This window comes from Anomaloglossus baeobatrachus, chromosome 2 (assembly GCF_048569485.1).
Source record: "Anomaloglossus baeobatrachus isolate aAnoBae1 chromosome 2, aAnoBae1.hap1, whole genome shotgun sequence".
In the NCBI taxonomy this organism is placed as follows: Eukaryota; Metazoa; Chordata; class Amphibia; order Anura; family Aromobatidae; genus Anomaloglossus; species Anomaloglossus baeobatrachus.
In genome coordinates this window covers 136,632,893-136,869,178 of record NC_134354.1, presented here as the reverse complement: position 1 = coordinate 136,869,178, position 236,286 = coordinate 136,632,893, and the positions used below count along the sequence as shown (strand labels likewise).

The 236,286-nt window shown below is 46.4% G+C and overlaps 1 protein-coding gene across 3 annotated transcripts; it reads left to right on the top strand.

The window, feature by feature from the left end:
• The first annotated feature begins 32,424 nt into the window (after positions 1-32,424).
• LIMK1 (LIM domain kinase 1) lies at positions 32,425-215,848 on the top strand. Of its 3 annotated transcripts, XM_075335371.1 has the most exons (17): positions 32,425-32,926; positions 72,744-72,840; positions 115,276-115,362; positions 162,373-162,511; positions 163,733-163,842; positions 165,887-166,057; positions 175,750-175,855; positions 175,942-176,066; positions 176,559-176,742; positions 180,380-180,466; positions 183,382-183,513; positions 189,866-189,925; positions 190,110-190,175; positions 192,425-192,560; positions 202,536-202,591; positions 202,722-202,879; positions 208,545-215,848. In XM_075335371.1, exons 1-17 carry the CDS (start codon positions 32,869-32,871, stop codon positions 208,705-208,707), a joined length of 1,935 nt encoding a protein of 644 aa, XP_075191486.1. In that variant the 5' UTR covers positions 32,425-32,868; the 3' UTR covers positions 208,708-215,848. The 3 variants fall into 3 exon arrangements, with proteins under 3 accessions (XP_075191486.1, XP_075191487.1, XP_075191488.1); XM_075335372.1 differs by lacking the exon at positions 115,276-115,362; XM_075335373.1 differs by lacking the exons at positions 32,425-32,926; positions 72,744-72,840; positions 115,276-115,362 and adding an exon at positions 94,391-94,425.
• The last annotated feature ends 20,438 nt before the right edge of the window (positions 215,849-236,286 follow it).

Genomic DNA, 236,286 nt, shown 5'->3' with positions numbered 1-236,286 from the left:
TGAGGTTGCGCCGGGTTGCCGCTGCAAGGTGGCGTCCAAGGCCAAGTCACCGCGGGTCCTGCCGCCCAGATCAACAGTAGTGGGCAGTGTCCGAGAGGTCTCGCGGGGCCCGACCCGTGCGCCGGAGCTCGCAGCAGCACCGTACTGGGACAGGGAGCCGGTACCACTGGGCCTGGAAATCGAGGAGAGAGAAAGAAGGAAGGCGGAGATGGTGGCCCGTACGATACGGGAGAAGGAGAGCCTGAGACAAGCGACCTTCCGTGTCCGGGGACCGCTGTATGAGGGGCAGGTGAGGCGGTTTGATGTCCGCCGGGGCTATGGATTCATTTATGAACCGGGCCTGGAGGCCAAGTGTTTATAGCCCGGCGGGATGTGAATGCTCACCTGCCAGAAGAGCACCCAGGCCGCAACCTGATGCCAGGGGACCTTGTACAGTACACCCGGCACTGCGGGGAGAGGGGGTGGTTTGCGCTGGATGCAAAGTTAAGGGGCAGCCAGGAGGCCCGTGTGAGCGCCACACCCCCTCCCTCAGGTGATGTCGAGGAATCAGAGTGATGGCAGCGGAGCATCGTTGCACCGTCCCCGTTGGGACCACCTGTGTGTGTTTTAAAGTTCTGAAAGTTATGAGAAAGATGAAAATGATCACCGAAGTCTCATCTGATTGTCTGCAACCGTGATTTGAACCGGCCGTTGCCGGCACCGTTGTCCCCGTGGGGACCGCTTGAAAAGTTGCGGAAGGGACTCCTTACGGACAAGCCCATGAACTTGCAGGGCAACCACAAACGTTAGTGGCTTGTAAATAAAAATGTTGTTGTTGCAGCTTACCGTTACCGCCTGCGGAGAGGCAGGTTGGAGGAAGGGCCCGCAGTGGAGCAGGCTGGGGCCCAGCCACCACAGGAACCAGTGGCTACCCTCTGGAGGGGAAGGACAGATCCCGCTCGGGTGACTTGGTTCAGGACTGGGGTCAAGGGGTGCTGCCTGTTTCTTAGGGGCAGCATCAGGGCCAGGTTACTTGGGTGGGAGAGAGCGGCAGCCGCAACCGTTACCGTAACGTTTAAGAAAAGTGCCTCCCATTGTGGGATGATGTTATTTTATTTGTATTATGTTTTTATCTTTTTTCAGAAAAATAAAACCGGTGTTGGACGGGCAGCCCGCGGACGGTCTGCATTTTGCTAAGGGGGAATGTGACGCCCTGGGCAAGCCAGGGGTCACAGGTAATGACACCACCACACCCTACACCCCGGATAGGTACACCAAAGCTACACCAGAAATCCTTGTTGCCTTCCTCCAGGGGCTGATGTCCACACCAGGGGGTGGGCCAGGCGGTTGGCTCCGCCCACCGAGGAGTTCACAGTCCTGGAGGCGGGAAAACCAGGCAGATGAGTTTAAGAGTTGAGTGGTAGAGGAGCTAGAGAGAGGAGTTAAGATGGAAGAGAAAGGGACAGTTGAAAGCCTGAAGTTGGTCCGGGTATGTGCCCCGGACTGAGACAGCAAGGTTAGCAGACGGTGGTGACCATCTGCAGGAGAGGCTGATCGGAGGTTGCCGAAAGGACCGTGGACGGGTGGTGGCCCGGCGGTACCAGACTGGTATACGAAGAGAAGCCAGCACCATTGGCAGGGGCCTTTCGGATCCCGGCAAGGCTAGGAGTCGCCGTGAATTTGCCAAATCCGTCAGTGAAGGGGACCTCCGGGTCTCCCAACAGCTAAGTCCCGATTGAAGGCAACAGTCCAACCGTAGGAGAGAGACACCGCCACCGCCAAGGCACCAGTTTCTCTGCCTGCCATCCACCTGGCCTGCCATCCACCCCTACCCCATCACCGGGCCCCGGGACAACCAACCCCCTACCCACGGAGGGGAGAAATAACAACAAAGCTGCTCCCTGTCACCGCTCCCGGGATCCCCATACAGAGCAGCGGTGGTGTCCACACAATCACCACAACCGTGGGTGGCGTCACGGACAATACATCCCCAAAACCAAACCCCTTTTCACTCACGGGCGAGGAGCGCAGCTCGAGTCCCCGGGTTCCGGCCCATCGCTCGAGCCACCGAGCAGCGGAGGCCGCAGCAGCAGCGGCAGCCGGACCCGAGCAGTGGGAGAGCGCAGCGTCCCCTCCTCCACCCGCGACACACTACATAGGGACAGGAACTCTAACGTATATTATATACACTATATATAATATAAAAAAGCAATTAGGCGTCACCTAATAGGCTGCGGGTTTGTGACTATGTGTCTGGTAGTGTGAACAGTGCTCTATGCAAGCCATCAGTGTATAGTTTTATCATCCAGCAATCTCCTCCTCCATGTTTGGAAGTGTGTGTGTGATTTTCTCCTCCTGCAGCTGCAATTCCATCTTTGCTGTAAGTAATGATATTTATTCCTCTTTTTTGCTTTTTTTATATTATATATAGTGTAGGGACCTACAAACATGAGGTTCCCGTGACAAGGGTTGTAGGTGTGACGCCCTGGCAAAACTAGGTTGTCACAGAGACTGCACACATCTACCAGGTGCAGGACTCCATCCTCCTTGGCATACCAACACAAACCTACACCCAGGTACACAACACAAGCCAGCAAAGCCTAGTCACCCCCATGGCAATAGGGACACACCAGTGGGCGGGACCAGGCAGATGGGAGCACCCACCTAGGGGTCCTGAGGTGTTCTGGGAGGGAAGAAGACAGAGGAGTATAGAGAGACAGCGGAGTCAGGGGTTGGGGCCCCTGGACTACCGGACTATGGACTAGGTGGCAGACGGCAAACAAGACCACAGGCAACAGAGATCCGGTCTCGGGAGAGCTTAAGTGGACCAGGGCAGGGTTGTAGCCCGCCGGTGCCGACAGCGGGAATCCAGTCAGGAGGCCGTGCACAGTCGGGGTGCCTGGACCCTAGGGCGAGGAAGGTTTCAAGCCCCTTGTCAATTAGCCAGCCAGGGACAAGACTCCATGTCTTGTCCCACCAGCAAGCCCAGAGAGCGAAACGGAAGCCCAACGCGGGGGATAGGGTGTCCGCCAGAACCCACAGAGATCCCAAGGGTCAGATTTCGCGGGCCACAGCTCCCAACATACAAAGTACCCGGGAGTGGACTTCTACCGTTTCAAGCGGAGTTGTCCCGTTGAAGACACAAACACTGAGTGCAGGAGGAAGGGACCCCTGTTTGCTGTACCAGGGTGTGGGACCCGAATACACATCCGCCGGAGGTTACCGGTCACTGGCAATTTGGTTTACTACTGGAATCTGTGTGAATGTCCTTGGAACTGTGAGTACACCATCCTTGCCCGGACCAGCCCTGCATGACACTCTCCGCAGCATATTATTCCTAGTTTCATAGTTTTTAAGGTTGAAGGGAGACTAAGTCCATCTAGTTCAACCCGTAGCCTAACATGTTGATCCAGAGGAAGGCAAAAAAAACCCAATGTGTCAAATAAGCTCCAATGGGGAAAAAAATTCCTTCCTGACTCCACATACGGCAATCAGACTAGTTCCCTGGATCAACACCCTGTCATAAAATCTAATATACATAACTGGTAATATATTTTTCAAGAAAGGCATCCAGGCTCTGCTTAAATGTTAGTAGTGAATCACTCATTACAACATCATGCGGCAGAGAGTTCCATAGTCTCACTGCTCGTACAGTAAAGAATCGTCGTCTGTGATTATGATTAAACCTTCTTTCCTCAAGACGTAGCGGATGCTCCCGTGTTCCAGTCGCAGGCCTAGGTGTAAAGAGATCTTTGGAAAGGTCTCTGTACTGTCCCCTCATATGTTTATACATTGTGATTATATCCCCACTAAGCCTTTGTTTTTCCAAACTAAATAACCCCAAGCTTAATAACCTGTCTTGGTGTTGCAGCCCACCCATTCCTCTAATAATCTTGGTCGCTCTTCTATCTACCTGTAAGATTATGCTATTTATAACCTTCTATAATTTTGCTATCAAGAAAAGCATCCATTCCTCTCTTAAATTCATTCAGTGAGTTGGCCATCACCACTTCCTCAGGAAGAGAGTTCCAGAGCCTCACTGCTCTTACCGTGAAGAACCCTCTTCTATGCTGATGTAGGAATTTTCTTTCCTCCAATCGAAGAGAATGCCCCCTTGTTCTTGTCATAGTCCTTGGTACAAACAGATCATGGGAGATATCTCTATATGGCCCTCTGATATATTTGTACATGTTTATTAGGTCTCCCCTAAGTCTTCTCTTTTCTAGAGTAAATAGACCTAATTTTGATAACCTTTTGATTTTGATTACTGTTCACCTGGGCCCCGGGACAACGCCTCCCCTACCTGTGGAGGGGATACCATCCTGCTGCCCCCACTCTATTAGCCCCGGGCGTCCCATATCCAGGCAGCGGCGGTGCTACCAACTCTCACCGCAACCCACGGGTGGCGTCACTGACAAACTTTCCCCCTGTAAATACACCCTTCCTACGGTTGTGAGGATGGACGGCTGCACGAGCCCGGGTCAGGCTGCCACTCGAGCCACAGTAACGAACCCGTATCCGAGCACCCCCTTGCAGTGGTCTGGCCCCCATCCGCAACATAGGCTTCCATCTTATGGACATAACGCTAACAAAAAACCTCATACATTTTGTACAGGATACAGCCAGGCCCCTTTAGAGTTCCATGTAGTGCGCAGTTGGGGTACGGCTTGGCAGCCCCCCTGATCTAATAGTATGGGCCTAGCCTAATAGGCTGCAGGTTTGAGACTGTGCGTCTGCAAGTGTAAACAGTGCTCTATGCAAGCCATCAGTGTGCAGTTTTATCATCTAGCAATTGCCTCCTCCAATGTTTGGAAGTGAGTGTGATTGGCTCCTCCTGCACCTGTGATGGCTCCACCTAGTGGGGGCTAGCTGTATCTGTGGCGCCCTGGACAAGCCAGGGGCCACAGAGAACAACACCTACACACCCCACAATCCCGGTCAGGCACACCAAAGTCAGATGAAAACCCTTGTTGCCTCCCTCCAGGAGCTGATGTTCACACCAGGGGGTGGGCCAGGCGGTTGGTCCCGTCCACCGAGGAGTACACAGTCCTGGAGGTGGGAAACGTTTAGAGTTCAGTTTGGAAGTGGAAGTGAGAGGAAGGAAAGTGGTAGAGGAGCAGACTGAAGTTGGTCCGGGTGTGTGGCCCGGACAGATCAGCAAGGTTGGCAGACGGTGGTGACCGTCTGCAGGAGTGGCCTATCGGAGTTTATCGTAAAGACCGTGGACGGGCGGTGGCCCAGCGGTACCGGACCGGTATGCAAAGAGAAGCCAGCACCATCCGGCAGGGGCTTACGGACCCCGGCAAGGCTAGGAGTCGCGTGAATTTGCCAAATTCGTTAGTGAAGGGAACCTCCTGGGTTTCCCAGCAGCCAAGTCCCGACAGAAGGCAACAGTCCAACCGAGAGAGGGAAACACAGCCACCGCCAAGGCTACCGTTCCCAGGGCCAGAGCCTGCGGGCAAAAGGGGCTCCTCCGGCCCACATCCAAGCCGGGGAGCGGGTTACCGCTGGGAACCCATTGGAACCGTTACACTACATAGGTGCAGGGAAAGGCAGTCACCATCAACCTGCCGGGAGAAACAACACCGCAGCCGTCTGTGGGACCCGTCCATCCAGCCGTGTGTTTTACAGAGAACTGTGTTCTCATCATTGGCTGAGTGAGTACCACCGTGCCATGCGGCACAGCGCTGCCCCCGCGACCCTGCACCTCGCGAGGCCCCGTAACCCGCCTGCCATCCATCCCTACCCCATCAGCGGGCCCCGGGACAACCAACCCCCTACCCACGGAGGGGAGAACTAACATCCAGGCTGCTCCCAGTCATCGCTCCCGGGATCCCCGTCCACAGCAGCGGTGGTGTCACCAATATCACCACGACTGTGGGTGGCGTCACGGACAATAACCAAATCCCAACAATCCAATCCCCACCCTTTTCACTCACGGGCGAGGAGCGCCGCTCGAGTCCCCAGGATCCGGCCCACCGCTCGAGCCACCACCGAGCTGCAGCGTCACGAACAGGATCTTACCGCTCTGCCGTCTGGTAGAGGTGCGCCTTGTAACCGCCGGAGGTGTCCGGCCGGAAAATTTGAGAAGCCGCCATCTTGGCCGCGAAAAGTTCCCGCTCGAGCGTCTCCTCGAGTAGTGGAGGCGCGAAGGCCAAAACCCCGCCCCTGTAGAGGAGGAGCCGGAAAGAGACTAAGGGGGACGGAAACAAGATGTCTGCGCCCGACGGAGCCGCTGGAGGAGCGGCGGACGCAGTCGTGGGAGCACCCGTAGATGGGAATGGGCCTGCCCAGGTCCCGGCCGCGCTGGCGGGGGGCGCCGCGGCCCCAGCTCTCGCTCAGTTGATGCCGTTCTCTTTGCCCTATGTGCCCGGAGCTGCCTGGCTAACGCAGTACGATGGGAAACCTGATGCCTTGCAGGTTTTCCGGAAAAAACTTAGTCCGCTACTAGAACTGTACCCCCTGACTGATAAGCAACATGCAGCGCTAGTGTTGGGGCAGCTAACCGGCGCGGCTGAGCAAGAGGCGGAGACCTGGGCCGAGGGGGATCGGTCCTCTGTAGCCACCATCTTTGAGAAGCTGCAGACTGCCTTTGAGACCCGTACCGAGGCGGAGTTGCGGATGCAGTTCTATCAATGCCGGCAACGGCCCGCAGATAGCATTCGGGACTATACCTTGCGCCTGCAAACCGCACTCCGCACACTGAAGCGGGTGGACACCATCAACAGTGCGGACAGTAACAAAATGTTAAGTGAGCAGTTTGTGCAGGGGATGAGGTCCTCAGAGGACGGCAAACAACTCCGGCTGTGGGCCCTAGAACACCCTGATGTGGACTTTGCCATATTAAAGGAACGGGCCATCAAAGCTCTGCAACCCCCCCTCATCTGAAGCCCCTGAGCCAGCACCGTGGCCAGTTGAGACTGCTCCCGTTGTGGTGGCCGCTACCCCATCAGCACCTCCAGTGCCTGCAGCCCCAAGCGGAACGATGGAAGAACTTGCTGCTCAAGTTCGCCGCATGGATGGGGACCTCACTAAGATCCTCGCCACACTCCAGCCTCCGACCAGATCCCAGGCCCCGGTGAAGATGCAGCTCGCCGACAGCCCTGAGGACATCCCCTGGATGCAGCGGAGAAGGGCCAATGACTCACGGTATGGACCCCCAATCTGTTACAGGTGCAGCAAACCCGGCCACTACTCCCGACGGTGTCCGTTAAACGAGCAACCCCTGGGGCCACGGGCCAATCCTCAGGAGTAGAACCCCATGGCCCCCCAGACTGGCGGGACCGGTACATCGGGGCCCGGCCCATCATCCCCGTGGCTGTGGACGGCATACCGGTGATGGCTCTCCTGGACACTGGATCACAGGTAACCACTATACCATACACACTGTATCAACAGTATTGGGGAAAAGACGAACTGGCTCCCCCAGATGCCAGTATGACACTGATTGCTGCTGATGGACTCCCATTGACCCAAGTGGGGTACAAGCAAGTGGCCATGACTGTGGGACGAGCTGAACTACAACACCAGGGTATAATTGTGATAATGAATTAACCCAGTGATCATAACCCGAAGGTAGTGCTAGGGACTAACGTGATGGAGCACTGTATGAGTGATGTGCTGACCCTACTGTAGGAGCTGGCCGCTACGGCGGCGGGGAGCCGACAGAGAGCTGTGCAGCGTGAGATCCGAGCCCTGATGTACCGCCAGCATGTGAACTCGACAGGAGGAGAGATTGGTGGGGTGAGAGTGATGGATGTTGCCCCTTTGATTGTGCCTCTCAGGAGCGAGATGATGATTTGGTGTAGGGCAGCGGTAGGGCCCCAGGGGCGTGACTACCCCGCCATGATAGAGCCCATTCCCTCTGAACACTGGCCCACAGTAATGGCCGCCCGAGGGGTGGTAGATGTAAGGAAGGGGAGAGTGTCCGTAAGGGTGCTGAACTGCGGGGAGGAAGAAGTCAGGCTTCCCCGGTACGCTACTCTTGCCAAGTTGTTCACTCTGGATCCCCACACCATCCGCGAGGCCGTTCCCCCAACCTCACCACCTACTGCCAGCACTCACCCATCCCCAGGGGAGTTAGACGAGTGGTGCCGACAGCTACATGTAGGCACTGACGATACCCCCACACATCACAAAGAAGGGGTATACTGGGTGGTACGGGAGTATGAGCGAGTTTTTAGCAAACATCCCCTAGACTTTGGGCAGATTAGAGGGGTCCAACACCATATCCCCACCGGTGAACACCCCCCTATCAAAGAGAGGTACAGGCCTATTCCCCCTGCACACTACCAATGTGCCAAGGACATGTTGAGGAACATGAAGGAGGCAGGGGTTATTAGGGACAGCTGTAGTCCCTGGGCCGCCCCGTTGGTACTGGTTAAGAAGAAGGATGGCACCATGCGAATGTGTGTGGACTACCGGAAAATTAACCAGATAACGCATAAGGACGCTTGCCCTCTGCCCCGCATTGAAGAATCTCTGGCTGCGCCGAGAACCGCTAACTATTTTTCCACCCTTGACCTCACCAACGGGTACTGGCAGGTGGCTGTGGCGCCACAAGATCGAGAGAAGACTGCATTTGTCACCCCTATGGGACTCTGCGAATTTAATAGCATGCCGTTCGGGCTGTGCAATGCCCCTGGAACCTTCCAACGGCTGATGGAATGCTGTCTGGGGCATCTAAATTTTGAGACTGTCCTGCTGTACCTGGATGACGTGATTGTGTACTCCCAGACATATGAAGCCCACCTGGAGCACCTAGCCGAGGTGTTCGCGTCCCTTGCCAAATATGGGATGAAGTTGAAGCCCTCAAAGTGTCATCTGCTGAAACCCAGAGTGCAGTACCTAGGGCATGTGGTCAGTGCAGAGGGTGTCGCCCCTGACCCTGAGAAAATCTCCGCCATCCAGGACTGGCCGAGGCCGACCACGGTGAGAGAGGTGAGGCAGTTCCTAGGCCTAGTGGGGTATTACCGTCGCTTCATCAAGGGGTACACGAAGATGGCTGCCCCCATGCAAGACCTCCTCGTGGGACAGACCAAAGGTGGTAGACCCCTAGGAGCCCCATTGGTGTGGGAAGAGAGGCATGAGGAATCCTTCCGTCAGCTGAGAGCGGCCCTGACCGGAGAAGAAATCCTAGCATACCCTGATTACAACCACCCCTTCATCCTCTACACCGATGCCAGTAATTATACACAACGAAAAAATTGTGGTATGATTCCTTTTGATAAAATTATAATCTTTATTATGAATACATTAAAAATTATACAGCAATTGAGTCCTCAAGGGGTTAACAGAACTGCAAGCAAAAGGTCAATAGCAGTGATTGTGAACAGTTGGCATTGTATGGTACACACAATAGGATCACAGTATTAATCATAAAAAATTAAGGATGTAATACAATGGCATATAAGTCAACTCACACTGTAATTTCCCATTTACATTATTTGATGGTAGTGTGCCCAAACTCACTACTACCTATTGTGATCGCCTAATTGTGTGTCATATTCATATTCCTGTTGTGGTATAAACGAAGCCTTGTACACACAGTTATAGATAATCAATTAATTATTATTGGCATAACCACAACCAATAATTTACCCACAATTATAGTTATAGTACAGTACTGACCACTTTGCAGCAAGTCCAGGTAACCGCCAGTCCCCGATGCCAGTAATGTAGGCTTGGGGGCAGTCCTATCCCAGGTCCAAGACGGAAAAGAAAAAGTGATTGCTTATGCTAGCCGAAGGCTTCGACCGACTGAGAGGAACCCTGAGAACAACAGCTCTTTCAAGCTTGAACTCCTGGCACTAGTGTGGGCTATCACCGAGCGGTTCCGCCATTACCTAGCAGCGGCTAAGTTTACCGCTTTCACGGATAATAACCCGCTGACCCACCTGGACACAGCCAAGCTGGGCGCGTTGGAACAGCGGTGGGTGGCTAGGCTAGCCAACTACGATTTCACCATCAAGTACAGGGCCGGCCGTGCCAACGTTAATGCCGATGCACTCTCTCGGATGCCCCACCTGTTGGAAGAAGGGCCCGAGGATGACGACCTCGAAGAGATTGAGTTGCCCGCATTTCATCAGCCACCGACTGAGAAGGTGCATGTCCATCAACAACGGGTAAACCTGGACCCGCTGCCCAGCCAGGAGTGGCAAGAAGCCCAAGACCAGGCACCCGCTGTCCGCCTAGTCAATATCTTGGTGGAACAAGGCGCTGCTGGGATAGACCCTGTCGCCCCAGCTGAAGCCCAACGCCTGTGGCGAGAACGGACCCGGCTGTATCTGCACCAGGGGAAGTTGTACCGTGAGCTGATTAACCCGAAGACCCATGAGAAGATCCGCCAGTTGGTAATTTCCCAAGCTAACGTGCCCACCGTCCTGCAAGCATACCATGATGGTGCTGGACACTTCAGATGGAAGAAACTAGAGATGCTGTTGAGAGAGCGGTTCTATTGGAGTGGAATGCGGGAATCTGTAGAGGCCTGGTGCCGAGAGTGTGGCCCTTGCACGCTGAGAAGGAAAGATGAGGCCAGCCAGAAGGCGCCCCTACACCCGATCATTACACATCAACCGCTGGAGCTGGTTACCCTAGACCATGTAAAGCTCACCTCCAGCCGAAGTGGGTACACCTGCGCTCTAACCATCGTAGACCACTATTCGAGGTTCATGGTGGTTGTCCCAGTCAAAGACCTAACTGGCCGTACCGCCGCTAGAGCGTTCCAGGCTTATTTCTGCCGACCACATGGATACCCTGAGAAGGTGCTTACTGACCAAGGCCCGGCCTTTGAAGCGGAGGTATTCCATGAATTCTGTCAGTTATACGGCTGCAAGAAAAACCGGACCACGCCTTACCATGCCCAAACCAACGGCATGTGTGAAAAGATGAACCACCTGGTCCTGGGCCTCCTCAAGACGTTGCCGCTAGAAGAGCGGAACCTGTGGCCGGAGAAGCTACCTGACTTGGTCGATATGTACAACAATATCCCTTCCAGCTCAACGAAATGCACCCCAGCATACCTGATGAGGGCTCGCCCCGGCCGGCTACCGGTGGATCTGGACATGGGATTGGAAGCCCAAGAAGCACTCCCTTCAACAGCCGAATGGGACACTCGGCGGAGGGTGCAGTATCGACAAATTCAGGAGTATGTTGAGAAAAACTTGAGTCGGAGTCGGGAACAACAGGAGCAGTGCTTCAACCAAAAGGCGTCTGCTTGCCCTTTCCAGCCTGGAGATGTAGTGCTGAAGCAAAAGAGGAGGACCCACAAGCTGGATGATCAATGGGAGCAAACCCCATATGTCATACAGCCCACAGGATGGGAAGATGGGAAGGCCTACCAGATCAGTCATGACCAAGGGGGCACTTTGGCCACTGTTTCCCGGGACCATCTAAAGAGGTGCCCACCAGCATTGAGGGCAGTGGCTGAAACTCCGGTTCCTAGACCGGCAGAGAAGGCAAAAGAGGTAATCCACACCGTGATGGATGACTTTCCAGCAGACTGGCCTACACAGAATGGCGCGGTGATTCTTCCAGTGATACTGTTCCCACAACCCGTCGATGAAGAAGTGATGGAAGTGGTCAACCATGAGCCAGTGCCCAGGGATGAACCTGTACCCAGCTCCCCTATGCCTCCGCCTGCCCCACACGATAGCAGGGAAGAGGAACTGATTGTTCCCTCTGTCCCACTGCCTGTCCCCACTGACACCGGACCCCGGAGGTCCACTCATCCTAACCTAGGTAGACCCCCACTTAGGTACAGGTAAACTACTCTTTAAGGGGGGGGGGGGAAATGTGTCTGTATGTGTTGTTTAAAGTTTCCTCGAATGATAAGAAAAAAAAAATGATAACCGAAGATTCACCTGATTGTCAGCGTGATTGAAACCGGTCGTTGCCGGCACCGTTGTCCCCGTGGGGACTGTTTACAAGTGTTGCATAATGAACTCCTTATGGACAAGCCTGAGAACTTGCAAGGCAACCACGAACTTGTGGCTTGTAAATAAAAATGTTGTTTTATGGCTTTCACCGTTGCCGCCTCCGGAGAGGCTGATTTGGAGGATGGGCCTGGAGGGAAGTGATGGCCCAGGCCCGCCACTACCGTGGGTCCCCTGAACAGGACAGAACCCGCTCGGGTAACTTGTGCTGGACTGGGGTCAAGGGGTGGGCCCTGTTTGCTTAGGGGCAGCATCAGGGCCAAGTTACTTGGGTGGCAGAGAGCGGAAGCCGTAACCGTTTTGCAACGTTAAAGTAAGAGTACCTCCCAATGTGGGAAGATGTTATTTTAATTGTAATCTCTGTTTTACCGTTTATCTTTCAGTTTGTGAAAATAAAACCGGTGATGGACAAGCAGCCCGCGGACGGTCTGCATTTTACTAAGGGGGAATGTGGCGCCCTGGACAAGGCAGGGGCCACAGAGAACAACACCTACACACCTCACACTCCCGGTCAGGCACACCAAAGTCAGACGAAAACCCTTGTTGCCTCCCTCCAGGGGCTGATGTTCACACCAGGGGGGTGGGCCAGGCGGTTGGTCCCGCCCACCGAGGAGTACACAGTCCTGGAGGCGGGAAAAGTTTAGAGTTCAGTTTGGAAGTGGAAGTGAGAGGAAGGAAAGTGGTAGAGGAGCAGACTGAAGTTGGTCCGGGTGTGTGGCCCGGACAGATCAGCAAGGTTGGCAGACGGTGGTGACCGTCTGCAGGAGTGGCCTATCGGAGTTTACCGTAAAGACTGTGGACGGGCGGTGGACCGGTACGCAAAGAGAAGCCAGCACCATCCAGCAGGGGCTTACGGACCCCGGCAAGGCTAGGAGTTGCCGTGAATTTGACAAATTCGTTAGCGAAGGGAACCTCCTGGGTTTCCCAGCAGCCAAGTCCCGACAGAAGGCAACAGTCCAACCGAGAGAGGGAAACACAGCCACTGCCAAGGCTACCGTTCCCAGGGCCAGAGCCTGCGGGCAAAAGGGGCTCCTCCGGCCCACATCCAAGCCGGGGAGCGGGTTACCGCTGGGAACCCATTGGAACCGTTACACTACATAGGTGCAGGGAAAGGCAGTCACCATCAACCTGCCGGGAGAAACAACACCGCAGCCGTCTGTGGGACCCATCCATCCAGCCGTGTGTTTTACCGAGAACTGTGTCCTTATCATTGGCTGAGTGAGTACCACCGTGCCGTGCGGCACAGCGCTGCCCCCGCGACCCTGCACCTCGCCAGGCCCCGTAACCCGCCTGCCATCCATCCCTACCCCATCAGCGGGCCCCGGGACAACCAACCCCCTACCCACGGAGGGGAGAACTAACATCCAGGCTGCTCCCAGTCATCGCTCCCGGGATCCCCGTCCAGAGCAGCGGTGGTGTCACCAATATCACCACGACTGTGGGTGGCGTCACGGACAATAACCAAATCCCCACAATCCAATCCCCACCCTTTTCACTCACGGGCGAGGAGCGCCGCTCGAGTCCCCAGGATCCGGCCCACCGCTCGAGCCACCACCGAGCAGCAGCAGCTGCAGCAGCTGCAGCAGCCGCGGCCGGACCCGAGCAGTGGGAGAGCGCAGCGTCCCCTCCTCCGCCCGCGACAACTTGGCGTCACGAACATGATCTTACCGCTCTGCCGTCTGGTAGAGGTGCGCCTTGTAACCGCCGGAGGTGTCCGGCCGGAAAATTTGAGAAGCCGCCATCTTGGCCGCGAAAAGTTCCCACTCGAGCGTCTCCTCGAGTAGTGGAGGCGCGAAGGCCAAAACCCCGCCCCTGTAGAGGAGGAGCTGGAAAGAGACTAAGGGGGACGGAAACAAGATGTCTGCGCCCGACGGAGCCGCTGGAGGAGCGGCGGACGCAGTCGTGGGAGCACCCGTAGATGGGAATGGGCCTGCCCAGGTCCCGGCCGCGCTGGCGGGGGGCGCCGCGGCCCCAGCTCTCGCTCAGGTGATGCCGTTCTCTTTGCCCTATGTGCCCGGAGCTGCCTGGCTACCGCAGTACGATGGGAAACCTGATGCCTTGCAGGTTTTCCGGAAAAAACTTAGTCCGCTACTAGAACTGTACCCCCTGACTGATAAGCAACGTGCAGCGCTAGTGCTGGGGCAGCTAAACGGCGCGGCTGATCCGGCCCACCGCTCAAGCCACTACTGAGCAGCAGCAGCCGCAGCGGCCGGACCCGAGCAGTGGGAGAGCGCAGCGTCCCCTCCTCCGCCCGCGACATATCCTGCTGGAGTAGTAGTCTTTTGGCCTGGGCAATATACACCTGCAGTTCCATCTTTGCTGTAAGTAATGAGATCCATAAATGATAACAATAAGAGGCTAAAGGTGGTGTGACACACAGCGACAACGACAACGACGTCGCTGCTACGTCACCATTTTCTGTGACGTTGCAGCGACGTCCCGTCGCTGTCGCAGTGTGTGACATCCAGCAACGAGCTGGCCCCTGCTGTGAGGTCGCCGCTCGTTGCTGAATGTCCAGCTTCATTTTTTGGTCGTCACTCTCCCGCTGTGACGCACAGATCGCTGTGTGTGACAGCGAGAGAGCGACGAAATAAAGCGAGCAGGGAGCAGGAGCCGGCATCTGGCAGCTGCGGTAAGCTGTAACCAAGGTAAACATCGGGTAACCAAGGTGGTTACCCGATATTTACCTTCGTTACCAGCCTCCGCCGCTCTCACGCTGCCAGCGCCGGCTCCTGCTCTCTGCACATGTAGCTGCAGTACACATCGTGTAATTAACCCGATGTGTACTGTAGCTAGGAGAGCAGGGAGCCAGCGCTAAGCAGTGTGCGCGGCTCCCTGCTCTCTGCACATGTAGCTGCAGTACACATCGTGTAATTAACCCGATGTGTACTGTAGCTAGGAGAGCAAGGAGCCAGCGCTAAGCAGTGTGCGCGGCTCCCTGCTCTCTGCACATGTAGCTGCAGTACACATCGTGTAATTAACCCGATGTGTACTGTAGCTAAGAGAGCAGGGAGCCAGCGCTCACTGTGCGCGGCTCCCTGCTCTCTGCACATGTTGCAGCACAGCGACGCGTGTCGTTATGATCGCTGCTTCGGCTGCTGTGTTTGACAGCTAAGCAGCGATTATAACAGCGACTTACAAGGTTGCTGCTACGTCACAGAAAATGGTGAAGTAACAGCTACGACGTTGTCGCTGTCGTTTAGTGTGACCCCAGCTTTACAGACACAGGGCTGAAATCTTTGTTTTAGCACTTCCAGCATGCTGTCTTCAGATTACATTGCTGAAACCAGCTGACAGTCCCTTTAAATCTATTGACACTTTAGTATTGGGACTTTGGTGTTTATTACAGAATTTCCTGGAGAAATCAGAAGCTGACATTCAGATTTTACCACAAATGTGCATTTCGATCATCTTCACATCAAAAATTCACACCCGTGGCTAAATTCTGAAGGCTCATTCAATGGGGCTAAACGATAGGACTAATGCAACACTTTCAAATATGGAATGAATAGCACGCTATTTATTCATGTGGATTGTTTTGCTGTACTGTGGACAAAAAATGTGCACAGATTTATTTATGATGGGGTTACAAAAACCCTATTCATATTGGGATTGGATGTGAGGCCAAAAATCTGTCTCAATTCTTCAACATGTAAACATGTAAAGCCTGAGGCAAAGCTTTATGTCAATCACAGATTGACGTGAAAATTCCTTATCCTTTTCAAAACATAGTCCTGCTGAATCTGAGGTTTACATTACAACAGCTGGGGCGCAGGAACGTTTACTGTAAACTGCAGTAGCTACAAAAGCTGTTTTATGAAAAATAGAAAAAGTTTTGTAAGGCTGTGTTCACATTGCATCTTTTTCCAATGGCTAAAACCATCAGTTTTTCAAACAGAAAATGCTTTGGGAATATTTCTTTTTCTAGGAAGCTTTGTAAGGCTGAGTTCACACATCCGTGTCTCCGTTACTTGTGAGGTCCGTTTCCTCACGTGCCGGAGACACGGGTACACGTAGACCCATTAAAATCAATGGGTCTGCGCTCATCTGCGTGTTTTGCCATGGACCGTGTGACCATGTGGACATACATGTGCCCGTGTGATCCACACATAGACATGTCCGTTTTTCTCCGGCATCACGGGTGTCATACGGACCGTACACGAACCGCATGGATGTGATCCCTGTGACACGCTCCAGAGAAAACACACGTGTCTGTGAATTAAAAGGAATTTCTATACTAACCTTCTCCAGTGCTGCTGTCTCTGCCGCTGCTGGCACTTGCTTCCAACCCACGCTCGCTCATTATGCTCATCGCATATTCACTCCACTGTGGGCCGGAAGCAGCAGCAGCGGGGCGTCAGCAGGACCGGAGACCGAAGATCAGCACCATGGACAGCAACGCCAGGGACAGGTGAGCAGAAAGTCCCCGTTCTCCCTGTTCTCTGTGTGTTATCATGGATAGCACACAGAGAACACGTGTGCCATAAACACGGCATACGGAGGGCAATACGCACCTTTGATACGTCCGTGAAAAACGTGCGTGATTTTCACGGACGTGTGAAAGAGGCCTAAGGCCTCTTCTCCACTAGCGTTTTTTTTCTCCAAATTCCCTTGCATTGAGAAACGGTTTGCAATCTTGCAAATGATTCTAATGATGCTGTCTCCATTTTCCCTTTTTTTCCAGACGATACACGGGCTCTCCTTGAAATCGCAGCATGCTGCGATTTGATGCGATTCTCAGCTCTCTCACCCCCATGCAAGTCAGAATCCGGGTGGCATGCGCATGTCACACGGATCCTGACACTTGCATACCGCGTCAGACTGGCTACCGGAGGAATCTCCTGTAAAACCAGTCCTGGCTGCGGTTACCTGCACTGAACCCCGGAGCTGTCCCCTGGGCTCCAGACTGCAGCCTGAACAGCGAGCGCCGAGTGATAGATTCCCCGGCGATTGCTGTTCAGGTCAGCACAGCTGCAAACAGACCAGGCAGACGCTGGAGCTCAGGTTACAGCTCTGGAGATCAGTGGAGGTAACCCCAGCCAGGACTGGTTTTACAGGAGATTTCTCCTGTAGCCAGTCTGACGCTGCTTACCTAAAAACTCACATAGCACCCGCATGACGCTCACATGTCATACGGATGCTATGTGAGGAAAAAAACACACATTGTACGCATATCACACGCAGATCACACGCAGGATACTCGACTCACATTTTGAGCCGAGTATCGCTGTGATTTAAAAAACGCTAGTGGAGAAGAGGCCTTAGGCCCCTTCTCCACTAGCGTGTAAAAAAATCGCAGCGATACTCGGCTCAAAATGTGAGTCGAGTATCCTGCGTGTGATCTGCGTGTGGTGTGTGTTTTTTTCCTCACATAGCATCCGTATGACATGTGAGCGTCATGCGGGTGTTATGTGAGTTTTTAGGAAAGCAGCGTCAGACTGGCTACAGGAGAAATCTCCTGTAAAACCAGTCCTGGCCGCAGTTACCTGCACAGAGCTCCAGAGCTGTAATCTGAGCTCCAGCGTCTGCCTGATCTGTCTGCAGCTGTGCTGACCTGACCAGCAATCGCCGGGGAATCAGTCACTCGGCGCTCGCTGTTCAGGCTGCAGTCTGGAGCTCAGGGGACAGCTCCAGGGTTCAGTGCAGGTAACAGCGGCCAGGCCTGGTTTTACAGGAGATTCCTCCGGTAGCCAGTCTGACCCTGTATGCAAGTGTCAGGATCCGTGTGACATGCGCATGCCACCCGGATTCTGACTTGCATGAGGGTGACAGAGCTGAGAATCGCATCAAATCGCAGCATGCTGCGATTTCATGGAGAGCCTGTGTAGAGTCCTTAAAAAACGGGGAAATGGAGACAGCCTCATAGGAAACCATTTGCAAGATTGCAATCCGTTTCTCAAGGCGAGGAAATATGCAGGACAAAAACGCTAGTGGAGAAGGGGCCTTAGGCTGAGTTCACATGTCCTGTAATCATCCATTAGAAGATCCTGCAGAGAACTGTTGGCAAAATTATTTCTGCTGGATCAGTTTTTTTAATATTGGAGTCTATGGAGAACGGATTTGCTAACAGATTGCTATTTATTCTACATTTGAAATTGATCCTGCAAGAAAAAACAGATTTGTTAATGCAAGAATAACGGATGACTAAATAGCAATCCGTTAACGGATCCATTTTCCATAGACTCCAGTGTTCAGAAAATGATCCAGCGGAAATCAGTTAACAACGGTCACAAAAAGTTGAGTTTGCAGACTTTTTTCCCAACGGCGCTCTGCAGGATCTGTTTTGACGGATGATTAACACTAGAAGTCCCAGGAATTTCGAGCTCCATAGGGTTTCAATGGTAGAAATGTCAAATCACCCCTCTCTGGGACTTCTAGTGTTAAAGGACAAGTGAACTGATCCTTAACTTAAAGCATCATTTTTAACTGCTTTTATATATTTTTGTTTACTAAGCACTTTTACATTGTTTTTTTAGCATTTTTCGGGTGTCTTTGAAATGTGAATGTATGGACATATGTTACTAATCCATCATTTTCTCACGTATTGGAAGTTCTTACAGCTATTTTCTAATTTGGCCGGCTGGTGATGGGTCGATAGTGGTGATTTTTCCTTAGATTTGCTTCTTAGAATCTGAAGAAAACACTCTTTTAAAATGTAACTTTTCTTTATACTATAAAAACATTCAGGAGCTGAACACTCTAAAACAGTCTGGTATCAGAAATTGTAAATACGGTCAAAAGGGGCTAGCTGCCTCTAATATGGACCTAAATTGATATTATCTTACCTCACGCGTTGGGTCAACTTGGTCCAACCACTCAACGGAGGCTGACCCTCAAAGACCCTGTAGATACCCTAGAAATAAACACACATGTATAAATATATTCTGTCCCACACATTCAAAGGAATCTGTGTATATAATAGACAAAGAGGCTATATACTGCTCTCATAGACTTGATATAGCAGGATATATATAGTGGTCTAACAACATGAGCTGTAATAGCCGAACAGTCACATATATTTTTTGTGGAACAGGTAATAAAACACTGTTATTTATTTCAAATAGATTAAAAACAGATTTTAGTCCCCCATCATCCAGAAGGAGATAGTGTGGCACATGGGAACAGTGACCACCATGTAGTATTGCTCATGCTACATGGAGGGGATTGTTACCGGATGCCACACTATCTCCTTCTGGGTAACTGTCCTCTATTCCTATGAATCCCCCTGGTGAACCCCAAGAATCTGGGTGAAAATGCGTCTAGACTAGTACTGAACATGATGGAGGACTAAAGTCTCTTTGAATCTATTTGTGGTAAGTAACAGCGCTTTATTTTACCTGTTCCACACTAAATACAGTATACGTGAATGCATAGCTATAGCCAACTCTGAAAATCCTTGAGAGACTGTACAAATAGCGCACTTTGTTCCAGTGCCCATCAATGAAATGGATGTGTCCATGATATTCTTTGTAGGGGAGGGATCTTGTACAGATTATGGCTCAGGTCACAAGAGCATATTAAAAATCTATGTGATTTTCATCCAGTAAAGTCGGACTATTTTTCTCACTCCATGTACTGTCGCTGTGCAATTCGTTTTTTTACCTCAGCAGCTATTAACAATGTATTTCTAAAAATCACATGCTATAATGCGTCATCTGTTTTTTTTTTCAAACCCATAGACGTGAATAGGTGAGTCTCTTCTGATTTTTGGAGTAAAATAGATCATGCCAAAAATATGGTTGTGTGAACCTGGCTTTAACGCCTACATATCAATATTCTGGGCAGTGGAGATATCTCACTAAGGGCAGGTACAGACGACTGTAGATTCATCAGAGAGAATCTGGTCAGTTATGCAAATGTCATTCTAATCAGAGTTTGATCAGAGTATGAGCATAGTTTGATCTGATTCTCTCTGATGAGAAGATGGAGAAAAAAAAGTCTCCATCTTTTCCATTGTGTCAGTCCCCAGAGATTGGACTGCACTCAGATGCCATCAGTCCGATGGTTTCCCGCACTCGTTCACTTGCCTGGTGGAGTGCGAAGTGAATATCCGACCAAACTCGGACATGCTTGCATGCTTGCGATGCCGAGAGCGATAGTCCCCGCCCCCGTCGCAGCAGCGATATCTTGTGGTAGCTGCCGAAGCGAACATTATCACTACGGCAGCTTCAAATTGACTTACCTGCCCTGCGACGTCGCTCTGGCCGGCGACCCGCCTCCTTCCTAAGGGGGCGGGTCGTGCAGCGTCACAGCGACGTCACACGGCAGGCGGCCAATAGAAGCGGAGGGGCGGGGATGAGCGGAACGTAAACATCCTGCCCACCTCCGTCCTTCCGCATAGCCGGCGTGAGCCGCAGTGACGCAGGTAAGCTGATGTTCCTTGCTCCTGCGGCTTCTCACACAGCGATGTGTGCTGCCGCAGGAACGAGGAACAACATCGTACCGTCGCTGCAGCGAAACTATGAAAATGTCGGACACTACACCAATGATACGATTACGAAGCTTTTGCGCTCGTTAATCGTATGAAAAAGGATTTACACACTACGATATCGACAGCGAGGCCAGATGTGCGTCACTTTCAATTTGACCCCACCGACATCGCAGCTGCGATGTCGTAGTGTGCAAAGTACCCCTAAGGCTAGCATCCCATTGGCGTATGATTCGGATGAGTGCAATGTGAAACAATCTGTCATAGCACTTATTCCAATGTTAGTCAATGAGGGAGAGCAGATGCTCAGTTTTTTTCTCATCCAGATTGTGGATGAGAAAAAAGTTGCAGCATGCTATTGTACTGCCCCTGCGTCAGGGGCCAAGCCGCTCGGATCCGGAGCCGTGGTGGCTCGAGGGGTCTCTGGACCCGAGAGGGGGGTCGCGCGCACACTCAAAGTGAAAAGGGGGATATATACAGGGGATTTTAAAGTTCGTGACGCCACCCACGGTGCGTGGTAAGATGGAGTACCACCGCTGCTGTTGGAGCGCCTGGTGGCGGTGATATGGCAGCAAGGTGTTTAACCCCTCCGTGGGTAGGGCGTTGTGCCCCGGGGCCCGGTGACTGTAGCAAAGGGATGCCATTGGGAAGGAAAGGGTTTCTGCGTACTCACTCAGTCCAAGAATACTGACACCGACAGCTTGTAAACCAGAATTCTGAGCACTACTGCAACAAGAAGGGAGCACGCTTGGATCCATGCCCTTTGTGTTGCTTGTTAGCCTGTGACCTTTTCCGTGGCACCTTCTTCACTGTTTGGACCCTGTAGTGTGGAACTATGGCTAATGGCATGAGCTTTCTCTCAGGGTTCACGCTTGGGATTTGATGGACTGTGTTTTGGGAAAAGTCCTATACCATCGGTGCGCTAGTACCCCGATTTTGGAGCGGGTGAGGGATGAATCTTGAAGACTTCACCCCCATCGGGTAAATTACCAGGACGCTTGAAGCTACTTCCCGGCCTAGGGTCCGCATACCCCGTTGTGCCCTGGCCCCTGCCCGGAGATGGCTCAAGGCCGCCGGCTGCCCTCCTTGGCAGATCCGTGTCCCTTGACACGATCCCCTGCGACCGGGGTTCCAGGTGAAAAGGAATAATCTGTACAGGGTGTACACATGTGTTTTCAGCAATGATTCCTCTAGACTAAACTGAGGAAGAAGGGAGGAGCATCCTATACAGAAGCCAGCTAAGGGAGGAACATAGGGACAATCTTCATACAGTCTAAACTAGTACAGTCTATACAGTCTATACAGTCTACCTAGTAACAATAAAGGAATTTCCTGACAGGAGGAAAAATATGCAATGCAATAAATACTGTATATACAACAGGTTGTTCCCATTCATGGGACACAACACTCCCCATCTGAAATCATCTGATTTCACAAGTCCTTGTACAACGTAAGGAGTCGATCCTGTCCCACGATGTCATGAAACCAGTAACGAGAAAAGAGAGAAACACGAAAAAATGCAACGGTAATGCAATGAATTCAAGTCCATGCTTGGTCGATGACGCATAGTACTTGCATAAAAAAAATGTAAAGGTAGAAAAAATGGAAAATGAATTCAAGTTCAACAAACCAATCTTCCGATTGGGGAAGCCGAAAACATGCCAACTCTTCCTCCAACCCAATAATCCAACGGTAAAGTTTTAGTCCAAAGGAAAAGTTCAAGGTTCAATTGGACACAGACAGTTGTGTCTCAGTACAGTAGGGGTAAGGAAAGGTGCACTCCCCGCCGTGGCAGTGTCCAATGACAAAATTAGTTTATGTAACGTCCTCCTTCGGTAAAAGTAGCACGAGTTTGGTGACTGGACGAAAGAAGATTCGGGTTGAACCACCCTTCGTCACCTTCACTTCTACCTTCCGGGTCTTTCCATTGTCGCTGAGTACAGCCTTGGTGATGAGTCCCATTGGCCCCTCGTTGCGATGAGCCTCTCTGTCTTTCAGCAAGACAATGTCTCCTACTTGCAGGTTACGAGATGACTTCTGCCATTTGTGACGGCTTTGAAGCAGATGCAAATACTCGGTTTTCCACCGATGTCAGAACACGTTGGACAGATGTTGTATTTGCTTCCTTTGACGTATGAAAATGTCCTTTTGATTGAAGTCCCCAGGAGGGACTGAAGAAGCTCCAATTTTCTGTGTGAGGAGTGTGGCTGGAGTGAGAATAATTGGAGCGTCGGGGTCGGATGATAAAGGAACCAGAGGTCTTTCGTTTATTATAGCGGATACCTCTGCGAGGAAGGTCACCAGCACTTTGTGGGTGAGAGGAAGTTTGTGATTTAGTAGCATGGAGTCAAGGATTCTTCGTGCGATTCCGATCATACGTTCCCAAGATCCACCCATGTGTGACGAGTGTGGGGGATTGAACACCCAGGTACAGCCGTTGTCAGCCAAGTAGTTGTTTAGCTGCAGTTCCTTACAAGCCCCTGTGAAATTAGTTCCACAGTCAGACCGGAATTGTTTGGCACGTTCTTTGTCGATGACACCAGGATGATTCACGCACATGTGCCAGCCGTGGCACGTTGAAGACTTGTAGAAACAGTGAGCGATGTGCATAAGACGAGCTACGGCTCGTTCCGCAGATGACCCACTCGAAAAGCGCTCGAAACGGTGAGGTCTTAACTTCTGTTTTGATGTGATGTGAAGTGTAGCGAGCGGAGACGATTGGTCTAATTTCCTTGTCGGATTCTGCTTCCACCAGCTCGTACATGATGCCGATGTAGTTATCGCAGGTCTCCTCATATAAGATACTTGGAGGTGTCAGCCACATGTTGTCGCCGAGTTTGGACGCAGCAGTGAGTCTCATTTCTCGGTCAGCTGGTTTTTGTTCGGTGGGAATGTGGTGCCACTGTTGGGGATCATCTCTGTTGAGGATATTTTGCATGAAGTCGACAAAGTGTTTCTCCAACTCTGGTTTTCTTTTCAAGGTGCATTTTAGAGAAGAGAACCTTGCAGATGCCTGCTGGAAGTTGTTTGGCAACCTTGGCCTTGGAGCGCCCCCGTCGCACATGTGATATCTTGTGATAACTGCCGTAGCAAACATTATTGCTACGGCAGCTTCACACGCACTTACTTGCCCTGCGATGTCGCTCTGGCCGGCGACCCACCTCCTTCCTAAGGGGGCGGGTCGTGCGGCGTCACAGCGACGTCACACGGTAGGCGGCCAATAGAAGCGGAGGGGCGGTGATGAGCGAATGTAAACATCCCGCCCACCTTCTCCCTTCCGCATTGCCGGTGGATGGCGGGCGCAGGTAAGGTGATGTTTGTCGGTCCAGCGGCTTCACACACAGCGATGTGTGGAGCTGCAGGAACGACAAACAACATCGTACCTGCGGACACACCGACATTATGAAAATGAACGACGTGACACAGATCACCGATTTTTGACTGTTTCACGCTCGTTCATCTTCTCTCCAAGGCTTTACATGTTGTGACGTCGTTACCGGCGCCGGATGTGCGTCACTTTCGATTTGACCCCGACGATATCGCAGTAGCGATGTCGCAACGTGCAAAGTACCCCTTAGAGTTGTTTTGAGAGAACTCTTTATCCACAATCTTTATGAATTCCTTGTCTTCTCTCGTCAGTGCAAACTTGTCTTCGTTTGTAGACTCAAACACTGTTGACCCGAAGTTGTCATCCCAGAGATGGTGTGCGTCCACGGAGTCGGGCAGCTGCTGTCACCACATGGTGTCACTCAGCCTCTCTTTCACCCAGTAGTGATGCGGACATGGTTGAAAGTGAGTGCCGGGACCGTTTGGGAGGATGTTCGTCTTGTAGGAGGAGATCACGTCGGGACTCTTCATTTTGCCTAATTAGACATTTCCTATGATCACCCAGCCTTAAGGCTGCTTTACACGAGTCAATCCATCGTGCGATTTATTTGGCAAAGTCTTTTTTTTTTTTTTTGGTAGTTGTCCATGTGTCACACGTTGAGTGTTGTCAAACGACAACAAAACGCTCATCGATATATTGATTGGCCATGGCGGACGTCCAAAAGGCTTCACACATGTTTTCCTTTGTTCAATCTGTCTTTTGTATGGGGGTAATTAGGCAAACTATACAGCCCTCCGTGACGTTGTCTGGATTGTTGCACGCCCTGAATTCTTCTGACCTGCTCAATCCAGTTCTGCTAATGTGGTTGATTGCTTACATCCCATATATATAGTTTGGCTTCTGCGCCTGTCTTTGTTGCCTCGTGTGTCCTTAGCATCAATCTTGTTTGTGGTCTGATTTCTGACGCATTCAGAGTATCTATCCTCCAAAGGTTGGTTAAATTTGTTTTTGTATGGTTTATTTATTGTCATTTAGCCGTTCACATTTTTTTTTATCTTTTTAATGTTTATTTTTTATTATTTGTGTATGTTTTATCGTGTATTATGTTTTTTGCAACATAATAATGTTTTTATGGTTTATTTTTTGGTTCAATTTTTTTTTTTGATAAAAAAAAATACATGTTTATTATAACAGTGTAAAATAAAATGTTCTCATATATTCATTCACAGATGACGGCTCATCAAAACGAATTATTTTTGCGTGATTTCATTGAAAAATATCGCACTTTAACCTGTCTTTGGAAAATTAAATCGCCTGAATATAGTAACAAACGCATCAAACAAGCCGCTTATGCGGATCTGATTACTATCTATAAAAACCATTTCCCTAATGAGCCTGTGGATGTAAATCTTATCAAGAAAAAAATACAAGGAATACGCACTGTATATAAAAAGGAACTAAATAAACGCTTTCCAAAATCAGTTTGTTCTAAAACGCCACCATCGGAAACACGGCCATTTATTCCTACATCCACTGTTAAATATTCATAATTTGCATTAACAACTGCAAATAAAATTATACTAAAGAAACCTTTATAGTTATAAAAAAAAGAACCACTATTTGGGGGTTTAATTATTCTTATGTGCTTGCCATCAATCGCACCACCACAGCAGGGAAATTGCCACCTCGTCGCAAAATTATGAGCTATATCAGACCATTCTGAAGTTGTCTTGGGGAAAGGCATGAAATCTGCTAACGCATGTATTATTGCCTGACAAGTCTCCGGAATTAAGGAACTTAATAGGGATCTCGAAATACCGGCAGAATATTGTAAATCAGTGAGGCTACGGCCTGTGGCAAGATAGCGCAAAGTCACCAGCAACCTTTCTTCCGCAGGAACAGCCTTACGCATTAAAGTATCTCTGCGCTTTATGTATGGGCTGATACGCGTCAGGACTAATGAGAAAGATTCTTCCGACATACGTAGATAGTTGCGATAATCATGCGGATTGCGTTCCTGTAAATCATGCACTAGACGCACGTGGGATATCTCATCCCTTCGAAGCAGCCATTGACGTGACCATAATCTTTTGGGGCGAGGATTCATACGTGTATTTTGGTCCATTTCCTCCTCCTCCTGCAATATCTCGGTCATAAGGAGACCCACAGATAAAATGTCAGTTTCGACATTGCTGAACATCCTGATACCTTAAAATATATAAAGCACAAACATTATAATGATGCCAAATGTCGATGTAGATCCAAAAAGGAAAGATTGGCATATAACAACTTACCACAAAAAAGGTATACAAGGAGTGAGGTCGGAAAATCCAGCTAACAAACTAACGTAAGAAAAATTAGGAGAAACGCACTATAAAACACTGTGCATGACGCCAAGGATGAATGTTCACACATGACTACAGCGCCGTCTTTTATAACAGTAATAACCAATCAAAACGCATCTGCTACAACCAATCAGATTAGATTAGGCGTGAATAATTAAAACCACAAATACGCCCTGAACATTTAATGACGTCCCAAACAACTACGAGGATGGCCGATTACACGGTGTCACACTTTGCGATGTGTCGTTCATTAAGACTAAACTGACCGATTTTATGGAATTAAACGATGAGTACACGATGGCCGAATTTCAAACGATTAGGCATCGGTTGAACTCGCAAGGAGCTGTCACATGAGGAGATGTCGTTACGAATGACGGAAGTGCGTCACAAAATCCGTGACCCCAACGATGCATCGCACAATAGATCGACTCGTGTAAAGCAGCCTTTAGTCGTAGCGCTGAGCAAATGGCGCGTCGTGTAACCCGTTGATTTGTTGGTGCACTTTATGTAGCCGTAGGATGTCCCTTCCAAGCAGAATCAAAATTTTTGCACTATGATCGAGAGCTGGGATCTTGCTGGCGATAGTTTTCAGGTGAGGGTGGTGAAGAGCTGCCTCCGGTGTCGGAATCTCTTCCCGGTTAGCCGATATCTGGTTGCACTCGACGAGTGTTGGTAAAGGTATCTCTACAGTATTTTCAAGAGATGAGACCACTGGCTCTTCTTCCGCAAGCTTCTGAGATGCCGCTGCAAGTACCTAGTGTGTAAGGGTAGCCATTTCCTTTTAAGCTGAACAAGTCGAAGAGTTCAGACCTGGCCAGTGACCTGTTCCGCTGGTCGTCCAGGATGCTGTACACCTTCACGGCCCTTTCTGGGTGACCTTTGGGATATACCATTGCTAGGCATATTTTCGCACAAAACTTGTCACAGAGATTTTCTCCGCAGACTTCAGTGCACGAGAAGGATAGTGTGAGGTGGTTTGCAGCTTGGCCTGTACTCTCCCCGCCATGACTTGTGGTAGGAGAAGGCGTAGGTGTAGGATCAGGCTGAGATGGGTGGAGCGCTTGTACGTGATCCGCGCTGTCACACTCCATGCACTTAATTGTAACCTTACAGTCCTTGGCAAGGTGTTCTGTAGAGGCACAACACCTGAAACATACCCCAAACCTTTTCAAAAGTTCCTTTCATTATTGAAGGGGTGTCTTCCTGAAGCCAATGCACTTCTTCAGAGGATGTGGCACTTTGTAAATAGGACACTGGCGGTTCAGATTTTTTGCCTTCCCGCCTTCATTGCCCTTGTCTGGTGCTGACATTGGTGTAGGTGGTAGAACATCAGTCTTTTTGACTGATACGGGGCCCCTATGTTTTCTGGCATTTTGATAAGGGCTCTCATATCTGGGAGCTGGTGAAGTGGAGCCGGTGGGTTCTGCACAGGTGAAGCTGGGGTCTGCCTTACGTTCTGTGATGCCGTTGATTACCTTGCAGAAGTAGGAGAATGGAGGGAAGGAGACTTGGTGCTCCTTTTTATAGTTTGCTCCTACCATGGTCCACCTTTCCTGCACATTGTAAGGTAACTTGGTGACTATGGGTTTCACCCCACGAGCGGTGTCCAGGTAGCTGAGGCCAGGTAGGTGTGTGTCTGTTTTGGCCAGCTGAAGCTCGGACAGCAGGTCGCTGAGTTCCTGGTACCTTGAAGCATCCTTGCCAGATATTTTGGGAAGGTCATATAGCTGTTTGAGTAATGCATCCTCAATTGCTTCAGGACTGCCGAAGCCTTTCTCTAGTCTGTCCCATGCGGTTGCAAGACAAGTTGTTGGGTCGCTGATGTGGACGGATCTGAGTCTCTTGATTCTCTCTGTAGACCGTGGCCCTAGCCACCTTATTAGCAGGTCCAGCTCTTCAGCAGCCGTAATGCCGAGGTCACGCGTTGCGGTTTTGAAGGCACACTTCCACCCTCTGTAGTTTTCGGGCTGGTCATCAAACTTTGTGAGACCGGTGTTGGTAAGTTCTCGGCGGATCATGTACCTCGCAAAGTCGGACATGTCTGTTCTTTCCGTCCTTGGGGTCACATTTGCTGACTGCGTGGTGTTGGTTGCATGGTTCGTAGCTTCTTGGTTCGGGAACGTGGGACAATACGGAGTAGTGTAGGCATTTAGACCAGTGATCGATTTGGTGTTTACAGTCTCTGTTGTATGCGGGGCCAGAACTACACAGTTGTTGGGAGTGTAGCGCCTTGTCGGCGTTAGGTTGCATGTAGACATGGGCATACAGAGGTTGCTGATGCGCAGGGTGTGGCTGTGCATTGGAATATGAAACAGGTTCAGGCTTGAAAGTCTGAGGTGCATTGGACTGACTTGGATGGCTGGAAGCTGTAGGTGGATCAGTGTCTTGAAGCTCTGGAGAAGTGTTGGCGCTGACAGGAATGTTGATGGTAGTTCGCGGTTCGTCGGCTTGGCTCAGTACTTAATCTCTTGTACGCTTAAGTGAGTCTTCTGTGTCGAGATCACACAAACTGGCGCTGCCTTCTTGGCTCCCACCCAGAGCTTGCTCAAAGACCTTTAGCCTTGCCATGGCCGCCACATATTCACATACCTTCTGTAGGGCTTCAATTTCTGCCTTTTTGCATGCAGATTCTGCAATTGTCTCTGCTTCCTTGCGTGCGGATTCTGCTTTCATCTCTGCTTCTCTCTGGGCAAAGATGGCTTGTACATTTGTTGTTTTTGCTTCAGCGCGCGCCTTTATGAGCTGCTCGTTGAGGGTTGAGTACCTTGATGAGCCTGATTTGAGTGAGTACCTTGATGAGCCTGATTTGAGTGAGTGCCTTGAGCTCTTAACGGACCTGGATTTGTAAGATGCCGCTCCTGACATTTGCGCCATTTTTGCTTCAGTCTCTTTCACAATGTCGCGCACGGTGCGGTCTCGTTCAGCATTAAGCTGTTGGAAGTCCTGTAGTTCTTTTTGAGACTCAGACGTATTTCATCTCAGCAGGGTAGAGGAATATTTTTTACAAATGTCTTTGTAGGACAGGTATATTGAGTACAGTTGTTCAAGGGCTCCCTCTGGTCTTAGCTCATGAGCACCAGGCGCAGATAAAACAGTCACTTGTTTTTGCACTCTTTGCCACAATAATGTTGTGTGGGCAATCAGTTCACTTCTGGTTGTTTCTAGGTTCTCCTTCCATGTTGGTTTGGTCAACCGCTTAGATCTTTCACTGTAATTTAAGTGTGCGTCCATGTCTTTCTCTTGTTGCACTAGACCAGGCAGTGAGAGGGTTCTTTTTACCTCCATCAGGAAGGGTGAATGTTGCTCTGCACTAATTGTCAGGGAGACCAATACAATGTTGCCATCTTAGCTGGGGAGCAGCCTGTGTTTGCAGAATATATTTGCAGAGTCTCTGGCTGCAACTTACAATTAGCTTATGGGTGATTCTAGGTTTATAGCTGCACACAGTTCTGATAACAGGTTAATACTTTACAGGGCACTTTCTGTCTGCAAGCTGCTATAAAGTTTTATGCTGTGGCTTGTTATCAGCTCCTTGGGGTAATCCTTTCTCTGGATTGTATGCAGTATAGCACTCCTGGAAACAGGTTTTTTACTGATATATGTATACTAATCCCGGTCACAGCTAGTCCTTTTCACTATTCTGTCTCTTCCTGGTAGCTATGAATCCCAAGCGCTCTAATTATCAGTCCCTTAGATAACTGTATGTTTGTACTCACACTACCAGCATCCACAGATAATTTTAAACTCAGCCAGAAACGATGACTTGTAGGAAGACCAGGAGAAACGCTGTTGTTTTCTTCTAGAATCTTGTATTAAGTACAAAGTAAAGGCAGGTGAAAAGAAATAATCTGTACAGAGTGTACACATGTGTCTTCAGCAATGGTTCCTCTAGACTAAACTGAGGAAGAAGGGAGGAGCATCCTATACAGAAGCCAGCTAAGGGAGGAACATAGGGACAATCTTCATATAGTCTAAATCTACCTAGTAACAATAAAGGAATTTCCTGATAGGAGGAAAAATATGCAATGCAAGAAATACTGTATATACAACAGGTTGTTCCTATTCATGGGAGACAACAATGGGTGCAAGAAAAAAACTGACACCACACGTACCATCCTAGTGACGTCAGTTTTTTTGTGGATACATTACAATTCTATAGCATAGAACACTGTAAATAAGGGGTCCCAAACATGTGGCCTGCACAGACTCCGTGATTATAGCGCCCTTAGCACTTTACTTCAGTTGAATGATTTGCGGTGCCGCACAGAGAAGCTCTCTGTACAGCTGTGTCAATGGCAGCTGCCGGCCGGTGTATGTCAGCTGCTCGCCTTTTATTGGCCGGCGGCTGCCATTGGAATAGCTGCAGAGACCTTCTGTGTGCGGCACCGCAAACCATTCAACTGAAGTAAAGCGCTGAGGGTAGTGGCCCCCGGGCTGCAATAGTCACGGGGTTTGCGGACCACAAAAATCAGGTAAGAGGGCACAGATGGAACGGAGGACAGGTGAGAAGAATCTATTTTTTCGTGTATGTGAACAATGACATAATAAGGGACTTTACTACAGGATGGAACATTGCTAAAAGAAAGGAACCAGCATGGGCACAAGGATAGGCACAGTACAACTGGGGTCATGATGGGCACAAGGATGGGCACACTATTACAGGGGACAAGATTGGCACATTGCTACAGGGGACAAGGAAGGGCACTAGGGATGATTGAATACCTCAAATATTCGGCTTCGCGAATATTTGCCAAATAGGTTGCCACTATTTGCGAATATTCGATGCGCAATGTAAGTCTACGGTAAACTCGAATAGCAACTATTTGGAACTATTCGGGCTTCCGATAGACTTACATTGCGCATCGAATATTCACATAACGGCGACCAATTCGTCGGATATTCGCGAAGCCGAATATTTGAGGTTTTCGATCATCCCTAATGGACACAGTACTCAATGGGACAAGATGGGCACATTACTACAGGGGACAAGGATGGGCACATTACTACAGGAGACAAGATGGATACATTACTACAGGGGACAAGATGGGCACATTACTACAGGAGACAAGGATGAGCACATTACTACAGGAGACAAGGATGGGCACATTACTACAGGAGACAAGATGGATACATTACTACAGGGGACAAGATGGGCACATTACTACAGGAGACAAGGATGAGCACATTACTACAGGAGACAAGGATGGGCACATTACTACAGGGGACAAGATAGGCACATTACTACAGGGGACAGGATGAGCATATTACTACATGGGACAAGATGAGCATATTACTACATGGGACAGGATGGGCACATTACTACATGGGACATGATGGGCACAAGGATGGCCACATTACTATAGGTGACAAGATGTGTACATTACTAGAGGGGACAAGATGGGCACATTACTACAGGGGACAAGATGGGCACATTACTACAGGATGTTGGCCAAAAATACTATATGATGCTAATTGAAAAATTATATTACTCAAATAAAAGGGATAAAATGTAAAGAAAAAATGTTTAAAAAATTCAAAATAAAGCATGACTTTTTTTACCATTTAAAAATGTTTTTTTATACATAAACTGAAGTAAACAAGATGCACATTTGTTATAATAAATGAGCGAAAAATGTTCAGAAAACGTGATCCAAAGATTTATAAAAAAAAAAATATGGTATCACTAAAAATGTCACTTTGTCCTGTAAAGAATGCAGCCCCCCAAATTATATGTTTTTCTATGGGCGGCACTTATACTCAGCTGAGTCTGAGACCCCTGCTGTAAATGGAAATGAATAATGGCTGTTGACAAAAAAACAGACAGCACTCGGACAGCACATGGATAGCACATGGATAGCACTCGGACAACACATGGACAGCACACGGACAGTGTACAGTGTACGGACAGCACACAGACAGCGTACAGACAGTGTACGGACAGCACACGGACAACGTACAGACAGTGTACGGAGAGCACACGGACAGCACACGGACAGCGTACAGTGTATGGACAGCACACGGACAGCCTACAGACAGTGTACGGACAGCACTCGGACAGCACACGACAGCACACGGACAGCGCACGGATGACAAGCACGGATGACAAAATCGTCCTACTTTTCTGGATTTTTTAATACGTGACTCGTCTGAGGAAAAAACTTGGTTATGGGCACATCCTCATAGACTAACATCGGTCCGAGAGCGGGTCACTGTTTGGTTGGATTGCACAGAGACTGAATATTCGCTTCTCTGCACTTGCCCTTATAAGATTATATATATAAAGAAATATTGTCTTTTTTTGGGGTTGTCTGAAGAAAAAAATCCGCTTGCCAGCCCCGTACTGTATACAGTATGTAATAACACTATCCACCAGGGAGGGCGCAGTGCGGTGAGGTAATCCTGTACGTGTAATGGCTCAGCACTGACGCAGCATTGTGCCGCTCTCAGGATCCTGCCGGTGACATAATGCTGCTCCAGCCTCACACACAGGAGCATCTTTCCCAGGGATTCTGCATGGTTGTCCACCCTCCTCCCATTCTGCTCTGTAGCATCTGTGTGTAGCAGCGCTTCCCATACGAGGGACCAGCCAGGAGGACCCGCTGTCTGCACGGGGAGCGCACACTGGACCCCGGCCGGCCTCACACACTAGACCCCGGGCCGGCCTCACACACTGGACCCTGGACCGGCCTCACACACTGGACCCCGGACCGGCCTCACACACTGGACCCTGGACCGGCCTCACACACTGGACCCCGGACCGGCCTCACACACTGGACCCTGGACCGGCCTCACACACTGGACCCTGGACCGGCCTCACACACTGGACCCCGGGCCGGCCTCACACACGTGGGGTGAATGAGGTTGATGTTACTGTGCTGCTCCTGGAGTGAGGAACACATGGGAGAAGAGGAAGGTGAGCCCTGACTGTCCTGCCATGCAGCATGCAGCACTGTCCTGCCTGGGGCACCATGAAGGGGTCTGCAGCCCAAGGTGCAGAGGTGCAATGGCTGCAGCTGTTCTGCACATTGCCAGGCTTTCTCTTATCTGGGGCTAAGCTTTCATTGTGTATCCTATCCCTGTATCTGAATACCCTGGCCACGGTGGAGAAGCCCCCTACAGCCCCTCATGCCCTAGCTGCCCATGCCCTAGCTGCCAGGCTATGCCCTCACTATAGTGGTATTCCCCCTGTGCAGGTGCATTACTGGTATTGTCAGCAGTAACCTCTAATGTAGCAGAATATTGGGGTGCGATCTGCTGAACCCCTGGAGACTGGTTTGGGATTTGTTATCAGCACCGTGCAGTCATCACATGTGCTGGGAAATCTGACAATTCGCTGTCACCTACATCTTACATCCGGATGATGGATCTCCGGGAATTCTGACTGTTTTCAGTTTATTTACGCTCTTTCTATATCAGCACTCCTATATGTCATATTGCTATATTATTATATTGTTGTTATTATTGTTATTATTATATTATTACGTCTGTGGTTATAGTGATGATGTCCAATTACTGAGACGTCTTCTAAGATATGGACCGCTGGTCGCTCCTGTGATTGAGGCACTGCTGTGTATACAGAATATGTATATACTATCCTGTATACAGTAGTGGGATTCTCATAGATTCCCTGATATTTGGTATATATGTGGTGACTCTCACCTGGTAGTGCAGAGAAGGTAGCTCAGTCCTATATGATCACTCTCCTCTTTCTCATAGACACTTTATTAGTTAATAACATGCTTACATTCCAGTCTATTTTGCATGCAATGCCTGATGGCTGGTGATCAGTGCAGCCGTTCTGGTTGTGATTGGTGGCAGTGGTACCGCTTACTCTACGGCAGCAGAAGCTTTATTATTGTTATGAATGTCATTCCCATTCATTAGGTATTATGTATCCACATCAATCTAATGCTGTGGTTGTGGATGCGGATGTAAGATTAGGAGCCGGGCCCTCACTACTCCTGTATCTGATAACTTGTATCTGATGTTGTCTGTATATGTCTTTTATGAAATGTAAAGCGCTGCGGAACATGTTGGAGCTATAGCAATAAAAAATGTTATTATTATGATCTTCTGTTTATACAGTTAGATTGATAAATGCCCTGGGTGTTGGCAGGTTGAGGTGTTTTGCAGACGTGCCGGCGTCTATGGTGCGATCCACTGGGCGCTGTTGTTACTATTACAGTAGATTGATAAACTCTTGACAAGTCGCCATAACACAGTGTGCGGTCACATAACATGGGATTAGTATAATGAATGGAGGTAACCGGTGCAGTGAGTTAAAGGGGATCTCCTGGACCTCCGGCCTGTTGTGCTCAGCGTCATCTTCTGCCGGCACAGACAGTACAGACCTCTGGACAGTCTCTTTAACACTTAGAAAAATTCTATTTCCTTGCAGGTTAATAGCATTCTGAATCTGCCCGGGACCTGCATATTAGACCCCGCTGCCGGAAGAACAAGAGCTTTAATCTTCCCAGCAGTGTCAGTCACGGCTGTGTATGGAGATCGGTGGCTGTAACCATGCCCCCTCCCACTGACTGAAAGCTTCCTCTAATGTTGAGCAGCTGTCAGTCAGTGCAAGGGCATGGTTATAGCGGCCGCTTTCCATACACACAGCGGTGACTGAACCTGCACTGGTGCCGCCTCCATGACTGAAACCAGGACACTGCTGGGAGGATTAAAGCTCTTTTCCTACCAGCAGCAGGGTCTAATGTGCAGGTGCCAGGCAGGTTCAGAATGCTATTAACCTGCAGATTAACCTCATATCTCCAAGTTAATAGCATCTCTCCATATGACAGGTTCCCTTTATGTTACACTTACACCGGCCGATACTGGGGAATGAGTGTTCCTAGGAGAGCTTGTTTTCCGATTATCAGATAAACAGACCGCCGGGTCACCCAATCATCCAGCAGATCGCTCCCGTGGTCAATATGTCCTGCCAAGAACAATGATTCTCTATGCGCACATGTAGCGTTCATTAACACGTGGCAGTTGGGAGCGTTTCTTGCCGCTGCTCCGCAGGTGCCACAGGTGAAGCTCAGATCATTGAAAAGCTTAATTAAAAAGCTGCGTGCATTAATGTAATAATATATACTTACCCTTTACTCTCCATTACAGAGCTGTGTCCCTGATCATAAGGAGTAAAAAGGTAATGACCCCATTAGAAGGGTCGATCCCAGCTAATGAACATTGTATGGGCACATAGCGATTTTTTTTTATGTTAACAATTTGGACTTGGACTGTAAGCGATGGTTTACAGCTTTCTCTTGTAAGCAGCTCATCACCTGTTCACACCTATTTTTTAAGTAGGCCTAAAAAACATCTCAGTTGAGGAACGAATGTTTTGCTCGTACGTCAGGCGGTTGCCCTCCTGTTTAGTTATGGCATTCATTGGGGACGATCATTCCTGTGAACTTGGTCTTATGATTATTAGCTCATCTAAATAGGCCATAAGTATATGTTGTTATTATTAATAATCATTTTATTAATTATTTCAGATGTATTGATGCTTGTGAGCAGCCTATCCTGATTTTTAAGGGGAACCTGTCATCGGGTTTTTATACCCCATACTGATGTAAAGTTCCTGTAACGCTTATTACTTTCTTTTAGAAATTCGTAGTTCCTCTTGAGGCCTCTTTCACACGTTCGTGTTTGCACGGTCCATAGTGTAGGTTCGTATATGTGTGTCCGTGTGTGTGTTCAGCGTGTGCTGTTAGTGTAACATCCGCATAGCAAACGGCAGCATGAACTTCTATACTTACCTGTCCATGGTGCTGCTGCTTCCGGTCCTCAGTGCAGTGAATATGTAATGAGTGGGGGTTGGAAGCAAGTGATGGCAGTGCTGGAGACATCAGCGGTGGAGACAGATGAGTATAGAAAAGCATTTTATTTCACAGACACGTGGTTTTCTCCGGTACATGTCGTACGGATCACATCAGTGTGCAGTCCGTGTGACACCTTTGCTGCTAAGAAAAGCAGACATGTCTACGTGTGGAGCACACGGACACACGGTCGATGTGAAAAGACGCAGGTGGGCCAGACCTATTGATTTTAATGGGTCTACGTGTGTTCGTGTCTCCGATACGTGTGAAAATGATCATCACACATACCGGGCACATGGACATGTGAAGGAGGCCTTAGAGAAATTGATTGTTGATTTTCTATGCAAATAAGGCACAAGCTCCACCACAATGTACTGAAAAATGGGAAAACAAATTTCCTAGTGGGGTGAAATTGGGAAAAAATTGTTTCCACCATTATTTTCAGGTGTTGATTATATGAGTCCATTGTGAACTATCCTTTCAACGTGAGTCCTCAGATAAATATCCTTTATAGTTTTTATTATATTTTATTTTATATTATTATATTTCAGAAATATGTTAAAAAATTACGGTAAATTTTGTTTGTGTCACCATTTCTAAGACCTCTAACGGTGCACGATGGAGAGACTTGTAGCCTAATGCTACAGTAAAGTTAATTTTCCTGCTCACTAACTAATCATTTGTGGCCAGACGCACTTTATTATTATTATTATTATTATTATTATTATTATTTTATTTTAGATGTTTTCTTTATTACTTTGTATTGGGAAGTGGCTATGGTAGTTGTGTTTGCCCTGAATTATTGAGGGTGATAGGAGTGGGCTGGAGCTGGGGATATTGCTGGAGTGGATGCTGGTACAGTACAGTAGTAATGAATGGTGACAGATGGCTGACCCAGCATTAATTACTATAAGTGCATCTGGAGATACAAAGATATGGGGGGATTGGTGTATCTCTGTAGTTATCACTGTTCTGTATTCTATAAATCAATATTATTACCAGATAATTATTACATATGCCCAACGCTAGTGCACAAAGCACTTTTTGATGTAGGTTATATGTATGTGTCATGTAGTTAAATTTTACATGACATTATATACAAAAATGTGCAATGAAACTCAGAGCAGAATGTATACATTAAACTCATCCATAGGGATTCACTCATCCAAAGGAGCAAAAAAAGTGTCATTTTAGCCTCGAACAAAATATTGTGCATCAATATCCTCTTACTGTATAAAAAAGTACAGCAGTGTGCCATCTGCAAAATAGAGGATACTGTCCAGTACACGTAAGCAAGTGTACACGCATATGGTGGAATATGTCTGAAACCTTCTCATGGGTATACCTTCCAAACGCTTAGAGGTTGTCCCCTACTTTTACATTGATGGCTTATCCTTAGGATAGGTCATCAATGTCTGATCAGCCGGGGATGGACTTCCCACACCCCCGCTGATCAGCTGTTTTTGGTGCCGGAAGCAGCAGGTGGCAAGAGATGCTCAGTTCTGGAGATGGCCTGTCTTCAGATAGCAGCCGGATACTGCACATCTACCTCCTATTGATTTGAATCCTTAGGATATGTCATCAATTTCTGTCTGGCCAGGGTCTGACACCCAGCACTCCCACAGATCTGCTATTCTTGGTGCTGGCAGCAGCAAGTGGCTAGAAATGCTAAGTTGTGGAGCTGCCCCATCTTCAGATAGCGGCCGTGGCTGACTACTGCACATCCGCCTCCTATTGATTTGAATCCATAGGATAGGTCATCAGTGCCTCATTGGCCAGGGTCCGACACCTGTCACCCCCGCCGATCAGCTGTTCTTGGTGCCGCCAGTGGCCAGGAATGCTCAGTTCTGGAGCTGCCCTGTCTTCAGATAGCAACCTTAGCCAGGTACTGCACATCTGCTCCCAATTGATTTGAATCCTTAGGATAGGTCATTATTGTCTGATAGGCTGGGGTCCGATACCCAGCACCCCCGCCGATCAGCTGTTCTCTGTGCTGGCAGTGGCAGCAGGTGGCTGGAAATGCTTGGTCCCGGAGCTGTTCCATCTTATGATAGCAGCTGCTGACGATTACTGCACATCCGCCTCCTATTGATTTGAATGGGAGGTGAATGTGCAGCGCCTCTATGAGTTGATGGGGCAGCTGCATAACTGAGCATTTCTGGCCACATGTTGCCCCTGTAGGCACCAAGAACAGCTGATCGGAGGGGGTCCTAGATATCGGACCCCGTCTGATCAGACATTGATGACCTCTCCTAAGGATAGGCCATCAATCTTAAAGCAGTGGACAACCCCTTTAGGCCCTGTGCGCACGCTGCGGTTTTTGCCGCGGTTTTGCTGCATGAATTGCTGTAGAAAATGTTCATAACCTTGCTGCAGTCCTTCCCCAGCAAAACCTAAGGTAAAAAAAATGCTGTGCGCACACTGTGTTTTTTTTTTCCCCTACAGGTTTAGCTGCAGAATTTCTGCAGCAAAAATAATGTGCATATAATTTCTGTTCCGCAGGTGCCTGCACTTTTTGCTATAGATAATGGTAAAAAAACGCAGGGCACAACCTGCGGAAAATTCGCAACAAAACCACGGAAAATCGCAGTAAAACCGCATGCGTTTTCGGGTGCGGTTTGCTGCGTTTTTTTTACCGCAAGTGCGGTAATCTTTCAGAGGGTGCAGAATTTTCTTAAGAAAACTCCATTTTCTAGTGCGCTCAAGGCCTTAAACACAATTTACACAAAGCCCGATGGAAAGGAAGTATTAACTCACAGGGGCGGAATATAAATGCACATCCCAATTTTTGGATTTAGATTTTTTAACTATTTAGAAAAGCTTTTATAATTTCCTCTACACTTCACAAATACTTACTATTTAGTGTTGTTATATTACTAAAAAAAATCCCAATAAAAATAAAGTAAAGTTACAATAAGTGTAAAAATTCACGGGGTGTGAATACTTTTGTTAGACACCGTAATTGCCGCCTACACAAGACGAGCATAAATAAATAATTAAAAGTATTTATACACTTATAACAATATAATTTTTCGTTGATTAGTTTTCTTTATTTTTGGGAAACCCCTGTACTGTGTTAGAGGTTTCAGGCGGAGGAGATGCATTCTCTTTTCTCAGTAATCTTCGGATATCACAATTATAGGCTGTGATTTTTTTTCTCCATGTTTCAAAAAAGAAGTTACCAGCTTTTCTGTGTTCATGTTGAGCCACCTAGATCTGTCACTCCTTATTAATAATGATAATTAGACTTAGAAGAGTTTGGGGGAAGGTGGGGGAAATTCAGACTCGCAGGATTACTTTCCGGTAAGATTCCCAATTATTTGTTTCGCTTCCTGGCTATGTATACAATTACTGAAATAAAAAAAACAGATCTCTGCCAGGTGCCCCCGTGCACATTTATGAGGATGAAGACCCATGGGGAGTTAGGGGCACCAGAATGTTTTGCACAAATTTTTTTAAACAATTTAATTTGTCAAAAAGAATTGAAGACTCTTTAGGGGGCTTTACTCAGTAACGATATCGTTATCGTGTGGACCCGCCCCCTCGTTTGTGCGACACGTTCATATCGCTGCCCATCACGCACAAAATTGCGCTCCCCCGTCACACGCTTACCTGCCCTGCGACGTCGCTCTGGCTGGCGATCCGCCTCCTTTCTAAGGGGTCATGCGGCATCACAGCGACGTGACACGGCAGGCATCCAATAGAAGCGGAGGGGCGGAGATTAGCGGGATGTAAACATCCCGCCCACCTCCTTCCTTCCGCATAGCTGGTGGAGGCAGGTAAGGAGATGTTCCTCGCTCCTGCGGCTTCACACACAGCGATGTGTACTGCCGCAGGAACGAGGAACTACATCGCTAATGAAAGGTGACCGATTTTTGGTTTTAGGACGACCTCTCCGCGGCAAACGATTTGTGCCACTTTTGCGATCGCTTTAGGTCGCACAAAGTGTCACACGCTGCGATATCGTTAATGACGCCAGATGTGCGTCACAAACACCGTGACCCCGACGATAAAACATTAACAATATCGTAGCGTGTAAAGCCCCCTTTAGAGTCCCCCTTCATATGTTCGTGTTTCCGGTACGCTTGGCATCCGTTTTTTCACGCCTACCCACTATAACCTATGGTGCTATGGTGTATATTTACACAAAACGTGTGTCCATGTAAAACACATGGAGACTTGTCCGTTTTATCCTCTGGCAGCACAAATAACAAGAGCCAGTACAAGTCTATGTGTCAGTGAAAAACACGCACAGAACATGGACGGCATCAGTGTGCCATGTGTGCTGTGTATACAATTATTGAAATCAAGAAAACAGATCTCTGCCAGGTGCCCCCGTGCACATTTATGAGGATGAAGACCCATGGGGAGTTAGGGGCACCAGAATGTTTTGCACAAATTTTTTTAAACAATTTAATTTGTCAAAAAGAATTGAAGACTCTTTAGGGGGCTTTACTCAGTAACGATATCGTTATCGTGCGGACCCGCCCCCTCGTTTGTGCGACACGTTCATATCACTGCCCATCGCGCACAAAATTGCTCTCCCCCGTCACACGCTTACCTGCCCTGCGACGTCGCTCTGGCTGGCGATCCGCCTCCTTTCTAAGGGGTCATGCGGCATCACAGCGACGTGACACGGCAGGCATCCAATAGAAGCTTTTTAAACGCTGTACGTGTTTAACATTGAAATGAAAGTATACAAGAAGCTTTGTAATATATTTATTTCTTTAGCCAAATGGGAAAAACACGGATGACTCTCTGACACACTAATAGAGAACACTGATGGGAAACACTAATGGCACTTTGATAGAACACATTGATGGCACTCTAATGGAAAACACTGATGGCACTTTGAAGGAATACACTGATGGCACTCTGATGACACACAGATGGCAGTCTAATGAAAAACATTGATGGCAATTTGATGACATATGCATGGCACTCTGATGGCACACCAATGGAAAACACTGATATGACTGATGGAAACCACCTATGGCACTCTGATGGAAAACACTGGTGGCACTTTGAAGGAATACACTGATGGCACTCTGATGGGAAAACACTGATGGTACTCTAATGACACATGGATGGCACTCTGATGACACACTTGTGGAAAACACTAATGACAACAGTACCAGTCTGTTATGTACATGTTTTATACGCACGTGAGAATGGGGCCTAAAGGTGTATAAAAAAAAGGGTTGTGGTTTTCTTGAGCTTATTGATATATTTGACTTTTTAGGCACAACATTATCCAAACAGCGGTATAAAAACCAATGAAAGTCTAATGTTCTCCAGACGTGTTCCAAATATATCAAACAGCCCACATTACGGTGAAAGACTGTGCTCGTCTACTGATAGCCTTATCTACATTTATGCTGTTAGAATGATAGCCAACATTAGAACATCTGCCCCCATGTCTTCTAATTAGGGAAGGTTGGCTCTGGGGGTCATCTCTGTATCAGTAAACAGGCAGTTATTTTTATTATTGGTATATTGCATTCAGTGTAGCAGAACGTTTGAGAAGAATTATGGTATATAATAATATTTTACTGAGTTTTTTTATGTATTTGTGTGATATACTACTGTTTGCCATAGTGATGATATTTTTGGGTCTATAGGCATAATTAAATAATCAGCAACTCTTCTGACCACCTATTGAGATAAGTGGGCTTTACACACAACGACATCGCTAACGAGATGTCTTTGGGGTCTCGGAATTCGTGACGCACATCCGGCCTCGTTAGCGACGTTGTTGCATGTGACACGTACAAGCGACCGTAAATGATTGAAAATACTCACCAAATCGTTGATTGTTAACACGGCGTCCATTTCCCAAATGTTGTTGCTGATTTTGGACGCAGGTTGTTCGTCGTTCCTGAGGCAGCACACATCGCTACGTGTGACACCCCAGGAACGATGAACAACACCGTACCTGCATCCTCCGGCAACGAGGTGGGCGTGACTTTCATGCAGCTGCTCTCCGCCCCTCCGCTTCTATTGGACGCCTGCCGTGTGACGTCGCTGTGACGCCACACAAACCACCTCCTTAGAAAAGAGGCTGTTCGCCGGCCACAGTCACGTCATCAGGAAGGTAAGTATGTTTGATGGATACCAGCCATTTTGTACGACACGGGCAGCAATTTGCCCATTACGCACAAACGACGGGGGCGGGTGCTTTCACCAGCGACATCGCTAACGATGTCGCTGTGTGTAAAGCAGCCTATAGACCAGAATATTTATGGATAGATGAAACAAAAGTATGGATAGACAGATGCCCCGTCTGATAGTATGAACCATCTATGTTGGTTCATCCTATTGACAACACTTGTGTATTTTGTTATCTATTAATGGGTATTTTATCTACAATAACTTTTTATTATTTCTGTTAGGCTGGTTTTCGTGGATCGATTTTTTTCAGATACAAGAAAAATGGTCCATCTGTTTTGCAGTGTACTAGACCCATTTTGGTCCATTTGTCAGTTTTTACAATCCTTGTAGCATCCTGTTATTATCCTTAAAGGCAACCTGTCACCAGATTTGGGGCCTATAAGCTGCGGCCACCACCAGTGGGCTCTTATATACAGTATTCTAACATCCTGTATATATAAGAGCCCAGGCCGCTGTGTAGATCGTAAAAATCACTTTATAATACTCACCTAAATGGTCGCTGTGGTGCAGTTGGGTCATATGGGCGTCTTTGTTCTCCGGTGCCGGCGCCTCCTCTTTCGGCCATCTTTGTCGTGCTTCTTCTGAATCTGGGGTGCATGACACGTCCTATGTCATTCACACTCGCTGGCATTCAGGTCCTGAGCAGGCGCACTTTGATCTGCCCTGAGCAAGGCAGATCAAAGTGTTGTAGTGCGCTTGTACGGGACCGGCGAGTGTGTATAACGTAGGACGCGTCATGCACACAGGCTTCAGAAGATGGCCAAAGATGGCAAAAAGAGGAGGCGCCGGCACCGGAGAACGGAGATGCCCATATGACCCCACTCCACCGCAGCGACCATTTAGGTAAGTACCGTATTATAAAGTGATTTTTATGTTCTACGCAGCGGCCTGGGCTCTTATATACAGAATATTAGAATGCTGTATATAAGAGCCCACTGGTGGTGGTCGCAGCTTAAAGGCCCCAAAACTGATGACAAGTTCCCTTTAATAGCCCTTCGGCTGGGTTCACACTATCGTATTTTCTTCATCCGAGAAAAATGTAGGGGGATCCATGTTTCTCAGATGTGGAGAAGACTAGAAAAATAAGATTCTCCATCTTCTCCATTTTGTCATCCGAGTGTGGTCCAGCTTAGGCTACTTTCACACATCCGGTTTTTGCTCTGCGGCACAATACGGCGCTCTGCAGAAAAACCGCAACTGTTTTTTTTGCCGCCGGTTGCCTTTTTTTTTTTGCATAGACTTACATTAGTGCCATATTGTGCCACATGGGCTTGCGTTCGGTCCGGTTTTTGCCGCATGCGGCAGATTTAGCCGATGCCGCGGCCGGATGGAACGTTCCCTGGCACGTTTTTTGCTCCAGCAAAAAAACTGCATCGCGCCGCATCCGCCCGCTGCGGCGCATTTTTCAATGCATGCCTATGGACGCCGGATGCGGCGCGATGCGGAAAAAACCGCATCCGGCCGCCGCATGCGGTTTCTTCCACTGCGCATGCTCAGTAGCGTGCCGCAACCGGAAAAAAACGGACGGGCTGCATGTAAAAACTTATGCAAAGGATGCGGTGTTTTCGCCGCATCCGTTGCATAGGTTTCACAGCCGGATTGAGCCGCACTGCTCAAACCGGATGTGTGAAAGTAGCCTTAAATGGCCGAGCGCCACCTGATTCTTGGAGGCAAATTGTGCATGCTGCAACATTGTTCCTTGTAGGAAAAAATCAGACGTGCACGACCTCATTGAATAACATTGGTCCGAGAGTCGGATCGAAAATACAGTCTTCTGCACGAGCCCTGAACAGTTAATAGTTAATACCAATTTCTAATATGATGTCAATTAGAAGCATTAGATGCCGGTCATTACACACAGTGAGTATCACATAGAATTAAAATTACCTAGAGTGGCTAAAAGAAATGGGATTGTACAAATTAAACCTTACGCTTAAGGGGAATATGTGAAATTACACTAAATGTTCATCACGACAATCACTAAACCATGTCGCCCATGCACACTGGAAAAGTGCAAAAGCAGAAACAAGAAGAATAGACCTGTACAGACAATACATTTATATTCCATGTAGTTCCTCCCAGAACCAGCTAAATGTGCCTCAGCCACATTCATATGACAATGATTATACATGACACGTTCCCTAAAGCAAAAACTTTACTTCCACGGTGCGTCCTGAGACATTTAACAAGCGCAATGGAAGGAGTCCTTGTGTAGATGCCACTGCTGAGCCTTTAAAGGGGACATCCTTTTTTCCCAATTTATCATTGTATATTCACATGGATAGAGATCTGCAATTGTCCTGCGCCATGTTACTTCCAGCAGAAAATTCCATCAGCCAGAGAAGGCAGATACAGATAGGTCCAGAAATATTTGGACAGTGACAGTGATTCTTCATGATTTCAGCTCTGCAGGCCGATATTTCTTATTTAAATATGTGATGCTTTGCCAGGGCTTTACTGTAGTTGATTGAGGATCTTTTTCTATTAATTTTGTGTTAAGTACCGTATTTTTCGTTTTATAAGACGCACCCCAAATTCAGAGGGAAAAAAAAAGGTAAAGAGGTAAAAAAAAATATATGGAGTCTGTTTTATAATCTGGTGGTGTCTTACTGCTGTGCTGGGAGTGCAGGCGCTGCTCCGCTGCTCTGTTCTGTCCTGGCTCTGCTCCGTGCTGGCTCTGCTGTGCCCCGTGCTGGCTCTGCTGTGCCCCGTGCTGGCTCTGCTCTTGCCCGTGCTGGTTCTGTTCTGTGAGGGGGGTGGCGAGGCACGGGTTATTCTGAAGATGTGCTTTACCCGGAGGCAGCGCGTGCGCAAATGGAGCTCTTGAGCCAAGAGCTCCATCTGCGCACGCGCGGATTCTGGGTGCCATTCTTTGAAGTCCTTACCACTGACATCCTCAGAATGGCTTGAACATCACCGGCCGCCGCCGCACACAGCAGCTGCACCGGCCACTGCCGACCACAGCAGATGCGCCGGCCACCGACCACAGCAGCTGCGCTGGCCGCACACAGTAGCTCCGCCGGCCACCGCACAGAGCCCCTGCCTCCTGTGAACCATCTCAATCACCACCTGGTAAAAGTTACATTCGGATTGTAAGACGCACCCCTCATTTTCCTTCCACAATTTTGGGAGGAAAAGTGCGTCTTATAATCTGAAAAATACGGTATGTGAAATATATGCATGATGGGATTGATATCTGGTGATTAACTCAGCCATTAAAGAATATTCCACTTATTTGCCTTCAAAATCTCCTTGGTGCTTTCACAGTATGTTTCGGTCATTGTCCATCTTTACTCTGAAGCGCTGTCCAATCAATCTTGCTGTATTTGTTTGAATCTGAGCAGAAAGTACAGCCCTGTACACTTCAGCATTCATTCAGCTGCTTCTGTCTTCAGTCACATGATCAATAAACACCAGTGACACAGTGCCATTGAAAGCCATGCATACCCGGTCATCTCACTGCCTCCAACATGTATTGCAGAGGATGTGGTGTGCTTTCCATCATGAGCCAATCCAAGCATTTTCCATACTTCTTCCCATCATTCTGGTACAGGTTGGTCTTGGTTTCATCTGTCCAAAGAATGCTTTTCCAGAGCCAGGCGGCTTCTTTAGATGTTTTTTGGCAAAGTCTAATCTGGCTTTTCTAGTTTTAAGGCTGATTAATGGTTTGCACCTTGTAGTGAACCCTTTATATTTGTTCTCATGAAATCTTCTCCCTATGGTAGACCTAGCTTAATGAAACACCTACTTCCTAGAGAGTGTTCTTCACTTGAGGGGATGTTGTGAAGAGGGTTTTCTTCACCATGTAAATGATTCTGCAATTATCTATCACTATTGTGTTCTGTGGACATCCAGGCATTTTTTGCATTCCCACGCTCACCAGTGTGCTCTTTTTTTGCAGAATGTACCAAGTTATTGATTTGTTCACTCCTAACATTTATGCTATCTGTCTGATGTTCTGTTTGACCTCCATTGAGGACTCCTTTGATAGAATGTTGTGGGTTCACAGAAACAGCTTTCTAATGCAAATGCCACATCTAGAATCAGCTCCAGACCTTTTACCTGCTTAATTTATTATGAATTAATGAGGGAATAGATAATGATATAATTGTCTAATTAGTTTTGGTCCCTTTAATATTTAGCTTCCTCTTTATCAAGAGCTGTAATTCCTAAACCCTTTTATTATTATTATTATATCTTTAATAGCGTCAGAGGATGATCTCACTCATCTCTCCGCTGCCATTGCGTCCGACGCTGGATTTCGGCTTACAGGACGTGTACATCCGGCTTCATAGTGCAAATGACCGAAACTCCGGGGTCATGGACACTGAGCTGAAATCCAGTGTTGGGCGGCGTTGGCTGTGGAGAGGTGAGTGAGATCATCCTGTGATGCTGCGTATTCATTAGCATGTTAGCACACCCACAGGGGCCCACAGGGGTGTACTAACATGCTAATGTGGCCGACTAGCAAGGGAAGCAACACCCTTGGGACTAGTCCCCAAACTCATTAGCATATGATAAAAGATATTTAGAAATACTTTTTCTAAAGATCTCTTTATCTATGCTAGTGTATACAGGGACGGTTAGGCAGGGATTAGCAATATACACCCAGAACTGCTCGAGGTTCTGGGTACATATTGCACCTGACAGGTTCCCTTTAATGTGACTGCAGAACAGATATATTTTTGTTTTGATTTTCCATTTTATTTTCCATTCTATCAATTGACAAGAGGATGAATGATAAATGAAAGCTCACATAAACAGTATTGATCCCATCAAAGTAGCATACTGATGAGCTTGCAGATGACGATGGAGGCTTGGGGACATAGAACGCGTCCCTGTCAATAACCTTGTACTCTACGTGCTTGAGATATTAGTAGGGTTTTCACATAAGCTTTGTGAACAACTGAAGGTTATTTTACAGGTTTCAGCATGAACATAAAGTAAATTTAGAGGTCTTCACTGGACATCAGCAGTATACAGTATATACAGCTCTATCCAGTGCTGTAATGGTCAGCCCACGGATTGTTAGTGTCACCAGTGAAACTGATATCACTGTTCACAGATTTTTTTTGATTTTTTTTGTAACACACAAATATTTTATTACATCAGCCACAAACTTTATAAAGTGCCAAAGATTCAGTCTTAGCTGGAAAAAAATAATAGTGTAAAAAAAAGATGAACAATAATAATAACAATAATAAAACAATAGCACAGATTACTTTTCAACATGAGACCCTTAAGCAACACGCCTCCACATTTTAATTCGTGTCTGGTTGACCGGCAAGAGGAAGCCCCACTGGGCAGCGAAAGGCTCGTCTGACCTCTAATTCTCAGGGGGCAGAGCAAAGTCCATGTGACCCCCCATTTTGGGCCTAGCTGAGTGAAGGAAAGGCCTGTGTAGTGTCTAACCCCGATCTCACAGGGGGTGCGGAAGCATGAGCCCGAAGTTCTAATTATTTATTTGTAGTGTATTTTAACTTTTTATTTTTCATGTCATGTTTAGAGTGGTATAAAATATCTCTGACCCGTTACACTGAAATATTAAGTGCCAAGTTAGTGTTTTTGTGGATAGCATCCTCTCTCTAAAATAAAATTACCAACATTTGCCGATACCTTGGACAGAGTCTGATTTACAATAGGATAAAGAGTTGCACACAAGTCACAATGTATAGGGGAATAATGAAAAGCAGAACTGCTATGGGAATACTAGACTGAAAAATACAATGAACTATCTGAAAAAGTGAAAAAACATGAAAAATGGAATATGCATAACTGCTATGAATAATAGGAATATTAGAGACTAGAAGGTGGCCCGATTCTACGCATCGGGTATTCTAGAATTTACGTATTGTGTAGTTCATGTATGATTTTTGTTATATATATATATATATATATATATATATATATATATATATATATATATATATATATATATATATATATATATATATATATATGATGTTTTTGTGTGTAGTTACCAAGTGTTTGTGTAGGGCGCTGTACATGTTCTGGATGTTGTCTGGGTGTGATGGGGGGTGAGAGCGGTGTTGTTTGTGTGGTGCGTTGTTTGTGGAGCGCTGTGTGTCTGTAGCGTTGTGTGTGTGTTGCGCAGTTTGTGTGTGTGTGGTGTGTTTTGGGGGGGAGGTATGTTTTGTGCAATGTGCGTGTTGTGCGGTATGTGCATATATTTGTGTGTGCAGCGTTGTCTGTGTGTGTGGTTGTCTGTGTAGGGCAGTTGTTTGTGGTTCCCAGTGTGTGTGTGTGCGGTGTGGTGTGTTGTGCAGTGCGCGCGCGCGCGTATGTGTGTGTGTGTGTTGGGGGGAGGTGTGCACTTCCCATCGTGCTCCATCCCCCATGCAGCGCACTCCCCATCGTGCTCCATCCCGTATGCTGCGCACCCCCCATCGTGCTCCATCTCCCATCCTGCGCACTCCCAAACGTGCTCCATCCCCCATTCTGCGCACTCCCAAACGTGCTCCATCCGCCATGCTGCGCACTCCCCATCGTGCTCCATCTCCCATGCTGCGCACTCCCAAACATGCTCCATCCGCCATGCTGCGCACTCCCACACGTGCTCCATCCCTCATGCTGCGCACTCCCACACGTGCTCCATCCCTCATGCTGCGCACTCCCAAACGTGCTCCATCCGCCATGCTGCGCACTCCCAAACGTGCTCCATCCCCTATGCTGCGCACCCCCCATCGTGCTCCATCTCCCATCCTGCGCACTCCCAAACGTGCTCCATTCGCCATGCTGCACACTCCCAAACGTGCTCCATCCGCCATGCTGCGCACTCCCCATCGTGCTCCATCCCCCATGCTGCGCACTCCCAAACGTGCTCCATCCGCCATGCTGCGCACTCCCCATCGTGCTCCATCTCCCATGCTGCGCACTCCCATCGTGCTCCATCTCCCATGCTGCGCACTCCCAAACGTGCTCCATCCGCCATGCTGCGCACTCCCCATCGTGCTCCATCCCCCATGCTGCGCACTCCCAAACGTGCTCCATCCGCCATGCTGCGCACTCCCCATCGTGCTCCATCTCCCATGCTGCGCACTCCCAAACGTGCTCCATCCCCCATGCTGCGCACTCCCCATCGTGCTCCATCCCCCATGCTGCACACTCCCAAACGTGCTCCATCCGCCATGCTGTGCACTCCCCATCGTGCTCCATCTCCCATGCTGCGCACTCCCAAACGCGCTCCATCCGCCATGCTGCGCACTCCCAAACGTGCTCCATCCGCCATACTCCGCACTCCCCATCGTGCTGCATCCCCCATGCTGCGCACTCCCAAACGTGCTCCATCCGCCATGCTGCGCATTTCCAAACGTGCTCCATCCGCCATGCTGCGCACTCCCAAACGTGCTCCATCCGCCATGCTGCGCACTCCCAAACGTGCTCCATCCGCCATGCTGCGCACTCCCAAACGTGCTCCATCCGCCATGCTGCGCACTCCCAAAGGTGCTCCATCCGCCATGCTGCGCCAGCATCAGCCTCTCCGTCTCCAGCATCAGCCTCCCCATCCCAGCCTTCCCCAGGTTCAGCCTCTCTCCTCTCAGCCTCCTCCAGCACGCCGTGCTCCTCTGCCGACACTCACAGATCCGATCGCATACACTCACACACACCCACACACACCCACCCGATCGCATACACTCACACCCACCCGATCGCATACACTCACACACACCCGATCGCATACACTCACACACACCCGATCGCATACACTCACACACACCCGATCGCATACACTCACACACACCCGATCGCATACACTCACACACACCCGATCGCATACACTCACACACACCCGATCGCATACACTCACACACACCCGATCGCATACACTCACACACAAAGACACACACACTGACGATATTGCACATACGCGCTGATACTCACAACATCTGGGGACGGGATATCACATGCTTCTGGCCATGTGATCCCCCGGCAGGTCCTGGAAGCTCACAACAGCACAGTATCGCCGCCGAGAAGCAAGCGATATCCCAGGATGTTGTGAGTATTTGGATGCGATGTGAGGCGTGTGTGAGGTGTGTGTGAGTGTGATCTGATTTGTGTGTGTGTGTGTGTGTGTGCTGTTATGTGTGTGTATGTTCCGCAGCTGCAGGACCTTGATGTGTGGATGCGATGTGATGTGTGTGTGAGGTGTGTGTGAGAGTGAGTGTGAGCCGGTGTACACTGGTAACTATGATACACATCGGGTAACTAAGGGACCTTAGTTACCCGATGTGTATAATGGTTACCAGCTTTCACGGCCTCCGTCAAGATCCCAGCATCGCAAGGTTATGTCTGGCGCTGCCGGGATCCTGACGGAGCCGGTGTAGAAGCAAGCGATATCCCAGGATGTTGTGAGTGTGTGGATGTGATGTGTGAGGTGTGTGTGAGAGTGAGTGTGAGAGTGAGTGTGATCTGATGTGTGTGTGTACTCACCTGGGAATCGGAGCTCCGTGTCAGTTGGGCCAGAGTGAGCGTGCATTGCGTGAGGGGGGCGGGGCCTGCAGAGAGCCGGGGCGAGAGGCCAATCCGTGTGGGGGGGCAGGGCCATGGCGAGCCCAGCGGCCAATCAGCTTTGTGTCACCGTAAGGACACAATTTCGGAGCATGACAGACAGACAGACAGACAGACAGAATAAGGCAATTATATATATAGATGTTTAGCCATTGTATTGATCAATGCAAAAGAGCCCCAAAACCAACGCCAAGGTAATCTCTTTTTTTGGGGTCCCTAGCCTATATGTAACCTCACCTGCAGTTAAAAAACTTGCTCTGTATGGGAAGCAAAGGACCAAGATATATATGTGAAGTGAAACAAATGGCTGTGGGTGGGGCAGGGTTCAATTTATTTAGAGTCTGATTTACGACCTACAAAGCATGCCACAGGGATTTTTTTTGCCTCAGGCACACCCATTTTAGCCATGACACCCTTCTCCTGCCCCTTCTTCCCCTGCCATGTCTTCGTCCCCACCTCTGGGACATAAAACGTCCCTAAAATACTGATCTGTGGGAGATTTCTGATGTTTTAAGTGAGGCTGGTGAGATATTTTGGCTCTTCCAGGATCTGCGCTGGGTCACAACGTGGCTGAGCTGAAGGTAACCTCGTGGTCTGAAGATCAGAGCGGATAATTATATCCTGTTCCTCTACAGACAGCAGATGTTCTACCCACAGCAATAGAACAGTGCCATTGTATTGAAATCAATTATATGCAGATTAGAAAGCTGACCTCTGGCTTTCCAATTTCAGTTACATTAAAGGCCTTGTGAGTCCATTAATATACATGCCGCATTTCCAGAGAGAAACTTTTAAACTGTTAACCACGGGGGATCTGCTTGGTAGCGGAGTTCAGATGGATGACAAATATCTACCATGGTACAAATGATTCTCAATGAAAGTATCTGGGAGGACACCTGTATAATTCGGACTGCACGCACTGATGCACACTTGGTGCATATGAGACCACTCATTCTGCTAGTTGGAGGAAAGGGATGTTAAAGATCTCCATCCATTCCTGTAATGAGCTGTGATCTATGGAGAGCGGCAGGTAATATTTCTAATAATGGAAAGTTCACATTGGCAACCTTGGGACCAGTACGCTAGGAGCTTGTAAATGTGTCTTATTAATCTCAACAAGATAAAATGAGCTCCAAGTGGCTGTTCAGGAGCAGAGCAATAAGCTTATCGAGAGTGCATGACTTGAACTCCAGATGAGATTTATGCAACCTTATAATTAAACTTCTGTACTACTGCATCACAGGATCTATGGGCTGGATCCAAAAATGGCATTAGAAAGAGTTCACTTACAAATGTATGGAAAAAACAAAAAGTTGGGAGTTGAGCTTCACGCCATCCTCAACCCGAAAAGGTCCCACAAGTTCATCTTTGATGATAACAGCCCATACCAGTACCCCACCTCCACCTTGCTGGCGTCTGAGTCGGAGTGAAGCTCTCTGCCCTTTACTGATCCAGCCTCTGGCCCATCCATCTGGCCCATCAAGAGTCACTCTCATTTCATCAGTCCATAAAACCTTTGAAAAATCAGTTTATGTTTCTTGTTCAAAGGTTTTTGTTTTTCAGCCTTCCTTACCTTGGCCATGTCCCTGAGTATGGCACACCTTGTGCTTTTTGATACTCCAGTAACGTTGCAGCTCTGAAATATGGCCAAACTGGTGGCAAACGGCATCTTGGCATCTTCACGCTTGATTTTCCTCAATTCATGGGCAGTTATTTTGCGCCTTTTTAGCCCAACACGCGTCTTGCGACCCTGTTGGCTATTTGCCATGAAACGCTTGATTGTTCGGTGATCACGTTTCAAAAGTTTGGCAATTTCAAGACTGCTGCATCCCTCTGCAAGACATCTCTGTCAAGCTGCCACCAGGGGGAGCTGGAGCTCTGCAGCAGAAGACACTACACGGAGCAAAAAGAACCAGGAAGTACCGTATTTTTCGCTTTATAAGACGCACCTGATTATAAGACGCACCCCCAAATTTGGTGAAGGAAAAGAGAATTTTTTTTTTTAATGGTAAATGGGGTCCATCTTATAATGCCAGTGTCCCTCTAACAAATCATATAGGGTATATGTCCCTCATAGCCCCCCATCCTAAAATTAGCCCCCTTAATCTGGATATGGCCCCCTTATATTGAATATAGCCCCCTTGTGATGGCACACGTTCCCCTGTGCTGCCTATGGTCCCCTATGGATTGCACACGTTCCCGTGTTAGATAACGCCCCCATGCTGCTGCCCATGGCCCCTATAGATCGCACAAGTCCCCCTGTGTTAGATATTGCCCCCATAGTGCTGCCCATGGCCCCTATAGATCGCACAAGTCCCCCTGTGTCAGATATCGCCCCCATAGTGCTGCCCATGGCCCCTATAGATCGCACAAGTCCCCCTGTGTCAGATATCGCCCCCATAGTGCTGCCCATGGCCCCTATATAGATCGCACAAGTCCCCCTGTGTCAGATATCGCCCCCATAGTGCTGCCCATGGCCCCTATATAGATCGCACAAGTCCCCCTGTGTCAGATATCGCCCCCATAGTGCTGCCCATGGCCCCTATAGATCGCACAAGTCCCCCTGTGTCAGATATCGCCCCCATAGTGCTGCCCATGGCCCCTATATAGATCGCACAAGTCCCCCTGTGTCAGATATCGCCCCCATAGTGCTGCCCATGGCCCCTATAGATCGCACAAGTCCCCCTGTGTCAGATATCGCCCCCATAGTGCTGCCCATGGCCCCTATAGATCGCACAAGTCCCCCTGTGTCAGATATCGCCCCCATAGTGCTGCCCATGGCCCCTATATAGATCGCACAAGTCCCCCTGTGTCAGATATCGCCCCCATAGTGCTGCCCATGGCCCCTATATAGATCGCACAAGTCCCCCTGTGTCAGATATCGCCCCCATAGTGCTGCCCATGGCCCCTATAGATCGCACAAGTCCCCCTGTGTCAGATATCGCCCCCATAGTGCTGCCCATGGCCCCTATATAGATCGCACAAGTCCCCCTGTGTCAGATATCGCCCCCATAGTGCTGCCCATGGCCCCTATAGATCGCACAAGTCCCCCTGTGTCAGATATCTCCCCCATAGTGCTGCCCATGGCCCCTATATAGATCGCACAAGTCCCCCTGTGTCAGATATCTCCCCCATAGTGCTGCCCATGGGCCCCTATAGATCGCACAAGTCCCCCTGTGTCAGATATCGCCCCCATAGTGCTGCCCATGGGCCCCTATAGATTGCACAAGTCCCCCTGTGTCAGATATCGCCCCCATAGTGCTGCCCATGGCCCCTATAGATCGCACAAGTCCCCCTGTGTCAGATATCGCCCCCATAGTGCTGCCCATGGCCCCTATATAGATCGCACAAGTCCCCCTGTGTCAGATATCGCCCCCATAGTGCTGCCCATGGCCCCTATATAGATCGCACAAGTCCCCCTGTGTCAGATATCGCCCCCATAGTGCTGCCCATGGCCCCTATAGATCGCACAAGTCCCCCTGTGTCAGATATCGCCCCCATAGTGCTGCCCATGGCCCCTATATAGATCGCACAAGTCCCCCTGTGTCAGATATCGCCCCCATAGTGCTGCCCATGGCCCCTATAGATCGCACAAGTCCCCCTGTGTCAGATATCGCCCCCATAGTGCTGCCCATGGCCCCTATATAGATCGCACAAGTCCCCCTGTGTCAGATATCTCCCCCATAGTGCTGCCCATGGGCCCCTATAGATCGCACAAGTCCCCCTGTGTCAGATATCGCCCCCATAGTGCTGCCCATGGGCCCCTATAGATCGCACAAGTCCCCCTGTGTCAGATATGGCCCCTAGGCTGCTGCCCAAAGTAAAATAAACCCCTCTTTCCTTATCTCCTGCAGTGCTGAGCTCCCTCCTGTCTGCTCCGTGCTTCTGTTCTTCCTTACTTCCTGGTTGTCAGTGCGGTCATGTGATCGGCACAGCAGGCTGAGATCTCTGCTTGCCTGATCACACTGGAAGCAGGGGCACGAGGAGAAACGCTGCAGGGTGAGTAAAGATTTTTTATTTTAGAATGAGCAGCAGCCTGGGGGCCAAATCTAACACAGGGGTGGGCATGTGCGATCACACTGGGACGCAGGCTCATATAATATGCACCGCTCACCAGCCCCTCACTGCGTGCGATTTCAGCACCATTGGAGATGGACAGCGGCTGTGCATATTATATGAGCGGGTGCAGGAGATCAAAGGCAGCAGCCCGCAGCGTTCCACTGTGCTCCAGAGCTGCTGCCCCCACCTCCCCTGGACGCTGCAGGGTACATATATATATACCACCCCCCCTCCCCCCCCCGTATATTCGGCTTATAAGACGCACCCCCTACTTTCCCCCAAAATTTGGGGGAACAAAAGTGCGTCTTATAAAGCGAAAAATACGGTAGATACACAGTGTGTGCTCGTACACTGCCTCACAGCACAGCTGGGGAGCAGTGCTGCGGGGCATGCGAGGAATGGTCAGGTGGGCCGGGTCAAGCACAGTACGGGCAGAAGGAGGACCGAAAGAAAGAGCAGAAGCAGAGTCGAGGTCAGGCCGAGGTCCGTACCAGAGGAAGCAACCAAGTGGGGATGTAGGAGGGGGGGACGACTAGGGGACGGAACACAGACAGGACATGGGGGCACAGGCACAGACGGATCAGGATAACACTTACAGTACCAGCAATCACAGGCAAAGCAGCGCTAAGCTTATAGCCGACGCTGGTTCACTGGAGATGTCAGTTTTTAAAGCATCCAAGCTCCGGAAGTGAGGCCCAGGAGAAGGCTCAGCCCCCTAGCCATGTGGACGGGGAGGCGGAACCGTGACAATCTCACAATTTCGGACTTTTCAGCGCCCGTCAAATCTCTCTTCTGACCCATTTTGCCAAAGGAAAGAAGTTACCTAATAATTAAACACACCTTATATAGGGTGTTGATGTCATTACACCACACCCCTCCTCATTACAGAGATGCACATCACCTGATTTACTTAATTGGTAGTTGGCTCTCAAACCTATACAGCTTGGAGTAGGACAACATGTATAAAAATGATCATGTGATCAAAGTACTCATTTGCCTAATAATTATGCACACAGTGTACACTACATGCACATACAGAATAGACACACAGCTCTGCTACATGCACACTACATGCACATATAGACACACACAGATCTGCTACATATATACTACATGCACACATTGATACACAGAGCCCTGCAACAGGCATATTTACTTACACACACACACACACACACACACACACACACACACACACACACATCTTGCAGTTCCTGATAGTACAGAGCAGGACAGGAGTCACTGGAACATGTACTGAGGCTACAGCAGTTGAACAGCTGCAGAAGGATAAGGCACATGATCAGTCACAGGTCCTGACATTCCTAGAGCAGACGGCCCTTCAGGTGCTCAATTCCTGCAGTCTCCGTTCAGCTCCCAGTAAGATTCCTCTTCTACTCTGCACCAAGCACGTAGATCAGTGCAAAGCTTCCTGGCGTCTGTTCATCAGGCCCCAAACACCATTAAGGGCAGTAATCCCCTTATGGTGGCCCTGTGTGCGCCCTCATAAAAATCAAATAGCTTACACTCACTTCCGCTGATAGAGTGGTTCCAGTGATGTTTGAACTCATGTTCTCGGGGCCCATGTGACATTATGACACACAAGCCCACAACCAATCAGCGCCGGCTTCCTTCTCCCTGATTTTATATGGTTCAGTAACTAACAGTAATTAACCCCTTAACGACCCTTGACGTACTGGGTACGTCACGGTGACATGGTGCTAAACGTCCCATGACGTACCCAGTACGTCATGGCGAAATCGCGGTCTCAGAGCCCCGGGGAGTCCAATTTGTTTAATTAAGCGGTAGATTCGGGAAGGAGGGGACCTCTGCCTGACCTCAGGAGGGGTGGTGCCTCCTCCCCGAACCTACAGAGGCTGTGATTGGCTGACGAACGCCGCTCAGCCAATTACAGTCACTGTAATGTTCCAGCCATTGAAAATGGCTGGAACATTGAAATCCAGCCCTGATCAGTGCTGCTGTAGCACTGGCCATTGGCTGGAGCTGGGTGATCGGTGCTTCACCCGCCCCCAGCTCTGATTGGAGAGACCGGTCTTGTGACAGATCTCTCCAATCACCGTGGATCTGGGGCCGGTGACCTGTGTCCGTCCCTGAAAGCCGAGGAGAGCGGTCTCTGCGGGTGCCCATCGGTAAGTTGCTGCCACCACCGCCCGCCCCTGTCCCCGATCGCCCGCCCCTGTCTCCGATCGCCCTTCCAGCCCCGCCGCTGTCTCCTATCGCCCCGCCCGCCACCGCCAGCCCCGCCGCTGTCTCCGATCGCCTAGCCGCTGTCTCCGATCGCCCCGCCAGCCCCGCCGCTGTCTCTGATCGCCCCGCCCGCCAGCGCCAGCCCCGCCGCGGTCTCCGATCGCCCCGCCGCTGTCTCCGCCCGCCACCGCCAGCCCCGCCACGGCTCCGATCGCCACCGCCAGCCCCGCCGCTGTCTCCGATCACCCCACCCGCCACCGCCAGCCCCGACGCTGTCTCCGATCGCCCCGCCCGCCAGCCCCAGCCCCGCCGCTGTCTCCGATCGCCCCTCCGCTGCTCCCGATCCACCGCTGTCCCCGCCGCCACGCTCGCCACTCTCCCCGCCGCCACGCTCGCCACTGTCCCCGCCGCTGTCGCACCCACCTTTTTCAGCCGCTGCTGCCCCCGAATCGGCCACCACTGTTCCCGATCGGCCGCCGCCTCCTTCATCGGCTGCCCCTTCTCCATCGCCACTACACCTCCTCCCCCTCTATGTGCTGCAAGCCACCCTCCCCCCACATGTGCTGCAAGCCACCCTCCCCCCTCCATGTTCTGGGGGCCACCCTCCCCCCTCCATGTTCTGGGGGCCCCCTCCCCCCGGGGCCCCCCCTCCTCCATGTGCCATCTCTCTCTCCCATCAGACTCTGCCCCCCTCCCCGATCTGCTGCCTGCTCTCTCCCATCCTCTTCATCTACTGCCCCCTCTCACACTCCTCAATCTGTTGCCTCCTTCATCTGCTGCCTCTTCTGTCTGCTGTGATCCTGCTGCTTAGATCCATCCTGTAAGGTAGGTATCCCCATCTCACCTCCCTCCCCCCCATCCTCCGCCGCTCCTCATCCGCTGCGCCATTTCCCATCATCCATCCGCTGCGCCCTTTCCCATCCTCTGCCGCACCTCCATCCGCTGCGCCATTTCCCATCATCCATCCGCTGCGCCCTTTCCCATCCTCTGCCGCTCCCCCATCCGCTGCGCCCTTTCCCATCTTCCATCCGCTGCGCCCTTTCTCATCTGCCGCCCCGCCCTCTCGCATCGCATTATCCAGCGCAGTTGCTCGCTTCCAGACTGGAGTGGATGATGCGATGCGAGACTCGTGCATTGCTCTCACGTTTGGCACTGGTCTTAGTGGCAGGCGCTCATATTTTTTTTTATTCATTTTTTTTTTACTGATGTCTGTATTTTTTATTTCGCCAAACTAATTTTTTTGTATGGGGGGGGTCTAGTTTCCAAAATGGGATCACATGTGGGGGAGCTCCATTGTTTAGGCACCTCAGGGGGTCTCCAAATGCAACATGGCGTCTGCTAATAATTCCAATCAATTTTACTGTGAAATGGCGCTCCTTCTCTTCTGAGCCCCGCCGTACGCCCAAACAATTGATTTCCACCACATATGAGGTACCTGTGTACTCAGGAGAAATTGCACAATACATTTTATGGTGCATTTTTTCCTGATACCCTTGTGACAAAAAAGCTACCTGTTAGAAAAAACAATTTTGTGGTAAAAAAAAGAATAAAATATTTTCATGGCTGAACATTACAAACGTTTGTGAAGCCTCCAGGGGTTCAAAGTGCTCACTAAACAGCTAGATAAATTCCATGAGGGGTCTAGTTTCCAAAATGGGGTCAATTGTGGGGGAGCTCCATTGTTTAGGCACTTCAGGGGGGTCTCCAAACGCAACATGGCGTCCGCTAATAATTCAAACCAATTTTGCTGTGAAATGGCGCTCCTTGCCTTCCGAGTCCTGCCGTGTGCCCAAACATTTGATTTCCACCACATATGAGGTATCTGCGTACTCAGGAGAAAATGCACAATACATTTTATGGTGCATTTTTTCCTGATATCCTTGTGATAAAAAAACCTACCTGGTTGAAGCAACAGTTTTGTGGTAAAAAAAATTTTTTTCTTTTCACGGCTCAACGTTATAAACTTCTGTGAAGCCCCCAGGGCTTCAAAGTGCACATCAAACATCTAGACAAATTATTTGAGGGTTCTAGTTTCCAAAATGGGGTCAATTGTGGGGAAGCTCCATTGTTTAGGCACCTCAGGGGGGTCTCCAAACGCAACATGGTGTCCGCTAATAATTCCAACCAATTTTGCTGTGAAATGGCGCTCCTTGCCTTCCGAGTCCTGCTGTGTGCCCAAACATTTGATTTCCACCACATATGAGGTATCTGCGTACTCAGGAGAAAATGCACGATAGATTTTATGATGCATTTTTCCTGATACCCTTGTGAAAATACTAATTTTTATGGCTAAAGTAACATTTTTGTGTTAAAAAAGTAAAATTTTCATTTTTTCTTCTACATTGCTTTGGTTGCTGTGAAGCTCCTAAAGGGTTAATAAACTTCTTGAATGTAGTTTTGAGCAGAGTGAGGGGTGCAGATTTTAGAATGGGGTCACTTTTGGGTATTTTCTGTCGCCTAGGTTTCTCAAATCACTCCAAATGTGATGTGGTACCTAAAAAATTTTTTTTTGTAAATTTTGTTGGAAAAATGAGAAATTGCTGATGAACTTTGAACCCTTCTAACTTCCTAACGGAATTTTTTTTTTTTTTCAAAAATTGCGCTGGTGTAAAGCAGACAAGTGGGAAATGTTATTTAGTAACTATTTTATGTGACATATCTCTCAGATTTATGGGCATAACATTTCAAATTTTGAAAATTGCGAAATTTTCAAAATTTTCGCCAAATTTCCGAAATTTTCACAAATAAACGCAAAACATATCGGCCTAAATTTACCACTGGCATGAAGTACAATATGTCACGAAAAAACAATGTCAGAATCACCAGGATCCGTTGAAGTGTTCCAGAGTTATAACCTGTCAAAGTGACACTGGTCAAAATTGCAAAAAATGGCCGGGTCTTTAAGGTGAAAACAGGCTGGGGGCTGAAGGGGTTAATGTCAACCGCAGCACTCACTTCCTGTTAGTTACTTAAACGTCCAAAGGCGCGAACAGAAAAGCCAGCACTGATTTGTTGTGGGGTTTGTTATAACAATGTCATGTGAGCCCTGGGAATGTGAGTTCCATCATCGCTGGAAGTGCACTGACACTGTAGGTGCGTATAGCCTGTTATTTTTATAGGGTGAATAAAAAGGGGTTGTCCAAGTAGTGGACAACTTTTTAAATGCGGACGAGCTATGTGGACGAACTATGGTATCAGACATTACCCATGGACAGAAGTGTCGCTGTTTTTGGAAACTTTCTTTTTTCTAACACCTTTTACTGAAGTAATGTACAATGTCAATGAATCAATGACCCAGGATGTCAATCAAGCTAGACTTGGAAGAATTAAGCTGGGTTTACACACTGAGACTTTCTAGCGATCCAACCTGCGATCTCAACCTAGCCGGGATCGCTACAAAGTCTCTGGTGAGCGGTCAAACAGGCAGACCTGGCCAACGACCTAACAGTGATCCGGACCTGCAGAGCGACTAGCTGGTCGTTGGGGACAGCAGGTGAACTTCACCCGACTTCATTTAATGCCGCGCGGCTCTGTGTGCCGTGTAAATAAATAAATAATTAAAAAATCCGGCGTGCGGTCCCCCCCTATTTTAATACCAGCCAGATAAAGCCATACGGCTGCAGGCTGGTATTCTCAGGATGGGGAGCCCCACGTTATGGGGAGCCCCCCAGCCTAACAATATCAGCCAGCAGACGCCCAGAATTGCCGCATTCATTAGATGCGACAGTTCTGGGACTGTACCCGGCTCTTCCCGATTTGCCCTGGTGCGTTGGCAAATCGGGGTAATAAGGAGTTATTGGCAGCCAATAGCTGCCAATAAGTCCTAGATTAATCATGTCAGGCGTCTCCCCGAGAAACCTTCCATGATTAATCTGTAAATTACAGTTAAAAAACACACACCCGAAAAATCCTTTATTAGAAATAAAAAACACAAACACATTCCCTCATTACCAATTACCCACAACAAAGCCCTCCTTGTCCGGCGTAATCCACGGTCCTCCAACGTCGCATCCAGCTCTGCTGCATGCAGGTGACAGGAGCAGCAGAAGACACAGCCGTTCCTGTCACCTGCACGCAGCTAATGAAGAGAGCCGTGTGATCGGCTGAGCTGTCACTGAGGTTACCTGGATCCAGCGGTGGATCCAGCGGTGGCCGCGGGTAACCTCAGTGACAGTTCAGCTGATCGCGTTACTCACCTCATTTGCTGGTGATTTTCCCCCCCTCTCTCATACTCACCGATCCCCGATCACCGGCGCTGCACGGCGTTCACACTGCTCCGGCGGATTTTCCCTTTTTGAAAAAGCCGGCCGCTCATTAAACAATCTCGTATTCCCTGCTTTCCCCGCCCACCGGCAAATGTGATTGGTTGCAGTGAGACACGCCCACACGCTGAGTGACAGCTGTGTCACTGCACCCAATCACAGCAGCCGGTGGGCGTGTCTATACTGTGCAGTAAAATAAATAAATAATTAAAAAATCCGGCGTGCGGTTCCCCCTATTTTAATACCAGCCAGATAAAGCCATACGGCTGCAGGCTGGTATTCTCAGGATGGGGAGCCCCACGTTATGGGGAGCCCCCCAGCCTAACAATATCAGTCAGCAGCCGCCCAGAATTGCCGCATACATTAGATGCGACAGTTCTGGAACTGTACCCGGCTCTTCCCGATTTGCCCTGGTGCGTTGGCAAATCGGGGTAATAAGGAGTTATTGGCAGCCCATAGCTGCCAATAAGTCCTAGATTAATCATGTCAGGCGTCTCCCCGAGATTCCTTCCATGATTAATCTGTAAGTGACAGTAAAAAAAACACACACACCCGAAAAAATCCTTTATTAGAAATTAAAAACACAAACACATTCCCTCATCACCAATTTATTACCCACAACAAAGCCCTCCTTGTCCGGCGTAATCCAGCATGCTCCAGCGTCGCATCCAGCTCTGCTACATGCAGGTGACAGGAGCAGCAGAATACACAGCCGCTCCGGTCACCTGCACGCAGCTAATGAAGAGAGCCGTGTGATCGGCTGAGCTGTCACTGAGGTTACCTGGATCCAGCGGTGGCCGCGGGTAACCTCAGTGACAGCAGCTGATCGCGCTACTCACCTCAGTTGGTGCATGGAGCTGACCGGAGCGGCGGTGAGTAGCGCGATCAGCTGAGCTGTCACTGAGGTTACCCGCGGCCACCGCTGCATCTACCGCTGGATCCAGGTAACCTCAGTGACAGCTCAGCCGATCACACGGCTCTCTTCATTAGCTGCGTGGAGGTGACCGTAGCGGCGGTGTATTCTGCAGCTCCTGTCACCTGCATGCAGCAGAGCTGGATGTGACGTCGGAGGACCGTGGATTACGCCGGACAAGGAGGGCTTTGTTGTGGGTAATAAATTGGTAATGAGGGAATGTGTTTGTGTTTTTTATTTCTAATAAATGATTTTTCGGGTGTGTGTGTTTTTTAACTGTAATTTACAGATTAATCATGGAAGGAATCTCGGGGAGACGCCTGACATGATTAATCTAGGACTTATTGGCAGCTATGGGCTGCCAATAACTCCTTATTACCCCGATTTGCCAACGCACCAGGGCAAATCGGGAAGAGCCGGGTACAGTCCCAGAACTGTCGCATATAATGTATGCGGCAATTCTGGGCGGCTGTTGGCTGATATTGTTAGGCTGGGGGGCTCCCCATAACGTGGGGCTCCCCATCCTGAGAATACCAGCCTGCAGCCGTATGGCTTTATCTGGCTGGTATTAAAATAGGGGGAACCGCACGCCGGATTTTTTAATTATTTATTTATTTATTTTACTGCACAGTATAGACACGCCCACCGGCTGCTGTGATTGGGTGCAGTGACACAGCTGTCACTCAGAGTGTGGGCGTGTCTCATTGCAACCAATCACATTTGCCGGTGGGCGGGGAAAAGCAGGGAATACGAGATTGTTTAATGAGCGGCCGGCTTTTTGAAAAAAGGAAAAGCCGCTGGAGCAGAGTGAACGCAGTGCAGCGCCGGGGATCGGTGAGTATGAGAGAGGGGGGGGACACTTCAGTCACTCGGGGGATTAGCGGTCACCGGTGAATCCTTCACCGGTGACCGCTAATCAGGACGCTACACAGACAGAGCCGCGGAGTCGCTGCAAAGTCTTCACACACTGAAACTTTGTAGCGATGCATGCTGCACAGCGGGAAACAAAGGACCTAGGAATGGTCCTGAACGATTTGTAGCGATCACAACTTCACAGCAGGGGCCAGGTCGCTGATAGGTTTCACACACTGCAATGTCGCTGGGGAGGTCGCTGTAACGTCACAAAACCGGTGACGTTACAGCGATGTCCTTTGCGATGTTGCAGTGTGTAAACCCAGCTTTAGGGTGACACTAAAATGACTTGACTGCAAAGAGCCAACATCATGTGTAGGGATTATTTTTAACATACAGTAATGCACCATCAGCTTTGGATACTAAACACACCTTTAGAGATCATAGGAGGGGCACAGTCATCTCATTGTGAGACCAAAGAGCTCCTGAGTCCTGACAGGTTCCCTTCGCCCAACTGGAATTTCTTTTGTAGTAGAGGAGGAAATCCATGGAGCTGAACATACAGTGCCTTGCGAACGTATTTGCCCCTCTTGAATTTTTCAACCTTTTCCCACATTTCAGGCTTCAAACATAAAGATAAAAGTTTTAAATTTTATGGTGAAGAATCAACAACAAGTGGAACAAAATTCTGAAGTTGAACGATATTTATTGCTTATTTTAAATTTTTGTAAAAAATAACTGAAAAGTGGGGCGTGCAATATTATTCGGGCCCTTTAAGTTAATACTTTGTAGCGCCACCTTTTGCTGCGATTAAAGCTGCAAGTTGCTTGGGGTATGTCTCTATCAGTTCTGCACATTGAGAGACTGAAATTCTTGCCCATTCTTCCTTTGCAAATAGCTCGAGCTGAGTGAGGTTGGATGGAGAGCGTTTGTGAACAGCAGTTTTCAGCTCTTTCCACAGATTCTCGATTGGATTCAGGTCTGGACTTTGACTTGTCTAACACCTGGATACATTTATTTGTGAACCATTCCATTGTAGATTTTGCTTTATGTGTTGCATCATTGTCTTGTTGAAAGACAAATCTCCGTCCCAGTCTCAGGTCTTTTGCAGACTCCAACAGGTTTTCTTCAAGAATGGTCCTGTATTTGGCTCCATCCATCTTCCCATCAATTTTAACCATCTTCCCTGTCCCTGCTGAAGCAAAGCAGGCTCAAACCATGATGGTTCCACCACTATGTTTGACAGTGGGGATGGTGTGTTCAGGGTGATAAGCTGTGTTGCTTTTACGGCAAACATCGTTTGACATTGTGCCCAAAAAATTTGACTTTGGATTCATCTGACCAGAGCACCTTCTTCCACATGTTTGGTGTCTCCCAGGTGGCTTGTGACAAACTTTTAACAACACTTTTTATGGATATCTTTGAGAAATGGCTTTCTTCTTGCCACTCTTCCATAAAGGTCAGATTTGTGCAGTGTACGACTGATTGTTGTCCTATGGACAGACTCTCGCACCTCAGCTGTAGATCTCTGCAGTTCATCCAGAGTGATCATGGGCCTCTTGGCTGCATCTCTGATCAGTCTTCTCCTTGTTTGAGATGAAAGTTTGGATGGATGGCCGGGTCTTGGTAGATTTGAAGTGGTATGATACTCCTTCCATTTCAGTATGATCACTTGCACAGTGCTCCTTGAAATGTTTAAAGTTTTGGAAATATTTTTGCAACCAAATCCGGCTTTAAACTTCTCCACAACAGTTTCACGGACCTGTCTGTTATGTTCCTTGGTCTTCATGATAATATCTGCGTTTTAAACAGAACAGACTATCACAGAGCAGGTGCATTTATACGGAGACTTGATTACACACAGGTGGCTTATATTTATCATCATCAGTCATTTAGGACAACATTGATCATTCAGAGATCCTCAATGAACTTCTGGAGTGAGTTTGCTGCACTGAAAGTAAAGGGGATGAATAATATTGCACGACCCACTTTTCAGTTTTTTATTTTCTACAAAAATTTAAAGTAAGCAATAAATATCGTTCAACTTCACAATTGTGTCCCACTTGTTGATTCTTCACCATAACATTTAAAATTCAAGGGTGCCGAATACTTTCGCAAGGCACTGTATGTGGAGTTGTGATGTGAATTTTGGTGTTGTTCACTTGATGGCATTCCCAAAATATTTGACATGCTTCGCAGAGGAGATGGCAATCTAGCTTAGTGGGAATTTAATAAGCAGACAATTCACTGATGTAGATAGGGAGGTTTAGAATCCGCTTTCCAGTCACAGTGCTTCTGACTATGTGAATCCACAGACGTGCCACAAAGTGCAATTGGTTCGGATTTAAAGGTTTATTTTTCATTTAATGTTTCTTGATGTGAGATTAACGGACTGTGGAAAAAGAAGCGCAATAGGGTCTTACCCCAATGGATACGGAGTTTGATATGAGCAGTTCTACTCACCAATGGAAGTTGTGACAGTCACAACTCCTATAAAAGCATGTCACTCCAGGTCATGGCAGCAGTCCCCACTGTGGCTGATAACAGAGAGTAGTAGAGATGGGTTTTCAAGCCGCGCCAATGACCAATGATCATGAAAGTTTAAGATTAATATTGCTTTATTTCATGCTCAGGTCAACGCGTTTCAGGAGACTCTGCTCCCTTCCTCAGGACAAACAGGCAAAAGAACATCAAATCTCTTTAATGTTATTTTGCCTGTTGTCCTGAGGAAGGGAGCTGAGTCTCCTGAAACGCGTTGACCTGAGCATGAAATAAAGCAACATTAATCTTAAACTTTCACGATCATTGGTCATTGGCGCGGCTTGAAAACCCATCTCTACTACTCTCTGTTATCTTGATGTGAGATGGTGTTTTAGTTGAAGATCTCTGATTATATTACTTCCACTAGTTTTTGGGAATGAATCAATTACCGTAAATATGTTATTCAAGGCTTATAGAGCCTCCACAATATTATATTTTTGTGAACTCTTTCAAATATATCTAATGCGGATGGGACAGACACTTTCCGGCCACAATATGTCCACATGGTAAACAAGGTTTATGTACATTACAAGAGAGAGATCATTTATGACTTCCGTACTACTTAGCCATCATATAGAAGATTTTGGGGCTTTGCTACAAATAGTTTGCTAGGGTCTTTTTATCAATAGGTATAAATCCATTAGTAAATGCATTGTTTATTGAAAATGAGATTGCTTTATATATGTAATTCTTCTTGCATACGTTGCTATATCAGTGTAGTGGGCCTTGTTTCTGTATAGTCAAGTGGTATGGCCCAAACAGGAGCAAACCCACACAGAAGAACAATATATGGGCCCAGTGTTACCAATAGCTCATCATAATGCACAATTCCCCCAGCTTTGGCGGTAGTAATGGGCCCTCTTACCTCTTGGGTCCCTTTGCGACTGCACTGGTTGCACCAGTGATATGTCCTCCCCTGGGCCCAAACATCAGTCTTATATAATGCATCCATGAGATAACGATGTATAAATATGGCTTTACTTATGCCACTCCTTTATGTACTGCAACCTCTGCTAATTGGGTTATTTTAGACTAAAACTGGACTTTGTAGAACATCTAAAGGAAACACAGCATTTAGGGAATACAAACTTCTAATATGAGCGCACGATAAATCAGGTTGAAGGCACTGAATATTTTGCCTCAGGTAACTGTCCTAAATGTTTAACCTTATATTTGTACCATTTGAATGACTACGTAAGTACTGCTAAAGCCTCTAGTTGATTGTATGGATGGACAAGACCCAGAATGCCTGAAGTAGCTATTGAGGGACATTATCAACTTTTCTATAATATTTTTCACCAATTATTGTATTAAAATTTTAATGTAAATTTTAGAAAAACATTTATATATAGCATCTTAAGATGAGAGCTTCTACATTTTGTCTTTCATCTCTTCAAACTTTAAAGGGAATGCCCGAGGTCCTTATTGGAATTTGAATCTTATTATTTGGGTCAACTCCGCTATTTCTCACGATGATTGCGTATGGAACTAATTAGTGTTACATGCTGATCCACACTACAGATTATTGGATGTTTACATTTTTAGGTGGCCCTTGTATGGTAGCCATACAAATAGAGAATGATTTTTAGAAGAAGCCCTTTAGGCTCTTGTCGTGCTGCCTTTCAGTTAGACTTCCATTGAATCGCAAGGTAAAAACAAAATGTGTAGCAAGTGGTGTAAATTTTCGCAGACTGCTCTTGTGTTAAAAAGTTTATTGCAGTTTGGCAAACATGCCAAAATGACGTTCTTTTTAGATACGTCAGGCCTGTAGGAGTCTATTGATAAATTTGTCACGTACAACAGGAACATTTCATGCATCATAATCCGAAGGTACATTACAAGCACGGTGTAATGTTAGAAAATGGTTAAGACTGAAGGATCACTGTAATTGCTCAATATATAAAATGTTTTTTTCCTAAAGATAAATGATTGAACAATATTGATTAGTCTACCAATCAGTCACAAGAAAATCGCTAAAGCCAGAGTCACACACCTGTAATACAACTATATTTTTGGGTCTTTATTATGGCTGCAAAACCCAGTTCGAAGATTCTGCTGACATTAGGCCCCTGATACATATTAGACTAGTGTTGGCCAAACCCGCTAATATTGACGGGCTCCACTGACAGTCTAATGTATATGGGGGCTCCAGAAGATTGATTGTTGGGAAAGTTAATTATCTAGAATGTCCAATTTCAGACTGCTGATCATGTATTTCTCCTGGAGATAAGCCGCCAGATATGTCAGTCAGTGGCTCTCTCATTGAGAATAAAGGAATACTCGGCTAAGCGAGTGCTCGTGCATGGGAGAGACTGCCAAAATAGCTGCCGGTCAGATGACAGCGATCTAATGTTTCTGGTGAGCTCTAGCTCACCATAGGGTTCAGCAGATTTGCAAAAGACCCGCAGTGTTTGAAAAATCTGCTTTTATCTTGTAGCATTACATGTACCAATTTAAGAATGGTGGTCTATCGCTATCACGTTCTTAAGGCCGCTTTACACGCAGCGACATCACTAGCGATGTCGCTAGCGATCGCACCCGCCCCCGTCGTGCGTGCGTCACGGGCAAATTGTTGCCCGTGGCGAACAATATCGCTAGGACGCGTCACTTGCACATACCTTCCTAACGACGTCGCTGTGGCCGGCGAACAAACTCTTGTTTAAGGGGGAGGTTCATGCGGCGTCACAGCGACGTTACACAGCGGCCCACCAATAGAAGTGGAGGGGCGGAGACCAGCCGCATTAACGCCACTTCAACCTTGTTGACGGAGGACGCAGGAACGCTGTTGTTCGTCGTTCCCGGGGTGTCACATGTAGCGATGTGTGCTGCCTCAGGAACGACCAACAACCTGTGTCCAAAACGAGCAACGATATTTGGGAAAGGAACGGCGTGTCAACAATCAACGATTTTTGCTGCTTTTAGGATCGTTAGCGGTCACTTGTAGGTGTCACACGCAATGACGTCACTAACGACGCCGGATGTGCGTCACGAATTCCGTGACCCTAGCGATATCTCGTTAGCGATGTCGTTGCGTGTAACGGGGCCTTTACTCCTAAAGACACCAGTCCCATAATGTATTGTAATATGAATAATGTCTTGCGTCTTTTGTAAACATTGTGGTATGTGAATTGTAGTGCAATGTGATGTTTACTTGTGTAATGTATAGTAATATGTAAGGTGTAATGTATAGCAGTGATGTAATGTAATGTTAATGTGATGTTTTGTAAGGAAGTGCTGCTCAGCAGCAAATGGCAGGTTCAGAGACAGTTAAGTGTTGGGACTAGCCGACTCTGGGAGGGGTCAAGTGAAAGTGACAGCTCATTCAGTGAAGACCTAGTAAACAAAAGTGATGGACTTGTAGTTGGTCAGTCATGAGGGTTGCATACAGTGAGTGGTTAGTGTCAAAAAAGGATAGGAGACAGAAAGCAAGATAGCATAAACCACAAGTGTGAACAGAGACAAAAGGCGTGACCAGCATTGTGACTGTAGACCAGTGGTCTCAAACACGCGGGCCGCATGCGGCCCCTGAGGCTGCTTGTTGCGGCCCACAGACCCCGTGATGATAGCGGCCCTATGCCGGGGTCGGCGCCGGCACGACTTTACTGCAATTGAATCCATTTGCGGTGCCGCGCAGAGGAGCTGTCTACGCTATTCCTATGGCTGCTGCCCACCAATCAGATGAAAAGAGGTGACGTTATACAGCAACGTCACTTCCTTGCATCTGATTGGCGAGCAGCAGCCATTGGTATAGCGCAGACAGCTTCTCTGCGCTGCACCGCAAATGGATTCAATTGCAGTAAAGTCGGGCAGGTGCCAACCCCGGCATAGGGCCGCGATCGTCACGGGCCGCAATAAGCAGGTAAGGTACGTGCTCATGATCAGGACCCGCTGCCTCCTGGACGTGGTGGGTCCTGAGCTGCGGGGCCGCAAGTCTCCTCCGTAGGAGACCGCAGTTGCCCGTGCCCGAGATCAGCGTTCGGAGCGCTGCAATCTCCTCGCTTGTGTTCTTATTAGGGAGGCCATGCGACTCTGCAGCAAAAATCAACATGCTGCGGTCCCTGAAAGCCGCACCGCAGGTCAGTTTTCACTGCAGGTCGTACACGCACAGTGGACATGGGATTTTTAAAAATCCCATCCACTGTACTTGTACTGTATATCATAGGGTTTTGGACGCAGCTGGAACATGCTGCATCCAAAACTCTGCAAACCCTGATTGTGAGCATGCATCCTAATAAGAGGGAACGGAGGAAAGGTGGGATTTTTTTTTTTTTGCATATTACTAAAGGATGGGCACAACACTGCAGGAAACAATACTACAAGGATGGGCACATTACTACAGGGTACAATACTACAAGGATGGGCATAATACTACTTGCACAAGGATGGACACAATACTACTGGTCACAATACTACTGGGCACAAGGATGAGCACAATGCTACTCGTCATAATACTACTGGGCACAAGGATGGGCACAATACTACAGGGCACATGGATAGGGGACATTACTGCAGCATGGGGATATTACTACAAGATGTTGGCTAAGATTACTAAATGATATGATAAAGAGGGACCGTGGAGACGTCTATGATAATGAAAAAATTGTCTGATTGGAATTGAATGCACAAGAACGGGTGAGGTTGTTCCAACTTTACTTTTAAAGGCAATGCTGAGACTGAGATATTAGTTTGTGAGCATTCTTTGGATATCTCTAAGTATTGTCGGATTTTCTCTGAATCAATTTGTGTCATTTCGATTCAGATTTGACACCTTTGATATTACCATCTGTGATATGCCATTTGGCAGTCCCTAAGAGCGTAAAAGGGAACAATGGCACAGCAGTATCTTTGGCAGCTAATAGTTTTTTGACACAGGTAAGGTGATCCTTGCTTCCTTTTTAAAGGGATTTATTAAAAGTTATATTTTAAGGTATTTTTTGCTGCATTTGATCTCACAAATTTCTAATACCACACCATTAGCTGGTTTCAATAAGATTACTATATGATGCTGCTAATTGCAAAACAATATTACAAGAAGGTGATAAAATGTAAAAAAAAATTCAAAATAAAGCATGAATTTTTTCTTGCCATTAAAAATGCTTTTTTTATATAAACTTAACAAAAAAGTGCAAGTTTGTTATAATAAACAAGTAAAAAATTCAAAAAAGTGACCACAGATGTATAGAACAAAACCATAGAATCATTAAAAATGTCACTTTGTCCTGCAAATAATGCGGCCCCTCTCAATTATTTTTTTTTTTATATATATGCGGCCCATACACCCAGCTGAGATGAGACCCCTGCTGTAGACTATTCCTCAGGCCTCCAACACACATCCGTTAAAAACACGCACGTCCGCGAGTCACGTATTTTTCCTGCGTGTTGCGTGTGGTAAGTACGTGTCTCGGGTACGTGCTGTCCACGTGTGTTCTCCGTGTGCTATCCGCGATAGCATACAGAGAACCGGTAATTTGCATACTCACGTGGTCCGCGCTGATGTCCAGGGTTCTAATCTTCGGCTAAAGCCCCGCCCACTCCCCACTGACGCTGCTTCTGGCCGAGCGGAGGGGCGGAGATTAGCGCCCGTGACAGCACCCCCACCTCCTTTACATGCTCATAACGAGCGGCGGCCGGCAGGAACATTTTGCAGCGGATGAATCTGCGGGGCTGGTGGAGGTGAGTATGTGTTTTTTTTTTTTTAAATTAATGACACGTGTTCTCCGTCACGTGTCACACGGAACCGCATCCACACTACATCCGTGTGGTACGGGTGTGGGCCGTGTGACACCCGTGCTGCCGGAGAATACGTGGACATGTCAGCGTGAGAAAATCACGGACGCACGTAAGTACGGAACGGACGCACGTTCCGTTCCAAAATACTTACGTGTGTCCAAACAATAATGAAAACATAGGTCCACGTGTTTCCGTGCCGCGGGTACATGAAAAAACTGGCAAACACGTACCGGCGGCACGGATGTGTGTCTTAGGTTTCAAAGAGAGTGGCCCCAGACAAGAGGAGGAGGATGACAGAACCCTAGCAGCCAGACCACTTAACCGTAAAGGTACCAGGTGGACCATAACTGGCGTGGGCGTGTGAATATAGTTAACCAATAAAGCGGTTTCCCGCTAAACGTCCAGGCGTGTAAAAGTTGGCTATGGTCATTATGGGACCCTAAGTAGACTGGATGTGGGACTGCAAAAAAGGTAAATGACCATCACGGTGTGTGCTGTAACGCAGGACTGGGTTGCTCTAGGACTCACAGGAGTCTGGTGGTAGTGTATATCATTATTATTATTATTTATTATTATAGCGCCATTAATTCCATGACGCTTTACAAGTGAAAAAGGGTATACTTAAAAACTAGTACAACAATCATTAACAGTACAAAACAGACTGGTACAGGAGGAGAGAGGACCCTGCCATCAAGGCGTGATCAGAAAAACAAGGACAAGACTGGGCAAGAGATGGGGCACCTGCCTAATCCTAAAGGCGGCGTTACACGCTACGATTTATCTGACAATATGTCGGCGGGGTCACGGTTTCTGTGACGCACATCCGGCATTGTTAGCGACAACGTTGCGTGTGACACCAACGTGCGACTCCAAACGATCGCAAATAGGTAGAAAATTGGTGATCGTTGACACGTCATTCATTTTCAAAATATTGTTCGTCGTTTGGATCGCAGCAGACATATTGGTACGTTTGACACCCTGCCAACAACGAACAACATCAAATCCACCGCCTTGGTTAAACAATATATCGCTGAATGATGTTGCGTCGTTTTTGAGATCGTTAAGTGTGACCGCTACAAAACGACCTATGAGCGATCTCGGCAAATCGTAACAACGATCTGGGCGTGTCACATCACTAACGAGATCGTTAGATAAATCGTAGCGTGTAATGCGGCCTTAACTCATTACAACTCAATGATGCAGATGACGATAAAAAGACATTGTGCAATAATTAAGGCCCTGTCACACACAGAGATCAGTCTGCGGCAGGTCTGTGGTTGCAGTGAAATTGTGGACAATCAGTGCCAGGTTTGTGGCTATGTAAAAATGGAACAATATGTCCATGATTTCTCTGCAACCACAGATCTGCCAAAGATTTATCTCAGTGTGTGACAGGGCCTTTACGCTCGTGTGTCACAAAAAATACCTTTGATAAAAGACATCTGTACCTGTACCGCTATAGTACTGTTTGGGGACAGTGAGGGACCTGACAGGTTCCATCTAATGATATTAAAAATGTATTTTATTTAGCAGAATATCATGGACTTCTACAATACAACTTTTTCTAGAAATCAATTAAGGGCGCTGTCTTTTTTAGAATGTATTCCTCTGGACACCATGTTTACACACTTTCTTCTCCTCTTATAGGTAATGAATTGCCAGTTTGTTCCAGTTGTGGACAAAGTATCTATGATGGACGCTATCTGCAAGCCTTGGACTCAGATTGGCACACTGACTGTTTCAGGTACGGTTACATTTCCCCAATGACTGGTATAGTAACTGTGAACTGTCTGGTAGGACAATCCTGTACAATATCCTAATAGAATTTAATGTTATGACAGATTTCTAGTGACATGTTTCAGGCGCCATTAATGGCGTTTTTGGAAGCATTTTGTTGTTGCTGATTTATATTTTTTTGTCCTTAAAAGAAACGTTAAACTGCAGTTTTAGGCTGAGCTCACATGTCCAGTAATCATCCGTTATAACCGATCCTGCAGCAATCTGCAAAATAATTGCACAATTTCTTTTCCATTTTAAAAAACTAGATTTTTACAGGATCCGTTTATTTAACATGGGAGTCTATGGAAAATGGATCCATTAACTGATTGCTATAAACACCCAAAAAATGAAAATAAGTCAAAATGTTTTGGTCAAAGGGTTATTTAAGCTGCAAGATTACAGTGAACGAGGATTGGTAAACCTCAGTTTTTCCCAGTTCCTGACATTTAAGGGTCATGCAGACGTCTGTGCAAATCAGTCCGAGCACGGAGCGCTAATGCATGGACGGGCTACGGCTCTCCCAACAACCTCATATATTTCTATAAGGCTGTCACGCTTGGGTCGGGAGAGCCTCAGCCGGTGCATACATTAGCAGTCTTTGCTCGGACCGATTGTCACAGACATCTACATGAGACCTTAATCTTAATACACATTCCATCTCTTAGATCAGTAAGGATTACTTCTAGCATTCAAGAATGTGAAACCTCGGAATAATAACACTAGAAACAATGGTGTATTTTGCCTTTATTTCTTTCATCACATTCCCAGTGGCACAGATGATTGCATACACATGATTAGTATTTGGTAGCATTTTCTTCAAGGTGTGCTCACACTACCATATAGTATCGGATACAATATGCTAATAGCACTCAGCTCAAACGCTGCTGTGAGCGTGCCGAGTGTCATTATACTGTACTCCTATTCCCTCGCATGTGAGAATTGGAGCACGGTTGAGCATGAGAGATTTTAAATTCTCCATGTTCTCCATTGCCTGTTTCGATGAATATTGGACTGCAGTCAGATGACATCCGAGTGAGTCTAATGTTTCATACGCACCCCTAAATTTGTATAGGTGCAAGTGAGCCGAGATACACTACCAATCACAGCAAGCTGAGATTTTTTTTTTTATCATGGCGAATCGGCATGAGAAAATAAATCGCTGATTGGCACTGCTCCATAGTATAACATGAGATAGCAATTGTCTAGGTTATATGCTGGGGACAGCTGTTGGGTGGGGGTGCCGTGTGTCGTACCTCCATAAGTCCTTTATTGATGAAGTTCCTTAGGCGGGCTTTACAGGCTGCAACATCGCTAGCAATTGCTAGCGATGTCAAGCGCGATAGCACCCGCCCCCATCGCACATGCGATATGTGGTGATTGCTGCTGTAGCGAACATTATGGATACGGCAGCTTCACACGCACATACCTTGTCAGCGACGTCGCTGTGACCGGCGAACAATATCTCCTTCAAGGGGGAGGTGCGTTCGGCGTCACAGTGATGTCACCGCGATGTCACTAAGCGGCCTCCCAATAGCAGAGGAGGGGCGGAGATGAGCGGGACATAACATCCCGCCCACCTCCTTCCTTCCTCATTGTCGGTGGACGCAGGTAAGGAGATGTTTGTCGTTCCTGCGGTGTCACACATAGCGATGTGTGGTGCTGCAGGAACGACAAACAACATCGTATCGGCAGCAGCAGCGATATTATGAAAAGGAGCGACGTGTCATCGATCAACGATTTTTTATGTTTTTGCGATTGGTGATCGTCGCTCTTAGGGTTTATATGCTGCGATGTCGGTAACGGCGCCGGATGTGCGTCACTAACGACGTGACCCCGACGATATATCGTTACCGATGTCGCAACGTGTAAAGCCTGCCTTAGTATAGACCATCAATGTAAAAGTCACAGACAACACATTTCAGCACTGATATCTTGGCACTGAGTTGCTATTATTTACAAAAATGTCTGTTATTTGGCAATTTATAGTTTTGTTATGTGAACGCATAGACTTACTAACTGAGCACTCTGTGGTGGTATGATATGTACACAACATGGAACCATTGTTGTGATTGTCCTATTGTTAGTAACGTTTTACTAGCTGCATTTTTTACATTTTTACCCATAGCCTGATTTTCTGAATGACTTTCCATTTCATTCCTTCCAAAAAGAGGAGGGACTCCTTATGTAATGTTTTCTCCAGAGACTTTCACAGACATTAAAGAGGTTTTGCGGTTTTATTTAAATAATGCTTCATCATTGAATTAATGACAAGCTGCTAATACTCCTCATATTTCAGCTCTGCACTTTTTTTTATTTCACTGCTGGAGTGGTGATTTAAGTCTAAAGGGCACTTTACACGCTGTGATATCGATAACGCTAGCGAGTGTACCCGCCCCCGTCGGTTCTTCGTCACGGGCAAATCGCTGCCTGTGGCGCACAACATCACTTACACCCGTCACATGGACTTACCTTTCCTGTGACGTCGCTGTTGCCGGCGAATCGCCTCCTTTCTATGGGGGCGGTTTGTGCGACGTCACGCGGCAGCCGTCCAATAGAAGCGGACGGGCAGAGATGAGCAGGCGGAATGTCCATCCCACCTCCTTCCTTCCTCATTGCCGGTGGATGCAGGTAAGGAGATGTTCGTCGTTCCTGTGGTGTCACACATAGCGATGTGTGGTGCCGCAGGAACGACGAACAACCAGCAGCATGCACCACCAGCGATATTATGAAAAGGAGCGACGTGTCAACGATCAACGATTTTTGACGTTTTTGTGATCATTCGCTCCTTGGTGACACATGCTGCGATGTTGCTAACAACGCCGGATGTGCGTCACTAACGACGTGACCCCGACAATATATCGTTAGCAATGTCGCAGTGTGTAAAGCACCCTTTAGTCCCCAGCTCCTTGTATTATACTCCCCTTCGGTATCTTCATCTTTTATCACCGTCACTCCTGTCGGTCTTCTCTAGTTTGTGACCTGCCGGCTACTCCATTGCTTCATGGAGAGAGCTGTAGGTCACTCTTCCCTGCATGTCTATGAGAGCCTCGTTCTGGATTTTATAGAGTTGCACTTGGAGCTCGTGATGAAACTTCTGGCGGGTCAGAAATGACGGTCACAACATGGGACTGGAGTGACGCTGAAAAAAGATGAAGACATCATAGGGTAAGTATAAGACCGGGGCAGGGGACTTAGATGTAAAGCACCGCTCCAGCTCTGGAATGGTGCCTTAAGATACTATGTGCTATCAGTGAATGAGAACATTATGAAGCTGCAAACTGAAACAGACCTAGCCCTGTTCTCAGACGAAAGCGGATCCAATTCCATTTAGTCTAGACAATGCTCTGAGCTAATCAGCCTGGAGTCTAGACTGAGCAGTGTAACATACTTCCAGTGGGGTTTGTGCAGGTACTGCTGTTGTATAGGTTGTTCAAGACTGTGATATTGATGACCTATCATTAGTATGGGACTTCAACATCTAATGAGTGGGAGGTCATCAGGGAAGTTTATCAATATCTGATAAGTGCGGGGTCCGACAACCACACCGTTGTTACATTTTACATTGTTTATTGGACCTTCCAGATCCTTCAATCTTGAGTCTGATTATGAGAGTTCGTTCACATCGGTGTATAATAAATCAGCCCTATTTTAATCCAGAAAAGTTGACAAGTGAAATCCATTTGGTATTCCATATGTCATGCGAGCGTGTCTTTTTTTTCCTCACCTATCATCCGTATGACGTGCGTTTTTTTCTTAGCTGTTATTATTCTACCATCATGTACAGGACCAGTTACTGTGTTCTATGCTACATTGGTGTGAATGCAATCCAATATTTTATCGCATTGATCTGAGCAAACCCTGATAATCATACTCTGTCTCACATAATAGACACTAGGTAAGCAACGTTGTGTAGATAGGTTGCACGTGTCCAAATAACATCCACATGAATGATGTCAGGACACATGATTTTCCAGCAGAACATTTTCCAGAGCATAATATCCCCTCCTCCATCTTGTCTTCCTCCCATACTGAATCATGTTTTCCATCTTTTCCCCGGGTAAGTGCTGCACACCCACCTGGCTAGCTACGTAATATTAAGAAAAAAAACCATGATTCCTCAGACCTGGCCACCTTCTTCCATTGTTTCATGGTGTGGTTCTGTTGCTCCAAGACCTAATGGTGCTTTTTGAGGTGGCAGGCGCCAGCATGAAAGCTATGACCAGTCTCCTTGTTGCCTTTTGTTTTTTGTTACATTTCTTTCATAGCCAATGTCAATTCTTTGTACAGTGTGTTGGATGAGACGAGATGGACTGTGCCGCTGTCACCAGGCACATCAGTAAGTCTTTACCATCCATGACCCTGTTCCTGGTCCACCAATCATCCTTTTTTGCATATTGAGAAAATCCCACAAGATTTTGAGTCTTTAAGTCATCCAGCGGTCACGTTGGGTCCCTTTTTGAAGTCACCCATGTCCTTATGTTTGGACATTTTTCCTCCTTCCAAGACATCTACATCAAGAACTGACTTCATTTCCAGCCTCATGTATTCTGTACTCCACCTTGACTGGTGCCATTGTCCTGATTACTAACTTCGCCTATCACTGATATATTAATGTTATGACTGATCAATCTATAGGATCAGATAACTATCAATTACAGGGGAAGATGTAAATTTGTATATTACAGTTAGGTCCAGAAATATTTGGACAGTGACACAAGTTTTGTTATTTTAGCTGTTTACAAAAGCATGTTCAGAAATACAATTATATATATAATATGGGCTGAAAGTGCACACTCCCAGCTGCAATATGAGAGTTTTCACATCCAAATCGGAGAAAGGGTTTAGGAATCATAGCTCTGTAATGCATAGCCTCCTCTTTTTCTAGGGACCAAAAGTAATTGGACAAGGGACTCTAAGGGCTGCAATTAACTCTGAAGGCGTCTCCCTCGTTAACCTGTAATCAATGAAGTAGTTAAAAGGTCTGGGGTTGATTACAGGTGTGTGGTTTTGCATTTGGAAGCTGTTGCTGTGACCAGACAACATGCGGTCTAAGGAACTCTCAATTGAGGTGAAGCAGAACATCCTGAGGCTGAAAAAAAAGAAAAAATCCATCAGAGAGATAGCAGACATGCTTGGAGTAGCAAAATCAACAGTCGGGTACATTCTGAGAAAAAAGGAATTGACTGGTGAGCTTGGGAACTCAAAAAGGCCTGGGCATCCACGGCTGACAACAGTGGTGGATGATCGCCGCATACTTTCTTTGGTGAAGAAGAACCCGTTCACAACATCAACTGAAGTCCAGAACACTCTCAGTGAAGTAGGTGTATCTGTCTCTAAGTCAACAGTAAAGAGAAGACTCCATGAAAGTAAATACAAAGGGTTCACATCTAGATGCAAACCATTCATCAATTCCAAAAATAGACAGGCCAGAGTTAAATTTGCTGAAAAACACCTCATGAAGCCAGCTCAGTTCTGGAAAAGTATTCTATGGACAGATGAGACAAAGATCAACCTGTACCAGAATGATGGGAAGAAAAAAGTTTGGAGAAGAAAGGGAACGGCACATGATCCAAAGCACACCACATCCTCTGTAAAACATGGTGGAGGCAACGTGATGGCATGGGCATGCATGGCTTTCAATGGCACTGGGTCACTTGTGTTTATTGATGACATAACAGCAGACAAGAGTAGCCGGATGAATTCTGAAGTGTACCGGGATATACTTTCAGCCCAGATTCAGCCAAATGCCGCAAAGTTGATCGGACGGCGCTTCATAGTACAGATGGACAATGACCCCAAGCATAGAGCCAAAGCTACCCAGGAGTTCATGAGTGCAAAAAAGTGGAACATTCTGCAATGGCCAAGTCAATCACCAGATCTTAACCCAATTGAGCATGCATTTCACTTGCTCAAATCCAGACTTAAGACGGAAAGACCCACAAACAAGGAAGACCTGAAGGCTGCGGCTGTAAAGGCCTGGCAAAGCATTAAGAAGGAGGAAACCCAGCGTTTGGTGATGTCCATGGGTTCCAGACTTAAGGCAGTGATTGCCTCCAAAGGATTCGCAACAAAATATTGAAAATAAAAATATTTTGTTTGGGTTTGGTTTATTTGTCCAATTACTTTTGACCTCCTAAAATGTGGAGTGTTTGTAAAGAAATGTGTACAATTCCTACAATTTCTATCAGATATTTTTGTTCAAACCTTCAAATTAAACGTTACAATGTGCACTTGAATTCTGTTGTAGAGGTTTCATTTCAAATCCAATGTGGTGGCATGCAGAGCCCAACTCGCGAAAATTGTGTCACTGTCCAAATATTTCTGGACCTAACTGTATGTGGAGTTGTCATGCCGGAATTCTAGGGATGCCGGCGTTCCCCTGTACCTTGTGCAGTGCATTTGCTTCCCTCCTCTCTGCCGTCCATGTAGAGGGGTGGTCCCTGGCTTCGGTTCCTGGTGTAGGCCCACATAGTTGACGGCTCTGCTGCCATCCAGGCTGCAGGCTCTGCACATGTTGTGTGGGAGTTCCTGCTTTACAGCCTAGGGGTTGCGTGCGCACACTTCCTAGTCTTTTATAGGGAGGTGTGTGAACCCTGCTTAGGTGTTCCCAGTTTATTGCTGGGAGGCAACAGCTATTTAAGACTCCCCCCCCCAATAGGAGGATGCAGAGCATTTTGCATCATTTTGCATGTGTCTTGAGATGTGATTCCTGAAGGGCTGGTGTCTTCTGTTCCTGAGTCCCGTATACTAGCAATCCCCCTGGACTCCAGCCTGGTCCTGTGTGCTGTATTTGTGTTCCTGCTGTGTGACGTACCCTGATATCCTGCCGTGTGACATACCCTGATATCCTGCCGTGTGACATACCCTGATATCCTGCCGTGTGACATACCCTGATATCCTGCCGTGTGACATACCCTGATATCCTGCCGTGTGACGTACCCTGATATCCTGCCGTGTGATGTACCCAAATTCCTTCTGTGTCCTGTGAATAAAGTCGTGTTTTATGTAACCTTAAGTCTGGATGTACCTGCTGTGCTGACATCACTCTGCGGTGGTCCACGCCTGTGCCTACATTGCTCTGTTGTGGTCTGTGCCTGCTGTACCCAAAGTCCTGTGTCTGATGACTTCTGCCCGATGTCTGGAACCTAACCCAATGTCCATGGTCTGTGCCTGTGTCTCGACCAGGGAGGACGCCGTCGCTGCTGCGCTCTCGCTAACACTCGGGTTCGGCGCTGCTGCGGCTGCTGCTCGGTGGCTCGAGCGGTGGGCCTGATCCGGGGACTCGAGCGGCGCTCCTCGCCTGTGAGTGAAAGGGGTGGTTGGTTTGCGGGATTTAGTCCGTGACGCCACCCACGGGTCGTGGTGAAGATGGGCACCACCGCTGCTGGTGACGGGGATCCCGGGAGCGATGGTAGGGAGCAGCAGGGATGTTGTTTTCCCCCTCCGTGGGTAGGGGTCGGTGGTCCCGGGGCCCGATGATGTTGTGATGGGGAGGCAGGGTTGGTGGGGTGCAGAGTTGCAGGGACAGTGCGGTGCGGTGCCGGATGGCACGGGTGTACTCACTCAGCAAGAAAGGTACAAAGTCCTCGGTAAACCAAACGGCTGGATGGACGGGTCCCGCAGCCGGCTGCAGTGTTTCTCCCCGGACAGGTGATGGTGGCTGTCTTTCCCTGCACCTTGATGTTCTCCTTCTGACTACTATGGATTCCCAACGGTAGTCCGCTCCCCGGTGTATGGGTACCGTTTGCCCGCAAGCGCTGGCCCTTGGGTCTCTAGCCTTAGGCGGTAGCTGTATACTCTCACGGTGTGGGCTGTTGCCTTCAATCGGGACTTTTGCTGTTGTCAAACCCCTGGGGTTCCAGTCATATTCGGATCTGACTATTGTCGGCGGCTCCAAGCCTGGTCGGGGTCCGATGGCCCTGCCTGTGTGTGCTGGCTTCACTTCGCTCCCCGGTCGGTACCGGCGGGCCGTCGCCCGACCCCGGTCCTACGGTTCCGCGTTGCTCCACCACTCCTGCAGACGGCCACCACCGTCTGCCAACCTTGCTGTCAGTGCCTGGGCCACAAACCCAGACACCCAAGTGCTTGCTCCTCTCACTTCAAACTCCTAAGCTGTTCTGACACTTTTCCCGCTTCCAGGCCTGTGAACTCCTCGGTGGGTGGGGCCAACCACTTGGCTCCGCCCCACTTGGTGTGGACATCAGACACTGGAGGGAGGCAACAAGGATTTTTGTTTGGCTGGTGTCCCTGTCTAATGGGGGTGAGGGGTGTTTGTATGTTATCTGTGACAACCTGGCTAGGCCAGGGCGCCACACCTGAAGTCTTACTCCTGGTGTCTCATGCCTGATGTCTGCTGGTGCTTACCCTGCCTGTTCCTCTTCAGGACTTTGCTCTAAGTTTCTGTTTCCCCCAGTCCTGCTGTCGCCCTGGCCGCTCAGCTGCCACAGTTCCGGTCGCCTTCCCTGGGACTGGCGCCTGGCATCCTGCCTCGCGGCTGGCGCTTAGTCAAGCACCTCCCTATGCTAAAGGGTTGGTCCGGGTTTTCCCCTGTGGTCCAGTGGGTTCACTCTACTCCCGGACGCTCATCGCCTTCCTGGATCTACTGGCGGTGAGATAGTGACAGGAGTAATATATTCTGTATGGATTCTGAAGATTTAATGACCTACATCAGAAAAAAATAAAATAAGTGTTAAAACACTAGCGCTTCCACCTTAGTACATTCAGCTGCAATATGCACCGCATCAGCTGCCTAAATGTGTGATAGGAAGGAGTTAAAAATAAAAGTAAGCAAATTGCGCTCGTATATAAATGTAAAACCAACACAATAGTACATGAATTGGAAACAACCACTCTTTCCATGGGATGTCCCTGCTACAGATTGTCTTGTGAACCAAAGTTTTTATACATCGCGTTTCAGAGGCAATACCCTTCTTCGTCGGATATTTGATGCTCCACTGCTCTTGTAATGTCCAGAATAGCACTGAACTTTAAAATATTATCAGGTCCACTGAAAGTATGATGGAGAACGTTGCCTCAGAAACACGTTGGATTAAAAACTGGTGTTTACAGGATATTCTATAGCGGTTATGTCAAACTGGATATTATCTGACTTACCGTAGTGACACCGGCCGAGGTGCTACAGGCTGGGCGACGTACGGTATGGAAACCTCAAGAACACTACTCAAGCTAACAAGGACTTTTTAGAATTTTGGAAATACGGACTTGCTACCACTAACCGACACTGAAACACCAGCACAGGGGGATCACTGCTACTCAGCATCGAGTAGACATACTGAAGCTTGACTAAGACTGGTAGGTTCATTTTGACCTACTTTAATGAATAGCCCTCATCTGGACTATATGTTGGCTCACTAGTTGTCACTAATTCCATTACACACATTACTATTCCATTGGTTTTAGTTACATGCATCCACAATTTGCTTACCTTTTTTTGCATTAGAAAAATTACCTCACAATGAAATACATATTTACTGTTGCTGCTGCCCTTCAGACAGAGTAGAATAGACTTCCCAGTGTTGTAAAAGGCACTTAGCCTAATGAATGACATTGCAGCTTTTACAGACGGTATCAAAACAGGGAATATATCTGAGCCGAAACAAAATGTTCTGTATTCAATATTTATTCCCCATTATTTAGTTATCATCAAAAGATATGGATACAAAATGTCCTAAAATGAGTCCCTGTGCCCAAGTGAGCACCAACATTAATTTCTATGAGCAATTCCATAGGAAGCCAAGTAACAAATACATCTGGTGACTTGAGGTAGTCGGGCCTATCAGTTTCCTGGAGACAGAGATGTCATTTGTATGTTGGAAGAAAGGCAATGAGACATCATCTACATTAATCTTGTAGCTCTGTCTTGTATGTGTTGTATGTGTTATTCAGTTCTGAGTCTGAATGTTATATGGACACAAATCAATCATTAAAGGGGTTCTCTGAGAATGTAATAAAATTGCCTGTCACGTAATTCAATGTGCTGTCCATCATACACAAGTCAGGACAGGCTGCAGTGTGAAGAAGCACTGCTCCTGAGACCTGTGTTTCAACTGACAGAGGAGCTGTATCATAAACTGGTGAGCTGCTCGGGAAAGACTGTGACAGGAGAAGAAATACATTTTTGCCTGGAGAACTGAGGCTGGAGATAAAATCTATTGTGTTCAGTCAGCTGTGGAGAAGATTTATTTCTTCTGATGTCACAGGCTTCCTCCACAAGTAGAAACCTTACCCCTTAGATCCCAGTCTTAAGGCCCAGTCACACACAACGACTTACCAGCGATCCCGAAAACGATGCGACCTGAAAGGGATCGCAGGTAAGTCGCTGAGAGGTCGCAGGTGAGATGTCACACAGTCAGATCTTACCAGCGATGCAGGAACAATACAGGTCGCAGTAGTGACCTGTATAATGATCTCTGCTGTCATTGGGACCCTGTCACACAGTGTCAAACACAGTGATGTGTCCTGCCCAGCAGGACATCGCCTTTGAAGATAATGGCCTGGACCATTCTGCAACAACTAGAGATCTCACAGCAGGGGCCTGATCGCTGGTAGGTGTCACACATAACAAGATCGCTAACGGGATCGCTAGTGCGTCACGGAAACTGTGACTCAGCTGCAATCTCGCTAGCGATCTCGTTATGTGTGACAGTACCTTTAGCCTCTCACCTAGTAAATATCAGATCTCATACTTTGCACTGACGAGGGGGCAATACTCTGAAACACCGTGTCTGTAAATTGAAATTCTGGTTTGGCTATTATCCTAAATCATATGGCTCGTTAAAGGGTCAAAATTGACTTTTAGGATTGCTGCTTCAAATATTCTTCCTCTCTGAAGAGACAATTTGCATAGGCCTTCTCTTCAGCTCACAAAGGTACAAGTGCTTATGATACAGTTCCTCAGTCAGTTGAGGAAAGGTCTTGGGAGCTGTGTTTCCTCAGACTGCGGCCTGTCTTAATATAGCTGATGTGGCTAGGACAGGCTACCGTTTGAATTACGTGACTAAGGCCATTTTATAACATTTTTGGGGAATTCCTTTAAAGGGTCACTTCACTGCTTTTTTTTTTTATTGATGACCTCCTTTAAGAATAGGTCATCAATATAATATTAGTGTGGGTCCAATACCCAGCACCACCACCAATCATCTGTTCTCATTGCAGATGGCAGAAGCATGTTAGCAGTTGCAGAGCTTATTAGTACAGCGCTGTCAACTGTGTAGTGGCCACAACCGGTACTGCAGATCAACTCCTGGTCATTTAAAAAGGAGCACTGGAAACAGCTGATCGGAGGGAGTGCTGGGTGTCAGACCACCACCTATTTAATATCCAAAATAAAAGTAGTCGCACAACCCTTTAATTCAAACATTCTGTTATCAGCAGCACATCACTTGTTTATACATGATCATGTGCTACCTATCACAATGACAGAATAATGACAGAATAATGGACCCCACATAGCCCTCCATACAGAATAAGAATAATAAGCCCATATAGCCCTCCATACAGAATAACTGGCCCCACATAGTCCTCCACGTATAATAATGGGCCCCACATAGTCCTCCATATAGATAATTTGGCCCCACATAGTCCTCCATACAGAATAATGAGCCCCACATAGCCCTCCATACAGAATAATGAGCCCCACATAGCCCTCCATACAGAATAATGGGGCCACATTGTCCTTCATACAAAATAATGGGCCCCATATAGTCCTTCATTCAGAATAATGGGCCCCATATAGTCCTCCATACAGAATAATGAGCCCCACATAGCCCTCCATACAGAACAATGGGCCCCACAAAGTCCACCATGCAGAATAATGAGCCCCACATAGCCCTCCATACAGAATAATGAGCCCCACATAGCCCTCCGTACAGAATAATGAGCCCCACATAGCCCTCTATACAGAATAATGAGCCCCACATAGCCATCCATACAGAATAATGAGCCCCACATAGCCCTCCATACAGAACAATGGGCCCCACATAGCCCTCCATACAGAATAATGAGCCCCACATAGCCCTCCATACAGAATAATGAGCCCCACATAGCCCTCCATACAGAATAATGAGCCCCACATAGCCCTCCATACAGAATAATGAGCCCCACATAGCCATCAATACAGAATAATGAGCCCCACATAGCCCTCTATACAGAATGAGCCCCACATAACCCTCCATACAGAATAATGAGCCCCACATAGCCCTCCGTACAGAATAATGAGCCCCATATAGCCCTCCATACAGAATAATGGGGCTACATTGTCCTTCATACAAAATAATGGGCCCCATATAGTCCTTCATTCAGAATAATGGGCCCCATATAGTCCTCCATACAGAATAATGAGCCCCACATAGCCCGCTGTGAGGTAAATCCGGAGATATGACGATAAATCATGATATTCAAGTATGTCAGGAAGCCCTCTCCTGGTGTCACCCCCCCTTTCCTTCACACAACTGGTTTAGCAACAAATCCCATGGCCATGTCCTGTGATATGGAAATTAGGTGGCTTTAGGACAATGGACACAGGATGACTCCCTGCCGTCACCCTGTAGTAGGAGCTGCTAGCTAGTTAGCAAGGCTATGGAAATAGCCAGACAGAACGACTCCAGTAAAAAATGGTTCGTATCTCGCAAGCCATATTTCCGATAAAAATGGCAACCATAAAAATGGTGTCTCCGCATGTGGACGATGCCGGCACCCCCTTTTTATGGGAGCAGGACATTGGGAAATGCCCCAGGCGTGATATCAGCCAATGGGGAACTGGCAGACAGGTCATGAGTCCCCTCGTTCTGTAGCTAAATTCATAACTGTCACAATGAGAGCATTGGCGTCTGCCTACGACGCTCCCAGGCAAAGTTATGGCCAATATCCCCTTTGCTGGATAATTCTGATCCATGCAGGGGGAGTGGCAGTGCTTCCCTGTGAGGTCACTAAGGTAGGAGGGGACCTGGATTTGTCCAGGTTGATAACCCTACTTCGGCCATTTTCCAGTGTTCTTCTGCTCGGGGGCCTGGTTGGGAAAGACCTGTGAGGGAGTTCCTGGAAACCTGGCCTACAGCGCCCCCCTGTGGCCAGACGCAACAAGGTAACTGCTGGAACTGTGTATGCCTGTTTGTAACCCATGCTTTGATTGTAACTGTACTCTGACATATGTATATTCTGTAGATTCCCTATTGTATATATTGTAGTTTCTAGTGTGCTTTAGGCTGATTAAATTATATAATTAATCTTGGGCTGTTCTGTTATCTCGATCTTGAATCCCACGTCTGTGTGTTCGGCTAATAGTTACCGTAAATCGGTTGGTGGCAGCGAATTGTGCCAAGGATTATTGTGGGGAGGCCAGTGAGATTCGGGGAGATTTTATATATTCCGCCCGCGGAGGTCGGGGGAATATATACCTTACTCTCACCGGGGACCCTTCAATAATCGGCATAAGTAGTATAGCGGCCTCCTTGCTTATTGTCGGGCAATTCCATAATTGGCCTGACTATAAGAGGGGCGCTAGAGAGCGCGTCACGTGCTCTGTCTGTCGGTCGGGAGGTATAAAGGAGGGGTGACCCCCACTTGTTACCCCCCGATTGTGACGTACTGGTAGCCAGCGCGGGGGATTTCTGAGTGACCCCCCCGGTGGTTTGTGACATATTGGTGGCATAGCGGTGGGATCGAGATAATAGTGTGTGTGAGTGTGAGACCCATACTCCCAGACACTAAAGACTGCCTGCAGCAGCTGTGGCTGCTGGGGTCTTCAGACTAGCTCAACACTAGAGTGTCAGAGTGCAGATACTGTAAGGTGTGTGGAGGCATCAGGTGTCAGTTCTGTGTCAGTGACCAAAAGTCTGCAAGAATGGCTGATGGCACCAGGAGCAGAGCTATGCAACTGGCCAATGCTAAGGCAGGAGCCGAAGAGAGGGAGGACGGTGCTGTGGACAGCAATGAGGAGGTTGCCCACGAGTCCTCCAGGAGCTCGACGCCAGAAAACCGTTCTGCCGAGGACATTGCGCAACCTGGCACTGCTGGACAAGATGAGGAGGAGCTCACCCAAGGTTCCTCAACGAGCCAGATGCCAGCCCTCCGCTCTGAAAGGGACAGTGAATCGCCTAGCTCTGCAGCGTGCCGCAGATCACCACGTGCCATTCCACCGAGCCTGGGAGGCTCGGATAGCCTTCTTCAAATGGCTATGGCCCTTCTCCAGGCTGGAGACCAGAAGGGCTACAAGGAACTCCTGGCAGAGCGCAGGGCAGAGCGGCACGCAGAGCGTGAGGCTGCGGAGCGAGAGCGGCAGGCAGCGCGTGAAGAGCGAGAGCGACAGGCAGACCGTGACTACCAGCTGCAGCTAGCTCAGCTCCGGCCCTCATCAGCCACATGTGACCTTCGAGACACCAAACTTCCAAAGGTCCGTGTTGAGGACTTCCCAGTGCTGGAGAAGGATGGAGACTTGGACTCTTTCCTGACTGCTTTTGAACGGACTTGCTTGCAGCACCATCTGAACAAGGACCAGTGGGCCAAATACCTGACCCCCCGTTTAAGGGGTAAGGCCCTGGATGTCCTTGGGGACTTGCCTGCTGAGGCAGATCAGGGCTACGACACCATCAAGCGGGCCCTGATCCAACAGTACAACCTCACCCCGGAGTCCTACCGCAAGAAGTTCCGGAGCCTACAGAAGGGACCAAAGGACTCCTGGGCTGACCACAGGCGGGCACTTGCCCGAGCTGCCGACCACTGGACCCAAGGCCTGCAGCTTTCCACCGGACCGGAGATCCTGGACTTGTTCATCACGGAGCAACTCTTGTGGAACTGCCCTGAGGATCTCCGCCAGTTCATCCGAGACCAGAAGCCAAAGGGGTCCACGGCTACAGCTGCCCTTGCCGATGACTACACCAACAACCGGGCCCCTGAGGCCAGGAGAGCGGCCACCAGCAGCACCTGGAGAGGGGGTAAGATGAATTCTGCGACTGCCCCACCTGCCCCTAGACTGCAGGGGGTGTCCCCCTCAACTCCCCTCTCCAGGCCCGTGGCGGAACCAAGACGGTGCCACCAGTGCAACCTACCTGGACACTTCAAGGCCATGTGCCCTCAGCGTCCCAAGGCCCCGGCTCCGTCCCCGTCCCAAGGGCCGCCCAAGGTGTATTGTGTGGGTGGGGGTGGTGGTAGGTCCCTGGACAGCTTCCAACCTGTCACCGTCGGCCGGTCTGTGACCATAGGACTGCGAGACAGCGCCTCGGAGGTGACTCTGGTGCGGCCTGAGATGGTGTCCCCCCAAGACTTGATCCCTGGAAAAACCCTCGCTGTCTCCGGGATTGGAGGCACTGACCCGGCGCTGCCTGTTGCTGACATTTATGTGGACTGGGGCGCAGGGCGAGGGGTGAGGGAGGTGGGGGTAACTGATCGGATCCCTGCAAACGTGCTACTTGGGACAGATTTGGGGCAGATAACCTCCCAGTTCGGGCCCCAACCAAGGGCTGAACCTTCAGCCAGTACTGACATGACTTCTGACAATGTTAATGTGTTATCTATGAATGATGTAAGGGAGGAGGGAGTGAACTCTGATATTTCGGCTTGCACAGACACCATAGACACACACGCAGCTGCAGCTGTGACAGGAGGGGAGGGGGTCAGAGAAAGGTGTGACAATGCCTCTACAAGTAACCAGCCTGTGAGCTGGGATCTGTTGCCCTCTGCAGGGATAAGCAGAGAGCAGGGTGCTGCAGGGGGAGGACCAGTGTGTGGGGTGGGGGCTACCACAGCAAATGTGGGGTCCCCAGAGATTTCACAGCGGGGTTCTGTTGCTGCAGGAGGGGAACAGGCAGGTGAGATTGGGGCCGGTCCAGGAGCGGAAGTGCTCCCAGGTAAGATCTCGGTGCATGGTTCCCCCACAACCGGGGTGTCAGGAAGCCAGGTAGGTCTGCCTGAACCGGCGACTTGGTCAGGAACGGAGGAGGAGCAGGCACGACCCACGGTCGCAGCGGCTGTGGCCGCTGTCACCCGCAGTGGGAGTGCTGGAAGCCAAGGGGCCTCCCGGAGGTCCGATAGCTCTTCCCCTTCTGACCAAGTGGCAGCCGAGTCAGGTGGAGGCCAGGACACAGGTCCCGGGGTACTGACTGAAGATGTGACAGTCTCGTCGATTCTGGCCACATCTAGTCAGGGGTTTCAGGCAGCGTTAGAAGCTGACGACAGCCTGAAAGCTCTTAAGGAGCAGGCGGCACAGCCTCCCTCGGACTCGGACCCGGAGCGAGTGGTCTGGGACCAAGGACGGCTGTACCGGGCCACGGTCCAGCAGGGTTCACCGGAGGCGTGGCCCAGGGACCGACAGTTGGTGGTACCCTATCCGTTCCGGACGGAGTTGTTGCGGATCGCACATGAGATTCCGATGGCCGGACACCTAGGGATCGCTAAGACCAAGGCCAGGTTAAACCAGCATTTCTACTGGCCAAAAATGGGGGCCGATGTGGCTGCCTACTGCCGTTCGTGTGAAACCTGTCAGAGAGTGGGGAAGGCGGGGCCACGCCCCAAAGCCCCACTGGTATCTCTGCCAATCATCGATGAGCCTTTCAGGAGGGTGGCTGTGGATCTGGTCGGCCCGCTGGCCATCCCCAGCAGCTCCGGGAAACGCTTCATACTGACGGTAGTGGACTATGCCACCCGGTACCCAGAAGCAGTGGCCTTGTCGTCCATTCGGGCTGACAAGGTGGCCACCGCATTGCTGGAGATTTTCTCCCGAGTGGGTTTTCCCCAGGAAATGCTCACTGACCGGGGGACCCAATTCATGTCCCAGCTGATGGAGGCCCTCTGTAAGCAAGTCCAGGTGCGACATCTGGTGGCCAGCCCGTACCATCCACAGACTAATGGCCTGTGCGAGCGGTTCAATGGCACCTTAAAGCAGATGCTTAAGATGTTGGTCGACTCCCATGGGCGTGACTGGGAGCGGTATCTCCCACACCTGTTATTTGCTTACCGGGAGGTTCCACAGGCCTCAACAGGATTCTCACCGTTTGAGCTCCTGTACGGGCGACGTGTGCGGGGCCCCCTGGCTCTGGTGAAAGAGGCTTGGGAAGGGGATTTGGCCACCCCTGGAGTGTCGGTTATCGAGTATGTCATGCGCTTCCGGGACAAAATGCAGGCCTTGACGCAACTGGTACACGACAATATGGCTCAAGCCCAGGCCGATCAGAAGCGTTGGTACGACCAGAACGCTTGTGAGAGGACCTACCAAGTGGGTCAAAAGGTGTGGGTACTGGTCCCCGTACCACAGGACAAGCTTCAGGCAGCCTGGGAAGGCCCATACCTCGTGTACCAGCAGCTCAACCCTGTAACGTACCTGGTCACCCTGGACCCTGCCCGTGGAAGGCGGAAGCCCTTCCATGTGAACATGATGAAGGCACATCATGAGCGGGAGGCATGTGCGCTCCCCGTGTGCAACCTGCCCGAGGAGGGAGAAGCGGAAACCCTCTTGGATATGCTAGCCCAGGTAAGGGCAGGCGGATCCATTGAGGATGTGGAGGTTGGCCACCAGCTCTTGGAGGACCAACGGTCCCAGCTGTGGGCCACCCTACACCCCTTCCGGGGGTTGTTTACCAACCAGCCCGGAAGGACTGACTTGGCTGTCCATCACGTGGACACTGGGGATCATCCCCCGATCCGGCGTTCAGCATATCGGGTCTCCCTGGAGGTGCAGCAACACATGCGCCAGGAGATTGACGAGATGCTGAAGCTGGGGGTGATCCAGGCATCCAACAGCGCTTGGGCCTCGCCTGTAGTCCTCGTCCCTAAGAAGGACCGAACCACTCGGTTCTGCGTGGACTACAGGGGGCTCAATGCGGTCACGGTCGCCGATGCGTACCCAATGCCACGCATCGATGACCTGCTCGATCAGTTGGCCGGGGCTCAGTACCTGACCATCATGGATCTGAGCCGGGGATATTGGCAGATCCCCCTGACTCGCAAGGCCAGGGAACGCTCTGCCTTTATTACCCCATTTGGACTGTACGAGTCCACGGTGATGCCATTCGGGATGAGGAATGCCCCTGCCACTTTCCAGCGGATGGTCAACACCCTGCTCAAGGGACTTGAAGGGTACGCGGCCGCGTACCAGGATGACATTGCCGTCTTCAGTCCCACCTGGGAGGACCACCTAGAGCATCTAGCACAGGTGCTCAGGCGGATCCACCGGGCAGGTTTGACCATCAAGCCGGGAAAGTGTCAGCTGGCCATGAGCGAGGTCCAGTACCTCGGTCACCGGGTAGGCGGGGGAACACTGAAGCCCGAGCCTGAGAAAGTGGAGGCCATCGCATCCTGGCCCACCCCCAGGACCAAGAAGCAGGTGATGTCCTTCTTGGGGACCGCTGGGTACTATAGGAGGTTTGTTCCATGCTATAGTAGCCTGGCAAAGCCCCTGACGGACCTCACCAAGAAGAAGCTGCCCTCTGCAGTCGATTGGACAATGGACTGCGAGACAGCCTTCCGGGCCCTAAAGGACGCCCTGTCCAGCCCGCCCGTGCTACAGGCAGCCGACTTCACGCGGCCGTTTGTAGTACAGACCGACGCCAGTGACTTCGGCCTCGGTGCGGTGCTCAGCCAGGTGGACTCTGCGAGCCAAGAGCACCCAGTCTTGTACCTGAGCAGGAAGCTGTTACCAAGGGAAGTTGCCTATTCCACGATGGAGAAGGAGTGCCTGGCCATAGTGTGGGCCCTGCAGCGTCTGCAACCCTATCTATACGGGCGCCACTTCATCGTGGAGACGGACCACAATCCCCTCAGCTGGTTGCACACCGTCTCTGGGACGAATGGGCGATTGTTGCGATGGAGCCTTGCGCTCCAGCAATACAACTTCACCATTCGCCACAAAAGGGGCCGTGACCACGGTAACGCAGACGGGCTGTCCCGACAAGGAGAGGTCGCGGACGGGCGCACGGGGGAACACCGGAGTGTGCTGCCCCCTAGCGCCCTCAAAAGGGGGGAGGTGTGAGGTAAATCCGGAGATATGACGATAAATCATGATATTCAAGTATGTCAGGAAGCCCTCTCCTGGTGTCACCCCCCCTTTCCTTCACACAACTGGTTTAGCAACAAATCCCATGGCCATGTCCTGTGATATGGAAATTAGGTGGCTTTAGGACAATGGACACAGGATGACTCCCTGCCGTCACCCTGTAGTAGGAGCTGCTAGCTAGTTAGCAAGGCTATGGAAATAGCCAGACAGAACGACTCCAGTAAAAAATGGTTCGTATCTCGCAAGCCATATTTCCGATAAATATGGCAACCATAAAAATGGTGTCTCCGCATGTGGACGATGCCGGCACCCCCTTTTTATGGGAGCAGGACATTGGGAAATGCCCCAGGCGTGATATCAGCCAATGGGGAACTGGCAGACAGGTCATGAGTCCCCTCGTTCTGTAGCTAAATTCATAACTGTCACAATGAGAGCATTGGCGTCTGCCTACGACGCTCCCAGGCAAAGTTATGGCCAATATCCCCTTTGCTGGATAATTCTGATCCATGCAGGGGGAGTGGCAGTGCTTCCCTGTGAGGTCACTAAGGTAGGAGGGGACCTGGATTTGTCCAGGTTGATAACCCTACTTCGGCCATTTTCCAGTGTTCTTCTGCTCGGGGGCCTGGTTGGGAAAGACCTGTGAGGGAGTTCCTGGAAACCTGGCCTACAGCGCCCCCCTGTGGCCAGACGCAACAAGGTAACTGCTGGAACTGTGTATGCCTGTTTGTAACCCATGCTTTGATTGTAACTGTACTCTGACATATGTATATTCTGTAGATTCCCTATTGTATATATTGTAGTTTCTAGTGTGCTTTAGGCTGATTAAATTATATAATTAATCTTGGGCTGTTCTGTTATCTCGATCTTGAATCCCACGTCTGTGTGTTCGGCTAATAGTTACCGTAAATCGGTTGGTGGCAGCGAATTGTGCCAAGGATTATTGTGGGGAGGCCAGTGAGATTCGGGGAGATTTTATATATTCCGCCCGCGGAGGTCGGGGGAATATATACCTTACTCTCACCGGGGACCCTTCAATAATCGGCATAAGTAGTATAGCGGCCTCCTTGCTTATTGTCGGGCAATTCCATAATTGGCCTGACTATAAGAGGGGCGCTAGAGAGCGCGTCACGTGCTCTGTCTGTCGGTCGGGAGGTATAAAGGAGGGGTGACCCCCACTTGTTACCCCCCGATTGTGACGTACTGGTAGCCAGCGCGGGGGATTTCTGAGTGACCCCCCCGGTGGTTTGTGACACCCGCCATACAGAATAATGTGCCCTACATAGCCCTCCATACAGAATAATGAGTACCACATAGTCCTTCATACAGAATAATGGGCCCCACATAGTCCTCCATACAGAATAATGGGTAACACATAGCCCTCCATACAGAATAATGAGCCCCACATAGCCATCCATACAGAATAATGAGCCCCACATAGCCCTCCATACAGAATAATGGGGCCACTTAGTCCTTCATACAGAATAATGGGCCCCATATAGTCCTTCATACAGCATAATGAGCCCCACATAGCCCGCCATACAGAATAATGTGCCCTACATAGCCCTCCATACAGAATAATGAGCCCCACATAGCCCTCCATACAGAATAATGAGCCCCACATAGCCCTCCATACAGAATAATGAGCCCCACATAGCGCTCCATACAGAATAATGGGCCCCACATAGCCCTCCATACAGAATAATGAGACCCACATAGCCCTCTATACAGAATGAGACCCACATAGCCCTCTATACAGAATAATGAGACCCACATAGCCCTCCGTACAGAATAATGAGCCCCACATAGCCCTCTGTACAGAATAATGGGCCCCACATAGCCCTCCATACAGAATAATGAGCCCCACATAGCCCTCTATACAGAATAATGAGCCCCACATAGCCCTCTGTACAGAATAATGGGCCCCACATAGCCCTCCATACAGAATAATGAGCCCCACATAGCCCTCTATACAGAATAATGAGCCCCACATAGTCCTCTATACAGAATAATGAGCACCTGGCATCACTGGCCAAACAAAATGAGCAAGCACAGGGCAGGACCGATCCTCCTGAGCAAGAGATGCCCTTTTTATCCACTCTCCACTCTTGCCAAGTGATAACAATTCTAAACAGATAACCAAATCAAAATATCCTAAAATGAATCTAGATTTTCTCATTGGAAAACCCCTTTAAATGTTGCCTTGAGATTACAATAACTTGTAAAAAAATAAGTAAACATGTTATTTCCAAAGAATAAAAAAAACAATAGAAAATCTAGAATTTCTGGTAGCTGCAATTCATCATGACTCTAACAGAATCATTTATCTGAGCACTATATCAGGAGCCGCTCTGCGGAAGCTGAGTACGGTGATGGTTCGGTGCAGGGGGATGGTTGTCTCTGCTGTTACTACAGCTGTGTGCTCAGAACTTCCTGTTCTTCCATATTACTCACAGGGGGCTGGGGAAACCAAACGGGGGATAGGCAGAGAGGGCAGACAGCTGTGAGAACCGGCCGATGGAGGATGGAGCAACAGGCAGCAAAGAAACTGTAAGTGGCACCGAGACATATGAGCAAACATTCCCCTTTATTTAACTTTTTTCGTTAAGTATTTGAGTGTTTATACTGTGGAATCAATACAGATCAAATTAATATAGTTGATTTTAACAATGTGATCCCCCTCCAAATCTGAATAGTTTATTAGCATGATGTACGGTAATATTTTAAATATGCAGCGTGTGTGTGTGTGTGTGTGTGTGTGTGTGTGTGTGTGTGTGTGTGTGTGTGTGTGTGTGTGTGTGTGTAATTATATATATATATATATATATATATATATATATATATACATACATACAGTATATATATAGTGTGTGTATATATATATATAGCTCAAAAAAAATAAAGGGAACACTAAAATAACATTTTGTTGTTTAAGTGTGTGCCTCTTTCGAGCAACATATATATATATATATATATATATATATATACACACATATACAGTATATATCCACATATACACATGCTGTGTGACCTATATATATATATATATATATATATATATATATATGAGTCTATATATATATATGTGTGTATGTATGTATATATCTATATATATATATATATATATATATATATATATATATTGATTAAAAAAATAAAGGGAACACTTAAACAACAAAATGTTTTTTTTGAGAGCTATGTATATATACTGTGTGTGTGTGTGTATGTATATGTATATGAGTATATATATATATATAATATATATTACTGATTCTTGAAAACGTGCATACATGTCATAGCTGTGTGGGTTATCGTATCTGTTGCCATTTTAGAACATTACGCTACACACCTATTCTGTATATTCTGTAGCGCCTGATGTGTTGGTGTATCACTAACCCACCATTCTTTGTGTTTGGTATCGGGCTATGTTCACACTTTGCTTTTTTGTTGCATTATATTTGCAGCCTTTTTTTCATGCGCTTTATGCTAATTAATAGCTTCTTTACAGTACCAACAAAAGCTATGAGACTTCAGAAATCTCATGCACACTATTGCTTTTTTTTTCTGACTAATGAAAACTGCTCTGTTTTTTAAAGAAGCAGTATGTCAATTCTTTCAGCATTTTTGTGCTGTGTTTTCGCTCCTTTTGTCGTGAATGAAACTAACTTTATTTAAACATGTACTGTAGACAAATGACAAACCAAAACACAGCTAAAAAATGCAACAAAAACACAGCAAAACCTGATTTTTGGATGAGAGGAGGTTTTGCTGCAGAAAAAAAAAGTTGCAAAGAAGCATCGTGTGAACATAGTCATAGTATTACACTTAGCACAAAATTCAACGACTAAAATGTCCATAGTTGAGCCACAATTTGCTCAACATGTCAACAGTTCTATGTAAAGGATTGTGCAATTTTAATAGGGAAAGGGAACATTTATTGCCGGTAGCTAAATGAGAACACGATTTCCATAAAGAAACATTGACTTCAAAAGTGATTGAACCTTAGATTATTGGAAACAGATTGAAACCTTTGTTTATCTCCGTTAACTTGATGGGATAATGATACCTCTAGAAGTTGTTACATATTGGTTTAGACAGAACATATTCCAGATATCAAGTTATTTGTGTGAAGAAACTCAAACTCTGTTGAGGCTTTTGGTGGCCAGAAATGTTCCAGGGATTAGATACAGAAGGGTAGTCAGGTGGAAGTCATGGGTCATGAGCGATGGGATAAGCCAGAAACATCATCAAATGTTGAGGGTAAAGGTCAGAAAGGAGGAAACTAAAAGAAGAAAAAAGCAAGGGGCAAGAAAAGAGGCCGAGTCTGGGGAAGAATCACAGATCAGGCTGAAGAACATAACGAGAGGCTAGAAGTTGTGTGGTACTGGGGATGACAATGGTAAGGAGGCCACTGGTTTACATAGGCCAGCAGTGATAGTGATTAGTGATAGGCGAATTGTAACTATTCGTGTTCTAAGTATCCGTAACTAATCCCAAAGTACTATTTCGGTATTTGACACAAATAACAAACCAAATGCAAGTCAAAAGGGAACCCGAGCATTTTTCTTGTCATGACGAATACTGGAATAGGACTCTGTGTTCGGTAACGGTAAGTATTATCCAATCACTAATAGCTACTATTCACCCATCTGAACTGGTCAAGTCTTGGTCACGGCAGTACAGTGTACTCACTAACTAATCTAGACCCTAAAAATATGTAGTCCCAAAGTTTAGAGTGTGTGCACACAGCGTCTCTTAAATGCACGTGAAACTACCGAGTTTTTCAAACAGGTGATGCTTCAGAACTTTTTTGTCTTTATTTTATCTTTTCTTTTTTTTTTTTTTTTTTTTTAAGCTAAAACGATAGCAAAACACTCCAAAAAGTGTCCAGACATCTTTTGAGCTTTCTGTTGACTTGTATTGTAAAGTACAGAGTGTTTTCTGAACAGAAAACGCCAAAAGAATGGACATGTCCTTTATTTTAACATCTTGGTGGTTTAGATACTTGAAGCAGTGAAAAGACATTCAAAAGACTCAGCAAGGCATCCCTATATAAGAAAGCATGTGTTCATCTTATTGACTGTTTTCTGGTACGATTATTATTTTACTCACTAAGGCTATGTGCGCACTAGAAAGTGCCTTTTTCTTAAGAAAAAAACGGACCCTCTTAAAGAATCCCGCACCCGCGGTAAAAAAAAACGCACCAAAATCCGCGTGCGGTTTTACGACGGATTGCCGCTGATTTTCCACAACTTGGTTCCCGCGGATTCTTACCATTATCTATGGCAAAAACTGCAGGTACCTGCGGAAAAGAAGTGACATGCTTATTAATTCCGCAGTGGAAATTCCGCGGGTAAATCTTCGGTTAAAAAAAAAAACGCAGTGTTGGCGCAGCATTTTTTAAAACCCATAGGATTTGCTTTGCTGGGGAATGACTGCAGCAATGTTAGACACATTTTCTGCAGCAAATCCGCGGTAAATCCGCAGCGTGCACACATAGCCTTATATAGATTATGAGGCCATTTCCGCTGTGGATTCTGCCTGAAAAAGACGTCTTGTGCACATACCCACAAGTATTTTGCATGCAGCTGCAAACATTTAGTTAGCCTATTTTATCCATTACCTTGATAATCTCCTATGATAAGGCCCCCTTTATATGTCTGTGATTCCGGTACATATGGTGTACGTTTTCATACGTACCAGGACACATGAACATACACAGACTCATTAAAATCAATTAGTCTGCACACACATCCGTGTTTTTTTCACAGACGTGTGTGTGTTCCGCACGGAGACTAGTCTTTTTTTCTACGGCACCACTGATGTCACACAGACCGCACACTGATGGGCTCTGTGTGACATCAGTGTGACATGTGCAGGAGAAAACACATGTCTTTGAAATAAAGTGATTTTCTCTACTCACCTGTCTACAGCGCTGCTGTCTTCAGCGCTACTATCACTTGTTTCAGGGCCTGCTCATTATGCTTATGAATATGTACTGCACTGCGGACCCAGAAGCAACAGCGACACCGGGGACAGGTGAGTAAAAAGTTCCTGATCTCCGTGTGCTATCACAGATAGCACACAGTGAACACTAGTGTGCCAAAATCACGGCACATGAAAGGCCATATGCACCTTCAACACGGATCATGAAAAACGTCAGTGTTTTCCACGGATGTGTGAAAGAGGCCTAAGACTGTGGTCAACAAATGGTGACAACTGAGTTGGAGCCCTGTGAAGACACACCTGAGGCAGTTTATAGAGTTTCCTCTCTGTACACAGTTACAAATATTACTGTACGGTTCTACGTAATAAATGGTTCTACAGTGGGATTGCTGTAAATTGCTGTTACTTGACAGAGTCATTTAGCAAAATTACATATTCAACAGTTAATAGTAGTCCCTGATGGCTTATAAAGTATGTTTTTCTCTGAAACGTTGCAGTGTTTCAGAGTCAAACATACCTGGCTGAATTTGTAAATCCAGAGCCAGCATGTATCAGCTTTCAGGTTCCCTTTAAGGCTATGAGCACAGAGAATATATTGAGAAGATTTAGAGTGGATCCATTACAAAATCCTTCTGAAAAATCACTTAAAGCGCCACCAACATTTTCTTTTATTTCACTGCTGTAATGGTACTTTAAAGGGAACCTTTCAGCAGATTTGGGGCCTATAAGCTGCGGCCAACACTAGTGGGCTCTTATATACAGTATTCTAGCATGCTGTATATAGGAGCCCAGGCCGCTGTGTAGAACGTAAAAATCACTTTATAATAGTTACCTAAACAGTCACTGCGGTGAAGTTGGGTCATATGGGTGTCTCTATTCTCCGGTGCCGTCGCCTCCTCTTTCGGCCATCTTCATTCTAAAGCCTGTGTGCATGACGCGTCCTACGTCATACACACTCGCCGGTCTCGCGCAGGCGCACTACAATTCTTTGTTCTGTCCTGCTCAGGGCAGATCTAAGTTCGCCTGCGCAGGACCTCAATGCTGACGACTGTGGATGACGTAGGACGTGTTATGCACCCCGGCTTCAGAAGAAGGATAACAAAGATGGCCGAAAGAGGAGGTGTCGGCACCGGAGAATGGAGACGCAGGGCAGCGTGGGTGTTTGGCAGGGGTGAGGCTTTTTTGCAAGTAGAGTAGCAGCACTGTACATTGAGCCTCAGTGTACAACACTGCTACTTAGAAGCGCTATACACCAAACAGTGTTGTACATCGGGGGTGCTGGCGGGACTTTAATGTACAGAGCTGTAGACCAGGTCCCCACCAGGAGCTATGCCATGAGCCACGATACTGTGGCCAGATCGCCGACCCGCCCCACATAATGTGCTGTGTAATATTGTCTCTCGGAAGCCATGACATTTTAAATGTCACAGTTCCTGGCAGAGAACATTGTGTGAGGCGTGACAGGGCAGGGCAGCATCCACCCCACAAAGTGTGCTCTGAGCAACCGCAGAACACAGTGGCAGTGTTTAGTGCTGGCCCGCAGCGGCACCGCGGACCGGCAAAAAAAAAACAATGGCCCGGTTCTGGTCCACGGACTGGTGGTTGACGACCCCTGCTTTAGAGCACTGAGCACTCGTTTTTCTTTGTCGCTCTATTGGGAGACCCAGACAATTGAGGCATAGCCTATACACCCAATTGTCTGGGTCTCCCAATTAGAGCTAGAAGAAAAGGAATTTACGGTAAGTAAACAAAATTCCCTTCTTCTTTGTCGCTCTATTGGGAGACCCAGACAATTGGGTGTATAGGCTATACCTCAATTGTCTGGGTCTCCCAATTAGAGCTAGAAGAAAAGGAATTTACGGTAAGTAAACAAAATTCCCTTCGTCTCAGAGATGTATCTCTTGGCCTCTTCCATACCCATACTGAGCAAGAATGTGTCCTGCATAGGGATAGTGGAGTACGTTGCTGCCACAAACTGACAGCTTATTACCGCTGAAAACAAAAAGAATGGATATCGTATGTTGAAATCCAATCCATCACTGTACAGTCTGATCAGTCATATTCTTATTAGATAGGCATCTTGTTCCAGCATGTATGGCCGCAACAAATCCCACTCACTTCCCAACATAGGCTCGATATTCAGAAGGTCCTGAATATGGAGTCAATGTTAACTGATGTGGCCAAACACTAATTTCTTTTTCATATTTGGGCCCTATGTAAGTATCAATCAACCTTCTATTGTTATTGAACTATTGACCTTGATCTTATATATAATCACTGGGGAACAAATGAAAAAAAAAAAAACACAAAAAAAACCTTTTGGTGCCTCAGGTATTAGGCTTTATTTAGGTATCTTCAGTTCTCTGAATCTGAGTATGTCATTCATTTTTTTCGTAGCAGCTCTATGTTTTGAGATAATGTAAAGTTGCCCACATATCAGTTTGGTATGTTTTCCTCGATGGCAGTAATAACTATAGAATCAAAGATGGTCTGTAAGGTATGTGACAGATACTTGAAAACATATTACATGCAATGAGCTTTTAATTGAAAATGGGCATATTACAATATCAACCGAGGGAATGGCGGCCGTTCATGACAGTTCTAAGTGGAGCCTAGAATATGTGCTTTTACTCAATGGAAACAAATATGGATCAACCCCCAATAGATCACTCAACTAAGATAACTGAAGAGCAAAACACAATTACTCTGACCCCACATACCATGATCATATCATGATCACCAGTGGCCAATGTCTGTGGATCTAAAAATGGTGAATATTGTCCTGGGACAGCAGATACACCAAGTATCTCTGTTTTTTTTCTGCCTCTGGGATAGTAGATCAAAAAATGAGCACTGGATGAGAAAACAGTGGCCTCTGAGAGAACATATGTAGTAGGAGAAAACAATGTAATTGCAGAACCATTGGTTGACAGGAATAAGATAATTTTACCACCATTGCACATTTAGTAAAGCAGATTGTAAAGACTCTAAAAAAAGTGGGAAGATGCTTTGACTATATCTGCAGAACATTTCCAGGACTCACCACGGAGAAGCTAAAGGCCGGTATTTTTGACAGTCCTCAAATCAGACTTATAAAAGATCCACACTTCAAAGATTCATTGAATGATGCTGAGGCAGATGCATGGTATCGTTTCACTATGGTTGTACAGAATTTTCTTGGGAAATCTAAAGTAGATAGTTACACTGAACTAGTAGAAAAAATGCTATATTCTTTCCATCACCTCGGCTGTATAATGAGTATCAAGGTGCGTTATCTCCATAGCCACTTGGATCGTTTCCCAGAAAACCTTGGTAAAGTGAAGAACAAGATAATTGGTTCCACCAAGCTTTAAGAACTGTAGAACAAAGATCCCGACAACACTGGGATACTCACATGATGTCCGATGCTTGTCTTTTCAAAGTGATTGCCCTGGGACAACTCACTGTAAGAAATCTTTAAGGGGCTGCTTTCGCTAAATACTGTATGAACAATGTCTGTCTCAATGACAAATTTTTATGGATGTTTAATTCTTATTTTGGGACGTAAAATTTTCATAAATAACATAAGTCTAAATGTATGAATTTGGTTTACTAACCAAAAAGGCAAAAATAATAATGTTTAGTAGACAGCAGTCCTAGATATTCGATCAGTCGTATGTATATACATAAGATATATCATATCTCCTTAACTAGAGCTGATGTAAGAAAATTAAGGGCAGATTTAGAATCGGAAATAAAAACTAATCTATAAACAGGTTCATTTCTAATGCACCAAATTCTTCATTTCCCAGTGTAATGCATCACTTCCAACCTATGCCAGATATTGCACATGAGAATGAAACATCTCGGCTCCATAGGACTAGTGATACACGTAGTCTATAAATGGTGTTCCTCATGTCTCTGGGACTCCCTGGTGAATACTGATTGATCCCATATCATGGTTTCCTCCACTCTGTACATGACTGCATGTCACTAGATGAGAAGTGATCTTGATGTAATGGAACTTGTGGTAACAGATTTGAGTATAGGTAATGGTAAGGAGGGATGATGTGGGCTGCTTTGACCTTATCTGCTGAGAGGAATTTCGGCTAGTTTCCATGAGTCACAGTTATGTATTGCTTACTGGATATAGGAAAAGGAGAACGCTAGAAGGGCTTTATTACTGCAACCCTAAAACGAGGCATGTACTGATTTTCACAATACTCGCGTCAATTGCAGCCATTATTGGGAACTGTGTGACCCATCTCTGACACATCACATTCAGAAAGATGAAGTTCACAGAGTTCAATGTTACCTTGTCTCTTCGCTATCTTTGTTACATGTGCAGTCAGTCTCTAAATGAGACCCTATTTCTGCTGTCAAAATGAGATAAACCTTGTCGGCGCTACAATGAACCCTAACTTAAAGGGAACCTACCTGTCAGGTTGTACCTACAGTCTGATCTGTGAACATCATGGTATGGAGAAGAAGAATTATATATAGGTTGGTAAGAAAACATTTATTAATTACAATTCCTGGTGTTTGTATGTATATCGGTTGTTATGCCCGTACCTAACTTATCACCAGTAAATGAAATCAAAACACAAAATACGCATTCATACCCTACTGGTTCTTGTACAGACTAGGAGATTCGTAGCCACACAAGTAAACACACCAACTCGGACCTGCCTACCTGAAAGGTCAACGAGTGGTTTCTCATACCTCCTAAGGATTTAGAGCTAAGGCCACTACGTAAAACTAAACAAGAGCATGAGAGTGTGCACTGCAGAGGTAGACAGAGACCCAAGGTGAAGAAACTTAAACCATGTGCACAAAGATTAGTAAATGAAAGCAAGGCAAGTCTTCCACCAACCTGAGGACAGAAGAAAGATGTTGGGAAAGTAAATGAGCAAACATGCAACAGCAACACAACTGGTCTCTGCCTAGCAGGCAAAATACCTTAGCTGCAGGGCTCGAACTCCTTTGCTGTAATCCACCTAAAAATATAGCCAGCAAAGAAGGTGAGTAAAAATAGCCCCACCCAAGCTGTCTTAGGACAGAGACAAAATGGGAAAATGTGAAACACTTTACTAGCAACAAAGCAAGGGAAGAAAAGCCAAGATAAGAGAACCATTAGCAGGTGCGCAGAGACTGACCAGGCTGTGGCTCAGAAGGAAAGGAAGCCGTCCACGCAGCAAGAGGTCAAAGGATCGTGCCCTAAAACCGAGACATGACATCAGTTCAGTAAGTGATCCACCTCTCTGGACTGCCTGAATAGGATCACCCACTGGACTTATATGAGTACAAACACCAGAGATTTCAATGAACTGTATGCAAGTTTTAGGTTTTACTGAAACTTTTCCCAGAAAAATATATAACAATCTGATGAGCTCCTTCTGCTCTATAGAATCCTTCTTGCAAGACAAATATCATTTAAAAAATGACAGCTTCCCTTTAACTCACTGGGGTCCATTGATCATTGTACCAGATAGTAATGTTAAATGGTACAGTAAAGGGTACTTTACACGCTGCGATATCGGTACCGATATCGCTAGCGAGCGTACCCGCCCCCGTTGATTGTGTGTCACGGGCAAATCGCTGCCCGTGTCGTACAACGTCGCTAACACCCGTCACACATACTTACCTGCCTAGCGACGTCACTGTTGCCGGCGAACTGCCTCCTTTCTAAGGGGGCGGTTCGTTCGGTGTCACAGCGACGTCACTATGCGGCCGCCCAATAGAAGTGGAGGGGCGGAGATGAGCGGAACTAACATCCCGCCCACCTGCTTCCTTCCTCATTACCGGCGGCCACAGGTGCGATGTTGTTCATCGTTCCTGCGGTGTCACACATAGCGATGTGTGCTGCCGCAGGAACGACAAACCGCATCGCTACTGACCAGACAACGATAAATGGTAAGTGAACGACCTCTCACAGACAAACGATTTTTGTCTCTTTTGCGATCGTTTAAGGTTGCTCATAGGTCTCACATGCTGCGATGTCGCTAACGACGCCGGATGTGCGTCACAAACACAGTGACCCCGACGATATATCGTTAGCGATGTCGCAGCGTGTAAATGGCCCTTATTTCTGTGAAATGATGGCACATGGGAGTTGAGGCTACAAACAATTTTGGACACAAACCGTATATTGTGATTCATGGCTGTTTGATAACCCACAAGCTAATGGCGAGTCACAAGGAATCTATCCCACATAGCCTGTATTTCCATTTGTCACTATGATAAAGGTCTCTGCTATCAGAGAAAAACTACTAAACCAAAAACCTGACCATGACTATAGTTATCCACTTGTAAAAAACTATACGAGAGAACTATTAGGTCACTCTGTCTTCTATTTTTTTTTCTTCTGAATGTAAAAAGGAGTAGTTTAATTTTTTAGACTAAACACAGATAATTTAAAAAGGACAATAATGTTATATACTGTATTTATTAAAATGTATTAGAACTTGAATGAGTCAATAATTATATTCTTACAAAAACTGAAACACTCCATGAATGTAAGGCCCATTTCACACATCAGTTTTTTGCCATCAGTCACAATCCATCAAATTTTGAAAAAACAGATCTGGCGACTGACGCCGCTGGATCCATTTTTTTCTCATCGCTTTGTATTAGCGACGGATGGCCGCATGTTTCATCCGTCGTTTGACAGATCCGTCGAAAAATGTTTGTCCGTTGGACGGAGACGACGGCCAGAGTAACGTTTTTTGTGTACGTTGAAAAAACGGATCCGTCGCCGTCCGTCGTTTGGTAGAATGGAAGCCTATGGGCGCAGGAGCCATCGTAATCAAATGACGGAATCCGCCGACTATTTATCCACAATATGCGACGGATCCGTCGATTTGTCGAGAAAACAGTTTGTGACTGATGGCAAAAAACTGATGTGTGAAAGGGACCTAAGCAGTGAAAGTTTTGGTATTTTTGGTGGACTTCATCATAACATTGTAACACTTTCTGAATCAAATTCCAATCTCTGCTAGCTGTCATTTAGTAAGAACCTTCATTGTCTAATTCCAGGGAATTAAAATCAAAAAGAGCTGAAATTTAGACAGTACCTGTGTTGAGGCATGGTTGTCATGTTTGGACTCTGCGATGACGACATGTCAATAATGTGTTCTCTATCGAAATGAGTGAATCAGTTTTCAGGCCCCTGGTCCAGCAGCCAGGTCTCTCCTTGCCCACAAGACTGGAGCCCTGTGAACCTCCTTCTAAGTAATGGCCTCCGTGCCTCCTCTTAGCTGGCCTGGCACATTGTCACGTCTTGTGAACCTCTTCCTACCTAGAAGGGAACACAACCAGGAGCTGTGTTTTAGGTCCTGAAATTTATTCACCCATCTCTAGTCCCTATAAGTCTTTATGTTGTCTAGTTTGGAAAGGTCAGGTCTACTAAGTAAAAAATAAATCACAATCATATCCTTACACTAATAGTCTGTTTCTAGCAGTCACACTTCAACATGCATTGGTGCTTTTGTGGTTGCATGATGGCAGCACCCTACAAATGAAGCAGCCTCCTTGTTTGCGTGGGTTTCCTCCTGGGTCTCCAGTTTCCTCCCATCCTCCAGACATACTGATAGATTGTGAGCTCCAGTGGAGATAGTGATGATGATGTCTATAAAACTTTGTGGCGTTAATAGCGCTATATACTATAAGTGAGTGAAATAAATAAATACTTTTTTTTTGTTTTATAAGATGCACCGGATTATAAGACGCACCCCAAATTCAGAGCAAAAAAGGTGAAAAAAAAGGGGGGGTCTGTCTTGTAATCCAGTAATGTCTTACTGGAGGGCGCAGTAGCGGTGGTGGAGGAGTCACAGAAGGCAGGGGAGGTAGGTGTCCCAGAAACTGTAGGCTGTGTGGTGCAGAGGCTCAGGCTGCCGTGCTGTGTGGCTGCTTGTGGTTAGGGCTTTAAGGAATTGGCACCCGGAAACAGCACAGATTGAGCTCTAGGCTCGATGACAAGCTGAGATCTCATCTGTGCAACGCCACTTCCAGGCGCCATTTGCATGAACTCCACTGGAGGGAGATCAATGGGCCGGAGGCAGCGTCTTAGCAGATGAGAGCTAAAGCTGAGAGCTCCATTTGCACATGCACAGACTCCGGGCGGCAATATTTGAAGTCATCACCGCCCGACTCGCAGTGCCAGTCCAGCCGCCAGAGACTTTCGCACAGCAGCCAGAGACCCCACACAGCCGCTGGAGACCCAGCACATCTGCTGCAGACACCACGCAGCCACCCCAGCAGCAGCCGCCAGAGACACCACACAGCCGCTGGAGCCCTTGCACAGCCACCACAGCCCCTTCACAGCGCCTCAGTATTCTCCTGGCCTCTTGCGACCCCTCTCCACCACCCCGGTAAGCTGCATTCAAATTATAAGGCGCTCCCCTCACACAAAAGTGCGTCTTATAATCTGCAAAATACAGTAATTGTTTTTCTTTGCTCGCTTGGTGACTGTTCCTTTACACTTGAGACTTTTTCATAAATGGAAAATCGATTATTCCTACCACAATCCACATCCTTATAGAATGACCACACAATTTCTGCCATTGAAAATCAGAGCTGTCCTAATGAGCTTTATACAGCTGATATTGGCAAGTTGCCTTGGCACTTAAAGAAAATCTGACACCGTGAATGCTGAGCTAACCCCGCCTACAGAACAGATCTCTGTGTACGCTGTGTATAGGTAGAAAGCTGCTAATCAGTGGTGAGGGCGGGGATACACAGAGCTGAAGAATATGGGGGACTACATGGAAGTACTAGTAATACTAGCAATACTCTCTTGGTAATAAAACTTTTATCAAACCGACAGCAGGCAGCCCAGTAAGGGATCCATTGCTAGAATCAGGGTCTCTGTCTCTACGTTATGCTGATCACAGATTAGGTGGCAAAAATCCAGGGAAAGATTCACTTTACGTAACAGAAAACAGTATGTCTGCTTCTTATTTTCATTGTGATCACTATAGATAAAAACAATGTACTGAACCTAGTTGTATCACCACATATTATTCTAGCACTGTTTTATGTGCCACCCCTCACTTCACCAGCTCTACATCATTGATTGTGGTGACTACCGATCTGTTTTTCCTATTAAGGGTGCTTTACATGCTGCGACATCGCTAACGATATATCGTCGCACATCCGGCGCCGTTGGCGACCGCAGCGTGTGACACCAAGGAGCGACTATCAACGATTGCAAAAATTTGAAAAATCGTTGCTCGTTGACACGTCGCTCCTTTTCAAAAAATCGTTGCTGCTGCAGGTACGATGTTGTTCGTCGTTCCTGCGGCAGCACACATCGCTACGTGTGACACCGCAGGAGCGACGAACATCTCCTTACCTGCGTCCACCGGCAATGAGGAAGGAAGGAGGTGGGCGGGATGTTCCACTCATCTCCGCCCCTCCACTTCTATTGGCCGGCCGCTTAGTGACGCCGCACGAACCGCCCCCTTAGAAAGGAGGCGGTTCGCCGGCCACAGCGACGTCGCAGGGACAGTAAGTCCGTGTGACGGGTGTAAACGATGTTGTGCGCCACGGGCAGCGATTTGCCCGTGTCGCACAACCAATGGGGGCGAGTACGCTCGCTAGCGATATCGGTACCGATATCGCAGCGTGTAAAGTACCCTTTACACAATCTCAGTTCCATTTTTCATCTGTAAAAATGAAAAGTTGCCAAGCGGCCGTGCACCTATTTGTATACTCGGGAATCATGGATGCAGGCAACTGCCCCGTTTTGATGAGTGATGAATAAAGCTTCTGTGATATAACCATTAAAAAGTGAATGGACCTGTGAGGTTCCACCACATCAAACTGTTTAGATTCAGATGCTGGCAGAGCTGATAACAACTGATCGGTGGGGTGTTGGGTGTTGGACCCTAACCAATCTGATATTGGTGACCTATTCAATGAATAGGTTATCAATACTACAATACTGGAAAAAGCCTTTGATATACAACACAATGAAAGTTGTATGACCACCATGGTAGGCAGCATTCAGATGGCCATAATATGCTCTGCAGTCAAGAACAGATCCCATCAGAACAAAGTAAGTGAAAGGTTCGGGGCAAATGAACAACATCTTCTTTACCCCTATAGCTATGTGGGGTGAACACGAGGCCAGTACAACCAATAAGGATAGGTTCTCACTATGTCTTGGAATTACTTAGTGTTCTCCTAACATATGTAGCTGTAAACCATTACATTATAGATACACTATGTGCAGAATTATTAGGCAAGTGAATATTTTGATCATGTCAAAATTGTTATGCAATTTTCCAACTCCAAAGTGTATAAACTTGAAATCTTATTGGATGAAGCAGATCAGGTGATGTGTAATTGTATGTTGAAGGAGGGGGAGCTCTAAAGATATCAACACCCTGCATAAAGGGGTGCAAAATTATTAGGCTTTCTTTGTCGCTCCATTGGGAGACCCAGACAATTGGGTGTATAGCTATTGCCTCTGGAGGCCACACAAAGTATTACACTTAAAAGTGTAAGGCCCCTCCCCTTCTGGCTATACACCCCCAGTGGGATCACTGGCTCACCAGTTTTGTGCTTTGTGCGAAGGAGGCAACACATCCACGCATAGCTCCACTTTTTAGTCAGCAGCAGCTGCTGACTATGTCGGAAGACTCCCATTGTATGCACTAATGGCCAGGGGATGAGGACGGTGTCTGCAGTATTTACTGACAGTTTTTCTGAGACTATGGCTATGATACTAGAAGCCTAGCAGTCCGGACATGTCTCTCACAATATGGGCACTGTTGAATCATTGATCCATGGCCCCCCTCAGTGTGAATAACTAACAGCTCCGGGAATGTCACACGCATCCCAGAGTCACGGCTCTGCACGGACGTCAGTCCCAGACAGCCTAAGTGGGCTCGCTATGAGCGGCCTCGGTTTCATCAGGGTCCTAACAGAAGGACTCGCTGTGTAATGAGGCGGAAGTAGCGGCTCAGGATTCTGATCCTGAGACCGCTCTCAATCTGGATACACCTGATTGTGACGCCATAGTAAATAATCTTATAGCGTCCATCTATAGAATGTGGGTTATTTCTCACAACTCCTCCAGTGGAGGAGTCAGCTTCACGTATTTTTCTGGACCACTCTGCCTTCAGAGAGGCAGTCCAGGAACACCACGCTTATCCAGATATGCGCTTCTCCAAACGGCTTAGGATACACGCTATCCCTGTCCCCTGACTTGGTCAAGGACTGGACCCAATGTCCCGAGCGGCATCCTCCAATCTCCAGACTTGTAGCTAGATCCATAGTTGCAGTGGGAGATGGAACTGCAAACTCAAAGATGCCACTGACAGACAGATGGATCTCTGGTCGAAAGCCATCTATGAGGCTGTCGGCGCACCGTTGGCTCCGGCATTCTCTCCCTTGGGGCACTCCAAGCTATTTCAGCTTGTCTTACACAGATTGACACGGTTACACGTACATCTGTGCCGCAGGTGGCATCCTTAACCTCTCAAATGTCTGCATTTGTTTCTTACGCGATTCAGGTTGTCCTGGACTCTGCGAACCGTGCGGCGGTAGCCTCCGCTACTCCGTGTTTTTAAGCAGAGCCTGGTCTGCTCGTTAAGTGAATGGAAGGCAGATTCTGCTTCCAAAAAAGGTTGCCTAACCAGTTGCCTTTTTCTGCTGACCGACTGTTTGGTGAGCGTTGGATGTAACCATCAAACAGTCCAGGGGTAAGGATTCATCCTTTCCTCAGCCCGGACACAACAAACCCCAACAGAGCAAGAGGCAGTCGGGGTTTTCGGCCTTTTCGAGGCTCGGGCAGGTCCCATTTTTCCTCGTCCAAGGTGGACTCAAAAGGATCAGAGGAGCTAAGATTCTTAGCGGGCTCAGTCTCGCCCAAAAAAGCGACAGTCGGAAAACCCGCTTCCAAGGCGGCTTCCTCATGACTTGCGGCCTCAATCGGTAGCAGGCTCTCCCGCCTTGGCGATATTTAGCTGCCATAGGTCAATGACCATTGAGTGTGAGACATTCTGTCTCACGGGTACAGGATAGAGCTCACTTCTCGTCCTCCAACTCGATTCTTCAGAATTTCTCCACCTCCCGGCCGGGCCGCTGCTCTTCTGCAAACAGGGTGCACTCTATAGGCAGAAAGAGTGATGACCCCCGTTCCTCTTCAGGAACAAGGTCACGGTTTTTACCCCAAATTCTTTGCGGTACCTATAACAACGGGCCGTTCCGTCCCGTTCTGGATCTAAAAATGCTCAGCAAGCTAGTGGACACCAGGCGGTTCCGGATGGAATCCCTCCGCCATGTCATCGCCTCAAGGTCCCAAGGATATTTCCTAGCATCATTAGGCATCAAGGATGCTTATCCACACGTGCCGATTGATCCAGAGCACTAGCGTTTCTACGCTTCGTTATAGGAGACGAACACCCTCTGTTCGTAGCTCTACCTTCCGGCTAGCGACAGTCCAACTGGTCTTCGCCAAGGTCAGGGCAGCAGTAGTCACAGTCCTGCACTCTCAGGGTCACTCTGTGGTCCCGTATTTAGACGATCTACTTGTCAAGGCACTCTCTTAGGAAACATGCCAACACTGCCCGAACGTTGCGCTGGAGACTCTCTAGAGTTTTGGGTGGATCATCAACTTTTTAAAGTCAGATCCGACCCCGACCCTATCGATAACATATCTAGGCATAGAGTTTCTTACTCTCTCAGCGATAGTGAAGCTGCCGCTAGACAAACAGCATTCACTACGGGCTGCAAGCTCTTCTTTAAGAACCAGTCGCACACATTGACACGCCTCATGCACTTCCTACGTAAGATGGTAGCAATGGAGGCAGTTCCTTTCGCGCAGTTTTACTGCGTCCACTACAATGGGACATTCTCCGCCAATGGGACGAGGAGTCGACGTCCCTCAACAGAGTCGTCGTTCTTCTCAGGCGGCCAAGGAATCTCTACGGTGGTGGCTTCTTCTCACCTCTTGGTCAAAAAGAAGGTCCTTCCTATCCCCGTCCTGGGCGATAGTTACGACAGACGCGAGTCTATCAGGGTGGGGAGCAGTTTTTTCTCCACTACAGCGCTCAGGGTACGTGGACTCAGCAAGAGTCCACTCTTCAGATCAATGTTCTTGAACACAGAGCAGTGTATCTTGCCCTACAATCCTTCCAACAGCGGCTGGAAAGCAAGCATATCCGACTTCAGTCGGACAGCTCCACAGCGGTGGCATACATCAACCACCAAGGAAGAACGCGCAACCGGCAAGCCTTCCAGGAAGTCCGGCAGGTTCTGATGTGGGTGGAAGACACGGCATCCACCATATCCACAATTCACATCCCAAGTGTGGAAACTAGGAAGCTGACTTCCTAAGTCGCTGAGGTGTGGCCGAAAGAGTATGGTCTCCTCACCCGGACGGGTTTCAGGAGATCTGGCGCCGCTGACAGAGGCCGGACGTCGATCTAATGGCGTCACGGCACAACAACAATGTGCCAGCTTCATGGCACGGTTTCACAATCATCGAGCTCTGGCGGCAAACGCCTTAGTTCAGCATTGGTCGCAGTTCCAGCTACCTTAGGTGCCACCTCTGGCATTGTTGCCCAGAGTACTGCGCTAGATCAAGACCGACTGCGGCCGCGCCATCCTCGTCGCTACAAATTGGCCGAGGATGTTGTGGTACTCGGTTCTGTGGTGCCTCACGGTAGGCTAACCGGGGGCACTACCAGACCAATCAGACTGGCTGTCTCAAGGGCCATTCTTCCATTTGGATTCTACGGCCCTCAACCGGATGGTGTGGCATTGAGTCCTGGAACCTAGTGTCGTCAGGATTACCTCAGGACGTGGTTGCCACCATGAGACAGGCTAGCATACCAACGTCCGCCAAGATTGACCACAGGACGTGGAAGATGTTCTTATCTCGGTGCTCGGCGCAGGGTGTTTCTCCCTGGCCGGTTGCATCGTCTATGTTTCCTTCCTTCCTGCAATCTAGGTAGGAAAATGGGTTGTCGCTCAGTTCCCTTTAGGGACAAGTCTCAGCGCTATCTGTATTTTTTCAGAAACGACGACTTCCTCAGGTACGCACGTTCCTACGGGGAGTTTGTCTTCTCAGCACTCCGTACAAGCGGCCGTTAGAGCCCTGAGATCTGAACAAGGTTCTAATTGCTCTCCAGATGCCGCCTTTCGAGCCTTTGAAGGATGTCCCCCTTCCCGTTTTTCACGGGAAGTGGCCTTCTAGTAACGGTCTCGTCTCTTAGGAGAGTTTCCGAGCTAGCAACGCTCTCATACAAACTCCCTTCCTGGTCCTTCACCAGGACAGGGTAGTTCTGCGTCCGGTTCCGGAATTTCTCCCTAAGGTGGTATCCCATTTTCATATCAATCAGGATATCACCTCACCTTCTTTGTGTCCTCGTCCAGTCCATCAATTTCAGAAAGATTTGCATCTGTTGGTTCTGGTGAGAGCACTCAGGTTCTACTTCCCGCATGGCGCTCCTGCGCCACCCGGATGCACTCTTTGTCCTTGTCGCTGGTCGGCGTAAACAGTCGCAAGCTTCCAGATCCACCCTTGCTCGGGGGCTCGAGGAACCAATTCTTGAAACCTACAGTTCTACTGGGCTTCTGGTTCTCTCAAGGCCGAAGGCCCATTCTACCAGAGCCGTGGGTGCATCCTGGGCATTACGGCACCAGGCTACGGCTCAGCAGGTGTGTCAGGCACCCACCTGGTCGAGTCTACTTACTTTTACCAAGCATTATCAGATGCATACCTACGCTTCGGCAGACGCCAGCCTAGGTAGATAAGTCATTCAGGCGGCGGTTGGCCACCTGTAGGAGAGGGCCGTTTGACGGCCCTATCATGAGGTATTCTTTTACCCACCCAGGGATTGCTTTTGGACATCCCAATTGTCTGGGTCTCCCAATGGAGCGACAAAGAAGAAGGGAATTTTGTTTACTTACCGTAAATTCCTTTTCTTCTAGCTCCAATTGGGAGACCCAGCACCCGCCCTGTTTTCTCGGGGTTTTTCTGTTTTTTCGGGTACACATGTTGTTCATGTGGTATGGTTCAGTTCTCCGATGTTTCCTCGGATTGAATTGGTCTTTAAACCAGTTATTGGCTTTCCTCCTTCTTGCTTTGGCACTAAAACTGGTGAGCCAGTGATCCCACTGGGGGTGTATAGCCAGAAGGGGAGGGGCCTTACACTTTTAAGTGTAATACTTTGTGTGGCCTCCAGAGGCAATAGCTATACACCCAATTGTCTGGGTCTCCCAATTGGAGCTAGAAGAAAAGGAATTTACGGTAAGTAAACAAAATTCCCTTCTTTTTTCCTTAGGCAAAACGGACCAAAAAATAGATTTAACTGACTCTGAAAATTAAAAAAATGATTACAAGCCTTTAGAGGGATGCAGCACTGTTGAAATTGCTAAGATATTGGGGTGTGATCACAGAACCATGAAAAGTTATGTTGAAACATAACATGTTTAGAGTCACACAAAACTTGTTTAGAAAAAAAGATGCACATTATCAAAGACTTGAGAAGAATCAAACATGAAGCGACCAGGAGCCTATTCTCCTCCAGTGCTGTCATATTTCAGAGCTGCAACCTCCCTGGAGACCCCAAAAGTACAAGGTGTTCAGTACTCTGAGACACTGCCGAGGTAAGGAAGGCTAAAACCGACAACCATGGAACAAGCCATAGAAGTGGAAACGTCAAGAGTGGGTCAAGAAATATCTGAAGACAGATTTTTCAAAGGTTTTATGTACTGATGAGATGAGGGTGAACCTTGAAGGACCAGATGGATGGGCCCATGACAGGGTCAGTAACAAGCACAAACCTTCACTTCAACTCAGACGCCAGCACGTTGGAGGTGGGTACTGCTATGGTCTGGTATTAAAAAACATGAGCCACTTGGACATTTTTGGGTTGAAGATGGACACAAAGTCAACTAACTCGTAAATCTACTGCTGGATTTTAGAATACACTTTCTTTAAGCACAGAAAAAAGTCTGCATCCTTCAAGAAAACTGTAATTTTTATTCTGGACAATGCTCCTTCGCAGCATAGAAGTCTCCACTCCTTGGCTGCCAGTAAAGGCCTTAAGGATGAAAGAATAAGGACCTGGCCTCTTGCTCACCTTACCTAAACCCTATTAAGAACTTGTGGGCCCTTCTTAAATATGAGATTTACTGTGAAGAAGACCAGTACACCCATGTGTTTGGTAGGTTGTGGTTGCTGCTGCCCAAAACGTTAATCGTCTACAGATTAGAAAAATCACAGACTCCATGGATGGAAGAGGAGTATATTGGTCACTGAGAATTTTTTTTATTTATTTTTTTTAAATGACAAATATATTTTTGTACATTTTGAGTTGTTTGGTTATTATTCTCACTTTAACTGATGAAGATAAACAATTGAGATGGGAAAATTTACATTTTTCATTCAGTTGCATGATATTTCTGCACACAGAGATATTCTCCTAGGACGAAACCTCACTTTTTTAAATATTCAGGTTTATTACCCTTTTTGGATTTGCCGATTTTTGTAGTTGATCAATAATAAAATTAATCAAAAATTCATATTGTCTAATAATTGTGTACACAGGATAGATAGATAGGTAGGTAGATAGATAAATAAATGTTTTACATTATTTGTGTGCTAATACAATGGGAGTCTGTGAAGCACTTTCCCTGATCTCTGACTAACCAGTCCTCCCCCTCCTCCCCAAATTTGTTGAGCAGTGCAGACGACCAATTTAGCACAAGGTCATTTCTGGATATTAATGCTGTGCTGTGGGAAACATATTGTTGGTGCATTGTGCCCTGTTTCATGCAGTCAGCAGTCTAGGAATTGTTTATAGAGTGATGAGTCTCCTCCTCGCTGTGTACTGAGCATTTCCAGCCTGGCCTCATCCCAAGGACTGCCAATCTCTGCCATTCGCTATGAGTGCTGGTCTGATTTTAGAGAAGCTACCGTAAGTCATTAATCCAGTGCATATAATGCTGTAGATAATGAAGCCGTCCTCCCAGAGACACAATTCATTAACGAAATGAGCTACAAGGATGGAACCTATTGTCTGTTATCTTTATAGATTTATTAAAATTTTTACATAAAAGTTGTTCAAGTCTGCCGCGTGGACCGACCAACCATCTACTGTGAGGACTTGTCTATTTTCCCTTGATAGAGGATGTGCTGGCAGGAAAAAAAGATGGTGAGAAAGGGGATAGGTTGACACTGGAGGTTTACTACCTCATCTCTATAGAAAACACATGCACTCAACCAAACCATCCATGACTGTATATAGGGGTTTGACCAACAACTATCTTAAATCTCCCATACACATTGGATAGCTGTTGGCCAAAGAGATTGTTTGAGAAGCATCGTGAGACGCCATATTCCTCTGACTGTCAGCTTGTCCCTCCGTTATCGGTGGATTTTAGACAACTTTCAAATTGGGTGTATGGATACTTTAAAGCACCATTCCACCGTTTTGTTTTTTTTTTTTTTTATTTCAGGGCTGAAATGAGCTTTAAATCTAAGTCTCCTGACTCCGGACTTATAGTCACCTGCTGTCGTCTTCGTCTATTTTCAGCATCACTCCGGTCAGTCTCCAAGACCTGTCAGCACCTCCAGTGTTTCATAACTCAATACAACTCTATGAAAGCCTTGTTCTGGTCTCTTTCTGGCTCTCCATCACCAATGGGTGAAAAAAGCAGGGAACAATGAAAAAATAATTGACATGTTGCATATCTATGATCACTATGAAATGTAGCCCAAAAAAACCCAACGTGCGCACAGCAAATCTGAAATCTCATAACTTTTACTGGGGAAGGAAAAGCATGCAGTGTGTTGAGTAAAAAGTCACCACAAAATGCACCAAAAAAGCATCAAAAACTGCAGCGTGCGCATGGGGCCTAAGACAGGAAGCAGAGGCCATAAGTTTAAAGGGGTAGTTCACCCAGATTTTTTATTTTCTAGATCAATATTATATTGAGAAAAAATGTTACTCTCAAATACCTTATGTTGGCAATAGTGCCTGTGAGAGGCGCTATTGCAGACCGCTGTTCCCCGCTTCGTGACCCTCGTTCTCCGTGACCTCAGGGATCCGGTGACGTCATGTCAAGTTCCGGACACGTCACATCACCGCGGCTGTCCCTAGTCTTCGTGAGTCAGTGGGCTGTGGGTGGTGTTTCACCACTCATCACAGCCAGAGTGTCTCCTACTTGCAGCGCTCTGCTGTCAGGGAGCAGATGGGTTGTGACGAGAGGTGAAACACCGCCCACAGCGCATCACTCACAGACACGGCGGCTGGCCGCGGTGTCAGGAGCTTGACGTGATGTCACCGGATCTCCGAGGTTACGGAGCCCGGGGAACAGCGGTCTGCAATAGCGCCTCTCACAGGCACTATTGCCAACACAAGGTATTTTAGAGAGACATTGTTTCTCAATTTAATATCGATCTAGAAAATAAAAAATATGGGTAAATCACCCTTATAAAAGCACCACTCCAGCAGTGAAATCCCCCCACACCCCATCACCCACTGGTGTGGTGCTTTAGCACAAAATGGTAAACTGAGCTAGTCTTCTGGTAATGCAACCAGTGAGGTCGCAATGGGAAAATAGCTTTGCCTACTGAAGAGGTACGGTATGTTACAACTAGTAATTTTTAATATTTAATGAATAACACTTTTATTTATACATTGTATTGCTGTTTTTAGATTATCTTATGTAGAGAGCTATTACTTAATTACTAATTATCAGGATTTATGATCACTGTATGCTGATATTTACCTAAACAACGTGGGGGATCACCAGTTAGACATGGAGTTATTTAGAATGGTACAGAAATACTGTATGGCTACATATGCTGCTATTATTGGGCACCACAGCTTATAGAGCTTGTAATTATACACTAAATGCCATCATTAGTTGTCTTTTACAGTGGTATATCACCATACATCACATGGCTGGGGGAGTGCGCCAACCAAATGGACTGCATAACCCATCATCCATTGCAAGGCCAACCCCATAATTCAACATAAGTCTCAAAAAATTGTTAATAAATATGATACATAGATATCTGTGACAGTTCTTAGGACAAAGCTACAACACATCAATAAAGTGATGATTCTCGGTGCCTGTCAGGCTCACAATCTAATATCCTTCAATGTCACACACAGAAGTGGACACACAGACAGAAGAGGCCCCTCTGCAGGAACAATACAGTAGCCCTTTGTAGTCCAATAGCTTATCATAATGCACAGTTCCACATACAGTGCCTTGCGAAAGTATTCGGCTCCCTTCAATTTTTCAACCTTCTCCCACATTTCAGGCTTCAAACATAAAGGTAAAAATTTTAATGTTATGGTGAAGAATCAACAACAAGTGGGACACAATTGTGAAGTTGAACAAAAATTTTTGCTGATTTTTAAACTTTTTTAAAAGATAAATAACTGAAAAGTGGGGGATGCAATATTATTTGTCCCCTTTACTTTCAGTGCAGCAAACTCACTCCAGAAGTTCATTGAGGATCTCTGAATGATCAATGTTATCCTAAATGACTGATGATAAATATAATCCACCTGTGTGTAATCAAGTCTCCGTATAAATGCACCTGCTCTGTGATAGTCTCCGTGTTCTGTTTAAAGCACAGATAGCATCATGAAGACCAAGGAACACAACAGGCAGGTCCGTGATACTGTTGTGGAGAAGTTTAAAGCCGAATTGGGTTACAAAAAGATTTCCAAAACTTTAAACATCCCAAGGAGCACTGTGCAAGCGATCATATTGAAATGGAAAGAGTATTATACCACTGCAAATCTACCAAGACCCAGCCGTCCATCCAAACTTTCATCTCAAACAAAGAGAAGACTGATCAGAGATGCATATATAGAAGAGACTCCGGCACTCAATGATGAATCAATAATATTTTATTTTCATAAATTGATTTATTCAGATGTAACGTTTCGGCTGTTGCCTTCTTCACAACTGAAATCCGTATAACAAAATAAAGTATAACAAGTGAAAATCAGTACCAATATTCATTCATACTTCATATTAGTAGCTATCAAATAATTTATGACTTATTATAATAAATCATTTTACCTAAATGATGTAATGAGTATATCTGAGAAGAACGTCAGACGCATGTGACCAATTGTATCTGGAAAAATAATAATAATAATAATAATAAATAATGCCCACATTTCAGGGAATCATGGAAGTCATAAAAGTCATAAAAATATCCTAATATATACATTAGGATGGAATAATATCTATTTATTACATCATAGAGCGTATCACTAATGTCAGTCTATAGACTTCACCGGGGCGTTTATTTACTCAAGAGAAGCAACCATGCTTATAAAATAAATCAATGATCAGATAAGAAAACATCATTACCTTCATTTTTGAAAAGTAATATATGATTATATTATAATTCCCAAAGGGGATGTGATTATGGTGCTGGGCCGCTATAAAGCTGGAGAAATAAAATAGAAAAAATACTTTCAGTATATGAAAAAGATATTCAAGTGAAAACAAAACACAAGGAGTCTCATAAAGAGTGTTATTTCAAGTCCAGAGTGACAGAGTGCCGCTCAATAAGGGGTTAACAGAGAGAATGAACGTGACATACCTGTTTAGCCGAGGATCAGCGGTGGAATGTGAGTAAAGTGACCGCGATGGGGTTTAAATGTGCTAGAAGGGCGGGCATAATTAAGTAATTTCCTGTGTATGGAACGCATAAGAAAGAATGGCACGCAAGCCGCGCGTGCGCAGTGTACCCGGAAATGCGCGCATGCGCAGAAGTAAAAATCTGGTGTAAGTGAACTACGCTCCCGGAATCTCATTATAGAGCGAGATATATTAGGTGCACAACTGGAAAAGAAGAAAAAGACGGATAGGACTTTTAAAACCAGAATTAGTTCTATATAAACATGTTTATAAAGTGATTTGCATAATCATTAGAAACAAACAACATTCGCTGTATTCACCTGTGTGCCTATATATATCAACAAGCACTCATGTGTGTGCTAGTATGTATACTATAATGCAATATAAGACAACACATATCATACATAATACAATAAGAACCATGACACAATTAACCCTACATACCGGAAAAGGATATTATTTTGGTCATATAGAATTCAAACCATAATATGCGCACATATGAGTGTGCAGGCACTTATGTGTCCGCACACTCACATGTGCACCCATAAGTCTCATCAACATATCCGATATAAAATGCCTATACAAGAATCTACACAACAAGGTATATAAAGACCTCCCACACATCGAAGACCTCAATAATAGAAATAGGACAGGACGGACCCCACGTCAATAATTCTCATATTCTCTATTAAGTCCAAACGGGGAGAGGGTATTCAGGGTATGGATCCAATAGGATTCCCTTTCTTTAAGTTTCCTAATCCTATCACCCCCACGTCTCAAAGGTGGGATATGCTCCAAAACTTGAAATCTCATCTGAGAAATCGTATGTCCACACTGGATAATACGATTTCTCAGATGAGATTTCAAGTTTTGGAGCATATCCCACCTTTGAGACGTGGGGGTGATAGGATTAGGAAACTTAAAGAAAGGGAATCATATTGGATCCACACCCTGAATACCCTCTCCCCGTTTGGACTTAATAGAGAATATGAGAATTATTGACGTGGGGTCCGTCCTGTCCTATTTCTATTATTGAGGTCTTCGATGTGTGGGAGGTCTTTATATACCTTGTTGTGTAGATTCTTGTATAGGCATTTTATATCGGATATGTTGATGAGACTTATGGGTGCACATGTGAGTGTGCGGACACATAAGTGCCTGCACACTCATATGTGCGCATATTATGGTTTGAATTCTATATGACCAAAATAATATCCTTTTCCGGTATGTAGGGCTAATTGTGTCATGGTTCTTATTGTATTATGTATGATATGTGTTGTCTTATATTGCATTATAGTATACATACTAGCACACACATGAGTGCTTGTTGATATATATAGGCACACAGGTGAATACAGCGAATGTTGTTTGTTTCTAATGATTATGCAAATCGCTTTATAAACATGTTTATATAGAACTAATTCCGGGTTTAAAAGTCCTATCCGTCTCTTTTCTTCTTTTCCAGATGCGCACCTAATATATCTCGCTCTATAATGAGATTCCGGGAGCCGTAGTTCACTTACACCAGATTTTTACTTCTGCGCATGCGCGCACTTCCGGGTACACTGCACATGCGCGGCTTGCGTGCCATTCTTTCTTATGCGTTCCATACACAGGAAATTACTTAATTATGCCCGCCCTTCTAGCACATTTAAACCCCATCGCGGTCACTTTACTCACATTCCACCGCTGATCCTCGGCTAAACAGGTATGTCACGTTCATTCTCTCTGTTAACCCCTTATTGAGCGGCACTCTGTCACTCTGGACTTGAAATAACACTCTTTATGAGACTCCTTGTGTTTTGTTTTCACTTGAATATCTTTTTTCATATACTGAAAGTATTTTTTCTATTTTATTTCTCCAGCTTTATAGCGGCCAGCACCATAATCACATCCTTTTTGGGAATTATATAATCATATATTACTTTTCAAAAATGAAGGTAATGATGTTTTCTTATCTGATCATTGATTTTATTTTATAAGCATGGTTGCTTCTCTTGAGTAAATAAACGCCCCAGTGAAGTCTATAGACTGACATTAGTGATACGCTCTATGATGTAATAAATAGATATTATTCCATCCTAATGTATATATTAGGATATTTTTATGATTTTTATGACTTCCATTATTCCCTGAAATGTGGGCATTATTATTATTATTTTTCCCAGATACAATTGGTCACATGCGTCTGACGTTCTTCTCAGATATACTCATTACATCATTTAGGGTAAAATGATTTATTATAATAAGTCATAAATTATTTGATAGCTACTAATATGAAGTATGAATGAATATTGGTACTGATTTTCTCTTGTTATACTTTATTTTGTTATACGGATTTCAGTTGTGAAGAAGGCAACAGCCGAAACGGTACATCTGAATAAATCAATTATGAAAATAAAATATTATTGATTCATCATTGAGTGCCGGAGTCTCTTCTATATATGGACTAAATTCTTCTCCTGAGCACCACATTAGTGAGCCAGACCATTTTTTGGATTATTATGATCAGAGATGCAGTCAAGAGGCCCATGATCACTCTTGATGAACTGCAGAGATCTACAGCTGAGGTGGGAGAGGGTCCATAGGATAACAATCAGTTGTACACTACACAAATCTGACCTTTATGGAAGAAGTGGCAAGAAGAAAGCCATTTCTCAAAGATATCCATAAAAAGTGGTTGTTCACGTTTGCCACAAACCACCTGGGAGACACATCAAACATGTGGGAAATAGGTTGCTCTGGTCAGATGAAACCAAAAATCAAACTATTTGGGCACAATGCCAAATGATATGTTTGGCGTAAAAAGCAACACAGCTCATCACCCCTGAACCACACCATCCCCACTGTCAAACATGGTGGTGGCAGCATCATGGTTTGGGCCTGCTTTTATTCAGCAGGGACAGAGAAGATGGATACAATTGATGGGAAGATGGATGGAGCCAAATACAGGACCATTCTTGAAGAAAACCTGTTGGAGTCTGCAAAAGACCTGAGACTGGGACGGAGATTTGTCTTCCAGCAAGACAATGATCCCAAACATAATGCAAAATCTACAATGGAATGGTTCACAAAATAAACGTATCCAGGTGTTAGAATGGCCAAGTCAAAGTCCAGACCTGAATCCAATCGAGAATCTGTGGAAAGAGCTGAAAACTGCTGTTCACAAACGCTCTCCATTCAACCTCACTCAGCTCCAGCTGTTTGCAAAGGTAGAATGGGCAAGAATTTCAGTCTCTCGATGTGCAAAACTGATAGACACATACCCCAAGCGACTTGCAGCTGTAATCGCAGCAAAAGGTGGCGCGACAAAGTATTAACTTAAAGGGGATGAATAATATTGCACTCCCCAATTTTCAGGTTTTTTATATTTTAAAAAAGTTTAAAATAAGCAATCAATATCGTTCAACTTCACAATTGTGTCCCACTTGTTGATTCTTCACCGTAAAATTAAAATGTTTATCTTTATGGTTTGAAGCCTGAAATGTGGGAAAAGGATGAAAAATTCAAGGGGCTGAATACTTTTGCATGGCATTGTACTTTGGAGGAGGTAGTGGCATAACATTGCTAAAAAACATATGGGTACTTAGTGCTAAATGTAGTTTATACACCTGAGGTACTTATATACAGTATATATAAATGTATCTGTACTGTATAAAAATGTGAGGTTTCCTCTGTGCAAACAAAGTGTATTTTAATTTTCCTGCAATAAATTGCCGTGAGGGTGGTGTTAATTTCACAGCCACATCCGGCCCCGTCAGTGTCACACTATTTCCGGGGTTTCCAGTATCTGCTGTGCCACTGGATATGTACAGAAAGAGGAAGACACTGTTAATTAGAGACACACACTTTTTTCAGCATTGAATTATGTACCAGTAAGCCAGCTCAAATGGCTGCTTTACACACAACGATATCGTTAGCGATGTGACACGCCCAGATCGTTGTTACGATTTGCCGAGATCGCTCATAGGTCGTTTTTGTAGCGGTCACATGTACCCATCTCACAAACGACGCTACATCGTTCAGCGAAATATTGTTCGACCAAGGCGGTCGTGTGGATGTTGTTCGTCGTTGGCAGGGTGTCAAATTTAGGAATATGTCTGCTGCGTTTCAAACGACGAACAATATTTTGAAACTGAACGATATGTCAACGATCAACGATTTTTACCCTATTTGCGATCGTTCAGAGTCGCACGTAAGTGTCACACGCAACGACGTCGCTAACGATGCCGGATGTGCGTCACGAAAACCATGACCCCGACGACATATCGTCAGATAAATCGTAACGTGTAAAGCTGCCTAAGGAGTCTATTATCCCAGCTTAAAGGGGGTCTACACTAGCAAGAAAAAGCCCTCTGAAGACTTGAGGTTTTGCAGCTTTGTTAATCCCTGAAATGTCAACCAGGACTCCACATTTTGCGACTGTAAATAATACAATGTTGCATAATGTTTTAGAATTTAGTGAACTTTGCGTAATTTTTTATTAAGGTGCAGCCCCTTTAAGGACTATGCTAGGTGGGGGAGAACTGTATGATCTTCTTAGGGTACTTTCACACTATGTTTTTTTATCATGCATCCTGAACGGGTTTTTTTATAAGCAAAAATTGATCCAGTGCAAATGCGTTTTCATTTCAATGCATTTGCAATGGACCTCACGTCAACATGCATTCCCACATGCGTTTGCGTGCGGTACAATCCAGCATCCAGTGACTTGCAGTATTTAAACTTTTTTCAAAAATGCTACTTGTAGCATTTTTTTACCTCCATCCAAATAGTGCATGTCACTGGATCCTGACTGTACCAAACGCATGTGAACGCTGGCATGGCTGATAGACAGGATCCTGCTTGCTCTACTGAGAACGGCTAGAAACCAGCCTGGCACGATCACTGAGAGCTCTCTCTCTCTCTCTCTCTTTTCCTTTTTTTTTCTCTTTTCTCTCTTTTTCTCTTCTTTATTTCTCTTTTCTCTTTCTTTCTCTTTTTCTCTCTCTCTTTCTATCTCTTTTTTCTTTCTCTCTTTCTTCTTCTCTTTCTCTCTTTTCTTTCTTTCTCTCTCTTTTTTCTTTCTGTTTCTCTCTCTTTCTTTCTCCTTTTTCTCTCTCTCTCTCTCTCTTTGTCTCTTTCTCTTTCTTTTTTTCTCTCTCTCTCCTCGCCCTCCTCTCCTCTCTCCTTCTCTCTCTCTCTCTCTCCTCTCTCTCTCTCTCCTTCTCTCTCTCCTCTCTCTCTCTCCTTCTATCTCTCTCTCTCTCTCTCTCTCCCCCTTCTCTCTCTCTCCTCCTCTCTCCCTCTCTCTCTCTCCCTTCTCTCTCTCTCTCTCCTTCTCTCTCTCTCTCTCTCCTTCTCTCTCTCCTCCTCTCTCCTCTCTCTCTCTCTCTCTCCTCTCTCTCCTCTCTCTCTCTCCTCTCTCTCTCTCTCTCTCCTTCTCTCTCTCTCTCTCTCTCTCTCCTCTCTCCCTCTCCTTCTCTCTCCTCCCTTCTCTCTCTCCTCTCTCTCTCTCTCCTTCTCTCTCTCCTTCTCTCTCTCTCTCTCTCTCTCTCTCTCTCCTCTCCTCTCTCTCTCTCTCCTCTCTCTCCTCTCTCCTCCTCTCTCTCTCCTCCTCTCTCTCTCTCTCCTCCTCTCTCTCTCTCTCCTCTCTCTCCCTCTCTCTCTCTCCTCCTCTCTCTCTCTCTCCTCCTTCTCTCTCTCTCCTCTCTCTCTCTCTCCTTCTCTCTCTCTCCTCCTTCTCTCTCTCTCTCTCTCTCTCTCTCTCTCTCTCTCTCTCTCTCTCTCTCCTTCTCTCTCTCTCTCTCTTTTCCCCTCAGCGGCGTTTGCACAGTCGAGTTACTCTGACTTACGATCACATGACTCCAATGCCCGCTCATAACGTGAAAACAGAAAGGATCCTGTAAAATAACACTTCCGTTTGCATGCGTTAGGCTGCTTTCACACTACGTTTTTTTAACATGCGTCATGAACGTTTTTTTGCTGTAAAAGCGGATCCTGTTTTTGTAAAGAAAAACGCATGCAAACGCATGTGTTATTTTTGCAGGATCCTGTCACTTTAGGTTTATGGGCGGGTATTGGAGTCATGTGACGATGACACACAGATCTACCTCTCTGGACCTGACATTACCTCTCTACTAACCAGAATCCCACAATGTATGTCTGCTATTTCATCCTTCTTCTCTGTGCGATTCCTAAAACTTAACATGGACAAAACAGAATTCATTGTCTTTCCTCCTCCTCACTCATCTCCTCCAACAAGCCTTTCCATCAAACTCGATGGTTGCTCACCTCCCCAGTCTCACAAGCTCGTTGCCTTGGAGTGACCCTCGACTCTGCTCTATCCATTCAAGCCACACATCCAAGCCCTCTTCACCTCATGCCGATTACAACTCAAAAACATCTCCCGGATCCGTGCTTTCCTTAACCAAGAATCAGCAAAAACATTAGTGCATGCCCTCATCATCTACCGCCTCGACTACTGCAACCTCCTGCTCTCTGGCCTCCCTTCCAACACTCTTGCACCCCTGCAATCTATCCTAAACTCTGCGGCCCGCTTAATCCACCTCTCCCCTCGCTACTATCCAGCCTCGCCACTCTGCCAATCCCTTCACTGGCTTCCCATCACCCAACGACTCCAGTTCAAAACACTAACCATGACATACAAAGCCATGCACAACCTGTCTCCTCCCTACATCTGTGACCTAGTCTCCCGGTACCTACCTGCACGCAACCTCAGATCCTCACAAGATCTCCTTCTCTGCTCCTCCCTTATCTCCTCTTCCCACAATCGCGTACAAGATTTCTCCCGTGCATCCCCCATACTCTGGAACGCTCTACCTCAGCACATCAGACTCTCCCCTACCGTGGAAAGCTTCAAGAGGAACCTCAAGACCCACCTCTTCCAACAAGCCTACAACCTACAATAGCCCTCAATCCAGTAGACCACTGTGCAACCAGCTCTGTCCTCACCTATTGTACCATCACCCATTCCCTGTAGACTGTAAGCCCTCGCGGGCAGGGTCCTCTCTCCTCCTGTACCAGTCTGTTATGTACTGTTAATGATTGTTGTACGTATACCCTTTCACTTGTAAAGCGCCATGGAATAAATGGCGCTATAATAATAAATAATAATAATAATAATAATGTGATCGGGAGTCAGTGGAACTGAACGTGATAGACTGGGAGTCGGCTTCTGACAGCTACGGAGGCTCGTAACCAAGGTAAACATCAGGTAACTTGCTTGGATACCCGATATTTACCTTGGTTACGAGCATCCGCAGCTGCTAGGGGCTGGGCTCCCTGCACAAGTAACCAACGTAAACATCGGGTAACTAAGAGAAGCGCTTTGCTTGGTTACCCGATATTTACCTTGGTTACGAGTGTCCGCAGCTCTCAGGCGGGGGAGAGAGAGAGGAGAGGGAGCGAGAGGCAGAGAGGGAGGGGGAGTGAGGGAGGGGAGAGAGACAGAGAGGGAGGGGGGAGAGAGGGACTGATCACCCGAGGCTGGTTTCTGGGCATGCTCAGTAGAGCAAGCAGGATCCTGTCTATCAGCATGCCAGCGTTCACATGCGTTTGCATGCAGTATAGTCAGGATCCAGCAATTTGCAGTATTTGGACGCAGCTCAAAAACGCTACAAGTAGCGTTTCTGAAAAATGTTAAAAAATTGCAACTCGCTGGATCCTCACTATAACGCACGCAAACGCATGTTGACGCGAGTCCATTGCAAATGCATTGAAATGAAAACGCATTTGCACTGGATCCGTTTTTGCGTTAAAAAAACGTTCAGGACGCATGTTAAAAAAACGTAGTGTGAAAGCAGCCTAACAGGTCCTTTATTCTGGGGAACCCTAAAAGATTTGATATGCTTAAAAGAATAATAGCTGCAAAAACGCAACATGTGAACCTAGCCTAAGTCACACTATAAATGCTAAAATTATTTTGTGGAGATCTGGTGATGAAAATGTTTTTGAGTTGGATAAGGTGGAAAATAAAATCAAAAGCGATTACTGTCCGCCACATATGTAAAATAATGGTCCACCAAGCACGTAATTAATGCTTTATAGCTTCTCCTCTAGTTTCTGTATGAACGATTATGGATTTTTTTTGCTGAAACCTACATATCTACTGTTAAGAGGATAAGTCACTTCCATGCACTCGCATCACTTTTCTCATGAGGAAAAAATATGCTTCAAGCGTATTGAAATACAATACACCACATTCTTGGTTCCCAAAAGGCAAATAGAAGGAGACAGGCGGGCTACTTCAATTAACACATTGTCAGTGGATCCCACCACAGTAATCTGATGCATATAGACAACATTATGGCTGGAAAAATGTATCATAGAGGTAGAAACCATACTGTAACAGTGAACTAGAAATATTATTTATAAAACGTTATTACAACATATACACGTATTCTCTGCCCTGGTTTCTGAAAGTATGGACAGTGCCATAGATAGAAAAAAAATAGAAAAAACTGCCAGCTTACCGGTATTGGTAGGCCTTTGTGGAATAGGGTTTGTAAGGATCTGTCTGCACGGAGAAGGGTGAGAGCCAACCACTCAATCCAGAGAAAGAAGAGCAAGATACACAATCCAGCGGATGATTACATGTATGTAGACAAAATTCCTTCTTCATTTAGGCTATGTGTCCACGGTAGAATGTACCTGCGGATTTTTCTGCATGAAAATCCGCGACTTTCGCGGCAAATCCGCACCTTATTTTTGCTGCGGATTTGCCGCGGATTTACCGCGAATTTGCCGCGGATTTTGATGCGGATTTTTTATTTTTTTCCCCCATTCTATACCCAAAATCCGCACCAAAATCCGCAACAATAATTGACATGCTGCAGATTTTTCCGGATCAAAATCCACGGCAAAATCCGCAGCATGGACACAGCATTTCCAAAATGCCATTGAAATGGCTTGGAAGTGCCGCTGCTGCAGATTTTCGGAAAATCCGTGGTAAATCCGCGGCAAATCCGCGGCAAAATCCGCAGCGTGGGCACATAGCCTTAAAAAAAATAAATACTTTATTTTCACTCATTTAAAAATCATCATCATTCCACCTTATTTGGCAAGTATAGTGACGGATAGCAACACCAGACTACGCGTTTCTTCACGCCTTCCTCATGGCCCAATATCATGACATTGGACCATGGGAAATGCTGAAACGCATAGTCCGGTGTGACTATCTCTCACTATACTTGGCCTACAAAGTGGAATAATAATTTTTAAAGGAGTGAAAATAAAGTATTTATCTTTTTTAAACTGAGGAAGGAGTTTTGTGTCATATCATTAAACTAATAATGAGGAGGGTAGCCATATTTTTAGACCCTCATATGTCAAGAATGGGCAGGTTTTGTTCCTAGCAGAGAAGGGCGAGACACACAGGGTCTCACAGGGGCCCAAGAGATATGTGCCGCCCCCCAACCGCCTGGTCACGCCCACTGGTGTGTCTATCTCTCTCTAAGGGGGGGTGACTAGGGTTTACTGGTTGGCTGTGTGTTTCCTAGTGAGCGAAGGTGTTATGCGGGGGGCCTATTTGTGACTACCTAGTTTTGCCAGGGCATCACAGACATTGGGCTCTCTGCCTCCTCCAAATGTGTATTATCGTGAACCCTTGAGCTGCAAAGGAAAGCCATGTACTGGTCTTGCACAGGGTCCTTCTTCTGCCTGTGTCAGCTCCTGTAGTAGAGGGCTTGCTACATAAAAAGTGGCATACTGCCAATAGCAGCAGACCATGCGGTCGCTATGAGGCCCATGAGTAGAAAGGGCCCAGTTCCTGCGCCGACTTGACAGCTATGATGGGAAAGGGAGCCATCTGTTCCCTCCTCCATCACTCTCACTGCATCTAAGCGCTGATATCTCTACATAGAGCGGGCGCGATGTTGGGACGTCATCGCAGCCCTCTATGCTGAGTAACTCAAAGCTGCTGACTACACACTGAAGACACTGGAGGGGTGAACGAAAGGAGGGGAGTATTTTTACTTTATTTTTTAAATCAATTGGGCCCATTTTACTGTTTTCATGGTTGTGGGATATATTATATGGTTTGGTTGGCTATGTAGGTGCTCATTATATTGTTCACAGGGCTTTGTGTGGTCTACTATACAGTTTGCAGGCATATGTGGGGCCATTATACTGTTTGCAGGGCTACGTAGAGACCATTATACAGTTTGCAAGGCTATTTTGTGGCTCATCATACTGTTCGTAGGGCCAGTGGGAACTTTTATAGTGTGTGTGGGCCATTACACAATGTGGAGTGGCTATCATACCGTGGGAAGTGTTGTGTAAGGGCCATTATACTGTTTGAAGGGCTACGTGGGAGTCATTATAGTGTATGTGGGCCATTACACAATGTGGAGGGGCCATCATACTGTGGGAAGGGTTTTGGATAAGGGCCATTATACAGTATGGAGGGCTGTGTGTAGGCCATCATACTGTGTTGAGGTCACTGTGGAAGTAACATACTTTGTGAGCTTCGGTGTAATATATGGTCATTATAATGTGTGTATAGAGGGTACTGTGTAGGAATTCACTGTGGGGTATCATACTGTGTTTGAGGGCACTTTGATTGGCATCATACTTTATGGGGTCAATAATAGGGGTATCTTAATGCATGGGAACACTAAAGGTACCGTCACACATAACAAGATCGCTAGCGAGATCGCAGCTGATTCACGGTTTCCGTGACGCAGTAGCGATCCCGTTAGCGATCTCGTTATGTGTGACACCTACCAGCGATCAGGCCCCTGCTGTGAGATCTCTAGTCGTTGCAGAATGGTCCAGGCCGTTTTCTTCAAAGGCGATGTCCTGCTGGGCAGGACACATGGCTGTGTGTGACACTGTGTGACAGGGTCACAGTGACTGCTGAGATCGTTATACAGGTCGCTACTGCGACCTGTACCATTCCTGCATCGCTGGTAAGACCTGACTGTGTGACATCACACCCGCGACCTCCCAGCGACTTACCTGCGATCCCTATCAGGTCGCATCGTTTTCGGGATCGCTGGTAAGTCGTTGTGTGTGACTGGGCCTTAAGGGGCTTCAATAGGAGAGAAATTACTTTGTAATGGCTGCCAAGTTGTGACCCCACTGATTATTATTATTTTGTATTGATAAAATGATCTCTGTGATGTGAGCGGTCAGCCTGGTTCTGCAAAATAGAAATTCATCAATCTTCTCACTATCCGAGCCGTAATCTCCTGCTGAGAGGTGAGAACGCTGCACAGTGTAACAATGTGACCCTGCTTGTCTCCCCCACTCCTGGTTCGGTGCCCTAGTATGGTCAGGTACCCAGTATTGCTCTCTGTTTCATGGATCGTTGCCACACTCTGATGTTAATGTTTAATTTCTTTTTCGCTCTATTGGGAGACCCAGACAATTGGGTGTATAGGCTATGCCTCCGGAGGCCGCACAAAGTACTACACTTAAAAGTGTTAGGCCCCTCCCCTTCTGCCTATACACACCCCGTGCTCCCACGGGCTGCTCAGTTTTTGCTTTGTGCGAAGGAGGTCAGACACGCACAGCGCAGCTCCACAGATTGGTCAGCAGCAGCTGCTGACTATGTCGGATGGAAGAAAAGTGGGCCCATATAGGGCCCCCAGCATGCTCCCTTCTCACCCCACTCTTGTCGGCGGTGTTGTTAAGGTTGAGGTATCCATTGCGGGTACGGAGGCTGGAGCCCACATGCTGCTTTCCTTCCCCATCCCCCCCTCTGGGCTCTGGGTGAAGTGGGATCTTACCGGTCTCCAGGCACTGAGACCGTGCTCCATCCACAACTCCTGTGGAGCCTGATGGATAGGAGCCGAGTATCGTTCAGGGACATGGCCCTGCATCTTGGAGGTACTCTGTATCCCTGTGGGGACCGCGCACGGCATCACCTCAGCTTTGCTGGGTGTGCTAGTGCACCGGGGACCGCGGCGCTGACCGGGTCTATATGTGCCATTACACACTCAGCGTCGCTGAGTGTGTTTATATGTAAGGGCTACCGCACTAACCGCCGCTGCCATGGGACACTGCGGCGCGGCTGGGACTTGTAGTTCGCCGGGGACTTTCACGCCGGCCGCGCTTTTACGGCGGCCGCGTTTATTACTAGAGTCCCCGGCTTCCTTGCGGCCTAGTTTACTTTTCTCCCGCCCTCAGCCCTGACAGGCAGGGGGAAGGGCGGGACGCTGCACGGAGCGAGCAGCTCTGAGGGCTGGAGTATGATTTACATACTCCACCCCCCTCACTGTGCACGGTGTGAGCACCAGTTCGCGCTCTCTTGGCCACGCCCACAGCTCCCTCATCTCGTCAGGACGCCGCAGCCATTCCTGTCAGCTCCACCGACGCTGCAGAAGAGGGACAAGTCCTGGGAGACCCAGACACGGTCTCTGGTGGCCTCACAACCGCTTTAGGCGGCTGGTAAGCAGCACCTGTTGGTGCTAGCCCCATGGTGCTGTAGTGTATTGGTACATTATTTGTGTATCATATATACTTTACACTGTATGAGCACAGTGCATTCTGGCTATATACCCTTTTGTGTAACTCAAGGAAAACTATAGCATGGCGCCCACAAAAGGCAGGGGTGCCAAAACACAGGCTTATTATGCTGCCTGCGCCGCTTGTAAGACCCCACTACCGGCAGGTTCCACTGACCCTCATTGTGTGCAGTGTTCGACCCCTGTGCCACTTCTTCAGCTGGAGCCTATGCTAAGAGGGGCCCAGGGGGAGACACCTGTTGACACTGTCCAGGTGACGGGGACTGAGTTTGCTAAACTCTCTGAGACTATGGCTAAGATACTAGAAGCCTTGCAGTCCAGGCCGGTATCTCAGCAACGGGACCCTGTTGAATCGTTGTTCCCGGGCCCCCCTCAGTTGGACCAACAATGTCCTCCCGGGGTATTTCCTACATCCCAGTCTGAGGGTTCTGACTTAGACCCCAGCCCCAGATTGACTAAGCGGGCTCGCTTAGAATTTCCCTCGACATCATATTGTTTAGGGTCTCAGCGGGGGGAATCTTTGGTTGATGATGCGGAGACAGCTGATCAGGATTCTGATCCTGAGAGCGCTCTCAATCTTAATACTCCAGACGGGGACGCCATAGTAAACGATCTTATTGCGTCCATCCATCAGTTGCTGGATATTTCTCCCTCAGCCCCTCCGGCGGAGGAGTCAGCTTCTCAGCAGGAGAAATTTCGTTTCAGGTTTCCCAAGCGGACACAGAGTATGTTTCTAGACCACTCTGATTTCAGAGAGGCAATCCAGAATCACCATGCTTGTCCAGATAAGCGTTTTTCTAAGCGCCTTAAGGATACACGTTATCCTTTCCCCCCGGACGTGGTTAAAGGTTGGACTCAATGTCCCAAAGTGGATCCTCCAATCTCCAGACTGGCGGCTAGATCCATACTTGCAGTGGAAGATGGGGCCTCGCTCAAAGATGCCACTGACAGGCAGATGGAGCTCTGGTTGAAATCCATCTATGAAGCTATCGGAGCTTCTTTTGCCCCAGCATTCGCAGCCGTATGGGCGCTGCAAGCTATCTCAGCAGGTCAAGCGCAAATTGAAGCAGCCACTTGCACGGCCGCGCCACAAGTGGCATCCATTACCACCCAGACCTCGGCAATTGCGTCTTACGCTATTAATGCTGTCCTGGACTCTGTGAGCCGTACGGCGGTGGCGACCGCCAATTCGGTGGTACTCCGCAGGGCCTTGTGGCTACGGGAATGGAAGGCAGATTCTGCTTCCAAAAAAGCGCTTAACCAGTTTGCCAATTTCTGGCGACAGGCTGTTTGGCGAGCGTCTGGATGAAATCATCAAACAATCCAAGGGAAAGGATACATCCTTACCCCAGCCCAAACAGAACATTCCCCAACAGAGGAGAGGGCAGGCGAGGTTTCGGTCCTTTCGGGGCGCGGGCAGGTCCCAATTCTCCTCGTCCAAAAGGTCTCAGAAAAAACAAAGGAACTCTGATGCATGGCGGTCTAAGTCACGTCCTAAAAAGAACATTGGAGGCACCGCTAACAAGGTGGCTTCCTCATGACTTTCGACCTCCTCTAGTAGCATCCTCGGTCGGTGGCAGGCTCTCCCGCTTTTGCGACGCCTGGCTGCCACAAATAAAAGACCGCTGGGTGAGAGACATTCTGTCTCACGGTTACAAGATAGAGTTCATCTCTCGTCCCCCGACTCGATTCTTCAGGTCTTCTCCGCCTCCCGAGAGAGCCGAGGCTCTTCTGCAGGCGCTGGGCACTCTGAAGGCAGAAGGAGTGGTGGTCCCTGTTCCTCTTCATCAACAGGGCCACGTTTTTTACTCCAACTTGTTTGTGGTCCCAAAGAAGGACGGGTCTTTCCGTCCTGTCCTAGACCTGAAACTTCTCAACAAACACGTAAAGACCAGACGGTTCCGGATGGAATCCCTTCGCTCCGTCATCGCCTCAATGTCCCAAGGAGATTTCCTTGCATCGATCGATATCAAAGATGCTTATCTCCACGTTCCGATTGCCCCAGAGCACCAGCGCTTCTTGCGCTTCGCCATAGGAAACGAACACCTGCAGTTCGTGGCACTGCCATTCGGCCTGGCAACAGCCCCACGGGTTTTCACCAAGGTTATGGCTACTGTAGTAGCGGTCCTCCATTCTCAGGGTCACTCGGTGATCCCGTACTTGGACGATCTGTTGATCAAGGCACCCTCTCAAGAGGCATGCCAACACAGCCTCGACGCTACCCTGGAGACTCTCCAGAGTTTCGGGTGGATCATCAATTTTCCAAAGTCAAATCTGACACCGGCCCAATCGCTCACATACCTTGGCATGGAGTTTCATACCCTTTCAGCGATAGTGAAGCTTCCGCTGATCAAGCAGCGGTCACTACAGACAGGGGTACAATCTCTCCTTCAAGGCCAGTCACACCCCTTGAGGCGCCTCATGCACTTCCTGGGGAAGATGGTGGCAGCAATGGAAGCAGTCCCTTTCGCGCAGTTTCACCTGCGTCCTCTTCAATGGGACATCCTACGCAAATGGGACAGGAAACCGACGTCCCTCGACAGGACCGTCTCCCTCTCTCAGGCGACCAAAGCTTCCCTTCGGTGGTGGCTTCTTCCCACTTCATTATCAAAGGGGAAATCCTTCCTACCCCCATCCTGGGAAGTAGTCACGACGGACGCAAGTCTGTCAGGGTGGGGAGCGGTTTTTCTCCACCACAGGACTCCGGGTACGTGGTCCCGGCAAGAGTCCTCGCTTCAGATCAATGTTCTGGAAATTCGGGCAGTGTATCTTGCCCTGAAAGCGTCCCAGCAGTGGCTGGAAGGCAAGCAGATCCGAATTCAGTCGGACAATTCCACAGCGGTGGCATACATCAACCACCAAGGCGGCACACGCAGTCGACAAGCCTTCCAGGAAGTCCGGCGGATTTTGATGTGGGTGGAAGCCACGGCCTCCACCATATCCGCAGTTCACATCCCAGGCGTGGAAAACTGGGAAGCAGATTATCTCAGTCGCCAGGGCATGGACGCAGGGGAATGGTCCCTTCACCCGGACGTGTTTCAGGAGATCTGTTGCCGCTGGGGGGTGCCGGACGTCGACCTCATGGCGTCCCGGCAAAACAACAAGGTACCAACGTTCATGGCACGGTCTCAAGATCCCAGAGCTCTGGCGGCAGACGCCTTAGTTCAGGATTGGTCGCAGTTTCAGCTCCCTTATGTGTTTCCTCCGCTGGCACTGTTGCCCAGAGTGTTACGCAAGATCAGGGCCGACTGCCGCCGCGCCATCCTCGTCGCTCCAGACTGGCCGAGGAGGTCGTGGTACCCGGATCTGTGGCATCTCACGGTCGGCCAACCGTGGGCACTACCAGACCGACCAGACTTGCTGTCTCAAGGGCCGTTTTTCCATCTGAATTCTGCGGCCCTCAACCTGACTGTGTGGCCATTGAGTCCTGGATCCTAGCGTCTTCAGGGTTATCTCAAGAAGTCATTGCCACTATGAGACAGGCTAGGAAACCAACGTCCGCCAAGATTTATCACAGGACGTGGAAAATTTTCCTGTCGTGGTGCTCTGCTCAGGGTTTTTCTCCCTGGCCATTTGTATTACCTACTTTTCTGTCCTTCCTTCAATCTGGACTGGAAAAGGGTTTGTCGCTCGGTTCCCTTAAGGGACAAGTTTCAGCGCTCTCTGTGTTTTTCCAGAAGCGCCTAGCTAGACTTCCACAGGTACGCACGTTCCTGCAGGGAGTTTGTCACATCGTTCCACCTTACAAGCGGCCGTTAGAACCCTGGGATCTAAACAGGGTGCTGATGGTTCTTCAGAAACCACCATTCGAGCCAATGAGAGATATCTCCCTCTCACGACTTTCGCAGAAAGTGGTTTTTCTAGTAGCAGTCACTTCTCTTCGGAGAGTGTCTGAGCTAGCAGCGTTGTCGTGCAAAGCCCCTTTTCTGGTTTTTCACCAGGACAAGGTGGTTCTACGTCCGGTTCCGGAATTTCTCCCTAAGGTGGTATCCCCCTTTCATCTCAATCAGGATATTTCCTTACCCTCTTTTTATCCTCATCCAGTTCACCAATGTGAAAAGGATTTGCACTTGCTAGATCTGGTCAGAGCACTCAGACTCTACATTTCTCGTACGGCGCCCCTGCGCCGCTCGGATGCACTCTTTGTCCTTGTCGCTGGCCAGCGTAAAGGGTCACAGGCTTCCAAATCAACCCTGGCTCGGTGGATCAAGGAGCCAATTATCGAAGCTTACCGTTCGGCTGGGCTTCCGGTTCCCTCAGGGCTGAAGGCCCATTCTACCAGAGCCGTGGGAGCGTCCTAGGCTTTGAGGCACCAGGCTGCGGCTCAACAGGTGTGTCAGGCGGCTACCTGGTCGAGCCTGCACACTTTCACGAAGCACTATCAGGTGCATACCTATGCTGCGGCGGATGCCAGCCTAGGTAGACGAGTCCTTCAGGCGGCGGTTGCCCACCTGTAGGAAAGGGCCGTTTTACGGCTCTCTTACGAGGTATTATTTTACCCACCCAGGGACTGCTTTTGGACATCCCAATTGTCTGGGTCTCCCAATAGAGCGAAAAAGAAGAAGGGAATTTTGTTTACTTACCGTAAATTCCTTTTCTTCTAGCTCTAATTGGGAGACCCAGCACCCGCCCCTGTTTTTTTTCCTCCTTCTTGCTTTTGCACCAAAACTGAGCAGCCCGTGGGAGCACGGGGGGTGTATAGGCAGAAGGGGAGGGGTCTAACACTTTTAAGTGTAGTACTTTGTGCGGCCTCCGGAGGCATAGCCTATACACCCAATTGTCTGGGTCTCCCAATTAGAGCTAGAAGAAAAGGAATTTACGGTAAGTAAACAAAATTCCCTTCTTTAATGCCACCCTCTTTCCGAATGTATTTACCATAGTACAAGATACCACAGCCATAAAACCAGAAGAGATCTAAGTGGTGGTTTTCGTTTCGGGGTCAATCGTCAATTATATTTTAATGGCGTAATCATTTTGAAAGCATCCTTCTGAATTTATAGACTGTTTCCATGTCTGCGCTCCTCCTACATGTCTTACTGCAAGTCATATATTTAGCGATGAGAGGATGTGGGTGCAGCCGGGACCGCGGGGCTCAGAATATCAGCCGCTTGTGAGCAACTTTTTGCTTTTCTGAATTGTATTAGTAAATAATCGCATTCACTAAAAGATAATATCTGCTCGGAAGCATCTTCTACCTTTACATTGTGTCCTTCCATCTTTATTCCTCCTGAAAATATACAAATAAACTAAGGCAGAGAGTGATTGCTTTGTTAATAGACTGTAAGAACACGCTCCATTGACAGGGGAAACACAACACTCAACTGTTAATATAGTCACACAATTCATACAAAAAGTTGACTGTGGTGGTGTGTGCCTTCCAGCTGAGTAGCTACATTTCAGCTGGGGCCAATGGGACGGCACCACACCCCTTTTATGCCCTCTCCCTTCTGCTGGCAGCTGCCAGATATAGTCCTGTAAATCCCTGCTAGTCTCTGGTGCCGTGCTGTTTGTTTGTATTCCCGTATATTGACCTTAGCTTGACTACCTGACCACTCTTCTGCCTGCCGTTCCTGTACTTTGCTGCTAGCACTGGTTTTGACCCTTAGCTTGTTTACCCGACCACTCTTCTGCCTGTCGTTTCTGTACTTTACTGCTAGTTCCGGTTTTGACCCTTAGCTTGATATCTGACCACTCTCCCATCTGACGATTTTTGTCCCTGTTCTACCTTCTGGATTTGACCCTGCCTGGTTACTGCTCTTCTCAGGACTGCAATCTACCACGGGCAGCAATCACCTGGGCCCTGTCATAATTCCAAATCCCTGTATAGGGGTTAAAGGGTTGTGGCGTCCAGGGTCCTGCTTTGTGGGTAGTTGCCTCTGTTCACCTGTTTCACCGATCCTGAGTCCGTGGCTCCAGGCAGGCGTCACAGCCATACACTGTGTAGTGGCCATTCTCCGGTATTGCATCTCAGCTCAACTAAGCCCCAATGTGTGGGGCCCACTAAAGCTTATGTATCATACGATACAATATTTTCCATGCTATATCTATGAAATCTGAGTCTGACACAATCCATCGATATATCAATGATTGGGGAACATATTGGCATCGGTGGGTAAAATTGACAAGGTTCTGGTAGTTGGAAACTCACAGGAAAGCAATATCTCCCTAAATTATGGATATATCATATCGATGTGTAGTATAAATAGAATGCATGAAGGTTGTTTGGTAAGATAATTGTCACATTGTTTGCCTAGGAGATTCCTGGGGGAAAATATGACTGAAAGCAGAAATTAAGGCTAAAACGGAATTAGAAGGAAATCTAATCAGCCGCCCCCTTCAACATCATCTGAGAGAGGGATGAGGAGTCTGGTAGACCCCTTCATGACATCTCATCTACTGAATATCCTTGGCAGACCCCAGGAGAAGCAACAAGCATTGTAGATTGGTTGATATCTCCAATTCATAAGCAGTATCTGTGTTGTATCCCTTTTATTTTGTACTGTGTATGTATGTCTTTTTATTATTCAGTCTGTTGTAACCTTTTTATGTTCAATCTTTTTTATTAAGTATTTTCACAATTACAATAATCATCATGAGCATATATTGAAAACGTTTACAAATTTCCAACACAAAAATGAAACGAACTGTTTAGTTATGTCCTTTTGTGTCCTAAGACACAGCTCCCTCTGTCCATTCCGAACTTTACCCACATTTCCCATGACTTTTTGTAGCTGGGTTCATGCAATACTAGGGATGTAGCCTCAAACGACTACATTTGGACTTTCTGTGTCACTAGGACAGAGTATCTTGATAAATATTATATTGTTCGTCACTTCCAGAGAGATTAACGACTTCATTAAGACTATAAATAGGAATAGGTAAAGAACAGCGTGGAATATACAGATGGGAGAAAAGAGAAAGCATGGGGGGGAGGGGAACGGGGGGGTGGGAGGAGGGGAAGAGGGGGGGGAGGGGAGGGGAAAGAAGTCACCTGGGGGACCCGTGACCAATGGTCAAACTGAAGCTCCTGTTCCTCCTTCCAAACCTTTCCGCGCGGGCAAGTGTCCCTGTCACCCCACTCCAAGGTTATCTAGAAAAGCTTATGGAAATCCGTGGAGTCATGGAAACTCATCCACTCACTCCAAGTTGTATAGAACTTGTCTCCATATCCAGAGAGATCAGCCGACATTTCCTCCATTCTGTAGATATCAATCATTTCCGAATACCATTCTGTGATTGGAGGAGTTGTGGTCATTTTCCAATATCTTGGAATTACCGAGTGGGCGGCTGTTATACAGAATCTCAGTATATCTTTCTTGTGGTACGAGATAGACTGTGGCAAGATGGACAGTAGGGCAATTTTTGGAGAGCTCACCACCTGTCTCCCAGTTATGAGTCGGTAATTGTCAAATACCTTAGTCCAAAAGGGTTTTATCAACTGGCACTCCCACCAGACATGGATCATGGTGCCCTTCTCCTTATGACACCTCCAGCACACCTGGGAGACCTGTGGGAAGATCGCGTGAAGCTTTGACGGATACTGATACCACCGCGTTAATATTTTATAATTTTTCTCCTGGGCAGCACATGCCATTGACATCTTGTGGCTGAATAAGAAACCTTTCGCCCACTCCTCCTGTGAGATGGTCTCCCCCAAATCTCGTTCCCAAGCCAGCTGGTAGTTTATCTTATCCGCTCCCCCCTGTCTGATGAGGACCCTATATATGAGGGAGATTGCATGATCCGGGGAGTCTCCCCTTCCGAACAGTTCCTCCAATGGAGTAAGAGTTCTGCGGATCAGGCCCTCTGCCTCCCGTGCATCGAGAAACGACCGCAGCTGTATGTACTCAAACCACTGTACTCCTCTCCCCATAGGCCGCAATCTGATATCCCGAAAGTCAGGCAGCTTACCATTCACAAGAATGTCTCCGACGCGGGTGTCCTCCACTGCCCTCCATCCGAGAAAAGCGCTCTTCCGATAACCAGGACGGAAAGAAGGGCAAGAGAAGAGGGGAGACAGGGGGCTTAGAGTGTTTGGTGGAGCAAATTTGCTTGATACTGTATGCCAAACTTTGAGGGTGTCCCTTGTGTATTTCGGTGCCAGGCCCATCACGGGATTGTCTGATTCTGGTATCCAGGGGAGATGGCCCAGAGGGACTGGAATATCTGTCTGTTCTATCTGTACCCATTGTTTATTTTTATTCTGGTAAGTCCAATCCAGCATTCGAACCAGAGCCGAGGCCTGGAAGTATGTTTTAAAGTCAGGGAGTCCAGCTCCCCCCTCTTCCTTTAGGCGAGTCAAGGAGCGTAACCCAATCCGGGGCCTCCTCCCCCCCCACACAAAGCGCACCAAAGCTGAACGTAGACTCTGAAAAAACCCACTTGGGGGTATTATAGGGACAGTTTGGTAAATGTATAGAAAACGGGGTAAAATATCCATCTTAACTACGTTCATCCTACCGAACCACGATAGTCTCAATCCATTGTAGGATTTGAGATTTTTAATTGTTCGGTTTAGCAGGGTTAGATAGTTAAGCGTGTATAACTTAGATAAATCTGCCGGAATGTACACCCCCAAATACTTCACTGCCTCAGTTTTCCACTTGAACGGGAAATTGGAGGCGATCCGACTCACCTCTGGTTGGGGCAACGAAATATTCAAGGCCTCCGACTTAGAGAAATTGACCCTAAAATTACTTAAGTGGCCAAATCGTTCAAGTTCCTTCATCAAGGATGGTAGGGAAGTGTGGGGTTGGCTGACATATAATAATAAATCGTCTGCGTATAATGCCGCTTTATGGTGAACTGAACCACATCTAATCCCCTGGATGTCCTCGTTTTTCCTAATGGCATTCGCTAAATGTTCCATAACAATTACATATAGCAGAGGCGACAAAGGGCACCCCTGTCTGGTCCCGTTCTGTATGGCAAAGGAGGAGGACAACATACCATTGATCCGGACCCGGGCAGTCGGACCAGAGTATAGCGCAAAGATTTTTTGTAGGAACTTGGGACCCAATCCCAATTGATCTAGGGCTGCTGTTGTAACCTTTTTAAGCATTGTTCTCTTTTTATATATTAAATCTAAAATGTAATAAGTTTTGTTCCTTGCTGCTCTAAACGTGGCTACAAACCCTGCGGAGGGCGAGCATAGCTTGGTTGTATTACCCTGTGTATGCCATAGTGCAAGAAGAGTACCTATCAGGTGCTCGGGAAAGCTGAATGACGTATGCTCGTGTTTAACCTTCGTCCGGCTGAATAGGTACAATTGTAACTATTCCCTTTTTAAATTATAATAATTTTTTTTTTTCGAAAAGCCGTAGAGGGCTGAAATTTCGTGACATCTCACACAGTTTTGGTCCAGAATATATTGGCCGAATTTCAATAAAATATCTCCACCCCCTTCCGAGATAAGGGGTCGAGGAATTTTGGCAAAATTATGCAGCCTGACAAAGGTTAACCCAGCACAGGCGTCTCCATAGCCTATTAAATCGGCGAGTGTTGGCAGCGAAACGCGTAGTTTGGTGACAAATGGCTGTGAGGTGCACGTAGCTCATTGTCAGCCTATTGAGATAGGTGAGTCTACGAGTGAGTGTGGGAAGTGGAGTCGTCCTTCACAGTAGCATCTGAGGCTCGAGTGTCATAAGTGAGTGGTGTTCATGACAAATTGTTAGCAGCAGTGGGATGCCCATAACACATATGATAACTTATTAATCACCGCGTGTGCAATGATCCTTACTGATCCTGAGAATGGAGTTCTGCAGAGCGTTGGCTGAAGCAGAGATTGATGCTCGTCTTTACTCCCGTCATTGTTTATGGGACTGCCGGAAATAGACAAATACTGTTCTTGGTTATCTCCGTTAGTCCCGTGGACATTGAATGAAATAGAGTTCTGCATGCTCGATCTCTGTACCATTCAGATGGGGATCTGCTAAGTCATACTTTGGGGATCCCAACTCTTGGACCATCTTAGATCAGTAAGTTATCCATTATAATTTAAGGAATATTCACCCTACAGAGGTTTATGTTGTGAATGTTAGTTATGTTTTGGCTGCTGGGAGGCTCCCTCTGGTGGCCAGGAATGGTTTAGACTTGGACCAGGTGTGTTGTGCAGTGGGTGTTTCCTTTGCTAACTCTCTGCTTATTTAAATCCTGGTCTGATTGCAGGCTGTTGCCGGATGTCAGTTGTTCTTTGTATCTCCAGCCTGCTTAATCCTGCTCTACACCACATCTTCCCCAGATAAGTGCTTGCTCTTTATTTATTGTTGGTTCTTTTGTTTATCTGGGTTTGTCATTTGTTGGTTTCAGTTTATTCGCTTGCAAGGATTTTCCCCCTCAGTGGATTGTTGGGGAACTCCCTGCAGTTCTGTGTGGAGTATAGCTCCTTTGCGTCCATGTGTTTGTGGCTTGTTGACTTTGTTATGATTCTTGTTTTCTGTTCATTGGTATGACAAGGGCACCTGGTATAGGACGGAGTTCAGATCGTGCGATCTGAGGGCCTTTTTGTACTATCAGGAAGTTGGTATTTTGCAGGGTTTTTCTCTGGCCACCATCAGTCCCTTTCCTGTCCTTTCCTATTTTAGTCAGCGGGGGCCTCACCTTTTACTAATCCTGTCATCTATCTGTGTATTGTGTTTTCCTATATCACCGCAGTCTTTGAATGTGGGGGGCTTGCTATTCTTGTCTATTTTCTGAGGCAGAGAGTTATTCATCTTTCCTACCTTTAGGATAGTTAGTTCTCCGGCTGGGTTCGCGGTGCACAGGATGTTAGTTCACTCCTCAGCTACTTCTAGTTGTGATGGTTAGTAAGGGGATGGCGGCCAGATTAGTTGCCAATGCTCTTGTCACCTTTTGCCAATGATTTGTGGTGGTCTTCCATGGTTCCTGATCATAACAGGTTTATATAGTTTGAGTCTCAGTACATTCGAAACAAATGCTGTCTTTAACAATAGAGCAAGTTTTCTATTAAAGGGAACCTGTCAGGTACAATATGCACCAAGAACCACGAGCAGTTCTGGGTGCATATTGCTAATCCTTGCCTAGCAGTCCCAGCATCTAGCAGCATAGATAAAGGGATCTTTAGAAAAAGTATTTCTAAAGATCCTTTATGATATGCTAAGGAGGCCAGGGACTAGGCGCAAGGGCAATAGTTCACCTGGCTAGTCGGCCCCCTTAGCATGTAAGCACACCCCTGTGGGCATGCTAACATGCTAATGAATGCGCAGAGTCGGAGGCATGGTCGCTCTCACTTCTTTGCTACCACTGCTGGTTTTCGTCTCAGTGTGCATGATGAGAAGTCCCGGACTTCCAGTCATGCACATTACTCCAGTTTAAAGCCGGTACGCATAAACCCAGCTTCATAGTGTGCATGGCTTCTGATCATGCGCACTGAGCCGAAATCCAGTGTTGTGCGAGGTGTCAGCAGAAAGATTTGATTGACCATGCCTCTGATGCTGCGCATTCATTAGCATGTTGGCACACCCACAGGGGCGTGATTACATGCTAAGAGGGCCAACTAGCCAAGGCAACTAACACCCTTGCAACTAGTCCCTGGCCTAGGCTTTTTTTCCTAAAGATTTCTTTATGTATGTTGCTGTATGATGGGACTGATAGACAGGGATTAGAAATATGCACCTCTCGTGGTTCTGGGTGCATACAGGACCTCACAGGTTCCCTTTAACTTCTGTGGAAGGTAAGTGGCTCACAAATTTGAACATGCAAATCCATTTTATAATATTCGGATAGCTGTGATAGGTACAGCACCGTTGTATGGTTGTGCATGATATTACAGCTTAGGCCCATTGTAGTGCATTGAGCTAAGCTACAGTATCACTTACAGGATATAGATAAGGCCGACGTCACACTTGCGATTGTCTCGCACAAGTGCAATGCGAGAAAATCTCGCTTTGCACTGGAACCAATGTTAATCAATGAGGCAGCTCCCATCTATTTTTTTCTCAGTTCAAATTGGACTGAGAAAAAAAATCGCAGCATGCTGCGTTTTGGTGAGTTTCTCGCACGAGTCTCTTCAATGCAAGTCTATGGGTGCGAGAAAAAAATAGATGTCGCACGGACGGCACATACACCATCCTAGTGACATCCGTTTTTCTAAATACAATTCTATCATGTAGCAGAGAACAATGTAATTGATCCTGTACATGACTGTAATGACTAATAGCTGCTGAGAAAAAACGGATTAAATACTGATTGAATACCGATTGCTCACGGACTACTATCATGAGAAAAATCACAGACTCGCATTGCAATTGCATTGCACACGGATCAACACTCAGACATAGCATAGCTCATCCTACTCTCAGGCATGAGAATCAGACCGATTTTTCAATCGCAAGTGTGACGCCGGCCTAAAGGGGGCTTTACACGCTACGATATCGTTAATGTTTTGTCGTCGGGGTCACGCCGTTAGTGACGCACATCCGACGTCATTAACGGTATCGCAGCGTGTGACACTTACCAGTAACCTAAAACGATCGCAAAAGCGGCCAAAGTCGTTTGCCGTGGAGAGGTCGTCCTGAAACCAAAAATCGTTTACCTCTCATTAGCGATGTTGTTCGTCGCTCCTGCGGCAGCACACATCGCTGTGTGTGACACCGCAGGAGCGACGAACATCTCCTTACCTGCGTCCACCGGCTATGCGGAAGGAAGGAGGTGGGCGGGATGTTACGTCCCGCTCATCTCCGCCCCTCCGCTTCTATTGGACGCCTGCCGTGTGACGTCGCTGTGACGCCGAACGACACACCCCCTTAGAAAGGAGGCGGATCGCCAGCCAGAGCGACATCGCAGAGCAGGTTAGTCTGTGTGACGGAGGTGCGCGATTTTGTGTGCGACGGGCAGCGATATGCCCTTGTTGCACAAAAGATGGGGGCGTGTACGCTCGCTAGCGATATCGGCAATTATATCGTAGTGTGTAAAGCACGCTTAAGAGTTAGGCTAGGGTCGATTAACTGTATTTTTGGTCTGAGTGTGCTTCGACAATATATCAGATTACACTCAGACCAATATTATTCTATGAGGCTGTGCACATGTCCATTTTTTTTTCCTCGGACCGAGGAACAAATTGCAGCATGTCCAAGTTGCATGCGATTATCGGATCGCACTCGTCCATGCAAGTCAATGGGTCCTTTCAAAAACTCGGACTGCACTCGGCTGACGTCAAGTTTTCACGCGCTGACAGAATGGAGAAGAAAGAGGCTTTTTTTTTCTATTTTCTCCACAATCTAGAAAATCGGATGACTCTGATCAAACTCTGATTAGCAAAAGGACCCATTTTCTAAAAAATATGGTCGCCTGACCCGGTTTATGTATTAAAAAAAAAAAAAAAAGAAGATTCATTGTCTAATCCCAGGTAACCCCCCTTCAAAGGCTCCTGAGTGGGGAGCCCCCCTGTGACATTCAGGGGATACACACCGATTTCCCCCCCCCCCCCCCCCCCCCCCCCTGTGCAGCAATGATGCTGAGGGCTCTCCAAAGTTCACAAATTCTAAAGCCTTCAAAATGAGAATGAATAATTTATGTCTTTCAATAAGTGTCTGAAGCTCCGTTACTCAGGCATGATGGCAGCTGTCGGACAGGACAAAGGCGCTGACAGGACGGCGTGGGAGTGGGATTAGGGGGCATGTGTACAATATTTCCCAGACTCCGCGTGGCTGCAAATGCTGCTATTTTCAGGTTGCATTTTTATGCCTTTATGTATAATCTTCTATAATTCACTGTATGTTGTATGTATGGTCTCATAAGGGGTTAAGAGTCGCTTCCGCTTTGCATCGGGGGTTTTCATTGGTCGTTCTTCTCCAGGGAGGATTTAAATGAAGCAATTGGGTTTCCCCCTTATTAATCGGAATCTGCAGAGCGATGATGTCATGGTGTCATCTGGCGGAGCCACGAGGGGCACGGCTGCTGCTGGTCTTTATGTTCCATGTAACAAACACCCCAAACCCACTTCCGATACACGCTGATGCTTCACTTCCATAAAAATAACACCGAATTTCCTCTTTGCAGGCGAGGTTAACCCTGTATATGCCGTGTGAGAATGCGAACTAGAATTGTAGCATATTGTTCATCATTGTTTCTCTTGTATTTACAAATATCACAGATATTGTCCATATAGCCACAATGATCAGGGCAGATGATGGCTGTAGCCTTTCCTACTATATAATCACATCTTGCTCTGTGCAGAAGTATACGCAGTAAAGTCATATTTCTACGTTAACATGGAAGTGACCCTAAAATACCAGCTCATATCAGGCTGAGCAGATATACCCAGTCATATCCCTCCATATCTTATGTTTCCGGCGTGGCTGTATCAGTACTCGCAGACCCAGGCTGTGGTTAGGATGCAGCCCACATACAGAGCAATGCTGCAGGCTGCCGTAATGCAGTTTCCTATGGTTGATTATGGTTGGCCAACACAGTCACTCTGCAGGGACCATGACAATAGAATGCCAGGGATATCTCTTAAAGGGGCAGTTCACATCAGAAGAATGAGTGAAGCCCTTCCTTGTGCTGTGTTGTAAGAATGTTGGATGTCCCAGAGAGACAGGACATTGCATCAACCAATTACTGCACATTTTCCAGTTTGTACAAAGCGATGTTATTACATTTTACATGTCACTTTTTCCATAAACAAATATTTAGTTTAATCACTCTATTCTTCTACAGAAATAAAAATATTGCCTGTATACATGTGTTTCTGAGTTGTTGCAGATTCTATTCAGCCAGTTCTTCACCACATCTATATACGGGAAAACTGGATTAAATCAATTGAATGATTATTCTATATTGGATTGCACTTCAAAACATATGGTAAAACATAAAGTGTAGGTGAATACAGAAAAATACAACACCCAGAACATATGAAGTGAATGGTAGAATCCATAATATATTCACGTTTATTAAGTATACAAATAAAAAGTTACATGAAAAGACACAGGAGCCATGGTCCCTGTATAAGCAGGAGGGTACATACTGTGAGCAGGTGTAATGTTGTGTCCCTCTGTTATATGGCACATGTCACCTTTTTCATGTACAGTGCCTTGCAAAAATATTCAGCCCTCTTGAATTTTTCAAGCTTCACACATCAAGATTAAAAATTTAATTTTATGGTGAAGAATCAACAAGTGGGACACAATTGTGAAATTGAACAAAATGTATTGTTTGTTTTAAACTTTTGTAAAAAAGAATAAACTGAAAAGTGGGGAGTGCAATATTATTCAGCCCCTTTACTTTCAGTGCAGCAAACTCACTCCAGAAGTTCTTTGAGAACCTCTGAATGATCCAATGTTGTCCTAAATGACTGATGATGATAAATATAATCCACCTGTGTGTAATGAAGTCTCGATATAAATGTACCTGCTCTGTGATAGTCTCAGTGTTCCGTTTAAAGCGCAGATGGCATCATGAAGACCAAGGAACACAACAGGCAGGTCTGTGATACTGTTGTGGAGAAGTTTAAAGCCGGATTTGGTTACAAAACAATTTCCACAACTTTAAACATCCCAAGAAGCACTGTGCAAGCGATCATATTGAAATGGAAGGAGTATCATACCACTGCAAATCTACCAAGACCCGGCCGTCCAGCCAAACTTTCATCTCAAACAAGGAGAAGACTGATCAGAGATGCAGCCAAGAGGCCCATGATCACTCTGGATGAACTGCAGAGATCTACAGCTGAGGTGAGAGAGTCTGTCCATAGGACAACAATCAGTCGTACACTGCACAAATCTGGCCTTTATGGAAGAGAGGCAAGAACAAAGCCATTTTTCAAAGATATCCATAAAAAGTGTTGTTTAAAGGGAACCTGTCATCAGAAATTTCGCCCAAAAGCTAAAAGATTCCCCCTCTGCAGCTCCTGGGCTGCATTGTAGGAAGGTCCCTGTTATTATTGTGCCCCATGTGAGACCAAAATAAAGCCTTTATAAAGTTCTACCTTTTTGTATGCAGCTTCTGTAAATCCGTCACGGGGGCGGGCTCTCTGCCGTCCGTTATTCTGCCCCCTGGTCCTGTATGCCGCCCCCATCGCTCCTTTCCATATCTGATGCACCGCCCACTGCTCCAGCCATCCCCGCGCATGCCCAGTGCCAGTCTCACAGGACTGAGCAGTTTGACCGCTGGTGACGTGTGCGCAGGCAAGTGATTATGGACGGGACTGTGACTGTTATCAGCAAGTACCCGGCCATAATCTCTTGAGCGCGCAAATCTCTCCAGCATTCACACTGAGCTCAGTGTAGATGCTAGACTGTATGGGCTGCTTCCAGGAATGACGTCCCTTTGTCACGTGATAGTATTTCGAACACGCCCCTATCACATGACAAAGGGACGTCATCCCTGGAAGCAGCCCATACAGTCTAGCATCTACACTGAGCTCAGTGTGAATGCTGGAGAGGTTTGCGCGCTCAAGAGATTATGGCCGGGTACTTGCTGATAACAGTCACAGTCCCGTCCATAATCACTTGCCTGCGCACACGTCACCAGCGGTCACACTGCTCAGTCCTGTGAGACTGGCACTGGGCATGCGCGGGGATGGCTGGAGCAGTGGGCGGTGCATCAGATATGGAAAGGAGCGATGGGGGCGGCATACAGGACCAGGAGGCAGAATAACGGACGGCAGAGAGCCCGCCCCCGTGACACATTTACAGAAGCTGCATACAAAAAGGTAGAACTTTATAAAGGCTTTATTTTGGTCTCACATGGGGCACAATAATAACAGGGACCTTCCTAGAATGCAGCCCAGGAGCTGCAGAGGGGGAATCTTTTAGCTTTTGGGCGAAATTTCTGATGACAGGTTCCCTTTAAAGTTTACCACAAACCACCTAGGAGACACCAAACATGTGGAAGAAGGTGCTCTGGTCAGATGAAACCAAAATCGAACTATTTGGGCACAATGCCAAACTATATGTTTGGCATAAAAGCAACACAGCTCATCACCCTGAACACACCATCCCCACTGTCAAACATGGTGGTGGCAGCATCATGGTTTGGGCCTGCTTTTCTTAAGCAGGGACGGGGAAGATGGATAAAATTAATGAGAAGATGGATGGACCCAAATACAGGACCGTTCTTGAAGAAAACCTGTTGGAGTCTGCAAAAGACCTGAGACTAGGACGAAGATTTGTCTTTCAACAAGACAATGATCCCAAACATAAAGACAAATCTACAATGGAATGGTTCACAAATAAACGTATCCAGGTGTTAGAATGGCCAAGTCAAAGTCCAGACCTGAATCCAATCAAGAATCTGTGGAAAGAGCTGAAAACTGCTGCTCACAAACGCCTCCATCCAACCTCACTCAGCTCGAGCTGTTTGCAAAGGAAGAATGGGCAAGAATTTTAGTCTCTCGATGTGCAAAACTAATAGACTCATACCCCAAGCGACTTGCAGTAATTGCAGCAAAAGGTGGTGCTACAAAGTGTTAACTTAAAGGGGACAAATAATATTGCACGCCCCAATTTTCAGTTATTTATAAAAGTTTAAAATAAGCAATATATTTCGTTCACCTTCACAATTGTGTCCCACTTGTTGTTGATTCTTCACCATAACATTAACATTTTTTATGTTTGAAGCCTGAAATGTGGGAAAAGGTTGAAAAATTCAAAGGGGCCGAATACTTTCGCAAGGCACTGTATCTGTTCATTTGCATAATTAAAGCAACACTCCAGCAGTTTGTTTGTTTTTCCAAGTGCTGGAGTGGCTCTTTAACTGTAAACCTCTTTCCTTTGATCTTTTACTCGCCCTCCAGCATTTTCATGCTTTTTCGGCACAGCTTGGGTCCTGCAGTACCATTTTGTGACTGGAACTTTTGCCTGGCCAGACGTTACGTCACAAGCACTGAACACAAGTCTACAGGAGCTAGAATGAGGCTCTCGTAGACTTGTTTTGAGTTGTGACTGCCGCCACGCTCCATGGAACACTGCAGCTACTGGCAGGTCACAAATCACTGGAGACAAACATCGCGGCGGGGATAGAAGGTGAAACTGCCAGAAGGTGAGTATCAAACAGAGGGCTTAGGTTTAAACGGAAAAAAAATCCAAATGTGGAGAAATAGGGAAAAAGTGCAATTTCATGATTGTTTTGAGGGGTTTTTTTCACCATGTTCACTATATACGGTAGTTAAATTGACAAGTCGGTATGATGCTTCAGGTCACTAAGAGTTCGCAGAAACCAAAGTTTTTTTCTTTTCTCTAAGGCTACTTTCACACATCAGTTTTCTGTATTCAGGCACAGTCCTTTTTTTTCCTGATCCAACGGATCCTGAAAAAAAAGTGAAAACCGTATCCACCGGATCCGTTTTTTAACGGATCCGTTATGCCGGATCCGTTAAAAAAACGGATCCGGTGGATACGGTTTGCATCCGTTTTTGCATCCTTTTCGTCCGTTTTTTGGCTGGATCCGTTTTGTTAATTACATTGGAGCATGCTCAGTTTAGAAAAACGGATCCGGCGGCCGCATCCGTTTTTTACCGCATTACACCGGATCCGGCGTCCATAGGCTTCTATTGTAAAACACGCCGTATCGCGCCAGATCCGGCGCGATGCGGTTTTTTTGCCGGACAAAAAAACGTTGCAAGCTACGTTGCCTCCGGCCGCCGCTTTAACTAATTTTGCCGCATCCGTAAAAAAACGGATGCAACGCAAAGCCATCCGGTACAATCCGGTAACAATGCAAGTCTATGGGGAATAAACGGATGCGGTACCGGATCCGTTTTACCCGTTTTTTTCCGGATTGAACCTGATGGCAAAAAACTGATGTGTGAAAGTAGCCTAAGGGGTGAAAAAAAATCAAGAAAGTTTGTCCAAGAAAAGAATATCACTTTTGTCACCATTTTCCGAGACCCGTAGTGTTCTCATTTTCTGGGATCTGGGCTTTAGTGATGGCTTATTTTTTTTGCGTCTTGAGCTGATGTTTTTAATCATACCATTTTTATGTAAATGCAATGATTTGAATGTCTGTTATTACAGTTTGAAAATAAATATATATAATATACACAGTACAGACCAAAAGTTTGGACACACCTTCTCATCTCTAGAACAACTGTTAAGAGGAGACTTTGTGCAGCAGGCCTTCATAGTAAAATAGCTGCTAGGAAACCACTGCTAAGGACAGGCAACAAGCAGAGGAGACTTGTTTGGGCTAAAGAACACAAGGGGTGGACATTAGACAAGTGTAAATCTGTGCTTTGGTCTCATGAGTCCAAATTTGAGATCTTTGGATACAACCACCATGTCTTTGTAGAAAAGGTGAACGGATGGACTCTACATGCCAGGTTCCCACCGTGAAGCATGGAGGAGGAGGTGTGATGGTGTGGGGGTGCTTTGCTGGTGACACTGTTGGGGATTTATTCAAAATTGAAGACATACTGAACCAGCATGGCTAACACAGCATCTTGCAGCGGCATGCTATTGCATTCGATTTGCATTTAGTTGGACCATCATTTATTTTTCAATAGGACAATGACCCCAAACACACCTTCAGGCTGAAGGCAAAAGGGCCAACAAGTGCTAAGCATCTCTGGGAACTCCTTCAAGACTATTGGAAAACCATTTCCGGTGACTACCTCTTGAAGCTCATCAAGAGAATGCCAAGAGTGTGCGAAGCAGTAATCAAAGCAAAAAGTGGCTACTTTGAAGAACTTAAAATATAAGACATATTTTCAGTTGTTTTACACTTTTTTAAGTATTTCATTCCACATGTTTTCATTCATAGTTTTGATGTCTTCAATGTGAATCTACAATTTTTAGAGTCATGAAAATAAAGAAAACTCTTTGAATGAGAAGGTGTGTCCAAACTTTTGGTCTGTACTGTATATTAAGGCGAACAAAAAATGTTATTTTGGCGTTTTGGAATAATTTTCTCGTCATGCTGTGTACCGATCAGATTAAATGAATTAATATGATGATAGATCAGGCATTTCTGAATGCGGCGATACCAAATATGTGTATATTTTTTCTTTTTTCAACTGTTTTATTTTCAATAAGGCAAAACGGGGGTGATTTCAACTTTTAGGATTTTTTAATTTTTTCATATTTTTTAAAACTTTTTTAAATTTTTTTTATTAATTTTACTAGTCCCCTTAAGGGACTTTATGCTTGCGCAGTGCGATCACCTGTGCATTTCTGCTGACCAGAGCAGCATCGCTGTTATTGTCGCTGCTCTGTCGGCTCTCACAGGAGTTATGGCATCATCAGGGGTCATCAGCTGACCCCGCACTAGCACGACAACAGATTGGTGCCAACGATTGCGTCACGGGGCCTTTGAGTGGGGAATCATGTGATTCCCGCCCAGGCCATTTAAATATCGCTGTCAGTATTTGACAGCTAAATCTAAGAGTTTAACAGGCACAGGTGGATCTCCAATCCACCTGCACCTGTTAGCTACACATATCTGCTGATCAGATGAACAGACATGTGCGGTGATTACCGCCGACTCGGCGCTGGAGCCTGCAGTAACTGGAGGGAGTCAACCAAGGACGTACCAGTACGTCCTTGATCGTAAAGGGGTTAAAAAAATCAGTCTGATTGTCATCCAGAAAAGAGAGAGGATTTTTTTCTCTCACTTGTTATCCATGTGTAGCATGTTTTTTTACTCAATAACTATTAATCATTTAGAGGAGCGTTTACAGTTTCTTATGTTGCAGAATGGTAAAAATGCTATACTGTGGCATCCTATTTTTTTCTCGCACCCATACACTTGAATGGGAGAGTCACATCTGATTTCACAGTGACAACGTAGCCAGACAGATTCTATCAGTGAAAAAAAAAAATCTGTTATCTGCACTGCCCCATTGATTAACATGGGTCTGAGTCCTGTCCGATAAAAAAAATAGCCCTGGTCTGAATTATACGCTTGTGTGCACGAGCCCTTGTGCGCGCCTTTTTTTGTAATCGCCCCTTCCCACCCCCAGCTCCTCCTCAGCCCTTCCCATTTTTGCAGAGCTGCTTCCAACCGTTGTTAAAATGCTCCGAGTTTTTTTTGCCTTTTTTCCATTATAATTTTTTTTAAGTTAAAAAATTAAACAAGAGAAACAAAAAAGAGGCATAAATTAAAAAAAAATCTATATCAACAGATCGAGATTTTGTAATCTTTATGTGACTTGCACACATTAACATGGGGAAAGTGTAACCAGCTGTTTCCTGAATATATAGATTTGCAGCTTAGTAAAGGCGCAATATTCCCATCATCAGTATGCAGATTATTCACATGACGTCTGTCACATTTGCTTGTACGGCTTTTTATCAATGACGTGAAAATGTTCTCAAGAGTTAAGAAAATGCATCTCGGACCGATTTACTGCCCTGTTATGTCTGCTGTTCTGTAACACTTCCGCTAGGAACATTCGGGGAAAATCTATATAGATTTTCAGTCAATGGGCCTATAAGATCAAGGAAAGAGTTAAAGGTCCTGTTGTATTTACTTAAGGTAAATTGATCCCTTTTTTTCCTTTGTGTGAAAGCAGAGTGAAAAAAAACCCTGCTGCTCCATCCAGGAGACACCTGGGCTCTTGCATAATCATCTGTCATTTTGTGTTGAGCCTTTAAGTGGCCATCAAGGACTAGAGGCAATATTACAAGAAAGCATAATCCACACCAGTCCTGCACTTTCCTTTTATTTCCTACTTTTTATTTTCTTAGCAGCGTTAGATGTCTCAATGAAGCAGAGTTAATTTTGTCATATTCGGATAATGTGCTGTGACATTGCGAGGTTTTAACCGTGGTTTTCCATTGGAAACATCCAAACAGTAAATTATGCTGCACAAAACTATGGTTAAATGACATCTCCAAAATAGCCAGTTGTTCTGTTCATTGGTTATCATCTATATATATAATTGCCTTATTCTGTCTGTCTGTCTGTCTGTCTGTCTGTCTTGCTCCAAAATTGTGTCCTTACCGTGACATGTCCTTACGGTGACAAACAGCGGATTGGCCGCTGGGCTCGCCATGGCCCTGCCCCCCGCACGGATTGGCCATGTCCTTACGGTGACAAACAGCGGATTGGCCGCTGGGCTCGCCATGGCCCCACCCCCCCGCACGGATTGGCCGCTCGGCTTCACGGATTCGCAATGGCCCCGCCTCCCCGCACGGATTGGCCGCGCGGCCTCACGGATTGGCCGCTCGCCTCGGCTCCTCGCCCCCGCACGGATTGGCCGCTCGCCTCGGCTCCGCCCCCCGCACGGATTGCCCGCTCACTCAGGCTCCACCCCCCCACACGGAATGGCCTCTCGCCCCGAGGTGAGCGCATCAAGGTCCTGCTGCGGCGGAACACACACACACGCACACACATAAGAACAGACACACACACATCAGATCACACTCACTCTCACACACACCTCACACACACATCAGATCGCATCCACGTCCTGCAGCGGCGGAACACACACACACACGCACACACATAAGAACAGACACACACACACACATCAGATCACACTCACTCTCACACACACCTCACACACACACACACATCAGATCGCATCCACATACTCACAACATCCCGTGATATCGCTTGCTTCTCGGCGGCGATACTGTGCAGTGACCTTCCAGGACCTGCCGGAGGATCACATGGCCGGAAGCATGTGGTATCTCCGGATGTTGTGATTGTGTCAGCGCGTATGTGCGATATCGTCAGTGTGTGTGTGAGTGTATGCGATCGGATGTGCGTGAGTGTGTTCTGATGTGTGAGTGTGTGTGTGTGAGTGTATGCGATCGGATCTGTGAGTGTCGGCAGAGGAGCACGGTGTGCAGCACAGCTGCTGGGACCGCCCACCGGTGGGCACAGGGAGAAGTGGGGTGTGTGAGTGTATGCAATCAGATGTGTGCGTGTTTACTGTGTGATGTGTGACTGTGGAGCACGATGGGGGGTGCGCAGCATGGGGGATGGAGCACGATGGGGAGTGCGCAGCATGGGGGATGGAGCACGATGGGGAGTGCGCAGCATGGGGGATGGAGCACGATGGGGGGTGCGCAGCATGGGGGATGGAGCACGATGGGGGGTGCGCAGCATGGGGGATGGAGCACGATGGGGAGTGCGCAGCATGGATGATGGAGCACGTTTGGGAGTGCGCAGCATGGGGGATGGAGCACGATGGGGAATGCGCAGCATGGGGGATGGAGCACGTTTGGCAGTGCGCAGCATGGGGGATGGAGCACGATGGGGAATGCGCAGCATGGGGGATGGAGCACGATGGGGAGTACACAGCATGGGGGATGGAGCACAATGGGGAGTGGAAATGGAGCACGATGGGGGGTGCGCAGCATAGGGGATGGAGCACGATGGGGGGTGCGCAGCATGGGGGATGGAGCACGATGGGGGGTGCACACCTCCCCCCAAAACACACACACACACACAGACACACACACACACACTGCCACACACGCACTGCACAACACACCACACACACACTGGGAACCACAAACACTGCCCTACACAGACACCCACACACACAGACAACGCCGCACACACACAACACCCAACACACAAACACCGCGGCACACACAAATATACGCACATACCGCACAACACACACATTGCACAAAACATACCTCCCCCCAAAACACACACACACCCCACACCCACACAAACCGCGCAACACACATACACAATGATACAGACACACAGCGCTCCACAAACAACGCAACACACACAACGCAACACACAAACAACACCGCTCTCACCCCCCACCACACCCAGACAATACCCAGAACACTTGGCAACTACACACAACAACATCTATATATATAACAAAAATCATACATTAACTACACAATATGTAAATTCTAGAATACCCTATGCGTAGAATCGGGCTACCTTCTAGTATATTATATTCATCCTGAAATTCACATAGGTGAAAATGAAAATTGCTCTGGAGATTATAAGGCTGTAGTGGAAAAAGTCTTTGCAGCGGATGCAACGCAGCATCATCAGTCGCAATCCGTCACTAACAAAAGTCTATGGGGAAAAACTGGATTCCTGCAAAATATTTTGCAGGATACCGTAATTCCTCAAGGCGACGGATTGTGACTGATGTAAAACAACGGAAGTGTGAACCTAGCCTTAACCACACGGCGAGAAAATCGGTGTGAGTAGAGCGCGATAAAACATCACATTCCACTCGGACCATTTCTAGCCTGTGTGTCAGCGCACGTGAGCGATTATTTTCTCAGCCCTAATCAGACCGAGAAAACAATCGCAGCATGCTGCAGGTGTAATGCGAGACTCATTTCTCTCACGCCCATTCAAGTGAATGGGGCGAAAGAAAAATCGCACTGCACTCGCGGTACACCGCGCGTGCAGAGCGAGAATCGCAATAGCCGGCTACAGAGGAGAGAGGCAGATAAAGCCCTCCCTCTCCTCCTCAGTGCCAGCCCGCTCTCTGCAGCGCCGGCCCTCCCCTCCTCAGCGCCGACCTGCCCCCCGCAGGTGAGGTCGGCTCGCACGGATGGACCGCAGTCGCAGGGATACTAGCATGACACTCGGCTCCTGCTGTGCTGCCAGCGCGAGCCGAGTGTCATGCAAGCATCGCACTAGTGCCCCGTGTGGCCCCGGCCTTAAGAGGAGACTTGTGCAGCAGGCCTTCATGGTAAAATAGCTGCTAGGAAACCACTGCTAAGGACAAGCAACAAGCAGAAGAGACTTATTTGGGCTAAAGAACACAAGGAATGGACATTAGACCAGTGGAAATCTGTGCTTTGGTCTGATGAGTCCAAATTTGAGATCTTTGAATCCAACCACCGTGTCTTTGTAGTAAAGGTGAACGGATGGAGTCTACATGCCTGGTTCCCACCGTGAAGCATGGAGGAGGACGTGTGATGGTGTGGGGGTGCTTTGCTAGTGACACTGTTGGGGATTAATTCAAAAGTGAAGGCATACAGAACCAGCATGGCTACCACAGCATCTTGCAGCGGCATGCTATTCTATCCGGTTTGTGTTTAGTTGGACAATCATTTATTTTTCAACAGGACAATGACCCCAAACACACCTCCAGGCTGTGTAAGGGCTATTTGACTAAGAAGGAGAGTGATGGGGTGCTACATCAGATGACCTGACCTCCACAGTCACCAGACCTGAACCCAATCGAGATGGTTTGGGGTGAGCTGGACCGCAGAGGGAAGGCAAAAGGGCCAACAAGTGCTAAGCATCTCTGGGAACTCCTTCAAGACTGTTGGAAAACCATTTCCGGTGACTAACTCTTGAAGCTCAATAAGAGAATGCCAAGAGTGTGCAAAGCTGTAAACAAAGCAAAAGATGGCTACTTTGAAGAACCTAGAATATAAGACATATTTTCAGTTGTTTGACTTTTTTAAGTATTTAATTCCACATGTTTTAATTCATAGTTTTGATGCCTCCAATGTGAATCTACAATTTTTAGAGTCATGAAAATAAAGAAAACTTTTTGAATGAGGTGTGTCCAAACTTTTGGTCTCTACTGTATATATTTGGAGTGCTGCTTATTCTCCCACCGATAACAGCTGAGCATGGAGAACCCAGAATGTGGAACAGGGTGAGTGGGGTTCGGCTAATGGGGCCAAGTCTCATGTCTGCTTTGGGCCTATGAGCTTGGGAAATGCACTCTCAAAGTGCCCCATCAAGTGTGGTGACACCCCTCTTATCCCCATATCTATCGTAAATAGGCTAAGTTCACATGTCCAGTAATCATCCATTAGAACAAGGGATGAGTGAACCCTATGAGTTAAGTGCAGTGTCCAATGCTCGAACTTGAACACAGTCTGTGTCAAAGTTTGGGTGCCGTTCGTATAACAATACAGTTTATTCAAAGACTACAGCACAGCCAACCAACAAGCTTTATTGCATGTCTACTCTGCTGTGAACAATAAAGCAGAAAAAATTACCTGGGCTCCCACCTATTTTTGATAACCACCGCAGGTAAAGCAGACAGCTGCAGGCTGGAACCCTCGGTTGTCAGCTTTACCTTGGTTGGTTATCAAAACTAGAGATAACACCATGCTCTTTTACAAAAAAATAAATAATTTTAAAAAACCAGTGTGAGGTCCCCCCTATTTTGGTAACCAGCAAAGGTAAAGCAGAGCGCTGATATTAACAGGCCCATTGTTATTTGGCCCTTCCCAGCCTGAAAATAGCAGCCCACAGCCGCCCCAGAAGATACGCTAATTCCAGAGCTTTTCCTGGCTCTTCCTGATTGCCCTGGTGCAGTGGAAATGGGGGTAATACTTTTGGGGTTGATGTCTGCTGGGATGAAGCCCAGGGGTTAGCAATTAGAGATTAGCGAACCTGAGGTTCGGTTTTCGAACTGAACACCAGATTTTAAAATCAAGGTTACGGTTCGTTGATTGGATGCTGTACGTGAAAACAAAACTCGTGCGAGCAACGCTGTGCTTAGGTATGCTTGGTGCTCAGCCCAGTGCGAGCCATTTGCAGTGTTTGAATGGCGCACACAGGGGGTAACAACAGCATGATTACATATAGTGTGCAACAAAAACAAAATTTTGAAAAAGCCCACCCACTGTCCCCTGGATGTATTCTGCTTATGGCTAGCTGTATGTTGGCGGAGAGACTGAAACTGCCAATCAGTGACTTCATCTGGGGTTCGGGTCAAGCTCGAAGCTATGGAGCTACGCTCGTTTGCTGCCGGCGAACTGAACCTCTACGGACCCACTCATCTCTATTACTAATGACCGTTGCGGCCCCATGAATACAATGGGCTGTTTAATTGGACCCTGGGGCCTATGCGTGGAGGTCTCAGTTCAAATTTTCATTATGGGGTCCCCATCTCTGGATTTCTATGTACAGCTCTGAGCAGGACAGTTGTCTTTAGAGATTGGGGTTTTTTTTTGCTTTTCAGTCCGATGCTGCAAACGCCAAAAATATGTGACTATAAGATTATAGCCTTCTGGCTGGTAATAGAGGGTGCGTCCATAATTGCTGGAAACAAAGCTTTTCCATCTGGACCCTCATGTTGGAACATCAGCCGCATATAACAGAACCAGTTTTGTTGATGAGATTTTAGGAAATCCTATTCATATGCAGAGGAGAAAACCCACAATGTAAATTGATGGACCTGTCACATTATGCTTGCAGTGCAAAGGTTTGTTGTTGTCGTTGGCACTTCCCTGTTTTGTCGTGTTAGCCATTTTTGCAAAAATGACGACAAAATGTTCAACTAATTAAGTTGTCAATATAAAAATAGCCTTTCATCAGATAAAACTAACAGAATTACCAAGCAATGGCTTTCTTCTACTTTTGGGTTACTAATAGATGGTCACTTTTATTTTTGAAATAGAAGCTTATGGAAATAGCTAATAAAAGATGGTATATTATATCTAATATATAAAGCTGAGTGTGTGTGCGTGTGCATATGTATGTATATGTGTGTGTATATGTATGTGTGGATGTATATGTGTGTGTGTGTGTGTGTGTATGTGTGTGTGTGTCTGTATATGTGTGTGCGTGTGTGTGTGTGTGTGTGTGTGTGTGTGTATATGTATGTGTGGATGTATATGTGTGTGTGTGTGTGTGTGTGTGTCTGTATATGTGTGTGCGTGTGTGCGTGTGTGTGTGTGTGTGTGTGTGTGTGTATATGTATGTGTGGATGTATATGTGTGTGTGTGTGTGTGTGTGTGTGTGTGTGTGTCTGTATATGTGTGTGTGTGTGTGTGTGTGTGTCTCCGCTAAAGGAAGGAATCCACACCGTCGCATTTACAGTCACAAACTTGCACAGACACCTCACTTAACTCAGGGAATGTCCTACACTATGTTTTGAGGAGAAAATTATACCCTTTACACCCTTTATAGTTATTTCACGAAGAAACCTGCTTACATTAAAGTAAATGGATCTGAGAGCTACAGGTCACTAATAGTTGCTGTAGGCAACAAAGGACATTCTTAGTATAAGAAGCTTATGTGTGAGGTAATTAGTGTTGAGTGAGTGGGTAACTATTCGCACTCACTATGCTGTTAGCGAGTACTGTCCGCTACTCGCATATTCGTTACAAGTAGCAGGCGCAATGTAAGTCAATGGGAAATATTCGCTAAGTAGTGAGTAACCCAAAAAGCCGTACTATTCGCTACTCGCACGAAAAGTTACTCGCAACTCGAGGGGTTACTCGCAACTTAGCGAGTATTTCCCATTGACTTACATTGCGCCTGCTACTCGTAACGAATATGCGAGTAGCAGACAATACTCGCTAACAGCATAACGAGTACGAATAGTCAACTACTCGCTCAACACTAGAGGTAATATGATTTCGGTGGAAAAACGGATAGAGAGAGAGACAAACGGAGACAGAAAGACAGAAAAACAGACAGAGAAACAGAAAAACATACAGAGTGATAGACAAGGAGAGAGGCAGACAGGTAGAGATGGATAGCGGGAGAGGGAGTGGGAGAGACAGAGAGATACTATCCAGAGCAACGCCAGCACTACAGCTAGTATATATACACTACAGTTCAAAAGTTTGGAGTCACCCAGAAAATTTTGTCTTTTCCATGAAAAATCATAGTTTTATTTATCAAATGTATTGTATAATGAATTACAAAATATAATCCAGACAGTGACGAGGTTAGAAATAATGATTTTTACTTGAAATAATAATATTCTCCTTCAAACTCTGCTTTTGTCACAGAATGTTCCTTTGCAGCAATTCCAGCTTTGCAGACCTTTGGCATTCTAGCTGTTAATTTGCGGAGGTAATCTGGAGATATTTCCCCCCATGCTTCCAGAAGTCCCTCTCACCAGTTGGATTTGCTTGATGGGCACTTTTTGCGCATCATACGGTCAAGCTGCTCCCACAACAGCTCAATAAGGTTGAGATCTGGTGACTTGGTTGACCACTCCATTACAGATAGAATACCAGCTGACGGCTTCTTCCCTAGTTCATGCATAATTTGTAGGTGTGCTTTGGGTCATTGTCCTGTTGTAGAATGAAATTTGCTCCAATCAAGCGCTGTCCACAGAGTATGGCATGGCGTTGCAAAATGGAGTGATAGCCTTCCTTATTTAAAATCCCTTTTACCTTGTACAAATCTCCCACTTTACCAGCACCAAAGAAACCCCAGACCATCACATTACCTCCACCATGCTGCTTGACAGATGGACTCTTCCAGCATCTTCAGGGTTCTGCATCTCACAAATATTCTTCTGTGTGATCCAAACACCTCAAACTTTGATTCGTCTGTCCATAACACTTTTTTTTTCCAATCTTCTTCTGTCTAATGTCTGTGTTCTTTTGCCCATATTAATCTTTTCCTTTTATTAGCCAGTCTCAGATATGGCTTTTTCTTTGCCACTCTGCCCTGAAGGCCAGCATCCCAGAGTCGCCTCTTAACTGTAGACGTTGACAATGGCGTTTTGCGGGTACTATTTAATGAAGCTGCCAGATGAGGACCTGTGAGGCGTCGATTTCTCAAACTTGAGACTCTAATGTACTTGTCTTGTTGCTCAGTTGTGCAGCGCGGCCTCCCACTTCTCTTTCTACTCTGGTTAGAGCCTGTTTGTGCTTTCCTCTGAAGGGAGTAGTACACACCGTTGTAGGAAATCTTCAGTTTCTTGGCAATTTCTCGCATGGAATATCCTTCATTTCTAAGAACAAGAATAGACTGTCGAATTTCACGTGAACGTTCTCTTTTCCTGGCCATTTTGAGAGTTTAATGGAACCAACAAATGTAATGCTCCAGATTCTCAACTAGCTCAAAGGAAGTTCAGTTTTATAGCTTCTCTAATCAGTAAAACTGGTTTCAGCTGTGCTATCATACTTGCAAAGGGGTTTTCAAGGGATTTCTAAACATCCATTAGCCTTCTAACACAGTTAGCAAACACAATATACCATTAGAACACTGGAGTGGTGGTTGTTGGAAATGGGCCTCTATACACCTATGTAGATATTGCATTCAAAACCAGACGTTTGCAGCTAGAATAGTCATTTACCACATTAACAATGTATAGAGGGAATTTCTGTTTCATTTAATGTTAGCTGCATTGAAAAAATATTGTCCTGTGACCCCGGTTCTCCCAATAGACGAGGATACAAAATGCATTTATGGATACACAATATTTCTTGATATTCCAAAAATGTGAGATATGGGACTTTCTGAATCTCACACACGACCATATGATGTATAATTGTGCTGTGTAAAGCAGTGGACGTCTGTCACCTGCTGACCAGTGTTGATCATTTGTACAGAACAATTTTATTCCATCAGACATATGCAATTTAATAATCCATCATTTTTTTATTATGACTGTGATGTTAATTATTTCGCCATCTGCTCTGAAAAGCGCTGCCAGCTTTGCCGTTTGTGTGACAATTTAATACTTTTGGCGCCACCTAGTGTAAGAAGCTGACTATAATGATACATATTCAACCAAAATGAATTGTACAGAGCTACGTCCTGCTTTTTTCTGCACTAAAAAATGCTTAAAAGTTGCATCAAAGAGGTATAAAAAAAATGGAGACCTCAACTAAAAAATGCAGCACAATGGCATAATCATAGTAGATTACTATTGAATATTTTGGTGCAGACACTTGCTGAACTGAACAAACGCAGCAGTAAAAATCTTCTTTTTTTGCCCATGGGAAACTTGCCTCCAACATCTTACTCAAGATTTTATTCTATTGACTTAATTTGTAAATTATTTTTGGTTTTAAGATGCGACAGCTAGCTCCCGCTGTGCTGCGAGTGTGGGCCAAGTGTCATGCCACTGTGATCTGATCCTGCGATCAGATTACATCTGCAGAGGAGAGGGAGAGATTAATCTCCCTATCTCCTCCATTTTCAGCTGATGTGATTATCGCACTGCACTCCAGTGTCATCCGAGTGCAGTGCGATGTTTCTCTTGTACCCATAAACTTGTATGGGTGCGAGCGAATACAGATCAGATTCCACCTGCAGCATCTTTGTCCGATTAGGGCTGAGAAAATAATGACATAGAATAAAATGGGTCCGGGTGGAATGCAATTTTTTTTATTGTATTCCTCTGTCCGTTTTACTCGCCGTGTGTCCTAGCTCTTAATATTAAAGAGGTTTTCCAATTTCAGAAAAGTGGTCTCCAGACATTTGCTGCCAGATATTGCACACCCTCCCTCGGTCCGATGCCACTGCCATGCTCGCTACCACTGCTCAGATCTTTTTTACGGCTGCAGCTGTGAAATCAAGACAATAGCTTGAATCACCGCTGCAGCCAATCAATAAGCTCATGGGTCTGCTGATGTAGACAGCATGAACCGCTAAACTCAGTGATTGGCTGCAGCGGTGATGTGCTTAGTAGTCATGTTATCATCACTGTAGTCAAAATAGACTGGAGGAACGTCAGGAAACTAGAAAACTGGAAATTTCCTGTTATTTTACACTTTTGTGGAAGTGGAAAAGTCTTTTAATATTAACATAATTTAATGGTTATAGTATCTGCAATATTTCACTTTGCATGTTTTTCAGTCATTGACCCTAAATTAAAGTTCTGATAAGTTTTTGTTGTATTTTTCAGGTGCAGTGACTGTGGCGTATCCTTATCCCACCGCTACTATGAAAAAGATGGGAGACTGTTTTGTAAAAAGCACTATTGGGCACGCTTTGGCGGGATGTGCCAGGGCTGCTCGGAGCATATTACCAAAGGACTAGTTATGGTAAGAAAAAAAAATCCTGTTCTGTCACTTGTCTGACAATGAAGTAGATCTAAACTGTTGTCTGCAAACCATCAACTGTTCAAAGGTTTATATGGTAATGGTGGAAACACAGCAGAGAGGCTGAAGGTTTCAGAGGAGATGCAATAACCAATTTCAGCAGTAGCAAATAATCCACGGCACTCACCCTTCTGCATTTAGTCCATAATTCCTCTTTATTTTGTCCACAAACAATGGTGAGATAACAGGCAGCCGACGACTGTTTGAAATGTTGAGAAACGTTTGTAGCCTGCTGTGCTGTTTATGTCACTGCAGTAAGTGCACGACATAAAGAGGACTTTTATGGATTAAAGGGAATCTGTCAGCAGGTTTTTGCTATGTAATCTGAGGACAGCATGCTGTACGGGTTAAAACACAGATTTCAGCCATTTGTCTCTTATCAAGGTACATGCTGTTGTTTACTTTTGAAAGATTGTTTAGCACTATTACCTTATCATAGCTCGAACTACAGCATCATGTGCCTGGTAGTCCGACACTCCCCATCCTGTGATTAGCAGCTCACAGTCTATAAGCATTGTACATACAGAACCTGGTGTAGGTGGGTTAACTTTCTGAGCTCTGCTGCATTGCTAAATCTAAAAACTATAAGGCTATGTGCGCATGTTGCGTACTGGCCCTGCAGAAACTTCTGCAGCGATTTGAACAGCACACGTGCGCTTCAAATCGCTGCAGAAACAAAAGCCGATTTCATGCGCTCTGCATGTAGCCCCTCCCATAGACAGAGCAGGAGCTGCAGGCAGAGTGCACGAAAGAAGTGACATGTCACTTTTTAGAACGCGCACTTCAGGCAGCAGCTGAAGCGCTGCACTCTAATACGCCACGTGCGCACGTCTCCTGCACAATCTCCATAGATTATGCTGGGGATGCAGGACGCATGCAATTACGCAACGTGCGCACATAGCCTAACTGTTTCAGAACCTCTGCACCCAGTAAACTAAGTGATACATCATTAGATTCAGAATCTCTTCGTCTACATTATGTTGCTCTCAGATTTCGTAGCAAAAACTTGCTGAAAGATTCCCTTTAAAAGCAAAAGAGTGAGTGCTGGAGATTATCTTATTCTATTCTAATAAACTGTTCTCTGTTTCCAAGGGCAACTAGAGATACATTTTAGACTAATTTCTCTTATTGAAGATTTGACACTGATTTCTTTTGGTTTGATAGGTAGCGGGAGAGCACAAGTATCACCCTGAATGCTTTGTATGTTCTCGCTGTTCTGCTTTTATTGGTGATGGTGAGACATATGCCTTGGTGGAGCGATCCAAGTTATACTGGTAAGAGAGATTGGTCCCCGTTATATAGTCATTCATGTACCACCTAGCCAATTATCCACCTTAATTCCACATGGTACATAGACTGTACAATCCATACTAATAATCTGGATGGTTACTGTTTCTTACAGGGAATTTGTCTGTATAATTTTACTTAAGGTAGTAGTGGTATGGCTGTGTAGGCGATAGGCCCCCAGTAAAAATCATACTTTTTTTTAATAGAAATCTGATGTGCCAATTACGTCGAAATTTAACATTCTGTGGCTGTCAGTACACTGTGCGTGTCAGTACACTGTGCGTGTGTCAGTGCACTGTGCGTGTGTCAGTGCACTGTGCGTGTGTCAGTACACTGTGCGTGTGTCAGTACACTGTGCGTGTGTCAGTGCACTGTGCGTGTGTCAGTGCACTGTGCGTGTGTCAGTACACTGTGCGTGTGTCAGTACACTGTGCGTGTGTCAGTACACTGTGCGTGTGTCAGTGCACTGTGCGTGTGTCAGTGCACTGTGCGTGTGTCAGTACACTGTGCGTGTGTCAGTACACTGTGCGTGTGTCAGTGCACTGTGCGTGTGTCAGTACACTGTGCGTGTGTCAGTACACTGTGCGTGTGTCAGTGCACTGTGCGTGTGTCAGTACACTGTGCGTGTGTCAGTGTACTGTGCGTGTGTCAGTGCACTGTGCGTGTGTCAGTACACTGTGCGTGTGTCAGTACACTGTGCGTGTGTCAGTGCACTGTGCGTGTGTCAGTGCACTGTGCGTGTGTCAGTGCACTGTGCGTGTGTCAGTGCACTGTGCGTGTGTCAGTGCACTGTGCGTGTGTCAGTGCACTGTGCGTGTGTCAGTGCACTGTGCGTGTGTCAGTACACTGTGCGTGTGTCAGTGCACTGTGCGTGTGTCAGTGCACTGTGCGTGTGTCAGTGCACTGTGCATGTGTCAGTGCACTGTGTGTGTGTCAATGCACTGGCACTGCTTCTTCCAGGTGTATAGACTAGACACACCCCAATCTCACTAAGGCCTAAGACATACGGCATGAAAATCGGAGTGAGTGGAATGCGATAAAACATCGCATTCCACTCGGACCAATATTAGCCTATGTGCCAGCACCCATGAGCGATTTTCTCAGCCCTAATCCAACCGAGAAAACAATCGCAGCATGCTGCGACTGTAATGTGATCCTTGTTTCTTTCTCACCTATTCAAGTCTATGAGGCGAGAGTAAAATCGCACTGCACTCACAGTACACCGGTGTACCGCGAGTGCAGAGCAAGAATGGCAATAGCCGGCTACGGAAGAGAGAGGAGATAAATCCCGCCCCTCCTCAGCGCCGGCCCTGCACTCCGCAGCTGTCTTGCGATCGGACCTCAGTCGCAGTGACACTCGCATGACATTCGGCTCCTGCTGTGCTGCCAGCGCGAGCCGAGTGTCATGCGAGGATTGCAGTAGTCCCCCATGTGGCCCCGGCCTCACAGCCTGAGTTGTATGTGGCTACTATTTCTCATGACTGGCACTTTAGACTACTGCAAAGAAAAGTGTTGTTTTCATTGAGGGTCAGTCACCTACTCAGTTATTCCACTACTTACATGTTTAAAAAGTGTTAGAACAGCTTCCCTTAAGGCTATGTGCACATGTTGCAGATTTGTTTGCAGAAATTTCTGCACCAAATCTGCATCTCCTGGTAAGAAAAACGCTGTGGCAAAAACTTTTTTTGATGGTTTTTTTTATAATGCGTCTTTTTTATTGCTTTCAATGATGAAACCACAGCTAAAAACACAAAAAGAACTGACATGCTTGAGATTTTTTTCTGCAACCAAATCTGCGAAAAAATCCTGAACGTGTGCACAGCACTTCCGGATTCTCATTGACTTTGCTGGCATCAGGATTTCCTTGCAGATTTGTGAAAATGTGCAAGCAAAAACGCATGAAAAAATACAAAATCTTACTTTATAAACCCCCTGATCTGATTAGTCCTATTTCATGATTATGTGAATAATCTGCTGTTTGATGTCCTTTCTCGCATAGTGTCATATAACATACTTTATTCCTCGTGACAGTGGACCGTGCTACTACCAGATCTCGCTGACCCCAGTGATTGACTCCCCGGTGTCTCGATCCCCGCACACGGTGACCCTGGTGTCTCTTCCTGCATCCGATGGGCGACGTGGTCTATCAGTGTCCATCACTCCATCATGTGCTGAGCATTCTCACACTGTGCGAGTCCGGGAGTAAGTACATCCTACCGTGTGGAACTAGACAATTGGGTTTAACAGAACCCTTCACTCTCCCTTTTTTTTTTTTTTTTTTAATATATGTAAAAAAAAATCTGCACAAGATGATCCTAAAGAAGTCGGTAGAAAACCTGCAGATCCTAAACAAGTCGGTAGAAAACCTGCAGAGAGAACAGAGTAGCCCCCCATTTATCTGTTCTAGCTTGGAAATGAGTGGTGGTGGAGCTTATCTAAAATGTAACAATATATGTGTCCTACCACACACAGGACAGAGGGGGGAGGCTCCTGCTGCAGTCCTTTACCTTGCAGACTGACACAAGTCAGTAACAATAGTAAGGATGATCACCAGGAAAATGTAGACAAGATTTATTTATATATTTCTCAGTATTCATTGTAATATGCAACAAAATTCGATCAAAACAAAGTAAAAAAAAAATAAGGAAGAAATTGCTGACAGATTTTTATTTTAATGTATTTTTTCCTTAAAACCACATAACACTGATTGTAAAAGTGATGGACTCCTATACTTCAGACTATTAAGAAAACAAGACATATTTCTTCTGTTTTTTATTATTTTTCAGATGTCTCCATGGACACCATTTTTTCATTGCTTGCGTGCTCATAGATTAGGTCAGTTTGACCCGGTCTGGAGCCAATGGATTTTTTTTTTCCAATAAATAGTTGACAGAAACTCTTCCAAATATCAAGTATTTGTACAAGATGTGTATAGAGGAAGGAATGGGATTATGTGTTTGGTTTTGCATCATTTCATTTGCTGTAGTAATATAGTAAATGCTGTGGTTAAAGGGGTTGTCCAGTATAGAAAACCATTCACTGACAGGTAAAGGCCCCGTCACACACAGAGATAAATCTTTGGCAGATCTGTGGTTGCAGTGAAATCATGGACATATTGTTCCATTTGTACACAGCCACAAACCTGGCACTGATTGTCCACAATTTCACTGCAACCACAGATCTGTGAATCTAAAGAAGCATGTAATGATGAGTGAGTTTCAAAATACTCGGATTCACGATACTCGTAACGAGTACTGTCTAATACTCGCGTATTCATTCCAAATAGCGTGTGCAATGCAAGTCAATGTAACGAGTAAAGCGGGCTTTACACACAGCGACATCGCTATCGATGCCACTGGTGAAAGCATCCGCCCCCGTCGGTTGTGCGGCACGGGCAAATCGCTGCTCGTGGCACAACATCGCTTACACCCGTCACATTTACTTACCTGCCTAGCAACGTCGCTGTGGCCAGCGAACCGCCTCCTTTCTAAGGGGGCGGTTCGTTCGGCGTCACTAAGCAGCCGCCCAATAGAAGAGGAGGGGCGGAGATGAGCGGGCCGAACATCCCGCCCACCTTCTTCCTTCCTCATTGGCGGCGGCCGCAGGTACGGTGATGTTCCTTGTTCCTGCGGTGTCACACATAGCGATGTGTGCTGCCGCAGGAACGACGAACAATCTGCGTTCTGCAACAGCAACGATAATCGGGATTAGAACAACCGGACAACGATCAACGATATGGTGAGTAATTTTGATCATTAACAGTCGTTTGTGCGTTTCACACGCAACGACGTCGCTAACGAGGCCGGATGTGCAGGAACGACGAACAACCAATGGCATGCACAACCAACGATATTATGAAAAGGAGCGACGTGTCAACAATCAACGATTTTTGACGTTTTTGCGATCGTTGATCGTAGCTCCTAGCTGTCACACACTGCGATGTCGCTAACGACGCCGGATGTGCGGCACAAACACCGTGACCCCGACGATATATCGTTAGCGATGTCGCAGCGTGTAAAGCACCCTTAAGTCACACACAACGTTATCGCAAACGGCGTCGGATGTGCATCACGAACACCGTGCCCCGACGATATACAGTTAGGTCCAGAAATATTTGGACAGTGACACAATTTTCGCGAGTTGGGCTCTGCATGCCACCACATTGGATTTGAAATGAAACCTCTACAGCAGAATTCAAGTGCAGATTGTAACGTTTAATTTGAAGGTTTGAACAAAAATATCTTATAGAAATTGTAGGAATTGTACACATTTCTTTACAAACACTCCACATTTTAGGAGGTCAAAAGTAATTGGACAAATAAACCAAACCCAAACAAAATATTTTTATTTTCAATATTTTGTTGCGAATCCTTTGGAGGCAATCACTGCCTTAAGTCTGGAACCCATGGACATCACCAAACGCTGGGTTTCCTCCTTCTTAATGCTTTGCCAGGCCTTTACAGCTGCAGCCTTCAGGTCTTGCTTGTTTGTGGGTCTTTCCGTCTGTCTGGATTTGAGCAAGTGAAATGCATGCTCAATTGGGTTAAGATCTGGTGATTAACTTGGCCATTGCAGAATGTTCCACTTTTTTGCACTCATGAACTCCTGGGTAGCTTTGGCTGTATGCTTGGGGTCATTGTCCATCTGTACTATGAAGCGCCGTCCGATCAACTTTGCGGCATTTGGCTGAATCTGGGCTGAAAGTATATCCCGGTACACTTCAGAATTCATCCGGCTACTCTTGTCTGCTGTTATGTCATCAATAACCACAAGTGACCCAGTGCCATTGAAAGCCATGCATGCCCATGCCATCACGTTGCCTCCACCATGTTTTACAGAGGATGTGGTGTGCCTTGGATCATGTGCCGTTCCCTTTCTTCTCCAAACTTTTTTCTTCCCATCATTCTGGTACAGGTTGATCTTTGTCTCATCTGTCCATAGAATACTTTTCCAGAACTGAGCTGGCTTCATGAGGTGTTTTTCAGCAAATTTATCTCTGGCCTGTCTATTTTTGGAATTGATGAATGGTTTGCATCTAGATGTGAACCCTTTGTATTTACTTTCATGGAGTCTTCTCTTTACTGTTGACTTAGAGACAGATACACCTACTTCACTGAGAGTGTTCTGGACTTCAGTTGATGTTGTGAATGGGTTCTTCTTCACCAAAGAAAGTATGCGGCGATCATCCACCACTGTTGTCATCCGTGGACGCCCAGGCCTTTTTGAGTTCCCAAGCTCACCAGTCAATTCCTTTTTTCTCAGACTGTACCCGACTGTTGATTTTGCTACTCCAAGCATGTCTGCTATCTCTCTGATGGATTTTTTCTTTTTTTTCAGCCTCAGGATGTTCTGCTTCACCTCAATTGAGAGTTCCTTAGACCGCATGTTGTCTGGTCACAGCAACAGCTTCCAAATGCAAAACCACACACTGTAATCAACCCCAGGACCTTTTAACTACTTCATTGATTACAGGTTAACGAGGGAGACGCCTTCAGAGTTAATTGCAGCCCTTAGAGTCCCTTGTCCAATTACTTTTGGTCCCTTGAAAAGAGGAGGCTATGCATTACAGAGCTATGATTCCTAACCCTTTCTCCGATTTGGATGTGAAAACTCTCATATTGCAGCTGGGAGTGTGCACTTTCAGCCCATATTATATATATATAATTGTATTTCTGAACATGTTTTTGTAAACAGCTAAAATAACAAAACTTGTGTCACTGTCCAAATATTTCTGGACCTAACTGTATCGTTAGCGATATCGTTGTGTGTAAAGTACCCTTTAGTGTCTGCATGCATTAAGATACCCCTTCCATGACCCCCATAAAGTATGATGCCAACAAAAGTGCTCCCCACAGACGGCTTGATACCCCAACAGTGAATTCCTACACAGTACCCTCCACAGGCATAGTTTGATGACACTACATTAATCCCAACCCTGCTAAGTATGACATAGTGACCCCATCACGGTATGATGGCCCCAACACAGTCCTCCATACAGTATAATGGCCTTCATCTATATATATAATTGCCTTATTCTGTCTGTCTGTCTTGCTCCAAAATGACGTCATTACCGTGACAACCGTCGCATTGGCCGCTCAGCTCGGCCCGGCCCACGCTCCCCACACGCATTGGCCGCCCGGCTCCGGCCACCCCCCCAGCACGCATTGCCCGCTCGGCCACGCCCCCACACACTGTGCCTGCTCGGCCATGCCCCCTACACACAGTGCCCGCTCGGCCACGCCCCCCCACACAGTGTCCGCTCGGCCACACTCCCCACACACTGCCCGCTCGGCCACGCCCCACACACACTGTGCCCCGCTCGGCCACGCCCCCCCACACACTGTGCCCGCTCGGCCACGCCCCCCACACACTGCCTGCTCGGCCACGCCCCCCACACACTGTGCCTGCTCGGCCACGCCCCCCACACACTGCCCGCTCGGCCACGCCCCCACACACAGTGCCCGCTCGGCCACACACCCCCCACACAGTGTCCACTTGGCCATGCTCCCCACACACTGTGCCCGCTTGGCCATGCCCCACACAACGCTGAGCCTGCTCGGTCACGCCCCACACACTGCCCGCTCGGCCACGCCCCCCCCCACACAGTGTCCGCTCGGCCACACCCCCCCCAAAGTGTCCGCTTGGCCATGCTCCCCACACACTGTGCCCGCTCGGCAACGCCGCCCACACACTGTGCCCGCTCGGCCACGCCCCCCACACACTGTGCCCGCTCGGCCACGCCCCCCACACACTGTGCCCGCTCGGCCACGCCCCCCACACACTGTGCCCGCTCGGCCACGCCCCCCACACACTGTGCCCGCTCGACCACATTCCCCATACACTGTGCTCGCTCGGGCCACGCCCCCCACACACTTTGGGCACCTATACACCTCCCCCCAGGACTACTCCTATTATCCTCCTCTCTCCCCCCAGGACTACTCCACCTATTAGACACCTCCCCCCAGGACTACTAAACCTATTAGACACCTCCCCCCCAGACTACTAAACCTATTAGACACCTCCCCCCAGGACTACTAAACCTATTAGACACCTCTCCCCCATGACTACTCCTCCTATTGTCCTCCTCTCCCCCCAGGACTACTCCTCCTATTGTCCTCCTCTCCCCCCAGGACTACTCCTCCTATTGTCCTCCTCTCCCCCCAGGACTACTCCTCCTATTATACTCCTCTCTCCCAGGACTACTCCTCCTATTAAACTCCTCTCTCCCCAGGACTACTCCTCCTATTATCTTCCTCTCCCCCAGGACTACTCCTCCTATTATCCTCCTCTCAACCCCCAGGACTACTCCTCCTATTATACTCCTTTCCCCCCAGGACTACTCCTCCTATTATACTCATCTCTTCCCAGGACTACTCCTCCTATTATACTCCTCTCTCCCCAGGACTACTCCTCCTATTATCCTCCTCTCCCCCCTAGTACTACTCCTCCTATTATACTCCTCACCTCCATAACTACTCCTCCTATTAGACTCCTTATCTCCAGGACTACTCCTCCTATTATATTCTTCTCCCCCAAGGACTACTCCTCCTATTATACTCCTCTCCCCCCAGGACTACTCCTCCTATTATACTCCTCATCCCCCAGGACTACTCCTCCTATTATACTCCTCTCCCCCCCCAGGACTACTCCTCCTATTATGTTCCTCTCCCCCCAGAACTACTCCTCCTATTATACTCCTCTCCCCCCAGGACTACTCCTCCTATTATATTCCTCTCCCCCAGGACTACTCCTATTATACTTCTCTCCCCCAGGACTACTCCTCCTCTTATACTCCTCATCCCCCAGGACTACTCCTCCTATTATTCTCCTCTCCCCCCAGGACTGCTCCTCCTATTATACTCCTCTCCCCCCAGGGCTACTCCTCCTATTATACTCCTCTCCCCCCAGGACTACTCCTCCTATTATATTCCTCTCCCCCAGGACTACTCCTCCTATTATTATATTCCTCTCCCCCCAGGACTACTCCTATTATACTCCCTCTCCCCCCAGGACTACTCGTCCTATTATACTCCTCTCTCCCCAGGACTACTCTTCCTATTATACTCCTCTCCCCCCAGGACTACTCCTCCTATTATATTCCTCTCCCCCCAGGACTACTCCTCCTATTATACTCCTCTCCCCCCAGGACTACTCCTCCTATTATACTCCTCTCCCCCCAGGACTACTCCTATTATACTCCTCTCCCCCCAGGACTACTCCTATTATACTCCTCTCCCCCAGGACTACTCCTCCTATTATACTCCTCTCCCCCAGGACTACTCCTCCTATTATATTCCTCTCCCCCCAGGTCTACTCCTCCTATTATATTCCTCTCCCCCAGGACTACTCCTCCTATTATACTCCTCTCCCCCAGGACTACTCCTATTATACTCCTCATCCCCCAGGACCACTCCTCCTATTATACTCCTCTCCCCCCCAGGACTACTCCTCCTATTATATTCCTCTCCCCCAGGACTACTCCTCCTATTATACTCCTCTCCCCCCAGGACTACTCCACCTATTATATTCCTCTCCCCCCAGGACCACTCCTCCTATTATACTCCTCTCCCCCCAGGACTACTACTCTTATTATATTCCTCTCCCCCCAGGACTACTCCTCCTATTCTACTCCTCTCCCCCCAGGACTACTCCTCCTATTATACTCCTCATCCCCCAGGACTACTCCTCCTATTATACTCCTCTCCCCCCAGGACTACTCCTCCTATTATATTCTCTCCCCCCAGGACTACTCCTCCTATTATACGCCTCTCCCCCCAGGACTACTCCTATTATACTCCTCTCCCCCCAGGACTACTCGTCCTATTATACTCCTCTCTCCCCAGGACTACTCTTCTTATTATACTCCTCTCCCGCCAGGACTACTCCTCCTATTATATTCCTCTCCGCCCAGGACTACTCCTCCTATTATACTCCTCTCCCCCCAGGACTACTCCTATTATACTCCTCTCCCCCAGGACTACTCCTCCTATTATATTCCTCTCCGCCCAGGACTACTCCTCCTATTATACTCCTCTCCCCCCAGGACTTCTCCTATTATACTCCTCTCCCCCCAGGACTACTCCTCCTATTATACTCCTCTCCCCCCCAGGACTACTCCTCCTATTATACTCCTCTCCCCCCAGGGCTAGTCCTCCTATTATATTCCTCTCCCCCCAGGACTACTCGTCCTATTATACTCCTCTCTCCCCAGGACTACTCTTCCAAAATAAACACACTGCACAGAACATACCTCCCCCCAAAACACACACGCACCCACACAAACCACACAACACACACAGCACCACACACACACACAACGCTGCAGACAAGACACACAGCGCTCCACAAACAACACAACACACACAACGCAACACACAAACAACACCGCTCTCACACACCCCCCACACCCAGACAACACCCAGAACATTTACAGCGCCCCACACAAACACTTGGCAACTACACACAACAACATCTATATATATATATATATAACAAAAATCATACATTAACTACACACTAAATTCTAGAATACCCGATGCGTTAGAATCGGGCACCCTTCTAGTATAGTATAATGGCCCTCCATACACTATAATGACCCTTACCCTCCTCAACCCAGTATGATTGCCCCTCCACATTTTATAATAGTTTGCACACATTGTAATGGCCCCAACTAGCCCTCAATACAGTATAATGGCTCCACACAGCCTTCCAAACAGTATAATGGCTCCCCACAGCCTTCCAAACAGTATAATGGCCCCACACAGCCTTCCAAACAGTATAATGGCTCCCCACAGCCTTCCAAACAGTATAATGGCCCCACACAGCCTTCCAAACAGTATAGTGGCTCCATACAGCCTTCCAAACAGTATAGTGGCTCCACACAGCCTTCCAAACAGTATAGTGGCTCCACACAGCCTTCCAAACAGTATAATGGCTCCACACAGCCTTCCAAACAGTATAGTGGCCACCACATAGTATTCTAAACAGTATAATGGCCCCACACAGCCTTCCAAACAGTATAGTGGCCACCACATAGTATTCTAAACAGTATAATGGCCCCACACAGCCTTCCAAACAGTATAGTGGCCACCACATAGTATTCTAAACAGTATAGTGGCCACCACATAGTATTCTAAACAGTATAATGGCCCCACACAGCCTTCCAAACAGTATAATGGCCCCACACAGCCTTCCAAACAGTATAATGGCTCCACACAGCCTTCCAAACAGTATAGTGGCCACCACATAGTATTCTAAACAGAATAACTGGCCCCTACAAAGACCTGTAATGGCCCCCACATAGCCCTCCAAATTGTATAATATTCCTCACTTATCCATGCAACTATAAGGCCATGTACGCACACTGCAGATTTGTTTCACCAGTGAAAAACGCACCCTCTGGCAGAAAAACAAACCCAAGAAACGCATGCGTTTTGGTGTGTTATTGTCCCTACGTTTTTTAAACATTATCAATGGCAAAACACAGGGATAAACGCAGGGAGCTGCAGAAAAGAAGTGACAAGCTGCTTCTTTTTGCTGCAGAAAAACTGCAGCAAAACCTGTAAGGAAAAAAGAAGCATCGTGCACACAGCATTTCACATTTCTCATAGACTTTGCTGGGGAAGGACTGCATGAAGTTTATGAACACAAACCACACCAATTCTGCACCAAAAACGCATCAAAAAACGCAGTGTGTGCAAAGGGCCTAATAGTTCTCACGTAGCTCTGCAAACTGTTTAATGGCCCCCTTATAGCCCTGAAAAATGTCTAATGGCCACCACATAGGTCTGCAAACTCTATAATAGCCCGCATTGATTTAGAAGAAAAAAAAAAATCACCTCTCCTCATTCCCACACAGCTGCGGTCTCTGTAGCATGTGTTCTGCAGTTCTGTACTGCTCATCAGAGCGGGTGTGATGATATCAGAACTGAGGGAGAATGATGGACTAGGGAGCCGATGGCTTTCGTGGATGCTGATACAGTTGAAAGTGGATGTCAGGCACAGGGAGGCGCTGCCCCGGAACCGAGCCTCTCCACTCATGAGCCCGATAGTGGCCGCGTTGTCTGCCACCACTGGCAGACAAAACCCCTGTTCTAGAATAATATATCCTTTGCAGTCCAATAGCTCATGATTATGCAACATTCCTACTGATTTAAAAGTGTAAATAGGCCCCCTAACCTCTCGGGTCCCTGTCCGGCTGCAGAAATGATATGTCTGCCAATATGTACGCCACTGGTGATATGGACAATAAAAAGAAAACATTATTAAAATGTTTTTAAAAGTATTTTTAGCATATACAAATGTGTACACAATAGTCCGTTTTCTGATGACATTCCCGTTAGGCCATATATGATTGCTGTAGAGAATAGTCACTGCGGAGTAGAAATATATTAATTGAATGATGAGACTCTTGAGACCTAATGAGCTAATTTATTAGATATTTTGGTCCGGTTCAGCAATGAGCAATATTTAACATTTTCCCTTTTTCCAGGTTATTAAAATTGTATATTATAATGACGTTGCTTTGACAATACATTGGATCTGTCCATTAAAAAAAAGAATCTTGTTTTAATTACACGGCCGATCCAAACCACATGTCGGCTTTTGTTTCTGACATGGTTTATATTAGACCATTGGGGATTTGGCGCAGGATGTTAGAGCCATTTTGCATGTTATTTGCACAGTGTGAGTGCACATCTTTACATTAGTGCATTTTTATGTTAGAAATGTATCAGTAATGGTCGTGATATAATATTGTACGCGTGCTTTGTTTGGACGCACATTATTTTCTAGCAGTTAATTGCTATCACATGCATGATGAAGTATCTTCTATGGAGGAAATGACTCCAATAATGTATACCGTACATGCCAACACTCTGTGCTGTGTGTTTTAGATTGGACGCGGATTGTCTCAGTCCTGACATTCAAGGCTCAATTCATGTTGGAGATCGAATCCTGGAGATCAATGGCACCCCTATTCGCAGCGTTCCCCTAGATGAGGTGCACAGGAATAATTACCCTCATTGCCGTTTTGTTCTATTAATTTGTTTTTTTACTAATCCTATTTTTTTTTATTATTTCTCTAGATTGATATTTTAATACAAGAGACCAGCCGGCTCTTACAGCTAACCATTGAGCATGACCCTCATGAAAACACCCCCCTGCCCACCCCATGCACAGAGCCTGGAATCAGACGCCAGAGGCCGGTCACGTAAGTGCTTACCAGAAATTTAATAATCTACACGTTTTTCAGCAATTTAAACACATGCATTTTTAGGCCACGTTCACACATTGAGTATTTGGTGAGTTTTTTACCTCAGTATTTGTAAGACAAAACCAAGAGTGGAACAATCAGAGTAAAAGTACAATATAAACACGGCACCACTTCTGTATTTATCACCCACTCCTGGTTTTGGCTACAAATACTGAGGTAAAAAACTTACCAAATACTCAATATCTGCACCTGGCCTTACAGGGGTATTCCTATCTTTAATACCCTACCCCAATATGTAGTAGGTATAATAATAATATTAACAAATACCTCCATTTAGAAATGTAGTATAGTTCCCCTGATATAGCCATGTCTCTTACCTCATGCGCAGAGCATTGCAGCTTATCCATCCACTATAGAGCCTCTGCTTAAGGAAAGTAATTGGGACTATTATACATACTAACACATTATTTCTTCTTCTCCTATGTGAAGGCGTAGCTGCAGCATAGACAGATCACCTGGATCCAGCTGTGTGGGGTCACCATCTTGCTCCAAAAGAGATATGTGTCGCTCTGAATCTGTCCGTGGTGTTACTGGATCACATCGAATATTCAGGCCTTCAGATCTCATCCCAGGAGAAGTTCTGGGCAGAGGCTGCTTTGGGCAGGCAATCAGGGTAATAACAGACAGACAGGCTCCATCCTATACAGACAAGCTCCATCCTATACAGACAAGCTCCATCCTATACAGACAAGCTCCATCCTATACAGACAAGCTCCATCCTATACAGACAAGCTCTATCCTATATAGACAAGCTCTATCCTATACAGACAAGCTCCATCCTATACAGACAACCTACATCCTATACAGACAAGCTCCATCCTATACAGACAACCTCCATCCTATACAGACAAGCTCCATCCTATACAGACAACCTCCATCCTATACAGACAAGCTCCATCCTATACAGATAAGCTCTATCCTATACAGACAAGCTCCATCCTATACAGACAAGTTCTATCCTATACAGACAAGCTCTATCCTATACAGACAAGCTCTATCCTATACAGACAAGCTCCATCCTATACAGATAAGCTTTATCCTATACAGATAAGCTCTATCCTATACAGATAAGCTCCATCCTATACAGACAAGCTCCATCCTATACAGACAAGCTCCATCCTATACAGACAAGCTCCATCCTATACAGACAAGCTCCATCCTATACAGACAAGCTCCGTTCTGTACAGACAAGCTCCGTCCTGTACAGACAAGCTCCGTCCTATACAGACAAGCTCCATCCTATACAGACAAGCTCCGTCCTATACAGACAAGCTCCATCCTATACAGACAAGCTCCGTCCTATACAGACAAGCTCCATCCTATACAGACAAGCTCCATCCTATACAGACAAGCTCCATCCTATACAGACAAGCTCCATCCTATACAGACAAGCTCCATCCTATACAGACAAGCTCCATCCTATACAGACAAGCTCCTTCGTATACAGACAAGCTCTGTTCTATACATACAAGCTCCATCCTATACAGACAAGCTCTGTTCTGTACATAACAGCTCCGTCCTATACAGATAAGCTCTGTTCTGTACATACAAGCTACACGCTATACAGACAAGCTCTGTTCTGTGCAGACAAGCTACACGCTATACAGACAAACTCCATTCTATGCAGATAAAAGACGTCCTGTACAGACAAGCACTATCCTGTACAGACAAGCTCTGTTCTATACAGACAAGCTCCATCCATTTTATACAGACAAATGATGTTCTGTACAGACAAGCACTATCCCGTACAGACAAGTTCCATCCTATACAGGTAAGATCAGGGTAGACTATCTGTTCCATCCTATACAGATAAGTGACGTTCTCCACCCTATACAGACATGCTCCATCCTATACAGACAAATGACGTTCTATACATACAAGCTCTATGCTAAACAGACAAGCTCTGTTCTGTACATACAAGCTCCATCCTATACAGACAAGCTCTGTTATGTACTGACAAGCTGTATCTTATTATTTTAATCAATGCTGAAGTACTTCTGTTTCTTAAGAAAATAGTGCCACAAATACTTTATCCATTCATTACAAGATTTCTAAAAAAAAAAATGTATAGATTTTCCATGTGTATTCAATAACATTGCCAGGTATTTGACACATGGCAAATGCAGGAGAATTATTAACACTGCTAGATCATGCTATTGGATAACTAGTGTCTCTACGCGGTATCAGTATGTGGCCGGAATGCAATATTTTTTATTGTATTTATATGCATTGATAAATATGCCCCAATGTTTCTATGTTCCTCTAGAGCAGGGGTCTCAAACACGCGGCCCGCGGGCCGCATGCGGCCCGTCAGGCTGCTTCGTGCGGCCCCCAGGCCCGTGCCCCTGTTTACTATCGCGGCCGGTGCAGGGGCCGCAGCCACTGTCTGCACTTTGTTAGATGAGTGTTTTGCCGGCGCTGCGCTCTCAGAGGCAAGGACTGTGCGCGCGCAGCGCCGGCAAAACATTCATCTGACATAACTCGCTGCCAGTGGCTGCGGTCCCTGCACCGGCCGCGATAGTCACCGGGGCACGGCCTGCAGACAGCGAGAAGCAGAGGTGAGGAGCCGAGGGAGCGCGAGACAGGTGAGAAGAATGGTGTTTGTTTATTTTTTGGGAATGTGAAGGACGGCACATTAACCCCTTAGCGACCTCTGACGTACTGGGTATGTTATGGCTCCCTGGTACTTAAGGACCCATGACATACCCAGTACGTCATGGCGAAATCGCAGCCCCGGTGGCTGCGATCCGGGGCTGCGATCGCCGTTTGCATTGCCAATAGCAAATACCTTAGATTCGGGGAGGAGGCAACTTCAGGAGGAGTGGTGTCTCCTCCCCGGACCTACGGAGGCTGTGATTGGCTGTGCGGTATTCGTCAGCCAATCACAGCCACTGTAATGTTACAACCATTGAAAATGGCTGTAACATTGAAATCCAGCCCTGATCAGTGCAGCTGTAGCACCGATCATTGGCTGGAGCTGGGTGACCTCTGTTCCACCCGCCCCCAGCTCTGATTGGAGAGACCGGCCTTGTGACCGATCTGTCCAATCACTGTGGATCTGGGGCCAGAGACCGCCCCCTCAACTTCACTCCAGCGTCTGTGGGTGGAAGGAAGCCGAGAGCGATCGGTAAATTATAGCGCCCCCTTTCACCCGCCGCCGCCACTGCCCCCCCCCCCCATTACTACAGGATGGGGATATTACTATAGATTAGGGACAAGGTGGGAACATGACTATAGGATGGGGACAAGGTGGGCACATGTCTATAGGATGGGGACAAGGTGGGCACATGTCTATAGGATAGGGACAAGATGGGCACATGACTATAGGATAGGGACAAGGTGGGCACATGACTATAGGATAGGGACAAGGTGGGCACATGTCTATAGGATGGGGACAAGGTGGGCACATGATTATAGAACAGGGACAAGGTGGGCACATGACTATAGGATGGGGACAAGGTGGGCACATGACTATAGAATAGGGACAAGGTGGGCACATGTCTATAGAATAGGGACAAGGTGGGCACATTACTATAGAATAGGGACAAGGTGGGCACATGACTATAGAATAGGGACAAGGTGGGCACATGCCTATAGGATGGGGACAAGGTGGGCACATGTCTATAGAATAGGGACAAGGTGGGCACATGTCTATAGGATGGGGACAAGGTGGGCACATGTCTATAGGATGGGGACAAGGTGGGCACATGTCTATAGGATGGGGACAAGGTGGGCACATGTCTATAGGATGGGGACATTAAAAGGATGGGCATAATACTATTGGATGGGGACATTAGAATAGGGACAAGGCTATAGGATGGGGACAAGGCTGGGGTCATTACTATAGGATGGGGAAAATTACTAAAAGATGTTGGCCAAAATTTCTATATAGTGCTAATTGTAACAATATTAGTTACAAGAAAGGGATAAAATGTAAAAAAAAAAACAAAATAAAGCATGACTTTTTTTTACCATCAACTTTTTTTTTTTTTTTTTTTTTTATATTTAACCAAAGAATGTGCACATTTGTTATAATAAACAAGTGAAAAATGTTGAAAATCAGTCATCCAAGGGTGTGTAAAAAAATATATATGGTACCAATAAAAATGTCACTTTGTCCCGCAAAGAATGCGGCCCCCCAAATTATTTTTTTCCTCTGTGCGGCCCATACACCCAGCCGAGTTTGAGACCCCTGCTCTAGAGTCTGGAAATTGGGTGTAATGACATGTACTATTTCTGACTTTTACCAGGTTACTCATCGTCAGACTGGCGAGGTGATGGTGATGAAAGAGTTAATTCGATTTGATGAAGAAACACAAAGGACCTTTTTGAAGGAGGCAGGTGATTTTGTTCTATTTTATTCTGCAAGTATTTACATTTGATCAGTTTTCAACTCGATCATTTCAATTTCTGCTGCCACAGCAAGTCGAGGTCAGGGGGATGTGCTACTGCAGCTGATGATGGACAGGGGAATGTGCTACCGCAGATATTGGTGTTCAGGGGGATGTGCTACTGCAGCTGATGATGGACAGTGGAATGTGCTACTGCAGATATTGGTGTTCAGGGGAATGTGCTACCGCAGATATTGGTGTTCAGGGGGATGTGCTACCGCAGCTGATGGTGTTCAGGGGGATGGTCTACCGCAGATGATGGTGTTCAGGGGGATGGTCTACCGTAGATGATGGTGTTCAGGGGGATGGTCTACCGTAGATGATGGTGTTAAGGGGGATGGTCTACCGCAGATGATGGTGTTCAGGGGGATGGTCTACCGTAGATGATGGTGTTAAGGGGGATGGTCTACCGTAGATGATGGTGGTCAGGGGGATGTGCTACCGCAGATGATGGTGGTCAGGGGGATGTGCTACAGCAGATGATGGTGGTCAGGGGGATGTGCTACCGCAGATGATGGTGATCAGGGGGATGTGCTACTGCAGCTGGTGGTGTTCAGGGGGATGTGTTGCCACAGCTGATGATGGTGGTCAGGGGTATGTGCTGCTACAGCAAGTAGAGGTCAGGGGGATGTGCTGCTTCACCTGGTGGTCAGGGGGATGTGCTGCCGCAGCTGATTGTGGTTAGGAGAATGTGCTGCTGCTGAGGAAGGAGAAAAAAAAGATAATGATTCTGATAAGATATTGATCTTGTGCATCTTATGTAAGGAGGTGGACAGGCTGTCATATTCCCCATGAAGACACCAATTGTATCAATGTAATGTTTTATGCCTATTATGTCTGCTAGAGGTTTTAATATGTTCCACCCAATTGTAGGCTGCAGTTCCTGTTAGTCATATATGACAGGGTTAACTGTAGGACCCTCCAATTTTGGGGAGGATTGTTATTGGCCAGTGTGAGTCAATTCAAGTTTGGGGAGTTATTGTTGAGCATAAAGACACCATCAAAGAAAGAAGAAGAGCCTTGGGTGTGTGTTTTGAGGAGGATCAAGGAGCCAGCAACAACAGGGAAGCCACAGTGGTGATAGTATTGTCAGAAGCAGGCAAGTAGGGGTGCTCTGGGACAAACAGCTGTGATGGAGCAGTAGTGTTCTGGACCCTGGCGAACAGCCTTGAAGAGAAGGTGGATTTGGCCAGACCAGTGGTATGTTTAGTAGGGTGGAGATAGCCAGAGCTCCCTTATGTCAGGTTTCTTAAAGAATGGAGTCACCCCTATTGCCATATTGTCAAACATTTTGTTCCTATCAAGTACTGTTTCATTATCGTTCACTGTTGGAGACTTGCCTTTGTACTGTGTAGAAGAGAATAGAGCGTTCATCTCCTGATGCTCCATGTACTTAAGTGTAGTTATAAGTAAAAAGAGCTTTGTATGTCTTCATTATGGGGTGCAATGGATTCGGCACCACACAAAGTGTGACTGCACTGAACATAGAGATATCCTCCACTGAATCAACACCACAACACACACACCCAGGAATCCAACAAGCCCTATATTTTTGTAGCATGCCGGAACGTGGAATGCGAGTACCTCGCCCACGGCTACCGCACCATGCCACTTAACACTTGGAAGAGAACAGGAATGTATGGGATGCATCAATGAGAAAGTTACATTTCTGTGGCAGCAGAAGAGGGTCATTTCTCTATGGGGCACCAGCAAAAAAAAGTAATATACAAATGTAACAAAAAAGGGAAAAGCCAGCTCACCAATGCAGCAAGACGTCCTATGTACCCGGAACATAGACACTGCCATGGACATCAAACGGTTAAAGATATAAAGGAGAACCCAGCTGAAGACAGAAAACAATTCCACACTTCATTGGAGTGCGTTAAAATATCATGAGAAAATAATGCAGGGATCAGCATGTAGTATATTCGCGTTTCTGGTGCGTTTCGCACCGTGTAATCATAATGATGAAACGCATAGGTGCTACATAATGATTGCAGCATTTTTCTGATATTGTCAATATTTAACACAATTCAATAAAGTCTTGGATATTTTACTCTCTCTTGAGCTGGATCTCCTTGATATCCGTCACCAGCACATATTCTGATGTCATATTAGGACATGTCCTCTTAAAAGGAATCTATCATCGGTTTTCTTTCCCACCTATTCTGTGAGCACCATAATGTAGAGAGAGAGACCCTGATTCCAGCAATGTGTCACTTACTGGGCTGCTCCTGGTAGGTTTTGATAAAACCACTGTTTTATCAGCAGAATCACTTGAGGACTAGTAAATCTGCTGCCATGTAGTCTTCCATATTCATATCTTTATAACCCTACCTCCATCTCTGATTGACAGCTTCATGCCTATGCACAGTGTACTCAGAAATCTATCAATCAGTAGTGAGGGCGGGTATATATAGAATTCAGCATTCAGAGAACTGATCACTCTTCAACAGATAAAACAGGGATTTAGCCCTATAACAGCAAGCAGCCCAGTAAGTTACACATTGCAGGAATCAGGGTCTCTAGATTATGCTGCTCTCAGATGGGGTAACAAAAATCTGGTGACAGTTCCCTTCATTGGTTGCAGAACAGGTGGTGACAAGAGAGCATTATGGGTGGTAGTATTAAAACAAGTTCTGCCTTTAAGTTTAATAAGGCGCCATGGGAGCAACTATGGACCATAGCAGGAATGTGACAGCTTATTTTACACCTCCACAATGGGTAATGATGGTATAGGTGAGATATCATGAGGTTGACACCTATGCCTTAGTGACCTCATCTGGGAGGGTTGTCAGAGACGTGCACTCCTCTTTTAGTATTAATACAACATTAATAGTTTATTTTCCATTGTCCCGCAGGTGAAGGTAATGCGTTGTTTGGAGCACCCTAATGTCCTGAGGTTTATAGGTGTACTTTACAAGGACAAGAGACTGAACTTCATTACCGAATACATCCCGGGAGGCACCCTCCGCCGGGTGATAAAGGGGATGGTATGCAATTTCCAATTCCTTCCGTTTGCCTAGCGCATGAAAATATATGACATTAATAAGTCTCTGAAGTGCTGGTGGCAATTTAATGCAAAATTCTTAATTTTATATAGAAAATTTTATGAGATCATGATTGTGAATTTTTATAAGATCCTGGATAATATTAACCCTCACAATGAAAGATGTAAACATACTTTGTGCGTCTACACTGAGATTCTCATTTAGCCTGTATTCAGACAATTAAACTTTTTCATAAGTGACATAATCAATTATTACATGGGTTAGTGATAAGTGATAGTATTCCTATCATGCTCCTGGGGGTCTAGAGTGGTGTAACCACTTAGTTTTAGTACATCTATTATGTCTGATAGTCTTAGTTGATTAAAGGGTTAGTATTGGTGTCCATTATACATAGTGTTACAGGGGGATTATAGGTAAATTTTTATTATCATTTGTGGTCTAAGGTAGTTCAGTGGTTAATACATGACATAATAAAATAATTACAGTATATCACTGTTATAGAGTTTAGGATGGAAGATGGGTTAATGGTTTTATGCCGGTGTCACACGGTTCGATATATCGTGCGATATGTCGGCGGGGTCACGGAATTCGTGACGCACATCCGGCATCGTTAGATATATCGTACCGTGTGACACCTCCGAACGACTGTGAACGAGCAAAAATACTCACCTTATCGTTGCTCGTTGACACGTTGTTCATTTTCAAATTGTCGGTCCTCCTTCTGTGCTCCGGTTGTTCATCGTTCCCGAGGAAGCACACATCGCTCCGTGACACACCCCAGGAACGACGAACACAGCGTACCTGCGTCCCGCCGGCAATGAGGAAAGAAGGAGGTGGGCGGGATGTTACGTCCTGCTCATCTCCGCCCCTCCGCTACTATTGGGCGGCCGCTGTGTGACGTCGCTGTGACACCGAACGTCCCTCCCCCTTCAGGAAGTGGATGTTCGCCGCCCACAGCGAGGTCGTCCGGGAGGTAAGTACGTGTGACTGGGGGTTAACGACTTTGTGCGCCACGGGCAACAAATTGCTCGTGACGCACAAACGACAGGGGTGGGTACGATCGCTCATGCGATCGCACGATAGATCGTACCGTGTGACGCCGGCCTTAGTTTGTTACATTGGCAACCTGTGGAAAAGTGGCTGAAGAGCAGGCTTAAACTTAGTTATTAACTTTGAATATGTAAAGATTATAGATTGTAAAGACTAATCTGCTGATTTCCCCTCTAACTAAGAGGGCATTAGGAGAGATTCTTTGGAGTAATTTGCTTTTTCCACTGTATACGGTGCCCAATCATAAGCAGGCAGCATCACATGGGGGAAATAGCAAACAACCTCAAAGAAGCTTAGAACAGGGTGATGTGGTAAGACTCACGTACACTAGATCACACTTAGATCTCATTGCTGGCGCTTGCAGTCATTATATGTGCAGGGGTAAGGGGTGCTTCACACATAGCGAGATCGCTACAGAAATCGCTGCTACGGCACGGTTTTGGTGACGCAACAGTGACCTCATTAGCGATCTCGCTGTGTGTGACACTGAGCAGCGATCTGGCCCCTGCTGCGAGATCGCTGCTCGTTACACACAGCCCTGGTTCGTTTTCTTCAAAGGCGCTCTCCCGCTGTGACACACAGATCGCTGTGTGTGACAGCAAGAGAGCGACGAAATGAAGCGAGCAGGAGCTGGCGTCTGGCAGCTGCGGTAAGCTGTAACCAGGGTAAACATCGGGTAAGATATTTACCTTAGTTACCAGCCTCCGCAGCTCTCACGCTGCCAGTGCCGGCTCCGGCTCTCTGCACATGTAGCTGCAGTACACATCGAGTTAATTAACCCGATGTATACTGTAGCTAGGAGAGCAAGGAGCCAGCGCTAAGCAGTGTGCGCGGCTCCCTGCTCTCTGCTCATGTAGCGATGTTATGATCGCTGCTGCGTCGCTGTGTTTGACAGCTAAGCAGCAATCATAACAGCGACTTACTAGGTCGCTGTTACGTCACAGAAAATGGTGACGTAACAGCGACGTCGTTGTCGCTGTCGCTATGTGTGAAGCACCCCTAAGATAGCTACATCGTTAGTCATTATATACATCACTCTGCATCTATCTCGGACATTGGGGAATGATTATACAGTATCTGGAATAGATACAGAGCACTTTGCGTGACCCTCTGCAGCTCTCATCTGCCAGCGCTAATTCATTCTACCCGTGGCTTGGGCAGAAATAGTCAGGTGATAGTGATGTTAGAGGACAGCTGTCACATATACCACTTTGAATCTATGCTAGGTGGCCATCCCTTGTATTCTCTCTTTGTAATATTTTTAATGGACAAAAAATAAAGTAACCATATTATAATGCCGGATCGCCTTTTTTTCTTTTTATGCACACATCAGTACAGGGGACACTAATAGGTCACATTACTACACAGGACAAGGATGGGGCACATTATTACAGGGGACAAGATGGGGACATTACTACAGCGGACAAGGAATAGCACATTACTACAGGGGACAAGGATGGGCCAAATTACTACAGGCGACAAGGATGAAGCACATTACTACACAGGACAAGGATGGGCACATTTCTACAGAGGACAAGATGGGTACATTACTACAGGCGGCAAGGATGGGCAGGCGGCAAGGATGGGCACATTACTACAAGGGGACAAGATGATTATTATTATTATTATTATTATTATTATTGCGTCATTTATTCTATGGCACTTTACATGTGAAAGGGGTATGCATAGTAGGGACAAGTACAATAATCATAAAAAATACAAGGCACAGACTGGTACAGGAGGAGAGAGGACACTGCCCATGAGGGCTCACAGTCTACAACGGATGGGTGAGGATACAGTAGGTGAGGGTAGAGTAGGTGAGGGTAGAGATGGTCGTGCAGTGCTATAGCGGACTGAGGGTTACGACAGGTTGTAGGCTTGTTGGAAGAGGTGGGTCTTCAGGTTCCTTTTGAAGCTAGTCAAGGTAGGCGAGCGTCTGGTATGTTGTGGCAGAGCATTCCAGAGTATGGGGGAGGCATGGGAGAAATCTTGGATGTGGTGGTGGGAAGAGATGAGAGGGGAGTAGAGAAGGAGATCTTGTGAGAATCGAAGGTTACGTCCAGGTAAGTACCAAGAGACTAGGTCATAGTCATAGTGGATTAGTCGGGCAGCATAGTTTAGAATAGATTGTAGGTAGGCCACAGAGCAAGAGACACATTACTACAGGGGATAAGATGGGCACATTACTACAGGGGATAAGATGGGCACATTACTACAGGGACAAGGATTGGCACATTAATACAAGGGGACAAGAGGAACACACTACTACCGGGGATAAGGATTGGCACATTACTCTAGGGGACAAGGATGGTCACATTACTTCAGGTGACAAGGATGGGCACATTACTCCAGGGGGCAAGGATGGGCATATTACTCCAGTGGACAAGATGGGCACATTACTACAGGGAACAAGATGTGCACATTACTACATGGGACAAGATGGGCACATTACTACAAGATATTGGCCAAAATTACTATATGCTGCTAATTGTAAAATGATATTACTTAAAAGAAGGGAATAAAATGCAAAAAATAAATAACGAGATTTTTTTTTTACCATTAAAAATACTTTTTTATACATAAACTGAAATTAAAAAGTGCACATTTGTTATAATAAATGAGCAAAAATGTTTCAAAAAACATGATCCAAAGGTGTATAGAAAAACAAATATGATATCACTAAAAATGTCACTTTGTCCTGCAAAGAATGCACCCCCAAATATTTTTTTTTTCTATGTATGGCCCATACACCCAGCCGAATTTGAGACCCGTGATCTAAATGATTAGGTTCATGATCAAAAAGTCTGGAGGAGCTTTTGGCTTCAAGGCTCAAAGGCTGGCACTTTTTGGAGCAGGGGACCAAATTATGTTCTTTCCGCCATAGGCAGCAGGAGCTTTAACATTTATTTTCAGTGAAAGGGGACCTAGTTTAGTGCAACATTGCAAACTTCCTGCTAGATGGAGTGGGACAAGAGCACAGACCTCAAGAATGGAGACTTTTTGTAGACTCTTCCAAAACCCATTTATAAGTGGTACTTCTGTATAATGGCAACGAAAATCCATCTGTTCCTCTTGCTTACGCAGCAAGTATCGTATTTTTCGTTTTATAAGACGCACCCCAAATTTAGAGAGAAAAAAATGTATGGGGTCCGATGGTGTTGGGGCGGCAGTGGTGATAACAGGAGGCAGGGGCAGTGCTGGAGTACGGCGATGCTGAGGGTGGTGCAGAGAGTGGCCCAGCTACTCACTACGGGCTGCAGCGCTACTCTATCCTGGGGCACCGGGCTCTTCTCTGTCCTGGGGCACCGGGCTCTGCTCTGTCCTGGGGCACCGGGCTCTGCTCTGTCCTGGGGCACCGGGCTCTGCTCTGTCCTGGGGCACCGGGCTCTGCTCTGTCCTGGGGCACCGAGCGCTGTTCTGTCCCGGGGCATCGGGCGCTGTTCTGTCCCGGGGCATCAGGCTCTGCTCTGTCCTGGGGCATCAGGCGCTGTTCTGTCCTGGGGCACCGGGCGCTGCTCTGTCCTGGGGCACCAGGCGCTGCTCTGTCCTGGGGCACCGGGCGCTGCTCTGTCCTGGGGCACCGGGCGCTGCTCTGTCCTGGGGCACCGGGCGCTGCTCTGTCCTGGGGCACTGGGCTCTTCTCTGTCCTGGGGCATTGGGTGCTGTTCTTTGCTGGAACTTCAAGAAATGGAGGCTGGAGTCTGCGCATGCGCTGATGAGAGCTTGAGCTGGAAGCTCCATCTGCACATGTCACTCTGTGCACCACTATTTGAAGTACTCACCGCCTATATCTTCAGAATGGCCCGTGCCTCAGCGCTGGCCACAGAGCCTCGTCACCCGCCTCACAGGGCCTCGCTGCCCACCACACAGAGCCTTACTGCCCGCAGCCCTGGCACAGAGCAGCGGCCGCAGCACAGCATTGCCCCTACCTCCTGTGACCCCACTCCACCACCCCCCGGTTAACTACATTCGGGTTTAAAGACGCACCCCTCATTTTCCTACCAAACTTTTGAGAGGAAAAGTGCGTCTTATAATCCAAAAAATACGGTATGAAAGAAACCTGTGAAAATATGCATCTTCTTCTGTCAAAAATACATTACGAAAACTACAAGTAGAATATCTGTAGTGATCTGAAGGTAATAGATTTGGAGCTTGGGTTGCATCATTGCTATACAAAGTTTTGTTGTTTTCTCCGTTTTAAATGCCATGGTGAGTGCCACTCTTTTTTTCCCTTTTTTCTTTACTGTGTAACCTATTGTTCGGAACTAAAAAGGGACGCACCTGCAGACAAGAAAATAAAAAAAGGTTTTATTTTTTTAATAATTTAAAAAACTAAAATTTGTTTTCAGTAATTTCTGTTACAAATAAAAAAAATCAAAAATGATACTCAAATCCCTTTCTGCTGAAATCAGATTTGGAATTAGGAGACAAATTTCCATAAGAAACAGCCTATTTAATGCATTTAATACAATAAAGTAAAACTTTGTAGACCGTGTAATGGGAGTGTCTACCTAGCAATGGACATGGGCTGGGTAATAAAGCACAGTTTGTTTTCTTACTAGTATGGTAACTTATAGGAAAAATCTTCTGTAAAAGGGGACAATGCCTTTAATGTTTTCTCTACAACTGAACAGATGGGGTTTCCGGAGTTACTAGACACAACACCCCAAACCCAAGTGTGTGATCCAATATAACTTTAATCATTTTATATGTCATTGCCCTTGCAAGACAAGTTTTCCCCTTTAATAACTGAGAGCCTTTGGCACTCAGGTTATTATTTTACTTTATTAAGAAGTAGAGGACATTTTTTGACCCTCTAACTGCTATCTTTTTTAGTTGATCGCCTATTGATTTCTCACAGGGAGATTTCGGGTAGTCACTGTCAGAAGTCCATATAAAAATAACTTGCACATTCAACACGGCCAAATTGTCAACCATTACTTGCCAGCTGATAATGTAATATCTCCGGCTAGCTCCAGATATTGTGGTATAGACATTTGGAAATGTTATTAGATTAGTACCTGTTAGATTAATGCATACGTGGCATTTTCTAGAAAAAAGAAAGAAACAACAGAATGGAACTGTAATCTCTAACATGACACCAAACCTGACTGTTCAATGGCCGGTGCCGTGTTGTGCATCAAGCTACAGTTTTCTGTATCACAGTATAGTTGGGTTTTAAATTACAAAATACAGCATTTGCAACTTTTATTTGCTTAGTAATAACAGTACATAGCACAGATCATATAGCACATACGTTATTTAGGTTTCTTTGTGCTTTTAGGATGCTCAATATTCCTGGAACCAGAGAGTCAGCTTTGCGAGAGATATAGCAGCTGGAATGGTGAGATTATGTCTAGGAACCTTCTTTCTATCTATCTCTCTATCTATCTATCTATCTCTCTATCTATCTATCTCTCTATCTAATCTATCTCTCTATCTAATCTATCTAGCTATATATCATATGTCTATATGTCACATACACGTTGTGAATAGTATTTCTGATACATGTGTATATTTCCTTCTAGACCTACCTCCACTCTATGAATATTATTCATCGGGACTTGAATTCTCACAACTGCCTTGTACGGGAGGTAAGACAGTGATAGACCGTAAGAACTAAAATATGTAAACCCAGGGGACATTATACACATTATACTGTATATGCTTTTGCTGGCGATATAGTCATTATGTCAGACAACCAGGGCAGACTGTGCGTTAGGCCTGGGGCATTACAATATGGGTAAGATTGCTCTTCGCTTGTTAGCTGATGTGCAGAAAGGGGTGCTCACAACAAAAGAGTGAAAAAAGAACTGATTTATAGCCAGGTATAAGGAATAAATAAAATATATACGTTTTTAATTATAACTAAATGGGTACGCTAGACAAAACAAAAACGAGATAAGGGCAGCAAAAATATTCAAATATTACAGAGCAAATAAGTTATATGTAGATAAATGTGAAAAAAAACACAGGACAAATTAGCAGCCTCATTAGCAGCATGCTAAGTTTATTGCAATATACATTATGTAATATGAAAGTATGGGCAGTATTCATATCTGGGCAATTTACTTGCGTACAAATAATCACACCGATACTCGTTCTGAAAAGTGGGACACGTGTCATGCATATGTTCGTGCGTATGTCATGCGAGTGCCCGTTTTTATTCTCGCTTAGCATCCGTATGCCATGTGAGTGCTGTGCGGGTGCTATGCAAGTGTTTAGATTTTTCTCACCTAACATCTGTGTGACATGCATATGTAATGCTGTGCAATATTTTTCTCGCACCCCTAGACTTGCATTAGCAAGACTGGTGCGATCCACGCAGCACGCTGCCATTTCATCCTGCCTGATTGATTAACACAGGTCCAATGTTTTATCGGATTGCACTCGTTCGTGAAAATTGCATGTGGTACCCTAACACATTTTATTTATTCATCTATATAAATATAATGTTTCTGAGGCACATGTCACTTTATATATAATACTTACCTGCTCCTTTACTATACCTGAGGGCTTGTTATCTTCCTGACAGCTGTGGTTATACAAACGTTTTGTTCTCCATCTTTTGTCCTGTGTTTTATTTTACTTTATTTTTTTCACATTCATCTTCACATAACTTATTTGTTCTATAATATTTAAATATTTGTACTGCCTTTCTCTTGTGGTGTTTTGTGTACCGCACCTATTTACTTGTAATTAATAAAATATATATTTTATTTATTCCTCATACTGAGTATACATCGGGGGTTTTTTCCCTCTGTTGTTGTGAGCACCCTTCTTCACATTGACTTATACCGATTAGCCCTCCGGAGTTACAGGTCCTCTCACACATGGTACATATTAGGCTATGAGCACATGCTGCATCTTAGTGGTAACCACAAAGATGCACGTTTTTGGTCCCAAAAAAACGCACCCTCGGCATGCATTTTTTGCAGTGTTTTATCGCAATTTTGCCCAATGCGTTTTTCAAGTCAAATCTATTGACTGGAAGGGCTCAAAAACGCTGGCAAAAGCGCAGAAAGAATTGACATGCTGTGGTCACCACAAAGACGCAGCCAAAAAAAAAAGCCACAACATGCGGACAGCAAAAATGAAATCTCATAGACTTAGCTGGGGAAGGAAATGCATGAGTTTTGGGACCAACACTGTACTCAAAAAAACGCGCAAAAATGCTACAAAAAAATTCAGCGTGCGCACAAGGCCCTACTATCCCCATTGAAAAGATTACCGTATTACTCTTCTTGTCCCATAGATATGTCATGAGTATTCCTAGACCACATAGCTTGTTAGCTAAGAATGTGATAAATGGGGGGTCCGTTGTGACTCTGCCAGTAAGTCTATTAGTATATCCAAGAAGATGCTATTTGTATGTAATTTTTCTCAAAAACTAGATTCTTTTTTTAATTTCCGTATATACTGTAAAATGAATTGTTATAACCCTTCCCAATAATTGCTTCTCCAAGATCATTGCGGTTGTCTTTCTATGTTGGCATTGTATTAACACATTCCTGACTGCTCCAGACCAGCAAACTACCAAAACATCTGCTTTTATAGAGGTGGTCACACTTGCTGATGGAACAATTAATCACAGGCATCTGATTAGCAGCACCTGCTTGCTGCTTATCCTCTTAAATCCTATAGAAACAATACAGATGTACTTAACTAAAAAACATTTTTTTTTTTTTTTAGATATTATGACCTTATCTGTAAAGTCATAGAATGTATTGTTCTTAGTTTTTTTGCATGACTGTGTGTATCAATGTATGAGATTGTACTTATGTTATTATGTAGATGTCTCTGATTCTGCACAAAACCTTACACCTCTGTCTCTGGCATTCAGGATGGCAGCCTGGTCGTGGCAGATTTTGGCTTGGCCCGATTAATAACAGATGAGCCTCGGGACATCCGAAAAGACCGAAGGAAACGCTACACGGTGGTGGGGAATCCATACTGGATGGCACCAGAAATGATAAATGGTGAGAAAAAAAATTACAAACTTACGACAGACTCTACACTATAGTGAAAATCTAGAATTGTAGGACTCAAATACAAAATGAGGTTTCACTGCATAGTCAAGTACTGGGATATGTAACTAATAGGCTCCCAATGTAAAAAAACAAAAAACCAACAAAACAAAAAATACACAGGCTATGTGCGCACGTAAATGCTGAAATTCCTGCAGCGATTTGTCAGCTCATGTGCGCTTCATAATGGGTGCAGTGTTTCAGCAGAATAGATGCCGATTTCATGCGCTCTGGATGCTGGCTCTCCCATAGACAGAGTGGGAGCAGCATCCAAAGTGCATGAAAGAATTGACATGCTGCATTTTTTAACTCACCGATTTGGATCAAAATTTCAGCATCCAAATCGCTGCATTCAAAAAGCAACGTGAGCACGGATTATGCACAATCTACATAGATTGTGCAGGGGACACAGGACGCATGCATTTACGCTGCAGTGCTAGACGCAGCGTAAATGCATGCAATATGCACACGTGCGCACATAGCCTTACTATGCAACATAAATCACTGCAGACCTAGGCAAACTGATACCCACAAGCCACATCCAGCCTTTTCTCTGTCCCTGTCTGTCCTGCAGATCGAGTCTGTCAAAGGACCAAAGATAGTGGAACACCGCACACGAGCTGGGGGAGCTCAGGGCCTAATGGCACCGTGATCCGCCCTCTAGATGTGTTGATTTTAATAACAATGGAATAGTGAGGTGTTCAACCTGTGTGTGTGAGTCTCAGCGCAGTGTCACTAGATCTCACTTGCTGCGCAGAGCCTCAATGGTTTTACAAAGCGTCCGTAAAATATATTTTCTTTTTCGCTCTATTGGGAGACCCAGACAATTGGGGTGTATAGGCTATGCCTCCGGAGGCCGCACAAAGTACTACACTTAAAAGTGTTAGGCCCCTCCCCTTCTGCCTATACACCCCCCGTGCTCCCACGGGCTGCCCAGTTTTTTGCTTTGTGCGAAGGAGGTCAGACACGCACAGCACAGCTCCACAGATTGGTCAGCAGCAGCTGCTGACTATGTCGGATGGAAGAAAAGTGGGCCCATATAGGGCCCCCAGCATGCTCCCTTCTCACCCCACTCTTGTCGGCGGTGTTGTTAAGGTTGAGGTATCCATTGCGGGTACGGAGGCTGGAGCCCACATGCTGCTTTCCTTCCCCATCCCCCTCTGGGCTCTGGGTGAAGTGGGATCTTACCGGTCTCCAGGCACTGAGACCGTGCTCCATCCACAACTCCTGTGGAGCCTGATGGATAGGAGCCGAGTATCGTTCAGGGACATGGCCCTGCATCTTGGAGGTACTCTGTATCCCTGTGGGGACCGCGCACGGCATCACCTCAGCTTTGCTGGGTGTGCTAGTGCACCGGGGACCGTGGCGCTGACCGGGTCTATATGTGCCATTACACACTCAGCGTCGCTGAGTGTGTTTATATGTAAGGGCTACCGCACTAACCGCCGCTGCCATGGGACACTGCGGCGCGGCTGGGACTTGTAGTTCGCCGGGGACTTTCACGCCGGCCGCGCTTTTACGGCGGCCGCGTTTATTACTAGAGTCCCCGGCTTCCTTGCGGCCTAGTTTACTTTTCTCCCGCCCTCAGCCCTGACAGGCAGGGGGAAGGGCGGGACGCTGCACGGAGCGAGCAGCTCTGAGGGCTGGAGTATGATTTACATACTCCACCCCCCTCACTGTGCACGGTGTGAGCACCAGTTCGCGCTCTCTCGGCCACGCCCACAGCTCCCTCATCTCGTCAGGACGCCGCAGCCATTCCTGTCAGCTCCACCGACGCTGCAGAAGAGGGACAAGTCCTGGGAGACCCAGACACGGTCTCTGGTGGCCTCACAACCGCTTTAGGCGGCTGGTAAGCAGCACCTGTTGGTGCTAGCCCCATGGTGCTGTAGTGTATTGGTACATTATTTGTGTATAATATATACTTTACACTGTATGAGCACAGTGCATTCTGGCTATATACCCTTTTGTGTAACTCAAGGAAAACTATAGCATGGCGCCCACAAAAGGCAGGGGTGCCAAAACACAGGCTTATTATGCTGCCTGCGCCGCTTGTAAGACCCCACTACCGGCAGGTTCCACTGACCCTCATTGTGTGCAGTGTTCGACCCCTGTGCCACTTCTTCAGCCGGAGCCTATGCTAAGAGGGGCCCAGGGGGAGACACCTGTTGACACTGTCCAGGTGACGGGGACTGAGTTTGCTAAACTCTCTGAGACTATGGCTAAGATACTAGAAGCCTTGCAGTCCAGGCCGGTATCTCAGCAACGGGACCCTGTTGAATCGTTGTTCCCGGGCCCCCCTCAGTTGGACCAACGATGTCCTCCCGGGGTATCTCCTACATCCCAGTCTGAGGGTTCTGACTTAGACCCCAGCCCCAGATTGACTAAGCGGGCTCGCTTAGAATTTCCCTCGACATCATATTGTTTAGGGTCTCAGCGGGGGGAATCTTTGGTTGATGATGCGGAGACAGCTGATCAGGATTCTGATCCTGAGAGAGCTCTCAATCTTAATACTCCAGACGGGGACGCCATAGTAAACGATCTTATTGCGTCCATCCATCAGTTGCTGGATATTTCTCCCTCAGCCCCTCCGGCGGAGGAGTCAGCTTCTCAGCAGGAGAAATTTCGTTTCAGGTTTCCCAAGCGGACACAGAGTATGTTTCTAGACCACTCTGATTTCAGAGAGGCAATCCAGAATCACCATGCTTGTCCAGATAAGCGTTTTTCTAAGCGCCTTAAGGATACACGTTATCCTTTCCCCCCGGACGTGGTTAAAGGTTGGACTCAATGTCCCAAAGTGGATCCTCCAATCTCCAGACTGGCGGCTAGATCCATACTTGCAGTGGAAGATGGGGCCTCGCTCAAAGATGCCACTGACAGGCAGATGGAGCTCTGGTTGAAATCCATCTATGAAGCTATCGGAGCTTCTTTTGCCCCAGCATTCGCAGCCGTATGGGCGCTGCAAGCTATCTCAGCAGGTCAAGCGCAAATTGAAGCAGCCACTTGCACGGCCGCGCCACAAGTGGCATCCATTACCACCCAGACCTCGGCAATTGCGTCTTACGCTATTAATGCTGTCCTGGACTCTGTGAGCCGTACGGCGGTGGCGACCGCCAATTCGGTGGTACTCCGCAGGGCCTTGTGGCTACGGGAATGGAAGGCAGATTCTGCTTCCAAAAAGCGCTTAACCAGTTTGCCAATTTCTGGCGACAGGCTGTTTGGCGAGCGTCTGGATGAAATCATCAAACAATCCAAGGGAAAGGATACATCCTTACCCCAGCCCAAACAGAACATTCCCCAACAGAGGAGAGGGCAGGCGAGGTTTCGGTCCTTTCGGGGCGCGGGCAGGTCCCAATTCTCCTCGTCCAAAAGGTCTCAGAAAGAACAAAGGAACTCTGATGCATGGCGGTCTAAGTCACGTCCTAAAAAAAAACATTGGAGGCACCGCTAACAAGGCGGCTTCCTCATGACTTTCGACCTCCTCTAGTAGCATTCTCGGTCGGTGGCAGGCTCTCCCGCTTTTGCGACGCCTGGCTGCCACAAATAAAAGACCGCTGGGTGAGAGACATTCTGTCTCACGGTTACAAGATAGAGTTCATCTCTCGTCCCCCGACTCGATTCTTCAGGTCTTCTCCGCCTCCCGAGAGAGCCGAGGCTCTTCTGCAGGCGCTGGGCACTCTGAAGGCAGAAGGAGTGGTGGTCCCTGTTCCTCTTCATCAACAGGGCCACGGTTTTTACTCCAACTTGTTTGTGGTCCCAAAGAAGGACGGGTCTTTCCGTCCTGTCCTAGACCTGAAACTTCTCAACAAACACGTAAAGACCAGACGGTTCCGGATGGAATCCCTTCGCTCCGTCATCGCCTCAATGTCCCAAGGAGATTTCCTTGCATCGATCGATATCAAAGATGCTTATCTCCACGTTCCGATTGCCCCAGAGCACCAGCGCTTCTTGCGCTTCGCCATAGGAAACGAACACCTGCAGTTCGTGGCACTGCCATTCGGCCTGGCAACAGCCCCACGGGTTTTCACCAAGGTTATGGCTACTGTAGTAGCGGTCCTCCATTCTCAGGGTCACTTGGTGATCCCGTACTTGGACGATCTGTTGATCAAGGCACCCTCTCAAGAGGCATGCCAACACAGCCTCGACGCTACCCTGGAGACTCTCCAGAGTTTCGGGTGGATCATCAATTTTCCAAAGTCAAATCTGACACCGGCCCAATCGCTCACATACTTTGGCATGGAGTTTCATACCCTCTCAGCGATAGTGAAGATTCCGCTGATCAAGCAGCGGTCACTACAGACAGGGGTACAATCTCTCCTTCAAGGCCAGTCACACCCCTTGAGGCGCCTCATGCACTTCCTGGGGAAGATGGTGGCAGCAATGGAAGCAGTCCCTTTCGCGCAGTTTCACCTGCGTCCTCTTCAATGGGACATCCTACGCAAATGGGACAGGACCGTCTCCCTCTCTCAGGCGACCAAAGCTTCCCTTCGGTGGTGGCTTCTTCCCACTTCATTATCAAAGGGGAAATCCTTCCTACCCCCATCCTGGGAAGTAGTCACGACGGACGCAAGTCTGTCAGGGTGGGGAGCGGTTTTTCTCCACCACAGGACTCAGGGTACGTGGTCCCGGCAAGAGTCCTCGCTTCAGATCAATGTTCTGGAAATTCGGGCAGTGTATCTTGCCCTGAAAGCGTTCCAGCAGTGGCTGGAAGGCAAGCAGATCCGAATTCAGTCGGACAATTCCACAGCGGTGGCATACATCAACCACCAAGGCGGCACACGCAGTCGACAAGCCTTCCAGGAAGTCCGGCGGATTTTGATGTGGGTGGAAGCCACGGCCTCCACCATATCCGCAGTTCACATCCCAGGCGTGGAAAACTGGGAAGCAGATTATCTCAGTCGCCAGGGCATGGACGCAGGGGAATGGTCCCTTCACCCGGACGTGTTTCAGGAGATCTGTTGCCGCTGGGGGGTGCCGGACGTCGACCTCATGGCGTCCCGGCACAACAACAAGGTACCAACGTTCATGGCACGGTCTCAAGATCCCAGAGCTCTGGCGGCAGACGCCTTAGTTCAGGATTGGTCGCAGTTTCAGCTCCCTTATGTGTTTCCTCCGCTGGCACTGTTGCCCAGAGTGTTACGCAAGATCAGGGCCGACTGCCGCCGCGCCATCCTCGTCGCTCCAGACTGGCCGAGGAGGTCGTGGTACCCGGATCTGTGGCATCTCACGGTCGGCCAACCGTGGGCACTACCAGACCGACCAGACTTGCTGTCTCAAGGGCCGTTTTTCCATCTGAATTCTGCGGCCCTCAACCTGACTGTGTGGCCATTGAGTCCTGGATCCTAGCGTCTTCAGGGTTATCTCAAGAAGTCATTGCCACTATGAGACAGGCTAGGAAACCAACGTCCGCCAAGATTTATCACAGGACGTGGAAAATTTTCCTGTCGTGGTGCTCTGCTCAGGGTTTTTCTCCCTGGCCATTTGCATTACCTACTTTTCTGTCCTTCCTTCAATCTGGACTGGAAAAGGGTTTGTCGCTCGGTTCCCTTAAGGGACAAGTTTCAGCGCTCTCTGTGTTTTTCCAGAAGCGCCTAGCTAGACTTCCACAGGTACGCACGTTCCTGCAGGGAGTTTGTCACATCGTTCCACCTTACAAGCGGCCGTTAGAACCCTGGGATCTAAACAGGGTGCTGATGGTTCTTCAGAAACCACCATTCGAGCCAATGAGAGATATCTCCCTCTCACGACTTTCGCAGAAAGTGGTTTTTCTAGTAGCAGTCACTTCTCTTCGGAGAGTGTCTGAGCTAGCAGCGTTGTCGTGCAAAGCCCCTTTTCTGGTTTTTCACCAGGACAAGGTGGTTCTACGTCCGGTTCCGGAATTTCTCCCTAAGGTGGTATCCCCCTTTCATCTCAATCAGGATATTTCCTTACCCTCTTTTTATCCTCATCCAGTTCACCAATGTGAAAAGGATTTGCACTTGTTAGATCTGGTGAGAGCACTCAGACTCTACATTTCTCGTACGGCGCCCCTGCGCCGCTCGGATGCACTCTTTGTCCTTGTCGCTGGCCAGCGTAAAGGGTCACAGGCTTCCAAATCAACCCTGGCTCGGTGGATCAAGGAGCCAATTATCGAAGCTTACCGTTCGGCTGGGCTTCCGGTTCCCTCAGGGCTGAAGGCCCATTCTACCAGAGCCGTGGGAGCGTCCTGGGCTTTGAGGCACCAGGCTGCGGCTCAACAGGTGTGTCAGGCGGCTACCTGGTCGAGCCTGCACACTTTCACGAAGCACTATCAGGTGCATACCTATGCTGCGGCGGATGCCAGCCTAGGTAGACGAGTCCTTCAGGCGGCGGTTGCCCACCTGTAGGAAAGGGCCGTTTTACGGCTCTCTTACGAGGTATTATTTTACCCACCCAGGGACTGCTTTTGGACGTCCCAATTGTCTGGGTCTCCCAATAGAGCGAAAAAGAAGAAGGGAATTTTGTTTACTTACCGTAAATTCCTTTTCTTCTAGCTCTAATTGGGAGACCCAGCACCCGCCCCTGTTTTTTTGTGTACACATGTTGTTCATGTTGAATGGTTTCAGTTCTCCGAGTTTCCTTCGGATTGAAGTTACTTTAAACCAGTTCATAATTATTTTTCCTCCTTCTTGCTTTTGCACCAAAACTGAGCAGCCCGTGGGAGCACGGGGGGTGTATAGGCAGAAGGGGAGGGGCCTAACACTTTTAAGTGTAGTACTTTGTGCGGCCTCCGGAGGCATAGCCTATACACCCCAATTGTCTGGGTCTCCCAATTAGAGCTAGAAGAAAAGGAATTTACGGTAAGTAAACAAAATTCCCTTCGTCTCTGTGATTTTTTTGATAAGCTGTGCAGATAAAAAAAAAAAAAAGTTAAAGTGAACCTGTCAGGTGCAATATGCATCCAGAACCACGAGCAGTTTTGGGTGCATATTGTTAATCCCTGCAGAACCATCCCTGTATACACTAGCATAGATAAATAGATCTTTAGAAAAAGTATGCTAATGAGTGGGAGCAATAGCCCCGAGGGCGTTGCTTCCCTTGCTAGTCGCCCCCATTAGTATGTTAGTACGCCCCTGTCGGTGTGCTATCATGCTAACGAATGGTAGCGTCACAGGATGATCTCACTCACCTCTCTGCCGCCATCACGTCCGACGTTGGATTTCGGCTCAGTGCGCATGACTGCGGAGTTTGGGTTATGCACACTACTTCAGTTTGAAGCCAGGACGCGTACATAGTGGCCATGACTCAAACTCCGGGGTCATGCGTAGTGAGCTGAAATCCAGCGTCGGACGCGATGGTGACGGAGAGGTGAGTGATCATCCTCTGACGCTGCACATTCATTAGCATGTTAGCATGTCTGCAGTGGCGTACTAACATGCTAATGGGGGCGAGTAGCAAGGGAAGCAATGCCCTTGGGACTACTGCTGTCACTCATTAGCATACAGTAAAAGATCTTTAGAAATACCGTATTTTTCGCTTTATAAGACGCACCTGATTATAAGACGCACCCCCAAATTTGGTGAAGGAAAAGAGATTTATTTTTTTTTAATGTTAAATGGGTTCCGTCTTATAATGCCAGTGGACGTTTAACAAATCATATAGTGTATATGTCCCTCATAGCCCCCCCATCCTAAAAATAGCCCCCTTAATCTGAATATGGTCCCCTTATATTGAATATAGCCCCCTTGTGCTGGAACACGTCCCCCATTGATGGCACACGTCCCCTATTGCTGGCACACGTCCCCTATTGCTGGCACATGTCTCCTATTGCTGGCACAGGTCTCCTATAGATGGCACACGTCTCCTACGGCTGGCACAGGTCTCCTATGGATGGCACACTTCCCCCTGTGCTGCCCATGGACCCCTATGGATGGCACATGTCCCCCTGTGCTGCCCATGGCTCTCTATGGATGGCACACATCCCCCTGTGCTGCCCATGGCCCACTATGGATGGCACACATTCCCCTGTGCTGCCCATGGCCCCCTATGGATGGCACACGTCCCCCTGTGCTGCCCATGGCCCCCTATGCATGGCACACGTCCCCCTGTGTTTACTATGGCCCCTATGCTGCTGCCCATAGTAAAATAAAGAACGCTTTATTTATCTTCTCCGGCGCTGTAATCCCTCGTGTGTCCCTTCGTGCTGCTGAGCTCCTGCACTCCCTGGTTCTCGCTGCCGGTTATGTGATCGGCACAGCAGAGTGACATCATCTCTGCGTGCCTGATCACAGCGGCAGCAGGGAGACCGGGGAGACACGCTGGAGGAGGTAAGTAAAGAGTTTTTTATTTTACTATTGGCAGCAGCATGGGGGCCATATCTAACACAGGGGGGCATGTGCCATCAAAGGGGCGCATGCATATATAATATGCGCTGCTCCCCCAGCCCATGACCGCGGTGCGGTTTCAGCACCATGGTGATGGACAGCGGCAGTGCATATTATATGAGCGGGAGCAGGAGATCTCCCGCTGCCTCCTGCAGCCTCAACCAGCCTCCACAAGCCTGCCTCAGCCTCCAGCACCGCTCCAGAGCTGCCCCCACCTCCCCTGGGCGCTGCAGTATATAATCTGTATATTCGGATTATAAGACGCACCCCCTACTTTCCCCCAAAACAAAAGTGCGTCTTATAAAGCTAAAAATGTGGTACTTTTTCTAAAGATCTCTTTATCTATACTAATGTATACAGGGACAGTTAGGCAGGGATTAGCAGTATGCACCTAGAACTGCTCGTGGTTCTGGGTGCATATTGCACCTGACAGGTTCCCTTTAAGTCGATAGCCCTGCTGTGTGTGAAGCACCATTGGGGAGTCATACTGTGTGAGGGCGATCATACTGTGTAGGGGACTGTGGGGGCAATATAATGTTTGTGGAGGGCTGTGGTGACACATTACTGTGCGGGCAGCTGTGGTGGACCATAGTGTGTGGGTGACTGGAAGGTCAAACATAATGTGTGGTGCTGTGGGAGATCATAGTGTATGGGTACTGCTTGGACATCTTACTGTGTGGAGCTGTGGGGGATTATACTGTTTGTGGTTTTGTTAGGACACACTGTGTGGGGAATGTAGGGGATCATATTCTTTCAAAGACTGAGGGAATTATACTGTGTGTAGGGCTGTAGGGACACCATACTGTGTAGCGATTACTGGGGACATTATAAGGTATGGGGGGAGCTGTTTATCAAGATACAAGGGCTAAATAAAAGGAGCAGTGGTATTTACATTTTTTGTATTGATTACCTGCTACTGATAAAACTACATGATACAATGAGCCCTATCATAACATATATAAGCAATAAAATGAATATAAAATACGAATTATAAAGTTATTAATTTTAATATTGAGCAAAATTAATTTCAGCCTATCGTTTCGTCTCTCCAAAATGGTCATGGTCTCATCCTCAAGAAAACTAATAGCCCATTCCTGCAATAACTGTTTAATATTCTATGGAATAGCCTAGTATAGTATACTCTTTTGCCAATAGCTTGGTCCATGGGAGACTATGGATGTGTTAAATATATACACTGGGAGCTTTCTTATTGCATGTAAAATATTAAGGCACAAAACGAGGTGTAAACAGGCTGTAAACTGCGGCCCATTATCAAAATGTATGCAAGACAATTGGATGTACCCTTCTCATTGAATATTATGGTGCCACTGCCCATACAACATACAAAAAATTAATAACCCCCAAAAAAGTATATAAAAACACTGACCCACTCCATGTCCTTGCCTATACAGACCAATTCACCCTGTGCATTATACACTATATACAGCATTATACGGTGGTACATTTAGTAACAGAATGGTGGAATATACTTTTAGGATATCCCATATTTTAGAGGATTACATGTATCTGCGCTGTGCTGAGGCTTCAGTCTTATCAGTGTCTCAGACGCTTTTTTTTCTTGTTGCAGGAAGGAGTTACGATGAATCTGTAGATGTTTTCTCCTTTGGGATCGTGCTCTGCGAGGTAATCAGACGTTCTTTTTCCACCCACTTACTTTCCCTTTTTCTTAGTTTATTTGTTCTTTCCACATCTATTAATGTGTGTGTGATATACAATACTTTGTGTATCCATCTTTTTTTCTGGTCTCTTTCAGATTATCGGCCGTGTGAATGCAGACCCTGATTATCTTCCTCGCACCATGGATTTTGGGCTGAATGTTCGTGCCTTCTTGGATCGATTTTGCCCCACTAATTGCCCGCCTGGATTCTTTCCCAGTGCAGTATTATGCTGTGATTTAGATCCTGAAAAACGGTAGGTTACTGTGATAGCGCTGGTTAAATAAAAAAATAAAATAAATAAATAATGTTTGTAACAACATAGTTAAATATTTTAAAAAAAATTTTTTGCCAAATTTTGACGGTGATCTACAGAAAGGCTCAGCAGAGGAAGTTTAACTAATCCTGTACAATACTGTAGTTACTGCAAACCTAGGCTAGTGCCTCTAAAAATCAACCACATTTATTATAATGACCTTTGCTAAAGGATATATGTGGTACAATTGTAGAGAGTTTTGTCTAACCTCATTGAATACAGCAAATTTTGTGTCACACTCCTTTCTGTGCAAAGCCATTCTCCTTCCCAAGTGAGTCACAAATAATTTTAAACAGATCAATTTATCATTAGATGTAACAATTTGTACCAAAAGGTGCCAGATTTTGATGCATTTTCCCCTAAAGTTAAGGCACTCTTACAGTAGTAAATATGCCCCAATATCAAGTATTGTTGAAGTGTTCATGACAGCTATTACAGCTTGAAGGCCCATTTACACACAACGACATCGCTAACGAGATATCGTCGGGGTCACGGTGTTGGTGACGCACATCCGGCCTCGTTAGCGATGTCGTTGTGTGTGACACCTTTTTGCGATCAGTAACGATCGCAAAAAGGTGTGAAAGCGTTCGTCGTGTTCACGTCGTTCACTTTTAAAAAAATCGTTCCTCATTTGGAACGCAGGTTGTTTGTTGTTCCTGCGGAAGCACACATCGCTATGTGTGACACCGCAGGAACGAGGAACAACATCGTATGTGCGGCCGCCGGCAATGAGGAATGATGGAGGTGGCCGGGATGTTCGGCCGCCTATCTCTGCCCCTCCGCTTCTATTGGGCGGCCGCTTAGTGACGCCGAACGAACCTCCCCTTTAAACGAGAGATTGTTCGGGGGCCAAAGCGACGTCGGTGAACAGGTAATTGCGTGTGACGCTGCCGTAGCGATATTGTTCGCTACGGCAGCGATCACCCCGTGACGCAGCGTGTAAAGCCCGCTTTATGCATCATTTAAGTGGTTGGCCACCACTAGACAAACCCTTCTTAAAGGGAACTTGTCATCAGATTTGTCCCTTATTAGCTGTGGCCACAGCAGTAAGCTCTTTTATACAGCATTGTAGAATACTGTATATAAGAGCCCAGGCCACTCTGTATAACATAAAAAACATCTTTTATTATACTCTCCTGCTGGACGGTCAGGTCCAATGGGCCTCGCTGCTCCTGGTCAGGCACCTCTTCTCTTCTTTCCATTGCCGGCGTCCTTCCCAGCTCCGTGTAGATGACGAGTTCTACATCATCCACACAGAGGCCTCCCTTGCACTCCTGCGCATGCACATTTCTCTCTTGGGGTGTCTGCTTTTCTGGAATGTCACGAGCTCAATGTGACATGGCACCCTCAAACCATTCCAGCAAAATCTGCACTATAATATAGTGCTCCTTCCCTTCTCAGCTTTGCACTGTGCTTCAAAAGTAGTTTTCACAGAAATTGCACAACAAATTGCACTTTTTGTTTTCTCCTATTACCCCTTTTGAAAATGAAACACTTGGGGTGAAAGAAACATTTTATTGGAAAAAATGGGAATGTTTCATTTACCCAGCCCAATGTTCTACAATTCTGTGAATCACCTGTGGTTTAAAAATACTCACTACATCCTTAGAAGAATTCTTTGAAAGGTGTATCTTCCAAAATGGGGTCTCTTGTACGGGGATTCTGCTGTTTAGGCATGTCAGGAGGTCTGCAAAAGCGACATGGTGTCCGCTATCTATTCCAGCCAACTTTGCACTCCAAAAGTCAGGTAGTGCTCCTTCTGTTCTGAGCACTCCTGTGCACCGAAATAGTCGTTTTCCACCATATATCGGGTATCAGAATACTCAGGAGAAATTGCACAAATTTTACAGTCCACTTTCCCCTGTTACCTTTGTGGAAATGCAAAATATATGACGAAAGGGAAGTGTTGCATAACAAATAATATAACCCTTTAAAAAGTCAATCTTTAATATTAAATACACGCTAAAAATTCCAAAAACCCAGTGCAAATGACACAATATAGAAAATGAAAAGAAAAAGGGGAGGAGGGTAAGATTCTCACCCTAATAGAGATATACCTCCCTCCTGTCCTCTACGTATCGCGGGGGTCGGCACCCTAAAATGATAGGAATGTGGTGCCCCCACTTGGCGATGGCTGTCCCTGTGTAAACCCTAGTATGCCCTCACAAAGATCATAAATCAGAAGGCATATAGGCAGGGTAAGCTTTATTTAGTGGACAGGGTACGAAACGCACATATAACCATCTATCTGTCAAGATGTCAAACAATGCATATGTGTACAGAGGTCCAGTTGCCCTCCTATATCACCTCAATCAAGAGGCATACACAAAAGATTCACCGTAATCATTAGCAGAATTCACACTTGTTGCATAAAGTGCAGAGTGCATATGACTCACAGAGTGATCATGCAGCAAGAAGTGCATATAGTCCACTTCGCATTTCATACAAAATGAATGTGGTACACGTCAACAAAAAAAGTGCCAATGCATGTCATGCCCTAGATACTGGGCAGCCATTTGTTAAGGACACTTCTCATCCAGAAGTCACAGGTGCGTCTCAATACTGGTAAGAAATCTTCTCATACAGAGGTCACAGGTGCGTCTCAATAATACCTCTAAATCACCTCAAAAAATGAATGAAAAAGGGAGGATGGTAAAGTTCTCATCCTAAAAAGATGCACCTCCCTCCTGTCCTCTACCTACCGCGGAGGTCGGCACCCTACAATGGTACGGATATGGCGCCCCCATTCGGCGACGACTGTCCCTGAAGAGGCCCTATTCAGCCCTTACAGAAGGTCATGAAAATCAAGGACAGGTAAGCAAGGTATACTTAAAGTAGAGAACAGGATAAAAAGACACACATATAACCCTCTATCCAGCCGGATATCAGATACTGGATATATATGAAGGGGTCCACAATGATACTATAATATCCAGGACCTCAATTAAACCTCCAATCAATAATGGGGTCAGGCCTTATTCAAAACTGATGCTCCAGTAAAAAGACTCACCTCTGGTTGCTCTCTTATATACTCTCAATTGTGAGACGCAAAAGCCAGAACCACAATGATAATCAGCAAATCAATACACTTGTTGAATAAAGTGCAACGTGCATATGACTCATAAAGTAAAGTGCTGATTCAATGATATACAGTGCCTACAAGTAGTATTCAACCCCCTGCAGATTTAGCTGGTTTACACATTCGGAATTAACTTGGCATTGTGACATTTGGACTGTAGATCAGCCTGGAAGTGTGAAATGCACTGCAGCAAAAAAGAATGTTATTTCTTTTTTTATTTTTTTTTTAAATTGTGAAAAGTTTATTCAGAGGGTCATTTATTATTCAACCCCTCAAACCACAAGAATTCTGTTTGGTTCCCCTAAAGTATTAAGAAGTATTTCAGGCACAAAGAACAATAAGCTTCACATGTTTGGATTAATTATCTCTTTTTCCAGCCTTTTCTGACTAATTAAGACCCTCCCCAAACTTGTGAACAGCACTCATACTTGGTCAACATGGGAAAGACAAAGGAGCATTCCAAGGCCATCAGAGACAAGATCGTGGAAGGTCACAAGGCTGGCAAGGGGTACAAAACCCTTTCCAAGGAGTTGGGCCTACCTGTCTCTACTGTTGGGAACATCATCCGGAAGTGGAAGGCTTATGGAACTACTGTTAGCCTTCCACGGCCTGGACAGCCTTTGAAAGTTTCCACCCGTGCCGAGGCCAGGCTTGTCTGAAGAGTCAAGGCTAACCCAAGGACAACAAGGAAGGAGCTCCGGGAAGATCTCATGGCAGTGGGGACATTGGTTTCAGTCAATACCATAAGTAACGTACTCCACCGCAATGGTCTCCGTTCCAGACGAGCCCATAAGGTACCTTTACTTTCAAAGCGTCATGTCAAGGCTCGTCTACAGTTTGCTCATGATCACTTGGAGGACTCTGAGACAGACGGGTTCAAGGTTCTCTGGTCTGATGAGACCAAGATCGAGATCTTTGGTGCCAACCACACACGTGACGTTTGGAGACTGGATGGCACTGCATACGACCCCAAGAATACCATCCCTACAGTAAAGCATGGTGGTGGCAGCATCATGCTGTGGGGCTGTTTCTCAGCCAAGGGGCCTGGCCATCTGGTCCGCATCCATGGGAAGATGGATAGCACGGCCTACCTGGAGATTTTGGCCAAGAACCTGCGCTCCTCCATCAAGGATCTTAAGATGGGTCGTCATTTCATCTTCCAACAAGACAACGACCCAAAGCACACAGCCAAGAAAACCAAGGCCTGGTTCAAGAGGGAAAAAAATCAAGGTGTTGCAGTGGCCTAGTCAGTCTCCTGACCTTAACCCAATTGAAAACTTGTGGAAGGAGCTCAAGATTAAAGTCCACATGAGACACCCAAAGAACCTAGATAACTTGGAGAAGATCTGCATGGAGGAGTGGGCCAAGATAACTCCAGAGACCTGTGCCGGCCTGATCAGGTCTTATAAAAGACGATTATTAGCTGTAATTGCAAACAAGGGTTATTCCACAAAATATTAAACCTAGGGGTTGAATAATAATTGACCCACACTTTTATGTTGAAAATTTATTAAAATTTAACTGAGCAACATAACTTGTTGGTTTGTAAGATTTATGCATCTGTTAATAAATCCTGCTCTTGTTTGAAGTTTGCAGGCTCTAACTTATTTGCATCTTATCAAACCTGCTAAATCTGCAGGGGGTTGAATACTACTTGTAGGCACTGTATATGAAAAGTGCATATGCTAACAAAGTGTAAGTGCAATAAGGTTCTGAGCAGCCAAACAATGTATAATGAGGTAGTCAAATAAACACTTATCGTGCGGAGGTCACATGTGCGTCTCAGTGATGCCTCTAAAATGCCTCAACGCCTTTCTCCATCAGTGGATCATCAGGAGGCTTGATAGATAATCTGCCAGGCGTCAGCAAGATAGCATGATGTCATGATAGAAGGGGGGGGGGGCAAAATGCAAAATTTGAAGCTAAAACAATATTTTTGTTTGTAAAAGTAGAATTTTCATTTTATTACTTTTGGGTATTTTCTGGCACATAGGCCCTTCAAAGTCACTTCAAATGTCATGTGATCCCTAAAGAAATTGATTTTGTAAATGTTGTTAGAAAAATGCAAAATTGGTGATAAAATTGTAACCCTTCTAACTTCCTAACAAAAAAAAAGTTTTAATATTGATGCTGATGTATAGAAAACATGAGAGAAATGTTACTTTTTGGTCAGATTGACGATATTTTCATAAATAAAAGCAAATCGTATCAACCAAAATTTACCACTGACATGAAGTACAATGTGTCACGAAAAAACAGTCTTAGAAGCACTGGGATCCATTAAAGCGTTCTAGAGTTATTACTTCATAAAGTGATACTGATCAGAATTGAAAAATTTGACGTAATCTGTAAGGTAAAAACAGGCTAGAGGGTGAAGGTGGTTAAATTCAGTGTGTTTTAATTATTGAAGGGGCAGCTTGGTAGCACTGATGCCTTGAAGGACTCAGGTGCAGGATTGAAGTCCAATCAAGGGGCCATCAGACAGAAGACATTTTGAACATCATTTTTTTTTTTACTCTTTTACAGGCCAAGTTTCTCGACCCTCCAGCTCTGGTTGGATTCACTCCTCAGGCACTTGAATTTGCAGCTTCCTCTTAGCGCTCATCTTGAGCAGCTGGAGAAAGGTTTCTGGGAAATTTACAGAAGAGGAGATTGTACCTTGCATGCACACCCAGAAGTCCCGGAATAGCATCAACTTCAAGGATGAAGAACCCCCCTGCTGGAGATATCCTAACGTGTGTGTATTTGTGGGGAGCTCATACTGCTTACCTTGCACGGATTAGGGATCACATCCCTACATCCCTGATTTAAGAATGGCTCCTGCTGTGCCAGAAGTTGTTGCCACTGACTGTGAGCATTGAGGGGAAGCCAAAGATGTTGTAGTTCCACTGGGTGCCTACTGAATTAAGGAAGCTTAGAATGGTTCTAGGACTGGCGGAGATGAACCTGGCTTTTTTAATGTGGCACTTTGTAAACTATTTACATCTTTAGTAATGAGTATATTTTGTCCTTCAGGGCGTCATTTCATCACATCCTGCCTGCATGACGCCCTTTTCTGTTAGCCATCTTGTTCAGAGGAGCATTCAGCACCTTGTGTACATACCTCTCTGTATATTTAGACTATTTAGACTGTGCATAGCTTTCTGTACATATCCTCCCAATGTCGACTGTGACTTTCGCCTATTGTCCTTGAGTACTTGTTCTTGTTGCCAAGAAGGGACTACTGCTTTTCACTGTCGGCCCAAATCAGGCTTGGTCTCTGTGATAGAACCTTAATGCGCTTGGGCAGAGAACAGAGAAGAATCGCTGTAGTAGACTTCCATGTCTTACACACAAAAGACATCTTATCATTTGGTTTAACGCTATATGTCTAGACACTTAGCACTTATAGATTGGTTCTCAGCTTTTACAAACCACCAGCATTCTTATATGTACACATCGTGACTGTTGATATATGCAGCACCATCGGCAACTATATACGGCCTAGTGCGAAGATGATAATATACTGGCCTCTTCTGTGTTTGTTTTACTATACCTACTGTTCTGATGTGACTATATACCATATATACAGTTAGGATTATTACCGAAAGGCCAGTATAGTGCACACATCTTATGTAATAAATGTGCAGCTATTAGAGATGAAAGCTTAGCTGCTGTAAATCATCTGAGGCTTTTTCAGGCTTCCTTCCCATGTTTGCCGTGTCCTATAAGTGCACTTCATCATGATTTCGTTTTTGTGTATACCGCCCCCTAGTGTGCATTTTCCTCAGTGCAGCAGTTTTGCACATTTGAAATTAAGCCCTATTTTTGCCTTATATTATGTATGAGGAAAATGTTTTAGTTTGTACTACATTAATGCAATTTCTCAGACACATTATTGGCCTTAGATTGTACATTTGAGTTCCTAAAGATGTTTCACCTCCTCCTCACCTCAGAGTTAAAGATACACCTGTTATTACTGAATGTAGGTTCGCAGAGTCTGAAATTGTAGGACTCTTGCGACCCAAGCTCCTTTTGTACACAAGAGGACCCCATTGTGCTGGCATCTTAATCAGTAGGACAAATTGTCAGAAATAAATTGTCAAACTGTCTAAGCGTGAATTCACACGTAGGAGATTTGTTGTAGTCTGTGACTGTCCCACTCATCGGGATTCCATGTGCACCCATCAAACTACCCTATTCAGATGTATGGAACTGATTTTCAGTCACAAAACATTTCTGCAGCAAATTGACTGCCTTTGAATATCCCTAAATGCTGCCCATGGATGTGGGCAGCTAAACCCTCTTCTTATAGATGATGTCTGGAGTGGATCGGAAAGGTAGAGCTGATTCTGAAATTGTCTGCCCCGTCATGAGATAGTGGAGACTCCGTTAGGCCTGCAACACACATCCGTGCCGCCGGTACGTGTTTGGGACTTTTTGACACGTACCGGCGGCACGAACACACGTGCACCAATGTTACCCTATGGTAACAGGCACACACACGTAAAGCCACACGGAACGTGTGTCCGTGTGGTTTGTACATGTGTGCGTTTTTTTACACGGATGACATGTCTGCGTTTCGCCGGCATCACGCAGACACGGACCCGCTAAAGTCAATGGGTCCATGTCTGCACGTACGTGACATGGACCATGTACGTGTGCTGTCCGTACGGTCCGTGTGCGTTTTTTTTTTTTTATAATGGTGAAACGGCTCAAAACACACAGACTGCACACGGACATGACACGTACGTTTCTCACGCATACACGGCCATTCAACACGCATGCATGGCAAGCATACGCTATCACACTGACTGATGTCATACGTACCGGAGAAATGGACTTCAATAATGGAACACGGACCCGAAAAACGGACCTCGAGACGCGCACGTGTTTTCTGTGGACGTGTGTCTCAGGCCTTAAGTAGACTTTCTTGTCTTACGCTAAATTCACACAAATAATGTACGTATCCTATTTTATTCTTGGACATTACACTGACCCATAGTTTCATTGATCCATAGACACATTAGTTTTAAAAATGGATCCTTGTGTCCGGTGAATGAGACTCAGAGCATGTCCTGTTCCCATTGGTTTTGCAGTTCAGACTCGGCCATTAAAATTTATGGGGATCCCTCAAATACAGATGAAACACAAAAGACAGACCTTGTACTTTAGTTTTCCATCCAAGTTTCATCTGTTTTTAACTGATACATTAAAGGTAATGATGAGCGAATACAAAATATTCAGGTTCGGGTTATTCATACCAAATACCAAGTACTATTCCATTATTCGTCACGAATAATGAACCTAATGCAAGTCAATGGGGAATCCGAGTATATTGCTAGGAAAACTTAAAAAAAAAATGCTCGGGTTCCCCATTGACTTGCATTAGCTTCAATTACCGTATTCATGATGAATACTGGAATAGTACTGAGTATTCGGTAAGAATAACTTGACTATTTAGTTTTCGCTCATCATTAATTAAAAGTCAATGGATTAAAAACACTCAACCAGTCTACTTGCTTGAGTGACAAAAAAAGGAAAAAATGGAAATAAGTAGGATGGCACCTTAAAAAAAGATCAGTCTGTTTTTCTCTCGGGTGGTAGCAATCACATGTGTGAATTTAACCTTACAAACAAAATACAATATCAAGTCAATGTTTTATTTCTATACACTGAGCACCTATAGATTGATTCTCAGGTTCAAAAACTGATTATAGCAGAAGGGAAATCAGCAGATTTTAGAGATTTTTGCCATCGGTTTTTGTCGTCCAGCAAGCTAAGACCTCCAAACCTACTTGCCAGCACTCCTGATTTTGCTGGAACAGTCCTACAAATTTAGTCGCAGAATGAGTGTAGCTTAAAAGCAACTTGTCAGGTCCCTTATGCCCTCCAAGCCAGCAGTATTTACATGTCCAAATTCCCTTCCTAACCAGCCCAGCATAACATCATTATCTAAAATAAAGCTTAAAAAATGTATCACTTTTGTTTTTCTTATTGAAACTAGGCCTGTGACTAGTCAGTGCTTATTCAGAAGCTGGGTGAAATGTGTCCTGCCTTCAGAGGGCGCACAGCACATGATCCAAAGTCTTCTGCACTTCCGACCATGCACAGTGCACCTCTGAATCCGGGAAGTGTACACCTAGCTATAGAGGCACTCTGCACATGAGTGGAAGTGCAGAATGCTTTGGATCATGTGCAGTGCGACCTCTGAAGCCAAGCCAAGTACACCCAGCTTCTGAAGCGGCTGAAATGAAATGCGTACATGTGCGGGATTTCCGAGAACTGGTGGTGATGCTGCTCTTGGAAATCATGCTATCACACCCACAGGGGCGTGATAACACGTAAAAAGGACCAACTAGTCAGGGGAACTAACGCCACTGCGACTAGTCACAGGCCAAATTTGTCTAAGAAAAACGGAGGTAATAAATGCTTTTTTAATTTAGAGAATGATGTTATTCAGGGCTGGTTAGGAAGTGAATCAGGACATGAAAATGTAAATGCTGCTGGCTTGGAGGGCATAATGGACTTGACAGGTTCCCTTTAATAAACCCAAGCCTACACTTGGACACTTTTTTCAAGTGCTCACATGCGCTCCCGGAGTGGGCTTAAACGTCCCAAATTAGCATTATAATTATTGATAAGCATTCCCAAGCCATTAAGGTAATGGACCAGGTGATGGCCTTTCAGCTTCAATTGGCTTCAATGAAATATTTTCTTATCTCTAAGGGAAAAACCTATTGATATTGGAAGTGTAGTGCACCTTTAGCCCCAGATATTATAATTAAAGAGCTATTCCCATCTCCAAAATCCTATCCCAATATGTAGTAGGTGTCATAATAATAATAATATTAGCAAATACCTACAATTAGAAATGTAGTATAGTTCTCCTGGACCTTCAAGTAATTCTTCTAACCTTTGCCCAAACGATTGTTTGGTCTTGGACCACCATCAATGATATATTTGAAAGTACAGCATATCTATGAGATGTCAGAAGAAATAGGTCAGCTCCCGATAATGTTTCCACTCTCCCTATCATCTATAAAAGAGGGTAAATAAAGCAATCAATGAATTCTAGAAGACAATCACAGGTAATAGCCATGATACAGATGCCATGTGACGACATGTCGTAAACCAGTTTCAACTTATAAGACACATAAGCACATGTAGAGAAACCCACTGACCATTGCAGACTGTAAGAGAGACATTATTTTTATTGTACATTCTGATGCAGCTTCCCAAACACTGGTGTTATCCCCATTAAATATGACTTCTGTTACATAGAAGGCTTGTTATGCTATTACTCACTAAACTTACATATACAACCATATAGTGACCTCCTGCTACGTGCATCTCCAGAACTCCGATTTTTTTGTACTATTTTAGGAAATTCCTACTAACCAATAGTACATTGTATTGTGTACAAATCTCAGAAAGATACAATCAGGAATCACTATGAACATTACAACATTAACCTGTCTAGATTTGTGTTAGCGATCATAGATAATCTCATGTGAATGTAGAATCCTCACTATGACTTCATATGTCGCCAGGTTAGGTTGGATTTTATCATGCCCAATCCTACTATTAATGACTTAGGAAAGTTAATAGATTTATCTGATAACCACTTATCTTAGTCCCTCCATAGAAAATTAAACTGTCGTTTTAGAAGCGCCAGACAGGCATATTTATAGAGAAATATGGCGAAATATTTCTTTGTCTATTGAGGTCTATCACAATATTCAATAGACCTGCAGCACTCAACCAAATGTCAACCATTTGCCCTTTTACATTGCGTTCTTATCTCCGTTTAGTGGTCCCTTCACTGCTTCCGTCCGAACCGCCTGAAAAACGGGTTTCAGACGTATGCACCGATGGGGCCATTGACTGTAACCGTGCAGATGCAGTCATCGTGTGCTCTGTTGTGAACCATTTTCGGGAGTATACGCAACAGGAAGTGGAAAACCAGATTCAGTCTACTACGTCTTGTTGTCCACCTCCAGAAAGCGTATACTCCCTAAAATGGTGCATAACAGAATACACGGTGACACCGTCTGCACCATTATAACCATTATAGTCAATGGCCCCGTTGCAGCGTGCGTCCGAAACCAGTTTTGCGGAAGACTTCGGATGGAAGCCCTGACAGGACCACTGACACACAAACCAGGCTTCATACCAGTGTAGATCTATATTTCTAACCTAAATATAGAAGCTGCAGTCCACATTAGATAAGACCAGTGGTCCTCGAGACCCTTCACAGCTTCCAGCAAAATGGGAGGAATTGATCCTAATAAATAAAATAATTTCTTACCAGTTGCATAATATGCAGTATTAGCCACACAATTCTGTTTCCATTATGTGCAGGTAACTAATGTAGATTGCCCAGGTCTGAACACAACTTTTTTCATCTAACTACAGCAGATGTAGCGTTAAATACGGTACTTCTTTAATATATTATGTTGAAGATCAGAGTTTTGTCTTTATGACATCTGCAAAGATAGAGTTAAATTCTAAATTTTTTGGCCTCCATTAATTACCAAAAGGGGACAATTAGGACCAAACTGCATAGGATTCATACACTGTACTAAATTATAAAACGTAATGCAGTAAGTTCCTAAGTGCCTTCTAGTGGAGGTTATCTGCACTAAGAATCTTAAGCTTTAAAGGGAATATGTCAGCAGGTTTTTGTTACCTCACCTGAAAGCAGCATGATTTAGGCGAAGAGGACCTGATTCCAGGAATGTATCACTTCGATTACTGGATGCAGCAGTTGTGAGAAAAACACAGTTTTCTCTACTGCAGATGTAGCAGTGCTCTGACTGCTGAGCACTGTATAATCCCACTCACAGTTCTGATTGTTTGTCTTTTGTATACACTGTATATTGACAGAACACAGCTAATCTATGGTGATGGTGGATTATACAGAGCAGTTGTCTAGGAGGCAGTGACAACTAGTAGTGATAATCCCCTGCTGATAAAACACTTATTTTATTGAAAGAATATATAACCTAGTAAGTGATGCTTTGTTGGAATCAGTGTATTTGTCCAACGTTATGCTCCTTTCAGAATACATATTTAAAACCTAATGACATATTCCTTCTAACTTGAAAAGGGTTCTCTAAGAATTTGTCCATAATAATAACCCCCGTCACATATTTCAAACTGCAATCCCTTGTAGATACACCTGCAGCTAGAATGCAAGTTGTAGAAAAACTGCTTGGAGGAGCATTCTGAGCAAATAAAACTTATCGTCCCGCTCAGCCTGACAAGTTACAACTGGACCTGGAGAAGGGCTTAAGCATGAGAGAGAAAAAAACCTCATTGGCCTACAGAGCAGAACGGGCTTTTTTTTTTCTCCTGCTTCAGTTCTGCTTTGTGCCAAGTTTTAAACCCATTCTGCTCAATCTGTCTCTGCCATTTCACTGAAAAACAATTTACAACTGAGCACAGAGTAGGTCTAAAGCAACAAATACAGGGAGTTTGAAGCTCTGTATCTGGCAAAAATAAGCTTGGACCCCTGTAAAAAGATAATATTAAGAGATTCATTGGCAGAGAATGTTGGCCCTAAAAATAAGAAGATGATAAAAGTTGACGTTCACTTTCAGGTTTTCTTGAAGATTCAGTCACGCTAACACTGCTTACGTATGTGAAGAAGTGAAAATCTCTGTGTAGCTAATCGTTGGTTGCAGGTAGATCACATTGCACACTTTTTGTACTGTATACTGTTGCGCTCAGAAACTACTGTACTCTGCTTTTAGAAAAATATGTACGTTGTTCTTCACAAAGAACTTGTCAATTTTCTGTTTAATTTTGCTGCAAAAGATCAATCGGAATACATGACGTTGTCCCAGCATCTGTGTGTTCTGTGTGTTTATTTGTATTTTAGAGGGGAAAAATACAGAAAAAGTAATGTAGAAACTGTTAGATCCCAGAGTTGGTATCAGCATAGGTAAACCTGGCCAGATGTTAGCTGGGCTTGGTGGGTCCATGGTGTTGTGGGAAAATATGCATTACTCAAGTTAAACAAAGGGGGGCATCAACACTGATTTTACCCCTAATATCTGAAGCAAGCCCTGGTTAGACCAACACATTCAGTTCACACGGAGGGAAACTTTTTTGCCAACGTCAACCATTTAACTTCAGGTTTCAATTTTTACAGTGGGGCCTTCAAAGATGAAAACTTTGTACACACGGATCATGGATAAGCCGGTACTGTTCTAGAGGGGTTTTTTCTACCAAATTACAATACAATATATGCAGTCAAGATCATGTCATGTCCTCTGACATGTCATATGGAGGCAACTGAACTGCTCCATTATGCATTGATTTTACATGCTACAGAATAGGCCGATTGCACACAGCTGTGTGACCTGCATGGACTCAAAATGTTGTAGAAGAGTATGTTTGAACCTTTGTAATTGCTTCCCACAGTTGTCGCTAACATTGCCTGCGTACCTGTCTAATAATCCTCTACAGCATGGTGAAGAATCAACAACAAGTGGGACACAATACTGAAGTTGTACAAAATGTTTTGCTTGTTTTAAACTTTTTTAAAAAATAAATAACTGAAAATTGGGGCGTGCAATATTATTCGCCCCCTTCACTTTCAGTGCATCAAACTCACTCCAGAGGTTCATTGAGGATCTCTGAATGATCCAATGTTTTCCTAAATGACTGATGATGATAAAAATAATCCCCCTGTGTGTAATCAAGTCTCTGTATAAATGCACCTGCTCTGTGATAGTCTGTGTTCTGTTTAAAGTGCAGATAGCATCATGAAGACCAAGGAACACAACAGGCAGGTCTGTGATACTGTTGTGGAGAAGTTTAAAGCCGGATTTGGTTACAAAAAGATTTCCAAAACTTTAAACATCCCAAGGAGCACTGTGCAAGCGATCATATTGAAATGGAAGGAGTTTCACACCACTGCAAATCTACCAAGACCCGGCTATCCAGCCAAACTTTCACCTCAAACAAGGAGAAGACTGATCAGAGATGCAGCCAAGAGGCCCATGATCACTCTGGATGAACTGCAGAGATCTACAGCTGAGGTGGGAGAGTCTGTCCATGGGATAACAATCAGTCGTACAGTACACAAATCTGGCCTATTATAGAAGAGTGGCAAGAAGAAAGCCATTTCTCAATGATATCCATAAAAAGTGTCGTTTAAAATTTGCCACAAGCCACCTGGGAGACACCAAACGTGGAAGAAGGTGCTCTGGTCAGATGAAACCAAAATCAAACTTTTTGGGCACAATTCCAAACGATCTGTTTTCGCGTAAAAGCAACACAGCTCATTGCCCTGAACACACCATCCGCACTGTCATGGTCGTGACAACATCATGGTTTGGGCCTGCTTTTCTTCAGCTGGACAGTGAAGATGGTTAAAATTGATGGAAAGATGGATGGAGCCAAATACAGGACCATTCTTGAAGAAAACCTGTTGGAGTCTGCAAAAGATCTGAGACTGGGACAGAGATTTGTCTTCCAACAAGACAATGATGCAAAACATAAAGCAAAATCTCCAATGGAATGGTTCACAAATAAACGTATCCAGGTGTTAGAATGGCCAAGTCAAAGACCAGACCTGAATCCAATCGAGAATCTGTGGAAAGAGCTGAAAACTGCTGTTCACAAACGCTCTCCATCCAACCTCACTCAGCTCTAGCTGTTTGCAAAGGAAGAATGGGCAAGAATTTCAGTCTCTTGATGTGCAAAACTGATAGAGACATACCCCAAGCCACTTGCAGCTGTAATCGGAGCAAAAGGTGGCGCTACAAAGTATTAACTTTTTTTTTTTTAAATTCTTTATTTTAAAGCCAAACTCGTATCAAACAATACATCCCCTGCTCCCAACTGGGACGCAGGTATTATTACAGAAATGACGGTAATATATATACAAACAGTCAGCACACATATGCAATTCCCATCTCCACTACTACTCAAGTCTGGCCCAGTTTACATCTTTTATAAGCCGACCCAACTTTAGGGAAGTAGGGAGAAGAGCGAAGAAAAAGAAGTCAAAGCCTGAAAAAGATTGAAGGCCTGTAGAGAAAGAGAGAAATAGAGAAAGGGGTGGAAGAAGAAAGCAGGAAGGAAGATCGGGGAATAGTGTGGAAAAGGAAAGAAGAGAGGGGGAGTAAGAAAGAGAGAAGGAGAGAGAAAGAGAAAAAAAAAAAAAAAAAAAAAAACAAAAAAAAAAAAAACAAAAAAAAAAAAAAAAGGGGGGGTAAATCACTACTCCTGAGGTTCCAAGAGCAAGTCCGCATATTCCGCCGAGTAGGTGAACTCCATCCATGGAAACCATGTCCGATAAAAGTCCTCCTGGCGATCGTTAATAGAGGATGTCAAATCCTCCATGTACATCAGATCGTTAATCCGCGAGACCCACTGTGTCACCGTGGGGGGGGTAGTAGACTTCCAACCAAGCGGGATGCAAGACCTGGCCGACATGACCAGAAATCTAAGCAAAGATCGCCTATATTTAGAGACCGGGAGTTCGGAAAGCTGTAGAATGAACAGCTCCGGACCCAATGTCTCAGTAGTACCGGTCACTCGTCTGATTACCTCCCCCACTTCTGACCAAAACCGCTGCAACGAAGGGCAGGACCAGAAAATGTGCATAAAATCACCCTCCCCCAGACCGCATCTACAAAGTATTAACTTAAAGGGGACGAATAATATTGCACGCCCCACTTTTCAGTTATTTATTTTTTAAAAAAATTAATAATTTAATTTCTTTCAACTTCACAATTGTGTCCCACTTGTTGTTGATTCTTCACCATAACATTAAAATTTTTATCTTTATGTTTGAAGCCTGAAATGTGGGAAAAGGTTAAAAAATTCAAGGGGGGCGAATACTTTCGCAAGGCACTATATATGGATAGTGTGATGTCCCCACTAAATAGCGTGGATATTCCTCAGTTATGAATAAACCCATATTCTCCCATCTTGCTGGGTCTCTTTGCATTGCTACTTTTGCCTGACTGCTTGTATCTGTGAACTCTGGTAAGTAACACAGGGAAATCTACCTTTTTACACACACTCAGGAGTTGAAGATAAATCTAGCTTTAATCTCCCCTTTAGGCCTCTTTCACACGTCCTTGTCTCCGGTACATGTTTGGTCCTTTTCCTCACGTACCGGAGACACGGGTACACGTAGACCCACTAAAATCAATGCGCTCACGTGCGTGTTCTGCCATGGACCGTGTGTACGTGTGGAGAATACGTGTGTCTGTGTGCTCCACACGTCAACATGTCCGTTTTTTTCCGGCATCACGGGTGTCACACGGAACGCAAACGGATCACACGGAGCTGTTCCGTGTGACACCCGCCAGAGAAAACACACGTGTTTAAAAAAAAAAAAACTTTACTCACCTTCTCCAGCCCTCCTGTCTCTGCCGCTGCTGTCACTTGCTTCCGACCGCCGCTCATTATGCTCATTGCATATTCACTTCACTGCGGCCGGAAGCTGCAGCAGTGGGGAGTCGGCAGGACCGGAGACCGAAGATCAGCACCACAGACAGCAACGCGAGGGACAGGTGAGCAGAAAGTTCCCGTTCACGGATAACACACGGAGAACACACGCGTGCCATAAACACGGCTCACGCAGGGCAATACGCACATTTGACACGTCCGTGAAAAACGTGCGTGATTTTCACGAACGTGTGAAAGAGGCCTTAGGCCTGTTTCACACGTCAGTGAAAAACACAGGCGTTTACCACTGACGTGTAAAAAAACACATGGTTCTCCGTGTGCCCATGTGCAATCCGTGATCTGTGATTGAATATGGACGTATACTCACCTGTCCCGTTCCTGCTGTCCGTAGTGCTGAACTCTCCGGCTCTTCTGCATCCGGCCGCTGTGTCTCTCACCTCTGCAGCTACTTTCGTGTCGGCTCTGGCTGCATTCATCAATATGCATACCATATTCAGCCGGTCAGAAAGCTGCAGAGGCTGCACAGAGCATCGCTGGAGAAGGTGAGTTGAAAATGTTTTTTATTTTCATTGTACGTTTTTTCTGGTACGTGTTTCACAGATCACACCATAGTTTGGTCCGTGGAACATCAGTGATGCCAGAAAAAAACAGACTTGTCTCCGTGCGGCAATCACGGACATGCATGTACACTGCATGGAGACACGGTCAGTGAAAAATCACTGATGTGTGCGCAGACCCATTGATTATAATGAGACTGCGTATGTCCGTGATTCTGGTACGTATAAAAAAGCACATACGTACCAGAATTACTGACGTGTGAACTAGGCCTTAGACCCGCAACACACATCCGTTTTTTTTTGTACGTGTGCAGTACGTATTTGCACGTACCGGAGACACACACGGAGACCCATGTTATTCAATGGTAGATGGCACACAGACGTAAAATCACACGGAACGTGTGTCCGTGTGATAAGTACGTGTGTGCGCTTTTCTGCACGGACGACATGTCCGTTTTTGGCGGGCAGCACGCAGGCACGGACCCGCTTTAGTCTATGGGTCCGTGCCTGCACGTACCGCACACGGAGTATGTCCGTGTTCAGCACGTTTCGTGCGTGTGCGTTTTTACACTAGCGATCTTATTTTTATTTTTTTTTAAATTAAATTCAGTATACTTACCTTTTTTTCTGCTGTTCTCAGTCATACTTACATTGGCGCTCGTTTTTTTTCTTCCCCCGGCTCATACCGCTCCCCGATCACCAGCGCGGCGAGGAACAGCTGTGCAGAGAATACGCGGCAACAATTACTTTGAATATGCCGGCCGCTCATTAATCAATCTCGTATTCCCTGCTTTCCCCACCCACAGACGCCTGTGATTGGTTTCAGTCAGACACGCCCCCCACGCTGAGTGACAGGTGTCTCACTGCACCCAATCACAGCAGCCGGTGGGCGTGTCTATACTGTGCAGTAAAATAAATAAATAATTTAAAAAACCGGCGTGCGGTCCCCCCCAATTTTAATACCAGCCAGATAAAGCCATACGGCTGAAGGCTGGTATTCTCAGGATTGGGGAGCCCCACGTTATGGGGAGCCCCCCAGCCTAACAATATCAGTCAGCAGCCGCCCAGAATTGCCGCATACATTATATGCGACAGTTCTGGGACTGTACCCGGCTCTTCCCAATTTGCCCTGGTGCATTGGCATTCGGGGTAATAAGGAGTTATTGGCAGCCCATAGCTGCCAATAAGTCCTAGATTAATCATGTCAGGCGTCTCCCCGAGATACCTTCCATGATTAATCTGTAAATTACAGTAAATAAACACACACACCCGAACAATGCTTTATTGGAAAAAAAAACACTAACAAATTGCCTTGTTCACCAATTTTATAAGCCCGAAAAAGCCCTCCATGTCCGGCGTAATCCAGGATGGTCCAGCGTCGCTTCCAGCTGTGCTGCATGAAGGTGACCGGAGCTGCAGAAGACACCGCCGCTCCTGTCAGCTCCACGCAGCTAATGAAGGGAATAGCGCGATCAGCTGAGCTGTCACTGAGGTTACCCGCGGCCAACGCTGAATACAGCTGATCGCGCTAGTCCCTTTATTAGCTGCGTGGAGCTGACAGGAGCGGCGGTGTCTTCTGCAGCTTCGGTCACCTTCATGCAGCACAGCTGGAAGCGACGCTGGACCATCCTGGATAACGCCGGACATGGAGGGCTTTTTCGGGCTTATAAAATTGGTGAACAAGGCAATTTGTTAGTGTTTTTTTTTCTAATAAAGGCTAGTTTCACACTTGCGTTGGACGGGATCCGTAGCATTGCGTTGTGTGACGCATGCAAAGGATGCGTTGTATATAGTGGCACAACGGATGTTACGGATCGTACAAAATAACGCAATCCGTTATAGGTTTTTTTCCTTGACTTTACACATCTGAGCATGCGCAGTTGTGTAAAGACGGATGCGTTAACGGAATCCGTCAAATGACGCATTCTAACGGAATCCGCCACCATAGGCGTCCATTATAAAAACGGACGCCAAACGGATTCCTGCAGGTTGCGTTTTTTTGACACTCCGCCAAGCGCAGAAAAATGTTACATGCTGCGTTCCATCCGCCCGACGCAGTGTCAAAATAACGACTCTGCGTCGTCCAGCGGATGCAACGCGGACACTTGCGTTACAGTGCGTCGTCCATACAAGTCTATGGAGAATAGCGCAGTGCGTTAACGGACTGCGCTATTCTCCATAGTGACGGAATGTGCTGAACGCAAGTGTGAAACTAGCCAAAGGATTGTTCGGGTGTGTGTGTTTATTTACTCTAATTTACAGATTAATCATGGAAGGTATCTCGGGGAGACACCTGACATGATTAATCTAGGACTTATTGGCAGCTATGGGCTGCCAATAACTCCTTATTACCCCGAATGCCAATGCACCAGGGCAAATCGGGAAGAGCCGGGTACTGTCGCATATAATGTATGCGGCAATTCTGGGCGGCTGCTGACTGATATTGTTAGGCTGGGGGGGCTCCCCATAACGTGGCGCTCCCCATCCTGAGAATACCAGTCTTCAGCCGTATGGCTTTATCTGGCTGGTATTAAAATTGGGGGGGACCGCACGCCGTTTTTTTTAATTATTTATTTATTTATTTTACTGCACAGTATAGACACGCCCACCAGCTGCTGTGATTGAGTGCAATGAGACACCTGTCACTCAGCGTGGGGGGGTGTCTGACTGCAACCAATCACAGGCGTCTGTGGGTGGGGAAAGCAGGGAATACGAGACTGATTAATGAGCAGCCGGCATATTCAAAGTAATTGTTGCCGCGTATTCTCTGCACAGCTTTTCCTCGCCGCGCTGGTGATCGAGGAGCGGTAAGTATGAGAGAGGGCTGCTCACTTCAGTCACTCGGGGGATTAGCGGTCACTGGTGAATCCTTCACAAGTGACCGCTAATCAGTACGCGGCACACAGACAGAGCCGCGGCATGACAATGAAGTCGGGTGAAGTTCACCCGAGTTCATTCTCATCGCGCAACTCTGTCAGCCGACATGTATCAACGACATTGTGCAACACACAAACGGACATTCCACACGGACATTCCACGTACACATACACGGGCATTTTATACACAAATACGGACATTTTACACGTACACACGGCTCGCATACGCCATCACATGGATGCCATACGTACCGGAGAAACGCCCCAAAAAAACGGAACACGGACCCGAAAAACGGACCATGTCACACGGACGTTTTTTATGCGGAAGTGTGTTTTAGGCCTTACTCAGTATTTCACAATGGAAGCTCAGTGTGTTAACTCTTTATGCTGAGAATTTATTACTGTAGACCTTACACTGGGTACTTAGTGGCTCTCACTCTGGGCATGATAGTTTTTAGGTATTTCTCCCACAATATAGATTAATATAACAGCCATTAATGATTAACACCATCCTGGATGGTTCTATTTGTAGAAGTGGTGGTTCATATAGCAACAATTTATAATAAAGTAGCAAACCAATTTTCAGCCTTGATACAATGTTGTCACAGTAGAAAGTACTGCCTATACGTCTACACTAACGCTGCAAACCTGCAGGCCATGCATTTCCATCACAAATTCACCCTAGCTTTAAAGTGTAACTCATTTTAATTTTTATTTAATAAATCAACAGTACACATGAATATAAGCAACTTTGTAATATTTCTGATCAGAGGAATCTGCTTCTTTCACCTCTTGGATTGATCTTGCGCGCTCAATTCATGGGTAAAATCTGTATTCAGTGAAGACGGAATTTCCCATTTCTTCTGCAATGGCAGTTACATCTCTCAATAGACCTTTCCAAGCACCAAATGCCATATTTTATGGTAGTAATAAGAAAATCTGTACTCTATGAAGACAGATTTTACCTGTAAAATAACTCTAAAAAGAAAAAAAGACATGGTTTGCACATCCTATATAATACAATGATCTAAAGCCGTTAGGCAAAAAATTAAATAATAGAACATGAGGTTCTTTGTTACCATTCTGATCAGATTGTATTAAGCCCACTGCGACGTCACGGCGAACCTCTTGAGTGGGTCCCTATTCTAAACCTTGTAGTGCGGCACTGTGCATTAATCACTGCTGCAGCGACAAAGCGCCAGCGGGGCAGGTGACCTGGTGCCTCACAGCGCCCATGCCCCGTGACGTGGCAGTGAGCTTCTTACAGTCTGATCAGAATGTACAACTAAGAACCTCGTTCTAGTATTTGATTTTTGCCTAGTGGCTCTAGATCAATGTGTGATTTTGGGATGTGCGATCCATGTCTTTTTTCTTCCTAGTGTGAGATTTTACCTGTAAATTGGGAATTTTGAGAATTAATCATCAGTTCAAGACCAGAAAAAAAAAGATTTTTCGGCATTGCTATATTACAAAGTTTCTTATTTTCATGTGTACTTTTGATTTATGATTAAAACGATTACCCTTTAAAAGGAAATTTGTCACCAGGTTTTTGCTCCTCCATCTGAGAGCAGCATAATGTAAAGACAGAGATCCTGATTCCAGCGATGTCGATGTTTTCTGTCATTTTGATAAAATTAATGTTTTCTCTGCTGCAGATCCTGCAGTTATACAGAGCTAATGAATATGCTGGACTACATAACAGCACACCAAGTAGTCCTGTAATGATAATTTACTGCTGATTAACCAATGATTTTATCAAAACTACAGTAAGCAGCCCAGTAAGTGACACATCGCTGGAATCAAGATCTCCGCCCCTATGTTATGCTGTTCTCAGATTAGAAGTTTAAAATCTGGTAACAAGTTCCCTTTAAGTAGCGCTGTTATTCTGTGCATCCTAATTTATGGCAGGACTGACAAGGTATAGCTGCTTTTGCAAGACTAAAGGGGGCTTTACACGCTGCGACATCGCTGACGATATATCGTCGGAGTCACGGTGTTTGTAACGCACATCCGGCGTCGTTAGTGACATCGCAGCGTGTGACACCTCTGAGCGACCTAAAACGATCGCAAAAGAGGTAAAAATCGTTGGTATTGGACAGGTCGCTCCAACACCAAAAATCGTTGCCAGTGAGTAGCGATGTTGTTCGTCGTTCCTGCAGAAGCACACATCGCTCCGTGTGACACTGCAGGAACGAGGAACATCACCTTACCTGCGTCCCGCTGAGAATGAGGAAGGAGGAGGTGGGCGGGATGTTACGTCCCGCTCATCTCCCCCCCGCCGCTTCTATTGGGCGGCTGCTTAGTGACGTCGCTATGACGCCGAACGAACCACCCCCTTAGAAAGGAGGCGGTTCGCCGGTCACAGCGACGTCGCTAGGCAGGTAAGTAGTGTGACGGGTCCAGGCGATGTTGTGCGCCACGGGCAGCGATTTGCCCGTGACGCACAACCGACGGGGGCAGGTACGCACGCTAGCGATATCGATACCGATATTGCAGCATGTAAAGTACCCTTAACAGCCAAACTGTGAGGCCATGTTTATAAGGTGAAGCTTTTGTGCAGCTGCTTCACGTGCAACAAGAAGTGGACACCAAAAAGGTAATTTATAAAGGGAAAGTTGGTAATACAGGCATCTACAGTGCATGTTTGTAGCATCCATCTATTTGATTTCCAGATTTTTCCATTAAATCTGGTTGTAAAAAATATATTTTCTGTATTTGATGCTTTGTAATACAGCTGAAAAAAAGTATTTACACGTATACCTAATACCAGCCAATGTATAGCAAAAATAGACACTTTTTGGTTTAGATCTTGCTTATGGAATTACAGAGTCCACATTTCTAATATTTTATTGTGCTGTGTCTGTTTTGTCTACAAGAAAAATGCTCCAAATTATACTATGAGGACAGAGATGATAATTTTCTTATTCAACTTAGGGCTGTGACTAGTCGCAGGGGCATTAGTTCCCCTGACTAGTCGGCCCTTTTTCTGTGTTATAACTCCCCTGTTGGCGTGATAAAATGGTTTCCAAGAGTGGACATTACCGCCTCCTCCTGGAAATTTTGCAGATGCTCGTGGCTTGTTCCGGCTGTGTCAGTGTGCCTGTATAGTCAGGTGTGCTTGTCCCGGCTTCAGAGAGCGCACTGCATATGCTCGAAAGTGCAGAAGACTGGATCATCAGCAGTGCGCCCTCTGAAGACGGAACAAGCGCACTCAGCTTCTGAGGTGCAATACGGAGGCGAAACAAGCTGTGCACATGTGCAAGATTTCCAGGAGGTGGTGGTGACGTCAGCTTTGGAAAATCATTTTATTACGTCCACAGGGGCATGATAACACAGACTAGTCATGGGAACTAACGCCCATATGACTAGTCACAAGAAAAAAACAGAAAACAAAATTTGCAGAGGCACCTCTTTTTTCCTTCCTTTTCTTTTTTTAAGGAGTGAACTTAACACATTCCGTCACCGACCATGATGAAGATTTTATACCGAAACGCGTAGTCCCACTGTTTGCTGCTATTTTTTCATGTCTATGCTGTTTTTTCACATAACTTATTTATTATGCAAAGAATTAAAGTGAAATTTTGGAAGTCCATTTTTCAGCTGGAAATTTTTCTTGTTATATACCTACAACTAGTCACAAGTCTAATCTGAATAAGAAATACGGAAGTAACAAATGTTTTTTTTACATTTGTAGAGTAATGTCTGCTCACTCAAAAAAATTGGGTGCTCGAAAAAAAGAAGTCAAATAGAGGTAGATTATTTTCAGCACACCATGGGAGAAATTATAGGAGTCCAAGGAATAATATTTGCAATATAAGTTCACTTTTTATTTATCAAGCAGAAAAAATGTAAAAAAGAATAATACAGATGTCCAGAGACCAACGTTTTGGCCTTTTTGGGCCTTTATCAAGGTGCTTATCTGGAAAGTCTGTGTGCAAAGTGTCTTATAAAATCAGAGAAATGGCACTCAGGTGGACTCGGTGGTTAGAAGCTTGTTAAAGGGAACCTGTTACCAGTTTTTTGCCCTATAAGTTGTGGCCACCACCAGTGGGCTCTTATATATGGTATTCTAACATGATGTATATAAGAGCCCAAGCCGCTGTGTAGAACATAAAAAACCCTTTATAATACCTAAATCGGTTGCTGCGGTGGATGTGGGTCAAATGGGCGTCTTCGTCCTCTGGTGCCGGCGCCGCCTCTTTCGGCCATCTTTGTTGCCGCCTCTGTCGTCCTTCTTAAGCCGTTGTGCATGACGCGTCCGATGTCATCCACACTCGCCGGCATTCAGGTCCTGAGCAGGAGCCCTTTGATCTGCCCTGAGTAGGGCAGATCAAAGTATTGTAGTGCGCATGACGTATGTATGATGTTGACGCATCATGCACACAGGCTTCAGAAGGAGATTGAAGATGGCCAAAAGAGGAGGCACCGACACCGGAGGACGAAGATGCCTATTTTAGCCACATCCACTGCAGCGACTGGTTTAGGCAAGTATTATTAGGCGTTTATGTTCTACACAGTGGTCTGGGCTCCTATATACAGCATGTTAGAATGCTGTATATTAGAACCCACTGGTGGTGGCCGCAGCAGGTTCCCCATAACCCTTTGAGGGCGGATTTGACGATAAGTAACACTGATGATACCAGCTCTGAACACTGAGGACAGCGGCACCTTGCATGTGTACTGATCATGCTTTTGCATCATATTCCTCTATTCAGAGCCCTCTACATCTTTAACAAGCCCACCTGAGTGCCATTTCTCTGATTTTATAAGACACTGTGTACACAGACTTTCCAGATAAGCACCTTGATAAAGGCCCAAAAAAGCAAAAACGTTCGTCTCTGGACATCTTACATAGTTATATAGTTACTTAGGTTGAAAAAAAGACGTAGGTCCATCTAGTTCAACCTTCCTCCACCAGTTCTACATTTGGTCACTAAGTCATTTATAACCAACAATGTTTTGTGTACTGAGGAAATCATCCAGCCCTTTTTTAAAAGCTGTTATAGTATCTGCCATTACTACCTCTTGTGGTAGAGCATTCCACAGTCTGACTGCTCTAACTGTAAAGAACCCTTTCCTATTTAGCTGTCGGAATCGCTTTTCTTCCACTCGCAGTGAATGCCCCCTGGTCCTTAGTATTGTCTTTGGAAGAAATAAGTCATGTGCCAGTCCTTTATATTGACCACACATGTATTTATACGATGAGATCTCCTCTGAGACATCTTTTTTCTAAGCTAAACATATCTAACTTTTTCAACCTGTCATCATATGGGAGGCCTTCCATTCCTTGTAGTAGTCTAGTTGCCCACCTTTGAACTGACTCTAACTTCTGAATGTCCTTTTTAAAATGTGGAGCCCAAAACTGGATCCCATATTCCAGATGTGGCCTTACAAGTGATTTATAGAGGGGTAACAATACGTTGGGATCACGGAGTCTACTTTCTCTTTTTATACACCCTAAAATCTTGTTTGCTTTAGCAGCTGCTGCTTGACATTGAGTGCTGCTGCTCAGCTTATTTGTAATGAGAATACCCATTGGTGCATTACTTTACATTTATCAACATTAAATCTCATTTGCCAAGTATCTGCCCATTCTGACATCTTATCCAGATCTTTTTGTAATATTTTACTATCAAGGTCAGTTTTTAATATCCTACATAGTTTGGTGTCATCAGCAAAGACTGACACTTTACTATCAATCCCATCCACAAGGTCATTAATAAAGAGATTAAAAAGAATTGGTCCTAGCACAGATCCCTGCGGCACCCCACTGCTGACTATAGCTCATTTAGAGAATGTTCCATTTATGACTACTCTTTGTTTCCTATCTTTTATCTGTATTATTCTTTTTTTACATTTTTTCTGCTTGAAAAATAAAAAGTGGACTTATATTGCAAATATTATTCCTTGGACTCCTAATGTTTTTTTAAACTTTTATTTTAGAGAATTATGTTATACAGGGCTGGTTAAGAAGGGAATTTGGACATGCAAATGTACATGCTGCTGGGTTGGAGGGCATAAGGGACCTGACAGTTTCCCTTTAAGCAGTAAGACAAAATTTGCTTCTTCTAAACTCTTTTTCAGAAAGACATTACATTTCTAATGGATATTACAGTCACATTTCAAAGAAGGTCCCAATGTTCTCTCTGAAGAACATTTTACATTACATTTAAAACATTTGTTCAGAAGAAAATGTACCATATTCACCATATTCAGTATCTGCAGATTTTATCTTCCCTAAATGAACCCTGAAATATCAAATGAGTTCATAACTTATCAAAATAAGGAAATTAGACCTTTTAATAATAAGGCTCATTACCCTGGCACTATAAGTCTTCAGAAACCCGTGTGTCAATTTTTTTAATGTTTAACTGTTTCTGCGTTACTTTGTTCCTTTATAGTTTTCTTTTGAGATAGGGGTCTAACAGGGACAGACTACGTTGAGAGGGGGCCAACCCCCGTGGTTAGGCAGTATCTAAGATTAGGGACTTGCAGAGCTTTTAAGTGATACTGCTAGTTTCCTATCTTTGAGAAGATTTTGAACACAGAAGGTGCCCCTGTGCAACAAGAGTATGTGGGCCTCTTTACAGCATAATGTAAAAATTCACTTGCTTTGGAGATGAACATGAGCCCCCATAATATTGAGCTCCTGTTCGACTGCACAGGTTGCCCCAATGATATGTCTGTCCCTGGTTACAGTAGCTGGTGGACAGCTATCCTTCATTGGTAGCCATTGTCTTGCAGCTTTCCCTAAACCCTAAAAGTCATATCAGACACATGACACTGGTGGTGTAGAGTTCAGTACATCTGGGGGGCACCCTCACCCGAATTACTAGCCAGCCAACTATAACCAGCACTAATAGCCCAATTTGTTATGATACGAACTCAAAGTTGGGATTACATTGACCACAGCAGCCATGATATCAAAGGGGTTGTCCACCTTTTTGGACAACACATTTTGTTTCTTACTTAAATGCATATATTGGGGCTAAAAATCATTTCTGCAATTCGGTATCATTAAAAATGTTGCACTGTTTGCCTCCTGAAGCCTCTGTATTATATTGTCTATTGCTGTCTGCAGAATTAATTATTGGGTTTGGCCACATTATCTTTATTTGAACAGATGTGTTGAGTACATGATTTAGTGGCACATATGATTATATAGATATGACAGGTTCTCCTTCTGCTCTTATTAGTGCAGCTTTCCTCACAGACTGCGCAGATCCCCAGTCCATAAAATGTCTGCTGGTGGAGGAGCATGTGACCAGACCTGTCCATCTGTCTTGTCCAATTGGAAACCTCACATGAAAAAAATAGCTTTTCTATTGGAGGAGACAAATGGACATGTCTGGTCACATACTCCTCCACCAGCAGCCATTTTGTAGACTGGGGATCTGCACTGTCTGTGAGGAAAGCTGCACTAATAAGAGCAGGACGAGAACCTGTCATATCTATATAATAATATGTGACACTAAATCATGTACTCAACATATCTATTATGGTTTCATCACATTTGAGTATATAAAATCGCACAGATTTTCAGCCAGAAAATTTGGCGAGAGTCAGGTGAGTATTGTTTTTTTACCTCACCTAATACCTCTATGTCATGTGAGTCTTTTGTGAGTATACTTTTTTTATGCCCTAGGAAGACAACGTACACTCGCATAGCACTCGCATGATATACAGATTCTAGGTGAGGAAAAAACACATGACACTCACCAACTTTTCTGGTTGAGAATCAGGGCGATTTTATGTATGCAGATGTTAGCAATCCCTTCATGACCATGGACGTACCTATACATTATGGGAGGGAAGTAGTTCCCGACCAAGGATGTATACCTACGTCATGGCAATCTCAGGGGCACAGGAGGTGTTCTTGGTATGATTGCTGCCGGGGACTTGGCTTTCCGGACAGCCGATGCCTGGCTCTCACAGCCAGACCGTGTGCCGTCCCTGGCTGTTTAACCAACTGAATGCCACAATCAATATTGATCGCGGCACTTAGGGGATTGGGAATAGGAATTGAGCACCCTCTCCCTTCCAATTGATGCCCCCGCAATGTAATCACAAGGGCCCGGTTATCGCCGTGGTGACCTAAGGTTGTCATGATGACTTCTGGGTCACCAGACTATGGGAAGCCTTAAGGCTGCTTTACACGGTACGACAGATTGTGCAATTTCACAATCGATCGTACCCGCCCCCGTCCTTTTTGCGTCACGGGCAAATCACTGCCCGTGGCGCACAAAATCGGTAACCCCCGTCACACGTACTTACCTCTCGTGCGACCTCGCTGTGGGCGGCGAACGTCCACTTCCTGGAGTGGGAGGGACGTTCGGCGTCACAGCGACGTCACACGGCCGCCGGCCAATGGAAGCGGAGGGGCTTACTGGTGGTAGCCACAATTTATAAGGGAAAATCCTGTTACAGGTTCCCTTTAAGACAATATTTTTTGTTACTGTGAATTTTTAAATAATAAATTTACATAAAATATAATGTACATTGATAATAAAATGTGTCTCTATTAGTACAGTGCGGCGTGTACACAGCATGTCTAAAGGCTGCTTTACACGGTACGACCGATTGTGGAATTTCACAATCGATCGTACCCGCCTCTGTCCTTTTTGCGTCACGGGCAAATTGCTGCCCGTGTCGCACAAAGTCGGTAACCCCCGTCACACGTACTTACCTCTCGTGCGACCACGCTGTGGGCGGCGAACGTCCACTTCCTGGAGTGGGAGGGACGTTCGGCGTCACAGCGACGTCACACGGCCGCCGGCCAATGGAAACGGAGGGGCGGAGATGAGCGGGACGTAAACATCCCGCCCACCTCCTTCCTTCACATAGCCGGCGGTGGCCGCGTGACGCAGGTGAGCTGCTGTTCATCGTTCCCGGGGTGTCACACGGAGCGGCGTGTGCTATCCCGGAAACGATGAACAACTAAATTAAACGATATTATGGAACCTAGCGAGCAGTACACGACTCACGATTTGTGAGCGATACTGCGTCGCTAGGAGGTGTCACACAGGCCGGCATCGCCAGTGATGCCGGATGTGCGTCACAAAAACCGTGACCCCGACGATCTATCGCACAATAGATTGTCTGGTGTAAAGCAGCCTTTAGGGCTCATGCCTACAATACAGTGCAGCTGCGATCAAAACAGTGAAAGGTAATGTCCCATTTAGAGACTAAGTTAAAAAAAAGTAAAAAATATTTAAAAAAAAACAAAAAGAACCCAGAAAATAAAGAACAAAAAAAATTATTCCAATAAATAGTTATATTTGTGTGAAAAAGTACACATATTTGGTATTGCCATGTCCATAACAACCGATCTATAAAACTGCCACACTAGTTAACTTCTTCAGTGAACACCATAAAAAATAAAAATAAATGTAGCAAAAACTGTCTTCATCATACAGCTGACAAAAAAAGAAAAAAAGTGGAACAAAACACAATAAAAAAAATCATATTTGAATAAAAATGGTACTGCTGAAAACATCACCTTGCACCCCCCAAAAAAAGCCGCCATACAGCTTCATCAGCAAAAAAAAAAAAAAAAAAGCTATAGCTTTCAATACACCAATGCAAAACCTTTTTTTTAAAAAATAGTTTTTACATTGTAAAAGCGGCAAAATATTAAAAAAAATCTATACAAATTTCTAATCGTATTGACCCAGAATACAGCTGCCTTATTACTTTTACATCACAGTGAATGGCATAAAAAATAAATCCAGAATTGCTGTTTTTTCTTCATTCTGCGTTACAAAAACCAGAATAGAAAGCGATCAAAAATTATTATGTGGCCCAAAATGGCACCAATAAAACTCCAAATGACCACTCAAAAAACAAGCCCTCACATGACTTTGTCAGCAGGGAAAAAAAAAACTATAGTCTTTGAAATTTAGTGATGCAAAACTTTATTTTGTAAAAAAGTGTTTTTAGTTTGATAGCAGCCAAACCTAAAAAAATATATAAATCTGGTATCACTGTAATTGTACTAACCAGAGGAATAAAGCCGCCCTGTCACTTATATAAATAAAGTCAATTTTTCAAATGCTGTTGATTTGTTCATTCCGTCTCACAAAGATCGTAGTATGGCGTGGCTCATATTTATACTGTCCTCTATGCTGAGCGCTTACATCAGGGATTACTTGTGAAAAACGTGATTCAGACAAACTTCCGCAACGGAAATTCACTTCATGAGGCAGACGTAGTCACTTTGAATAAAAGTGCGATCATCAACAGTTTTGTTCACCTTTGAAAAGGTATTGACACCACTAAACAGAGGCCAAATGGAGTTCAGAGTAACTTTGCTGCTTCATTAGTGAACGGCTCCATAGGAGTTTCACCTGACGCGCATGTTTCAGAGATGTGGATGGAAACCCCTATGTATGTGCTCAGCATAGAGCATAGGATAAATGTGAACTGATCCAAAATGTTCTATATCCAAATGTCATGAGTATGTTGCGCATGGGGAAGATATCGGGCGACTCTGGAATCAGAATATCACAATGCCTTGGTGCTCGCAGATCCACAACTGGTATTTAAGGACTCTTTCCTGTCTGGCTGCTGTCTGTAGCTTTAATCCCAGGTGCTGCTTTTTTGCTACCATTTCCCTTTGCTATATAAAGTCACATGTTCGTGTTCTATCATCTGACACCAGTGAGAGAATCTAAATCCTCATTATTTCTATGCGGTCTACTTTGGAAGCAACCAGGCTCTGAAAGAAGTTTTAGTTTTGAATCATTTGCAACTGAGGTGTTAGCTGGATTGTAGTAGCTCCTTGGAGTATTTTTTCTTTTTGTGTCTTTCCCCTGTCTATTATCCTACCCTTTACTGAAAAGGTAAGACTAGTGCTCTCGCTGGCCTGCTCACTGGCCATAGTGAGTTTAGGGCAAGCAAAGTCTTTCAGCGACAGAGTGAAAGAGCCCATATAGGCACTTCAGGTAGTGCAGGGTACAGCCTCAGGTGAGTGCAGGTGGTGATCCTGCCCTCCTCTCCCTAGTGCCAGGGCCCTCCATTTTATTGTGGCCACTGTGTACCCTGTGTGTTGCAACATCTGCTAGGGGTTTTCCTGGTATTTGGCAAAATCCTGTTTGTTACTCTGTGACACCAAATCACCAAATAGTATTCAATTCAATCCACAAAAACACAAGTCCCCATTCTGGTCCGTCATCTGCTAACTGAAATATTAGGGCTTCCATGTTACTGGTAACACGCAGGCTCTGGAAAAACGCTATAACTCTCCCCCTTAAAAAAGAAATCCAGCAAAACCTGCACTCCAAAATCCAAATACCCACCTCTTCTGAGCGCCACAATGTGCCTAACATAACTAGAGAATTAGACATGAACCGTACATCCAAAAATCATCAGATGATCTAATGCCACTAGGCAAAAATTTAAACACCTGAAATCAGGTTCTTGGTTTAACATTCTGATCAGACTGTATGAATCCGACTGTCATGTCACAGCGAACCTCTGGGTTCCTAACTTACTTGAAGCCTTAAAAAGGTGTGCTGCTGTGTCCCAACCACCGCCTCAACGACAGTACACCAGCAGGCAAGTGACCTGGTGCCTCACAACACCCATGCTGCAAAGCTGAACCACCATGACTCCAGGCCACACTGAGAGCAAAAAAAGGCAGACCCCCTCTTTGTTATGGTCAGGAGACCGCAAAAAGATCTACAAAAATACCATTAAAAGGTTGATGAAAATGTACAAAGAATAGTTGGAAATGTAGCTGGCTGCAATCCCCTGACTACAACAACACAGCTAGAAGTAGACGTTTCATCACCGCCGGAGAACTAGATGAAATGAGGAATCCTGACTTGCCTCGGAAGAGCCCCAAAGAAAAGTAAAAATCCCCCAACATATAACGACGGTGATGTAAGAAAAAAACAACACACAGATGGAAAGTATAGGGTTAAGCAAAGTGAGGCCCTGCTACCCAGATACAAAAGGATAGGATAAATTAGTGGTTTCAGCCAGCAAAAACCCTGAACAAATACCAATACCTGATAATAAAAAATATTTCCTTAAAGATCATACGATCTTCCTCCCACTATATCAGGAACTCTTGTGCAGATACATTTAAATGGAAAATACAAATGTAATAGAAAAGATCATAACTACAAAAAACACATGAGATACAAAAATACAAATCCTGATCAGACAAGGAGTAACAACTCCCTTTCTTGTTGGGAATAAATTGCTCTCCAAAAATAATGCAGGAAAAGCACTTATTCACCAGCAAGAAACAAAAGATAATATTCTCAATCACAGGTTCAGGAAAAGGCATAAATCAAGCAGAAAAGCCCTTCAGTGCAAATTCAGCCTCAACCAAGCCCAGACCAAGAGAGCAAGATACTTATCAGGCATTGCTGCAGACTCAGGATGACATGGGAACAGAACAGATACAAAGGAATGAAAAACTGCTGGTGAAAGCATTCCTGGAGAATCCAAAAAAGGCTCAAAAGGTAAAACAAAAACCGAAAGAGGTAGGCAAAAAGGCCAAAGGCTGGAGGACAAGGATTCAGGACATCTTCCCATGAGGACAAAACAATTATCACCGGCAAACGTTAGACAGAGACAGCTTTCCTTTATACTCCCAGGCTGGACTCAATAGACTACCTGAAACAGCAATCATCTTCTACACCTGTCTGAGCGACAGATGCAGAAGCAGACTCACTACCAGCACTAGCCACCAGAGGGAGTCCAGAAACATTTCCAGGGACAGCACCATCTCTGATAGAATTCACAACACCACTTGCAGTCTCCTGCTAATTAAAAACGCCTGTGCCAAATGGGAGGAGTGCTGGTTCAAGTAAAAATACAGTAGTGGACAGACTGTTGTGAATGTCATCCGAGGGGGTGATGGTTTGGAGCTCCCTCTGGTGGTCAGGACAGGGGGTGAATCTGACTGTGCCTCAACAGGTGTGGGAGTTAATTGGGAGTTTGGGAAGCCCAACTGCAGATCAGCCTGGGTTATATAGAAGAGCTAGGGCCGGTTATAGATGTTGTTCCTCTGTCTCTGAATTGGCTTGGAGTTGTCCTTCCATTTATCCTGTGCCTGTCCCATTCCAGATAAGTTGCAAGTTATTTGCTTTATTGCCTGATCCACACCTAAGGATGTTTGTTTTTCTTTTTGTTTTGCTTAAGGTCTGTTTTCTTGTAGGAGAGGAATTGTCTTTCTGTTTTGATGAGCATGGGGGTTCCCCCTCTGCAGGTCCCCTTGCAAGAAAAGGGAGATTCTCCCTGTTCTATGTGATTATTTGCACTTTTGTATGTCTTGTGTCTTTTTATGTATTTTGTTTCTCCTATTATTTACAAGAGTACCTGATATAGTGGGGAAGAGTCCTTGGGGTCTCAGTATTTTTCTTATCAGGAGATTGGTATTTTTCCGCAGGCTTTTGCACTGACCGC

Bases quoted from the DNA above. Each gene is read 5' to 3' on its own strand.
- LIMK1 (XM_075335371.1), top strand. From the start codon at position 32,869: ATGAGGTTGATGTTACTGTGCTGCTCCTGGAGTGAGGAACACATGGGA. The intron at 32,927-72,743 runs GTGAGCCCTGAC...CTCCTCTTATAG, and splicing joins ACACATGGGAGAAGAGGAAG to GTAATGAATTGCCAGTTTGT. The intron at 175,856-175,941 runs GTGCACAGGAAT...TTATTTCTCTAG, and splicing joins GCAGCGTTCCCCTAGATGAG to ATTGATATTTTAATACAAGA.